General features: G+C 37.6%; 9 protein-coding genes across 13 annotated transcripts in view; 3 read left to right on the top strand and 6 right to left on the bottom strand.

Moving 5' to 3' along the window:
• Positions 1–20,469: 20,469 nt before the first annotated feature.
• Positions 20,470–23,434, top strand: LOC149840605 (amino acid-ligase). The gene is made up of 3 exons (XM_090004492.1): positions 20,470–20,904; positions 22,121–22,246; positions 23,058–23,434. Exons 1-3 carry the CDS (start codon positions 20,592–20,594, stop codon positions 23,189–23,191), a joined length of 573 nt encoding a protein of 190 aa, XP_089860618.1. The 5' UTR covers positions 20,470–20,591; the 3' UTR covers positions 23,192–23,434.
• A 3,192-nt stretch (positions 23,435–26,626) lies between these two features.
• Positions 26,627–106,356, bottom strand: LOC149840604 (FAD/NAD(P)-binding oxidoreductase family protein). The gene is made up of 16 exons (XM_090003223.1): positions 106,222–106,356; positions 105,953–106,078; positions 104,372–104,431; positions 64,926–65,039; positions 64,746–64,833; positions 38,864–39,009; positions 38,677–38,778; positions 37,765–37,833; positions 37,594–37,693; positions 30,656–30,738; positions 29,309–29,386; positions 29,113–29,211; positions 28,954–29,004; positions 28,800–28,856; positions 28,248–28,289; positions 26,627–27,273 (listed from the first exon to the last, which is right to left on the bottom strand). Exons 1-16 carry the CDS (start codon positions 106,354–106,356, stop codon positions 27,202–27,204), a joined length of 1,422 nt encoding a protein of 473 aa, XP_089859349.1. The 3' UTR covers positions 26,627–27,201.
• Positions 106,357–115,039: 8,683 nt separating this feature from the next.
• LOC149840603 (acyltransferase GLAUCE-like) lies at positions 115,040–120,608 on the bottom strand. The gene is made up of 3 exons (XM_090005101.1): positions 120,519–120,608; positions 120,346–120,432; positions 115,040–115,930 (listed from the first exon to the last, which is right to left on the bottom strand). The coding sequence occupies exons 1-3, from the start codon at positions 120,606–120,608 to the stop codon at positions 115,040–115,042; spliced, it is 1,068 nt and encodes a 355-aa protein (XP_089861227.1).
• A 2-nt stretch (positions 120,609–120,610) lies between these two features.
• Positions 120,611–120,937, bottom strand: LOC149840602 (fatty alcohol:caffeoyl-CoA acyltransferase-like). Its single transcript, XM_090005100.1, has one exon. The coding sequence runs from the start codon at positions 120,935–120,937 to the stop codon at positions 120,611–120,613; it is 327 nt and encodes a 108-aa protein (XP_089861226.1).
• A 31,958-nt stretch (positions 120,938–152,895) lies between these two features.
• LOC149840601 (uncharacterized) lies at positions 152,896–166,518 on the bottom strand. Of its 2 annotated transcripts, XM_090003221.1 has the most exons (9): positions 166,314–166,517; positions 165,937–166,083; positions 160,760–160,825; positions 156,026–156,093; positions 155,665–155,924; positions 154,629–154,703; positions 154,470–154,532; positions 153,885–153,977; positions 152,896–153,199 (listed from the first exon to the last, which is right to left on the bottom strand). In XM_090003221.1, the coding sequence occupies exons 2-8, from the start codon at positions 166,044–166,046 to the stop codon at positions 153,933–153,935; spliced, it is 687 nt and encodes a 228-aa protein (XP_089859347.1). In that variant the 5' UTR covers positions 166,047–166,083; positions 166,314–166,517; the 3' UTR covers positions 152,896–153,199; positions 153,885–153,932. The 2 variants fall into 2 exon arrangements, with proteins under 2 accessions (XP_089859347.1, XP_089859348.1); XM_090003222.1 differs by lacking the exon at positions 160,760–160,825 and having other exon boundaries at positions 166,314–166,518.
• A 10,413-nt stretch (positions 166,519–176,931) lies between these two features.
• LOC149840599 (uncharacterized) lies at positions 176,932–181,552 on the top strand. Of its 4 annotated transcripts, XM_090004489.1 has the most exons (8): positions 176,932–177,479; positions 177,574–177,666; positions 177,764–177,868; positions 178,539–178,656; positions 178,752–178,850; positions 179,328–179,505; positions 181,063–181,179; positions 181,293–181,552. In XM_090004489.1, exons 5-8 carry the CDS (start codon positions 178,783–178,785, stop codon positions 181,455–181,457), a joined length of 528 nt encoding a protein of 175 aa, XP_089860615.1. In that variant the 5' UTR covers positions 176,932–177,479; positions 177,574–177,666; positions 177,764–177,868; positions 178,539–178,656; positions 178,752–178,782; the 3' UTR covers positions 181,458–181,552. The 4 variants fall into 4 exon arrangements, 3 of the variants coding, with proteins under 3 accessions (XP_089860615.1, XP_089860616.1, XP_089860617.1); XM_090004490.1 differs by having other exon boundaries at positions 177,458–177,666; XM_090004491.1 differs by lacking the exons at positions 176,932–177,479; positions 177,574–177,666; positions 177,764–177,868; positions 178,539–178,656; positions 178,752–178,850 and adding an exon at positions 179,075–179,087.
• Positions 177,183–177,985, top strand: LOC149840600 (uncharacterized). Its single transcript, XM_090005099.1, has 4 exons — positions 177,183–177,479; positions 177,574–177,627; positions 177,764–177,868; positions 177,962–177,985. The coding sequence occupies exons 1-4, from the start codon at positions 177,183–177,185 to the stop codon at positions 177,983–177,985; spliced, it is 480 nt and encodes a 159-aa protein (XP_089861225.1).
• Positions 181,553–183,265: 1,713 nt separating the features above from the next.
• Positions 183,266–225,700, bottom strand: LOC149840598 (O-fucosyltransferase 1-like). Its single transcript, XM_090005098.1, has 9 exons — positions 225,693–225,700; positions 225,427–225,616; positions 224,195–224,273; positions 223,990–224,060; positions 223,434–223,522; positions 218,320–218,443; positions 217,949–218,232; positions 184,630–184,759; positions 183,266–184,128 (listed from the first exon to the last, which is right to left on the bottom strand). The coding sequence occupies exons 1-9, from the start codon at positions 225,698–225,700 to the stop codon at positions 183,478–183,480; spliced, it is 1,626 nt and encodes a 541-aa protein (XP_089861224.1). The 3' UTR covers positions 183,266–183,477.
• A 13,291-nt stretch (positions 225,701–238,991) lies between these two features.
• Positions 238,992–254,305, bottom strand: part of LOC149840597 (putative sucrose-phosphate synthase 2) — an 18,245-nt gene continuing 2,931 nt past the window's right edge. Inside the window, exons 3-13 of the mRNA XM_090005097.1 lie at positions 250,919–250,982; positions 250,125–250,823; positions 249,462–249,587; positions 248,952–249,083; positions 248,692–248,868; positions 248,554–248,607; positions 248,381–248,443; positions 247,325–248,308; positions 246,931–247,058; positions 243,216–243,500; positions 238,992–239,280 (exon numbers count right to left, since the gene is read on the bottom strand). Of these exons, the coding sequence (XP_089861223.1) occupies positions 238,992–239,280; positions 243,216–243,500; positions 246,931–247,058; positions 247,325–248,308; positions 248,381–248,443; positions 248,554–248,607; positions 248,692–248,868; positions 248,952–249,083; positions 249,462–249,587; positions 250,125–250,823; positions 250,919–250,982 (3,001 nt within the window). The remainder of the gene's footprint in view (positions 239,281–243,215; positions 243,501–246,930; positions 247,059–247,324; positions 248,309–248,380; positions 248,444–248,553; positions 248,608–248,691; positions 248,869–248,951; positions 249,084–249,461; positions 249,588–250,124; positions 250,824–250,918; positions 250,983–254,305) is intronic.

Below are 254,305 nucleotides of genomic sequence, written 5' to 3'. Positions count from 1 at the left end.
TTCTATACAAAAGACTACAGTGCAAACAAGTCAATAATGAATAGTGGCATGTGTGTCCAGGGTAGCAGTTACGATAAAAATAAACTTGACTACTACGGTGTTATAGAAGAAATAATGAAGTTCACTTACTTAGGCATAAATGACAGGTTAACTTTATTCAAGTGTCATTGGTTTGATTCCACAACAACAAGAGTTGACAAAGCCTCAGACATTATGGAGGTGAATCATAAATCAAGGTTTGAAACATATGAATCATTCATATTAGCATCGCAAGCTCAACAAGTTTACTATACTTCATATCTGAATACAAAGAAGTCAGATAGAAATGAATGGTGGGCGGTTTGCAAAGGTGAAGTCAAAATTATACCCCGAGTATGATCAGTTACAAAAAGACAAGATTGTTGAAGAGGTTGAATACTATCAATCAAATGATATGTATATGACTTCAATTATGGTCACGATGTCACACATGGTCTGCATGTCACATCTCCATTGTTCGATAACACATGTATGGAAGAATGTGATCCAAATGATATACCAAGTAGATGAGTGCCTAATATAGAAGAAGACGAAGAGGAGGAGGAAGAAGAAGAATATGAAAGTGAAACAAGTGATGATGAAGCATACTCGATCTAGTGAAATACATGTTTGAGTGTTATAAATGATTTGAATGTATTGCCATGTTTGATGTGGTAGTAGTTAGAAGCAGTAGTTAGCAGAATATTGGAATGTGTTTCCTGCAGATACATGTTTGATATTGATATGCTATGAATGATTTGAATGTATTGTCATGTTTAATGTGATTGTATTCATGCTTACATGAAGTTATTTTCGATTTGAATATGTATCCATGAAATTGCATATCATGCAACTGATCCAAATAACATTTTTATTTGTTAGAATATGGTTCATGGAGGTCAAAGTGGTCGAGGACCAAGTGGAGGCCATGGAACATCATTAGGTAAATGTTTTGTGTTATATTTAAATATAGGCATTCATTATGTTTTTGCTTATATGTTGATATAAACATTGTTACTTGTTAATCGTCTTTATAGGATCCCAGCTCAGTGATAGGCAGTCTCAGCCTTCGTCTTCACGCAATGCTTCGATAGGTATATCATTTAAATAATTGTATACTTAATTAGTTTAAATGTGCATTGCGTGAATTTCTAACTCATTGTTTTATAGGTGATGTTTCGCCTACACATGACCCACCTACACCAGTTACTCATATATATCACGAGACAACGCTGGATGTAGGGTCTTCTCAATGTGACACATGATGACTCATTCAAATAGTGTATATTGATAGTCGACCGTAAGTATTTCATTGTCACTTGTTCAATACTTATCTTATAAATAGTATATACCGGCAATCGATTGTTAATATGTATCAATTCATGTGCAGTGTGAGGTTCGAGCAGTAAGAAGTAATACAAGAAATTAGGAAATCACTATTGCAACATCTTTCAGGATCGGTCGCATAATGAAAAGAGTACCCGACGAAAGTGTTGGACAAATTAATGTCCTCATTCATGGTATGCAATCGTTTATCATAACTAATGTGTTTCATATTTAATTTTTTGTTATACTCATTTGTGCTAACTTTCTGAAAGTATTTTTAGGCTTTCCATCGTTTCGCGACTGCGAACGAGAAGAAAGACACAAGGGTAGTGTGGCAAAAGGTTGTTGTCAATCGATTTGCTGACATGTTGCACAACATGAAGACTGCAGCAAAAAAAATAGTTGGTGGGATAGATGATCCACTGCAGTGGAAGGGTTATGGACCTTCTACTATCAAGAGAGATTATTGGAAAGGCATGTGCGACAAGTGGGCGAGCAATGAATTTTGAAACCGCTCAGCAAAGGCTGCATAAAACTGAGCGAAGATGCTCGATGCCCATCTACACATAGGTGGATCTAGGACTTTTGGGAGCCACCAGAAGAAAATGATAACTCATCAATATATATATATATATATATATATATATATATATAATCAAATTTATAAGTATTTCTGCATACTTATTAATTAAATTTTTTATCATTTAACATTGTAGGAAGCAGAAAAGGAAGACATTGTGCCTTACAAGGATGTATTTGTTGAAACACATAAACGTAAGAGCATGAGATATTTTGTATCAAAGAAGGTGAGAGCGATATCGTTATGTATTTATTATATTAATAAACATTGTAATATATAAGTTACCATAAATTATATTATCATAAACATTGTAATTATTAATTATCAATTATTAATTCATATTGTAATCATTACTTTATAGGAATCATACGAGCAACAAATGGTAGAGCGATATTGCAATGACTCCACTCAGCATCCGCCTTTTGATCCTGCAGCATGGGTGACTGCAATTGGTGAACCCAAAAAGGGTCGTGTGTTCAGGTTTGATAATAACATGAACACCACAACAGTCGTTGCCTCCTGCAGCCATGGCTCTCAGAGTTCTCTCGCCAGCATCAACTCCCAACGTCCGATCGACCCTGCTATGTCTTGGGATGGTGCCTGTCAGCGTCTTGAGGATAAAATGCAGTACTTTTTAAATGAATTCATTCTCAACATTGTCCATAATGAGTTATGCAGCTTTTTTCGGGACAGAAGAACTTCGTCTGCATTCAACATGAGCTCCGGTGCCCGTCAGGTATAAAGATTCATGTCATTAGATTTCAAGTTAGTATATGCATGATTGAATACATATATGCATGATTGCCTCACTATGAATTTTTTTGACACCATTAGAATACATATATGCATGAATGATTCACTATATAATTTTTATGACACCCTTATAACACATATACGCATGATTGAATCACTATGAAAGTTTTTTTATAACCTTACAACACATATATGCATGATTGAATCACTATGAAATTTTCTTAGTGCCTTATAACACATATATGCATGATTGAATCACTATGAAAGTTTTTTGACAACCTTAGAACAATACAAGCAGGCTTTCATCACTATGACAACCTTAGAACACATATGAGCCTGATATTAGCATATATGAAAGTTTTTTAATGCCTTATAACACATATGTGCATGATTGAATCACTATAAAAAAATTTGACTGCCTTAGAACATGATATACATGATTGAATCACATATAAAGTTTTTTACTACCTTAGAACTAGGGATGGCAGTGGGGTGGGCGGGGGACAAGGTCTCCACCCCCGCCTCGCCTCAAGATTTTATCCTCCACCCCCGCCTCCATCCCCGACGGGGATGGATTTTATCCTCCACCCCCGCCTTCTTCCCCGTTTCATGTCCTCCATCCCTGGTTCAAACGGGGATGAGGCGGGGCGGGGCGGGGATATTGCGGGGAAAAGTGGTCGGAGCGGGGTTGGGAAGGGGATCGTGGCAGGGATGGAGCGGGGCAGGGAAAAGTGCACGTCCATCCCTCCCTCCATCCCCGGTCGGGAATGGATTTTAACCTTCGTCCCCGCCTCCATCCCCGTTTCATACCCTTCATCCTCGGTCCAAACGGGGAGAGGCGGGGTGGGGCCCCACTTTCCCCCGGTCCACTGCCATCCCTACTTAGAACACATATGAGCATGATTGAATCACTATGAAGGTTTTTTTACTGCCTTATAACACATATGAGCATGATATTAGCATATATGAAAGTTTTTTTATTGCCTTATAACACATATGTGCATGATTGAATCAATATGAAAGTTTTTTGACAACCTTAGAACACATATATGCATGATTGAATCAATATAAAAGTTTTTTGACAACCTTAGAACACATATATGCATGATTGAATCACTATGAAAGTTTTTTGACAACCTTAGAACACATACAAGCATGCTTTCATCACTATGAAATTGTTTTACTGCCTTAGAACACACATATGCATGATTGAATTACTATAAAAAAAAATTTAAAACACATATATGCATGATTGAATCAATATGAAGTTTTTTGGCTGCCTTAGAACACATATGAGCATGATTGAATCACTATGAAAGTTTTTTGACAACCTTAGAACACATATTAGCATGATTTCATCACTATGGAAGTTTTTTGACTGCCTTGTAACACATATATGCATGATTGTAATACATAACACATTTATTTGACAGCCTTATAAACCATATATGCATGCGTCAATCACAGTAACATTATTTGACAACCTTAGAACACATATCTGCATGATTGAATCACTATAATTTTTTTTCAGTCTTAGAATACATATCTGAATTTTGTTAATGTCCTTCAATTTATTGCTAGTCTATGTGTCATTCAACCATTTACTTTGTTGCATTAGATTAGGTGTATTGCATATAATTTATTTTATTATATTTTGTTTATAAATACTAACATTTTGGTTCTCTTGTAGGATGCTGGAGATGATCAGCGTAGAGGAGCTGATGGAGGCATGGAGGGAGGGGCAGATCGAGAAAATGAAGAGGATGATGCCCCAAATCTTCGCGAGGATTAGATTCATATGTTTAATTTGTTTGACGTACTTGTAACTAATTATAACTTGGCAAGAACTGTATTTGGTTGTTAAAGTTGTTTAACTTAGAACTTGTGTTAAATTTGTTTCACTTGTATATGTATTTTTTATGTGTACTTTAAATTACTTACTCGCAACATCTAATGGGCCTTACCCTGTGAGTAAAAGCCCGGTTGCGTTGCCAACACCTAACCTCTTACGGGACCTTAGCTTTGCTCACTCGAGCCAGTGAGCCAAGCCGAGAAAGCCAAGTCAAGCTCAAGAATCATATGACTGTAAATAAGCCGATCTCAAACAACCCTTGTTCAGTTCATTCAGCCCGTTTGCCAAAACCTTATTTGTCTTGTTCTTAGGATTTTCTCAATGAAGGAAAGTCTCATGATACATTGAATTATCCACGAAAAAAAATTAAATAAAATGTGTAACAAAAATAGTTTTTGAGAATTAAAAAAATTCTAGAAACATACAAATTATCGCAAAAATTAAAACTATTAAAACTCGGAATGAATCACAATATAGTAAAACCATGTGAAATTTCAGCATCTCAGGGTGATATCAGGATATTTCTGGAACCCCAAAAATCTCGCAAGAAATATCACCAGATCTGCAAATATTTGAGATATTCATGACATTGTTAACTGGACCTCGGCCCATGTTGATGATGAGTGGGGGTCAAGTAGATCCAGCTTGGTCGGAGATCTGACCCAAGTTCAGATGGGTCCAATTGCATATTGTCAGATCCATGTAGTATATGGCTGGGCTTAATTGGACCAGAGTTGGAATAGGGTGAATGAGTTAAAATTTGGGTCTAATCTGATCCAGTTTACATTTTTTCATGAAAATCAATGGATCCTGTACCACAGGAACTTGAATCATGGCTGGATCTTGGACTCCATTGTAAGATCTAAGTCTAGACTCATTTCTGGGTCAACCATGATGTGATCCATATCCAACCCATTTTCTCCCCACACTCAATGCAATTGCTGGATTTAGGGACCGTCAAGGGATCAGACTCGGAACCGACCCGGGCAACACCCAGGCATCCTTGATGAGAAAGGTCCTAACGGTTCTGGTTTAGATGGTTTTGGTCTTCATCCGGGTTTGATTGGCAACAGATTGTGAACGGATTCTCATATTCTTGGGTGAAACTCCCAACCAAAATTAATCAAGAAAGTTGGATTTTGTATAGAACTCAGCTTGTATCCGAGTCCATGCAGCGGGAAATGAACAAATGGATCCGGGTCAAAAATCTATTTGAATATTCCTATCCAGAGCATAAGCTTATTTGACCTTCTTAACTGGGTATGGGTCCTATTAACATCGGGTCAGAGTTCGTTTGGATCTGCAATTCAAACCCAGCCTGTTGTCTAGGGCTGTCAATTTTTCAGATTTGGTCCATCTGATTCCTTTGAGTCTGGTCAGGATCCGGCCTTAGGACACCTTTAATGGGTCTAGTTCCGGTTCTAGCAATAACTGGTCTAATCCAAACATTACCATTCAATCATATATTTTCTAAAGCCGATATATTATAACCAAAAGTGCTTTTTTTAAAAGATCATCTGTCTTGAAAATATCGTGATTTTATCATGATAAAAATGCTTTTTTCAACATCTTATAAACTTATTTACAATTATATGTGTCTTTATATTTTACTTATATATAGTGTTATTTTGCAAGTTTTTTTTCTTATTTTTTAAAATTTATCACGACAGTTTCTTCATTTGGTCAAAGACACACAATTGAGATAGGTTAAATAAATGTAAAAGCTACATTAAAATTAATTACTTCAAAATTTAAACTAAATTTTTCCCTCTAAAAATTGCCCCTAGAAAAGAAAATACTGAATAGTTCACAATACATACAATTTAATGCTAAAATAATAATATTTTCAATATATCGTGATTTAATTGATGCCTTTAATTGTCTAAAAACATAATTTTTTTAAACTTATCGCGATATTTGCCGCAATGATCGGCGGATCATATCAGCATCTGTGGGTTCAAATTTGATAATATCAGGTCGGGATAAAAAAAATGGACCAGTTATAAATCCTATCAATGACAATTCCACAATCCGAATACACCAGATCCAAATGGACCTGAATGGGAACTGTTAACTCTTTCTCAGTTCGGGCATGGACCTGGTATAGGTCCGGCCCGTTTCCAATCACTTGCAGCAGCAGATCGGGTTTGAGCGCTTGGGTTTAGGAATGTAGGGCTAGTTATGTAATTTTACTTTATTTATTACAAATTCCGGAGCATAGGTAAGGAACCTTTTTATTTATTTATTACAAAATCCTGAGCATAGTATTAGCTTCTCAAGATATTCTTGGGGGCATGATTGTGGATTAAACTCCATAAAGTAATTGCCCAATGTGCCATTATCCTTTCCTTAATTGACAATCATATCCACTTATTTTTTATTTTTTTACTATTATTAGTTAAAAGAGGTGGGGGTAGGCCTAAGAAGACTTGGATGGAGATGATAGGAAAGGATATGAATGCTTTGAATCTCACCATGAGCATGGCATTGGATAAAAATGATTGGAGGAGGAGAATTCATGCGGAAGACCCAGAATGATTTTCTTTTTTGGTTCATATCGCCGACCCCAATTGTTTTGGGACGAAGGCGTAGTTGTTGTTGTTGTTATTTTTTTACTATGCCAACACTGAAAACCTCCAAACCGCCCACATATTAGCATGCTTCCAGTTGGTAATTTACATATAAGCACATCATGCATATGCACGGCAAATTGCATTTATTATTTTTATATTTACATAAAGAAACTGCCTATATGATCTGAGACCTAGCCACGTAAAAATGCATGGGTTTACCCTTGGCCCATGGAGTCAGTATGCACCAACTAGAGTAAAGGATGACGCCCATGGAATTTGAACCTACACCACCACCTGACTAGTGGCCTAGGCCTCATTCTAATCTGCCAAAGCCCTTTGGAGCATGGAAAATTACATTTAACACCCTAGTTTTGAAATATTTAAAATAAACTTGCATTTTAAGAAATTGCACAGATAATCTTAGGCACAAAAGTATGAAGTTACAAATGTCATTTTCAATCATTTAAAAGAAAGCGGAAGTTCAATAATGTGGTTTAAAAACCTTAAACAAGAATTAAGCCATGTAAAAGTAACTTAGGTGGTCATCCAAGCAATTTTTTGAAAAAAAAATAAGGCATCCAAACACAAATTTGTTATAAATCATCCCCATAAATTTAAACTACACAACCTAATGTCCTTGCAAAATAGAGTATTTTCTGAAATATCTAGCAATTTGACAAAATCACTCATATTCAGAATTTCAATTCTCAATCTTTTTAGGATATTTGTACCCCTTTGCAAATACAGTACAACCTTCCTAACTCTTACTTGATAATGTCCTCAAAATATGCGAACTTCTGTAAAAAAAAATGGCACAAGCATACAACTATATCAATTGCTAAGGTCATACTGTATGTATTTGAGAATGTCTATTTTTTTTACAAAAATGTTTGCAAATATGTGAAGACATTCACAAATGTAAGAATATTTAATTAAAGAATGTTTGCACATTTCGGTGATCCATAGCTATCTAAATGGAACACAAATGCGCTGACCAATGGACGGTCAGCTTGTAAAAATGAGCAAAAAAATGCACAAAAGCACTTTAACAAGCAAAGGAATAACTCTTTAGTGATGCTTCAAAATGCCGCTAAAAGCTGTTGTGAGGACACACCCATCATTTTTTCAATTGGTTTTAGCGGTGCTTTTGTGCTAAAGGCCAAACGTCCTCACACATTTGCGCACATCCTCCATAAAAAAAAAATGGCACAAGCAAGAGGACATTTACAACCATGGAGTTGCGAAGGTCATGCTGTATTTGTAAATGTCCTCCTACCTATATCCTTTTTTTTTTTTTTACTAAGGTTCATGCTTTTGAGAGACATTCACAAGAGTTGCCTGTATTTGCAAAGGGGTTAAAATATCTTAAAAAAATTAAGAATCAAAATTTTAGATATACGAGAATTTATCAATTTTTGCGAGTGCAGTACTGTCATTTTCCAAAAACTTAAATAGGTAGGGTGGTGGTGAGGCCCACCCGGGGTTTTCCTTGCTTTGATTTCTTGTCATCAACAAAAACAAAAAAACAAAATCACGTTAGAGAACCTTCAGTTTTTTATCTTTAGTTATGACAATACATTCTCTCATTACTGTATGAAAGAAATGCCATGTCTGATCCTCTACTGAAACCTCATACAGTGAGCATTATATAGAGAAAGGCAGGCACACCTCTGGGCCCAGCTAATTTCAAGAATTATGTTAAAGTCTTACTACCAAACAAGTATATTGCTGCAAAAATTCAGCTGGCAGGTTACTGTATTCAGGGCAGGGCACCATGTGTATCTCACATTGGCTTGATGGTGATAGCTGGATTTGGTTGAATTGACTTGTTTTCTACTTGGGTTATTCACCAACTTGCCAATAAAACTTGCTCAATTGTGAAGGAACACATATGAGCCAATCTAGACTCAAGGGGTTTGGCGTAGCGGGATGGCGCCTAGACCGTTTGACGGACGGTCTAAGTTCAAATCCGATGGAGTTGAGAGGTAAGCCCAAAGAGTTTTACGCTGACATGGATAGTGACCATAAGTACAACAGGCTGATGCAACACAGCTTGGTCTTTGCACCGCTTGGAGCGGTTTCTCGAAGTAAAAGTAAAAAAACTTATGTGCCAATCTGTGGTGTGGGTGGTCTTTGATTGAAACAATAAGTTTTTTTTTTTTTAGCTGTGTTCCTTTTGCTCTTCCACCTTTCTTCCTCAGTTTATCCCTTCTCAACCACAGATTTCATTTATTTAGGGATGCAAATGGGTCAGATCCAGGATGGAGGTTTTGCAAATTTTGGTTGTTTCGGATTCAATTTCTCTATATATTTAGCTGTTCCGAATCGGAACCGTTTGTATCCTCATCCACCATCCTAAATTCATGTATACCAAAAAAATGAGTTTTTAAGGCGGGGTAAGCCCTTGTAGTTTTTTGTGGGCAGGGAAGCAGATCAGGTCATGCTGAACATGAGCTTTTTTGCTCATGCTAACATCGTGGCCATCCGATTTGTATTTTAAAAAGATCAAAAGTCAACAAAACCACGTGGCATTCATCCAAAATGCAAACAGACGGCCACGATGTCGGCATGAGCAAAAACGCTCATGTTCAGCATGACCTGATCTGCTTCCGGCAGGCAGAGCCAGCGCGACTAGGTCTATGATCCTGATGTAGTTTTTCAGTGTTAAAAAAAAAAGTATAAAATTGATTTATATGAAAAAAGGGGATATTAAGGAAACTGTTAAAAGAGTACATTACTTGTCTGTACGCTCAAACATACGAAATCAGCCACCTCTATGTGTGTGCCTCTGTAACTTGGCTCAGTTAACAAGGAATGCAATTGATCAAATTCCCGAGAGAGTAGTCATGGACATATTGCATGTAACCGATCGTCAGTTATATTCAATCTCCACCCCACATCTATTTTCAAAACTATGAGATATGTGAGAGTAGGCCCCCAGACACCCCTTCATCAAGTGAGACCATAGTGACAAAAGTTAAAAAACTGCAAAATATCAGGAGCTAAAATCTGGGAATAATTTATTATTTTTTAAATCTCACATATTTTGGCAAAAAATCTCAGCAATAAAAAATAAATTTAAAATATAAAAATATTTTTTAAGAGAATATAAATAAAAATATTTGAAAATAAAAACCACAGTTTTTTCATGATAAAAATATAAATATCACGTTTAAAATGATATTTTTGTTATATCGCATTTAAAATAGATTTATTTGCGTAGTCCTTACAAAGTGCCACGTGTTGCAGGCTCCAACATCTCTCTCTCATATTTTCTTATCTCAAAATTTCTCATGAAAATGACATGAGCCAAGGGACTGGAAATCCCAACTCCCTAGATTGACCATTTTAGTTTAATAATGTGGTAATTTTATGTGACATTAGGGGTGGCAAAACCTGACACGACCTGCCAACCTGCCTCTTAGGTGGGTTCGGGTTTGGAAAAAATGAATTCGTTTAATAAATGGGTCGACCCGCCTAACCCATTTATTAAACGGGTCGGGTTCGTGTTAGGGTATGCCAACCCGCCAACCCGCCTGACCCGTTTAATAAATGGGTTAGGCGGGTGGGTCAACCCGCCAACTCGTCTGCCAACCCGACCCGTCAACCCGCCAACCCGACCCGCGAACCTGAGAACCCATTTACCCAACCCAACCCATTTATTAAATGGGTTGGCGGGTCGTGTCGGGTTACCCGTTTATTAAATGGGCCGGGTTCGTGTTTGCCACAGCTGACCCGTTTAATAAATGGGTTGGGTTGAGGTATGCTGACCCGCCAACCCGACCCGATTGCCACCCCTATGTGACATGCATGTTTCTAGCATGGGAGCAAAGTCTTATCTTAAAAAAAAGAAAAAAAAATGAGCCAAGTCCTATGATCATGGCACCAAAGGGGTTTGGTGCAGTGGGATGCGACCTAAGCCACTGGTAGGGTGGTTTAGGATCAAATCACATGAGCATCACCACTTATGCAAGCCAAAGTATGACAACAAGGGTTAAACTCACAAAGTTTGATGCTATTAAAAAAACTATAGTAAGGATGACATGCAGAGCTAGCACGATTAGGTCTCTGATTCCGAGGGTGTTTTTTTTCATGTAAATATAAAAAAATGGTCCTAGACTGGTGGGTTTTCAAGTTAGCCAAGGATACATAATCATTTTTTTAAAAAATTGGTAATAATCCTTCATGCAGGCAAACATCCAATAAAATAAAATTTGTTTCAAGAAAAACTACCAACAAAAGACAATGCATTTTAATACAGATAACACATCAATACAGCTGATATGCTGGTAAAAAAATTGCCCAAAACAGAAGAGGGGCAATTTTGCCCATAAAAAAACCAACAAGCATCTCTTTGGAGGTCAGAAAGATCCACCACGTTCTTCGTGAGGCAATGGCTTCATCAATACTGATCTCATCTTTTTGTACCTTTTTTGCTAAGCAAGAAACTCATGTATTTTGAGGATTGTTATTGTCATTAAATTTTAATTCTTTATCAACTTTGCAACTCTTACTTGTAAATGTCCCAAAAATGTGCGAACCTCTGTAAAAAAAATGGCACAAGCAAGAGGACATTCACAACTATATGAGTTGTGAAAGTCATATGGTATTTGTGATGTCCCTATACTTGTGCCATTTTTATGAGGATGTTTGCAAATGTATAAAGACATTAGCTTGTGAATGAATGCAAAGACATTCACAAATGTAAAAGTATTTAATTAAAAGAGGTTCACATATTTTTGAGATCCATAGCTACTTAAACGGAATTTAAAAAGCAAAAAAGGAACTCTTTAGAGGCACTTCAAAATGCTGCTAAAAGCATCTGCTGGGATGCACCCATCATTTTTTCAACTCGGTGCTTCAAAAGCACCGCTAAAGTTTGAATGTCTTCACACATTTGTGAACGTCCTCCGTAATGAAAAACGGAAAAAGCATGAGGACATTTACAACCATGGAGTTGCGAAGGTCATGTTGTATTTGTGAATTCCTACTGCCTATGGAAGAAAGAGTTTGAAAATGGAGTTAGGGAGGTTCACACATTTTGAGAACATTCACAAGTAATAAGAGTTACCAAGGTGGTGTTGTATTTGGGGAAGGGTAAAAATATCTTTAAAAAATTAAAAACTGAGATCTTATATATATATATATGTGAGATTTTGTCAAATTGCTAGGTGTTTCAGGAAACACCCTATTTTTCAACTCCAATGCAGTCATTTTCCTAAAACTTAAGAGGTAAGGTGTTGGTGGGGCCCACCCTGGGTTTTGCTTCGGCAAGGATTCCTTGTCATAAAAAAAAAATACAAAACAAAACAAAAACAAAATCATGTTAGAGAACCTTCAGTTTTTTTGTCTTTAGTTATGACAATATCTCAATGCTGTATGAAAGAAATGCCATGTCTGATCCTCTACTGAAACATCAAGCAGTGAGCTTTATATAGAGAAAGGCACATCTCTGGGCCCATCTAATTTCAACAATTATGTTAAAGTCTTACTACCAAACAAGCATATTGCTGCAAAAATGTCAGCTGGCAGGTTATTGTATTCAGGGCACCATGTGTATCTCACATTGGGTTGATGGTGATAGCTGGATTTGGTAGAATTGAGTTGTTTTCTACTTGGGTTATTTACCAACTTGCCAGTAAAAGAAACATCAATCATGCATATCTGGGCCTAGTTCACCCTAACCATTGAGCAAAAACTTGCTTAATAGTGAAGGAACATATGTGAGCCAATCTAGACCCAAGGGGCCTACCGACAGTTGAGATTCAAATCTCATAGGCATCACCACATGCATAAGCCGAAGCTTAGCGACTCTTTGGGGTCGAGAGGTAAGCCTTCAGAGTTTGACGCCGACATCAAGGGCGTAGCTAGGGGGGGGGGGGGGGGCAGGACTGGGCTGTAGCCCAGTCTTGCCCCCTGAAACAGTTAAATTTTTTTGTTTTTTTGTTTTTTTGTTTTAAAAGCCCAGTACTAGCCTAGCCCTGATTCCATATGAAATAGATTTTTATCCATTTTTTAGCCCATTCCAGTCCTAGCCCAGCCCTGACTGCAGCAAATAGTTTGATTTGTCCATATGAAATAAATTTTTATTAATAATTGTAGCCATTTTTTATTTTATCTCAAAAAAAAATTTCGGGGGCACTGCCCCCGAACCCCCGACTATAGCACAAATAATTTTTTTTCCTACAGCCCTGTTTGCCCCCCCCCCCCCTCTCAGATGAATCCTAGCTACGCCCCTCGCCGACATATACAGTGATCATAAGTATGGCAGGCTGAGACAACGTCGCTTTGTCTATGCGTCTGGGTTGGTTTTTCTGAGTAAAAAAAACATATGAGCCAATCTGTGAGTGGTCTTTGATAGAAACAATTGTGTCAAGGAGTTTTTTTAAGGTGTGTTCCTTATGCTCTTCCTAGTTGTTCTGGATTCAACTTCTCCATGTATTTAGCTGTTTTGGATCCGAACCGTTGCAGATCAGGTCATGCTTAACTTGAGCGTTTTTTCTCATGCTGACATCGTGGCCGTCTGTTTGCATTTTGGATGAATGCCACGTGGTTTTGTCGACTTTTGAGCTTTTTAAAATGCAAATCGGATGGCCACTATGTCGGCATGAGCAAGAAACGCTCATGTTCAGCATGACCTGATCTGCTTCCCGTTCACTTGTAAGTAAACGCCGGTAAAAAAAAATTGCCCAAAACAAAAGAGGGGCAATTTAGTCAAATTTTAGTCTTGATTCGACTTCTTTATTTTTTTTTAGCTGTTCTGGATCCGAACTGTTTGCATCCTCGTCCACTTGTGAGTGAACGCCGGTAAAAAAATTTGCCTAAAACAGAAGTGGGACAATTTAGTCTTTAAAAAAACCAAGAAGCATCTCTCTTTGGAGGTTAGAAAGATCCACCACGTTCTTCACGAGGCAGTGTTGGCTTCATCTACACTGATCTCATCTTTTTGTGCCTTCTTTGCCAAGTCATGTATTTTACCTTCCAGGTGGTATCCCATGTGGTAAGCGGGGTCCTGTGCCAATCTGAAGGCTCAGGTTCGAATCCCTCTGCCACATGGGGCTTATGAGATATCTGGTAGGGTTCTGCCTAACCTCAAATTGCCTTTCAAAAAAAAAGAAAAAGGAACTCATGTATTTTGAGGATTGTTCCCTTCACATCTGCCTTTGTTATATGGCCAGATTCTGCAGAATTGACTAAAGTCACTTCATTTAGTCTGGTCTACTGAAAAGGGTTCTAGATCATTGTCACAAATCTCGTTCTCTAAAAAATAAAAAAAAAATTGAAGAAAAAAAATATCATAAGAACCCGAAATTTTCTTCAATTTTTTTCTTCAATTTTTTTTTATTTTTTATAGATCAAATGATCTACATGGTTTGTTTAGTAAGTGTAGACACCCCAAAATTTTCAGAGGGCCCGAAACCCATCGTCCTCTTGTAGCCCCATCCTCCTCCTATCCAAGCCATTGTCCACCGGGACAGGCAGGAAATTCCTTAGAACAGGGCATCCTCATGAGTCTGGACAGGGACAACATTAGCTGTGTTGTCCTCCCCCTCTTGTCTTGAGCCTGTCCCCCATCCTAGGCCCTGGTTAGGACGACACTACAATGGTGCCATCCCCCTCCTAGTGACAATATTGTGTCTTGGTCATCCCACCTTGGGAAGGCCCCAAGGCCTGGCTGTCCCACCTCATCCTACCTTATCTCACCTATGTCTTAGCCATCTCAACTAGGGACTAGTCGTCCCACCTTGGGACGGCATTGTATCCTGGTCATCCCACCTGCTCCGCCTTGTGCAGGCTTTGTCGCCCCACTTGTCCTAGTCGTCCAATCTAGGGATGACATTATGTCCTAGCCGTCGCACCTTTGGATGGCCCTAGGTTGGGTTGACCCATTTGTTCCACCTCCGTCCAGCTTATCCCAACAATCCTAGACATCTCACCTGGGGCCGACCCCTTGTCTAGGCTCTCCCACCTCAGGAGGACCACCCTATCTTAGTCGTCCCACCTTGGGATGACCCCAAAGCTTGGCCATCCCATCCATTCCACCTTGATCCTTGTCCCATCTAGACCCACCTCGAGACTACCACCATGTCTTAGCCATCCCAACTCTAGACTCATTTTCGGACCACCTTGGGACGACCACCCTGCATGGTGGTCACCTCATGTTTGGCTATCTCACCTTGGGACGGCCTGGCCATCTTGCCTAGTCCAGCTCGGTTTTGCCTTGTCACATCCTTGGACGGCCTCCTTTTGACCTTCCCACCTTGAGACGGCCTCTCAGTTTGCCTGTCTCATTTTGGGACGACCTCTTAGTTTGATCATCCCATCTTGGGATGGCTATATGTTTGACCGTTTCTCTTTAGGACTGTCAACCACCTTTGACTATTTGGCCATCTGAGTGAATGAATTTGGCTTATTCTCATCCAATTCTATCCTAATTACCTCCCTTTCTACGTGTTTCTTAAGAGGAAAGGACTTTCTTGGATGAACTCTATCCCAATTTGTGATAGACTCAGATTCATTTGGGTTGGATCTGAATTTAAAAAATTTGATGATTCATATCTTATTAGAAATTCTATAATTCGATGAGGATATGAAAATTACACACCTTAGTGTTGGTCCTGCCGAAAAAGCTTATCCAAGCCCTACCTGCACTTTATCCCGATGTCATTAAAGAACCCTCATACCTACGAAAAGTGGTATCGTAACAAAAAAAAGCCTAAAAAGAACTAAACGGACCCTCGAGTGTGAAAAAGGTATTTTCTGAATCCTTAGTTTGTTTATTTTAATTTTATTTAATATTTCGATTGGTGCTTATAAACATTTTCATTTTATTTGCATACCTGACGATGTGATTCGAGTTACGAGGATCGAAAAACTTGTATGAAGTGTACTTTTACTTCACACAAAGGACGATCAAGATGGTGCATCTCCACATATTTAAAAAAAAAAATTGTGAATCGAGGTAAGCCAAATCTTTTTCAACATTACAAAGAAACTTATTTTGAATCATGTAATTATGACAACTAATTAGGTCTTTAAAGAAATCTAAAAAACTAACAGCCCATAATGTGCCAAAATTTTATAACTCAAAAAATCACATTTTTACATTGAAAAGCGCCACCATGTCTAACATATCTACATTGTTAGATTGAGTCAATACATCGTGCATCCATGATTTCTAGCTCATTAGTTCCCTACCTTCATTAGTAGCCAATATTAGCCCATATATATTAAGATATCACATTATTTCAATATAATATCAACCAATGAAAATATCACATTAAAATAAAAATATTTTCAAATTATCGATGATATTTGTGACATAATAGTTTAGATCCATAATCTTAGCATTTCAAAATATGATACAAATTTTAGTCAGGAATATAAACGAGCAATGCAAACAGGTCATTCGCTAGGGTGTCCGCTTATCTAACCGGGTCTAGGTTTGCATAGAACCAGGACCCTGAGTGTGGATCCAACTGGGTCCAATTGACGATGGGGTTGAGAATGTATCTGGTACAAGTAAAACCACGGTTGATCTAAATCCAAATTTTAAACTTAAACAATAAGTCCATCTTCGAGCCTGAATTAGATTTTTATATGATAATACTAGATCCAGCGAAAAAAAAAGATAAAAATGTGTTTTACTATAAAAAAAGAAAAAAAAAGCACAAGCAGATTAGACAAGATCTGAATGACCTAACTATATATCCAACAAAATGACCGTATCAATCTAGATCTAAATCAAAAAGTCCAAATCAATATAAAAAATGCGTTTGGATCAAATTTAAGCTCCATATCCATAAATAATGTGGGGGATTGAATCAGATGTCTGGTCTAATCTGATCCATATGTGCCCTTAGGGTATGTTTGATGGGCAGTGTACAGGACGCGCCATCGAACACCCTTACATCACATAAATATGTCTTTAATTTGAAGTTGCCCCCCCCCCCCCCCCCCCCCCATTTTTCTTCTCTAAAAAGTGCAGGCATACCAGGACCAAGGACTTTAAATTGGATCCTGCAGTCCCACCACATAAGCATATCAGACCGTCTGACACTTTTGAACACGACCCGAATCAGGATCCATTGATTGCAACTACAAAATCTGGTCCAGTTCACCGTAATGGATTAGTTAACATATTGGTTATCCATATTTTGAAAACCATCAGTTGGACCTCAGGCCAAGATCCAATCCAGTGAGTGTTTATAGCTTAGACAATACTTCTCGTAGAATGTGGACAGATATAGACTACTGGGATAAACAGAGGTACGAGTGGTCGATCTGAATAGGGCTGCCAATGGTTCGGATCAGTGTTGGAAATCCGATCCAACCTGAGCCCAATTTAAGTTTCCGGGTATGAGCATAATGCTGACCCAAATTGAGACATGGATTCCGTTTGGTGTCAGGCCTTCCTTCACTTGATAAAATAGCATTAGGTAATTTAGGTTAAGCACTTATTTAGGGGTGAGTGTTTGGTACTGATGAAGGTACCGAACTATTGTATAGAATTAACTATTTTCCTCAAAAATTGTAACTTTTTGCAGGCCAAATATTACATGTCTTGTTCAGTAGAAAATATATTTTGAATCATGTGAATATGACAAGTAAGCAGGTTTTTAAAAAAATAAAAAATCAATGGTACCAAATATTGGGCTCCAAGTTTCTCAACCCGTTGTATTATGAACCTGTCTATACGTTTTAGAACGGATTAAAGTGCAGTGGATTGGATATTCGTGCTGTTGGCAGCTCTATATATAAACCATATTTGCTAATCTCATTAAATATGAAAAGTAGAGTTAAAAAATATATAAGAAGAATAAATGAAGCGTGTGGAAAGCATATGACAAGAGTGGGAGAATCGCGATTTCTATCAAGTTTTAGAAGCGAAGAGTATCGCGCTTCTAAAGCGAGCTTCCAAAAAACGAGCTTCCCACCTATCCAAAAAAGCTTCGGATAACTCTGGTCCAAACTCTTGCTTTGAGATGCTCTCCACGAAATGACACCAAAGGTCTATCTATTGTTGTATAAAAACTATATAAAATATACAAACATAAGGTAAACATAAAAAAAATGAAAAAATGTTGCATTAAAGGGTTTTTTTCATGGTAATATTAGGCTAAAATCTATGTCACACTCCCATTCAAGAGAAGCTTCTTTCCTTTGGAGGGAAAGTACTTCCCCATAAAGGGAGGTCTGAATCCATTTTTGACAGAAAAACTGTTTTTTTGCCTTTATTTTGTGGGTTTCACTATATATTTTTCATAGAGATGTTTGTTTCACCCTTTGTAGGACCTTATTTTTAAGGAAAGAAAGTCTCTTTCATAGGAAAGAGCAAAAAACAAATGCTCTCCTAGGGCATGTTTGGAAGCAAAAAAAAAGTTTCGTAGAAAAAGAAAATTTTGCCTACGAAAATTTTTAATGTGATAACTTTTTCAAATGAATCTTTTTTGCTTTCATTGTGTAGCATGATAAAAACACAGTGAAATGTGAGAAAAATGAGAGAGAGAGACCTGAAAATGGTGCTCAATAGAAAGAAGATGAATATGGAAGATACTCTTCCATGGAATGAGACGTGTTGTTGGTGATGAATGTTTGCCCTAATACAAAATGAATTTTTGATAAGAAAAATCAGATTTTTTAGAAAAACTTTAAAAAAATATTCTTTCTTTGGAATGGATCCATAAGTAGTAATTTTTTTCTACCCCCACTTTTTCTACTATTTTCTTACTTCTAAACTTGCCTTTGAGCGATAAAAAAAACTGAAAGAAAGACTAGCGATATCAAATTTGGTTTCTTATGGTTTTGGGTAATCAACCAACAAATGATCATATGCCCTGATTTTATGAGCACTTATAGATCCAATTAGCTAAATGAAGATGAAGATGGAGGAAGCTCTTCAATGGAATGAGATGTGTTGTTGGTGAATGGTTGCCCTAATACAAAAATAATTTTTCTTATAAAAAAATCAGACTTTTTAGAAAAACTTTCCTTTGAGAAATATTCTTTCATTTGGAACGGATGGAAAAGTTAAATATTTTTTTTTCTACATTTACTTTTCCTACTATTTTCTCACTTTCAAACGTGCCTTTAGAAAGAAAGAAAAACCGGTGAAAGAATGAGTAGTTATATCAAATTCGGTTTCTTTTGTTTTTGAGTAATCAACCAACAAATTATCATATGCCCTGATTTTATAAGCACTTATAGATCCAATTAGCTAAATGGCTTGGATCCGGAAAAAAAAGAAAAAAGAAAAACCCTCAAGTATGTTTGGAATCCAAAAGCTAACTACATGTGCAATTGTATCGGATACAACAAATGGGTAATGGTTCCAGGTTTTCTAGGGGCTTTTCAGTTCCATGCCCAAATCTGGTTATACTACGTCCAGTTATCCAAGATTCAAATATTGCCCTCATCTTGCCCAAATCCGACCCGTCTAAAGATTTAGGCTCTATTTGGGACCTTGAATTGGAGGTGTGTTGCTGTTTCCCTCAGTGCTCTCATGCTCTATACATAGTGACGTTAAAAACGGCAAAATCTCACGAGAATTTGATTTTTTTTTTAAAAATCTCGCATTTTTTGACAAAATCTTGACAATAAAAAAATAAATTTAAAATATATAATTCATTTTAAAATAAAAATACACATTTTTTCATAACAAATAGCCATTTAAAACATAAACATTGCGTTTAAATCATGGTATTTATGTTTTTTCATAAGTCTCACAATATTTCAAAAATCTCATGAGAGATTCCCGTTTTAAACTTTCAGGCAATTTCTCGCCAGATTTTCATAAATTTCGCGATATTTGTCACTAAGGCTTTATGGTAGCAGCAATGTTTTTTTTTTCTTTTTAAAGGCAAGCTGGGGTTAGGCAGACAGTTATTATTTTTTGAACCTGCAACGTCTCATGCTCTATGCTGTGTGGGAACAGCAGTATTGCCAAAACATTGCACCGGAAATACCTTAGGCAGCACCAACACCACATTTTTTAACACCATTCACAAGAAACCTCTTTTTGGCAACTTTATCCTCTACACCACTAATCGTCAAAACTATAATTTTGTAACATATGGAAATGGTTTTCCATCTCAAAGCAAGGCTCCCAAGCAAATCCCTAAAATTCTTGGAAACCTTTTCCAATGAGGCATTTCACTTAAACTTCTGTTCGGCTTTCAACTCACCCGGGTCCAGATTCTGATTCGGATCCATTATACTCGGTTCGGACTTGGGTCTATCATGATCACCCCTACTGGCAGGCCAATTTAAATCCAACGGCTGGCAAGCAAAGCATAGAACTCTCTCTCTCTCTCTTGAATGGTGTCGGTGTCTCTTTGTCTCTCATCCCTTCTCTTTCAAGAAGATGTTCCAGAAGCAAGCATAGAATCTCTCTCGATCTCGATCTCGAATGGTGTTGGTGTCTCTGGGTACCGGAGAGCAAGGGATAGAACTCTCTCTCTTTCGTTCTCCTTCCTTCTCTCTCTAGAAGATGAGTGAGAAGGGACGCGGCAGAACCATAAATCTCTTTTGCCCTTCCTCCTCCAAATCGCTGAGGTTCGTGGCCTTCGAAGACAGCGGGATCGACGTCGGAACTATCTCCCGGAGCTTCGGCCTCGACCCCTCGACCGTTAGATTCAACGGCTACTTCGTTAGCAGGGGGAGGGACCTCATCTCCTCCCTCACTTGGAGGTCCCTCCTCTCTTTCTTCTCCAGCAGAGGGTTCTCTACAGGGGACGACCCCTTGGATGCTGTCTTGGTTGAAGGACAACCCTCTAATGAGACAGAGGCACCACCAATCAATGGTATGCCTTCCCTTTCTTTGTTTTCCCCTTTTGGCTCGGTGGTATTCCAAAAGAGTTGGTGTTTCTTTGGGCTGAATCTTGTTAGTGGTGTCTAGAATCATTGGAAGCCTATATACCCAATTGAGATAGTTGCGTGTATCTTGTTAGGTGGAAGAAGAATTGGGTTTCTTTGGGCTGAATATTGTTTGTTGTGTGTAGTGAATCCTTGGAAGCTTATACCCAATTGAAATAGCTGTATATTTTGTTTAGTACACACACACACACACACGAAGGGCTGCCACAAAACACGGATTTTTTTATTAATTTATTTGTTAAAAATTAATTACTTTGTTCTAATATATAATAATATTTGTTATTGAGAGTTTTTAAAAATTGCTAGGCAGACAGTTGCAATGTATTTGCACACTTTTAATTTGCTGCTGCACCTGATCACCCACCATCTGATCAGGTGCAGCAGCACATTTAAAGTGTGCAATCGCATTGCACCCGATCCTCTCTCAACAAATAATAGAAGTGAGGGGCGTGTGATGTGTTGTCGCGTCGTATCCTAGGCTTGGAGCCAAAATGGCGTGTCCAACAAATGATAAACGTGGTTAATAGTCCAAGGTAATCATGTGTTGAACTTCCAAGGGCAAGGGTTGCTAATACACTTGACGTGGATGAACATTTTGCAGATGTTTAAATCTTTGGCTGTTAACTTATTTAAAATTTCCTCTTGTTTTCTCAAATAAATGACGCTTGCAGGGTAACAGGTAAAACTTGTGCTATAAATGGTGGCAAGAAAGTTTTTTTTTTTACATGAATCCCTTTTTATCTTATTTTGGCAAGAAACAGGCTATTATCCTAAAAATTCAGAAAGAAAAGAGAAAAAAACAATAGTCCGTAAGAGTGAAGAATATGGCTAAACTACGATTGTAGTTCCCAAACAGCTGATTTGGAAAAACAAAGCAAGAATGAATTCCAAAAATGAAAGACACAACCGGACTGGGTGCAGCTGACATTAGACTTACTTTTCTTTCTAGATGGTGGAACTCTAACAATCTCCATGTGCAAGTAGCCAGCTTCTTTAACCAATTGATGACATTATACTCTCTGGATAGCTTGTTGGGAATTTGCAATTTCTGTAGACGTGTTATAAGTGTCTCATTCAGCTACAATAAGAAAGTTGGTTTTCTTTTCCATTTGTTATTAACAAATATCCTTTCTGTATCTCCAGAGAGCAGTGATGTCTACCATTGTGAAATGAAGGAGAATGGTTCAACTGCTAAGAGAAAGACATGGTTAGAAGACTTGACAAATGTCGACCTGCTCAAGAAAAGAAAGACAAATGGGTGTGATCCAGGTGAGCTGTTTCCGTTCTTGCATTGAGCATGAACTTGGTTGTGAAAAAGCAGAGCCAAGCCAAGTACTAGGGCGCTCTGGCCATGTTAGATGAACAAAGGATATGAGCTTGACTTAAGCTCAAATCTTGTTGCAAGCATGGTTGAGCTCAGCAGCAAGCAGATCTCAAGTTTTATCAAATATATGGTTTTTAAAAGAGGGCAGGTGGTCTTGAGCCTCCTGACTGTAGAGAGAGCCTTTTACACTTGTCCAAAGCTCTCTCTCTCTCTCTCTCTCTCTCTCTCTCTCTCTCTCTCTCTCTCTCTCTCTCTCTCTCTCTCTCTCTCTCTCCATATATATTGAGTTATGAGTAGCTTCTGAACATCTCATGTCCTAAACTGTCGTAAAAACTTCTAAAAAACATGTGCATTGCTTAATCCAAATCTGTAGATGCATTCATTCATCAATGCTTATTCACTGAAAGCCATGCTTTTGATTGAATCGATTGGATGAGAAACCTGGACTTCTATTTCACCAAGTTTTGGTATAATATGAGTAGCTGATTTTCAATTGCTCTAAATATGCATCTAATCAGGAAAATATGCCTAATCTAATAACATTTTTCTCCTAAGCAAGCTATAGATGGTACATCTATGAGTTCGAACTAAGCAAATATGAGGTGAGCCTGAATTGTTTGAGCTTAACCAAGCTGGTAAAAGAGCTAAGCTTCAGAGGCTCCCAAGCACCGCTGTAAACATAAGTTTCCTAACTACTGATTGGCTTTAAGAAGAAGATAGCACAGATCTAACTTGGATTTCTGTTTTCTGCACCAGAGCTGTCTAAACCAAGGGAAGTGCCAACCGCATTCTGCAATGCCGCTAGCTTCTCGCTCGGCTGTGCCTCCGGAAATACAAAGCGCTTGAGAGATGATGAAATGGCCTTGAGAGATTGTAAAAGAATCAGGTGATGTCTCTTTGCGTTCTGATTCTTCATGAGCTCGCGTGCTTCGGCTGCATGAGGTTTGTGTGGCATCTAGTTGTACAGTTTGATCCATGAGAAAATTCAGCCATATTATGGGGTAATCTCTCTTGCCTACTGTACAATATGAGTTGCTGAAGGGGAATGGTGGTTTTGCATTTGTAGATTTTCCAAAGTTACCTTCCTAACAGTGTTTACCATTTAACATGGTGCATTGTGGTGTAGAAAATTATGTGGCAGTATTATGTGAAGCTATTCAAGTGCCTAGTTATTTGCTGCCCTTCCTGCTGCTGTGCATTAAAATATGCACTTGGTTGCCTAACAACACTTGCGTTCCTTTCATCCTCTCTGTCATCCCCCATCTTCATACCCCTCTTAAATCTTATAATGAAAATTGTTTTGAGCAAATCTGACCTTATAGATGGATTCAACACTGCTGATTTAATAAGAATGGACCCTTGGATCGTATTTTTGAACAAAGAAATGTGATTTTTTAAATCACAATTTTATGTTTTGTTAACCCTTGATTTTTGAATTACTAAAAAATCCAGCTATTTAAATCTTGATCTTGGCTGAATGAATGATGTAGATCACATCTATGGAGTACCATTTGATTAAAACAACTTGCATCAATGAAATCCCAAGGCGGGGGTAGGAAGATAGGGATGAGTAGAGCTCTTCTGGAAAAGGGGATTTAAAAGATGACTCATAGAACATCCTGCTTGCATTCTTTTTACAACGTTTGCATCACGTGGGCCGTCCGGGATGCCAGAGTCGGCTAGGGATGCAAATGGGTTGGATACAAGATGGAGGTTTTGCAATTTTTGGCTGTTCTGGATCTGATTTCCCATGTATTTAGTTGCTCTGGATCCGGCCAGATCTTGTCCTTAGAGTCGGCTCCTGGGGTCTAACTCTTACATCCCAAAGAATCTGGGACGACCCACCTCAGTGTTTTAAAAACACGGGGCAAGCCACCAGCAGGGACTGTTGTGTCCCTGAGTAGGTTTTGTCCTGCGTTTCAAACACCCCCTTGCTATAGCTATGCAAGCCCTCTGCTCATCATGCGAACTCATAAGCCAAGAAAAAGGGGATTGAACAACAGATTACTTTGTTTTCCAAGAATTATTTTAAACCAGACGATGGTGTTCCTAATGTATTTTTGTGTGACTAGGAACCCACCCTCTCCTTCAGAGATCGCTGTGATGCCGTTTGAACTAATTTTTCAGCCGTTCATTTTGCAAACCTTAGATGCCCTCCATCGAAAGCATCAACGGCTCGAAGAGAAAAAAAAAACATGAGACCCATCTAGAAGATACAGAGTCCATCCCATTGTATTTGAAATGTAGAGCGAGCTCTGATGGATTACTGTAAGAGCTCGCTCTGACCTGATAGGCACTCTCACATACTGTCAAAAAAATGGACGGCAGCTTGGTACAGAGGCACATGCCCTTTTGTGCAATATGATTGCACCTGATCCGGCCTTCAAAATTAGGGGTGTCAAAGGGGTCGGGTTTATCTGGACCTGACCTGGACCAAACCCTATAGGGTCGGGGTATGGTGACAAATAAGAATACCCAATTATGACTCAAGTCTGGACCCGAAGGTCCATGGACCCGGGTATAGCTTGTGAAACTTTATACCAGACCTGAGTTCCAATTAAGACCCGCAAATTTTCAATGTAAAAATGATACAAAATATTGTTTATGTCTGGGTCTGGGTCTGGTTCATGTAGTTCTTGTTGGGTGTGGGTATGGTTTCTCTTATAGTAGACCTGGGTTTGAACCTGATACCATATCCAAAAATCTGATCTAAGTCTGGTTTCACCTGGGTCCAAACCAAACCTCACCCATTGACACCCCTATTTAAAATAGGGAAAGCCTTTTTTGGGTCCTTGTGCGTAATAAGGACTCAATGGGCCAAAACAAGATTCTCGTAGTGCAGAACCAGCTTCGGCATCCCATCATTCAAGTAGTTAATTTACATATGGGATCAATCTCCATAAAAGCCAAGCCTAGACTAGAAATTGAGCTTGGATTGTTTTCTAGTGAAGCTTGGCTAAGGCCACGAGCATGCAAGTGTTCGTCACCCGCTTTTCTTTTTGTTGGTAAATACTTTGGGATCATAACGTTTTTTTTATCCATAAAGGATGGGCTAGCTAGCCATCTTTGGAATTAGAAACTTAGTCGCGCTGGCTAAGCATGCTGTACTTACGGTTACTTCACTGACAGTGTAAGCCCGTGGCACACTCCTTGCCTCGCCTGGCTTTGGCTGAACAAGAGCTTATCCCTTGTCCTAATTAATGCAAGGGGTTTGACACTCATGGGACGATGGTAATGAAACCCTGACTACCTGTATGATGGGTAAGGGGTGTTCTAAACTGTAAAGCATAGGCTGTTCAAATTCGGCTGGCTCACAAGCTCGGCTTGAGCTCAGAGCCAAGCTGGAACAGCCTTGTCCAGACTCGGCTCAGTTCCAAGTTTCAACAGAGCCAAGCTTTACCCGAGTTTAAAAAAAAAAAATTATTTGATCCCCAACCTCTCCAAAAAGTGGACAAATGCCTCACCATTAAACCAGGGTGACCGCTTTTTACTATTATGACGAAAAAAGGGATACGTATTCTAAAATCAAGGGCTAGGTTATTGTAGAACATGAAAAGTTATAATGGCGGCAGATTTGATGCCGTGACCTTTCGAAGAGAAGTCCAAAACCTTGCCCGTTAGATAAACACTAACTTTTGTTTTTACTTTTGCAAACATATTTTACATATACTGTTTTTATGAGCTTTTCTAGCTTTATCGAGTTTAGTGGCTTGGTCAAGTTCAGCTCGTTTATGTAGATCGAGCCCAGACTTGTGCATAAGCTCAGCTCATTTACTTTCACGGACGAGCTCAAGCTAGCTTGGTTTTGTGCACCACTACTAGTGGCCAAAGCTCCTCCATTGTGCCAAACCTCTTGCGGCAAGGCTATTTGGGCTATGAAGATGATAAACCACAGACCGCTTATTTACTTGCAACACTTAAAAAACATATGAAATTACTTAAAATTCATTTAAAAATAAGCATTATTTGATCAAGAATTTTTTGTAATCAACAACACCAAAATTCTTATATTACTTGGGGCTTGCCCTGATTTATACCTTTTCTGTAGTGATGGAGAAGGTGGACCCAGCATGCTGGGACTTAGGTTAGCAAGCTGGCAGTTGGGTCGGGCCAGCTCAGCCCAATCCAAACCTTACTGGGGCCTGATAGGCCCAACATAAATGCTGGTGTGCCAAGAGCCCGACCTGAAAAATTGTCAGATCGTGCTCGGCTATCAGTACCCTGCATGAAACCTACCGATTAAGATAACGGATCGGGTCAAGTATGAACAAAACAACCCAAGAGCCCTTAAAACCATGGGTTGGGTGTTCCAGGAAGCCTGCTCCTTTCTTTTTTGGAGAATGAAAGAATATGCATTTATATCATTATATGAGAGTGAGAGCAATGTATTCGCTAAAGGCAACTTTACATTAATGCCTTGAAGAAGAATGGTTCTATATCAATGGGTCAAGGACGTGAAGAGCTCTCCCTTGGTTATAAAAGGAAGAGCCTTCTACTACATGTACCCAATAAAATTTTAACGGGTTTGGGTCGTGAATTCAAGTAAACACGACTCATTATGTGACTCAATATTCAGTTTAATGGGCCCCATAAGAGCTTGACTCAGGCTTGAACCCAAGCCCGAGCCCGACCCGGGTTGGGCCGGGTATCCGCAGGCTACCCGGCCCGGTGTCCAGCCCTACCTACTCCCACCACCAAGAATGATATTACAAGATCATGGTTTGGTTTATAACCTGCTGATGCACAAGTCCTGGCAGTTCAACAATACTTTTTTCACTTTTAGCGAGTCTCAAGTTCTGTGGAATGCTTTGAGACATGCACTGAAAAACCTGAGTGATCTTGCCGCACATCTCTAGCCATCAGCAATGCTCATCACAGATCATATGATGAAAGGTTTGAGTTAATCACATTCAACATTTGAAGCCAATCTACCGATAGTTGTTCCGGCTATGTATCCTCCAGACCATGCATTCTGCAGCAAAAGCATCATTAAGGAAAAGCAATGAATTGTCTAAAGCAGAGTTACCAAAAAGAGCCCAACACATCTAATCAGAAATTTGATATCTAGGAGAAGCTAAATTAAGGGGAAGAGTTTCATTTACATGGTGATTGCATTCATCTGATTAAGAAAAAATGGTAAAATTTAGTTAGATCTTTAACCACTAGTTCACTCTGATCCCTTAAAAGATGACAGAGTTGATAGGTAATCATTTCAATCATTACGCTGATTGGCACAAACTAGGAGACAATCAAACCTACATAAGCCCTTTTCTTGTTTTCTCTGTATTGACCAGAGTTACTGAAAGCTTCTTAGATAGGTGGGAAGCTCGCTTCCCAAAAACTCGCTTCAGAAGCGTGATACTCCTCGCTTCCAAAACTTGATGAGAACCTCGATCCCCCCATGCTTCTCTTATGCTTTTCACACACTTCATTTATTCATCTTATATGTTCTCTTACTCGACTTTTCATGTTTTTATGTGTTTTCTCTCACTCTTCTCACTCACTTCCATGTGCCTTCTCTAAATCGGTAATCATCATTTTTAGATTTTGTTAAAACTTTAATTCTTACACTAAAAAATCATGAAATTTAATATTAGTGACTTTTATTTTAGTTTTTATTTGTGTTTCATTATGATTCACATTCAATTATTATATTTCTTTTTTTTATTCCTCGCTTCCCGTTTCCTATACATTTTAAAATGCATCATTTCTCGCTTCTGCTTCCAGGATCATTTCCCGCTTCTGCTTCCTAGTCTGGCAACCTTGGTATTGACACAGAGGATACGCATAATATCTCTGATGAAAGTAAAAGATAGACTACAACTATTCAGTATTGTCCATATTCTCAGAGTTGCTTGCAATAAAAACGTCTCTCCATGATTCATATAATTAAAATATTTTTTCTGATGTTCTCCAGATAGTATGCGTAAAGATAAGATATATTACCTGGAAGTTGAAACCACCAGTGACTCCATCAACATTTAAAACCTGTAAAAAACTTCCACTAGTCAAAAGACATGAAACCATATCAAAATTAATGGCATTTGATGCCACGATGCCATTATGAATCAATGAAATAATTAATGTTACTGCTAGTGTTGTGTGTAATCTTATTCCACACATAGCTGACATCAAACAAAAAAGGTAATCTCATATTTGTGTTTGCAGGGATGGTTTTTGTGCTCAAGGTCTTTTGTCTTCCCACAATGGGTGCTACCATTTTTCATATGCATCTCCTTCATTGATCCTTACATGGTAAAATGTTTAACAAAATGCTAGGTAAACTGTCTAGATTGGTGGAGTCACTTCCCCAGTGCCACTTACTAAAAAAAGAAAATGGAAAAGAACTCGTTTTCTTCATCTCATGGTTTAGATAAAAAGCTACTCTCATCATCTATTCGAGGGCAGAAGCATGCACATGGTTGTTTCCTGTGCCTGGCAGACAAATGTTAAACATCCACTTTAAATGCAACAAGAATACATAAAAGGAAAAAGTACCTCTCCAGCAAAGAAGAGACCAGGTTGTGTTAGGCTTTCCATTGTGGTCAGAGAAATCTGCATGATCACCAATCTACATTAAAATATCTAGGCCTAAAGAAGTTAATGGTGAGATCCATAAATCTAGTAATGAGAAAATTTCCGAAAACAATACCTCCGTGAGTGGGACTCCACCAGCTGTGACAAATTCATCCTTGAATTGACCCTTCGGGTAGAAAGTAACAAAAGCATAATGTTTCATCAACAAAGTATATGCTTTCTAAAGAATATACATGCACTAGAAAAATGTACCACAATGATAGGTACCACTTACTTTTCCAACAATGGTAAATGGGCATTGCTTCATCAGTAGAGCAATCGAATTTAATGTGTTATTTGAGATGTTAGCCCACAAGGCATCCTCTTCTACACCCTGATAAGACAAATCTGTAAACCTTCAAAATCACCCAAAAGCAGGAAGTAAACTTCCAACTATTACATTAGGTTAACATAGCAACTATTATTACAACCTCACGTTCAAATAAATATCTCCAAAATCTTTTCACCAAACTAAGTTGCAGAGGGCAGGAGTTGAGAACCTTTTGTTTCTGAAAAGAAATCAATGTTTATGTCAGTGTGGTATTGATAAAATATATGTTGCATGGTATCTGATTGTCTTACAGGAAAAAAAAAAGGAACTGCTAATGAACCATCAACAAGCATAAAACTTTTTAAGATCATAACTTAAGCTAGAGGGCCCAAAATGAAAATAAAATTATACAGGTATACTGCTAGAACATGTTCCAGCATTGAAAATATAAGATGCACCAAGTCGTGTTTTGGAAAACATATGATAAGCTCCTACAAGTACAAAAAGTTCAGACAGGAAGGGATTCCTTGAAAGCATATACAACCAATGCTATGAGGACTAAGTATGTTTTATGCGACTCTTAATTTAAAGAGCAGAAGTTCCACAGACGATCAAATCACAGTGAATAGGAGGAAGCAAGGTTTAAAACACCTCTGGCCTACAAGGAAGTACATCTGCAGTTTTATGGTAAATCTGAAATTCCAAATGTCTATGAGAACTTAGGAATGGAAATTATCTGGTGCACAAGCTAAAAACACTCGACATATTATTACCTTTTTAAAAGAAATTCTAGTATTGTTCCTTCAATAAAATCCACTCAATTTTTTGGTATGGAAGCCTACTTGGAATTTGCTTCAGAAAAACTAAGGGACCGTTTGTTTTGCCCAACCAGAAATTATTCCAAATCACACGATTCAGAATCACAAAGGGATCTGTTTCTCATGCTCAATTTTCTCATATTTGTTTGTGTAAGAGAATGGATCACATGAGAATCATTCTCTCATTTGGATGAAAGAATGATTCTCATGGGATTTAAACAAATGTCCCCTAAGAATGCACATTTTTCTCTGAATTTTGAGTATACAAGTTCTGTTGAGAATTATTGCATAGAACTTTTGCAGTAGGCTTTGGGTATTTGTGCATTTACTAATTTTGCTTTTGGTTTAATTTAATAATAGGTACATGCATATATTCATCTTATACATATAAAGATACATAAACAAAAACAAATTAAAACAAAACAAACCACTGCATACAATCTCACTACACAATTTATAAAAACAAGCACAATTCAATTGCCTCATACACAATTCCTAGAAGAAACACATAAATACATCTATAGTCCTTTGCAGCATATGGAGTTGATGCGACTTGGATAAAGATAAAAGAGATAAGCTGGATACTTTGTACAAATCACTAGCTTGTGTAGCTTAAAAAATTTAAGGAAAAAACAAAGATGGACCATTAAAAGAGTTCTATATATACTAGGAAGATGAGGAAACCCAACTGCAAATAGACTCTTGTGTCGAGTGAGAGTAGATTTTACATCATCTATGTGATAATCAGGAACAAAATCCACCAAAAGGGTTCCTGCATTTCATCCAAGAAATTGAAGTAAAGAAGCCACCATACTATGATCTTACATCATAAGGGAACACTAGAATATTGAGACAATGAAAAATAGAAATGTTATTTAACTTTTCCATTTGCAAAAATGGGAAAAAGATCCAAATTGACTTTTCTTTTCTCAAACTGGTTCCACCACGACATTTCCAGACAGAGCCCCCATGTAATAAAGTATCAAATGAGTGAGGCGATATCTCCAAGAGCAAGCATGAGCGCACGCACATACACAAGAAGCCACTAATGAACAAGATTGCAATAAACCACAAAAGTGGTAAAACACACAAAATAAGGTGAAAAAATATATTCCACTCACATGAGGCTTCACAAGAAGCTTAAAGAATACATGGGCCAAGCCCCTTATTTATACACACAAAGGGACCCAAGGAGGGGCTCCCATAGAGTCGTTGGAGCCCCTCCAACGGTCATATTTATGACCGTTGGAGGGGTCCAACGACTCTTTGTGGACCCCTCTTAACCAATAAAGAAAGAAAGTAAAAAGAAAAAGGAAAAAAAAAAGAAAAGAGAAAAAAAACATATCTTTTAGGATATGCATGTACAAAGTAAAAAGACTAATTTGCCCCTATTGGGTATTACAAAAGAAATATATATTTATATATGTAGATAGACACATAGACATATATATGTAATATATATATGTGTATGTGTCATAATCTATATATATAGATATATATGTATAACATATTTTAACACCCCCCATCAAACATACGGTGAGATCACCGAGAGTTTGCTAAGGAGAAAGTAGAAACGAGGTGATGGCAAAGCTTTGGTGAAGAAGTCCGTCAACTGGTACTCAGTATGAACATATGGCAGTTGGATGGTGCTCTGTAAGAACTCATCACGAACATAATGACAGTCCATCTCGATGTGCTTTGTCCGTTCACGAAAGGTGTGATTGCTGGCAATGTAGATAAAACTCTTGTTATCGCAGCACAGCTTCGAAGGAGTTGAAAATGAGACGCCCATATCTTTAAGCAAACTTCTTAACCATATAATCTCAGTGGTGATAGTGGTCATCACACGATACTCTACTTCTATAGAAGAGAGAAAAACTTTATGTTGCTTCTTACACCTCCATGAAATAAGTGACTCTCCAAGAAACACACAATAACTTGTGGTGGAAATACGATCATCGGGGTTACCCCCAATCAGAGTCAGTATAGACAAGTAAAGTAAGAGGTGAAGAAGAGGGTAAGAATAATCTTTTAGTTATGGTGCTTTTCAAATATCTGATAATCCTCATGACTGCGGCCATGTGAATGGTAGAAGGAGCAGTCTGAAATTGGCTTGTACAATGAACCACATGAGAAATATCGGGCCTGATGATAGATAAATATGTTAGTGACTCAATCAATTGACGATAAGGTGTGGGATCTGCTAAAGAAGTGTCATCACTGGCTCTCATCTTGGCGTTGATCACTTCTGGAGTCTCCACCTTCTTGTCATCTGTCAGCCCAGACCGGGCAATAATGTCAGAAGCAAGCTTCATCTGAGAGAGAATATACCCCTTGGGGGAGTATGCAACTTTAATTCCTAAAAAATACCTTAAAAAACCAAGGTCAGACATATCAAATTTTTCTTTGAGAATATTTTTAATAAGGTCAATACCCTTTTTATCATTACCTATGATAATCATGTCATCAACATATAGCAACAAAATTGTTATGTACTCATTAGAAGTTTTAACAAACAAAGCAATATCATGTTATAGTATAACATGAAGAAAAGCCATTATCGAGAACTACTTTGCTAAAAAGATCATACCAAGCTTTTGGTGCTTGTTTAAGACCACAAAGAGCTTTATTTAACTTTAAAATATTTCCTTTACCAATTTCAAGACCTGACGGAGGATCCATAAGAACTTCTTCACATAGAGTTTCATTTAAAAACACATTTTTAACATCAAGTTGATACATCGGACATTGTTTAATAGAAGTTAAGGCAATTAACGTTCGCACACTGGTCATTCTAGCTACTGGAGCAAAGGTCTCTTCATAATCAATCTCATGTTCTTGGGCGTAGCCTTTTGCAACCAAACGAGCTTTGTATCTTTCTAAAGATCCATCATATTTGGTTTTGACTTTATATACCCATTTACACCCAATTGTCTTTTTTTCCTAATGGTTGACGAATAATGCTCCAAGTTTGGGCTTTGTTAAGAGCCTCTAATTCAATTTTCATGGCTTCAATCCAATGTGGATGATCTTTAGCTTCTTTAAATTAAGTAGGCTCATGACACAAATGTATCAACATGAGACAAGTCCTATAATTAGGTGAAAAAGATTCATAAGACACAAATTTTTGTGGTGGTCTACTATTATGAGAAGATCTCCTAGGTTGATTGTCATCAATAGGTTCTTCTAAAGAGAAGTCTTGAGAATATCTTTCAAGGACAGATTGATGTTCATTTACTAACCGCCGGGTATATACATTTATATCATTAAGGTTCTCATTTTGAGAAACATTACCATGTTGTGGTATATCATTATGATGTAAAATGTCATCACAAGTACTATCGCAAATAATTGCATCTAAAGACTCAATTCTAGGAGCTAAGTCAAATAAGAAGGAATAATCAATGTCTTCTCTAGATGTGTGGATATCAAAACCATTTTGTTCCTCAAGAAAGTTTACATTTCTTGACACATAGAGTTTATTGTTTCGAATATCATAGCATCTATAGCCTTTTTTATTTTCACCATAGCCAATGAACACACATTCAAGAGCTTTGGGTGATAATTTATCTTTTCATTCAACAAGCACAAAGCATTTACATCCAAAGATCTTTAGTCTATTAAAATCTAGAGTAACTTTAAATAATTTTTCAAAGGGTGATACATTTTTTAAAGAAGAAGAGGACATACGATTGATAAGATATGTTGCGGTAAGAAGAGCTTCAGCCCAAAAGTTTTTAGGAACATTTTTAGAAACAAGGATTGTTCTCGTAATTTCAATTAAATGTCTATGTTTTCTTTCTGCAAGACCATTTTGTTGCAAAGTTCTAGGACAAGATCATTGGTGCAAGATTCCATTTATTTTGAAATAATTTTGAAAATCTTTAGACATGTATTCGCCTCCAGAATCGGATCTAAATATAGCTATATTGTTTTGAAATTGATTTTGAATAAGAACATGGAACTCTTTAAAATTAGTGAAGACATCGGATTTGTTTTTGATAATGTATACCCATGTATATCTAGTAAAGTCATCAATAAAAGTAACATAGTAGGAATATCCTCCTTTGGGCATAACGGGTGCCGGACCCCATACATCGGAATGCACAAGTTCAAAAGGTCGTTTTGACACAAAATTACTATGCGAATACGGAAGCGAATGAATCTTTCCAAGAATACAGTCATTGCATGTAAATGTACTTGAATTACAAAAAAAATCCAACAAAGAAAAGAGATACAACTTGGAAATACTAGGATATCCAAGCTTCTTATGCCAAGTCTCAATATCTTTAGACTGAACATGATTACAAAATGATTTGGATGGCAAAGACAAAAAATCCATATAATAAAGATCCCCTCTTCCATGGCCTTGCCCACTCCGCTTCCCGGACCGGAGATCCTGCACATAGCAATGGGTTGGTGAAAAAGAGACATTGCATTCAAAATCGATAATTTGAGAAACGAAAAAAAAGATTAAAATTAAGTTTTAGAATAATTCGGATTTTGGGAACAAAAAAATCTTTGTTTTGGTCATAAGTTTTCTCAAGGTTTTCAATGCCTTCAACATCCAAGGATGTTCCATCGGCGGTGGAAACATATGATTTGAATTTATTGAGACTTGGTTTTAATAAAAATGATGCATTTGGAGTCATATGAAAAGAGGCACCTGAGTCAAGAATCCAAGAGGTCATACCTGGAAAAGAGGAGATGGCAGCACCGAAAGTGGAGGGTGAGGAGGAGGATGTAGAGGAGTTTATCTTTATAAATTGTTGAAGAGTTTCGGTAAGATGGGCGATGGACTCCTTTATGTCTACATCCTTCTTTGAATCTTCATTTGTGTTTGGAGGAATTTCACCAACTGAAGACACCTTCTTCTTGAATTTGGGGCAATCAGGACGAATATGGTCTGGTTCATTACAATTATGACAAATGATTTTTCTTCCTCCACCACCATTATTCTTCCAAAAATGAGGTGGTTTGTATGATCTTACATTGTTGTTGGGTCTAGACACGGCATAACTTCATTAACATCTCTTTTCAAGGCCAAACGAGTTTCTTCTTGACATAAGTCGACCAAAATGTCACTTAGAGGAGTAGAAGCCCTATGAAGAAGGGAATCTCTAATTTGCTCAAATTCGAGACGAAGTCCATGAATAAATTGGAGAAACCTTTATTTTTCCATTTGCTCTTGCCTCATGGCAATAGCACTACCTTCCCATTGAGGTTCGAGAAGAACAAGTTCATCCCATAAAGAAAATAGGGCACTATAATAGCCACTAATACTCATATCACCTTGCTTGGTTGCTCTTACCTTTTCTTGTAGAAAGAAATGTCTAGCAAGGTTTCTTTGAGTGTACATGCCTTTCATAAAGATCCAAGTTTCATTAGCCTTCTTGAACTTTGCAAGATTTGGACAAATTTTTAATTCTACATTATTCATGAACCATGCTAGAATTTTAGCATGCTCACTTTCCCAATCTTCCATTTTTGAAGAGAAGTCAAGAATGGCCTTCTCTTTTTCTTCTTTGTTTAATGCTCTTTACTCATTTTCTTCAAACTTAGTTAACTCCAATTGTAGTTCCGAAATGGTTCCACACAATAACACCAAAGCTTTTTACTTTTGAGGTTATTTTTCATAGCGGCCGCCCACATTCGGTAATTGGTCTCATTCCATTTGAATGAGAGGTCGATTTTTGCATCCTTGTTGGTCATTTATAGAAAAAGAGATTGAAAGCAAGAAAGATGAGAGATATTAATTGCCAGGAGAGGATCCAATGAAGCTTTCTCAACCTTGCTCTGATACCATGTAATAAAGTGTCAAATGAGTGAGACGATATCTCCAAGAGAAAGCACGAGCGCACACACATACACAAGAAGCCACTAATGGGCAAGATTGCAATAAACCACAAAAGTGGTAAAACACACAAAATAAGGTGAAAAAATATATTCCACTCACATGAGGCTTCACAAGAAGCTTAAAGAATACATGGGGCCAAGCCCCTTATTTATACACACAAAGGTACCCAAGGAGGGGCTCCCATAGAGTTGTTGGAGCCCCTCCAACGGTCATATTTATGACCATTGGAGGGGTCCAACAACTCTTTGTGGACCCCTCTCAACCAATAAAGAAAGAAAGAAAAAAGAAAAAGGAAAAAAAAGAAAAGAGAAAAAGAACATATCTTTTAGGATATGCGTGTACAAAGTGAAAAGACTAATTTTCCCCTATTGGGTATTACAAAAGAAATATATATATATTTATATATGTAGATAGACACATAGACATATATATGTAATATATATATATATATATGTGTGTGTGTATGTGTCATAATCTATATATATATAGATATATATGTATAACATATTTTAACACCCCAACCCTAACGCTCCAACAAAACAATCTGAATCCTAGAACCCTTGTCCAAGATAAAGTGATTTTACCATGCATTATCACATTGGATCCCCAAAATAAAACAAATAAAAAAAATGAAAGATCGCCTTGGAAAGCACGATGGAGAGAATAAAAAAATAGAGGTTTAGTATGGTGAGTTCTCATAGAATACGAGGTAATATATTGCAGTGTATCCTATGAGGTTAGAATATTTGTATTTCTTCATCATCTGACAAAGGCCAATACCATGACTGAACAGAAGAAGCTAGTATACCCAAAAAATCTAGTCATTTATTTACAATATCCATGATCAAGTGGACAGAAGCAGCCATTTGCACAAGCTCCTGCAAACACTTGCATATACATGCCTCAAAGCAGTACGAAGCTATGTCACATGGATATGGATGAGCAAAGAACAAGGAACCAGGTTGAGTGTCTAGAAAGCAATGTAATGTATGACAGGATACAAACACCAGAGGTGTCTAATGGTTAATTTGACCTTGCTTAGCTCTTTTCTGTTTCATTACATCCACTACATTGTTTCAAACTCAAGTTCCAAAATCGGTAATCCTTGAGGGTGAAACTAGTACTCCAGCTTGTAAGTTTGTCAAGATCAAAGTGCCCATGAAATAGAGAACTTGTGAAAGGGTACACCATCTAGTCTTTGTTGAGTTTTATATGCTTCATTTAACCCACTAATATTCACAGACTGCAAATCCTATGCATAACAAGGATATGGAAGACTACCTCCACAGGGGTTCAAACTTATCAAGATTCAAGGCCAGTGATTCAGTGTACTTCTAGCTTACACAGATCTATGTCAAATAAATAACCCAGGAACATTCCCCAACATAGTTTTTCCTTTTTCAAAATGCATAACCTTTGCCTGTTTTCCTGACTATTGATTGCATATTTGTAATATGAGGTACCTAACTCTCTCTCTCTACCTGAATATGCACAATAAATAAAAGCAGTCTTTGGCAGGTAACCATCAAGGCACTGATTAAATGATGAAAACTTGCAGTTTTGTCTTCCGAAGCAGGAAAGAAATGTAACATAATCATAGTTGGGCTTAAATTTTGACCTTCTTGGACACTTTCGTCAACTCAGTAGTATCATCATACAGTAAAATTTGTTCATCCACTCAATATGGAAAAATTTCGACCACATACAATCAGCATCATTATCTACACATGAACATATTCATGTATGACACCAGAGTTACAAAATTGATACCCGAGTAGTTTGACTCGAAAAGGTCACGTGCTGCCCAAGCTGATAAGCGGAGGATTACAGGTCCGCTAAGTCCCCAGTGAGTCACTAACATTGGCCCAACCTTAGTAACACAGAAAAATCACTTAGGGCAATGCCTTCTAATTACCAAAGCAAGAGAAAATTGATACATACCTGAGTAAATTGAGGAATATTACGACCCTTTTGTATTTTCAACCTTGCTTTCACTTTTGGAAAAGTGACCTAAGTACCATAAAAATTATTAGAAGAAAATCAAATATAGGCCTAAACAAAAAAAAACAGTGAGGACAAGCATCCAATGTTCCATGATTTCAAAGAGGAAAAGGAAAGTGACAGAAGGAATCTTTGCACAAGAAGAAATTACTCTGAAAAACTAAAAAACATGCTACTGGCATCAACTAAGATTTTCCAAATAAGTAAAAGTGCCCAACCTTGGGTTTCTACAAGTAATGGATAGATATTGGTACTCGTATTCTTTTTCTTTTACACTATTTCATAAACAAGAACTGATCCGACAAAACAATAAGCACTGAAAAGGGGCGGGATCAGATTAACAAATGGCTGCAGTAAAAAAGGCTGAGATAAATACAAACAAGAAGGCTGAGATAGATATGAGTCAGAACTCCATGATTTATATGACTTTTCACCAGTAATGATATCATTTTGTGAAGGCATTATGTGCAACAAACAGAAAATAAATATGATGATAATGAATGCTATTAGAATGGTGATAGCTAGAAACTACCTTTTTGGTCCCATTTTACAGAGCAACAGTATTACTTACAAGAGCTCACACAAAGATAAGCAGGAAAAGTAAATAAAAAATTAGATGATGTGGTAAAAGCAGATGGGAAGTAACTGTATGATGCCTTGAATATAATAAATGATTGACACAAGAGAAGGAATCAGAACCCTGAAATGTGTCTGGAATTACGGTAAATGCGTGATGCATTGACATGATAACTACATACCATGATATAACATGGTCTACTTACACGATATGTAAAGACGGAAAAGTCTATGATAGATCAATCCATTTATCAATATTTACTGAGAGAACAATACCCCAGCTAAATCTATCAGATGTTTAGCCTCTATCTTGAATGTGAATAAACTTGGCATTGGTTGTACAATTGAATGACCAAGCTGAACAGCAATAGTGTAACCCTGCAAAGTAATCCAAGGTCACAAGATGACGTGAAGGCTTGCAAGAGCCCTGTGCAAATTACATGGTCATATTGCACGTCCCAACCTGTCTACTACTGCCAGTGGCAATCAACAGATAATCAGCTTCAACTGTCTCAACAGCACCAACATTTAATTTTTCGATTTTGAGAATGAATCTCCCACTGTCACCATGAGATGCATTTGTCAATACTTTGCCAGTCTGCAGTTCAACTGATCCAAGAACAAACTTCAAATTATTATCATACCATAAAGATAGCAAATGACTAGATCATATAGTTCCTAGGAAAGAAGGTGCAAAATGTATAACAGAAATTTACCAAAGAGGAAAAAAAAAGAGTTAAGATGCAAGCATGCAAGTCAAATTTCTGAATGATTACCACAGTCAAAAGTTGCCAGAGTCAACCAACTTATAGAATGAATAAGAAGGTATACAGTTTGTTCCTTTTAACTCCATTGAATATAAAGATTAAACATACAGAGAAAAAGTATGGCCAATGGGGAAATCAATTTATTTGTATAAAATGTTCCTCGGAGATCCCCAAGGACATTGGACTAAGGAGAAGAGAATCCAAAAAAAGTGGGAGGTCTGTCTTAAATTAATTAAGCTGCTGCTGTTAATAAAAAATTCTAGGTTATATGAGAGAAGAGACAGCTCCCGGATTAACAAAGAGTGGAAAAATAAGAGCACAACCATAGGTGGAAACTCCGCTTCTGTTGTTAAACTAAGTTGGGGAATGTTTGGTAACTTCTCATGAGATTCAGAATCTCATGCAAATGAGAGAATGAATCTCATTTACACAACCAACCAAACATCAGAAAATGAAAATGAGAAACAATGTGATTTGAAATCACGTTTAGACTGAACCTGAAGTGACTTCAAATTACAATGTGGGATATGTGAGTTGAAATCACATGAAATGAACCAAACATGCCCAACAGGAACATGATTCAGGATTGAAGAGTAACTAGTTTATAAACTCCACGAAGTTGCTAATCAGACCAGGAAGAAAAGTGTAGATGAGTCCTACTTTGACTTTTAACCTTTTTGATGCACCTACATACATGCACATACAGACACATACAATCCAGAATACTTGTTACTGCATAATTATCATGAACTTCCTATATTATTTTCTCCTATAAATACAACTTTATCCCTGTTGATAAAGATTACAAAAACATGCTTCAGTAAAGTACTGATCCATTTGAAGAGATTATTCTCAAACTTATACTTAAGACATATTTAACTAATGATATCTAAAGCATGATTAGCTATCCATCATCAGTTATTAAGGAAAAATAAAATACTTGTTTCTAAATTTTTAACTGATTATCTAGTATTCTTAAGTCTTAACCATGAATGAAGTTGGGGCACTAAAAGTATAGCCATCACACAAGTTACCTGAATACTGTTCTAAACTTGACATCCTTGGTAAACACCAAAGATACATTGATAGACAGGGCACTAAAGGTATGACCATCATACAGACATGAATACCCTTGTAAATTCGACACTCTCAGAAACCACTGACAGAACTAATTTTTTCAATCCAGTTTTCTGTCAATGCAATACCAGGCTGCAGGCTCTTTAATCAAGAAACATTTCAATCTAACATCATCTCTCTTCCAGAGGTTCAGACTGTCATTTTTTTATCAGTTTACACTATTTTATTATTACTAGCATATGGAGACTAGTCATTCTTCTACTATGGCAGCAGAGCATAGAAACCACTTTCAGAGCAAGAGCAATGCAGGCCCTTTCTTTTTGTCCTAGATTTGAGGTGGAAGACTGACAAGACAAAAAATAAACTTTGGAGGACTGTGACTGATCTCATAATGTCCTGTAACCCTCGGGGCTTTCACTGCAGAAGTAGAATATGCAAATATCAACTTGGAGCATAGCCTGCAGACTGATCTTACTGGGAAAGCTAACCCATTCACTGATAGGATCGACTCTTTGTTATATCACTGTTGCTTAACAATATTGTAAAAACCGAAAAATGTTGCTACTAAATTTTTGTTTATCTTACAAAATATTTCAAAAAAAAAAAATAGGCAATTTGGGCCTAGATCCACATTTCGGATCTAGGACCCATAAAGGGGCAAGCAGTTATAAATAGTATCAACCAAAAGGAAATAAAAAAATAATAAAATAAATTTTTTTTTTATTATAAGGTTAATCTGGGGATCCACAGTTGGATCCATTTGGATCCAACTGTGGATCCATATCATTGGGGTTGGCTTACGGGTCTCGGGTCCGGACCCGAGCCGAGCCTTGTGTAACAGGGCTTATAAGTGTAAGGGGCAACCCGATAAGGGTTGCCCGATAAAATCTGAAACGAAAAAAAAAAAATAGAAGGGGCAACCCGATAAGTCTGGAGCAAAAGAGGGACTCAGAGGTTAGGGTTCTGAGAGAGAACCCTAACGGTATCGCATGGGGGAGGAGGCCTTGAGGCGCAGCCGCCGGCGGGAGGTTCGGCCCCGACCTTGCCGAGCTATCCCTTTCAAAAGCAGGGGGGGCTCTCGGGTGGGTTTCCCCCTCTCGCTTTTTGTTTCCCCAAAGATCTCTCTCTCTCTCTCTCTCTCTCTCTCTCTCTCTCTCTCTCTCTCTCTCTCTCTCTCTCTCTCTCTCTCTCTGTGTGCGCACACCGGAGGAAGGAGCCAATCACCGGCCAACCACAGGCGTCAAGGGCCCCTCGAGCATCTCCTTCACGGCGGTTGGAAGGAGCGTCACCAGTCGGCACCCCTCTGCGACAGCCGTCTCCAGCCACCGGAAAATCACCGTAAGAGGTACGGGTCCCCTCTCATGGAAATGGATGAGAAATCGAAACCCTGGTTCGATTTTGTGTTTTTCCTTAGGATGGAAACCCTGAAAAAAAAAATAAAGGGGATTTGGGGTCATCACTTTAGTTGATGGTGGTAGGCGACAGGCCCAGCCGACGCAGTCGGCTGGGCGTGGTGTTAGTTTTGGCAAGGACCCAACCGACCCGGTTGGTTGGGTACAGGTGCTGGTTGTGGCAGGGCCAGGGCAGGCCCAACCGACTCAGTCAATCGGCTGAGTGTTGGCCTGGGATCTCAGGTAAAGCAAAGAAGAAGAAAAAAAGGGGTTTTAGGTTCAGTATTCTGATGTTCTTGCTTGGCATTGATAAGTGCATTGACATCTTTGACTCGAATGTGACGTTAGTCATTTCTTTTTTTTGTATGTTTCATAAATTTGATCAGCCTGTGCATGTTTTTCAATAGTGATAATTTTTGTTTGTCTGTAAAGGAAAAATCTGGAATTGTGGGCTTACGTTAAGAAACTTTCTTAAGGGGCTATGGGCTGGGTATCGGTAGTGGGATTCCTTTTATGTTAGGACCCATGGATAAAACCCTGTGTAGCTTCTTGCATATTCTGGAATAGTCTAAATGGAAGTAGGGGGAGAACTCTACATATGATTAGGGACACATCCGTGTCGGGTTCACGCTGAGTTGTTCCACCAAGTAATGGGTGTTTATGAACCTATGTTGGATTGCCTTTTCACAATGCAGCTTGTGCTTTGTTTAAGACTTCAACTGTGTATATTGGCCTGCTTATTTTTACCTTGTTGTCGTGGGCTGAGATCACACTAGGCTGATAGTACAGTTCATGTTCTTTCAGGATGGAGTTTCGCTTGAGATGGGCTTGAAATCATGTTATCCATTCACACTCTTGCTTTCTTTATTTTTCTTACATATGATTGAATATTATCGAAATAATGTCTTCATGGTATAGTTAAATTAGAGAGAAATCTGTAGTCTATTCCATGTGATGAATGACTTGCTTTTGCTGGCTTGTGGTACAGATGTTACAGGAAAATATATACATAAATAGTTGTTAAACATGTAAGATGTTGTTTACTCGCAGCACACACATGCCCAAACTGGGTCTGTGTGTATTCTGTTGGGCCCGGCCGATAGGGTCGGCTGGGTTTCGCAGGATTAAAAAGAAATAATATATATACAGAATTTCATAAAGGGGATTTTCTTTATGCTGTTTAGGTCTTGACAGCATACACAGGCCCAGACCGGGCCTGTGCATATGCTGTCAGACCCAACCGACAAGGTCGGCTGGGCTGGATTTGTTTATTAAAACAAAAAAAAAATAATAATAATATATGATTCCTGCTTTTCTTCTTCAGTGATATATTGTTCGGTTTGACAGGAGGAGTATGAGTTTTTAATAGATGTACATTTTGATGGGAATGAGTAGTGTTATGAGTATACGTGTAAAATGTATAGTCATGCTTTTTACTAGACTATTGATGTCTCATTTAACATAAGTATGCGAAATTGCGGGGTTTATTCGCGTGCACATACTCACAGGAGATATGTATTGGTGGATACCCATATGTGATGGAGGTAGTACATGTAGTGAGAATGTAAAAATGATATGTTTAATAGCATCACTCAAACCACACAAGTTGGTAGGGCACACTACTACACTGTTCCCGTTGTCCTCACGGGCTGGAGTCCCGTAAGGGCTCCCGCAAGGGAGGATGCGGGTTTTCACTTTACTTTTGCATATGGGGTTGTAAACTTAAAGAATCGACTTTAATAAAAATATAATGAAACAAGAACAGTGTAATATACATTGTGAGATATCTCATCTGGAGTATGAGAATCTTAGTTATCCGGTCTTGGGGAGACTGTGAGGATACAAAAACTCCGTGTGCGTTGTTGCCCCTGAACCCGATATTGAGGTTCTTCTCCTGGTCACGGTTTTAGGGAGAATCCGCCACTTTACCCGGGAGTGGTGTGTTAGTCACAGCTGTGAGGTTATGGTACCAAGGAAGTGGCACTTGTGGGCGTGGGGTGTCCCTTGTGTCCCCGACATTAGATGTGGAGGTCTAATGTTCCGAAGGTGATTCGGTCGAGAGCTAAGTTGGAACCCAGTAATAAAATATAAATTGTGTGCTAAGCTACCCTAGGAACCTAACTTGACCTCGGGGATTTTACCCGTTTGGTGTATCCGCGGGCGATGGAATTAAAAAGAGGAACTTAAAATTGTATGCATTTAATAGGACATGCATATGGAAACATGAACTTAAATAAAAGAAAATAAGGTGTTCATACATTACACATATATCATGCATAATTTTACTATGCATTAGATCATGCATGGTCTGTTTCTTTTCCCTGATATATGTTGATGAGTGATGGTTACTCTTTAATGTATGTAGAATACCCTGCTTACTCAAAGTGAATACCTGTTATTGATTAAAGTTTATACATACTTAAATGATGTTGCATGGATGCTTAAGTTGGATTGAGTAGATGTAATAATTGCTTTTCCTCAAGGAGAATTGCATAAAATTGTACTTGTGTTCTTTATGCTCATTTATTTTCATTAGAGGGATCTGTACGCAGAATCCTTTGGATTTCTAACCCCTCCTTTTTATGGTTTTTCACAGGAGCAGGAACTCATTGAAGCGACTGGTGTCTGGGCAAGTCACGGGTGTTACGCACTTGCTGGATACATCTTAGAGGGACATCATGGCTTTACTTTTGTTTTCCTTTTTTGTTCTATTAATTGATGTTGCACTTTCAGTAATTCATTATGCAAGTGTCTCTAGACATGTTTATCAGTTTTTCAATAAATGAATAATGATTTGATGTTGGTTTGGAAGATAAGTGTAAGCTCTATCGTGGTGTGTGGTTATCCAGCGGTGAGTGGAACTGTAAAGGCCCCAGGTCTCTGGGAATATTTTCACATCAAAAAAAAAATCCGCATTTTCGAGGGGATGAGTTGGGGTCGTTACAGGTTTGGTATCAGAGCAACCACAATATCTTACACTTTTATCATCATTTTTGCAATAAATTTTAATTTTTGAAAGTGAGCCATGTCCTGAAGTATCAGCAAGTCGTGCCTCGTACTCCAGAGCAGTCGTCTTCACTAGTAAGGTTATTTAAGTACTTTTATCTAAGCATTGATATTTAGTATGCTTGATTGTATGTAGGAGTAAACTTTATTATAGAATACATTAGAAATCGTATGTGATCTTTAAAAAAATATATATATATAGTTGTTCGGTATCAACCCAAGAGGGGTAGGATCAGAGAGGGTCTAATTTGTGAAATGCACGTGTGTTGTAGATGTCGTATACTCGCAGAGGTGCCTCGTCCTCTACTGCTGCTCCCGCAAACTGGCAGGAGCAGAGAGATTTTATGATGGAAGTCATCCACACCCTGACGGAGACCATGACGGCTCAGGCGGCACAGACAGTACAAGCCGTGCAAGCGGCTCAGGCTATGCAGGCGACACAGGCTGCGCAAGCGGCACAGATTGCTCAAGCGGCACAGGCTGCCCAGGCAGCTGCGCAGGCAGCCGCACAAGCAGCAGCTCGCGACCCACCTGTCAATGTTGTTCCAAACGTGGGCGGCGCTTTCTTCGAAAGGTTCCTGAAGTTGGATCCGCCAACTTTTTCAGGAAAGACAGACCCAGAGGCAGCGGAGAACTGGGTTGAGGAGGTGGAGCGGGCGTTCGACGTCCTATCTGTCCCTGAGGACAGAAAGACATCTTTTGGCACGTACCGTTTGAAGGGCGATGCCAAGAAGTGGTGGGACACCCTGCGAAGGGTGAAGTTCGCTGACTGGGACAAGATTCCCTGGGAGACGTTCAGAGAGGAGTTCCTGGATGCATACTTTCCCTCCTATGCCGAGGAACAGATGCAACGAGAGTTCCTCGATTTGACTCAGGGGACCATGAGTTTAGTGGACTACACTACAAGGTTCCGGAACCTCGAGAGGTACTGTCCGAACCTCTTCAAGAGTGAGAAAGCAAGGGCGGGGAAGTATGTGCACGGATTGAAGGATGGGTTGCGGACTCGCGTCCTGACGAGTCAGCCTACTACTTTGGCCGATGCGATTGAGTCAGCTACCATTTTGACTAAAGATTGGGAGAAGTCCAGGGCTACAATTAAGAAAGGGGGTGGCAATGGAGATGGTTTTTCGGGCACGGCAAGGAAGAATCCACCAGTAGGCGGAAGGGTTCAAGGTGGCAAGAAACAACGGACCCATGATGGGCGACAACACAATCGATTCCAGCAGCAGAGGCAACAGGGAAGGGCCCTGCCAGTGTGTCGCAAGTGCGGCAAGAACCATCAACCTGGCTTTTGCCCTATGTTCAAGGGGGTCTGTTTTCAGTGTCAGCAACCTGGGCACATCGCTCCTTTCTGTCCGAACAAGCCTGCGGTTCCGGGAGGACAGCAACCACCACAACAGCGACAACAGAGGCAACAACAACAACAAGATCAGCGCAGGACCAATGGGCGAGTCTACACGGCTACAACAGCTACTCAGGGCCATCAGTCTGATCTGATCGAAGGTATATTCTTAGTTGTTGAACACTTTGCACGTGTGATGTTTGATTCTGGTGCAACACACAGCTTTATTACTTCTTCGTTTGCAAAGTTGCTTGATTTGGTACCTTCTAGCCTCGAAAGGGCTCTGGATGTGATGTCACCCATGGGTGCATCCTCCTCCTGCGGGAAATATTTCCCAGCAGTTTGTGTGGTGATAGAAGGCCATGATTTGTCTGCCGATTTGGTCATTTTAGATATGACATTTTGTGATATCATTTTGGGCATGGACTGGTTGTCCAAGCATAATGCGACCCTCCAGTGTCGGGGTAAGAAGATTATCTTGGAGCGTCCCAATTTGTCTACGTTATTGCGTCGTTCAACGAGACCGACCGACGGGGTGATAGTCGTCTCAGCTTTGAAGGTCCTCAAGTACCACAAACAAGGTTGCATGATGTTTCTGGCCAGTGTGTCTCCTCAAGAAAGTCAGGCGAGACCCTTGGAGCAGTTAGATGTTGTTCGTGAGTTCCCGGATGTCTTTCCAGAGGATTTGTCGGGCTTACCGCCATATCGGGAAATCGAGTTCTCAATCGAGCTAGTGCCTGGTACAACACCTGTTTCTCGAGCTCCGTATCGCATGGCACCTGCAGAGTTAGTAGAATTGAAGAAGCAGTTGCAGGAGCTTCTTGACAAAGGATTTATTAGACCAAGTGTGTCCCCTTGGGGTGCACCAGTCCTCTTTGTTAAGAAAAAGGATGGCTCAATGCGACTTTGTATCGATTACCGTATGCTAAACCAAGTGACGGTGAAGAACAAGTACCCACTGCCGAGGATTGACGACCTGTTTGATCAGCTGAGGAAGGCAAAGGTGTTCTCGAAGATTGACCTTCGTTCTGGGTATCATCAGTTGAGAATCAAGACGGAGGACATTCCAAAAACGACATTTAGGTCCAGATATGGGCATTATGAGTTTCTAGTGATGTCCTTTGGACTTACAAATGCCCCTGCGACGTTTATGGACCTGATGAATCGGGTTTTTAGTTTGTGGTTGGACTCGTTTGTCATCGTGTTCATAGATGACATTCTGATTTACTCAGAGAGTGTAGAAGAACACCGAGAACATCTACGAATCGTATTACAAACACTGAGGAAACATCAACTCTATGCTAAGTTCTCAAAGTGCGAGTTTTGGATTGATAGAGTAATGTTTCTCGGTCACGTAATTTCCGAGAGAGGAGTTGAGGTTGACCCAGCCAAGGTAGAGGCTGTTTTGTCATGGGAGCAACCAAAGACGGTGACTGATATCAGAAGCTTCTTGGGATTGGCAGGCTACTACCGTCGATTTATTCAAGACTTCTCGCGTATAGCTGCCCCTATGACTCGACTGTTGCAGAAAGGAGTGAAGTTCGTGTGGTCACCTCGATGCGAGGACAGTTTTCAAGAGTTGAAGAATAGGTTGACCACTGCTCCCGTTTTGACATTGCCCTCTGGGGCAGGAGGTTTCGTCGTGTATAGTGATGCTTCCGGGACCGGACTGGGCTGTGTCCTCATGCAGCAAGGCAAGGTCATAGCGTATGCTTCTAGACAATTGAAGGTACACGAAAAGAATTATCCCACACATGATTTGGAGTTGGCAGCAGTAGTCTTCGCATTAAAAATTTGGCGCCACTACCTTTATGGGGAACAATTTGAGGTTATGTCCGATCACAAGAGCCTCAAATATATTTTCACTCAAAGGGATTTGAATTTGAGGCAGCGGAGGTGGTTGGAGTTCTTGAAGGATTATGACTTCTCCATCGCTTACCATACGGGCAAGGCGAATGTGGTGGCAGACGCACTTAGCAGAAAGACGACGGTCACAGCTGCTAGCTTGATCGGACGCAGTTGGAATTTGGTCGAGGAGCTGGTCAGATGGCAGCCATTTGCGGGAGATTCTGGACGCATCATTTGTGCGGGGATGCAGGCAAGACCGGAGATCATAGATCGGATCGAGGAGCTCCAGTCAGCCGATCCGGATTTTGAGAAACTTTGTGAGAGTGCCCAAAAGCCAGAAGCGCAGTTTCGTCGAGAGGAGGACGGAACCATCATGTTCAGAGACAGATGGTGGGTTCCAAAAGCGTTACGGGAAGAGCTGATGAGTGAAGCTCACAGATCGAGATTTTCCGTTCACCCTGGTTCCACTAAAATGTTCAAAGATCTTCAGAGGACTTATTGGTGGAATGGGATGAAACGGGACATCGCGGAGTTCGTGTCCCGGTGTCTTACCTGTCAGCAGGTGAAGATTGAGCACCAAAGACCTGGTGGACTTCTGCAGCCACTTGAGATTCCAGAGTGGAAGTGGGATGACATCTCGATGGATTTCATAGTAGGGTTACCTACGACCCGACGACAACGAGATGCCATATGGGTAACAGTAGATCAGTTGACAAAGAGTGCCCATTTTCTTCCAATTAGAATCAGTCAGAGTTTGGAAAGTTTGGCCAACCTTTACGTCGATGAGATAGTTAGACTTCATGGGGTGCCACGTTCGATAGTGTCAGATCTAGATCTGCGTTTCACATCTCGATTTTGGCGCCAGCTTCAGAAAGCTTTAGGCACAACATTGAAGTTTAGCACTGCGTTCCACCCGCAGACGGATGGACAGTCAGAACGTACGATCCAGACGCTTGAGGATACGCTGAGAGCATGTGCTTTAGATTGGGCAGGCGATTGGGACAAACATGTGAAGTTGGCAGAGTTTTCGTACAATAACAGTTTTCATGCCAGTATTGGCATGGCCCCGTATGAAGCTTTGTACGGCCGATCATGTAGATCACCAGTGTGCTGGGATAAGGTTGGAGTGAAAGCAACGGAGTCTCCCGAAATCATCGAGCACTATGCGGACCAGGTGCGTTTAATCCGACAGCGATTGATTGCAGCACAGAGCAGGCAGAAAAGCTATGCTGATCAGCGACACAGGGAGCTCAAGTTTGAGGTAGGCGATCATGTGTTTGTTCGAATTTCGCCTACGAAGAGTGTCTTCAGGTTTGGAAAGAAGGGGAAGCTGAGTCCTCGATATGTTGGACCTTTCGAGATTCTCGGGCGCGTTGGGGAGACCGCATACCGAATAGCACTCCCTCCCCAGTTTTCGCAGATCCATGATGTATTTCATGTCTCGATGTTGAGAAGATATATACCTGACCCCTCACATGTGATTCACTATGAGGTGATCGAGGTGCAACCTGACTTGACGGCGGAGGAAAAGCCAGTAGAGATTGTAGACCATCAAGAAAAGACGCTGTGAAATAGGACGATTTCGTTCGTAAAAGTGCGTTGGCAGCATCACGGGCTGGATGAGTGCACTTGGGAACCTGAGGCGGCTATGCGTCAGCAGTACCCTCATTTATTTGGTACGTTCTAATTTCGAGGACGAAATTCTTTTTAGGGGGAAAGGATGTAAAAACCGAAAAATGTTGCTACTAAATTTTTGTTCATCTTACAAAATATTTCAAAAAAAAAAATAGGCAATTTGGGCCTAGATCCACATTTCGGATCTAGGACCCATAAAGGGGCAAGCAGTTATAAATAGTATCAAACAAAAGGAAATAAAAAAATAATAAAATAAATTTTTTTTATTATAAGGTTAATCTGGGGATCCACAGTTGGATCCATTTGGATCCAACTGTGGATCCATATCATTGGGGTTGGCTTACGGGTCTCGGGTCCGGACCCGAGCCGAGCCTTGTGTAACAGGGCTTATAAGTGTAAGGGGCAACCCGATAAGGGTTGCCCGATAAAATCTGAAACGAAAAAAAAAAAAATAGAAGAAGGGGCAACCCGATAAGTCTGGAGCAAAAGAGGGACTCAGAGGTTAGGGTTCTGAGAGAGAACCCTAACGGTATCGCATGGGGGAGGAGGCCTTGAGGCGCAGCCGCCGGTGGGAGGTTCGGCCCCGACCTTGCCGGGCTATCCCTTTCAAAAGCAGGGGGGGCTCTCGGGTGGGTTTCCCCCTCTCGCTTTTTGTTTCCCCAAAGATCTCTCTCTCTCTCTCTCTCTCTCTCTCTCTCTCTCTCTCTCTCTCTCTCTCTCTCTCTCTCTGTGTGCGCACGCCGGAGGAAGGAGCCCATCACTGGCCAACCACAGGCGTCAAGGGCCCCTCGAGCATCTCCTTCACGGCGGTTGGAAGGAGCGTCACCAGTCGGCACCCCTCTGCGACAGCCGTCTCCGGCCACCGGAAAATCACCGTAAGAGGTACGGGTCCCCTCTCATGGAAATGGATGAGAAATCGAAACCCTGGTTCGATTTTGTGTTTTTCCTTAGGATGGAAACCCTGAAAAAAAAAATAAAGGGGATTTGGGGTCATCACTTTAGTTGATGGTGGTAGGCGACAGGCCCAGCCGACGCAGTCGGCTGGGCGTGGTGTTAGTTTTGGCAGGGACCCAACCGACCCGGTTGGTTGGGTACAGGTGCTGGTTGTGGCAGGGCCAGGGCAGGCCCAACCGACTCAGTCAATCGGCTGAGTGTTGGCCTGGGATCTCAGGTAAAGCAAAGAAGAAAAAAAAAAGGGGTTTTAGGTTCAGTATTCTGATGTTCTTGCTTGGCATTGATAAGTGCATTGACATCTTTGACTCGAATGTGACGTTAGTCATTTCTTTTTTTTGTATGTTTCATAAATTTGATCAGCCTGTGCATGTTTTTCAATAGTGATAATTTTTGTTTGTCTGTAAAGGAAAAATCTGGAATTGTGGGCTTACGTTAAGAAACTTTCTTAAGGGGCTATGGGCTGGGTATCGGTAGTGGGATTCCTTTTATGTTAGGACCCATGGATAAAACCCTGTGTAGCTTCTTGCATATTCTGGAATAGTCTAAATGGAAGTAGGGGGAGAACTCTACATATGATTAGGGACACATCCGTGTCGGGTTCACGCTGAGTTGTTCCACCAAGTAATGGGTGTTTATGAACCTATGTTGGATTGCCTTTTCACAATGCAGCTTGTGCTTTGTTTAAGACTTCAACTGTGTATATTGGCCTGCTTATTTTTACCTTGTTGTCGTGGGCTGAGATCACACTAGGCTGATAGTACAGTTCATGTTCTTTCAGGATGGAGTTTCGCTTGAGATGGGCTTGAAATCATGTTATCCATTCACACTCTTGCTTTCTTTATTTTTCTTACATGTGATTGAATATTATCGAAATAATGTCTTCATGGTATAGTTAAATTAGAGAGAAATCTGTAGTCTATTCCATGTGATGAATGACTTGTTTTTGCTGGCTTGTGGTACAGATGTTACAGGAAAATATATACATAAATAGTTGTTAAACATGTAAGATGTTGTTTACTCGCAGCACACACATGCCCAAACTGGGTCTGTGTGTATTCTGTTGGGCCCGGCCGATAGGGTCGGCTGGGTTTCGCAGGATTAAAAAGAAATAATATATATACAGAATTTCATAAAGGGGATTTTCTTTATGCTGTTTAGGTCTTGACAGCATACACAGGCCCAGACCGGGCCTGTGCATATGCTGTCAGACCCAGCCGACAAGGTCGGCTGGGCTGGATTTGTTTATTAAAACAAAAAAAAAGAAAAAAAAATAATATATGATTCCTGCTTTTCTTCTTCAGTGATATATTGTTCGGTTTGACAGGAGGAGTATGAGTTTTTAATAGATGTACATTTTGATGGGAATGAGTAGTGTTATGAGTATACGTGTAAAATGTATATGTTAAAATGTATACTCAAAAACATTATTGTAAGTATAAATATATATACTTATATACCTAGAGATACGTATACATATGTTATATGTATACGTATCTCTATATATAAGTATATATATTTATACATTTTCCCCTTTTTACCTGAAAAGGGTATTTTAGTCCTTTTACACTTTTGCGCATATTCCATTTGGAATATGTTGTAACTTTTTCTTTATTTTTTAATTTCTTTTATTTTTATTTTTCCTTTTTGTATTTTCAAAAAGGTGCCTTGGGGGTCTCCCCAATAGAGTCGTTGGGGAGCCCCCAACGGTCACAATTGTGACCGTTGGGAGCTCCCCAACGACTCCTTTGGGGAGCCCCCAAGCACCTCCCATTTCTTGTATAAATAGGGGTGTTCCCCCTTGTAAATTTCTAAGCTTGAGAGTCTCAAGCATTCCGTTCCTTCTATAAAATACATGCCATCGTGCATGTTTATTTTTACGCTTTTTTGCGTATTTGTTCAAGTGTTGTGAGAGTGCCTTCGTGCACATCTTTTCCATATTTTTTGTGCTCGTATGAGTATTGTCTTTTCATAGACAATTTTACATGGTATCAAAGCAAGGTTGATTATTGAAGATCGTGGGATTCTTCTTTTTTGAGCGCCTCGAAAAACGTGTCTTCCGATCCTTGAAGATTGAAGTGGTGGATCTTTCTTCTCAAATATTTTAGAAGAATCTTGTGCAAAATTGGTGTTGGAAATATTGTGTTGGTACGCTTTTTTTTCTATCTCTCTTCTCTCTAATGGACGAAAAAGAGTCCCATCTTGCTCTTGGTTTCAAATTAAATGGGTCCAACTATCATGTTTGGGCCGGAAATATGGAGGCTCATATAAAAGGGAAAGGCCTATGGGGATATGTTCTTGGCACTATTCCGGAACCGGAACCCAAGATTACCATAGTTAAAGAAGGCGAAATCAAGATTCTTGAGGGAGAAGAAAGAACCAAAGCTCTTGAAGAATACTCCAAGAAACACGATGAATGGGAAATGAAGAATTTCAAGATTCTCTCTTGGTTTTTCTCATCCGTAGAAACCAAGATTAATGCCAACATTATTAAATTCAAAAAGGCATCGGAAGCTTGGCATTATCTTGAAAAAATGTACACCTCAAGGGATCTCTCTCATAAGTATTACCTTCAAAAGAAGGCTATCTCTCTCTCCCAAGGTGAAATGACGATTAGGGACTACTTTGCCGATCTTTCCTCTATTTGGGATGAGCTTGCAATGCTTAAACCTAAATGGAGTGGAGAGGCAATTGAGCTCCGTCATAAGCAACTAGAAGATCGGTTCTTCAATTTCTTAAATGGGCTAAGGCCCGAATTTGAGCAAATAAGGTCATCTCTTCTCTCCTCTTTCACTCCCCCTTCTCTTGAAGATGTTCTCACCAAGTTAAGTGGTGAAGAGACTCGTATGAATTTATGTAAACAAGGACCAAATGTTCTTGCGGTCCCTTGTAATATTGAAGAACATAGTGAGGTCAATGCCGTAGCAAGACCCGGAAACAATGTAAAAACCTATCGTCCCCCTCATTTTAAATTCCAAAATCAAGGTGAAAATGGTGGTCAAAGAGGAAGAAGGGACTATAGCAAAACTATTTGTCATTTTTGTAAAAAACCGGGACACATCAAACCCGTATGTCCTAAATGGAAGAGACTTCTAGCTATGGCTACTACTGGGGTACCACAGAAGGATGAGGCATCTTCAAGTGGGACCCTTTCTATAAATCAAATAATGGAAGCCCTTCAACCTCTCCTCAAGGGATCTACCTCCGGTGCGGCCGTATCCACGTCTTCTCCTCCAGGTAAAATCTCTTGGCTTTTGGACTCTGGTGCATCTTTTCATATGTCCCCAAACTTTTTGTCACTTTCCGATTATTTGAAAAATCGTTCCCCATCTTATGTCTCCACTGCTGATGCAACCTCTCTTGAAATTAAAGGAATAGGTAATTTTGAAACTCAAGAGTTTTCTATTCCAAAAATCAGATTTATACCTAAACTTAACTTAAACCTCCTCTCTGTTTCTCAACTCACGGACCATGGCTGTGATATTAAATTCTCTTGTGACAAATGCTTAATACAGGATCGCCAGTCCGGGAAGTTGATTGGGAAAGGCTTTAGAAGAGGAGATCTATACTATATGGAATCTCTTCAAGTTCCAAAAGTTTTGTGTAATGTTGCCCGACATAAAGATATAAATGTATGGCACAAAAGACTTGGTCATCCTAATATCACCAAGTTATCATATTTACATTTTGCAAAAGACCTATGTAAAAGCTCTTTTTCTTGTAATGACTGCATTCTCGGAAAAATGCGCAGCTTACCTTTTGAGCAAAGAACTATGTTCTCTTCCAAAACTTTCGAAATTGTTCACTCAGATGTTTGGGGACCCGCACCTGTGGTTTCAAAAGGAGGTTTTTCTTATTATGTAATATTTGTGGATGACTTTTCCCGTTACTCGTGGATATATTTTCTTAAGTTTAAACATGAAGTGTTTTCATGTTTTAAAAATTTTCACTCAATGATTAAGAATCAATTCAATAGCAACATAAAGATTTTTAGAAGTGACTCTGGGGGAGAATATCTCTCCAATCACTTTAAGGTATATCTTGAGGATCACGGTATTATTCACCAAAGGTCTTGTCCTAAAACACCTCAACAGAATGGGTTGGCTGAAAGGAAACATAGGCACATTATTGAGACCACTAGGACTCTTCTTATATCTCAAAATATTCCTAAAAACTTTTGGGCCGAAGCAGCCCTTGCTTCTGTTTATTTAATAAATCGTCTACCATCTAGGTTATTAGGCAAAATATCTCCTTTTCAGATTCTACATAAGCTTGAACCTGATTATAATAGGTTAAGGGTCTTCGGATGTAAGTGTTTCATACTTACGGATAAGAATGACAAGCTTTCACCCAAGGCTATCCCTTGTGCTTTTCTTGGTTATTCCGAAACTCAAAAAGGGTTTCGTTGTTATGATCTTCGAGAGGATAAGCTATATGTCTCTAGAAATGTAACCTTTTTAGAAAATGAGAATGGTTTTGAAAAAAATGTTTCTCAACAAGAAAATTTTGATTACTCCTTATTTGACTTGCTATCTAGTAATGATGACATATCCAGTGATGATGATGTATCATTAAACCATGATGAGGAAAATGATGAAGATATTGGTGAACATAATGATCCAGGAAGTAGAGTTTCAAGTGAGCCTATTACCTACTCTCGTAGAAACCAAGACACCTTTAGAAGTGCTATTGATCAATATAGTGAGCTTTCCACTCCTCTTGACCATAGAAGATCTGAAAGAAATAGAAGACCTCCAACCCGCTTTGTATCGTTTGATTCTTTTGACCCCGATATAGGGCTTGTCTTAGTGCTATTCACTCTTATTTCGAACCAAGAAATTTTGCAGAAGCTAAAAAATGTATAGAATGGCAAGATGCCATGCAAAGTGAACTTAACGCTCTTAAAAGGGCAGGAACTTGGGATTTTCAAACTCTACCTATAGGAAAGAAAACTATAGGCTGTCGGTGGGTTTTTAAAGTTAAAACTAAGAGTGATGGTTCTTTAGAAAGGTATAAAGCTCGATTAGTTGCTAAAGGGTATGGGCAAGAGTATGGAATTGATTACGAAGAAACCTTTGCCCCTGTAGCTCGGATGGTTACCGTTAGGTGTCTTATTACTATTGCATCTATTAAAAATTGGAACATTTTTCAAATGGATGTTAAAAATGCTTTTTTAAATGGTGATCTTAACGAAGAAGTATATATGGATGCCCCACCAGGCATGATAATTCCTAAGGATAAAGTTCTTCGTCTTCGTAAGGCTCTCTATGGCTTAAAGCAGGCCCCCAAAGCCTGGTATGATAGATTTACCAGTGTAATGTTGGAAAATGGTTTTTCATCATGTTATACTGACACTGCTTTGTTTACTAGAAAATCTAATGCAGGGATTGTAATTTTATTACTTTACGTTGATGACATGTTAATAACAGGTGATGATGTTCAAGGAGTCAAGGGTATTAAGTCTGTCTTGACTTCAAAATTTGAGATGTCAGACTTAGGTTTTCTGACATATTTTCTTGGAATTGAGGTTGCCTATTCGCAACGTGGTTATTTTCTATCTCAATCTAAACTTGCCTGCGAGATTATTGATAGGTCAGGTATTTCTGATGACAAAGTATGCGAAACTCCTGAAGTTGTGGGAGCAAAAATGAAGATTGACGACGGTGTTCCTCTAACCGATCCTACTCCTTACAGGCAGTTGGTAGGGTCTTTAATGTATCTTAGCATTACTCGACCCGACTTGTCACATGCTATACACATCGCCAGTCAGTTTCAGCATGCTCCTACAACCATTCATATGAGTGTTGTGCTCCGCATCATCAGATATTTGAAGGGAACGGTAAATAAGGGAGTATTTCTATCATCTTCCTCTGAATTGAAATTGCTTGCTTATACTGACTCAGATTGGGGAGGTGACCCTAGTAACCGTCACTCCACCACTGGTTTCTGTGTTTTCTTAGGTGAGTCCTTGATCTCATGGCGATGCAAAAAGCAACAAAAGGTTTCCCTGTCATCCACTGAAGCCGAATATAGAGTCATGGCATCTACCACCATGGAAATAGTATGGATTAGAAGCCTCTTGGAAGATATGGGAGTAGTTGTCAAAGAACCAACCAAACTTTGCTGTGACAATAAAAGTGCAATCTACATTGCCAAGAACCACACATTTCATGAGCGAACAAAGCATATAGAGATGGACTGCCATTATGTCAGGGAAGAATACTTGAAGAAGGTCATTGATCTGCCATACGTGACGTCTGAGTATCAACTTGCGGACTTCTTCACAAAAGCACTTTGTTCGCCTAGATTTCATTTCCTTCTTAACAAACTTGCGGTTATCACACCGTAAGTTTGAGGGGGGGTGTTAAAATGTATACTCAAAAACATTATTGTAAGTATAAATATATATACTTATATACCTAGAGATACGTATACATATGTTATATGTATACGTATCTCTATATATAAGTATATATATTTATACATTTTCCCCTTTTTACCTGAAAAGGGTATTTTAGTCCTTTTACACTTTTGCGCATATTCCATTTGGAATATGTTGTAACTTTTTCTTTATTTTTTAATTTCTTTTATTTTTATTTTTCCTTTTTGTATTTTCAAAAAGGTGCCTTGGGGGTCTCCCCAATAGAGTCGTTGGGGAGCCCCCAACGGTCACAATTGTGACCGTTGGGAGCTCCCCAACGACTCCTTTGGGGAGCCCCCAAGCACCTCCCATTTCTTGTATAAATAGGGGTGTTCCCCCTTGTAAATTTCTAAGCTTGAGAGTCTCAAGCATTCCGTTCCTTCTATAAAATACATGCCATCGTCCATGTTTATTTTTACGTTTTTTTGCGTATTTGTTCAAGTGTTGTGAGAGTGCCTTCGTGCACATCTTTTCCATATTTTTTGTGCTCGTATGAGTATTGTCTTTTCATAGACAATTTTACAGTATAGTCATGTTTCTACTAGACTATTGATGTCTCATTTAACATAAGTATGCGAAATTGCAGGGTTTATTCGCGTGCACATACTCACAGGAGATATGTATTGGTGGATACCCATATGTGATGAGGTAGTACACGTAGTGAGAATGTAAAAATGATATGTTTAATAGCATCATTCAAACCACACAAGTTGGTAGGGCACACTACTACACTGTTCCCGTTGTCCTCACGGGCTGGAGTCCCGTAAGGGCTCCCGCAAGGGAGGATGCGGGTTTTCACTTTACTTTTGCATATGGGGTTGTAAACTTAAAGAATCGACTTTAATAAAAATATAATGAAACAAGAACAGTGTAATATACATTGTGAGATATCTCATCTGGAGTATGAGAATCTTAGTTATCCGGTCTTGGGGAGACTGTGAGGATACAAAAACTCTGTGTGCGTTGTTGCCCCTGAACCCGATATTGAGGTTCTTCTCCTGGCCACGGTTTTAGGGAGAATCCGCCACTTTACCCGGGAGTGGTGTGTTAGTCACAGCTGTGAGGTTATGGTACCAAGGAAGTGGCACTTGTGGGCGTGGGGTGTCCCTTGTGTCCCCGACATTAGATGTGGAGGTCTAATGTTCCGAAGGTGATTCGGTCGAGAGCTAAGTTGAAACCCAGTAATAAAATATAAATTGTGTGCTAAGCTACCCTAGGAACCTAACTTGACCTCGGGGATTTTACCCGTTTGGTGTATCCGCGGGCGATGGAATTAAAAAGAGGAACTTAAAATTGTATGCATTTAATAGGACATGCATATGGAAACATGAACTTAAATAAAAGAAAATAAGGTGTTCATACATTACACATATATCATGCATAATTTTGCTATGCATTAGATCAGGCATGGTCTGTTTCTTTTCCCTGATATATGTTGTTGATAGGTGATGGTTACTCTTTAATGTATGTAGAATACCCTGCTTACTCAAAGTGAATACCTGTTATTGATTAAAGTTTATACATACTTAAATGATGTTGCATGGATGCTTAAGTTGGATTGAGTAGATGTAATAATTGTTTTTCCTCAAGGAGAATTGCATAAAATTGTACTTGTGTTCTTTATGCTCATTTATTTTCATTAGAGGGATCTGTACGCAAAATCCTTTGGATTTGTAACCCCTCCTTTTTATGGTTTTTCACAGGAGCAGGAACTCATTGAAGCAACTGGTGTCTGGGCAAGTCACGGGTGTTACGCACTTGCTGGATACATCTTAGAGGGACTGTAATGAGATATTGCAGAAATATAAAGAGTGCATGCAAGCACATACAACAATGAATAAGAGAAAATATCACAAGTCCACGAAGGGACAATACAAGCACAAGCCTTTAAGAAGGCAACAATATACAAAGCCTCTTATTGAAAAGAGAGAGGAGCTCTCCAAGATGAGAATACACAAGGGGATCACCCCTATTTATACAAGAGGAAGAGGAGGAAAAAGGAGGGCCAAAGGGCCTCAAAAGGAGAGCCAAAAGGGGGCTCCCATAGAGTCGTTGGGAGCCCCCAACGGTCACATTTGTGACCGTTGGGGGCTCCAACGACTTCTATGTTGGAGCCCCTTTAGGTCCTCAAAAAGAATAAAAAAGAAATGAAAAAATAAAAAATAAAAATTACATTTATTCAAAAAAGAAAAAATAGTTGTTTTCTAAAACAACTGTGAAATTACAAAAATACCCCTATCGGGTATTGATGTAATAAACAGGATTTATATATATATATATATATATATATATATATATATATATATATATATATATAATAGGTACATTTTAACACCCCCCCTCAAACTTTACGGGGGAAGGACGGAAAGTTTGCCGAGAAGAAACATGAACCGAGGAGCTGGAAGAGCTTTAGTGAAGAAGTCTGCCAACTGATATTCTGAAGTGACATATGACAGAGCAATAGTTCCTCGTAAAAATTCATCACGAACATAGTGGCAATCCATTTCGATATGTTTCGTACGTTCATGAAAGGTATGATTGCTGGCAATATAGATAGCACTCTTATTGTCACAGCACAGCTTTGAGGCTTCAGTAATATCAACTCCCATATCTTTAAGCAAACTGCGAAGCCATACAAGTTCCATTGTTGTGGTTGCCATTGCCCGGTACTCAGCTTCAGTGGATGATAGTGAAACCTTCTGCTGCTTCTTGCATCGCCAGGCAATCAATGAGTCCCCTAAAAAGACACAAAAACCAGTAGTTGAGACTCGATCATTGGGATTACCTCCCCAATCTGCATCAGTATAAGCAAGAAGATTCAAAGGGGAAGAGGAGGATAGAAATAGCCCTTTATTGATGGTATTCCGAATGTAGCGGATGATTCGAAGAACCGCACTCATATGCACGGTTGTAGGAGCATGCTGAAATTGACTGACTGAGTGAACCGCATGAGTGATATCTGGTCTGGTGATGGTTAAATATGTAAGAGACCCAATGAGTTGTCTGTACGGTGTAGGATCTTCCAGAAGAACCTCATCCTCTAACCGCAACTTGGCATTAATAACCTCGGAAGTCTCTACCTTCTTATCATCAGAAATCCCAGACTTATAACATATATCTGCAGCAAGCTTCATCTGTGACAAAATATATCCTCTAGGAGAATATGCAACCTCAATTCCAAGAAAATATCTGAGAAAACCTAAATCAGACATATCAAAATTATCTTTTAACATATTTTTAACATTAATAATACTACTTTGATCATTTCCTGTGATAATCATATCATCAACATAAAGCAACAAAATTACGATACTAGAACCTGCATTTTTAACAAAAAGAGCAGTGTCAGTATAACAAGAATGAAATCCTAATTTTATCATGATATCACTAAAACGATCATACCAAGGCTTAGGAGCTTGTTTAAGACCATATAATGCCTTTAAAAGCCGAAGTGTTTGACCTTGCTTAATATTTATTCCGGGTGGTGGATCCATATACACTTCTTCACTTAAACTTCCATTTAAAAAAGCATTTTTTACGTCAAGTTGATAAATAGGCCATTTTTTGGTTGATGCGACAGCTATTAAGGTTCTGACACTTGTCATACGAGCTACGGGGGCGAATGTTTCTTCGTAATCAATACCATATTCTTGGGAGTATCCCTTAGCCACCAATCTTGCTTTATATCGTTCCAAAGAGCCATCGCTTTTAGTTTTAACTTTGAAGACCCAACTACAACCAATAGGTTTTTTGTGTGAGGGTAGATCAACTACTTCCCAAGTATTGGCCTTTTTTAAAGCATTTAGTTCAACTTGCATTGCTTCAACCCAATGAGGTATAGATTTAGCTTGATTATAGTGAGTTGGTTCAAAATAAGAGTGTAGAGTTATCAAACATGCCCGATAGTTGGGAGTTAAAGAGTCATAGGAGACAAACCTATTTGGGGGTATTGATATTCTAGAAGAATGCCTAACTTGTGGTTCCTCAATGGATTCGGAAATTTGAGAGTATTTTTCGAGGGCACTAATAGGTTTTTCTTGATTTCTTCTTGAGTAAACATTTATATTGGCATTGCTATCATGAACATTTGTATTTGAATTACTATCATTTGAGAGTGTTATGTCAAGAGGGGATACCTCGGGAGTGTCATCTATGTTTTCAAGAGATTCTTCTTGTATGTCATCAATAAGATCATATAAGAATACATAATCGATTTCATTTGTCTCTTCTATTTTATCAAAACCGTTTTCTTCTTCGAGAAATGTTACATCTTTTGAAACATATAGTTTATCATTCTTAAAATCATAACATCTATACCCTTTTTTATTTTCACCATATCCAAAAAATAAACATTCAATTGCTTTGGGAGATAACTTATCCCTTTTATGTAGTAGGACAAAACATTTGCAACCAAAAATACGAAGTCGATTAAAATCGGGTGAAAACTTAAAGAGTTTCTCATAAGGAGAAGCATTTTTTAACTTAGAAGAGGGCATTCTATTGATTAGATAGGTTGAGGTAAGAACGGCTTCCGCCCAAAAATTTTTTGGAATATTTCTAGACACAAGCAATGTTCTAGCGGTTTCTATAATGTGCCTATGTTTCCTTTCCGCTAGGCCATTTTGTTGGGGAGTCCTAGGACATGACTTTTGATGACAAATGCCATTTTGGTTTAAATAGTTTTAGAATTCGTGAGATAAGTATTCACCACCGGAATCGGATCTTAAAATAGATATGTTACTTTGAAATTGATTTTGAACCTTTTTATGAAAATCTTTAAAGAAAGTAAATACTTCCGACTTATGACTAAGGAAATAAATCCAAACATACCGAGTAAAGTCATCAATAAACGTAACATAATATGAATAACCCCCTTTAGACATAACCGGAGAAGGACCCCAAACATCCGAATGCACCAATTCAAAAGGCCTTGATGAGAAAAAAAGATCTAGTTGGAAAAGGAATAGACTTCATTTTTCTAAAAATGCAATCTTTGCAATTAATTTCTTTTTCCTTACAAAATTTGTTTCCAAAAGGAAAGAGATACATTTTGGAATAACTTGGATGACCAAGTCTTTTATGCCAAGTTTCCATATTTTTTTCTTGGACATAAGAACAAAAAAAGTTTGTAGGGAGATCAAGATGGTCCATATAATAGAGGTCTCCCTTTCTATGGCCTTGCCCAATCCGCTTCCCGGACCGGAGATCCTGCACAAAGCAACCATTAGATGAGAAAGATATTTCACATCCATGGTCGGCAATTTGAGAAACCGAAAAAAGGTTTAAATTTAATTTGGGAACAACTCTTACTTTTGGAACACAAAAATTTTGAGAATCTTTAAAAGAGCAATACTTGAAATTTTCAAAAAGGTTCCATCGGCCGCTGAGACACAAGAGTCCTTTGAATTGATGCAAACATCACTAAGTGCATTCTCATGAGGGGTCATATGAAAAGAAGCTCCGGAATCAAGGATCCAAGAATACGTACCGGGTGATGATGTTGAAGCAATGGCCGCACCCGATGTGGAGGAAGAAACTTTAAGCATTTGTTGGAGAGCCATAGATATTTGTCCAAGAGTTTCTTTAATGTCATTGTTTTTGCCTTCATCTTCTTTGGAGGTGGTTTCTTCAAGAGAGGCTACTTTAGGCTTGAAGGCTCCCATAAGCTTTGGACAAACGGGTCTAATGTGACCCGGCTCATTGCAATAATGGCAAACAATCATTTTTCTTCCTCCATTGAAGTTCCCTTGTTTCCCAAAATGAGGAGGCTTATAGGTTCTAACATTGTTACCCGGTTTGGATACGGCAAGGACTTCATCAACATGCTTACTCATGCCAAGCCTTGTCTCCTCTTGAGTGATTTCGGCAATAGCATCCTCAATAGGAGGAAAAATAGATCTATGGAGAAGTGAGGATCTCACTTGCTCAAATTCGGGGCGTAGCCCAAAAAGAAATTGAAACAATCGCTCTTGTTCCATTTGTTTTTGTCTTAAATCAACATCTTCCATAGAAACCCACTTTGGCTCTAAAAGAGCCAATTCATCCCATAGTGGGTTAAGGGCACTATAGTAGTCTTGAATGCTAGAATCACCTTGCTTGGTGGTTCTAATTTTTTCTTGCAAGAAGTATGCTCTTGCAAGATCCTTTTGGGTATACATACCCCTCATAAAGGACCAAGCCTCATTGGCTCTACGAAATTTAGCTATATTAGCACATACCTTAAGCTCCACATTGTTCATAAACCACGCAAGGATTTTTGCGTGATTGCTTTCCCAATCTTCTACTTCCTTTTGATGACTTTCAATGGCCTTGAGACGAGCATCTCCCTCAAGAGCTTTTTCTTGATCTTCTTCCATTTTTGTGAGCATAAGCTTAGGTTCCGGAACGGTCCCCATGACATAACCCTAAAGCTTCTTCCCTTTGAGATTATTCTCCATTGCCGATGCCCACATCATATAGTTCTTTCCATTGAGTTTGAAAGAAAGATCAATCTTTGTCTCCATGATGTTGCCAAGAAGTGAGAAGATGTCCACCAAAATAAGAGATACACGAACCACACCTTTCCTTCAAGAATCAAGTGGCTCTGATACCATGTAATGAGATATTGCGGAAATATAAAGAGTGCATGCAAGCACATACAACAATGAATAAGAGAAAATATCACAAGTCCACGAAGGGACAATACAAGCACAAGCCTTTAAGAAGGCAACAATATACAAAGCCTCTTATTGAAAAGAGAGAGGAGCTCTCCAAGATGAGAATACACAAGGGGATCACCCCTATTTATACAAGAGGAAGAGGAGGAAAAAGGAGGGCCAAAGGGCCTCAAAAGGAGAGCCAAAAGGGGGCTCCCATAGAGTCGTTGGGAGCCCCCAACGGTCACATTTGTGACCGTTGGGGGCTCCAACGACTTCTATGTTGGAGCCCCTTTAGGTCCTCAAAAAGAATAAAAAAGAAATGAAAAAATAAAAAATAAAAATTACATTTATTCAAAAAAGAAAAAATAGTTGTTTTCTAAAACAACTGTGAAATTACAAAAATACCCCTATCGGGTATTGATGTAATAAACAGAATTTATATATATATATATAATAGGTACATTTTAACAGGGACATCATGGCTTTACTTTTGTTTTCCTTTTTTGTTCTATTAATTGATGTTGCACTTTCAGTAATTCATTATGCAAGTGTCTCTAGACATGTTTATCAGTTTTTCAATAAATGAATAATGATTTGATGTTGGTTTGGAAGATAAGTGTAAGCTCTATCGTGGTGTGTGGTTATCCAGCGGTGAGTGGAACTGTAAAGGCCCCAGGTCTCTGGGAATATTTTCACATCAAAAAAAAAAATTCCGCATTTTCGAGGGGATGAGTTGGGGTCGTTACAAATATATTTTCCAGAAACAAACTTTTGCAACTCATTATTTCATGAAGAAAGCATTGAAACACAGAGAGAAATTTGCATAGTTGGAATCAGTTATTTAATCAGGCTAGACAAGTACTATACTATTTCATACATGTCCTCGTATTCCTCTGTTATCAGCTAATGATAAAACAGATTCTTTAGGAATCAAGGTTCTCCAATGTCAAGTAGGAGTAGAGCACCAGAAATCCACTAATCTGAACAAAAAATGCATATGAGATCTTAGTTAATGTCCGCAAATGGGTAAAAATGATCTATAACCTTAATCATTTGCATGTTTCCATAAGATGTAGATGGGCAATGAAGTTATTGAGTAGGCATGCAAGCAAGTTTGTTCAGTTCTATATTTAATTTATTCACCTAAAGAACTCAAGTTCCAAATATCTATTCAGTATTCACTCTATATATATCTAAAATAAAAAAGAGAAGGAGCAATATGCTACCACACTTGTAAGAATTGGCACTGAATAAATTACAAAACTACACCTCCACTTCTCCTTGCTTGATTCAAAAGACAGTCCACTATAGTAGATGAATTGTTGCTAACTGGGAATACCCTTCCATCATCTTCTGTCTAAAAAGACATGACCAATAGCAGCTGTAAAAACATTGAAATGCATAAAAACAAAAATATAATGATAAAAAAACATAAGACCTCAAAATAACCTTGAGCTGAACACCATGATCAGTAAACCAAGAGATGGTATCAAGCGGTCCATGCATTTTGAAGAAGGAACCTTGCAATTCTCTGTGACCCCTAGGATAATGTTCAGCCAAAACCTGAGACCGTTTGACATTACTAAAAGATTCTATGCATTAGCTCCACAGATAATACAAAATGCTCAAACAAAGACACTTCAGATGCAACACAAGCATCATTCAAAACTATAGCATAAAAAATAGACAGATCAAATAAGTTAACAAAGCCTTGTTCTGATGCAAAGCCTTGTTCTGATGACATTTTTCAAAATTTTACTTTGAAAAAAAATATTTTAAAAAATCAATTTGTATTAAAATTTTGTTTTTAGAACTAACACTTGGACAATTGAAAGAGTGCTTGGATGATAATGTATTTGTAAAACTTAGAATTAGTGTTACAACTTTCTTAATTAAATAATCTCTTTCTAATGCACACACCGCAAATTCATTATCAACATAATCAACTATTTTTATTTTACTTCTTTTTGCCCCATCATTCACCACATTTATCATCATCAGCATCTTCACACCTTATTTTCCTTGATCATTTATCATGATGACACAATCTTGTTCTTCATAATTACTACCACCACAAATGTCATTGATATCACCATCATCATCATTATCATCACCAATATTAAAGTCATCAATATAATCATCCTTTTTTTTTCCTAGTTGACAGCTTACAGCTGCAAAATCCTTAGAAGAGAGAAAGAAGAAACAAGGCAGTTTTTCTCATGGGCAGATGGAAAACGATCAAGGATGCCATCCAAGTTTACGATGATGCCTCTATAATTTTGTGGTTGCTTATAGGTAATAAAACAGAGATTGTGGATATAAAAGGCCGGAAAATGGCAAGAGCAAGTGTCCATGCCAAGGAGGCAAGCCTCCCACATTTTTTCAGCCGCTCCACAATATTTTTGTCTCTTATATTACTCAAAGCCAATTTGAGGATAGGGGGTTGTGTTAAAATACTGTGTACATATTACTTGATATATGTATGTTTATAAATATATGTATATCAAGAGTATTCTGGTCATTTCATGTAATGTATTTTAGTAAAGTCCATTAGGGACTGAAAAGTCTTTTTATTTTTATTTTTGTTTTTTTATTGTTAAATCAATATGACTGTTGGGAGGTCAGTCCAACTAGTCGTTGGACTGCCCCCAACGGTCATAAATATAACCGTTGGATCCCTTTATGTAATGTGAGGCTCTATAAATAAAGCCTCACCTCCTCTTGTATCTTTATGCTTTTCTAAAGCATTTGTTGTGTCTTAATCCAAATACCTTTTGCGTTATGCTCTTGTGAGCTTTATGCTTTTGTGTTCTTGTGGATTTCATATTTCTTGTATCTCTTTTATGAGATTGTTGTCGGTCCATTAGAGACCATATTTTTATTTGTGCACTTGTGTAGCCCTTTGTTGGCATTTTATTTGCGCACTCTTGTTTCATTACATGGTATCAGAGCATGGCTCTTGAAGTAGTGAAAGCAATCTTGGGATTATCCTACTTGGTGCTCTTCAATCTTTAGTTCTCATACAATCCTTCTTCACAAGTATTTTTTATTATAGGAGAAAGAGATTCCGCATCCGTCATCTCCTACAAGCTCAATGAAAACAATTATTTGATGTGGCCAATTGTTATGGAGAACTACATCAAAGGTAAAAAGCTATGGGGTTTTGTTAGTGGAACCACTAATGAACATCAACTAAAATTGACAAGAAGAAAGAGATCAAGTCAAAGCTCTATCCGAAGAAGAAAAAGAGAAAGCTTCGCAAGAATATCAAAACAAGTTAAAAGATTGAGAAGCTAGCAATGCTCAAATTCTCTCATGGTTCATGAATACCATGGAGTTCAAAATCGCCACCAACATCATCAAGTTTAAAAGAGCATGTGATGCATGGATTTTTCTAAAGAATACCTTCATCCAAAAAGATATGGCTAGGTTATATTATCTTCAAGACAAAATACGTAATATCAAACAAGAAGATAAAAGTGCAAGGGATTTTTATGGTATTTTATCTTCTATTTGAGATGAACTAGCTGTAATGAAATATGCGGAAAAGCAAAGAGTGCACTAAGCACTTACAACATCTACTAATGAACAAACAAAGAGGGGCTAATACCCAAACCCACAAGAGACAACACAACATAAAAATATAAATGCCTCTTATTGAAAGAGAGAGAGCTCTCAAGAGTGAAAAATACAAGAGGGGAGCACCCCTATTTATACACAAGAGGAGGAGAGGGAGAGGGCCAAGAGGCCTTAAAAGGAGAGCCACCTAGGGGGCTCCCCATGTAGTCGTTGGGAGCCCCCAACGGTCACTAATGTGACCGTTGGAGGCCCCATCGACTACATGGTGGGGCCCCTTTTGAGTGAGCAAAAAACAAAAAAATAAAAAATACATTTTACAAAAAATAAAGAGAAAAATAAACAAAGAAAAACAAGTACCCCTATCGGGTACTTGTGAAATGACAGAAATACCCCTATCGGGTATTTTATATATATATATATATATATATATATATATATGAATTACATATATTTTAACACCCTCCCTCAAGCTTTACGGGGATATAACCGAAAGCTTGTTAAGGAGAAACAAAAACCGAGGAGCCGCAAGAGCCTTAGTGAAGAAGTCCGCCAACTGGTACTCTGATGTGACGTAAGGTAGTGCTATAGTTCCTCTTAGGTATTCATCCCGAACGTAATGGCAGTCCATCTCAATATGTTTAGTACGCTCATGGAAGGTGTGATTGCTTGCAATATAGATTGCGCTTTTGTTGTCACAACACATCTTCGAAGGAGTAGAGATGACAATGCCCATATCACTGAGGAGGCTTCTTAGCCACACAAGTTCCATGGTTGTAGTGGCCATAGCACGATATTCTGCTTCCGTCGAGGACAATGATACTTTGTGTTGCTTCTTGCATCTCCACGAAATCATAGAGTCACCTAAGAAAACACAAAAACCGGTAGTTGAGACACGGTCATTGGGATTTCCTCCCCAATCTGCATCGGTATAAGCAATTAAATCAAGTGACGAGGCAGAAGAAAGAAAAACTCCCTTAGTTATGGTATTTTTGATATATCTGACAATCCTTAAGACTGCACTCATGTGCACGGTTGTAGGTGCATGTTGAAACTGACTGACAGAGTGGACGGCATGAGCAATGTCTGGCCGTGTGATGGATAGATAGGTTAGAGACCCAACAAGTTGCCGATAGGGAGTTGGATCCTCGAGAGGTGTTCCATCTTCCAACCTTAATTTTGCATTGATGACTTCTGGGGTTTCTGTCTTCTTGTCATCGGAGATACCCGATTTGGAACAGATGTCAGCAGCAAGTTTCATCTGAGAGAGAATGTACCCTCGAGGAGAGTACGCCACTTCAATTCCTAAAAAATATCTTAAGAAACCAAGGTCAGACATATCAAAATTTTCTTTCAAAACCTTTTTAATATCATTAATGCCTTGCTCATCACTTCCTGTGATGATCATATCATCAACATAAAGTAGTAAAATAACTACAGAAGACCCTGCACTTTTCACAAACAAAGCAGTGTCAGTATAACATGAATGAAAATTTAAACTTGTCATTACATTACTAAATCTATCATGCCAAGCCTTTGGAGCTTGTTTTAAACCATATAATGCCTTGTTAAGTTTAAGAATTTTATTTTTACCAATACATACTCCTGGTGGGGGATCCATGTAAACTTCTTCATTTAATTTGCCATTTAGAAATGCATTCTTAACATCAAGTTGATAGATAGGCCATTTCTTTACAGACGCAATAGCAATAAGAGTCCTAACACTAGTCATTCTAGCAACCGGTGCGAAGGTTTCTTCATAATCTATACCATATTCCTGAGCATATCCTTTAGCTACTAATCGTGCTTTATAACGTTCTAATGAACCATCACTCTTGGTTTTAATTTTGAAGACCCATCTACATCCTATTGATTTCTTTCCAGTGGGTAACGAAGTTATTTCCCAAGTTTTTGCTTTTTCAAGGGCACTAAGCTCCAAGTTCATGGCTTCAACCCATTGGGGAATATTTTTGGCCTCATTATAGTGTGAAGGTTCATGAAATGAATGTAATGCAATTAGACATGCTCTATATCTAGGAGTTAGGGACTCATAGGAAACAAACCTATTTGGAGGATTGGAGATCCGACTGGATCTCCTTAAAGATGTTTCTTCAATGTCGGATCCTTGAGAGTATTTTTCTAAGGCACTTATCTGAGTTTGTTGACCACGCCTAACATATGTTTGGATTGGTCTATTATTCTCATCTACAGCATTATCAAGAGGGATTTCCTCTAGGTCATTCAAAGACTCATTAGAGATTTCCTCTTCTTGAGGAGTCTCATCTTCTTGAGATAGAAGATCAAATAAAAAAGTATATTCACTTTCGTCAATATCTTTAGTTTTCTCAAAACCATTTTCATTTTCCAAAAAGGTTACATCTTTGGATACATAGAGTTTGTTATTTTTCAAGTCAAAACATCTAAAACCCTTTTGATTTTCTCCATAACCCAAGAAAACGCATTCAATAGCTTTAGGAGATAATTTGTCCCGTTTATGAGTAAGGACAAAACATTTACATCCAAAAACTCTTAATCTATTGAAGTCAGGTGTTCTTTCAAATAGTTTTTCGTATGGAGATGTATTTTGTAAGGATGAAGATATCATTCTATTTATTAAATAAGTTGAGGTTAAGGCCGCTTCGGCCCAAAAATTCTTTGGAATTTCTTTGGAAATAAGGAGTGTCCTAGTAGTTTCCATGATATGTCTATGCTTTCTTTCGGCCAAGCCATTTTGTTGAGGAGTCCTAGGACACGATCTTTGATGACAAATCCCATTTACTTCTAAATAGTTTTGAAATTCATTTGATAAATATTCTCCACCCGAATCGGATCTAAGAGTAGAGATATTACTTGAAAATTGATTTTTAACTATCATATGAAATTTTTTAAAAAACTCAAAGACTTTGGATTTTAAATTGAGAAAGTAGATCCATACATACCTAGTATAGTCATCGATGAAAGTGACATAATAGGAGTACCCTCCTTTAGACATGACGGGGGAAGGACCCCAAACGTCCGAATGGACTAACTCAAAAGGTCTTTTGGATACAAAAGTCCGGTTTGGAAAAGGAGTAGATTTCATTTTGCCAAAAATACAATTCTTGTAAACAAAATGTTTCTCATTACAAAATTTCTTTCCAAATGAAAAGGAGTACATTTTTGAGAAACTTGGATGTCCAAGTCTTTGATGCCAAATATCAATATTTTTATCTTGGACATGGTTACAAAAAGAGTTAATGGGGAGTTTCAAGTTGCTCATGTAATAGAGATCTCCCCTTCTATGGCCTTGCCCAATCAGCTCCCGGACCGGAGATCCTGTATAGAGCAATCCTTAGTTGAGAAGGAGATTTTACATCCATGATCGCATATTTGAGCAACAGAGAGGAGATTTAAATTAAGTTGAGGTACAACTCTCACGTTTGGCACAAAGAAGTCTTTTGAAAAGTTTAAGGTTCCAAGACTTTTAACTTGTAAAAATGTACCATCGGCAGTTGAAACATAGGAGTTTTTAAAATTATTACATAAATCGGAAAGCTCATTTTCAAGGGGGGTCATATGAAAAGAAGCTCCAGAGTCAAGGATCCAAGACGACATACCTGGAGGAGAGGAGGAAGCTACGGCGGCACCCGAAGTTGATGGAATCTTGAGTAGAGTTTGTAGTGCCTCCGATAGTTGAGCAAGAGAAAACGAGTCCGTTCCTTTGATTGCTTCCTCTTTCTTTTGAGTAGCTTCTTCAACGGAAGCAACTTTATTTTTTGGTGCTTCATTCAACTTAGGGCAATTAGGTCTTATATGACCCGGTTCTTGACAATGATGGCAAATGGCTTTTCTATAGTTGCCATTATAGTTATTTTGTCTTCCAAAATGTGGAGGTTTGTAGGTTTTCATATGGTTGTCGGGTTTGGATACGGCCAAGACATCATTTCCTCCTTTAATCATGCCAAGACGGGTTTCTTCTTGGCATATTTCGGCTATGGCATCTTCCAAGGGAAGAGGCTTTGATCTATGTAGGAGGGAGGATCTAACTTGTTCATATTCGGGCCTAAGCCCATGTAAAAATTGGAAAAAGTGTTCTTTTTCCATTTGTTCTCTCCTTAATTCCACATCTATACTAGAAACTCATTTTGGTTCTAGTAAGGATAGCTCATCCCATAGAGGGCCAAGAGTGCTAAAGTAATCCCTAACACTCATTTCTCCTTGCTTGATAGTCCGGATTTTTTCTTGAAGGAAGAATTGACGAGCAAGGTCTTTTTGTGTAAACATACCTTTCATGAAGAACCATGCTTCATTTGCCATCCTAAATTTGGCAATGTTGGCGCAAATCTTGAGCTCCACATTATTCATGAACCAAGCAAGAATCTTGGCATGCTTACTCTCCCAATCTTCTATTTTAGATTGGTGATCTTCAATGGCCTTTATGCGGGCATCTCCTTCAAGAGCCTTTTCTTGATCGCTTTCCATCTTAGTTAGTTGGAGTTGTGGTTCCGGAATGGTGCCCATAACGTATCCCCAAAGCTTTTTCCCTTTGAGGTTGTTTTCCATGGCAGCGGCCCACATCATGTAGTTGGAACCATTGAGCTTGAAGGAGAGATCAATCTTTTGTTCTCCTTCCATAACAACCACTTACAAGAGAATATCAAGGAGAGAGAAACAAAAAACAAATATAGCTACACCGCTAGCTATATTAAAATGAAGAGCATACACAAGGCTCTGATACCATGTGATGAAATATGCGGAAAAGCAAAGAGTGCACTAAGCACTTACAACATCTACTAATGAACAAACAAAGAGGGGCTAATACCCAAACCCACAAGAGACAACACAACATAAAAATATAAATGCCTCTTATTGAAAGAGAGAGAGCTCTCAAGAGTGAAAAATACAAGAGGGGAGCACCCCTATTTATACACAAGAGGAGGAGAGGGAGAGGGCCAAGAGGCCTTAAAAGGAGAGCCACCTAGGGGGCTCCCCATGTAGTCGTTGGGAGCCCCCAACGGTCACTAATGTGACCGTTGGAGGCCCCATCGACTACATGGTGGGGCCCCTTTTGAGTGAGCAAAAAACAAAAAAATAAAAAATACATTTTACAAAAAATAAAGAGAAAAATAAACAAAGAAAAACAAGTACCCCTATCGGGTACTTGTGAAATGACAGAAATACCCCTATCGGGTATTATATATATATATATATATATATATATATATATATGAATTACATATATTTTAACACTAGCCATGTTAGAACCAAAATGAGAAGGTTCGGTTATTGAAATGAGAAGATCATAAATAGAAAGAGAAAATTTTTTCTATTTTCTTTATGGTCTCCAGTCGAAATTTGAGCAAGTTAAGTCTTCTTTGCTTCATAGGACTTCGACTCCTATAATTAAAGCCCTTGCTCAAATTTGCCAAGAGAAAACAAGACTTGGAATGTACAAGTCTAACAATGAGGTGCTTGTCGTATCAAGACCTGAAAATTTTGTAAAAACATATAAACCACATCACTTTGAAAGAAAATTCAATAAAAAAGTACACAATGGAGGAGGATACAAAGGTAAAATCATTTGCCATTATTGTAAGAAACCGGGGCATATAATACTGGATTGACCCAAGTTTAAGAAAGTAGCTGCCATAAGTAAAGAACCTCAAGAATCAAAGAAAGAAACTTCAATGATTTGACCATTGCCCAAATAGCAGAGGATGTCTCACAAATTCTTAAAGTCACTCCTTCTAAATCAAACGCCGCCATATCCTCCTCTTCTCCTCCAGGTAAGTCTTCTTGGATTTTGGATTCGGAAGCCTCTTTTCACATGACTCATAATGAGTCTCTATTATCCGATTGCACTAATTCATACTTTTTGTGTGTATCAACCGTCCATGGTACTTCTTTAAAAGTTAAAGTATATGAAACCTTAACAATATTTCAAAAAAAAAAGTGTTTCAAACCTGAAGGTTATTCCAAAATTAGATTTAAACATTTTTTCAATTTCTCAAATTTTCGATTATGGGTGTAAAGTATTCTTCTCATCTAAGGCTTATTGGGCAAGGCCATAGAAGAGAAGATCATTATTATACAGACTCCTTATGTTTACCCAAAGACTCATTTTGTAATCATGTCAAAGACATTAATTTAGATCTTTGGCATAAAAGATCAAGACCCCCCAACAAAATGGTATTTTCGAAATAAAGCATTATCATATTATTGAAACTACTAGGACCCTACTTATTTCAAAAGAAATTCCAAAAAAAAATTGGGTTGAAGCCGCACTTACTGCGGTATATCTAATAAATAGAATGCCTTTTCAAACGTTGGAAAACAAATCTCCTATTGAAAAACTTTTTAAAATTTCTCCTTACTTGGAAAGGTTGAGGGTATTTGGATGTAAATGTTTTGTGCTTCTTGAAAAATATAACAAACTCTCTTATAAAGCTATAAAATGTGTTTTTCTTGGATATGCCGAAAATCAAAAAGGCTATCGATGTTATAATCAAACAAATGATAAACTTTATGTTTCTAGAAATGTTACTTTTCTTGCAAAAAGAGAATGAATTTGATTTTAAAAAAAGGAAGAATCTAAGTATGCCTTCTTATTTGATTTGTTACTTAAATCAAATAATGAAATTGTTGATGATAATGACATTGGAAATTTTGAGTCTATTAATGACTCAAGTGAAGAAAGAGAACCAAATCATAATTTTTTACAATATTCTAGATGAGATAGTGGGGAGCATCCATGTGCTTTTGATAGATATAATTATAGAGAGAGAGAGAGACGTCTTAATCATATTTAGGTCTAATCTCCTCTAGTTTAAATAGAGATTAGCCAAAAGAATAAATGTACATATGGGTCCCTCATTATTTAGAAAATACCAAAACAGCCTTAAGTATAAATAAAACTTTAAGAGGTCGACTTATCTTAACACTCCCCCTCAAGCTGGAGTATAGATATCAATCATGCTCAGCTTGCCGCAACATTTTGAGAAACTGGACCTGGCAAGAGGCTTTGTAAAAATATCTGCAACTTGATCCTCAGAGATTACATGCTTGGTAGAGATATGTCCAGCTTGAACCATATCTCTTATGTAGTGGCAGTCAACTTCAATATGTTTTGTCCTCTCATGAAATATCGGATTATTGGCTATATATGTAGCTGCCTTGTTATCACACATCATCACCATAGGAGATGAAACCTTCACTTAAAGATAAGTCAGCACAGTTCAAACTCACACCAATTCAGCTGTTGTTTGGGCCATAGCCCTATATTCTGATTCGGCACTCGACCTAGCAACTACGGTTTGCTTCTTTCTTCTCCAAGAAATTATGTTACCTCCCACAAATACACAGAATCTTGTGGTAGATTTCCTATCCTCTACAGACCCAGCATAATCAGCATCAGAGTAAGCAACTACCTCCAAGGTACCCCCTTTCTTGAATAATAACCCTTTTCCAGGGAAAGATTTTAAGTACCTAAGTATCATCATTGTAGCATTCCAGTGTACCTCAATCGGTTTGTCCATGAATTGGCTAACCTTGCTTACAACCAAAGCAATATCAGGTCTAGTCACATATAGTAAATGTTAGAAAGTGACTTTGAATACTTTAGGTTCGATAATGAACCCATACACATGCACATTAAGTGCAAATAAACCCACTCAAGGGAACAACACAAGCACATCATGTGCTAATACATAAACCCATAAAAGGGGTAAATATGACATAAAGTCATAAGTTGAATATTATTGAAGAAATAAGAAGAGGGTAAAAAACCCTATACAATGGAGCATAAGCTCCTCCAAGGAGTTTTTAATACAAAGGGGGGAGACCCCTATTTATAACACAAGAGAGGGGCCACCAAGGGGGCTCCCAAAGGAGTCGTTGGGAGCCCCCAAAGGAGTCACAATGTGACCGTTGGGGGCTCCCAACGACTCCTTTGGGAGCCCCCTTGGTGGCCCCTCTCTTGTGTTATAAATAGAGGTCTCCCCCCTTTGTATTAAAAACTCCTTGGAGGAGCTTATGCTCCATTGTATAGGGTTTTTTACCCTCTTCTTCTTATTTCTTCAATAATATTCAACTTATGACTTTATGTCATATTTACCCCTTTTATGGGTTTATGTATTAGCACATGATGTGTTTGTGTTGTTCCCTTGAGTGGGTTTATTCGCACTTAATGTGCATGTGTATGGGTTCATTATCGAACCTTAAGTATTCAAAGTCACTTTCTAACATGGTATCAAAGCAAGGTTGAGATCGAGTTGCTCTTTGGTGCATCGGGAAGCGTGGTATTCAAGAAAGTTTTAAAGAAAAATGATGAAGTATTCATTTCTCTCTCTTTTCTAAAAGTTATTCGGTATGCATTCTATTTCTTTAAGTATTGTATGAAGAATTTAATATGTTTTTTTTATGTGTACTCTTTGTCATTATGTCTTTTTATAAAAATTTGAGTTACTTGATAATTTATTGAATATTTTTCATATACATACTTTTTCGTATGTTTTTCTTTGAAAAATTTTAAAATGATAACTTGTTTGGCGAAAAATTAGATATATGATTGCTCAAAACCTAATGGGTCGGTAAAGATTTATGACCATTGGAGCCTTGAATTTATATTTTAAACCTATGTTTATAAGAATACCTTTTATATGTGGTAAGTCTTTAAAGAAAGGTATGTTAAGATTAAAATGTCTGTAAGATGTAGTTTTTCGAAAAGTGCTTGGCATATATGAAAAATTCCTTAATAAGTTTTGATTCACTTACCTAATGTGTCATTTTTATATGAGCAACATTTAATTAAGAAAGTTTTTTTTATATATATATATATATATATATAATTCCGGTTGAATTAAGTCATGTTTTTTTTAGAAAACTTAAGAGTTTTTTGAATTTTTCCTTAATGAATGTTTAATTTTATAGGTTTATGCCATAGTACAATTTTACTTTATCATAAGGTTTTTTAACAAATCTATTATTCTTCTTTGTTGGGATTTCTCTCACTTTAGTGGAGTTTCCCCTTTCTTTGGGAATTTTGTGTGTTTTGAGCTCTCTTTAAGGAGCCTTTTGGTCCTTATAATCTTCTTGTGAGTATATGCTCTTTTATGAAGATTTCATGGTTGTTGTGAGAAGATTGTTTGTGAGTATCTTTTCCCTTGCATAATATCCTTCAAAAATTCATTAATACTTGTAACCCTTTGTGGATCTTTTGAGATTGGTTGTGAGCATCATTTTTTAAGTTACAATAGTGGATTTCATAAGATTTTCAAACTTCACCATCTTTATGAATGCCTATATTGGCCTAAGTTTGTTATTTGCTCATTCAAGATTATTGTCATTTAAAAATCTTGCATTGCATAAAAGTGTATCTATTATCATTTGGTGTGCATTTAATTGCACTTTATATCTATCATAGTTGAGGCTTGTTTTTGCCTTTTTCCAAATTGGTTCTTACGCATGATGTTGCTTAATATTTCATAAATTGTGTTAGTTGCATAATAAGTTTTTTTTGTATAAATGACTTCTTTTGAAGATTAAGCATAATTCAGATTTATGCAAAATTGTTGTTATAAAGCATATTATTGTGATTGATTATATTGGACCTTTGATTCAATTTTTAATCGGTCCTCTTTTCTTTGAAAAATGATTCCTAAAGTGTTTATTGCCTTTTTGTGGCATTTATATTTGTCCATCACATGTTATTTAATGCATCACTTGTTTGGCCTTATTATTGTTTTATTAGAGATGTTTGTTGAGGTGAGTTATGGGCACCTCGTGTTATATCATTCTAGATTGTCCACTTGCCATATTATAGATGGTGATTGAGGTGATTTATGGGCACCTTGGGACTCTAGAATGATTTGGTATATGATCTCTAATTATGAGTGTGACACTCGTTGTTATGTCTTTTTAGATTGTTCACTTACCATATTATAGATGGGGGTTGAGGTGAGTTATGGGCACCTTGGGACTTTAGAATGATTTGGTATATGAGTGTGTCACTAGTTTGATGTTGGCCATTGATGTTATGGATGCTCTTATTTATATATAAATGTGATGGATATATGATGTTTGAAACCTTAAAATGTTTTAAGGTATATTGAAATCAAGGTTTTAGGGATTATTGCCCAACCTTCCATTGTTTATGAAAATTATGAGTGCATATGCACATTTGTGATTTTGTGCTTTTGTGCACAAGTGTTCCATATGTTCTTGGTGTGCGTATGTTCACACATTTATTTTCAAGAATATTGTTCTATCGGTTGTTGTATCTTGTTGAAGATACTTTTACATAGTTTATTCCAAAATGTTATTTTTATGGGTATTTTTTTGAAGAATATTGTTCTATTGATTCAAGGTTTGATTTATATATATGTTTGTCATTACAAAGTTTGATTACCTCAAAAGTCTTCTCCTTTTATGCCCCTTATCTAAGTGTCATCATATGTAGACAAGAATTTTATTACACCTTCGTGTGTTGGTAGCCCTTTGTTGGCTTTTGCTCTCTTGGTCTAGTAGCTGAACACACTTGTCTTGAGTGTTATTTTATGTAGACAAGGCACGTTGATTCACACCATGGTGTGTGATTTTAGTCCATGTTGGCGTTTGTGTCCTTGCTCTAGTCGCTGAGATGTATGTCCATGGTTGGCTTATTTCACTCATTTCAAGTGTCATCTTATGTAGACAAGAGATGTATTGTGTTTTAGCCCATTGTTGGCTTGTTACTCTTGTTCTAGTAGCTGAACATACTTGGTTTTGAGTGTATTTTTACGTAGACAAGAGATGCTTTTGGTCCATGTTGGCGTGTATTCTCTTGTTTTTGTCGTAGATGCACTCATTTCAAGTATTATTATATGTAGACAAGAGGTTCTTTTGCACACCTTTGTGTGTGTCTTTGACCTTTAATGGCATTATATTTATATTCTTGATCTAGTATCTTATACACTTGATTTATGGGTTTTGGAGGACTAATGAGGTAGTTGTTTGTAATGGATGAACTATTGTTGAAATTTGCAAAATTTCATTCATGACTTGTGTTTTAAGATATTCAAGTGAATCATATTTTTGATATGCATATTTTAAAATCAAGTTGATTTTTTGGCATTTAATCTATATATTAATGTGCTTATGGTATTTTGGCCACTTTTGTATGCAAAATGTGTCCTTTTTTGTCAATTGAGTGAGATTTTCCTAAATTGGTAAGATTCTCTACTCAAATAACACTATTCGTTTTGCCTCGTAAATGGATTTAAAACCTTGTGAACTCTTGTGTTTATTTTTATGTTTGGAGACTTCGTTTCTCTTGTTTGGCACTTCATTACATGTTTGAAGCATGTTCATTAATGATTCATTTACGTATTAATTCATTTCATGATAATATATGCATATGCTCTTTATGACCTTTTAGGATCTCATTCAATAAAGTATATGTTGCTTATACCTCTTCATAGGATTATTGTGGTGTCCCTTAGTGGACTATTTTGTTATTCCCCCATTATGGGGTTGTGTTTGTCCAATATTGGACCTTATGAATGCATTATGCATTCTTGCAATATGTTTCCGCTCACTCTTTAAACATGATATATGATTTTGATTGGTTTTCTAAATTTTATTTTCATGCTAAAGTAATTATCCTATTATGCATAAATTTTGCACCTTGTTAGGAATGATCCTTTTTGAGTAAAGTGCAAAGATATTTTTTACTTTTTCTTTGTTGTTGTTCCTCAAGATCTTGAAGATAAGAGGAAAAGAAGTACCTTTGATAGATCATGGAAGGTGCTCATCATTAAAGACATTGGAGGGAGACATTTACAATGGCATTCGTACTAAAGGCTTTTTAAGCCTTGAGATTCTTCCTCTTGCTTTCTTCAATCTTTACGTTCCCCCACGCAAAGCTTGAGGGGGGGTGTTAAAATGTATCATTCGACAATTGTAATATTATATATATTTTATATATATAAAGGATAATACATATTCATATATGGTATATATGCATATGTATTATCCTAATTATATATATAAAATATATATTTATCTATTTATAGGCATAGGGGTAGTTTAGACATTTCACAGTTTTTACGCATATTCCATTTGGAATATGTTTGTAATTTTATTTTTTATTTTCTTTTTTATTTTTCCTTTTTTTGTGGTTTGCACCGTTGGGGTTTCCCTAGGTGGCGCAAACCACAAAAAAAAGGAAAAATAAAAAATAAAATTACAAACATATTCCAAATGGAATATGCGTAAAAACTGTGAAATGTCTAAACTACCCCTATGCCTATAAATAGATAAATATATATTTTATATATATAATTAGGATAATACATATGCATATATACCATATATGAATATGTATTATCCTTTATATATATAAAATATATATAATATTACAATTGTCGAATGATACATTTTAACAGTAACTTCCCTACCAATGAGCGATAGCTCCTGCTATCAACAGGTTTTGACCCCTCAGCCAATAAATGAACTTTGTGATCCATGAAAATATTTGATGGTTTAGCTCCCAACATTCCTGTCTCTTTTAATAAATCAAGAACATACTTCCGTTGAGACAAAACCACGCCCTCACTGCTCCTAGCCACTTCTATGCCTAGAAAGTATCTAAGTGGACCAAGGTCTTTTGTAACAAAATGTTTTTGAAGATAAGCCTTTCTAGCTGCAATATCTTTCAAGTTATCTCATGTAAGGATGATGTCATCCACATATACCACCATAACGACTAGGCCTGAGTTAGTTTTCTTAATAAATAATGTGTGGTTTGACGATGACCTATTAAAACCAAACTTTGACATCACATCAAACAACTTTTGAAACCATGCACGAGGACTTTGCTTTAGACCATATATCGCCTTTCTTAATCTGCACACCTTCTGACACTCCCCCTCAACCTCGAACGCAGGAAGTTGTTGCATGTATACTGTCTCAGACAGATCCCCATATAGGAATGCATTTTTCACATCTAATTGACACAAACTCCATCCACGGTAAACAACTACTGAGAGAACAAGACGGATGGTGCCCATCCGTGCGATGGGAGAAAATGTCTCAAAGAAATCAACACCATATGTCTGAGTATAACTTTTTGCTACTAACCTGGCCTTGTATCTTTCAATTGAACCATCTGAGTTGTACTTAATGGTATATACCCATTTGCATCCAACAATGTCCGCATTGTAAAACCCGAAATTTTTATTATAAAATTTTTCAAATTTTTCAAATTGGGCTTAGATCCATATTTCGGATCTAGGACCCATAAAGGGGTATTTACGCTTAAATGTTTGCGTTATACTAAAATAATATTAATATTAGTAATAAATTAGAAATATACATATATATATATATGTATATATATTAAGCAAATTCGAGGATCCACAGTTGGATCCACTTGGATCCAACTTGCGGATCCATATTTTGGGGGTTAAAATTTTATGTTTAATGTGAGTTTCAAAATAAATAAAATTTTTAAGTTTTTAAAATTTATCCGTGGATCCATTTGGATCCACTTGTGGATCCATATTGTTTAGGGGCCGGGTTACGGGTCCCGAGTTCGGACCCGAGCCCCACCCCATATAACAGCCCTTTTAAAACAAAAAGGGCAACCCGATAAGGGTTGCCCGATATGTTTTAAACAAAAGCAGAAAGGGGCAAAAGGGGGGGGGTTACGCAGGGCGTAACCGACCTCCCCCCATCTCGGCGTGAAGGGGGGAGGGGTCTTGCCCGATAAGAGGGAGTGGAGAGGGGACTCTCTTCACTCGCCTCTCTCTCTCCATCGTCTCTCCCGTCTCTGTCTGCGTGCGCGCACCGGAGGAAGAAGAGGTCGCTGGCGGGCTGCGGCAACTAGCAGCCATCACCGACCTCCGGCGAGACTCCTGTCACGGCAGCAGCAAGGAGCAACCCCAGCCGACCCCTCTCTTGCAGTCACGACAGCCTCCGATCGCCGGAAATCTTCAATAAGGTACGGTGCTCCTCGGAATCGGGGTGAGGAATCGAACATGGGTTCGATTCCATGTGGGGTTTGAGGGTAGGGTTTGGGGTTTATATCAACCCTAAACCTAAAACCCCAACTATGTGGTTTGGGGGTTTCAGATCTTCCTAATGTGGGGTTCTCAGTTTTCAAATTTTTGGGGCAAAGTTTGGTAAATCCCACAATGAAAACCCCAAAATCTTTGATTTGGGGTTTCGGTTGTCACGAAGGAGGGATTTGGGGATGTTTGACGAAAACCCTAATTCAGCCGATTTGGGTTTTCTTGATTTGGAATTTAGGCATGATACATGTTAAATCCTGTTTGGGGTTATCGTTCTGGGTGAAATCCCAAACCCAGAATAGCAGTAAGACCTTATCTGAAATCGTGATGGTATATATATAATGAACTGCAACTTTATGGTTTCGAGTCTGATCCAGAGACTATATGCATGAGTGGAACTCACATGCTTATTTTGAAGTTATTTATGAAATGTTTTTGTTGGTGTGTTAAAGACAGATCGGTGGTATATGTCTAGATCCAGAACATAGCCCGCCAATCATCTATTATCAAGTCACAGTCTGGCTGAATGCATTAGTCCTTGAACGCAACCCTGAGTTGCGTTGTATAATCACTTTTGATATGCCTAGATAAGCCGGTGGAAATCAATATGAATATACTTGAGACTTGTTTTGGCTGTTGGCATACATGTTAAAACCTACAGTACTGCAGCATAGTTATTAGCAGTAGTGAATATAGATTAAGCTTAATTATAAACTGAAAAATTTTAGTGTTAAAAACATTGAATGTATTCAGTTTCTGTGGAGTGCTCAAGAATACAAGGAGTTTCTTTCGGTTGAGTACAAGACCGAACTCATTCTGTGACTGAGCTATGATTGTTTAAGTAAAAAAATTTACTTGTATGCTAGTGAGTGTCTTCTGCGTTTCCTTTATTAGCTATTGTATTATAAATAGCAGAAAGAGGATGGTTAGGTTTTATCAGGACATATGGCCTGTCATGTATCATTCTTTAAGATATATATATATAGGTATGTGTGTGTGTGTGTGTGGGGGGGGGGGGGGGGGGGTTGAAAATGTTAGTATGGCTACATCATCAGGTGACAATATTAGGTGAATAGTGTCAGATGATTTGCAATTTTTCTTTTAGCAACCAAACTTGGGGCATGTATGTGTTCTTTTCAAACTTGATTAACTATATGTAACTCTTATAAGTAGTGAGTGGAAGGATAGCATAAGATCATGGGTTGTGTGGAACCCTGCCAAGCCCAGCCGAATGGTGCTGGACTATATTTTTTACAAAGGAAAATATGGTTAATGCCATATCCTTAATTGTTCATGCTTGTGGACAAATGACAGGTCGATGGAATCCTTGTTCATGTATAGGGTAGCTCATATGGAAGCTTAGCTTAGCACTTTAAGTTTCCAGAATACTAGTTGATCATGTTAGACCAGGCTTTTTGCATACAGGTGAATGAAAATGCTCGTAGGCTTAAACTTGATTTGATATGCTTGATTGGATATCGTTGTCTAGTTGTTTTCATGGGCATGAGCAATCATGAAACTAGTGTTTTATTGCTGGAATTTACATGCATGGGTGTTCACATGATATAATAAAATTAATCAAGGAATGACAACGTACATTTGGTATAAATATGTGAATCCTTGTGCATGAATCTTGGAAACTGTGCTTGTGAATGTTGTTGTTTTATGTCCATGGTTATATTGGCATATATGGATGTGCATTTGGAAACACTTGTCGTGGAGATTTATGTTTTCACTTGACTGTTATGATTATGGTATTCATGAGTGTGAGCATGATTCAATTATTACTAATTCTTCCTGAACATGTACACTTGATTTATATGTGAAATTGCACATGTACACTCATACACTTAAAGAAACCATGGATTTGGTTAATACCCATATGTGATGTAGGTAACACACACATATTGAAAATGCATATGAATGAATTATGACATGCATATGGTTGGGTTTATATTTGCATGAATATATATGCTTTTGGTATACATATATAACTCTGCCTGTGTAGTTATACACTGCCGGTCCCAAGCCCGGATAAAGGAGGAGGGTTGCGGTAGGCCTGTGACAGCCAGCATAAAAACTTTGTCATATCCTATGAAAATGAACCAATATGAGAATTTCGTTGGGGCGTTCCCTACTGAGCGACGCGTTGTACTCTCTAGGCCCGGAGGCAGTGATAAATGTGCAAGGGTTGCTAGGTCGTCGCCCAGAAGCGACGCGTCACACCGGCGCCCGGGTGTGGTGTCAAATAGGCAAGGGTTCCCTCACTTTGTTGGACGGGTGGGGGTAAAGAAGTTAGTCTAAGACCATAAAATTAGGTTAGCCACTTGGAACATAGGGTCTTTAACTGGTAAGTTGGTAGAGTTAGTAGATGTTATGTGTAGGAGAAAGATTGATATTTTATGTCTTCAAGAGACCAAATGGGTAGGTGAGAAAGCTAAAGTGATAGAACCTTGGGGATATAAGATTTGGTATACAGGAATAAATAGGAATAGGAATGGAGTAGGGATTGTTATGAGTCGTCAGTTTATAGATAATGTAGTTGAGGTCCGTAGGAAGGGTGATAGAATTTTACTTATTAAATTAGTATTAGGTACGGATATTATTAATATTATTAGTGTTTATGCACCTCAAGTAGGTTTAGATGATTCCATTAAGCATCAATTTTGGGAAGATTTAGATGGAGTAGTACAAGAGACATCTTATGGAGAAAAGCTTTTCATCGGCGGTGACCTTAATGGACATGTAGGCATTAGTAGGGATGGATTTGAGAATATCCATAGAGGCTATGGTATAGGAGAAAGAAATGAAAGTGGAGAAAGGATTTTAGATTTTTGTTTGTCCTATGATATGATCTTAGCAAACACTTGGTTTAGGAAGAGGGAGTCTCACCTAGTAACATTTAAAAGTGGGGTTAATACGAGTCAGATAGATTTTTTCCTACTTAGAAAGAGAGATAGGGGTTGTTGCATCGATTGTAAGGTTATACCAGGAGAAAGTGTAGCTACACAACATAGAGTCTTAATTTTAGATCTTAGAATTAGACAATGTCACAAAAGGGATAGACATAGGATAGATCCTAGAATTAAGTGGTGGGCACTGAAAGGAGCTAAACAAGGAATGTTTGTAGAGCAGGTAGTTAAGGAAGTTGATTGGTGTCTCGAGGAGGATTCAGAATCAATGTGGAATAAGATAGCGGGTGGTATGAGAAAAGTAGCTAAGGAGGTATTGGGTGAGTCTAAAGGCGGTGCACCACTAAGTAAGGATACATCATATCATGGTGGAACGAGGATGTCAAATTAGCTATTAAGGTTAAAAGAGAGTGTTATAGAAATCTAAGTAAGAGTCGTGATAATGAGAATTTGGAGAAGTATATGATAGCAAAGAAGGAAGCTAAAAAAGTTGTTCGAAACGTGAGGGCTAAGGTATATAAGGAGGTTTATGACAAGTTGGATACCAAAGAAGGCGAGAAGGATATTTATAGGCTTGCAAAGATGAGAGATAGGAAATCGAAGGATTTGGGTATGGTTAGATGTATCAAAGATGAAACGCAAAGGGTTTTAGTCAAAGATGAGGAGATTAAGGAGAGATGGAAAGATTATTTTGATAAGCTATTTAATGATAGTCATGCTCAAGATCTTGGAGACTTCTCCATTCCTTTTCATGAGATAAATCGTGACTTCATGCGCAAGATTCAAAAGAAAGAAATTGCAGAGGCTTTGAAGAAAATGAAATCAAGAAGGGCAGTTGGCCCAGATGGTATACCTATCGAGGCTTGGAAATGCTTGGGAGAGAAAGGTTTAGAATGGTTGACAAATCTTTTTAACTTGATTTGGCGAACAAATAAGATGCCTAATGAGTGGAGGAAGAGTACTTTGGTGCCTTTATATAAGAATAAGGGTGATATACAAGATTGCACAAACTATCGTGGTATAAAACTCATGAGTCATACTATGAAACTTTGGGAGAGGGTGATTGAGTCTAGGTTGAGGAAGGTTGTCATGATATCGGAGAATCAATTTGGTTTTATGCCTGGAAGATCAACTATGGAAGCTATACATCTTCTTAGACAACTTATTGAAAGATATAGAGAGAGGAACAAAGATTTGCATATGGTTTTTACTGATTTAGAGAAGGCATACGATAGAGTACCTAGGGACGTTCTTGTTAAAATGTAAAACTGTACATATATGTATATATAATAATATTATATTATTATATATATAAATACATTTTTAATTTCTTTCTTTTCTGTATTTTTTTCCTTTATTTTTATTTTTTGTCTTTATGTCATCTAGTTCAGTTTGAACTAGAATGACTGTTGCTAGTCAAGTCCTGTCCAGACTTGACTAGCAATAGAGTTGTTGGACTGACACAGTCCAAGCTCTTAATAGAGCTGTTGGACTGACACATTCCAACAGCTCTAAATAGAGCTGTTGGACTATGCCCAACAGCTCTATTGAGTCCTCTTTCAGCTGTGTATATAAAGGGGTGCAGCCCCTCTTGTATTTCACTCCAATGCTTCTTAAGCAATTGGTTTTTCATATCAATAAAGAATACATTTTTATTTTTATTTTGTTTCCAGTTATACCCTTTTTAAGGGTTATGCTTTAGTGTCATTCTTGACACTTGCTCTTGTTAATTAAAGCTCGTGTTTCGAAGATCCCCATTTCATTTCATGGTATCAAAGCCGCGGAAGTACTAAATCTTGAGGAAAAGCTGCCTCGGTTTCCGTGCCCGTTTGCAAAAGTGTTCGCCACTTGAAGAGAAGTGTTTTATCACTTCATTGGAGAAGATTTCACATCTTGTTGTATTGTTTTTTTTTTTCTTTCTTTCTCATTTTCCTTCTTGTTTCTCTTCTATCCCTATTCTTTCTCTCCTTGTAATCGATGGATGACAATGATAAAGTCACCATCATGCCTATGAAACTAAGTGATACGAACTATGTAACATGGGCTTCAATCATGAAGCACCATATATGGGGAAAAGGCTTATGGGGGATTGTGGATGGTTCCGATTCGGAACCTAAGCTATCTCTTACTAAAAAGGAGGGAGATAAAGACGTCCCTCTATCGGAAGAAGAGAAAATCAAGGCTATTGCCTCATACGAGAAGAAATGGAAAGAATGGAGAATATCTCATGCGAAGATAATGTCATGGCTTATCAATAGCGTTGACATTAAAAAATGCTCAAGTCTTGCCAAAGTTGATCATGCCGATAAGGCATGGGAATACCTTAAGAATATGTATTCCCTTAAAGATATTGCACACGTGTGCAACCTCCAAGAAAAAGTTTGAATGATGACACAAGGAGACAAAACTATTCGTGAATATTACAATGGGTTGTCCGAACTTTGGGAAGAACTTTCCCTTTTAGAACCAAAGTGGCATTGTGCCGAAGACATCGAGCTTCGTCAGAAATAACTCGATGTTGAACATTTTTACCAGTTTATCACTGGATTAAGGCCGGAATTTGAAACCACTAAATCGGCCCTACTTCACCGGGGAAAAATTCCTTCTATTGTGGAAACTATTGAAGAGTTAACAATGGAAGAAAATCGTCTCCGGAAAGGTTCTTTAAAAATTGAAGATGATTCCGTTTTAGCCGTGTCTAGACCAGGGAATCATGTTCGATCATATAGGCCTCCTCACTTTAACCGACAAAATGGTGACTATGATAAGAAGAAAGTTATTTGTCATCACTGTCATGAACCGGGACACTACAGGCCACAATGTCCCAAACTTAAGGAGCTGAGAGAAAAAAGAGCTGCAATTGCTGGATCGGAGCCTAAAGATCAGGATGCACCAGTTTCCCTAGCCCAACTAATGGAGATCCTTCAGCCTCTCATCAAAGGTGCCTCTTCCTCATCTGAAGCTTCAACCGGCGCAGCAGCCTCATCTTTTTCTGATTTAGGTAAAATTTCTTGGCTTCTTGACTCTGGTGCATCTTTTCATATGACCCCAAATAATCAAAGTCTATCCAAATGTGTTAAAAATAAAACAAGTGTGTCAAAGGTCTTTACTGCTGATGGGACTTCTCTTGAAATAGAAGGAATAGGAGATTTTGAAAAAATTTATAAAACAAAAAATTTTTTTATTCCAGAAATTAGACATGTTCCCAAATTAAATTTAAATCTTTTATCTGTATCTCAAATTTCTGATTATGGGTGTAATATTTCTTTTTCTTCTCATGGTTGTTGGGTACAGGATCGCCAGTCAGGCAAGCTGATTGGGGAAGGCCATAGAGAAGGAGGACTCTATTACATGGATTTTTTGGAAATGCCGAAGAAAGCTTTTTGTTATAATATTCAAAAAATAGAGTTGGAACTGTGGCATAAGAGACTTGGTCACCCACATATAGCCAAAATCCAACATTTTCCAAATCTAGGGAAATTTTGTAACTCTGAATCATTTGATTGTAAAGATTGTATTCTCGGCAAAATGAAAAGATTACCATTTCAGAACAGAACCTTTTTCTCTTCAAGACCACTTGAATTAATACACTCGGATGTTTGGGGTCCTGCACCAGTAATTTTTAAAGGAGGATTTGTTTACTATGTTATTTTTGTCGATGATTTCTCCCGACATACGTGGATGTACTTTCTCAAACATAAGTCTGAAGTATTTTCATACTTTCAAACTTTTCATAATATGGTTAAAAACAAATTTCAAAATGATATTACTATTTTTCGCACAGATTCAGGGGGAGAGTTTTTATCCACAGATTTTCAAAATTATCTTAAATTGCATGGCATCACACATCAAAGATCTTGTCCTTATACACCTCAACAAAATGGACTGGCAGAACGAAAACATCGTCATATTATAGAAACCACTAGAACTTTATTAATAGCAAATCAAGTCCCTAAAGACTTTTGGGCAGAAGCTGCCTTAACTGCCACCTATCTCATTAATAGGATGCCATCTTCTTCGTTACAAAATATCACTCCCATTGAAAAACTTATGAACATTTCTCCAGACTACTCTAGATTAAGAATATTTGGGTGCAAATGTTTCATATTTACTGACAAAAATGATAAACTTTCCCCTCGTGCGATTCCCTGTGCCTTTTTAGGATATGCTGAAAACCAGAAAGGTTATAGATGTTTTGACTTCAAAAATAATAAACTATATGTGTCTAGAAATGTTTCCTTTCTTGAAAAGGAGAGCTTCTTTGATTTTAGAAAATTAAAAGACGCCACTGAGTACTCCTTTTTGCTAGATCTAACATCAACATCTGATGAATATGACCTTGATTGTAACTTTGATGATGATCCAAGAATTATTGATCTTAATGTTGAAAATGAAGAAGTTCATAGAGATACTAGTATTCAATATTCCAGGCGACAAGAGTCTAATACTCCATGTGCACTTGAGAAATATTCTAACATTCCAACTCGACAATCATCCCGAATCTCGAGGCCTCCAGAAAAGTTTGTATCATACGAGTCTTTTTCACCCACATATAGGGCAGTTATTGCATTAATTCACTCATATGAAGAACCATCCACATATTTTCAAGCAAAAAATGATATCAAATGGATAGAAGCCATGAAAGTTGAATTAGATGCACTTGAAAAGGCTTCTACATGGAATATTCAAGATCTTCCTCCAGGGAAGAAAACTATAGGATGTCGATGGGTTTATAAAATTAAAACCAAGAGTGATGGTACTCTTGAAAGATATAAAGCCCGTTTAGTAGCCAAAGGTTATGCCCAAGAATATGGGATTGATTATGAAGAAACATTTGCTCCAGTGGCTCGTATGACTACTGTCTGAACCTTAATTGCCTTAGCTTCTATCAAAAAATGGTCTATTTTTCAAATGGATGTCAAAAATGCTTTTTTAAATGGAAAGCTAGTTGAAGAAGTATATATGGAACCCCCTCCTGGTCTAAGTATTCCTAAGGGTAAAGTCCTTCGCTTAGAAAAAACTCTTTATGGACTTAAACAAGCACCAAAAGCTTGGTATGATAAGTTTAGTCGTGTTATGATTGATATTGGTTTTCAATTCTGTTTAACTGACACTGCTTTGTTTATTAAGAATTCTGATGCAGGAATCATTGTGCTTCTTCTTTATGTGGATGATATGATCATCACCGGAAGCGATAAACAGGGAGTTGAAACAATCAAAACACTTCTTAAATCTCATTTTGAAATGACTGATTTGGGCTTGTTGAGATATTTTTTAGGCATTGAAGTTGCTTATTCTCCTAGAGGATATTTATTATCTCAGACTAAATTTGCTTTTGATATTGTTTTCAGGTCTGGTATTACTGATGATAAGAAAGTTGACACTCCAGAAGTTGTTAATGTTAAAATGAAGATTGATGATGGAGAACTTCTTGCAGACCCTACTCCTTACAGACAGCTTGTCGGGGCACCTTCCTATCTATCCATTACCAGACCAGATATAGCACATGTTGTTCATACAGCAAGTCAATTTCAACATGCTCCTACTTCTGTTCATATGGGAGCAGTCATGCGTATTATCAGATACATCAAGTCCTCTCTTTCACGAGGACTTTTCTTATCTTCCTCCTCTTCTCTTGATTTAATTGCATATACTGATGCTGATTGGGGAGGTGATCCCAATAACAGACACTCAACCACTGGCTTTTGTGTCTTTTTAGGGGAATCATTAATCTCGTGGAGGTGTAAAAAGCAGCAGAAGGTATCTCTCTCATCCACCGAAGCTGAATACAGAGCCATGGCAACCACGACCATGGAAGTAGTTTGGCTCCGACGACTGCTTGCTGACATGGGAGTTGAAGCAACAAAGGCTTCACAAATGTGTTGTGACAACAAAAGTGCGATCTACATTGCCAGTAACAGAACATTCCACGAACGCACCAAACACATCGAAATGGATTGTCACTACGTCAGAGAGGAATATCTACACGGGATAATTGATCTGCCATATGTCACTTCAGAATATCAGTTAGCAGACCTCTTTACAAAGCCTCTCGCTGCTCCCCGATTTCACTTTCTCTTAGACAAACTTTCGCTCATTGTACCGTAAGTTTGAGGGGGAGTGTTAAAATGTAAAACTGTACATATATGTATATATAATAATATTATATTATTATATATATAAATACATTTTTAATTTCTTTCTTTTCTGTATTTTTTTTCCTTTATTTTTTTTTTTTGTCTTTATGTCATCTAGTTCAGTTTGAACTAGAATGACTGTTGCTAGTCAAGTCCTGTCCAGACTTGACTAGCAATAGAGCTGTTGGACTGACACAGTCCAACAGCTCTTAATAGAGCTGTTGGACTGACACATTCCAACAGCTCTAAATAGAGCTGTTGGACTGTGCCCAACAGCTCTATTGAGTCCTCTTTCAGCTGTGTATATAAAGGGGTGCAGCCCCTCTTGTATTTCACTCCAATGCTTCTTAAGCAATTGGTTTTTCATATCAATAAAGAATACATTTTTATTTTTATTTTGTTTCCAGTTATACCCTTTTTAAGGGTTATGCTTTAGTGTCATTCTTGACACTTGCTCTTGTTAATCAAAGCTCGTGTTTCGAAGATCCCCATTTCATTTCAGTTCTCTGGTGGACAATGATAAAGAAAGGTGTTTCTCTCAAGTACATTAGTATAATTAAAGATATGTATGAAGGAGTAGTAACCAATGTCCGCACTTGTGGAGGGGTGACAACCAATTTTCCGATAACGGTTGGGTTACATCAAGGATCTGCTTTAAGCCCTTTCCTATTTGCGATAGTGATGGATGAGCTTACGAGATCAATTCAAGAAAATGTACCGTGGTGTATGTTGTTTGCTGATGATATTGTTTTGATTGATGAGTCTAGAGCTGGGGTTAATGCTAAGTTAGAATTATGGAGACAGACATTGGAAGCTAGAGGTTTTAAGTTGAGTAAGAGTAAGACTGAATATATGGAATGTCGGTTTAGTAAGCAACGAAGTAGTGATGGGAGTGTAGTGAAGCTTGGTGAGCAAGATATACCGGTGAATGATTATTTCAAATATTTGGGATCCATCATTCAAAAGTAGGGAGAAATTGATGGAGATGTAAATCATAGGATAAAGGTTGGGTGGATGAAATGGAAAAGTGCTACTGGAGTGCTGTGCGATCGTAGAATGCCATTACGGTTGAAGGGAAAGTTTTATAGGACGACTATTAGACCCGCTTTACTATATGGTACGGAATGTTGGGCTGCCAAGAGACATCATATTCAAAAAATGAGTGTAGCTGAGATGCGGATGCTTAGATGGATGTGTGGAAATACAATAAAAGATAAGATTCGGAACGAAGAGATACGTAAGAAGGTAGGTGTTGCACCCATTGAAAATAAGATGCGAGAGAATCGTTTACGGTGGTTTGGACATATTCGGCGAAGGCCTAATGATGCTCCAGTTAGAAGGTTGGAGAAATGGGAAAATATATTAGTTAAAAGAGGTCGGGGTAGGCCTAGGAAGACTTGGATGGAGATGATAGGAAAGGATATGAATGCTTTGAACCTCACCGAGGACATGGCGTTGGATAGAAATGATTGGAGGAAAAGGATTCATGTGGAAGACCCAAAATGAATTTCTTTTTTGGTTCATATCGCTGACCCCAATTGTTTTGGGATGAAGGCGTAGTTGTTGTTGTTGTATATATGCTTTTGGTATTTTGGCTTAGTGTTATAAATGAAACACTATTTTGGGTTTTGTAATGAGATGCACTGATAGCCTAATTTGACCATCATCGGCCTGGAGAGCCGTGAGTTTGGTTTTCTTTCACATATGTTTCTAAATGCATCACTTGGCTCATTACTACACTGTTCTAGTAGTTGATACGGGCTGGAGTCCCGAATGGGTCCCCGCAAGGGAGGACGCGTTTTTTTCACTTTACTTTTGCATATGTGTGGCAAACTTAAAGAAATAGACTTAATTAAAAATATAATGAATAAGAACAGTGTAATATACCTTCTGGGATATCTCATCTGGAGTATAAGAATCTTAGTTATCCGGTCTTGGGGAGACTGTGAGGATACAAAAACTCCGTGTGCGTTGTTGCCCCTGAACCCGATATTGAGGTTCTTCTCCTAGCCACGGTTTTAGGGAGAGTCCGCCACTTTACCCGGGAGTGGTGTGTTAGTCACAGTTGTGAGTTTATGGTACCAAAGAAGTGGCACTTGTGGGCGTGGGGTGTCCCTTGTGTCTCCGACATTAGATGTGGAGGTTTAATGTTCCGATGGATGGTGTTGTTTCCTGATATCGGTCGAGGGCTAAGTTGGAATCCAGTAATAAAATACAAATTGTGTGTTAAGCTACCCTGGGAACCTACTTGACCTCGGGGTTTGTACCTGTTTGGTGTATCCACGGGTCACGGTAATTAAAAAGAGGAACTTAAAGATGTGTGCATCTAATAGGGCATGCATATGGAAAGATGGAACTTAAATGAAAGATAACAGAAGAAATCATACATTGCACATAATCATGCATTTTTTTTTTCTGTTATGCATTAGATCATGCATGTTTGGATCATTCTTGATATCATGACATCAATTGGTGGTAGCATACGTTGTACTTTATGAAATCATGTTGAAAGGTTTGGTTATTTAGTTATTGATATGTGACATTGCTTTACTGTTCTTGACTGGTAAGTATATGCAACTGTTGGTAGTTATAGATATTTGAATGTTGCAAAATTTATATCTGTACTCAATCAAATCACTGCATGAAATCTTGTTCATGTTCTTTCTCTCACCTGTTTCTTTAGAAGTAGCTGTGCTCAGAATTTCGGTTCTGACACCCTACTTTGTTGGTTTTTCACAGGAAATGGTGAACAGTGAAGTTGGACATGCATCTGGGGATGGATGATTTATACTTGGGCTTGTCAGCTTCAGTAGAGGATATATTGGCTCTTTCTTTTGTTTTTTAGTTATTTTAATTTCTGCAATTGTTACTTTACTTTCAGTTGAAGAAAACCTTGTCTTTGAAATTTTCTTACTCATTAATAAAAGAGTTTTAGTTGGTTGATATGGATGATAATTGCAACTTCGTTTGTGAGGGTTGGGCTATCCAATGGAAAGTGGAACTGTGAGAAGCCCAGATCTCTGGGAAGGTTTCCGCAACTCTTAGAGAAAAAAAAAATATTCTGCATTTTTAAAAGGTCTGGATTGGGGTCGTTACACGCATCCACTAAGGGATCAACAAGGTCTCATGCCTGTTGAGACAGTAAAACATTCATTTCATCTTGCATAGCCTGCTTCCACCTGCTATCGAGTACTGCCATTTGATAAATCAGAGGAATAGTTTCAGCAGATAAGGCTGAAAAAAATACTTTCATCTTAGTACCAATTCTGACATCTAACACAAACTGAGACATAGGATATAAGGTACATTGTCGTTGTAATGAGATATTGCGGAAATATAAAGAGTGCATACAAGCACTTACAATAAAGAATAAAAGAGACAATATCACAAGTCCACAAAGGGACAATACAAGCACAAGCCTTTAAGAAGGCAACAATATAAAAAGCCTCTTATTGAGAAGAGAGAAAGCTCTCAAGAATGAAGAATATACAAGGGGTTCACCCCTATTTATACAAAAAGGAGAAGAGCAAAGGGGTGGCCAAAAGGCCTCAAAAGGAGAGCCAAAAGGGGGCTCCCATAGAGTCGTTGGGAGCCCCCAACGGTCACATTTGTGACCGTTGGGGGCTCCAACGACTCTAAGGTTGGAGCCCCTTTAGGTCCTCAAATAAAAGAATTTAAAAAATAAAAATAAATAAAATTACATCTATTCAAAAAAGAAAAATAGTTGTTTTCTAAAACAACTATGTGAAATTATAAAAATAACCCTATTGGGTATTGATGTAATATGCAGTGTATATGTATATATATATATTAGATACATTTTAACACCCCCCCCTCAAACTTTACGGGGAAATGACGGAAAGTTTGCCGAGAAGAAACATGAACCGAGGAGCCGGAAGAGCTTTAGTGAAGAAGTCCGTCAACTGATATTCTGAAGTGACATATGGCAGAGCAATAGTTCCTCGTAAGAATTCGTCACGAACATAGTGGCAATCCATTTCGATATGTTTTGTACGCTCATGAAAAGTATGATTGCTCGCAATATAGATGGCACTCTTGTTGTCGCAACATAGCTTTGAGGCTTCGGTAATATCAACTCCCATGTCTTTAAGCAAACTACGAAGTCATACAAGTTTCATTGTCGTGGTTGCCATAACCCGGTACTCAGCTTCAGTGGATGATATGAAACTTTTTGCTGCTTCTTGCATCGCCAAGCAATCAAAGAGTCCCCTAAAAAGACACAAAAACCAGTAGTTGAGACTCGATCATTGGGATTACCTCCCCAATCTGCATCAGTATAAGCAAGAAGATTCAAGGAATAAGAGGAGGATAGAAATAGCCCTTTATTGATGGTATTCTGAATGTAGCGGATGATTCGGAGAACAGCACTCATATGCACAGTTGTAGGAGCATGCTGAAATTGGCTAACTGAGTGAACCGCATGAGTGATATCTGGTCTGGTGATGGTTAAATAGGTAAGAGACCCAATGAGTTGTCTGTAAGGAGTGAGATCTTCCAAAAGAACCCCATCCTCCAACCGCAATTTAGCATTAATAACCTCGGGAGTCTCTACTTTCTTATCATCGGAAATCCCAGACTTAGAACATATATCTGCAGCAAGCTTCATCTGTGACAAAATATATCCTCTAGGAGAATATGCAACCTCAATTCCAAGAAAATATCTGAGAAAACCTAAGTCAGACATATCAAAATTATCTTTTAACATATTTTTAACATTAATAATATTACTTTGATCATTCACAGTGATAATCATATCATCAACATAAAGCAACAAAATTATGATACTAGAACCTGCATGTTTAACAAAAAAAGCAGTGTCAGTATAACAAGAGTGAAATCCTAACTTTATCATGATATCACTGAAACGATCATACCAAGCCTTAGGAGCTTGTTTAAGACCATACAATGCCTTCAAAAGTCGAAGTGTTTGACCTTGCTTAATATTTATTCCGGGTGGCGGATCCATATAAACTTCTTCACTTAAACTTCCATTTAAAAAAGCATTTTTTACGTCAAGTTGATAAATAGGCCATTTTTTGGTTGATGCGACAGCTATTAAGGTTCTGACCATGGTTGCCAGTTGAGGAAGCGGGAGCGGGAAGCGATACGGGAAGCGGGAGCGGGAAGCGAGGCACTTTCAAAATTTTAGGAAGCGGGGAAGCGTGGGACCACTTAGGAGCGATTCGGGAAGTGTCTCGGAAGCGACCTAGGAAGCGACCTAGGAAGCGTCTCGGAAGCGAGGGGGAAGCGAAAAAAATAAAAATAAAAAATACAAAAAAATTGAAAAAAACAGGGGAAGCGAGGGGGAAGCGTGGGGGAAGCGAGGGGGAAGCGTGGGGGAAGCGTGATGGGAAGCGTGCTTCCCATTAAAGGGAAGTGCGTCCCCCATTAAAGGGAAACGCGTCCCCCATTAAAGGGAAACGCGCTTCCCAAAAAAGGGGGACGCTTCCCCCCACGCTTCGGAAGCGCGACGTTTCGCGCTTCCGAAGCGCGCTTCGGGGAAGCGCGCTTCCCCTTTTAGCTAGGCGCTTCCGGTAACTCTGGTTCTGACACTAGTCATTCGAGCTACGGGAGCAAATGTTTCTTCGTAATCAATGCCATATTCTAAGGAGTATCCCTTAGCAACTAATCTAGCTTTATATCGTTCTAAAGAGCCATCGCTTTTAGTTTTAACTTTGAAGACCCAGCGACAACCGATAGGTTTTTTGTGTGAGGGTAGATTAACTATTTCCCAAGTATTGGCCTTTTTTAAAGCATTTAGTTCAACTTGCATTGTTTCAACCCAATGAGGTATAGATTTAGCTTGATTATAGTGGGACGGTTCAAAGTAAGAGTGTAGGGTTATTAAACATGCCCGATAGTTGGGAGTTAATGAATCATAGGATACAAACCTATTTGGGGGTATTGATATTCTAGAAGAATGCCTAACTTCTGGTTCCTCAGTGGATTCAGAAATTTGAGAGTATTTTTCGAGGGCACTAATAGGATTTTCTTGATTTCTTCTTTAGTAAACATTTATATTGGTATCACTATCATGAACATTTATATTTGAATCACTATTATTTGAGGGTGTTATGTCAAGAGGGGATACCTCACGAGTATCGTCTATGTTTTCAAGAAAATCTTCTTGTATGTCATCAATAAGATCATATAAGAATATATAATCAATTTCATTTGTTTCATCTATTTTATCAAAACTGTTTTCTTCTTCTAGAAATGTTACATCTTTTGAAACATATATTTATCATTCTTAAAATCATAACATCTATACCCTTTTTTTATTTTCTCCATATCCTAGAAAAACACATTCAATTGCTTTTGGAGATAACTTATCCCTCTTATGTAATAAGACAAAACATTTGCAACCAAAAATACGAAGACGGTTGAAATCGGGTGAAAATTTAAAGAGTTTTTCATAGGAAGAAGCATTTTTTAAGTTAGAAGAGGGCATTCTATTGATTAGATAGGTTGAGGTTAGAACGGCTTCGGCCCAAAACTTCTTTGGAATATTCCTAGAAACAAGTAAAGTTCTAGCGGTTTCTATAATGTGCCTATGTTTCCTTTCCGCTAGGCCATTTTGTTGGGGAGTCCTAGGACATGACTTTTGATGGCAAATGCCATTTTGGGTTAAATAGTTTTGGAATTCGTGAGATAAGTATTCGCCACCGGAATCGGATCTTAAAATAGATATGTTACTTTGAAATTGATTTTGAACTTTTTTATGAAAAACTTTAAAGAAAGTAAATACTTCTAATTTATGACTAAGGAAATAAATCCAAACATACCGAGTAAAGTCATCAATAAACGTAACATAATATGAATAGCCCCATTTAGACATAACCGGAGAAGGCCCCCAAACATCCGAATGCACCAACTCAAAAGGCCTTGATGAAAGAAAAGTTCTAGTTGGAAATGGAATAGACTTCATTTTTCCAAAAATGCAATCTTTGCAATTAATTTCTTTTTACTTACAAAATTTGTTTCCAAAAAGAAAGAGATACATTTTGGAATAACTTGGATGACCAAGTCTTTTATGCCAAGTTTCCATGTTTTTTTCTTGGACATAAGAACAAAAATAGTTTGTAGGGAGATCAAGATGGTACATATAATAGAGGTCTCCCTTTCTATGGCCTTGCCCAATCCGCTTCCCGAACCGGAGATCCTACACAAAGCAACCATTAGATGAGAAAGATATTTCACATCCATGGTCGGCAATTTGAGAAACCAAAAATAGGTTTAAATTTAGTTTGGGAACAACTCTTACTTTTGGAACACAAAAATTTTGTGAATCTTTGAAAGAGCCAATATTTGAAATTTTTAAAAAAGTTTCATCGGTCGTAGAGACACAAGAGTCCTTTGAATTGGTGCAAACATCAATAAGTGCATTTTCATGAGGGGTCATATAAAAAGAAGCTCCGGAGTCAAGGATCCAACAATACGTACCGGGTGATGATGTTGAAGCAATAGCCGCACCCGACGTGGAGGAAGAAACTTTTAGCATTTGTTGGAGAGTCATAGATATTTGTCCAAGAGTTTCTTTGATGTCATTGTTCTTGCCTTCATCTTCTTTGGTGGTGGTTTCTTCAAGAGAGGCCACTTTAGGCTTGAAGGTTCCAATAAGCTTTAGACAAGCGGGTCTAATGTGACCCGACTCATTGCAATAATGACAAACAATCATTTTTCTTCCTCCATTATAGTTTCCTTGTTTTCCAAAATGAGGAGGCTTATAGGTTCTAACATTGTTACCCGGTTTTGATACGGCAAGGACTTCATCAACACGCTTACTCATGCCAAGCCTTGTCTCCTCTTGAGTAATTTCGGCAATAGCATCCTCAATAGGAGGAAAAATAGATCTATGGAGAAGTGAAGATCTCACTTGCTCAAATTCGGGACGTAGCCCGAAAAGAAATTGAAACAATCGCTCTTGTTCCATTTGTTTTAGACTTAAATCAATATCTTTCATAGAAACCCATTTTGGCTCCAAGAGAGCCAATTCATCCCATAGTGGGTTTAGGGCACTATAATAGTCTTGAATGCTAGAATCACCTTGCTTGGTGGTTCTAATCTTTTCTTGCAAGAAGTAAGCTCTTGCAAGATCCTTTTGGGTATACATACCCTTCATAAAGGACCAAGCCTCATTGGCTCTACAAAATTTAGCTATATTAGCACATACCTTAAGCTCAACATTGTTCATAAACCACGCAAGGATTTTTGCGTGATTGCTTTCCCAATCTTCCACTTTTTTTATGACTTTCAATGGCCTTGAGGCGAGCATCTCCTTCAAGAGCCTTTTCTTGACCTTCTTCTTCCTTCGTGAGCATAAGCTTAGGTTCCGGAACGGTACCCATGACAAAACCCCAAAGCTTTTTTCCTTTGAGATTATTTTTCATTGTCGATGCCCACATCATATAATTCTTTCCATTGAGCTTGAAAGATAGGTCAATCTTTGTCTCCATGATGTTGTCAAGAAGTGAGAAGATATCCACTAAATATGAGATACACGAACCACACCTTTCCTTCAAGAATCGAGTGGCTTTGATACCATGTAATGAGATATTGCGGAAATATAAAAAGTGCATACAAGCACTTACAATAAAGAATAAAAGAGACAATATCACAAGTCCACAAAGGGACAATACAAGCACAAGCCTTTAAGAAGGCAACAATATAAAAAGCCTCTTATTGAGAAGAGAGAAAGCTCTAAAAAATGAAGAATATACAAGGGGTTCACCCCTATTTATACAAAAAGGAGAGGAGCAAAGGGGTGGCCAAAAGGCCTCAAAAGGAGAGCCAAAAGGGGGCTCCCATAGAGTCGTTGGGAGCCCCCAACGGTCACATTTGTGACCGTTGGGGGCTCCAACGACTCTAAGGTTGGAGCCCCTTTAGGTCCTCAAATAAAATAATTTAAAAAATAAAATAAAATAAAATTACATTTATTCAAAAAAGAAAAATAGTTGTTTTCTAAAACAACTATGTGAAATTACAAAAATACCCCTATCGGGTATTGATGTAATATGCAGTATATATATATATATATTAGATGCATTTTAACAGCCGTGTCCCCTTTCGTAAAGCGATTGGCATGTTATCATCAACATGAATGTCATTGCTATCAGGAGCACTTACCTCAGGAGAAGGAGAAGAAGAAGATGGAGACACTGGAGGAGGTGGAGCTTTACGCACATACACCAATGAAGGATTGGTTTCATGCTCCACCTCTAGTTTTGTAGCATTAGCTTTTGAAACATTTGGCTTCAATGGAGAAAATGCAGGTCGTCCATGTTTATCCTAGCAACGATCTTCTAAATGTCCTGATTTTCCACAATAGGTACATTGGAGTTTACCTCTACCTCCCATACCTCTTCCACGACCTCTGCCTCTAACATTCATAGTATTTCCTCGTATATAACTAGATGGTACAACTAAAGCAGATAATTGAGATGCAGTTTGAAATTGTGGAAGAGAGATGACAAGTCTACTCAATCGATTGTATGCATAAGCAAGAGTAGGAACATCAGACCCGGTCAACATTTGGACTTTTGCAACTGAGAACTCTGACGATATGCTTGTGAGGAACCGAGCAACCATAGTCTCTTCTTGATGATCCTTTTGTTTTGAGCAACACAGAGGCCTATGAGCATTCAGTCTTTCAAAGGCAGCCTTAACAGAGGCATAATACTAGGCCAATGATTGATCACCTAGCTGCAAATTATATATTTTCTGTTCAACTTGGAGAATACGACTCACATTAGTCTCTTGAGAGTACGTATCTCGAAGAGTGTCTCACATCTGTTTAGCTGTATTGTAATAAATTAAGCCATCTGCAATATAGATTCAATGCTATTCATGATCCATGACATAACAATGTCATTATCTTCTTACCAAGTATTATATTTTCCTGTTTTATCATTTGGTTCAGATTCCAACAGAATATGTTTTCTACGATGTCCAGACACGAACATCATAAAAGTTCTGGACCACCTTGCATAGTTTGTTTCATTTAATTTCACGAAAGAACCATATGAGAAAGGATTGGCGAAGGCTTTATATTCCCTAATAGCCTGATTCTTATAATCAGATTTTTGAACTTCACCCATAATGAATAACACGAACTAAGAAGCCACAACCAATATCGTTGCTGCAATAGATGTCCTCGTGCACAAAAAAATTTGTCACAGTTCGTAAATGATAAGATCCACAATATACAAATCCACTATGGTGATTTGCCTTCACCACGACACCCAGATCTGTGATCTGAACCAACCAGGACATAAGATAAAAACCATATGCACATCCACGGTACATATGATAAAAAAAACGACGATATAAGCTTTTTAATCTTCACAGCAACCTGAACATACGATCAGATCCAAAAGAATATGTAGATCCACGACTATATAAGAATCCCCTTTTTTTTCGACAACCATAACATACAGAAAAAAAATGACGATATAAGATTTTTAATCTTCACAGCAACCTGAACATACGATCAGATCCAAAAGAATATGCAAATCCACGACGATATAAGAATCCCTTTTTTTTCGACAACCAGAACATAAAAAAATTCTGACCCACAACAAATTTGGTCATCACCCACTTCATAACGTCATTACTGCACCAGTACTTGTATCCACCAGATTTGGTCGACCGAAACCCATATTTCCACCACGACTTTTAGATCTGATTACAGATCTGAGTCATGACTTTTGTCAAACTACAGATCCGTTATCAGATCTGTACCACTCGGTTCCAAAAAAAATATTGACCGGACACACCTTAGATTTGATCCCCTTCACGCGATCTGGTACCCTTCACGCAAGCTTTGGCGCAGACCCCGAAATCACGCTCCAAAGGCCGATGGCTTTGATACCATGTAGAAAGAGAGATAGAGAGAGGGAGAGAGAGACGTCTTAATCATATTTAGGTCTAATCTCCTCTAGTTCAAATAGAAGCCAAAAGAATAAATTTATATATGGGTCCCTCATTATTTAGAAAATACCAAAACAGCCTTAAGTATAAATAAAACTTTAAGAGGTCAACTTATCTTAACAATAATCAATCAACAAATGTTGAAGAAACTAGTGTTAGAAGATCTGAGCGAATACATAAGTCTCCAAATAGATTTGTCTCTTATGAATCATTTTCTCCAAAATATAGAGCTTGTCTTCTAACAATTCATTCATATCATGAACCATTTAACTACAACGAAGCTAAAAACATAAAAGAATGGGTTGAAGCTATGAAAATAGAATTAGATGCATCATTAAAGGCCCATACTTGGGCAATTCAAACTCTTCCCAAGGGAAAGAAGACAATAGGGTGTAGATGGGTTTTTAAAATAAAAACAAAAAGTGACGGGTCCCTAGAAAGATATAAAACAAGATTAATTGTGAAAGATATAAAGCAAGATTAGTTGCAAAAGAATACTCTCAAGAATATGGAATACATTGTGAGAAAACATTTGCCCCAGTAGCTTGCATAACCACAGTTAGGGCTCTAGTTGCAGTAGCATCTATTAGAAAATGACATATATATATCAGTTAGATGTTAAGAATGAATTCTTAAATGAAAATTTAAATGAAGAAATGTATATGGATCCTCCTCCTGGTTTGATTATTGAAAATTGTATGGTTCTTCGTCTTCAAAAAGCTTTATATGGGCTTAAACAAGCCCTTAAAGCATGGTATGACTGGTTTAGTAATATTGTGTTGAATCCTTGATTTAAATCTTATTACACTGACAATGCTCTTTTTATAAGATCTACAGGTACCTTACTTGTCATTCTCCTTTTGTATGTTGATGATATGATCATCACTAGGAATGATCAGAAGAAATTAAAATTATGCTTAAAAAATCTTTTGATATGACTGACCTTGGTTTTTTGAGATATTTTTTAATAATTGAAGTAGCTTACTCTCCAAAAGGGTACATTTTGTCTCAAATCAAGTTGGTAGCTGATATTGTTGCACATTTGAAAATCATTGATACAAAATATGTCGATATTCCTAAAGTAATAAATGCAAAAATGCGAGTTGAAGAGGGTGTTATTAGAATTCCAACTCCTTATAGGCAACTTATTGAATCATTAATGTACCTGTCTATTACCAGGCCAGACATTGCACATATAGTATACACTGCAAGTCAGTTTCAACATGCGCCCACATCGGTTCACATGAGTGCAGTATTAAGAATATTTTGATACATCAAGAAAACTACATCTAAAGGGCTATTCATATCCTCTTCATCATTTTTAAACCTTATTGCTTATATTGATTCTGACTGAGGAGGATATCTCAACAATCGTCACTCAACTACAGGTTTTTGTGTATTTATAGGTGATTCCCTCATTTTTTGGAGATGCAAAAAACAATAGAAAGTGTCTTTATCTTCCATGGAAACTGAGTATAGGGCAATAGCTACAACAACCATCGAGATCGTGTGGAATCATTAATTTCAAATATGAGTGTTGATGTTTCAAAACCTTTAAAACTATATTGTAATAACAAAAGCGTCATATATATATATAGCCAGCAATCACACATTTCATGAGCGGACGAAACATATTGAGATGGATTGTCACTATGTTTGCAAAGAATATTTGAAAGAAATGATTACTTTGTCATATATTTAGTCTGATTTTCAGATTGCGGACTTCTTCACCAAAGCTCTTCCTCTACCAAGATTTGTGTACCTTCTTAGCAAACTTTCGGTCATTTCACCGGAAGTTTGAGGGAGAGTGTTAAAATATTATGTATATATTCCTTGATATACGCATGTTTATAAATATATGTATATCAGGGGTATTATGGTTATTTCATATAATGTATTTTAGTACAGTCCATTAAGGACTGAAAAGACTTTTTCTTTTTCTTTTTCTTTTTGTTTTTGTTTTTTTATTGTTAAATCAATATGACTGTTGGGAGGTATGTCCAACTAGTCGTTGGACTACCTCCCTTTATAAATAGAGTCTCACCTCCTCATGTATCTTTATGTTTTTCTAAAGCATTTGTTGTGCCTTTATACAAATATTTTTTGTATTATGCTCTTGTGAGCTTTACGCTTTTGTGTTCTTGTGGATTTCATATTTCTTGTATCACTTTTATAAGATTGTCGGTCCATTAGAGACCATATTTTTATTTGTGCACTTGTGTAGCCCTTTGTTGGCATTGTATTTGAGCACTCTTGTTTCATTACAGGTTGCACAGAGAACTAGAGAGAGAGAGGGGTGATAAAAAGAAAGGCCTAAATCTTGTGGATTTCAAAATGTTACTTCAAAAAAAATAGAAATTTTTTATTTTTCACAATATGTTTGGAGCCTCAAAATAGCATCTCAAACCAACATTTTAGGTTTCATCCAAGAACCTACCTTTCTTTTGCAGCTTAAGCATCTGAGTTTGACAATAAATCATCACAAAGTCAGTTAAGGTCTTCTTAAAGCAAAAGATCATGTGACCAGAATATTAACACCCAATCATGAAAAAATAAGATGTTAATAAGCCCAAGAATTTTCCAGTATGTTTGTATTCGCTAGGTGTGGACTTTTAAACTTTAAGAATTTTATGTCCCTGCACTATCTACAAAGGAATCATGAACTTTGCTCGTGCACGAAATTGCAGAAGACTAAGCTGTATTTATGAGAAAATAACAAACAAAATCAACAACCGGGAAAGATCTGCACCAATGGGGGGTAACAATGTAGACTGCCATGACTTTGAGGTTTTGCTGGCTTGCTAAAGTTATTCCACTACATATTAGAGGGGAATACAGCAGAACGATGTAACAGGAAATACTCCCATACAGCATTTTACCAATTTGATCAAAAAAAAAAATGGAAAGAATCAATCATTCTCCACATACTGGCCCTCACACATAAATGTGATACCCAAGCATATCATTTACCACATCAAGCCAGATGAGCTTACCACAGCATTTTCATATGGGCCAAGCAGTTATCTCCTGAAACCTGCTGTGCTTAATGGTGATTATCCATATTCATAAACTATCTCTAGATTACTTTATTTTTAGTAATTCAAAACATGATTGTACTTGTTCTAACAAAACAAGATTTACTTATGAAACAACAAAAAATCAGCCATGCGTACATGTAAGTGTGTACTCATTATTATATATATGACTCAAACTTTGTGCAGAAGAGAACAAAGTTTTCTCTATTTTCAAAGCTTATCTTAATAAACAATCTTACTTGGGAGTTAAGCACTCACCATTCTGTCAACATAATGCCCATTAGTCACATTACACCGGCCCCCGCCAGATATTTTCACCTAAAAATGATAAAAAAAAATCAACTCAAGACAGAACCCTTCATGTAAGCAAGAAGTATTAAAACATGACAAGCCGGACACTGAGTAAATATAAAAGAAATATGTGGCTATCTAGACAAGCCTTGTATGTGGAAGCTGGTCTTCTTATGGACCAAATAAAACAGTAAATTGATGTTCAATTTGAAGTGTCATTCAACTGCCTTATTAGACAAAATATATCAGTACATAAATGTTGATACCTACTGAGCCAATTGCAACAACACAGTGATGATCCCAGATACTAACAGTTTCCTTTCCTCTCTAATTTGCCTAGTAGAACAGTCTATAACCATATAATGAAAAAAGTAGGTAATCAAATCAATCCATCAAAGTGATGACAACTCCAAAGTCCAAACTCTACAAGGTTATGCCATTAAGCTGACATGAGGAGTATTCAAGAAAGAAGAGTGGCATTCACACGAGCCCAAAAGAGTCAACTGTTTAAGAATCAACCATATCCTGCTACTAACGACAGGCGCACAAAGAAGAATGGCATTCACAAAACAGTGGTCATCTGTAAGAATTATATTAGGACTCATGGCCAGCCGTGTGGCAGTAACTGCATGAGATAACACTTGACAATGCATGGATAACCAGAATACTAGAACGTTATCATGCACTTTACCCGAAACATCGACACTCTTCACAATATTACAAGTTAATAGAGACAAATTAAAATAAAAAGCGTTCATTGGTCTTTTCTGCTATCCAACTACTGATATCTAGGGCTGGTAAAGGAGCTGAAAAAAACTAACAGAGGGTGTTCAAGCTTGGCTCATTTCTTGTTTCCATCCGAGCCGAGCCGATCTTGAGTACATGAAAAACCCGAGCTAAATGAACCAAGCACGAGCCAGCTCATTTACAACAAAAAAATACATTTTTTCAGAATTAAAAATAATAAAATTTGAACCTAAACCTACTAAGCCAAGCTCAATCCGTCTCATTTACAAAATAAATAATTGTTTCAAACTTGTAAGTAATAGCATTTGAACTCTAAACTTATTGGTTGCAAGCCAAACGCCTAAATCATCTTCACTCTATGATATAAAATATATTTATTATTAACTAGCGAGCTTACATGAGCCGAGCCGAGCCGAATATTGGTTGTTTATGCTCGAGCTTGAAAAGCATATTTCACGAGCGGCTCATCTCCTTTCCCAGCCCTACAGTGATCTCAATTATCACATATACCATTTGATCCACGAAAAGATCACAACAGTACATGTCAAATATCGCAAAAAATGCATTAATTCTCAGCGGGAAAACAACATCCGAAAAATAGAGTATGACAAAGGATGAACGAATCACGTACCCATACAATGCATATCGACACGCAAAAGAACATCGGGAAAAGAAAAGAGTGAATAAGAAAAAGCTCTACCTGAACATACTACACCAAATCATACGATTAAAATGCAGAGGAAACGCACAATCTAACACCTAACAAAAACTCAACAACAACGAAGAAGAGAAGCATTCAACCTTCGAAAGAAGCCTCCCTTTCTCGACGACTACGACTCTCAGATCAGGAGCAACGCTCTTAGCCCTAATTGCACCGAAAATTCCGGCCGCGCCGCCTCCGACAACCACCAACAATTGCTCCAGTTTCTGTGAAAGAAACTCATAAAATCAGCCCTCAATGTCAAATCTAGGGTTATGGCATCTTGCATTCGTCTAAGAATCCTCGTTTCCTCCAGGTTTAGGCCCAAAATGAGAGCGAACAACAAAAATAGAGAGAGAGAGAGAGGCACCGATTGGGCGCTCCGTATGACCAGGGAAGTGAAGTTCGTCCTCCGAGGAGACGATGGAGAGCTAGGGTTTCTGACGATCACAGAGACGTCCAGGGATCGCCGAAAGGAGAAGGCCTCTAACGACGTTGCCGCCATCTCTCTCTCTCTCTCGTTTCTTTCGCGCCCTCCGAAAATTTCGAGGTGAGATTAGGGGTGTAACCGGGTCGGCTCGTATTAAACCCGAGTCTGAATTTGGTCAAAAAGTAAGACCTAAACCCGACCCAATCTAAATCGGGTTTGGGTCAGCTTTAGCTAAAAACTGTGGACTCATATGGGTTAACTGGCTCTGGCATACATCGTGTCGGGTCTTTAGTAGACCCATTTTTATTCGGGTCAGGTTCGGGTTTAGGTATGACTTAGAAAAATAAGTCGACCCATATAGGTTAATGGGTTTCGGGGTTTCAGCTCGGGTTTGGATATGATCGGTATTCTATATTCTAGACCTAAATACCTGATAATAAAAGATATGTAAATTAAATGAATCAATTGTTTATTAAGAATATTATATATTAACAAAATAGAAGCTTAATAATTATTTTAAGTAATGTTAAACTATGAATATAAAAAGAATATATTCATGCCAACCAAACACTTTTAAGTTGAAAAAAAACTAATGATATAACATATTTAAAATGTATCAAGTTCGACAAGTTCTCGAGTATAATTCTGGGATTCACTTCAACGTGACAATCTCTGCCACCAAAGGGTGATAGGAAGTATTATGCAAAAATAAATTAAAGTTTAGAATACTAAAATGCAATATGTATTAATTTTAAGTTTATCAACGTCTTTAAATGTTTAATTGGATATATAATATTTAACAATTAGAAACTTTCAGATGAAGCAGGTTGGGGTTTTATGTATAAAGCGGGTTCCGATACATAATCGTGTCAGTTCGGTTGTAAAATATAGATAACCATTTGGGCCTGAGTACATAATCGGGTTGGGTTTGTTCAAGATGAGGTCTTCATTTATAATCCCCACGACCCATTTTCATTATGAGTATATCCTGGACCCAATCCAACCAATGGCTCCACCAATATCAGTTCGGGTCAGTTTTATTCGGTTTGAAACATCAAGTTGAGTTAGGTATACCCGACCCAATTACACTCCTAGATGGGATCAGGTCAGAGTGAGCTCATAGATCCTTTGAATGCTAGTGATCTCAAGATGAATGGCATCCAAACCTGTACAAATGAGATGCCCATCACTCGATGGGACTCACTCTTTTTTCTCAATGTCCTTTGTGTTTAGAATGGATGACATCTTAATGGTCTAAAATGAATGGTTCACAATTAACCTTACAATTCGTTGATGAACGACATCCAAGGTACAATAGGCGGGCCAGGCCATGCCGCCCATTTAGAGGACAGGCTTGACCAAGCCATTGATGCCGCTGGGCTGGGGCTGGGGCTGGGCCTGGGCCTGGTTATGCCCGACCCGTTGACCAACCGGGCCTGGTCAAGCCACTGGCTGGCCGCCTAACCCATTGTGAAGTCGTACCTCTGACGTGATCCTCTCTCAAATTTTTTTCTATTTTTAACTTTTTAAAGAAAAGACTTTTTATGGTTTGGAAGTGGAACAAACCAATCTGTTTTGTGATCTGATAAACATGGGGTGCAAACGGATCGTGATCCAATGTTGTCAGAATGGGTCTGAATTGGCCATTTCAGATCGAATAAGTCCTTACCCGATTCAGAAAGGGTCGATTCACATGTTATTTCAACCCAGTTTTTTATAATTTTTTAAAGGGGTTAAAAACATTGTTCATTTTTTTTAAATATTATTTTATATTGTTTTAATAACATGTGTTAACTTATGGTAAAATGCCGCCTACTCACAAATGATTCGATTCGATTCTAAGTTTTTTCTCAATAGACTGATTTACCTGGTGAATAACAACATTGGCAGGATCTTCAATCCAAAACAAAATAACGTGGAACCTTACCCTCTTTGATTTGATATTGAGCGACCTAATAAATACAAAATAAGTAACCCAAAAGAGCAAACATGATTGTCATGGGCAAACATGTTTATATATATATATATATATATATATATATATATATATATATATATATATATATATATATATATATATATATATATTGTCTCGGATCGAGCCTTTGGAACGGGGCATGTGCAGTGGGAAGCTCTACCGAGTGAAAAATGCATCCAGTGTAGGAAGTGTGGTGGTAGCATAGCATGTGATAGGCAACGGTATCCGCGTTGGTGCGATGGTGCGACATAAACATAGAGCGTTATTTGGTTAAGTAGTGTAAGTGGATCAGAGGATGTTGTCTTTAAAAATTTGGTTAAGGACTTCTTGACTTAGATGAGTTTCCCACGCGTAGGGTTTGGATGCATGGGGTGGATGTGAGTTAGAGCTATTCTCCCAATAATTACCTTAGGTGATTTCTACCGAGTATGATGACTTGGGGCTAGGTGAAAAAATGCCTAGGAGCCCACGAATGAGTCTGGATGGTTCTCTTCGTTATGACATATAATCATCAACTGGTCTTCGGACTGGGGGTCACAAGACCTTGTCCCTTTTGTGACAAGATTATGCTTGGGCATGCTCATAGAATCGCGATATACTTCATGACACGCGAGGCTAAGACATTCATGCACTTGCTAGTCGGTATGAAACAATTATGCACATAAATGACATGGACCAGATAGAATACACATTTGAAGATGTGCTTGATCAGCTTCTACTAGAGAGTTGTACACAAGGTGGTGTGCATGGCCAATGAAAAGATTTTGCATATGGAAAAGTGTTGGTGTGCAGCCTTTGGTTGTTAGGTTGGACGAACTGGGCAGTGGTTCACAAAATTTTTTATACATGTGACAAATTAGCATCAAAGCAAAAAGATTCATGTAGATCTTATTGTTCGTTGAGTGCGATACTTAAGAGGGTAATGATGGTTTGTTCAATTTATGCAAATTTGCATAGTTGAAGTATAGTTGTTCGAGCGTAGAAGCAAGTTATTAGCAGGGTGGTATGAGTCATCTTATTGATAATAAGCAAAAATATAAGGTTGTTGTTCAATTAACTAAAGAAACATTGATAAGTCAAAGATCCCTACCAGTTATGTGTTAGGCTCGTAGGTGGAGCATGACATTTGTGTTGTGCATGCAGAGAATGCATGTTAGATTCGGCTTGATGTATTTGCACATTTGAGTATGAGAGACTCAATTAAACTTTTGTGTTCTCTTTCGATATTGTGGATTAGCAGAGTGCCCATCTTGAGTAGAATACTTGTTGTTTTGGTCTCTTGAGTTTGACAATTTATCTGTGTATTGTATGTGCAAAAAAAGTTATTGTTTGTTGCTCGTTAGTTTGGTTCTTGCGAGAACGTGTTTACTGACTCCGAATAAGAGTTACAGTGTGCTAACCCTGGATGTGAGTTACAACGTTGGGCCGTCAGTTACAACGTTGGGCCGTGAGTTACCCCTTATATGGACGAGTAACTAGGAAGATACTTTGAAGGACTGCTTTAGAGTGATATGCAAGTAGGCATTCTTCACTTGAAGACTAGTTTGGCTATTGAAAAAGTGCAAGTTGGTGTTTTAAGGGAGTTGGTATCCCTGTGACATGCGTTGGTGATCATTCTTTTCTATGAGGACCACGAAGGACTTGAAATTGCTCTTACTGGGGTCGAAAGATGCCACAACCATGAGCGTAATGATGACAAATTTGTCGTGTGGGCGAGGATGACCCGCTTGTATATGGGACTATATTAGGGTCCCACGAGAGAAGAATGCTCGATGTTGATAGAACGAAAGATTGTTATCTAAGTGATTTGAGACGCGTTGAGGAATGAGACTTGGCATGCTAAAGGTTGTAGCAATGATGGATGAAAAGCCGAACAAGATGAGTACGGTAAAAAAAAAGAATATCAATGGTAAGGTAAAAGAGAATCTGACATGTTAGTAAAGGTTGTGTTCTTACCTGCATTGACATTGTCGAGGACGACAATTGTTTGGGTAGGGGAGAATGTCTCAGACTGAGCTTTCGGAATGGGACATGTGCAATGCAGAGCTCTATTGAGTGAAAAATACATCTAGTGTAGGAACTTGCAATATGTGTTGACTTTATCGATGACGTGCAGTGGTAGTATGGCATGCAATAGGTAATGATATCCTCATTCATTTGATGGTGTGATGGCACAGACGTGGAGCATTGTTTGGTTAAGCAGTACCAGCGGATCAGAGGATGTTGCCTTTAGAGATTTGGTTGAGGACCTCTCAACTTGGATGAGTTTCTCAAGCGTAGTGTTTAGATGCACAAGTGTGTGTGAGTTAGGGCTAATTTTCTCAAGAATCACCTTAGGTGATTTCAACCGAGTATGATAACTCGGGGCTAGGTGAGTGAATGCCCAGAAGCCAACGAATGAGCCTGGGTAGTGCTCTTCGGTATGACATAAAATCATCAACCGATCTTCAGACTGGGGGTCGCAAGGCCTTATCTCTTCTATGACGAGGTTATACTTGGGCATGCCCATGGAGTCGTGATACACTCCATGACATATAAGATTAAGGCATATGTGCGCTTTCTAGTCGGTATGGGACGACTATATCAACGACTATGCACATAAATGTCATGAACCTGATAAAATACACATTTAAAGATGTGTTTGATCAACTTCCACTAGGCAGTTTGTGCACGAGGTGGTGCGCAAAGCCAATGAAATTATTCAACAGATGAAAAAGTGTTGGTGCGTAGCTTTTAGCCATTAGGCCGGCCAGACTAGGCAGTCTAGCACGCGCGTCACGGGTTTGCAAAAAATTCTATGCATGTGACATATACAATATTTATATATAATATATATAATATTTATATTATATTTTATATAATATATAATTATTTAAAAAATACATTTTAATATAATGTATAACCATATTTATATAATATTTTATATAATATATATAATTGTATACAATATATATATATATATATGCATGACTCAGTGTCATGGGCAAACATGGTTGAGTCATGCTAAAACTCGGCTGACTTGGTCGAGTCAGCCCATGACTCAGCTGAGTTATGTACAAAATGAGTTTGTATTGGTTTTTGAATTTGACCCAATAACTGGATCACTTGGACCGAGTCAATTGAGTCAACGAGTTGACCGGTTGAGTTTATTAAAAATCACAAAAAAAACTTAAAACCATAAACTAAATATTTATGTCATTCTAAAAAACCAAATCAAAACCCTAAGTCCTAACAAACATCATTCATAGATAATGATAACTCAAAAAACCCTAATTAAGTATGTCAATTGGAAACCCAAAATAAAAAACTTAAATCCCAATAAAAAAACAGATTTAGTTTTTTTTATATTTACATGGGAAAACTGCCCTGGATCAGAGACCTGCACTCGTTTTGCATGTCATACTTATGATCACTATCATGACAACATAAACCTTCATGGGCTTACCCCTTGACCTCAAGGAGTCGCCACACTTTAGGTTGTGCAAAATATGACACCTGGGAGATTTTAACCTAGACTGTCGACCTAATGTCCTATGCCCCATCCCACTACACCTAACCTCTTTGGGGCAAATTTACGGGTTTCATAACCAAAATCAATTATTCATCAATTGAGTCATGTTTAATTATAACTGAAAAAGAATTAGGACAAAAATACCCTAAAACCCTAATTATAAGTTCATGTTGTTTGCCCAAAGGGGTTTGACTTAGTGGGATGAGACCTAGGCCACTAAGCAGCTAGTCTAAGATCGAATTTCATGGGTGTCACCCTTGCGCAAGCCAAAGTGTGGCGACTCCCTGGGAGGAAAGGGTAAGCCCATAGAGTTTTATACAGATAGGACAACGATCGTAAGTACGACAAGCAAAGCCAATGTAGTTAGGTCTCCGATGCTCAGGGTGGTTTCACCGTGTAAATATAAAAAAAATGTTCATGTCATTTGAAAAAATACAAATCAATACCCTAAATCCTAAAAAAATCATAGATTTATGCTAATTAAAAAATAATACCCCTAATAATCTAACAAAAATTAAGAGTTCATTATTCATGCTTAATGCTAATTGAAAAAAAGACAAAAAAACTATAAAACCTTAATTAAACATTCAATGCTATTAAAAAAACTAATTTAAAAAACTCAACCAATACACTATTCTAATTAAAAACAATAATAAACTCCCTAAAATTAAAACCTTCGATCAAACACTTAAAAAAAAAACTGCAATGAAGAAGAAGACGATGACCCAGCTACTAGAGCTAAGGGTGTAAGACAAAGGGGCTGCTGGACAGAGTCCGGCAAAGTTTATAGAGAGCGAGCGAGAGAGGACCACAAGGCAGGGCTGTGCGCACCACTGCTAGTGCCACTGGATAGGCTGCCTGAGTGTTGGAGTCGTCAATGCTGACAACAGACCACCGTTGGTGCGCACCGTCGGGAAGAGAGAAATTGGCAGACAGATTTAATTCCACTGCATTAAATCAAATTTGGATCCATATTTGGATTGAGGCCTATTGCTTAAGTTTTTAATTTAGATTTGAATCTATCATGATTGAAACTATATTTGACCCGATTAACTTTGCTTTTACTGTAAAACCCGTGTTTTTTCCAACTTTTGTTATTGGATCTAGTACCAAAGTTTCTAATTCAGATTCAACTCTAATACATTGGATCTAATTTGGTAGATGTGGATTATAATTATTGCTTTAATTTTGAATTCAGATTTGGATTTATCATGATTCAGATTCATCTGACCCGATGCATTTGCACTTACACATAAAACGCTTGTTTCTGCCATTTTTTTTATTGGAATCTCGCAATAACACATAAATTCAAATCCAGACTAAACTAAAACATTGCATCTTGATTTAGATATTGGAAACCGGTTTAAATTTTGAATTCAAATTTGGATCTATCATAATTCAAGCCATATCTAACCTGACCCATTTGCACATTTTACATGTAAAACCCTGGTTTCTAACCTGTTCCATAGTTTTTAGTTTCACCAGAAAAACTTGTACCTAGGTAAGTTACTACTCAAAAAACATGTAGACCAGATCTATAATGTCATAAAAAAAGGCAAATCTAACCGTGTAGATGTGTTTAGCAAGGTTTATTTGTTATATTAAAAGGTTTTATCATATCTAATGCATCATAAGATTTTATTTTTGAAAGTGAAAATTAACGACTCACAATTCATGAAAATAAGGATGGATTAAAAATAATATAAAATTTCATGTTCAAGTCAACTTTATCACATGAAAATAATAAATAGAGCATGCTAAACATGATCCAATGGTTAGATTTTGCGTTTGGAACTTAGATGTATAAATCAATTACATATGTATGGTGGCACAATACTATATATATATATATATATATATATATATATATATATATATATATATAGAGAGAGAGAGAGAGAGAGAGAGAGAGAGAGAGAGTAACTAAAATATGTTTACCAACCAAATATGTTTACTGGTATAAACCAAGATTTTTATAGGGCTTTTTATTTTTTTTGAAAATTTTACCATATGGATGTGATCTAGGCGCTTGGTTTTATAGAAACAGACTCTTTGATAATCCAATTACAAAGGATCTTTTAAGGGTTGAAAATCAATGGCTAAGAATTTTCATAAATTTTCAAGTGTAAACAATTACATTTCTTGATCCGATTATAATGATCCAACAGTCAAATCCTAGCAAATGGAACACGCTGAATGCATCTTGAGGATTAGATTTGCAAAAAAACCTATGAAAATCTTGATTCATACCAACAAACATATTTGGTTGATAAACATATTTTAATTTCTATATATATATATATATACCCCTAGTTGAAACTAATCATAGGGGGAGGTTGTTTTGACCAAATCTGACATTATGAATTTGATAAGCATGGTTAAAATAGTAGAAATCAACTCTTGGATCATAGTTTTTTAAACACAAAAACATGATTTTATGAGGTTTGCATATTTAGAACATTATAAGCTATTGATTTTTCAACCCTTACAAACTCAGACATATATATCAGAAAAACATGATCCAAAGGTCAGTTACAACTAAACCTAATATGTAGATCACACACCTAGAGGGTCAGATGTGCAAAAAAAAAAATGAAAATAAAAATAAAAATATTATATTTTTTCATCAGGGGATTCCTTACCCACGAGGGTATCAAACATTAGCGTGTGTATATATATATATATATATATATATATATATATATATATATATATATATATATATAGAGAGAGAGAGAGAGAGAGAGAGAGAGAGAGCAACACAATATAGATTTTTCTTTGAAATATATATTCAAATGTGCCACAGAAGAAGTGGCAACAAGAACACCAATATCTGATTAAGATAAAACACTACTTTAAGCTATAACTGTCACCAACCAATGAGCAGCAGCACCTTAAGCCAGATGATTGCACTGTTCAATGAGAGAGAGAGAGAGAGAGAGCAACACAATATAGATTTTTCTTTGATATATATATTCAAATGTGCCACAAAAGAAGTGGCAACAAGATCACCAACATCTGATTAAGATAAAACACTGCTTTAAGCTATAACTGTCACCAACCTATGAGCAGCAGCACCTTAAACCAGATGACTGCACTGTTCAATGATCATCCATATGCTTTGAGCTACACAGTGTTCTACTCCATAATTTTCCAACCATATATATAATGGACTCTAGAACACCAATATCCCATTCAATTATAGTTTCTATCTTTACTGAATCAAATTGTATGCTTATATAGACACATTAGGCCAACTTAATGCAGCTCTAGTCCTCCACCATCAATTTGCAGAATGCCTTCATATGCTCAGCAGGCAGGGCTAGGCAAACATTAATTCCCAACTTGCCCTCATCCCCAGGAAGCAGAATGACCAGCCCTGGCTTGACATCAACTGGAATGGAGCACTTAGCCTTCCCCCACCAAAACTCCTCCCCCTCAAACCCTATCTTAGTCCAGGCCACCACAGAGAAGCTATCGACCACAAGCGGCGTGCCCCTATTCACCTCCAACCAATCTATCCCTGATCTTACGTACTCTTCATCCAGCCTCTCCAGCCCTTCTTGCACCTTCTCCACACTGAATGACAGCCCTTGATCCTTCAATTCCTGCATGCTGGCGCGTGCGAACCCCGGGACTAACCCGTTTCCGGCGAATTCTATCGGAAGCTTTGGCGTCATATGTCGCCGAATGTCGACCGGGAATAGTAAAGTCGATGTGCTATCATCGAGCATTCCAATGGCTAGACTTCTTGCCTTCCATATCTTTGCCGCCATGACATGAAAATCGGTTACCCTCTTGAGCTTGCCGGCCAAAAGGACCTCAGATTTCATGGCATCGATCTTCGTGCATGGGACGAAGATGCAGAAAGTTGTTAGCACAGCATCACGCATGAGCAAGTTTGCAGGGCATTCACCAGGTATGGAGAAGGGGGAGATGTCTTGGATGCTCAATTTGGAGTACTCATAGTGGGGGTAGCATATCTTAGGTGGGACCCTTGCCTTGAAGATTGTGCGGTCCGGCTTCGGTGGCAGCAATGGTTCTTCGCCACGTGTACAAGCTGCCAAGTTGACACATAGGTTGCGGATCCCAAAGCCATCAAGGGTGCAGTGATTGCAAACAGCGGCCAATGCATGGCCTCCACACTCGAATCTGGTTATCTGTGAGCTCATCATGCAGAATCAATATGTTAGCAATTGCAGTTCATGAAATTGGTCATGGAAGCTAGAATTGTTGGAGTTCATGAACTTGGTCTCCTTGTATTAGCAATCATGAACTTAGTCATGTGAAGTAGAACCACTGGAGTTCATGAAATTGGTCACATCCAAACATATCCTGTATCAGCTAGTGCAGAAGTGAAAATTAAGTAGTGCATAGCCAAAAAGAGTTGGGTGTTGACCATGAGAACTAATTCTGATCAAAGTCTTCTTGATTATGATCTGGTTCAGCTTGACCGACCCGAAACTAGTCATTCAAGATCCCTGGCTGCATGAAGAGGGGCATATCTCCGATGACTCGACCCGATCAATACGAGCCTAGAAAAATTGACCATGACTCTTTAAGGGACAAGTGGGTCCAAGCAGACTCGGTGAATGTGAACTGAGCCCTCAAATTAGGGCCCAATGTTAAGACAAAGAAACCCGCAACAATAAACGTTCAAGCTGCCTCCATGCTATCTACTCTTCACAAAACTTAAACAAGCTACCATTGGAGGGAGGATCAGGGGAAATGGGATTGCACACTTTTAATGTGATGCCACACCTGAGCAGTTGCCATCTTTGAGATACAGCCTTTCAGCTGTGAGGCCCAACATCTGATGGAGGGTAATGAGGGCAGATAAGCTGCAATCACATTGCACACTTTGAGTGTGCCGCTGCACCTGACTGCCCTCCATCTCTGGAGTACAGTTCAACAGCCGTGGGGTCTAACAGAAGATGGAGGGTAGATCAGGTGCTGCGGCATACTAAAGTGTGCAATGTGATTACACCTGATCTGCCATAGTTGGTGATCAGGTGCTTAAAAGTGTGCAATCACAATTCACCTTATCTCTAATTCCTACCATTGAGGTCACAACTCTTAAAAAACATAAAATCATATAAGCTAGAATTTATTTTTCTTTTTCTGTTTCACCAAATTCATTACTGTCAGATGAGGAGAAAGAGACATGAAACAAGGACAAGGTATAATTCCTTAATTGAGCAGGATTCATATTGCAACATAGTAACACACCTAAGGATGGCAGTGAACCGCGGGAAAACTGGTCCCACCTTGCTCCGTTTGAACCGGAGATGAAAGACATAAAACGGGAAATCAACCAAGGATGAAAGTTAAAATCAAAACCCGTGCTAAGATGGACTTACTTTTGCCTTCACCCTGCCCCCATCCTGTCCCTGATTCTTGTTGAAAATTATTATTATACCCTTATATATATATTATAAAATCATATATATAGATACATAACCCTAACAGAAAACCCTTTTTCAAATCTATCCTTTTTTTTTCTTTTCTCTAACGAGTCACACGAGCTCTCATTTTTCTTCTCTCTTTCTTCTAACAGCAGAAGGCGACAATGGTAGAAGGATCAGAAAAATGAGACCCTGTCTGCCTCGTCTTGTTTGGACTGAGGATGGAGGACATGAAATGGAGAATGAACCAAAGATAGTGGTTAAAATCAAAACCCATGTGGGGATGAAAACGGGGATGAAGGACAAAATTTTGAGACGGGGTGGGGGTAGAGACCTTGTCCCCCACACCGGTTCAGTGCCATCCCTAGACACACCTAAGATGAAATGCAAGATCCAGAATTTTATGTATATGATCGCCTTACAGATTTATGATATTTTAAATCTAGTGAGCAGTGGTTTGGTCGAATTGAGATCAGGTGCAATGTGATTACACTCTTTTATGTGTGCTGATGCACCTAATCACCCACCATCTGATGTTGAGCCCCTTCGTTGACAGACTATGCCAAAGATGGCGGGTGATTAGGCACAGCAAGGCAAAAAAGTGTAAAATCACATTGCACCTGATCCTTTCTTGGGTTCTTGTCTGTGCTAGGTGGGTCAAAATTTCTAAAGGGTGCGTTTGCTTCCCCCCCCCCCCCCCCCCCCCCCCCCCCCCTTTTCAGTGACATGCAAACGTGTCCTACAAGATTTGGAGTTTTGATGACATTTATAACAACCAACAAATGGAATCACCTGTGGCACTTGATTTCTATAGATATAAGCTCCAAAAGCAAAATTTAACCTTTAGATTATATTTAGCATGTTATATTTATTATGCTCATGTCTTAAAGTTCACTCAAACATGATATTTTATACCATTTTTAAACTACTTTATCTTAATGAATTGTGAAGCATTGATTTTTTCACCATCTCAAAAACAAAATGTTATGGTGTATTAGACTGATAAAAGTTTTGAACATAGTAAATAAACTGTGTAAACACATTTGTACGGTTAGATTAAACTTTTTGTGGTTATATCCATACAAACAAAAGTGTGTACTGTTGTATATATATATATATACTTCAATTAGATGGGTCAGGTCATCATGTCCAAATGTTACCCATATCAAGTTAGGAATGGTCAATATGAGCATATTCATATTTTATCTCAAGCAAGGTAAATTAGCGGCTTCCAAAATGATTTCTATAGTAGTTAAAAACACATCTACGTTCAATGGAAAAAAGACACCAACAATAATTTCTTGAAATTTTCATTTTAGTTCATTCTTAACTTGGTTAAAGGATTTTTTCTATTTTTTATAAAATCTGATCATACAAATGTGATCTAAGTATTTGGTTTTATAGGAATCTACTCTTAGATCATCCGATTATGACAAAGTTAGATTTTTATATGATTTAAAAATCAACGGTCTACAATTTTAAAAAAAATTCAATGCTTAAAAGTGATCTTATTATAAAAAAAATGATCGAACTGTCGTTTCCTAGCAAATCAATCATGCTGAACGCATCTACATAGTCAGATTTGCAAAAGACCCTATTCAATAGTGGCAGGCTCAAAATTATTAGGCAGATACTACTTTTATATATATATATATATATATATATATATATATATATATATATATATATAGAGAGAGAGAGAGAGAGAGAGAGAGAGAGAGAGAGAGATGGTCCACAGTGTCCCTCTCTTGTCCTTTTCAAATTTTGTATGTTAGATATGTTTTTGATAAATATGACTATATAGATGTAATCTCCACATCCTTAAAAACATATGAATAGAGTTTTGGATCAACCCTTTTTAATGTGTAGGTAAGATTTTATAACAAAAAAAATCAAATTTTTTAAACCCGTTGATTATCGGATCCTTCTAAAATCCTATTTACACATTCAAAAAATTTGATCCAAAAGTCTTTTCATTTGTTCTCGACCATTTAGATCACATCTATAAGGTCAGTTTTGCAAAAAAAAAAATATCTTACATATAGAATTTGAAGGGAAGGACAAAGTGTGGACCGTTTAGTGAGTGAACCTCTCTCTCTCTCTCTCTCTATATATATATATATATATATATATATATATATATATATATTCAAGGTCAAAGAATGCCTTAATGAAACCTTCAGCAAGGCACTTAGAACAGATCTGTAAATTATGTTTTTCTAATAAAAAATATTATAAAAAAGACCAAGGAAATAAGAAATAAGCATGCACGGCATGGTTGTGCACACCATTAAGAATGCTGGTACATGGGAATGCCAAAGTTGGCAAATTCAAAAGGGCAGCATTTCATTAAAAGGAAAATGGTAGCAGATCAAGTTGCAGGCTTTAGTAGTGTATTAACCCATGCATGTAGCATAAACCATGATATAACTCACAAGAGCTCAAAAACCTGGCTAGCTCAATGTCCATGGTGTCTGTCCCTTGCCATAAAGTTGAAGCAAACATTTTTTTTTAAGGATGATGATGTTCTCATAGTCGGGATTGGCGACTTACCCATTTAGTGATTTTGGCACTAGACGTTCCCAAAATGGGTACTAACGTGTTGGATGAATTAGATATGTTGGCATTTCAGGCTTCCTTTTTCTTTCAGGGAGGGCCTATCTGAAAGAGAATCCAGTGTCTCTTGGTTGTGCTGAATAAGACAAACAAGCCTTGTTGATATCTTTTCTTCGAAACAAAATAATTAGAATTAAGCTCGATCAACTGGAATGTGTATTATCCATACAAGAGATATTTCAATTGAGAAGATCTATCCAAAGCGGGCAATCTTTGGGTGAGGTCACGGACACAACACCCAAACCATTCAAAAGCCCATGAGCAAAAGGCATTCCAACTTGGGACAAAGGGTCAGCACCTTCTCCCCAAGCCTACTACCATGAACACAATAGAATTTTACATGGACCTAAACTAGGCCTCAATCAATGTGGCACCTCTTGGCTCATAATTGGACATTTGAACTATAATGGTGGTTTCTTTTCATTATCTCAAAATTTTGATGACGAGGAACCCTCACTGAAGTGAGAGAAAATCCCGGGACGGGGGGGGGGGGGGGGGGGGGGGGGCTCCACGACCAACCTGCTTTACGTTGCCCACCTCTGAAAGCTACAAACATGTCTGGGCACCAAGGGTGTTTGATCCGGGGTCTTCAACTCAACACCTTCAAAACCACCCCACTGGCCACACGAACCCCGCGTTATCTTAAAAAAAAAACATGTAATGCATCAATAATGCAATAGTGGAAATATGCTATAAAATATGGTCAACTAAGTTAAGCATGACTCACTTGAATCAATAGCAGGGGCCTATCTTCCATCTTCTTGTTTAGGTACTCCTCCAAGAGTTTCACCAGCTCCTTGAATTCTGGCTTGGGCATCTTCAGCTCCCAAGCCACTCAAGTGAGCATGAAGCTGTTGCAGCCTCCACCACTACTCCAGCACCATTACAGTCTATCTCGAGCCGACCTTCTGGGGTCGGCACGAGCCGACCTGCAACAAAGTCGTAGTACACTAGGAGCTGGCTCAGTGACTCCTTGAGTGTCTTTCGAACCTCAGTAAACGGATCCGGAGTCGGTTTTGGTGGGAAGAACGCCACAGACTCATGGTACATGACCAGCGTGAGGTCAATGTTCGACAAGAAGAGGCGGCGCCGCTTGGTGGGCTCGGCCGGAACCACCACCGACGTCTCCACCTTCACCACCTCCATTGGATCGATCTGCACCGGGTATGAGGTGGTGGATGACTGAGTTGTCACGTTAGGTTCTGTAAGGAGGCCCACATTTATGTATTGGTGCGAGCATTGAATTGGTAGACTAGAGGGCCCTATATATCTTGATACTAATATGGTAAACCGCATCTGTAGGTTCACACAATCAACACCTAACCTACCGTGCAGTCTTTCTCATAATAAGACATATCATGTATTAAAAAAGGTTTTTTGCCAAATAGAGATAAATTTTTCATCTTTGTCTGAGCTATGAAGTGCAATGCAAGAACTGAACTGGCTGGAATGCAATTAGAGGGAAGTCAATGGACCGGGTCGAATGTGATCAGACCCAATTCTGCCAATGCGGGACCTTAGCAGACAACGACCCGAGATTGATGTGCTTTATCCGTATGGATCATTATGTTCAAGGTTAATTGGACTGGCACTAGACCCAGACCCTACTATGTGAGACCCATGATTGGTGATGGCACTACTATATGGGACCCATTTCACTGGTTGGGATTCAGCATCGGTCTCCTGAATCCTTGTTTGCTATTCTTAAACGAAAAAGAACGCAAAAATGATGTGTCTCGTATCCTATATACCGTGTCCATGTGACACAGGTGCACCTGCAGTGATTGCTGGATCATTGTCAGCATGTAAACTATTTATGGGGCCTCTCGTTGAGAAGTGTCTTTTGCTTTTCATGGAGTACTGTACTGGGGAGGCCTGAAAACGGCCCAGCCAGCTAGGATGCCATCTCTGTCAACCATGTGTATGCATGTGCACGCACGCACACACAGACATTTTGAACGAATTGAACAGAGGGTGTTCAATTCTTGTGACAATCAAGCCGTGCTCATGCTCATGATTAGCCCAAGTTAAACAGTCGGAGCTCAATCGGGCTTGTTAACAAGAAAAATACATTTTTAAATTAAAAATAATATAAGTTATTGGACTCTAAACCTAATTAGCGAATCCCTTAACCCCTTGATATACTAGTTAACAAGCTTATACCTTTTTTTTTGTTGTTACGATGAAGAACCTTTGCCAAAGTGAGGGCGTGGGGCCCGTAGGTGCCAAAATGCAATATGCTTCTTGTTCGGTACTCTTTCCAAATTCGATGTTCACTCTGATGTTTGGGATGCTTATTCGAATGTGTAATGCATTCGTCATAGGAAGGAGACACACTTGTCTCTCATCGGCTTGAACTCACTCTAAACTAACAATTGGCATTGTTCTACTCTATTGACCTATGTCGCTTTCGATATTTCATTGTGCCAAGTGTGCATGAGATATACACCAATCTAAAGTAGCTTTAGCTAGGCTTACGTAGCTCATCGCCTAAGGCAAACTGTGCCACACAACCCAAATAATGTTTGCACAAGTCAGGAAAACGCAAAGAATAAAGGCCGTGGCAACAAGTATCATAACTGGTGAAGCTCTATGACTACCCTGCCTTACGTGGCCCACCTCTACGAACACACCAATGTGCCAATGGGGTTTGATCTTGTGTCATTTCGGGGGTGATCCTTTCAGGATTTCCTCAACCTGGACTTTGCCATCTTGGTAAGGGTGTCAACAGGTTGGGTTTGGTTCGGTTCGGACCTAGGTAGCACTAGACTTGGATCAGGTTTTCAAGTATGGTATCGGATCCAGACCCAGGTCTAATCGGATCTACTATAATAGAAATCATACTCGAACCCGTTAAAAACTATATGAACCATACCTGGTAAAATAATATTTTTTCTATCATTTTTACATTGAAAATTTGCTGGTCACAAACGTAACTCATGTCGGGCCCAGTTTTTGTATAAAATTTCACAAACTATACCCGGGTCCATGTATTAATCGGACCTTTAAGTCCAGACCCAAAACTTAATCGGGTCTTCTTATTTGTCACCATAACCAGACCCTATAGGGTTTGGTCTGGGTAAACCCGACCCGTTACATCTTGCCAAGAATCTTGGCAACAAAATTAGTTTTACACAGGGCTCTCCTAACTTTGAACTCTTTATACTTGTACAAAAACTTCACTAGACATCTATCTTATAGCCTCGAGCTTGCTCTCTCTTCCAAAACTCTGTGAATGTCCTACTGCTCTCCACGATCACTTGAGACTTGGGCCTAATTTTTCTAAGGACTAGCTCCCATCACTTCCACTCCTTTTCTTCTATCTCCCACCCTTGCGAGAAACAACCAGCCTCCAAAAAATTCCTTCTATCATCCCATATCGTGAACCCATAGTGCCATCCCTGTCAAAATAACCATAAAAATTAACTTGTAGGGCAATCCAAGGGTCCAACCTACGCCAGTTTTTTGCTACATTATTAGACAAGTTTTTTAACACATCCCTAACTTGATCCCTGGCCTCTAATAATATGTCCTCCATAGTGGCCACCTTTCATGTGTTGTCTTAAAAAAACACTTCATTTCTCGGCTTCCAAATAGCCCATATAACTGTTTGAAATGCTAACAACTAACATTAATGTAGGTTTTCCCTAGAAATCTTGTTAAAGCCCACTTTCTCAGTCATTAAGGGCATGTTTGGAAGAGAGAAATTCTCATAGGAAAAGAAAGTTTTGCCTACGAGAGTTTTTTATATGAGAAGATCTTCGAAATGAAGTTTTTCACTTGTTTGTATAGCACGAGAAAAACATTGAGAGGAAAGAGAAAGAGGGTGGTGGTGGGTGGTGGGGAGTGTAAAAATAAATTTGCTCTTGATAGAAAATATTCCTCCACCACCTCTCAGAATGTTTTCTATCAAAAAGTGTACTTTTTAGAAAAACTCTCTCGGCAAAAAAAAAAAGTCTCTGGTTTGAAAGGGTCAGAAAATTAGCACGGATTTTCCATTTTGCATTACTTTTCCTACATCTTTCTCTCTTCCAAACGTGCCCTAATTGAGCTTCTCAACCTCCATCTGTGGCCAAAAATACTTGTCATCTTGATCCATGTTTTCTTCACAAGGGGGCATTCCAGAAACAGGTGCTTAGTGTCTTCCTCAACTTGCTTACAAATGTGTCACCTAGTCTTTTTAGCCTATCCACCGTTAAAACCTTACCTTCCTTGGCGAATTGGAGAGTGACAAACTACTTTGGGAAAATAGTGTTTGTGCCCATATCAGCTTGTGTTCAGAGAGCCATTCTTTTCTCCCTTAAGCCTTCTCATACTACCTTAGTGGATACCTCCTCACCCCCTGGTCAACGTCTTACCAAATCACTGCTATGAGGGTTCCACGACTGTTGTTCAACAGTTCTCTTGGCTAAGGTGGAGGCCTTCCTCCTTAAGTCGGATTTGGGTGCAGCAGTAGGCGTGAATAACATCATTAATGCATATGTAATGGAGCTTTAAGTACATTACTGATTGAATGTTCATTGAAAAATTAGAGCTCCTGCAAAATGCAGGGGGCAAACCAAAACTCAATCATGGTTCCATCCCCAACCTACCAACTAGTGCCCTCTACCAATATTTAGGCCCCCAAACGAATCCCTTTCCAACCATGGGAGACAAGAAGTATCGACCTAACTGACCAGATTGATTCCCTACAAAGATCTTTTTTCTCCATCAGCTGCACTTAAGGATTCTTCTCTGTTTTAATCACTACCCATGTGAGCTTGGCAAGGTTGGCCTTATTTACTTCTTCCAGATTTAGCAGGCCTAACCCACTCTCACTTGCAGGTTTACACACCTGGTTCCAAACTTAGAAGATGGTAATGCCGCCTTCAGCTTCATTACATAGAAAGCTTCTTATCAATCGCTTGATTTCCTTAATTGTACTTGTCAGGATTTTGAAGTTGAACATCCAGTAGGTTGGAAGAATATATAGAAATGCCTTAATCTGTACCTCCCATCCTGCTATGAAATTTGATTTCGCCTTCCATCTCTCTAAATTTATCTATCAATGTAATCAACATATTCTTCTTTAAAACACCCTTGAAAAGAGGAATGCCGATGTAATCAATGGGGAGGTTAGTTGGTTTCCACCCACTGAGTTGTTGAATGCGATTGATCTTGTATTCTTTATACTAAAAGGAACAAAGATTGTCTTATCTCCACTTACCTTTAGTCCTGAAGCTTTCTCAAAATTATGAAGAATTTTTAGAAAATCCGCAAGTCATTCAAAACCTCGAATGTTTATAGGGAAAATCTTCTTTTTACTTGCAGAATAGTTTAAGAATCTCGAGTCTCTCCATAACCATCACAAACAAGTATGGAACATTGGTTCCCCTTGTCGAAGTCCCCTGTTGCTCCAAAATTGGCAGCCCAATGCATTTATTGATTCTTCCATTACCCTCATTTGGAAATCCGAAATACTCAAGAGAATCTAAGAAGAACACCCATTCCACACGATCATATGCTTTCATGAGATACCTCTTAAGCATGATATTTTGTCTCTTGCTTGTCGCCACTGATTGAATCATCTCGTGAGCGAGGAGGATGTTGTCCTGAATGTGCCTTTACTTTAAAAATTCCCTCTGATTATGACTGATTATTCTTTCAAAAACTTCCATCATTCTCTAAACCATGATTTTCGTAATCACTTTATATACAAAACTGCACAAACTTATTGGGAGAAACTGAGTAAGACATTTTGCCCTTTTTTCTTGAGAATGAATACTATGTTGGTGCAGTTAACTCTTTTCAGCAACTTACCTATCTCAAAAAACTTTCTAACAGCCTTGTAGAAGTCCTTCCCACCATATACCAGTAAAATTGAAAAAACATTCTTGTGAAGCCATCCGGGCCTAACATGTTATCAACGTCTAACTCAAAAACAAAATGTTTGATTTCATCATTCTAGACCTCTGTCTGGGGAGGGCACCTCCTTCCATCAGCGTTGTGGAAGTGATGTTGGTCGCAGAACAAATCATGATATTGTTAATTGACCAGGAGGTAAAAATACTGGGAGTCTATGTTGTCAATGAACAACCCATCCTTTAGAGATGCTAGTGTTAGAAAATAGTGGGGGCCTATGTACGTTGAACTGTTGAACCGCTGTCTTAGGTTGATGCCCGGTTTATGTGATCTAATCCGTTTGGGCCCTAGGATATTTCATATGGTATGATACATACTGTGGAGAGACTTGCCTTGTCTACAATTCTATAATGGGTTGAATTGGAGACGGACTCCTAAATACATTAGGTTAAGATCCCCAAACCTTATATAATGGCATTTTCTCCAGGCTCCTCATAAGTCAGAAAGAGAATTCAGTTTCTCTCTCATTAAGTCTAGAGAAAGAAAAATGACCACATATACAGGTTCTAAAAGATCATACTGTCAACGATCTATCGGAGCACCAATGGATTCAGGTACGCTTTCGCATCAAATTTGGTTTTCATTTTTTGTTTCAATGATTCAACGAAAACATATAAATCGGTCCTTTTAGTTTTTGATGGATTTAAAATCCAATAATTGGTATCAGAGCATATGTTCTCGTTGAAAAATTACGATTTCATATATATATATATATATATATATATATTATTTTTCTTGTTTTTTCGGTGATGATCCATTGTAATTGAAGATCACCGCTGGGCTGCATGGGATTCTGTCCCTATTTGGATTGCCACGCAGGAAGGGCCATCGGGCCCTTCGTTTGGCTGCCAATCGGGTGGAAGGGCTATTCGGCCTTTTCCTTTTTTCAGATAGCCGGATGCTCGATCCTATCATCGGACGGTGGGTTGAGGAGACTCCTCCTCCGTCTGATCGTTGGTCGACAGACAAGGAAGATCTTCCTTCCTCTGCGCATCAGACGATGGGAGGATGGATGCTCTGCTCGTCAATTCTCAGTCTGACAGATGTTATCCATGGTTTTCGGCCATCACTACAGTCACTTTGATGTCGATGGTGATCAACCATTGGTTCGACCTTCTGTCGACGGTAGATGGCATCTGGTTTGGCCGTTGAGCGGTAAGGACTGACATCCCATTGAGGCTAAGTCAGCATAGATTGGCCATCAGGTAGGCGCCAAGCCGCTTTCAGCATTACGGATGTTGCTGGACTGTGATCCACCTCACGGCGGTGGTGCCAGGCTAATTCTGGCCATCAGGGTGGTGTTAGACTGTGATTCACCTCACAACAATGGCGCTAGGCTGGTTTTGACCATTAGGGTGGTGCCAAACTGTGCTCCGCCTCACGACGGTGGTGCCAGGCCGATTTCAGCCATTAGGGTGGTGCCGAACTAAGATCACACTCACAAGTAGGTGCAAGATCATGTTTGGCCCTTCGGTCGATGGCAAGGTTGAGATCATGCGAAAGAGGGGCCAAATCGGTTAATTTTTCATCAGGTCATAGGAACCGAACCGGTTCGGTACAGTCTTGACAATGTTGGGTCAGGTTTGACTTGACCCATGGGTCAGATCTGGTTGATCCCGAACTGATGGTCGAGCCCGTTTAGGGTGTGCTTAACTCACTGATTGGGTCCAACCCTTTTCCTTTGACTGAGTCGGCCATATGGTCTAGGCCGACTCGGACCTCTCTACTCCAGGCTAACTCGAGCCTCTATGTTGTAGCCAGGTCTGGTGTTGAGCCGACCAGCCCAAGGCTGAGTTGACCTTCAGTCGACTGGACTAGGGCTGGTTCGACATTCAGCCGAACCTGGTCTGGCTTGCTTTTCAGATCGGTAGGGTAGCTGACCCGGTCTAGCCCCCATTTGGCTGCGAGGACTGAACTAAGTCATGTGCGAGGTGGGCATGTTATGACCTGACCCTATGGATAGCTAGCCACACTTGGTCATTGTGGGCTGGATCTGACCCGATCTGGGTCAGACCAACTTCGGGACCTGCAGATAAGGTCTGGCCATGCTCGATTGGCTGGACCTGAACACTATGCCTTATGAAAAAAATATATATATATTGGTTTTTATAAGGCTATTAGTGTAATACCAATGAATTTTAATGGGTAAATAAACTTGAATTTCATGTTCTTAAGATGATATAAGGATATTTTCATTATTTTATTTTTTATTTGGTCGAATCTCTAATATCCTATTTGGATCTTTTATAATCTATTCAGATCTTAGATAGCGGATCACGAACATCTTAAGTGGGTATCTAACAGTAAATTTTAAATTTCTGGTTAAGATTTTTGATATCAGATCCTCAATATCATGGTTAGATTTGATATTGGATCCAGGATAAATTGAGTAGGATCCCCGAAGTTTAAATCAGATTTTGAATGAGAAAATTTCTATATTGGACCTATAATACTTTATTGGGATCCGTAATAGCCTATGCAATATTTGAATCTACATTACTTCACTTGGATCTTGGACATCGAAGATTTAGATATGGTAAGAAAGAACATATAATGGAAATATAGGGGTCCAATTAAAAAAAATTATTTTTGGATCTATGGTATTTTATTTAAATCCAAATCAGAAAGTTTTAAATCCTTGAAATATGATAATAAAGTTTCAGATCCATGGCGGAACCGGATTGCTAACATGAATCTATGAACATAGAGGATCGTGGATCCATATCAGAATAGCAACCATTAGGGCATGGTCCAAACTTAATAGATTTGGATCCTTGAATGGATCTAAATAGCCCAAAGTTTGGACCCAAAGATATAAATGGGTCGCGGGTCATGAGTGCTGGTGATCTAAACTTGCACAAAAAAAACTCGTAAATGGGGTGGTAGGGTTCATTACTGAACCCTAACTGATGTGGATGGGGGCGTAAAACCCCCATTCACGTTTGGGATAAGTTGGTGGTGTGTGTGTGTGTGTGTGTGGGGGGGGGGGGGGGGGATAGGGCGTGAAGCCCCCATTTCACTCAAAGTAGGGAGAGGGGGGTGGAAACCGACCACCACGAACCCCTCTCACCCCTTTCATAAACCCATCTTCCCTCCCACTCGTTAGCTCTTTCTCTCCCTCTCGTTATTGCCCTCTCTCTCTGTTGCACGACCAAGGAAGAAGGGGTGCACGTTTGCACCAAAATTGCCACAACAAGAAGAAAAAGCTTCAGAAAGTTAGGGCTTTACTATGATTTTTGTGGGGTACCGGTTTCAAGCATGTGGGTTACTACATTATAATCCATCTACGTGGGTTTAGAATTGTGCAAATGCAGAATCTCGGTTCTGCGTGTGTTCCGTACCCTGTGCAATAGAGTTTGCATGTTTTGATTTTGAGAAAATCCATATATAATCAACTATTCATCATATTTTGGTTAGCGTATTCTCTAGAATGTACAAATTTGCATTTTTGCTTGAGTTACATATGATATTTCTCTTACCAGAAGGTTGTGTCTGCCTTCTTATATTACAACTTAGGTCTGGAAAGTCTGCATCCGGATATCTAAGTTTATTTTCCATTTTGATCTAAATTTGAATTAAATTGTAAGGTGTTTTCATGCTTCATTTAAACTAACTATTTTTTTTTGCAATAGGTGTAATCGGTCTGAGTTTTAACTGTTTGTTGTAGAAAGACTCAGACTTATCAAAGAAATGTCATTTACTGAAATTGTTTGTGGCATCAAAACAAATTCTATGAATTTTGTTTAAGTCTTCATAAATTGGCCCATTGTAGATCATTTTCAGGAATAAATGCTTGAGTACTTAATTGTTTTCTAGAAAAGTTTGTTACTTGGGGATCTCGTTAAACATGATGGTGGACATGCGTGACTAAGCATGATAAATTTTTTTTGTCTTTTGTGTGTATTTCAGTACACAGGGTACATGATGAGAGTGCTCAATTAAGAATTTTATTTTGAAAACTCTCTCAAATGAATATGTATTCCCATGATTTTATTTTCTATACAATTCTGTAACATACATACCCACCCCTATTATGACAGATTCTTACTATACACACAATAGTCTATACATGTTTTATATCGTGACTCGGGTTGTGGTTATACATAGCCTTTGATATATCTGGCTGCCTATAATTTGGTGCACATAGAGATAAATATGCACTTTCATTTAAAAAAAAATCGGCACCTTTTTGCTGCACTCACACACATTTTGCTGCACATATCACTGTACAACCACAAAATTTTGCAGGTATTTTCTGATTGTGATCCTAACGGTGAATAAACTGAGTCTTTAATATAGTCTTCATCAAACACTTCCGAGTACACAGAGATAATTACATAGGTGTTTACCATGGTTGTTAAGACTATGTACATATACTCATAATGTGCACAAGAGCTAATTCTTTACTTAGGGAGTTGATCCCTATTACAATATGGCAGCTTGGAAAGACCAAAGAGTCGACCCTGGAACAACCGAAATCAACCCATTGTTGATTTCATATGGACACTACACTTATAGTTGGAATTGGATGATATTAGACCCTTGTAAAAAAAAATATGTTTCAATCTTTATTGCCATTCTAAATTTTGATTTGCTATGAATCTGCTTATGGCATTCTACTTCTAGTTAGAAATAGGTGATACTACATATTTGTGAAACATTGCGGCTTAATCTTTATTGATAGTATGAATTATAACCTGATATAGAAATGGGCGCATGTGCAATTTTCTTACGTCTGCAAATCTGTAATGTAATTTGCGAACATTCATGTCTAGTAATGCCTGCATTTATGCTTTTCTAATTATGATTCCTGTCAAAGTAAGATCTAATCGAACATGTGATTCAAGTAAGATATGGTGATTACTTGTGAACATGGTTTATGCCCTGATAAGTAAACATGGGTCATAATTAATGCTAGCACATGATTGGACAAGCCTGGTGCATGAGGGTTCCACAAGGGGCCCCTCAAGTTTTTAAAGTGAATACAAAAGTAAATTGACATATAATAATCTTTGTCTGTCTGGTTTTAAGGTACCAGAGCATTTGTGCTTATCTAGTTTAAATGTATCAGAGTACTATGGGTGGGACTGCTCAAGTAAATGGATAAAAATTGGTAACATACCTATTTAAGGTATGAAGAGTTGGGAATCTACTACTATTGTGGTATGATTCATAATTTTTGTGAACTCCCGTGTCTTCGAGCTACTGGATTCAGACTAGAAGAAACCCTGATAAGTCGAGAAGATAACAACCCACTCAGACTCGGGCTAACCTTGGAGATGGTAGGTGGTACACCACTTTGGGGATATATGCTTTTAGTGTCGAGTGGCAATGGTTCGTTGCTCCCCAGTTCTTAGAGTTAGGAGACCCGAACTACCAATTTGTCTTATGCGGTAGCTTCAAGTTCTTTTGCAGAAGTTAGGGATGCATCCTGTTGTTTGGGTCTTTAGGAGGTTCACTCAGTTATTTAACCACTCCTTTAGGATTTCAGTTTCAGTTAGACGTTAGGGTTAATTAAAACACCAAACATAATAAACCCCTGAATGTTTTCTTTAGTTACGGTTGCCTTGGCCTGCGAGTACCCACAGGATAATTCAAGAGAAACTTAAATTAAAACTTCTTATATATTTTTGTTATATAAAAGATTATGAGATTCTATACTTGAATATGTGATTATCTATCTGAACATGTGATTATTTACTTGAACATGTGATTATCTATTTGAACATGTTACTTGAACATATGATTATTCATTTTATGCTAGTTCGTGAGTCAGAACTATGATATACAATTGATTAGTTTCATGGTACTTGTTTATTTTTGTCATGCTTCACCTCATAATTTACTATTCATAGTTATTCAATTACATTGCATACTTGTTACTTAGTACATCTGCAAAATCACAGTATTATCTTATGCAGACTTGTTGTAGTTTGATTCAAATTACTTTATCATTTTTCAGAAAAAGAATAAAGGATCTAGAGCGATTGTAGGATGGTGTGTGGATCATGATACATGATTTATTGTTGTTTTGGGGATGTTTAAAATTAGTTTGGTTAATGTCAATTATGTTATTTGGATGTCTAAAACCCTTGGTTTAAGTTTAAATTTTATTAGAAATGAAATGGATGGTATTTGCTTCAATTTTTTTTGTGGCATGCCCGAGATGCTTAACCTGGTTAAATTAAATATTTTTGCTGTTGTAAAAAAAATCCTCAAATTTTGGGTTAGATTTCAAGCCGTTACAATTATGGTATCAGAGCCTAGGAACAATAATTCATAAATCATGGTCGTACAACAACCCGACAAGTGTTTTGTGAGTATATTTCATTTATACTATTTATGTTATTTGGATATTCTTTTAAAGTATATATATACTTGTAATAATTATTGGAATACTATAATTCATAAATTGTAAAAATATGTGCTTTAATGAAATGATTACTAGATGTATCATAGAGGAAACACCAGTGCAAGCATGACCAATGACTAGCAGGAGCAGAGGAGTTTCGTTATGAAAGCCCTCAATAGCCTGACTCAAATGATGAACACACAAATGTGCAACCAGACTAAGCTAGCAGCAATAGCAACCAACGTGAGTCATAATACTGACACAATCACTTACGATATTTTTTTCTAGCTGGAACCACCAACTTTTTTTTAAAAAGGTTGACCCTAAGATGGCTGAAAGTTGGATCGAAGAAATAGAGCAAACCTTTTGTGTTTTGCCAGTACCGAAGGATCGACAAATGAATTTTTTCACCTATCGTCTGAAAGGCGATGCAAGAAAATAGTGAGATATAACTCAGGTTGTCAATTTTATCGGAATGGATCATATTCCATGAGGAGTCTTGCGTGAGGCATTCCTGGAGACTTACTTTTCCCAATATGCTTGTGACTGAAAGCAACAGGAGTTTCTGGAGTTGACCCAAGGAAGTATGAGTCTGGTAGATTATACTACCAAATTATGGAACCTGGAGAAGTATTGCCCCAACTTGTTCACCAATGATAAAGCCAGAGCGACCAAGTATGTTCATGGACTCAAGGACGGACTACGATACCGGATAATGACTACTCTACCGTCAACCTTCCACCAGGCCATAGAAACGGCTATCACACTGAGTGAAGAATGAGAAAGATCTAGGAATAATCAAACCAGACCTGCTGGTAAGAGTGGAGCCAACAAGCATCAATACCAGGGTGGTAAGAAGCATTAACCACCCCCAAAGAAGTAGAACCATATCAGAGGAGATCATCCCCAGTGAAACCAGAATCAAAATCGAGTATGCCAGAAATGTAATCGGTTCCACAACGGGCAACCCTGCCCTAGAGATACTGGCGTGTGTCTTTAGTGTGGCAAGATGGGCTATTATGCTCGTCAGTGTTACAAAAAGATAGTAGATATGCAGAGGCAAAACGCCAGAGGTGGGCAGCCACAGTAGCAACCACCTCAGCCACAACAACATCAACAACAAAAAAACGCCCAGAAGAGGGTGCCAGGATGTGTTTATGCAACCACTGTCGAGAACCTAGAGAAGGGTAACCTGTTGCAAGGTATAGTGTTTGTTGATGGTCATGCTGCACTTATTCTTTTTTATTGTGGTGCCACACATTCTTTTATATCCATAGATTTTGCTAAACAATTGGGTGTGAACATTGAACCATTAAAACATGTATTAGATGTGTATAACCCTGTTGGATATAACTCGATATGTGTGAACTACATATTGGTCACAAAAATCATGTTAGACGGACAGAATTTACCTGTTGACCTGATCCTACTCAATATGACTGTGTATGATGTCATCTTGGGGATGGACTGGTTATCTGAACATCACACCAATGTTTTATGCCATCAAGGAAAAGTGGTGTTATCCTGACCTGGATTGCCAAAAATAGAATTTAGACTCTTCAGACCCACTGTGAAGGACAGGGTGATATCGGCATTGAAGGCTCATAAATATATGCGATAAGGATGCAAGGCTTTTCTAGTTAATATATCCTTAATTGAACCAAATGTCACACCATTTGATGAACTCGAGGTAGTTCATGATTTTCTGAAGGTATTTTATGAAGAATTGCCTGGACTGCCTCCACAACGTGAGGTGGACTTTCATATCGAGTTGGTGCCCGGGACGACGCCAATCTCCAAGGCACCTTATCCTTTGGCACTTGTGAAATTAAAGGAGCTAAAAAAATAACTACAGGAGTTAATGGAGTGAGGCTTCATCCGACCAAGTGTATCGCCATGGAGGGCACCAGTCCTCTTTGTGAAGAAGAATGATGAATCTATGAGATTATGCATAGACTACCGGATGCTAAATCAGGCAACTGTTAAAAACAAGTATCCATTACCTTGCATCAAAAACTTGTTCGATCAATTGCAAAAGGCAAAGGTATTCTAAAAATCAACCTCAGATCTGGGTATCACCAACTCAAAATTAGGGATGATGATATTCCAAAGATAGCCTTTCAAACAAGGTACAAACATTACGAGTTTGTAATGATGTCATTCGGACTCACAAATTGTAACGCCCCGGATTTCCAAAACAAAACTAAGTTAAAATTTTCATGAATTTCTTTTTTTTTTCTTTGCGGCGGAATAAGACGATAATGAGTCGTCGATTTTAGAAAACTCCGAGCACGTTGCAGGTATGTGGCCAAGCAACTCATTGACCACCAAGGGGTTCCATTTTATCGAAAACCACCTGTTTATTACAACACTACTGCTTAGAAAAGCAGTGTAGGTTCAATAAAAGGAAGCAGTACAACTCTGTCTAGAGAAACCCTGGAACTCGATGCCGCCTTGCTCCGCATATCGCCACGCAGGTTCAACACCTGAAATCCCCATTAAACGGGGTCAGAACCACTGATGGTCTGGTAAGCATGCACTCATTTATCCATTCATCTCAAGTACAATAATGACCACTTAGGGTCGCAATGCACAATAACGACGCTCAAGCCTCCAAGACTTAGCGTAAATCGCGAGAGCCTCCTCAGGGCTATGAGTTGAACATCCGCTCGAGTCCTCATGACTTAGAGCAAGCCTTTTCAGGGTTGTGATTTGAATAGCCGCTTAAGTCTCCACGACTTAGCCATGACCTCTTCCGGGTCTCAAAGTGATGTCTAGCTCAAGTCTTCATACTTGGCACATCCGTATCCCACGCATCTAAGAACAGCTCCTCGAGCTTCGCTTAGTCGTGCGGATACAACACGGGTCTTTGCCCAATCGGTCCAGTAGTATACCGAACATGACACCTTCACAAAGGTTATGCAAGACTGACTCAACACGTCATCCACTCATACATTCAAAGCATTGTTGTACCTAGAACTAATGCATTGTTTTGATAATTAACCGCTCCCGCCTTTGGTACGCAGGTAGAGCTATTGTTCGGGCATCAACGCGACGTTCTGGGGGTTGATTATTCTATGTATTTTAGATACCCCAGAGACCTGTTGACCCTATCCATAGTAGGGCAGTATGTTTCAACTAGGAGAACCCTACTAGGCCCATATTCAGATGCATCCTCTACTTGCAGTAGTTGGGTTCAATCCTTAGATCTTAAGGATAACCACGACCCCAAAACCCATGAGTGACTGAGGCCATCGTGGACTCTATCAGGTCCAAAGTAAAATACATGTCACTCAAGGCTGTACCATTATTGTCATTCCACAGTGAGCATAATTCCTGAAGGGGTCTGCCAGTTTTACAATTACTTAGACAGAATCTGCATGCCATTTAGGCAGCCTGTGCTTTTAGCACTACGGGAGTATGTACCCGACCCTATTCAGTCTGCCCCAACACAGTCATTACTGAGGGGGTACCCCTAACACGATTTTCAACCGCGGGGTATGTGCGACCTTAAGTCTTATTCATATGCATGCAGAACACTGCTCTTGGCACTTCGGCCACCACGAGCATCACACATCTTTGGGTGGAAACAACACACTCTGGCTCTTCGGCCCTTACGAGTCTGGTTGCGTAACCGTTCTCAATGAGCATGCATATGACTCGATCTAAATAGATTGGCTACTTGGCGTATTTTTACGCAACGAGTCCAAACCTAGACAAGGCGCAACCTCTACTCCGGCTCAGCGGCCCTTACGAGCAAGGTGCCCTTGCAGGCACAAGGATACGAGCCGATCTGGCATCGTTCCATCAACGAACATCATTATGCCGTTCCACTGGTTTCGGCAGCTCTTCTACCAACCATTTCGTCAGCACCTCCCTTGCTCTACTGGCAGTGGTGCGATGCACCCTTCTATGTTTGTAGAAGGCAATCCATGAACCGGGTAGCACTCTGCTATATGTCAGAGTATCCTGCTACGTTCTTTCTGAGCTATTCTTAGCTTCTTCAGAAATTTCAGCAACACTTCCTCTCTTTTACGGAGAAAGCGTGCGTTTCTTTTATCCATTTCAGCGGCATCTCCCCTCTTTGGTAGGAAATCGCCACGCTTAATTCGGGGAAATGGATGTGCACCGTTGTGCGTACTTTGCATCCATCAAGGTTGCAGGAACCCTGGGCCATAGCCAGGCCATACGTAATTGACTTAGTCTTTACGTAAAGAGCATTTTGCCAAAAAGCGAAGCCTTTCCAATAGGGGCTTCATTCGTCAAGCAGAATCTTGAACGAGGAGCGGTCAGGGAATCGCATTGGCGATTTGGAGTTTGGTCTCCATTTTGAACGCTCATTTATGCGCCATATATGTAGTATAAGCAGAAGCCTGTGGTTTATACAGCGGCGGCGTAAAGAAATGCATATACTATTGTTCGGGGTGTGTAACTGAATAAAATATTCTACATATATAACAAAACAGAAGCCTTGGCATCATTCGACGCGACGGCGTAAGTAAATACATTGCAGAAAGCATGAGCCTTGGCATCGTTCGACGCGACGGCGTAAGTAAATGCATAATCGGAAGTGCAGAAAACAGGGAACCTTGGCATCATACGACGCGACGGCAAAGATAAATTACATAGCCTGTGCGATATAGGACGCGTCGGCAGAATCAACAGATATACACCTAGATCCGTATCCAATGATAGTTACGAGGCGAGCGGGTGAACACCGAAGTGTTCTGAAGGGCTCAACCGAGAACTAGGGCGATATACCATTTTAAAAACGCATATACTGCGTGTTTGAACATAGATATATCCGACGATAGTTACGAGACAAGCGGGTGAACACCGAAGTGTCCAAAAAGGGCTCAATCAAGAACTAAAGCGAGATACTACTTCAGAAAGTATATGCTATATACAAACAATCAAATACTTGAGAGAGATGAATCAACGAAGCGAACTTACTTCAATTCGTGGAAGAAACGGCTCCGGGTTGCTTCTTTGGCTTCGAGCCTTCCTTCGAGAGGTCAGACTAAGTCAGATGAAGCTGACTTAGTTGAGAAAGAGGCAGAGTAGGTCAAGCTACTCAACCAAGTGGTTTGAACCAAACAGGGTTCGATCCAAGTCAACTGGGTTCAACAGGTTCGAACTCAGCTCAAGTAGGCTAAGTCTGGGTTCAGAAATCCAAACTGGAATCTGGACAAAAAAGGACTTTGACTTTGACTTTAAACCCAACTAGGTTCAAGTCAAGTCAACTAGGTTTGGATCAGGTCAAGTGGGTTCATACCCAGGTCAGGTGGGTTAGGACCAGGTCAGGCAGGCTCAAGCTAAGTCCGGCAGGCTCAGACCAGGTCAGGTGGGCTCAGGTGGGCTAGGCTAGGTAGGGGAGGTTTAGGAGAGAGAGAGAAGGCAAGAGAGAGAGGGGGGGTCGATTTTTATGAGAAGAGAGAGAGTGGGGAGGGCTATTTATAGCCCAAGCCCACCTCCTCTTGGGTTTTTCCATGCCCCTTCTATCCCCTTGGCTTCTTTTTAATTCCAAGAGGTTCCTTGGTGTGGGGCTCACTTGGATATTCCATGGGATATTTTTGTGGGTCCCACCAGATATTTTTTTAGGAATATTTCTGTGGGTCCCACCATTATTTCCGTGGGTCCCGCAAAAATTTCGGGTTTTCAGCGATTTTTTTCCGAAAAATTCTGAGTACGCCATTCTCTTCGTATTGATGCAACTAAGAAAGTTGACTCGCAGGAATCCTTTGATTTCGTTTAGGTAGGAAGTTATGGCTTACAGAGTGTTTGAGCATATATTCGCGATTCAACGAATATCCTAAGTATAACTGCCTCGCAGGAATTTATTCGTTTCGCATTCTGAGAAAAATGCTATTTTTATCGATAAATGCCTCATGAATTTTATTCAGATATTTTCTGAAAAATTGCGGGTCTTACACAAATACTCCCGCCGCATTTATGGATCTAATGAATCAGATATTCAGACCTTACTTGGATACTTTTGTAATCGTCTTCATTGACGATATTTTGATATATTCAGAAAGCGCGGATCAACATCAAAACCATTTGAGAATTGTGTTTGAGACTCTTAAGGAACATCAGTTGTTCGCTAAATTCTTCAAGTGTGAATTCTGGATTAAGAAGGTTATGTTCTTAAGCCACGTAATATCAATAGATGGAGTATCGGTAGACTCGACTAAGGTAACTACCTTTTTCTTAGCTATGTCAAGAGATAATATATAAACAATAAATGTATCATTCTAATTGGTGTTGAATGTATAAGTTGAAGTTGTATTAAACTCGAAACAACTGAAAAATATCAGTGATATCAGAAGTTTTCTTGATTTGGCAGGCTATTACCGAAGATTCATTCAAGACTTTTCACGGATCACCCTGCCTATGACCAAACTCTTTAGAAAGTGAGTCAAATTTGAATAGACGGATACGTGTGAGGAAAGCTTTCAAACCCTAAAAAAGAGGCTTACAACCACTCCTGTCCTGACCTTACCATCGGGTCAGGGTGGTTTTGTGGTATATTCAGATGTATTAGGTACATGGTTGTGATACGTCTTAATACAAAATGGTAAAGTGATAGCATATGCATCCTGCCAACTAAAGATCTACGAGCAAAATTATCTGACTCATGATCTGGAATTAGCAGTCGTAGTGTTCGCTCTAAAGATATGACAACATTACCTATACGTAGAACAGTTCACGATATTTATAAACCATAAAAGTCTTAAATACATGTTCTCACAGAAGGAGTTGAATATGCAACAATGGCGTTGGTTGGAATTCATAAAGGACTACGACTTTACTATTTCCTATCACCCGAGAAAAGGAAACGTCGTAGCAAATTCTCTTGGTCGCAAGGCGGGCTGCACCTTATCCAGTTTAGTGACAAAGGGATGAAAATTGGTTGAAGAGTTTACTGACTAGAAGTTGTTTGAAGATGGACTTAGAACCATCAAGCTATCCAGTTTATTTGCTCGCCCTGAGATTCTCACAAGAATTATTGAGGGTTAGAAAGAGGATCCCAAATATAAAAAACTTAAGTCACGTGCTCAACAAGAAAAATCCTCGTTCACACTCAAGGAAGATGGTAGTATCTGGATGCAAAAGCGACTTTGGGTCCCTAGCGACCCTAAGTTAAGGGAAGAACTATTGGGTGAGGTACATAAGTCTATGTACACCATACACTCGAAAAGTATAAAGATGTTTAAAGACTTACAATGGGGACATTGATGAAACGGAATAAAGCATGAGGTAACAAGGTAAGACGGGTAAATTGGATTTTAAATTGCTTATTTTTGATAAATCCATTGTTATCATATATCAATATAACTTTATTGTCGGCTTGGATTTGCCAAATATGTCTCGAAGTGTCTGACTTGCCAGCAAGTCAAGATCGAGCATAAAAAACTTGAAGGAATGTTGCAGCAGATGGAAATTTTGCAGTAAAAATGGAAAGAAATCACCATGAATTTTATGGTGTGTCTGCCCAAAACCCAAAGACAACATGACACCATATGGGTAATAGTAGACAGGTTAACCAAATCAACTCACTTCTTACCCATACGGATTAACCAATCTCTACAGAGCTTAGCGGATTTATACATTATAGAGATTGTTCGGTTACATGGAGTGCCAGTCTTGATCATATTTGATCGAGATCCATGCTTTACTTCTCAGTTTTGGGGGCAGTTACAACAGGCCTTGGGTATAAAGCTAAAAATGAGTACCACTTTTTATCCCTAAACCGACCGGAAATCCGAGAGGACCATACAGACTTTAAAAGATATGTTGCGAGTCTGCATGCTGAATTAGAAGGGCGAATGAGACAAGCATGTTGTATTGGCCGAATTTGCTTACAATAACAGTTATTATGTGAGCATCGGCATGGCTCCTTTCGAAGCTCTGTACGGATGACCTTGTAGATCACCCGTGTATTGGGACGAAGTTGGTGAACGATCTATGGAATCACCAATCGTACTACAACACTATACCCAACAGGTCTAGATGATAAGAGATAGATTGCAGACATATCAGAGTTGACAGAAGAGCTATGTGGACCAATGACACAGGGAACTCACTTTTGAAGTGGGAGATTGGGTCTTTGTGAAGGTTTCACCAACCAAAAGTGTTTTTTGATTTGAAAAAAAAGGAAAATTGAGTCACAAATATGTGAGACTATTTAAGATTTTGGAACATGTTGGTGAAACAACCTATCTGCTTGCTCTGCCTTCTCAGTATGCACAGATTCATAACGTATTACATGTGTCCATGCTAAGAAAGTATATTCACGACCCGTCTCATGTGATTCAGTATAAAGATGTGGATATACGGAAAGACCTGACTGTGGAAATTTTAGAGCAGAGTGAATGAGTGTTGAGATCCAAGACTATTCCTCTCGTCAAGGTTAGATGGCAACATCATGGTTTTGACGAAAGCACATGGGAACCTGAGGCCAGTATACGAGAAAAGTACCCCAATCTATTTGAGTAGTCCTTGAATGAGAATTTCAATGACGAAAATCTTTTTATGGGGAAAGAATATAATACCTGTGAATTTTAACGGATAAATAAACTTGAATTTCTTGTTCTTAAGCTAGTACAAGGATATTTTCATCGTTTTACTTTTTATTTTGATCTCGGATATCCTATTTGGATTTTCAATGTTGGATCCTTAATATCCTGTTCGGATATTAGATATCGAATCACGAACATCTTAAGCGGGTATCTAATAGTAATTTTCAAATTTCTTGTTTGGATCTTTTATATCGGATCCTCAATATCATGGTTAGATTTGATATTGGATCCATGAATAATTGAGTAGGATCCGTGAACTTTAAATCAGATTTTGAATGAGAAATTTTTTATATTGGACCTATAACACTTTATTGGGATCCGTAATAGCCTATGCGATGTTTGGATCCACTTCATTTGGAGCCTAGACATCAGAGATTTAGATATGGTAAGGAAGAACGTACATTGTAAATGTAGGGGTCCAATTAAATTTTTTTATTTTTGGATCTATAGCATTTTATTTGAATTCAAACCAAAAAATTTTAAATCCTTGAAATATGATAATAAAGTTTCAGATTCATGGAGGAACCGGATTGCTAACATGAATCTATGAACATAAAGGATCGTGGATACATATCACAATAGCAACCATTAGGGCATGGTCCAAACTTAATAGATTCAGATCATTGAATGGATCCAAATAGCCTAAAGTTTGGACCCAAAGATATAAATGGGTCGCGAGTCACAAGTGCGGGTGATCCAAACTCGCAGGAAAAAAAACTCGTAAAGAGGGTGGTAGGGTTCATTACTGAACTCTAACTGATGTGGAATGGGGCATCAAAACCCCCATTCACGTTTGGGATAAGTGGGGGGAGGCGTGAATCCCCCATTTCGTGCAAAGAAGGGAGAGGGGGGCAAAAACTGACCTCCACAAACCCCTCGCACCCCTTTCATAAACCCATCTTCTCTCCCTCTGGTTAGCTCTTTATCTCCCTCTCGTTATCGCCCTCTCTCTCTTTCTGTTGCATGACCAAGGTAGAAGGGGTGCACGACTGCACCAAAATCGCAATAGCAAGAGGGAAAAGCTTCAGAAATGTAGGGTTTTACTATGATTTTTGTGGGATACTGGTTTTAAGCATATGAGTTACTACATTACAACCCATCTGCATGGGTTTAGAATTGTGCAAACACAGAATATCGATTTTGCGTGTGTTCCATACCCTGAGCAATGGAGTTTGCATGTTCTTATTTTGGGGAAATCCATATATAATCAACAATTCATCATATTTTGGTTAGCATACTCTTTGGAATATACAAATCTGCGCTTTTGCTTGAGTTACATATGATATTTATCTTACCAAAAGGTTGTGTCTACCTTCTTATATTACAACTTAGGTCGGGAAAGTCTGCATCCGGATATCTAAGTTTCTTTTCCATTTTGATCTAAATCTAAATTAAATTGTAAGGTGTTTTCATGCTTCATTTAAAGTAATTTACTGAAATTGTTTGTGGCATGAAAATAGATTCTATGAATTTTGTTTAAGTCTTCATAAATTGGCCCATTGTAGCTCATTTCTAGGAATAAACATTTTTGAGTACTTAATTGTTTTATGGAAAAGTATGTTACTTGGGGATCTCGGTAAACATGATGGTGGACATGTGTGAGTAAGCTTGATAAAAAAAATTGTCATATGTGTGTATTTCAGTACACAGGGTACATGATTAGTGTGCTCAATTAAGAATTTTTTTTTGAAAACTCTCTGAAATGAATATGTGTTTCCATGATTGTATTTTCTACACACTTCTGCAACATACATATCCACCCCTATTGTGACATATTCCTACTGCACACATCACTATGAAAACAGAGTAGTCTATACGTGTTTTATATTATGACTTGGGTTGTGGTTATACATAGCCTTTAATATATCTGGTTGTCACATTTTTGTGCACATAGAGACAAATATACAATTTCATGTTAAAAAAATTTCTTCACCATTCTGCAACACTCACACACATTTTGCTGCACATATCAATGTACAACCACAAAATTTCGTCGATATTTTATGATTGTGATCTTAATGGTGAATAAACTGAGTCTTTAATATAGTCTTCAACACACACTTCTGAGCACACAAAGATAATTACATAGGTATTGACCATGGTTGTTATGACTATGCACATATACTCATAATTTGCATAGAAGTTGATTCCTTACTTAAGAAGTTGATCCCTATGACAGTATGGCACCTTGGGAAGACCAAAGAGTCAACCCTGGCACAACCAAAATGGACCCTTTGCTGATTTCATATGAACACTACATTTGTAGTTGGAATTGGGTGATATTAGACCCTTGTAGAAAAAAGATTGTGTTTCAATCTTTAATGCCATTCTAAATTTTGATTCGCTATGAATCTGCTTATGGCATTCTACTTCTAGTTGGAAATAGGGGATGCTACATATTTGTGAAACACTGTGGTTTAATCTTTATTGATAGTATGAATTGCAACCTGATTTACAAATGGAAGCATGTGCAATTTGCTTACGTCTGAAAATATGTAATGTAATCTGCAGACATTCATGTTTGGTAATATTTGCATTTATACACTATTATCTTTGTATTTTGGCAATGCAATCTATCTTAATGGGAGTTGGCATTCCATTCATGCTTAGTAACTATTGAATTAAGTATTTATGATTCTTGTCAAAGTAAGATATAATCGAACTTGTAATTCGAGTAAGATATGATGATTACTTGGGAACATGGTTTATGCCATGACAAGTAAACATGGGTCATGATTAATGTTGGCACATGATTGGCCAAGCCTGGTGCGTGAGGGTTCCACAGAGGGGCCCTCAAGTTTTTAAAGTGAATATAAAAGTCAATTGACATATAATAATTTTTGTTTGTCTAGTTTTAAGGTACCAGAGCATTTGTGTTTATTCAGTTTAAATGTTCCAGAGTACTCTGGGTGGGACTGCTCAAGTAAATGGATAAAAATTGGTAACATACCTATTTAAGGTATAAAGGGTTGGGAATCTACTACTACTGTGATGTGATTCATAATTTTTGTGAACTCCAGTGTCTTTGAGCTACTAGATTCAGATCAGAAGAAACCCTAATAAGTTGAGTAATAAAACTAATAAAATAGCAACACAGACTCAGGTTTACCTTAGAGAGGGTAGGTGGTACACCACTCCGAGAACATGTGCTTTTAGCATCGAGCGACAATGACTCGTTGGTCTCCAGTCCTCAGAGTTAGGGAACCCGGATTACCAATTTGTCTTAGGCTGTAGCTCCAAGTTCTTGTGCAGAAGTTAGGGATGCATCCTATTGTTTGGGCCTTTGGGAGATTCACTCGATTATTTAACCGCTCCCTTAGGATTTCAGTTTCAGTTAGACATTTGGGTTAATTAAAACACCAAGCATAATAAACCCCCGAATGTTTTCTTCTGTTACGGTTGTCTTGGCCTGCGAGTACCCGCGGGATAATTTCAAGAGAAACTTAAATTAAAACTTCTTATAAGGCACTAATGTTAGAGTTGTCAAAGGACTTACTCGTGCATTTGGTTTTGATATCTCTTCCTACAAAATAAAGTCAGTTTAAGGTCAATTATAATAGTTAGAAGAAAAAATGGGCTCTTAATGAGCTTATTTCACACTGTGTGTAAGAAGAGGATAGGATGAAGCAAAAGAAAACTGAGATTTCTCATTTGGAAATAACATCTAAGAACAAGTTTAAGAAAAAAGAAATGACTACAGAGGCTGCAGTTGACCTTCAATCGTAGAAGAAACAAAAAATACATCAAGACCCAAAGTCTAGTTATTTCTTTTGTAAAGGAGATGGTCACATGAAGAAGGACTATACCAAGTATCATGCTTGGTATGAGAAGAAAGGTACACTCCTTACTTTGTTTTTTTTTAAGTTAATTTGACTTCTATGCTCGAACACACTTGGTGAATGGATTCTGGTGCTACCACTCACATAAGTGTGTCTATGTAGGGTTGCTTAAGTTATCAACCGCCAATTAATAATGAAAGATTTGTCTATGTGAGTGATGGCAAAATAGTTAAAGTTGAGGAAATAGAGACATTTCGGTTGCTATTAAAGACTAAAAATTATTTAGATTTGAAAGAAACATTTATTGTGTCATCTTTTAGGCAGAATTTGGTTTCTATTTCCATTTTGGTTAAATAAGGTTATTCTTGTTTATTTGAAAATAATGAATTTAAATTTTTTCTTGATTCAAATCTTATTAGGACTGGTTCTTTATCTATGATTGATAACCTTTATTTGCTCGATACCATTGTCTTATTTAATGAAACCTTGCAATTAAGTTCTCGTGGTCCAAAACAAAAATTAACAAATGAGAATTCTACTTTATTATGACATAAGCGCTTAGGTCATATTTTTAAACAAAGAATTGAAAGGCTTATGTCAAGTGAAATTCTTGATTCTCTTGATTTCATTGACTTTTAGGCTTTTTTTAGTATATAAAAGAGAAACGAACAAACATAAAGAAATTAAGTAACAAAAAGAGAACAGACGTCTTAGAATTAATCCATACTGATATTTGTGGACCCTTCTCTACGGATTCTTGCAATGGTCAATAATATTTTATTACGTTCATACACGACTATTCTCGTTATGAGAATCTATATTTAATTCATGAAAAGTCTCAGTCCCTGTATGTGTTCAAATCGTTTAAGGCCAAAGTTGAAAACCAACTTGGCAAAAGAATTAAGACTGTCAGATATGACCATGGTGGTGAGTACTATGATAGATATGATGGATCAGGTGAACAACGTTCAAGGCCTTTTGCTAAATTCCTAAAGGAATATGAGATCGTCCCTCAGTATCTCATGCCAGGCACTCTTAGTATGAATGATGTTGCTAAAAGACGAAACAAGACTCTTAAATACATGGTAAGGAGTAGATTTCTCATTCTACCTTACGAGAGTCCCTCTAGGGATAAGCAATAAAGACTGCAGCTTATGTTTTGAACATGGTACCCTCTAAAGCAGTAACTAAGACCACATATGAATTATGGACAGACCAAAAGCCTAGTATGAAATATTTTCATATTTGGAGATGTCCAACTAAGGCTAAGCCCTATAGACCATATAAAAAGAAATTGGATTCAAGAACGATTAGTTGTTATTTCATTGGGTATTCTAAAAGGTCAAGTGGCTATAAGTTTTATAACCCTTTGAATAAGTCCTTTTTTGAAATGAGAAATACTTATTTCTTTGAGGGTGCTGAGTTTGAGGGGAGTGATAAAGTAAAAGACATTTTTTTTGAAGAAGAGTCACTTTCTCTTCCTACAGTTGTGGATCACAATGATCAGAATTTCATTCCTGACATTGTTCCCAGAAATTTGGATCAAGGCAATGCTTTAGATCTCCCTATCTAAAATCAAGCTTTTACTCCTGAAGTTCAAACTCAACAACCTCAAGAACCTGTGCCATTAAGAAAATTCACTAGAGAGAGAAGAAGGACAATTTCATATGATTATATTGTCTTTCTACAAGAACATGAGGGTGATATTATCCTAATGAAAGATGATACAATCAATCACCATCAAGCCATACAAAGTTCTAACTCTCAAAAGTGGATTGAAGCAATGCATGAGGAGATTAAATCCATGAGGGACAATGACGTGTGAGATTTTATCCTATTACCTTAAGGTATGAAACTCATTGGTTGCAAATGGATATTTAAAATCAAAAGAGATTCAAAAGGTAATGTGAAAAGATATAAGGCCCGTCTTATTGCAAAAGGGTTTACTCAAAGAAAGGGCATTAATTACACAGAGACTTTTCCTCTGGTTTCTATGAAAGACTCTTTTAGGATTATTACGTCACTTGTAGCTCATTATGACTTAGATCTATATCAGATGAATGTTAAGACTGCATTCCTTAATGAAGACATCGATGGGACAATATACATGGTCCAACCAGAATATTTTATCTCAGGAGATGCCAAAAAAATGGTTTGCAAATTAAAGAAATCCATCTATGGACTTAAACAAGCTTCCCACCAGTGATATCATAAATTTCATCAAGTTGTCATCTCGTTTGGTTTTGAGATGAATGTGATTGATGAATGCATATACCATAAGTTCAGTGAGAGTAAATTTATTTTTTTGGTTTTGTATGTGGATGACATATTGTTTGCCAGTAATGATATAAGCATACTGCACAAAACTAAGAGATTTCTTACAAAAAAAATTGAAATGAAAGATCTTGGGGACACCACTTTTGTATTAGAGATCCAAATACATCGAGATCGTTCTCGGGGTATTCTTGGATTATCATAAAAGAGCTATATCGAAAGGATCTTAAAAAGGTATGGCATGAAGGATTGCAAACCAGGGGATACTTCTGTTGCTTAAGAAGACAAGTTTAGTCTCGCTCAGTGCCCCAAACACCAGTCTAAAATTAAGGTTATGAAACAGATTCTCTATGCATCTGCTGTGGGGAGTCTTATGTATTATCAAGTATGTACGCATCCAGATTTAGCTGCATTGTTGGGATGTTAGGCAGATATCATAGTAACCTAGGTATGGATCATTGAAAAGCAGTCAAACGGGTTATACGATATTTGCAGAGAACAAAAGGTTAGATGCTTATATAGAGGAAGTCAGATTAGTTGGAGATCATTAGCTATTCTGATTCTGACTTTGTGGGATGCCAAGATAGTCTCAGACCCACGTCAAGCTATGATTTTCTGTTGGTCGGGAAAACTATTTACTGGAGGAGTGCTAAGCAGACATTAATTACTTCTTCTACCATGGCAACAAAATTTGTAGCTTGTTATAAAGCATCCAACCATGGGATATGACTACATAATTTTGTCACAGGACTACAGATTTTGAATAGTGTTGAAAGACTGCTGAAGTTATTTTGTGACAATAATTCAGTAGTGTTGCATTTCAGTAACAACATGTGCTTGTCGAAGTCAAAACATATTGACATTAAGTTCCTTGTTATTAAAGAAATAGTGTAGAATGGTCAGATATCGATGAAACATATTGGCATAAACTCCATGATTGCATATCCTCTTATTAAAGGTTTGTCATCCAAGGTCTTTCATGAGCATACTGCTCGTATGGGTGTTTTATCATTTTATGATATGCTAGTTTAGTAAAAGTTTGTATTTGGACGTTCTATGATATAATAAAGTTTCTTTTGTCACCTTGGTATAAAGTTAAAAAATTTAGTTTCATTATGCACTTATTATGTTGTGATCTCACTAAAGTTTTTAGGAAGGACCAGTTAAAAATAGGCATGTTTGATCACATTGCATGTAATTTTTATGCTTCACAAACATACTTGATCCATGTCATTTGGTTGTATCAATATACGTGATCATTGATGGCTCTAATTACGTTATTTATAATGAAGACCGCTTTGGTTCTATGTTAACATGATCAATAGACAGGATTGATAGAGATATCAATTGATAAGACAATATTTTGAGTTCATAAGGTTACAATGTGTGATTATAAGGTTACGTGTGTAGCCCAAGTGGGAGATTGTTAGAAAATCATATGGGCCTAAATACGTTGAACCACACATTGTAAGGTTGTCTTAGGTTCAAGCTCGATTTATGTGATCTAATCTGATTGGGCCCTGTGATGTCTCGTATGGTATGGTACACTGTGTGGAGAGACCTGCCCTATCTACAATTTTGTAATGGACTGAATTGAATACAGACTCCTAAACACATTGAGTTATCATCCCCAAACTTTATATAATGACCCTCTCTCCAAGCTCCCCATAAGTTAGAAAGAGACTCATTAGGTCTAGAGAAAGAAAAATGGTCACATATATAAGTTCTGAAATATCATACCATCAATGATGTACCAGAGCACCAATGGATTCAGGTACGCTTTCGCATCAAATTTGGTTTTCGTTTTTCGTTTCAATGGTTCAGTGAGAACATGTAAATCGGTCCTTTTAATTTTCGATGGATTTTAAATCCAACAGCTAGTCGTAACCCTGACAACAAAGGCCATAGCAATTTAAGGGATTGAAACATGAAATTTCATAGGCCTTGAGGCAAGGTCCCCAGGGAAGCCAACAATCATCACCCACCTGAGCTGATCGTACCGACTCACAGGAATAATCACCTTCAGTTTCCCAACTCTCTCTGCTATTTGAATTTGGCTTGCCCCTTCCCTATGTGTTTTTGTCCTCTTCCTAACCACCTCTGCCCAGGAAGGCCTTGTCCTATCTTTCAGAGTCTCTATACTTTCCGCTTCCATCATCACCTCTGCGCCTCTATTTGTGGCTCTCGCCCCTGCTTCCAAAGGCGGAGGCCTCCCATGGAGTTCCACCGGTACCACTCCCTTCCTGCTCTCCATCTACCACCCCTTCCTCTCTCTACCCTACTCTTGCCTTTTCTTCTCTGGCTTCCCTGTTCAGAATGTCTTCCTCTACCACACTATCATTACAATGAATTACCTTTAATACATGATAAGAACCAAAGATTTTAAGTGAAAACATACAGACTAAGGATTTATTAAAACACAAAAATAATAATGAAATATATATATATATATATATATATATAGTAAAGACTAAAAATGTGTGGTAGTTTGTTACGTTTGGGTGTCGTGTTATGTTGGCTAGACACGCGAGACTATTTAACTTGTCCAAGTACATAACCTATGATAAAGCCCCAAAAGTAAGAGTTTCAAACATTAGGTCAACAAAGGTTGTTGATACGGGCTGGATAGTCTGGATGTGGATCAGCTAAAGGTTGGACCTTATCTGGTTCTTAATCTGTTCCCATTTACTGCTCTCCACACAAGAAGGGTGTGTTTGGTAGGGGTGGCTTGTGAATGTCACCAAGTTGACGGGATGTCACAAGTTCGAAACCCACAGATGGCCGCAAAGTTGAAGCTGGGTATAGGGGTGGCAATTTCTGACACGACCCGCCAACCCGCCTCTTAGGCGGGTTCGGGTTGGGCTTAAGCCAACCCGTTTAATAAACGGGTCGACCCGCGTAACCCGTTTATTAAACAGGTCGGGTTCGGGTTGGGGGTATGCCAACCCGCCAACCCGGCTGACCCGTTTAATAAACGGGTTAGGCGGGTGGGTCAACCCGCCAACCTGTCTTCCAACCCGCCAACCCGACCCGCCAACCCATCAACCCGACCTGTCAACCTGACCCGCGAACCTGAGAACCCGTTTACCCGACCCAACCCATTTATTAAATGGGTTGGCGGGTCGTGTCGGGTTACCCGTTTATTAAACGGGTCGGGTTCGTGTTTGCCACAGCCGACCCGTTTAATAAACGGGTCAGGTTCGGGTTGAGGTATGCTGACCCGCCAACCCGACACGATTGCCACCCCTACCCCTAGCTGGGTATACTCCCCGGTGGGCAGGGGAGACCTTAAGGGTTTTACGGACCGGAGGCTAGCCAAGGTGTGGTCGGTGATGTTTTTTTTTCCCCTTAAATTATCCAAAAAAAAGATATTGTAAAAGTCTCAAAGGGTTTTCCTCAAAAAAGAGTATGCGCCTGTGCCATTTTCACAGACCCAACTATACAACACAAACATGGGAGCTGCTTTCCTCACTGAATGCAGTCCCCATTTTACATGCCAGACCCCCTTTCCACAGATTCAGTTCCTGTGTGGGAGTTGCCTGATTCGTTTTCTGCAAAAAGAGGTGCTGCCGTGACACCTTCCTCCGTGACAAGCAAACACGCCCTTGATGCAACCACCGTTGTATGCAGACCTAGAGCATGTACCAAAAGGTCCCTGGGCCTTATTGTTAATCATAGTGAATTACGATTTTCATTAATAGCATTCAACCAGCCAGGTAACCTGACCTGAAATGCTGGGCCGTGGTCTATAGTAAGCCCTAGGCGAGTGCCCTATACAGCTATACTGCAATGCTTATGAATGTTGTGTTAACTAATGTCCCTCCTTTTAAATGGATAGTGTTTGATTCGATTAAAAAGAATATAATTGACAGCAGCTCACTGTTTTCCAGTTGCCTTTGGTTTTAATATGGTGGTATCAGTTTAATTCTCTCTTCCTAAATATGGAAAATTTATCAAGAAAATAGAAATGGTGAGTAGGTACCGGGTTGGATATGGACCTTGGAATCCTAATTAAATGTCAGCTAACAGACTGTTACCTGTACTGGTCCTTGTATGCTAAATATAATCAGACAGAACGTAAGGAAGTCTGACCTTCTGTCGGATTCATATCTTGATCCACACGGATCAGACCTGCTGTTGAGCAGTATCGGCTGATACTGATACTCAAGTGAATCGTTGGCCAAAAAATAATAAAAAATATTATGTGTCAATTATAACGTGACGTGTTAAAACCATTAAAATAATAAAAAATTTTAATATTTTTTGCATTTATTTAAAAAATAAATGATTCAGGGTAAATCGTATCGATTTTTTGCCGATATGATGTGTATCGGCCGATACGCTGCTGACTCACCTAACGCATACAAAGAAAAAAAGATTAAGGTGTTTGGTTCGAAAACAAATTTTACTTCACCCAAGTTTAACACTTAAAAGTGATGTTAAACTCGCATAATTGAACTGGGAAAACTAAATGAACAGGTAAAAACTTGCAAGACATGTTAAGTTATGTTTGGTTTCTCACCCAAATCTCATTTTGAGTGTCCATCCAAACACCACCAAGAGCTTTTACTCGGGACTGTGGTAGGGATGCAAACAGTTTGGATTTGGATCGCATGTGGTCAATACCACATTTGTCTAATCGGGATGTTGCCTAAATGGATTTCAATTCAGATAGTGGAAAGCTCATACAAGATCTGCTTTTTTACATGTAAAAGAATTCAGATATCCTTCAAATTCGAATATTTTGCCAGATTGGGTAACAAAAGATCACAACCATATCTGCATTTGGATCATAATTTCATATGGTTTTGGCTTACCAAATGCAACCAAGTCCTTGTTTGGGAGCAGGTGTTGGCGAAAAGATGAAAGGGGTGATAGAAAATGAAGATGAGGTTGGAGTTGTCAACAGCATTCTTGTGAGGATGTAGTTGAAAATAATCCATCTCTACTTCCAACACCAGCCACATCTCCCAAAACAAGGTTTCCAAACACCTCTTGAGGTAGATGGTATTAATAATACCCTCATTAAACACCATCCTCGCTCCTATCACCTCCCAAATAGAGGGCTAAATGGAATCCAATTTGGTCGGATACCGGATAAAATCTGATTCATTGACTTCCCTAGACTCGAAATAGTGAAGGTTGGCCTACTTGTCTCTGGCAGGAGCAGTTAGTGGACGTCACCTTGTGTTGGGACGTTGCAAGTTCAAATCCCAATGGTATAGTTGTATAACTGGCAGGGGTCTGACTAACCCCAGCTTTCTCTGTAAGAAAAAAAACACCACCAAACAGCATAGATCCACCATCTCCAAATCAATGAGCCATTTCGTTGAGCGTTGCATCTCGTGGGCCGAACAAAAGAAACCTGAAATCAATCTCCTGCTCTGTCTAACTTAATGCTAAGCCATGCATTAGCGAGGACTTTTTGAAAGAAATGACAATGCCATAGTAGCTGTATGGCTGATTCCAGGCTGTTGCAATAGAAGGGGCATCGGCTGGTAAATTGCTGGCCGAGTTTCTACATAACACCCATGTGTCCACCCATAAGCATCACTCAGGTGAAGAACATTACTCTGGGAAAGTGACTTCAAAGAACTTTGGGAGGGAACCAGTCAAGACATGCATTATAAGCTTTTGTCAGGGTGAAATTGCCGAAGCAAGGTGACTCTCTAGGAGAGAGGGATAAGCCCACGGAGTTTTACGCTACTAAAACAGCGACAGTAGGCACAGGCAGGCAGCGCCAGCATGACTACGCCTCTGATCCTAGGGATGGCTTCTAAGTAATAATAAATCAAAAAATATGTTTCAATGAAGGTGACTGTCATGAGCCCTAATATGATGCGGTAGTTATGGGAAAGTTGAGACCCAAGGCGATGATATAAGTGAAGACGATGAGAATCAATGGAAACAGCATAACATATATCCAGATCAAATGAGCATTCTGAGCATCAAAGCTGCATGCAATTCACTCCCATTTGACTCTCAAAACCAACCTGACAATATCGCACAAAACTGACCTGAAACACAATAAAAAAATTCTAAAAACTATTTATAAAACGATATTTATATATGAGATTACTCTGATACGTTTTATCTAATATTAAGATTCTAAAAAAGCATAACTAGATTAAAATATACAAATCTTAAGTTAGTAATGACGCACTCAATTACTCCACATCCACCACAATCGACAAGAAAATGAAAGAGAAATAAAGAGGCACTCAAGTTAATAACGTGGCTTCTAGCTGGAAACTTTAACAATATTGCTTTCTATCTCTAAATAACCAAGATACAAACTTCAAATGCTGAATATTTTTCATCATGCATTAACATAAAGTAAAACAAACTACTAGTGGTATTGTCATCACTAACCCTACACAAGACCGCTTGTAAAATACAACTTCTGCAGCGCCTCGAATGTCAATAATTTATGTTGCCAGTTCATCACATAGCATCAATGCGATAAAATTCCAGGCTGGTTAGTAATTTCGTTCTTCAGAATGATATTGTTTACAATGCACTGTCAAGTGTTCACATAGGGAATAACTGTCAGTAGAAGCAAAATAATGATATTCTCAGAGAAGGAATAATATTAACATAAGCAGTACACTAACAAACAATTTATGAAGGAAACAGAGGCAATCTTAGGGCTGTTTCATTTCCATGGAAGGGAATGCCCTTTCATGGGAATGGGCACAGATAACAAATTTCTGCCAGCTCAGCCTTCCCATGAGAATACTTCATAGGGGCGAGGTATGAAAGAATTTGCACATGAAAAGTGGTAGGTGGTGGGAAAACTGGGACCCACTTGTGCCAGCATGGCACTTTTCTACTATGACGATTTGATGTTTCACTCATGATGGGAAAGGGATGCCATCTCAGCATTTTCCCATGAAAATTGCATGGAACAAACAGGCCCACCCATTTTACACATGAAAATGAATGGTTTTACATATGAAAACCACCTATTTTCGTTTGCAGATGAAAAAACATGCCCACTCCATTTTCCAGTGGGCCCACAGTCAATGAGGGTTCTTTTTCACGTCGACCATGGATTTGATACGAAAATCCATTCATCCCCATCCCCACCCCCACGCCCCTGTGAATGGATTTATGTATGTAAATTCTCTCGCATGGGATGGCCTTTCCCATGGGAGTCTTTTGTTGTTGATGGAAATGAAACAAATGAAGCTCTTAGAGATTACCTTGGTCATTGCAGACTAGGACAATGAAAAAGAAGAGAGGCCTCAACTCTAAACTGTGGAATCCAAAGCTAAAAGTATTTTCTTCCTCGGTCCCTGAAACATTTCATGAAAATAAGCAGAAACAAAATCAACACATCAATCGAATGAATCCATATATGCTAGAAGTGCAGGGAAAGAGCTATTGTAACAAAGACGAGATTCTGCTTGCAAGAAAATATCATTTTCAAACATATCAATTTCAGACAATTTAATTCCTTGTGTGAAATAAAAAAGGATAGCACATCTTAGGATTGAGGGCGCTGCTTCGCTCTCGAATTATCAAAAATAGTTTGTGAAAAAAAAACATGATATGATGGATATTTTACTCCATGTAGACCCTTATAAAATCCAAATGTATAAGACCAGTAAACTAGAAAAACTACATGGCAATTTTACCAAGTCATGTAGCATCTTTCTCCCATACAAGCACATTAGAATTGTTAATAGACACAGGAATCATCATCACCACAGATCATGGATATTTTGGAAACTATACAAGAAGACCAATTACATTTGTGAAAGACTTGATCATTTAAAGAGAAATACCATTGGAATTCCCAGAGCTTTGAGATCCTCATCGGTCATGTGAATAAGTGCAGTCATGTCAATCTGCGGATAATAAAACAGACAAACAAGAAGTTATGAACCACAGAAAGGTCCAGGAAGTAAAATTGGAAGATAAGAGATTTCAACAAAATAACATACTTCCTCTGCTTGAAATGTAATCAAGTACTTTTCCAGGCCTAAGGACTTCAGTAGAGCAGCCACCGAGGATTCAGACTGCAAATTCAAAAAAAAAAGAAAAAACTCAGTTTGAAGCACAACCAATCGACAATTATGAAAATGTATTGTTTTGCAGAAGAGAGGCAACAGTACTTATAGATTTAATAGCCATGAAACCATTAAAACTTATCACACAAACTATTGAAGTTATTAACACATACGGGGAGCGGTCCACAGATAATGATAATTCATATAGAATACAAAAACTTCCAGTTTATTGGATTTTCACTTTACTTTATACAAGTGAGTCTCTCCACCGTGTTGCAAAAAACTCAAGTATTACCATGAACTATCAACCAAGATTGCACGATACATAACAATGTTGATAATATACACACTAAGCTCATAAACAATGACAGATACTAGTGGCACCATCTATCACAAAAGCATACAGAACAGAAAATGACTAAGGTCTACCTGGTCCAAAAGTAACAAACCAATGCGCTACAAGCCACAGCAAATATATAAATCACTAGACAAGTTTAAAATGCCTAAGAACTGTAATCATAACACAACTTACAACCTACAGGCAAAGATTGACAATAGACCTAAACCACTAAGGAAACCCCTTGTACTTATAGATAATAAATACAGTATACATCAGCCCACACCAAAAGAGTAGAAGACCCATATTTTTGGTCATCATTTAAGTACAATGACCATATCAACACTTCGCTTTGCATGAGACAACCAGACTCCATATAGCTGTTGATTAATTAGTACAATATAGAGTAGAAGGCCCATACCTTTGGTCATCGTCAAAGTACACCCAACATACATGAGACAACCAAACATTGACCCAACTTGCCAAGCCTAGATGAAACATCTTGCTAGACAATTTAAGCCAACATACTTTTGGAAAAATGCATCTCGATTCAAGTCCAGCAAACAATGCACCAAATAAAAAACCGAAAAGAATCCATTTGAACAAGTCAATCTGTTAGCTGTATAACTATACCTTCTGCTTGGTCTTTTTCACAGCAGAAGGATCGGCAACCTTCTCTTCAGTTGCTTCAGCTGCTGGAGCACTTCTTTTCACAACCTTGGCATCTGATACTGTCTTGTTCTTTGGAATATCAGCATTTGGTCGTTGTGAATGCATTATACCTGTTAGCTTTTCTCGAAGATCTGTTTGAGAAACCTTTCCAGTGGTAGGTGCACTTTGTGAACCCTTCCTTTGAAGCTTCAATCGCAGATCCTTCACTCCTAACTTGGGATCTTCACATGCAGTCAATGTAGAAGCAATCAACCTCATCAAGAAAACATAAATGAAAAGTAACAATTTTTTTGGCAACTGAGTTCTCATGTTAAGTTTGTACTTGAAACTTGAGGAAGTTCTTTGTGCTCATACAGATCATGCTTCCACTTTTCATCATCTTGGCGCTGCCTGTGAAAGAAGAAACCTAATGGATAAATGGAAAGAAAAGCATGCACATCTGCATTCAAACAGTCTAGGATAAGCAAACATGAATGTGAACAAGCCATAGAATAGCATTAAGTAATGATTGGTGGAAAAAGTTCAATTCAAACGTCAAATTTATAGACCTAGACCATTTCAAAATGCTAGTGACCTCAGGTATGAACCAATTTGAACCACAAAAACCAATTTCCTCAAATTCTCTCTCTCTCTCTCTCTCTCTCTATATATATATATATATATATATATATATATATATATATATATATATATATATAACAAGCCTTATTGCAACTAGGAAAGAACATCGAAGAAAAAGAAAACCAATATGGAAATTCTGATAATGTAGCATGTGGGAAAGCCAGGTAAAAGCAAGAGAAAATTTCACAAACAAGCATATATTCACACCAAGAAAATTCGCTGGACAACTGCTGAGTAACAAAATAAATAGCTTTTTATCAAGAAATAGCAACACACACACACACACACACACACAGGAGAAAGAGATGATGTTAGCATACAATTATACAATATGATACAGTATCATAATGCTAGATTAGACACTGTTCGAGTGCCCACAGGGAGGAATTCAATCCTTGTTTTCTCTATGATATGCTAGGACTCGGGACCATGTAACATACCATGATTGTAGGAGGATTGTAGGACATGTGACATATGTCAATCCAAAACTTTCCCACCTGCACTTCCTCAGTCTTGGAGTTAGACAATTAAAATTTTGACATGCAATTCTACTACTTTCTACCAAACTATTGAACTTGGTAAGAAATAAAACATAATTTTGATCTCTTCTTGATAAAGAGATATGATGTGCATTTAAAGGGTGAAGCTGAAATTGTTCGGGGTAAGTGGTTATTAGTTATTAATTTTAAGTGAAAGGACCAAATTTTAAGCACGTGCAAATTACATAAGGTCCCTTAAGATGCTGAATCCTGAAGCAAGTAAATTACAAAATTGGAAATATCATAAGGAAAACTGCTAGCCTGTTTGAAAGATAGTGGCGACCTAAGGTGGTGATCAGCCAAGATGCATCTTGTTAGTGGAATGAGATATCTGAATACATGCTTATGATTCCTATACTTGCTTCTAAATCAGAATAACCAAACCAAAAAAAGACTGTTTCACAGTTATCTAAGTGTTTTTGACGGAAAAAAAATCATGAGACATGCTGCTTATGGATGATAAATATAAGTAATTGAACCAATCCTTTCATTAGACAGGCTATATGATTTGCTTTAGAAATCAATTATCTATAAGTAGGGAGCAAGTGTCAAGAAAGAACTAAAGAAGAGACATAGTGCATTCCATGACTTAATACCGAAAATCTAGAAGATTCTATGAAGTAGAATATGTACACAAAATAGGGGATGAAGAAAAAATACTAAAAGATCTATGAAGAGGCTATTGTTGATCAAGCATCAACAAGCTTTTCCACCAAGGATTTTGTGCTACTTGAAGACGTTGACTGGGTAAAAGAGGCTGGTGGCACAAGAGGCATTGAAAGACAGTGTTATCAGTACATGTATCGTATTATAAGATACAATACGTGTTAAATTATGTACATAACCATATAATGTAATATATATATATATTTTATATATATATGGTAATACATATACATATATTAATATATATGTATATGTATCTACTTATTATATATATAAAATATATATTTCTATTTGTTTAGCCGTAGGGGTAGTTTAGTCTTTTCCTCTATTTTACGCACATTCACTTTATGAATGTGTTTGTAATTTATTTTTAGTTTTCTTTTTCTTTTATTTTTATTTCTTTTATTTTTGTACCTAAAGGTACCTTGGGGGGGCACTCAAATAGACGTTGGGCCCCTCCAACGGTCACATTTGTGACCGTTGGAGGGGCTCCAACGTCTATGAGTGGAGCCCCTCCAAGGCTCCTTTTGTGTGGTTATAAATAGGGGCTCTCCCCTTTGTATTCCTCCATGGCTTTGAGTCAAAGCCCAAGTGCTCAATAAATTGATTCCATTATTTTTATGCCTTTGCGCATTTGTGGGTTATTTGTGAGTTGTGCTTTTGTGCACAAGTGTTCTTATTGTGCATTCGTGGCTGGTTTATTATCAAGAATATTAAGGTCTTGATCTTAGTATCTTATTGGAGATACTTTTACAATACGTTGTATCAGTGGGTAAACTGATGTGATATAACATGTATATCGTAGATTTCAAGCTTATCGGTTCATATTAGACTGTATCGTACGACAAGCCGATCTTTGTTTTTTTAATATCTTTTTTGGTGTCGGAAAAGTGGTGACAAACCACTTATGTGTGTCATTTTAAGCCCCTAAGGGTCATTTTGAACTCTTTTTTTGTGTTCTCCCTCTCCAAACCTTGTTGCTAAGCCTAACCATTCAATTTTGAGATTAAATCCACCACAAAAATTGGAGATTTTGCTAGATCCGAGCCCAAAGAGTGTGATTCACCTTAAACCTCACCCATTTCCATCCTACCTAAACTTTTTTCGGCCTCTAACCCTCAAAACCAAGTTCTAGGGGTTTGATTTAATGTTAAAGGAGGGTTAACACATCAAATATGAGGATAAGCTCATTTCTTTTGAAGTTGCTTTAGGATAGCATGTATATCATTTGGAGCTCGAATACATGGTCATCGTCACCGAGATACTAGCACACCAAGTTCCCAAACAATGTGCTACTCATAGTCACCGAGATAGCCAAAATTTTGAAAATGTCACAATATTATCATTTTTTCAAGGTCAGCCAATATTTTTTTCGAGAATTTCAAAATATTTTGTCAAAACCTAAAATATCGTGATATTTTCCCAAGACATTCTTGAGATTTTCAAAAAAAAATTATATTTTAAGTATATTTTTTCTTTTATATTTGGAAACCTTTTCTAATTGTTTATTTATATTTTTGCAATACAATACTATAAAACCTATTGTTTTTTATTTTTTATTATTCATACTTCATAGCTTTCGCGAGAAAAATCATTTTTTTTGTTGGTTCATATCGCCGACCCCAATTGTTTTGGGATGAAGGCGTAGTTGTTGTTATTGTTGTTGTTTATACTTCATAGCTTTCGCGAGAAAAATCATTTTTTGAAAATATCTCCAAGAAAACCCTGATCGAGAAATTGCCTTGAATAATATATATGACTATGGTGTCGTTTAATGCGATGCAAGCCCCATAAATCAATGAATGACAGAATTTTCATCTCAAAACATCATGCCTCAGAGATTGTCAACAATCTCACAATACTACCATGCCAAATCATCAGCACGTCGAACCATTGTTAAATCTAATTACTATAAATGCAATTAATTAAAACTTAAAATAAAATATCAGTACATACAAAAGTCAAAAGGTTTATAACTTTACATAATATGATGATAGGACCAAAGGACATAAGAAGCTATATCACATAGGTGCGGGTGAGGGTGCGAGTGCGGGCGATACAGCACTTTAAAAAAACTGGGGTGCAAAGGTGCGGGAAGGTATAAATAAATAAATAAATAAATATATATATATATATATATTCCAATGAGATGAAGAAGAAAGAGGAGGAGGGCAGCCCCCCCTCTGTGTGTGTGGGGGTAAGCAACTCTCTCTCTCTCTCTCTCTCTCTCTCTCTCTCTCTCTCTCTCTCTCTCTCTCTCTCTCTCTCGTGATGTGTTTGCCGCACCGGGTGTGGCACCCACACCCACACCAACATCGTGTCGATGCGGGTGTGAGGGCCCTTTTGCCGAGTCCCTATGACATAGATAAAAAGTAACAAACTGAAGCTTAAGAACATGTATATATATCAGCTCCAATGATTTTTTATTTGTTGCAGCGTGCACTAGCCTGAGATGTTGATGGTTCATATTCATCTTCTCAATTAAAAACGACTTCTGGAAAAAAAAATTTGACAAATGTTGTATGTACTTATGTCTTTCTTTTTATCATCTTCTATGAGACTCGTAAGAAGCTTGACACAAACTTCAGAGGGAATATGATGAGTACATAATCATACAATGGAGTTGTTATGCGCCACGATGTGGCATTTCAATCTACACAATCCACCATGCATTACAAAACCACTAAAACGACACTTTACTATACCCCCTCAAAGTCATCCTTAAGTCCACCTGGTTTGTAATATTTCCATGCAAAATCACTTAAGCCACATCTTCCACCATACATCAACCTTCAGAGCACAATTTTGAGATTTAAGAATATGCACGGATAAATCTTTGTATAAATAATTGAAGCATCACATATCCGATGAATCACTTATCAATCATAACAAAAAAAATCACAATATGCATGACCTATAGCAGCACAAGTAGCTCCAAGAGAATAGACATTGAAGTAAACTAGCAATCTGTAAGTTGCTAGTAATTATAAGAAAACACATCAAATTACTAGGTCTGCCATTAAACAGGGTGTGTCCTCGACTCTCAGACTTTTCAGAACCCAAATGCACCCTAAAAATAACACGTGCACATTATGAAGGGGCCCGTACCTATGTCAACACAGTAAAAAATAGGTAGATGTACACATATACCTGGCTACAGGTCTAATATAGGTTTTCATACTCAGATAAGGCACAATATCCATAACCCTTTTTTTCAACTCAAAACATACCTTTTCTTTGAATATTGTACATAATTTGACATATCTATGGATTGTTTGACATAATCCTGGTATTTCCTACAATGTTGTAAAATGTGTATCACAACCCATATCATAATTGCAAGAAAATAGCATTGCATCATAAAGTATCGTAACATTGCACAATATAAATTTAAAAGACAAAAAAGTGATACAAAAAATCATACAATGGTGATTACTAATGAAGCTACATAATGCAGCAATTACACAAAAGACTAGACTCGACATACAAGATATAAATAGTTAAATGCATATTAACATTCAAGTTGATCTGAAATCATCAAAAAGATCATAGTTCGTATGAAAGTATAAAATATTTCGTCTAATAACTTGGTATTGTAGTTTTGTAAAATCTAAACTCAACTCTAAACATCCTACATCTAAATTACTTATAAGATGGTGGCCGCAGTACCTTATTCGTCTTTCGTAAACATTTCATCTTTAGAATCCGAGATGACCTATGGCAATTGCTAACATCGTGGTGCCCTTCTATGCATTTCTTTTAGGCTAGCAACAACCTTAGCACAAACATACTATTGTCTGGTTTTTGCTTATTTATGCTTTATCGCCTCACCTGGGTTCAAGCATAAAAATAAGAGGGTCTACTAACCCTTTTCCATACACAAATAACTTACCATACAACTTGTTGGATCATCTAAAAAAATCATCTAATTCACAATTATTTCTTTTACTCTGGAAATGAATTCTACAAAAAATACCTTGCCTTTCTTTTGTATATGCAGTTATGCACAACTACTACTCCACTCTTCCGCAACAACTAAACCAAGTAGTTCCACCACTTAATCAATAGCAATTGTCATCACAAATGCTCTTTGATGAGTTGGTTGTATCTTCAGAATTCTCATACCATTATGGAAGGTCCCTCAACATGTTTTGGATGGGGTCACCGGGGTGTGGGTGCAAGCCTTTATTAATCAACAAGTTTAGGTTGTCATGGTCTGCTCTCATTCTTTATGGCTTAAGATAAACCATTCCTTGATTGTTGTTTATCACATGTCATGGCCATGGCTCTACATATAGGCAGCTTTGGGAGTGAATTAGTTACAAAGGTACTTGGAGAAGTACATCCGATTAATATAGAAACCTCCCCACTAAGCATGAATATCACGGCCTCCCATAAAAGCACTAATAGTTTTCATTTTGAGCCCATTATTGTCTCATGGAGTTCTTATAGTCAGACCTTATGGTTACTAATTTTGGGTCCTATATACTTAGATCCAACATCCCACTTGGCATTACAAGGCAAACAATTCTATCACTTCACTATTGGTGCATCTTATTGTATATTTCATATACAACACTTAATCATCAAATCATAACCAGATAAACATACATAATCAAGGGACTATTAACTTTTAACATTCAATTATGAGATTTTTCGCGCATGCTATGGATTAATCAATAAACATATAATCAGATCCCAATTTAAAGCTTTCAATCAGCCATATTGTTCAACAATGATCTTTTCCACATATACAAGTGCAATTTTCAATCATTCCATTCATATAATCCTATATAAATTTTTCTATGCATGAACATATTTACCATAATATTTTAAGTATCTCTATCATCAAGATATTGAATTACCACCTTACCATACCATGCATATTAATCAGTAAGAAATATTATAATGACACTTAATACTATTAAATTTCATGACATCATGAATTCTTTCACGTGCATCACTCCATCATCAATTAAGTCAAGTATATGGAATCCTCATCATATGAAAAAACATAATATCTTTTCACTAAAATCTTTAATGTGCAACTAAATATCAAAAACTTGGCGACTCCCTTGGGAGGGGAGGGGCAAGGGGTAAGCCCACGGAGTTTTATGCTGCCAGGACAGTGATCGCAAGTACGGCAGACAAATCCAGCACGGGTAGGTCTCTGATCTTGGGGATAGTTTCTCTGTGTAAATATAAAAAAAATATCCAAAACTTGTCATCATTTTTACACATGAGAAAATGATGTGGCATTCACTTCGGAAGTCTAAATCAAGAGCAAATGAGCATGTACTCTTAGAAATCATATCAGCATAGCGAAATTCTTTTTTCTTTTGGAACATCTAACAAGTATCAATAAGGTTGCCTCATACTATCCAAATATATCACTACTATGATCCCACTTGCTTAACTAACTAGTAAGCTAAACTTTCTTATGACTTTTATATGGCTTTAGGACATCATCTGCAAAAAATGATCTTTAGACTTTACCCCACTTAGTATATACTCATAGACAATTCTCCTTTCTAAAAGCCAAGTCAGTATGACAATTCTTGGCCTGCACATAGCATTTAAATGCACACCAGTGGCACTTTATACTAAATTTTCATCAAATTAGAGATACATAATTTATTTCAATCATGATCCCTTATTAATCATCAAATTGCTGAAGGTGGCAAATCACTCCCATTAATCAAATACTAGTGGTAAATATTTTCCAGCTTTCCTTGTGCACAATCAGAAATATGAAAGGAACATCAACTACAACGATTCAAGCATCCATCATCATTAAACATTTAATATATCTCACAGGGACACACCATTTTGGTGGTGTGTCCTTGGTGACATGAGCGGACACTTGGACATGGACACTGACACGTACGAACAATATTTTAATATTTTGTAATGTTATAAGGTTTTACTTCAATAAAAAATGCATTTTTTAACATTGAAATGTCAAAAAATTGGTTTTCTATTGATTAGAAAATTTAAAAAAAGTTTGTGTCCTCGTGTCCTGTTTTCCAAAAGAATTCGAACTTGCGAAACGAACCCACGTCACACGTCCTTGTGTCGACGTGTGTGACAGCATTTAATATAGCATGAAAACATGTGATGTGCAGTACCGTACTTGTGCATGTATTTTCTCACTTATAAGCATCATGGTCAATTATCATATCACAAGACATACCATGTAGAAGCATCGTGATCAATTATCATATCACAAGATATATCATGCACATTTTAATGCTAACATACTTACAGCCGCGCTCTAATGTCCATTAGATCAACCAATACCTGATTATATCATTTTTGGACCTATATAATCTAGATCCAAACTATCATAAATTGGCTTGCCCAAAACCATACGTGTAACCCATGTTGCAAACTATGCAATAAGCCTCTAAAGAAATGTAGAAAAGTCCAATCATGTTCTCAAAGAAAATAATAAAGAACTTGGTCGTTTAGCACAATTTTATGATGATTATTTATCAATATTAGCAACAAAGCACCCTTTGCATGGGCAAAATTATAATTTTCCTCTCACTTTTCCAAGCATAGCAATTAAATAATATATTCTAATGGAGCTTGATGAGCTTACATTAAGCCCTTTCCTATTTGCTATAGTGATGGATGAGCTTACGAAATCAATCCAAGAAAATGTGTCCTGGTGTATGTTGTTTGCTGATGATATTGTTTTGATTGATGAGTCTAGAGCTGGGGTTAATGCTAAGTTAGAATTATGGAGACAGACATTGGAAGCAAGAGGTTTTACGTTGAGTAAGAGTAAGACAGAATATATGGAATGTCGGTTTAGTAAGCAACGCAGTAGTGATGAGAGTGTAGTGAAGCTTGGCGAGCAAGAAATATCGGTGGATGACTATTTCAAATATTTGGGATCTATCATTCGAAATGATGGAGAAATTGATGGATATGTAAACCATAGGATAAAGGTTGGGTGGATGAAATGAAAAAGTGCAACTGGAGTGTTGTGCGATCGTAGAATGCCATTGCGGTTGAAGGAAAAGTTTTATAGGACGACAATTAGGCCCGCTTTATTATATGGTACGGAATGCTGGGCTGCCAAGAGACATCATATTCAAAAAATGAGTGTAGCTGAGATGTGTATGCTTCGATGGATGTGTAGAAATACAATAAAAGATAAGATTCGAAACGAGAAGATACGTAAGAAGGTAGGCGTTGCATCCATTGAAAATAAGATGAGAGAAAATCGTTTACGGTGGTTTGGACATATTCGGCGAAGACCTAATGATGCTCCAGTTAGAAGGATGGACAAATGGAAAAATATATTAGTCAAAAGAGGTCGAGGTAGGCCTAAGAAGACTTGGATGGAGATGATAGGAAAGGATATGAATGCTTTGAACCTCACCGAGGACATGGCATTGGATAGAAATGATTGGAGGAGAAGGATTCATGTGGAGGACCCAGAATGATTTTCTTTTTTGGTTCATATCGCCGACCCCATAGTTTTGGGATGAAGGCGTAGTTGTTGTATTCTAATGGAGCTTGACAAGACTAGCATCTCAAGCAATCAAACAGAAATTAGACCTTTAGTACTAAAATCTGACCATACCTATGCGAAATAGAACAACACATGCCATAAAAAATGACATAATAAGACGGAACGTGCTACAGCTCTTTCCATGAAATTCATGGTATCAAACCAACACCAACAAAGAAATCAGGCCTTAGTTCTACAATAGCAGAAACTCAACAATACCGCCAAGGGTGACAAACCCAACTTGACTAGAAAAAAAACATGTTAGAATTTTTTAACACAATATTGCTCTCTAGGGATTCATGTTTATAAATCCTGTTATAAAGATAATCTATTGATGAGTTGTCTCTGTCAAGACATAGCCACGACCGTGCAGCAGCGAACAAGGGGTTAAAGAAAACTGTTGCATTTCTGTGTTTATCCATTTCATAGAAACCATCTATGAGACACTGACCATGGTTCGTGCTGCTACAAACCGTGACCAACTCTGAAAATACTGAGGTCGAGCCATTGAGATTTCATTGAAAAACATAACTTCCTCTTCATAGAATTACATCATTGGAACCCTAAGCAGATGTAACAAGCACTCTTACTTGAAATAACTTCATCTTTTCCCTTCTGGGATAATGATTACCAACTACACTAAGTGATTTACAATCATAACTTCTGCAATCTATCCCCGTGAAACTTTAGCATGGTCAAACTCACTAGAAATTCAAAACATTCATGAACAAAGATTCTCAATATAAAAAATTTCTCTCGGATATGCATATAATAGTGATCTTTAGTATACGAACAAGTTCAGCACAATTTCGATGCTAGTGACTACCATCGAAGCAAATCAGAACAAAAAGGCCAACCCATCAATCCCACGCTCAAACTTACCTCTTAGGATTCGACTGCCTCCCACGAGAGAAGGAATCTTCGAAATCTCCGTTAAGTCGCTCCTTCACAGAACGCTTACTCCCAGCAGCCAGCACCCGATCCGCGTACATGTTACCGTAGGAGAGCCAACGCCTACCCTCCAAAACCCTGAATTCACAGATACACCATCACGATCCAAAATCTCCAATGCATTAAGTTAACAAAAATAACTGAAAAATAAACGTAACCCAGAAACCCTAGCTACGATCCCAAACTACAACTCCGAAGGCCCAAGAAGAAGACTCAAATATAGAGTCTTGGAGCAGAAATCGAGGTGAAAAATGGAATTTTTCGGTGGGCACAAGGATTTTTAGGGTTTTAGAAGCGAAAAAACACACCTTCGCAAGAGAATTAGGATTTTCAGAGATTCTTCGAAGGAAAAGGCACGCGACTCAGCAGAGCGATACGGGAAACGGATTTCTCTTCGTCTTGCTCGGATCGATATCGCAAGAGGAGGAATCGTTTCCTAGGGTTTTCTGCTTCTGCTCAGACGCAGCATCGATCGAGATGAATGGGAGGGAACGAGGAGTTTCCCCTTCGTTAGGAAATGCGGTAGGGTCTGTCCGGTAGAATTTATATTTTCGGGTTTGGGTCCATATCTTGATCCGGCCCAAAATAGATGAACCTGGACCTAGCCACCTAGACGTCAAAACGGGTCGGATTCTGCAAGATCCGGATTCTAATCTGAAATGCAAATAGTAGATCCGAATCCGGATTCAACATAGATCCGAGGAGGTTAAATTGAATCCTGGTCCTAAATACATGTGATAGTATTGGATCCGGTAAAAGTAGAAGAAGACAAATATAAAAAAAATGCATTTGGGTCGGATTTTGATTCGGATCAACTCTAGATCTGACTTAACATTCTGATCTGAATCCGTCTCGAATCCGAAAATGTTTGGATTGAGCAGGTCCAAATCCACGTTCAACTTCTACTTAAAGAATCCATATCCTAAAAAATATGTCACTCGGATCGGATATCTGACTATATCCAATCTATTTGCAACCCTACCTAGTAGGTATGATCTCGGATTCTCCATGCAAATGTGCCAACCCGAATCTTGTAAGACAGATTAGGTCATATGTCGTATGATGAGCTCCATCATATGCCAATCTTGTCCAAATAGGCGGGATTCTGATCAGATTTAGCCATTACCGAGTGCCCTAATAGAATCTGATATAATCAAACTCGAATTCGGATTCAGATTAGGATCTGTTTAGATCCAAGTAGCTTAAAGTCCGATATCTGTACACGTTAGGGATGGCAGTGGACCGGAGCGGGGGCGGGGGCAGGGGACAAGGTCTCCACCCCCGCCCCGTCTCAAAAAGTTATCCTCCATCCCCAGTCCATCCCCGTGGCGGGGGGACTTTGGACCTCCACCTCCGACCCGTCTTAAACCCCGTCCCCGCCCCATCCCCGCTTCGTCCCCGCCCCTGCCACGCCCCACCCCCGCCCTCGGTGCTGCCCAGTGATTTTTTTGGTACAATTTTAGTGCATCCTGAACCATTAAGTTTTTGTACAAATTTAATGCATCTTAAAAAAAAACATGTATTTACAACATGAAGAAACTGAAATTTAATTAAATGGAAAATAAAATCAAAGACTGCATTTGCTGGACCTTGAAGATGGGACAAAAAAAAAATGAATAGGACAATTTCTTAGGTTTCTTTAATAAACAGGCTCCAATACAATATTAAAGTCATTGTAAATTCATCTTCATACAGTAACCCAATACATTGTCTACATTTTTGAATGGTACAATAACAAAAGGAAAACTTACTCTCTACATATCATCTTTTCCTTATTGTATTTTCTAGCCAAAACCATCAAAGAAGGCTCTATAATCCTATTGCAATGCCTCAAAACAAGATGCAGTGTTGATTATGCAAGTACACAAGTCAACAAAAGCAAACAGGAAAACAAGGACAATAACTAATACTCTAGATACAAAACCAATTGTGCTTACCTTTCTAAATATTGTAGTTAGCTAGGGTGCGACCATCTTCAAGCTGCTTCCCAACAAAAATAAGATGTTGTTGGTTTGGAGGAATGCTTGACAAAAAAAAAACAGGACAATTTTCTATGAACCATGAATCAAAAATTCAATTGAAACTAGTGGCTACCATGGAAAACATAATACAAGCACATTATGCAATCTTCCAAAACAAATGGCTAGCAAACTATTCATAGTGACAAAATCAGAGGCTTCAGGCAATAATTGATAAGAGATGCACATGGATTTCAAACAAACTACGCATCTCTAAAAAACAAAACTCATGATTCAAGCAATTTTTAAAAGAGGGGTATAGATTTAACAAAAACTACACGTCTTTAAAAGATAAAATAAAAAATTGCTACGGATTTCAAATGAACGACACATTCCTAAAGGACAAAAGTGAGGATTCAACAAATGAAACAAGACCTGACCAAGTAATCATTAAAAACAGAGAATAAAAGAGAATAAAATGAGGTTGCGACAACCCTAAGTATTAGAATCGTTATGCAAAAGGATGATCTTGATCGACTAACGGCTACGGTGGATAGAGAGAGGGATGGTCCCAACCTATTCTCCGAGACGAGTATGATGGAGGTGTTTGGCACCGATGGTGGATGGAGAGAGGGTCGGCGATGATGGTCATCAATGGTGATGGAGAACCTTCATCGCCGTTGGTGGACGAATCTGGCACCGACAATGATGGTCGCCGATGGTGGACAGGGCCGAAGAATGTGGTGTTGCACGATTTAGGGTTAGTAAGTTAGTATATATTATTGTGGGTTTTTTATAATTTTATTAGTTAGGTTTAGGTATTTTAGTAATATTATTAACTGGGATGGGGCGGGGCGGGGGAAAGTGTAAGTCCATCCCTGCCTCCATCCTCGCACGAGATGAATTTTGACCTTCATCCCCACCTCCATCCCCGTTTCATGCTCTTCATCCCCAGTCCATACGGAGCTAGGCGGGGCGGGGCCCCGCTTTTCCCCGGTCCACTGCCATCCCTACTACACATAATTATATTTGAATTTGGACTCGGATGCAAAACTCGATAATGAATCGAACGGATCCAAAATTAGCAATTAGATTTGGAGTTAGGTTGGATGTCAGATTTCATTTGACCCGTAAGCATCCCTATGACCGTTGATACTGAGGGCCAGATCGCTCCAAGCTATGTGCCCCTCACTTTTTGTTGCAAATAGGACAGATTTGGGTTGACCCTACTTTGGATCTAGATTTCAATAAATGGGCTTGGTTTCATATCAGGATCCAACTTGAAAAGTATGGTAGAGTTTCGGATCCAGATATGGTCGATCACCCTCTAACGCTGAATCCGCAGAAAACGGGTCAAGCATATTTGGTTTTCTGAAAATTATATAAAACAGATCGGGTCATAACATGTTCCAACCTGGCAACACGCCAACATCTATTCCAATTTCCATCTGGGGGTGTCAATGGGTCGGGTTTGACCTGGACCCGACCTGTACCAAACCCTATAGGGTGGTGATAAATAAGGTCTGATTAGATTCTTGGTCGGACCCGAACGGTCCAATTAATATATAGAGACAGGTATGGTTTGTGAAATTTCATCGACCCAGGTTCCAACTAAGAAGATCTGCAATTTTTCAATGTAAAAAAGATTAAAAAAATATTATTTTACTGGTTATGGAGGTCTGTTTCATGTAATCCTTATAAGATCCAGGTATTATTTCTCTTATGGGGGATCCTATTGAACCCAAGTCAAGACCTGGTATCATCATCTCAAATTAGGTTTGAGTCTGATTTTACCTAAGTCCGAACCAAACCCGACCCATTAACACCTTTAATTCCAGCCTTTATTTATCAGAGATAAGTTATTAAAATTCAAACACAAGACCCATGGTTATGATAATATGAGCCACCCATCCAACTATCTCATTCCATGTACAGGGTGTTTATGTTATGTATTTCCCTAGGAAAGGAAATAGAGTCTCTTGCTTACAAACGGTAAAACAAACATGTCTACGAGATATATGTGGTCAGACACACATAATAAATGCAAAAAAAACAGCTTTCTTATGAAAATTGGTTGATACCCTCGTCCATGGGGAATGACTTCCCCTCCAAAGTGACGCAGGGCTTCTTTTGGGTGGGAGTGTAACAAACGCCCCTCTAGTTTTTAACTATTTTAAAGGTATGGAGAAAACAAAAAAAAAAGTTAGTATTTGCAAATTAAAGGATATATCTGTAAAAATCAAATGAATATTTAGAAATTTGAGGTATTTGGTTTTAGTACGCCAAACTCGAGTCCATTTGAGCTATGTTTTTCTTGCCTGAAAACAATATTTGCACACAATAACTCTTTTTCTATAAGCAATCTCTTATCCATTAGGTCTTCACCCTTCTTGTATGGGGGTGAATATGAACATCACAAATTCGAAACCCACAAATGCATGTCCTTGTATCTGAGACCTAAGCTCAATTTTCTCTCTTGTGGGCAATAAAGACCTAAGGGTTTTACACCAATGAACTTGCAAGTGAAAGAGGCATTTTTTTTAGAGTAAAAAAAAGTCCCACAAGGGCTTAGCTCATCTGGTAGGGGCGACTTGTGAATGTTATTAAGTTGATGTAACGTCACAAGTTCAAAACCCACAGGTGTTGTCCCTTGCCGCAAGGTCAAAGCTAGGTGTAATCTCCAGTGGGCAGGGCCGACATCAAGGGTTTTACCAACTGAAGGCCAGCCAATGTGCTGTTAGTGATGGAGGGGGGTTTTCTCATGGACTATGCAATACTTTGTTTCATACAAGTTGGCTGATTATATACCATTAAGGGCTTGTTTGGAATCTCGACACTGGGATGGGTGTTTATGCATTTGATGTTCTTGAGGCAAAATCTTGGTCAAATGCCCATGATAGTCCAATTTGGAATCACGGTGCTAGGATGGGCGTTTATATAGGAACTGAGGCCCTTTCACCTTTGTATTTACACTAAATCATGGATTTGGCAGCTGGCAAAGCAACTGCCACTTCCTCAAATGCATAAACATCCATTCCAACTACCGATCTTCAAGTGAATCGTTCTGAATTGACTAAAAAATAATGAAAAAAATATTTAGTATCAATCAAAATGTGACACCTGTTGAAACTATTAAAATATAATAAAAATTAATTTCAATTTTTTTTTATATATTTATTAAAAAGTAACTGATTCAGTTTAGTATTGTGTTAATTTTCTGCCAAGATACGAATCAGCTGATTCAGGCCAATGCTGACAACCTTGGGTTGAACTGATTTTTCATGTACTAGAGAACAATATACAAGTTTCTAAGATAGCTTTCACATAAGTTTGTGAAAATAGTAGAGAAACATTATTATCTAAAAATTAACATTGCTCAAATTTGATATGTTTTGATCATAGTCACCAAATGGCAAGAAATGATGCATGATGAGTATTAAAAGAGTGGTATGAAGTTTAAAGCCGGATAAAGTTGTGAAGCAATCGTGTAAGCACATGAAAAATGAAAAAAAAACACATAGAAAGCAAATAAAAAATTGCATTAGTATAAAATTATATAAAACAAACATGTAAGCTTGTTATAAAAAGTTCATTATTTTTAATATAAAAAATATAAAAAGTTAGGGAGAAGCAAGTGAGAAGTAACAAGCAGAGAGGAAATTGATTCCTAAGTGAACTTCCTCATGTAGAAAGAGGCATCCGGTAACTATGGTTCTGATATTAACTTTTTGTTAGATTTTTACATTTTCAAACATATTTTTTCCAAAAAAATACTTTGATAATATTGCAATAATTTCTCATTGAACAAGTCTCCATAACTAGATTTATGTCTGAATTCAAAACTACAAAACAATGCGGCTGATGGATTGGCCTTGGTCAGACTTTCAGTTCGAATCCAATACCCTGATTTCATATATCAGTTTTTAGGGATGTAAACAGTTCAGACTCGGGTTGTAACACCTCAAAATTTAACTCAATTTTTTTATTTTTTTTATAATTACGAAAAAAATCAAATTAACCGGGCTAAACATTTCAGACACATCACAAGAATCATCAAAGTAACTAACATTCATTTTTTTTCTAATAAAAGTTTAAAACATAATATCAGAGTTTGGAATAACTGAATGACATAATTACAATAACCAAATTAGAATTTAACATCCCAGAAACACAATAGATCATATATCCTGATCCGCAACATCATCCCACAATCACTTTTTAGTTTTTACATTTCTTCTGAAAAATAGTAAAATAATTTGTGTCAGACTATACAACCAGTCTGCGTAGGATAATGCTATGATTTTGCAGATGTACTATGTAACAAGTATACAATATAATTAAATAGTCAAGAACAATAAAGTATGATACTAAGTATGACATAATTGAACAAGTAACAAGGTAATTAATTTATTGTATTTCACAAGCTAACTAGCATAACATGAATAATCACATGATCAAATAACTAATCACAGGTTTAAATAATTCATCTTATGCTCTATTAACTAATCATGTGTAAATAACTAATAACATGCTCAAGTATAAAGGTTACAATCTTTTGCCTGACTGATATACAGAGGAAGTTCAAATTAATATTTCTCTTAAATTATCCTGCGAGTATTTGCAGGCCAAGGCAACCGTAATAGAAGAGAACATTCGGGGGTTTATTATGCATTGATGTTTTATTAACCCGAATGTCTAACTGAAACTGAAATCCTAAGAGAGCAGTTGAATGATCGAGAGAACCACCCAAAGGCACAAGACAATAGGATGCATCCTTAACTTCTACAAAAAAATGTGGAACTACTACCTAGGACAAATTTTATAGTCTGGGTCCCCTAACTTTAAGAACTAGGGACCAACGAGTCATTGCCGCTTGAAGCAATAAGAACATGTCCCTAGAATTGTGTACTACCTACCCTCTCCAAGGCAAGCCTAAATCTGAGTGGGTTGCTTATCTTAGTAATTTGTTCCCTAACTTTTCAGGGTTTCACTGATCTGAACCCAGTAGCTCAAAGCCACAGGTGTTCACAAAAATTATGAATCACACTACAATAATAGTATATTCCCAATTATTTCTACCTTACATAGGTATGTTACCAATATTTTTTTCATTTAATTATGCAAATCCCACTTAGAGTGCGATGGGACCTTTAAACTGGATGAGCACAAATGCCCTGGTACCTTTAAACCAGTCAAGCAAAAGTTAATGTTTTAAGTTTAATTATGTATTAGCTTTATCAACTTGAGGGGTCACTATGAAACCCTCAAGTACCAGGCTTGGCATTCATGTGCCATTATTAAACCAATGCATCTTTTTAAAAATATGGGCAAAACCCGTGTTCGCAAGTCAACATTATGGTTCACTGAATTACAAGTTCCATTATGAACTTATTTTTATATGAATTGTAGTTAGCTTAATTCAACACTTACTAAGCATTAATGAAATTATAAAGTTTAAGAAAGCAATAATTGCAATGTCACAACTCTACTATCGCTCAGTCATCAATACTATCTTAGCATTCTCACATGCAATTTTTTTTTACACAAAAATGTTAGAGGCAAGGCATACATATCTTGGACTTGTCATCAAAGAACCGTTTCAAGGATTATCCACAGTAAAGCATTTTGACTACTAGACTTGTGTCCTTAATAGTATCAAAATAGAAAATTCTTTTTTGCTAAAGTATCCTATGTATGTTGTAATTGTAACATATACACCTATAGGTGCAAAAACTTTAACACAAATATACATATATGTTACACGCCCTTACGCAGATATGCATACAACCGTTTTAAAACACAGGTATGTGTGCATAAGCATCGACCCCCACAGGGAAACAACTACATACACTCAACCCAAAATTTCTATTCCAACATGCTTAAACCCGAAATTTCTTTAAGGTAAACTCTTAGGCCTCAGATCTCATTCATGGCATCCCGCAGGGACTGAGTACTATTCTTGAACTATTTATCATTATGAAGAGAAAAAAAAATAAACATTCCAAAGCATACACGTGAGTCTTGAATTTTGTAACTGAACTATAACACAGAAGGACAAATGATTTCTGTCATGTATTTAGCACAAAATATCACTCTATTTTTTTATATAAACTGGAAGCAATTTCAATTGATACGTAAAACATGCCACTGTCATTGAATGTAGTACCATAACCTACTGTTATTGATTAAACCTTATTCATTTTTACCCAAACTCTTAACACATTAACTTAACTATCAACGAGTTAGTTGTAGGAATTAACAACCCCAATTAATTTTATACCCTTGAAACTAACACAGAAAATCCAAAGAAAACTGACATGGAACTAAATACTGATATTAATTTGTGTCAATACCCATTCTGCCGAAAGACTAGTATTGTCTCTTACACCAACAATGATCAGAAAAAAAAAATTTAATGAATATCTTACCGAATCTTAAAAGCAATAACACTCAAATCTTAAGTTCAAATCTCTTTTCTGAAGCAACACATAGCACTATGGATATACCATGACATAACTTCAAAGCTAAGTACGCAGATCAAGAGTCCCAATATCGAATTTAAAACTAGAGCATGAAGATCAAGAGTTTCAATATGTATATATTTCAAAATTTAAGGCATGCAGAACAAGGTCTTAACTTATTTCAGGAAATATAACTAAACACATCCAGCTTTTACTCGTGGAACTAAACATAAACCAAACTATATTCTGTTGTAAATACACAGATAAGGATTTTAAGAGTACTTATCAATGTTAAGCCAACATATATTCATGTTTATCGGTCATACCAGAAGGTATTGACCGATTAGCTACACAAGGAATCACATATTGTTTCATCCACCTAAAACCCCTTTTTAATATCGATTTTTTTTCTTGTTGGAGTGTGTTGCAACTCGTTGCAGGTCTTGAAACACAATACACAACAACAATCACATAATACCCTACCCGTGAATCGTAAATTCCCAAATTTTTTTTGATTCCCTCTTTCAATCGTTGTGAATCCAAGGGGTCTCCTCGCTACAGTAGATTTGGTGTAGCCGTGTGCACCTTCTGCCATTGACGTGCAACAGAGAGAGAATGAGAGAACACTGAAGGGAGAGGGACAAAGAACAAAAGAGAGAGTGTTGAGGGGGTGTTAAGAGATGCGTGAGGGAGAGTGTCAGTTAGAGAGAGGGAATGGGGGGTGGAGATCGTGGGGGAAAGAGAAGTCGTGGGTCTGTTACCCCTTCTCTCTCCAGCGGCTGCGTGAAAACACGCAGCCCCTCCCTTAACTCACAAGTAAACCCTTTTTAGGGTTTGCATAATATTCTTTTTTTTTTAACTTTAACATTTTTCCTTTCTTACCTTTTTAATGTGTATTTCCTTTTCTTTAACACATATACGTGTGTGAGTTTGGATCGTCCGAACTCGTGACCCAGGACCCACTTATCTCTTGGGGTCCAACCCTTGGACTTATCCAGATCCATCCATGGATCTGGTTCTTCCTTTAAAATTTTAAAGTACTAACATTTTGAATATGAACCCAAATTAGATTTCCATGGATTCAACTATGTTATCTTGAATTACAAGGGACTTATAATGGATCCAAGTAAAATTTTAATTGGACACATACCCTATTTAAATCTTCGGTGTTCAGGATCCAAATAAAATAATGTGGATCTGAACATCACATAGGCTATACCAATCTCACTACAGTATTATAGGCCTAATATAAAATTTTCTCATAAAAAATCGATTTAAACTTCGCGGACCCACTCAATTCGTCCTGGATTCAATATCAAATTTGACCATGATATTGATGATCCAGAACCTGAGATCCAATCCATTTGACCAAAACCTATTATTAAATATCTAATTTAAGGTTCACAATCCGATATCTAAGATCTGAATAAAATATCGAAGATACAAACAGGATATTAGGGATCCAACATTGAAGATCCAAATAGAATACCTGAGATCCAAATATGAATAAAAAATACGACATTAAAAATATCCTTGTACCAACTTAAGGATATAAATTTCAAGTTTATTTGTCTGATAAAATTCACGGGTATTACACGGGTTGGATCTAAGCATTACCAAGTCCCACCTAATTGGGTCCAATCTAATCGGATTTAGACTCAAAGTCGGATGAAATCAGATAAACCCAAATCCAGATTCAACGAACTTAAAACCTGATATTTACACATGTTCAAAGTTGAATTCAGGTTTGAAATCAAAACTCAATACTAAACCCAAATCCGATTATTATTCAGATCCGAATTGGCTACCAAACCTGACTAATAAGATTCTGATTGGGATTGAATGTCGGGTTGCATCCCACAGTTCACATCCTTATCCGTTTTAAAATATAATCTAAGGGCACGTTCGGTTGGATCACTCTAATTTCTTCTCTAAGAAAGTGAATCTGATTTGTATAAGCAGCCGCTGTGAGAAAGTGAATCTCATTTGCCTTTGCAATGAGTCACTTTCATGCAAATTAGAAAGTGATTTTGAATCATATTTTTTGAAAGGAGCAGCCGAACGTACCCTAAATATAATTTTTTATTCGATACGTGCTCAGATTTGGGTTGACATTTTCACTGAATCTGCATTTGATTTCGAATCAAACCCGATCTATTTTACACGTTTACATATAAGTTGCATGTTCTTCTACCTATTTTTAACAGACCAGATGGTACTACATAAAATCTGCATACGTAGTCAAATCTGGATTATATATATATATATATTTGAATTCATAAAATTCATATTTAAATTTGGATCAATCATAATCAGGATTATATCCGATTCGTTTGCAGTTCCTCCAAGTCTCCAACCAACCCAACCCAACCCAAGACATATTCATGACGCACGAGAGTCAAAGGCTAAATGCGTCCACCACACATCCCTCAGATATCCCCAACCGTTAGAGGCACAGAGAGAGAAGGGTAGAGAGGGGTGAGAGAGAAACACAAGAGATAGAAGAAAGGGGATAGAAACAGAGGGAGAGAGTGTGTGGGAAGGGAAGAAAGAGAAGAAAGGGGACAGAGGAAGAGAGAGGGAGGGAGAGAAGAAACGAAGGTAAGAGAAAGAGAGAAAAGGGTAGAGAAAGGTGAGAGAGAAGAAAGGGGTCAGAGAGAGAGTGAAAGGTAGTCCCTCAAATATCACCAAACTGTTGGAGCCTTGGAGGCAGAGAGACCGAGAAGAAGCAGAAAGGAAGAGAGAGAAAGAGAGAGAGATGGCTAAGAGCGTCCCCGAGTGGGTGAAGATCTCGCTCTGGTCGTCCTTCGACGATCGCCACCATACCATCCACCCTCCCGCTATCGACCACCCAGGAGAAACCCCAACCCCCAACCCTAACCAACCCGATCCCATTCGCCCTCCTCCTCCTCCTCCTCCTCCTCCTCACCAGAGGGTGAAGGTGGAGCCTCCTTCCCCCACTCGCCCTCCTCAATCCGATCAATCCCCTGAAACGTCACACTCTTCGACCCCTTCCTCCGAAGACGCCTCCCGCAGAGCTCGATTCCACGCCGAGGTGATCCTTTTTGTCTTCCTCATCGACCTTATTTATTGTTGGTTTAATAGAATCGGCATTCTTGGTTGGCTGAAAGACTATTGATCTGGTTCAGTTGTCGAAGAGGGTCATCGATTTGGGCGAGTTGCAGAGATTGGCGGCGCAGGGAGTGCCGGATTCCAGCTGAATTAGATCTATTTTGTGGAAGGTAATCGTTTGAGGGGAGAAATTGAAAGATTTATTTCTTGTTCTTTGTTTTGGTGAAGTGGGAATGCTGATGTCATTTTGCTGGAATAAATTCGTAGGTTCTTTTGGGGTATTTGCCTAGCAATCGAGATCTGTGGGATGATGAGTTGTCCAAGAAACGAGCTCAGTATGATGTTTTTAAGGAGGAACTCCTGATTAATCCTGTGAGTTTGATTAATTCTCTTTTTTTTTGTTATATTATTCGAATTCAAAATGTGTTAGTTCAATACTTAGGATTTTATGTTATCTGCGATCAGGCATTGGATGACTTTTCAAGTTGATCAATCGATGTAAAAGCATTTGGTCATAAACATTGTAATTCTATTATTCTTCTCGCCACCAGTGATCTATTCTGGAAATAATCCTTTTCTGTTCTTCTTGATTTGGATTAGGCATTGAATGCTTTTCAAATTGATGAATTGTCCTGTAAGTGTTTGGTAATAAACCTTGTAATTCGATCTTCTGACTACCAATGATCAATTCTGGAAGTAATCTTTTTTCTTTCTTCTGGAATCAGATATTGGGTTCTTTTGCAAATGTGTGTTTTTTGGTTGTCCATTCCCTTTTAAGATTCTATATTTAGGGAGATTGGTTTCTGAATCTATATTGTTAGTCAGTCAGAATTTTGCTGAAAAGTATTAAAATCTTCTATTATTTCTCTCTGCCGATGATCTATTCTGAAATCAATCCCTTTTTGGTTCTTCTCAATTCAAATATTGGTTCTTCTGCAATTGTGTTCTTGTTCTGAGTTTCTATGTTTTGGGGAGGTTGGCTTCTAAAACTATGTATTGTTAGTCAGTCAGAACTTACACGAAGACTACAAACATCCAATAGGATTGAAAATGATGACACAAACTGTGAAGTAAGCGGTCTGCTACCTAGATCAGAAGTAACTCATGAGGAGCACCCATTGAGTCTTGGAAAGACCAGTGTGTGGTACAAGTTCTTCCAGGTATTGATCCCAGCAATCTATAAATGGTGTGTATTGAGAGGTTTTGTTTTCATAAATGGTCTTTGGTATCTCTACCAATTGCTGTAATTTTCTAGGACACAGAAATCATAGAGCAAATTGATCGTGATGTTAAGCGCACTCATCCTGATATGCATTTCTTTTGTGGGGATTCACCATCGGCAAAGTCAAACCAGGTAATCATCATTCCTAGGAGTGCTAGTGATCTCTATGTGGTTATTCAAGCTGATCAACTGACACAATCTTCAGTGGCTAATGGGGCCTTCTTTCCTGCTATTTTGTAGGAAGCATTGAAACGTATACTGGCTGTATTTGCAAAACTTAACCCTGGTTTACGATATGTACAGGGAATGAATGAAATCATGGCCCCTCTCTTTTATGTATTCAAGAACGACCCAAATGAAGAAAATGTGGTGAGGCATGGTGATGTGACTTGATATTAAAAAAAAAAAATAAAGATGTGACGATATAACTACAGGAATTTGGTTCTAGTACTATCATCCTTAAGCTAAATTACTTTTGTTCTTGCAATCCACATGTAAGCTAGAGCTTGTGTTTATGGTTTTTCTGCCTATGCCTGATAGGGATTTCATTATATTAGTAGTGAGATGTTTTCAATGCTCTCTCTCTCTAAAACTCTGGCTTCTTTTCAGGCTCAAGCAGAACCAGACTCTTTTTTTGTTTTGTTGCATTGCTAAGTGGATTCAGAGATCATTTTTGCCAACACTTGACAACAGTGTTGTAGGAATTCATTCCACAATGTCAAGACTGACACAAATTTTAAGGGAGCATGATGAAGAACTCTGGCGCCATTTAGAGATCACAACTAAAGTAAGTGTTTTCTTGCAAAAAATTCTTTTTTCATCCTATTCATATTGTCATATTTAAAATTGTTTCCAGATTTCTTTTATTTTCTTTTTTTCATGCAAAAGAATCAATTTATTTTTCTATGCTACACAGAAATTAGTGTTAAATCTATGATGTATCCAAGTTTTTGAGATAAATTAGCTGTTACACATATGCAGGCTTTCTATTTTTTAACATTTTTTAATAGTTGGGTTATCACACAATTATAAGATATTTTCATAATTTTGTAGGTCATGGGAGGCCTTTATTGACTGTGAAGTCAGCGGATCTTCCTTGTGTCAGATTAATCTGAAAAACTTACAAATACCACTTTGCATGAACTAGTTACATTGAAAAACAAAGGTGCTGGCTTGGCATGCCTAAACTCTGTTTTTTTGTGCTGTTGCTTCCTCTATTCTAGTTCTGGTGGTACCTGCTCTAAGGATCAGTCTTTGGATCAATTTGAGTAACAGATGCGTCTAGTTTATTGCTGTGTCTGGCCATTCCTAGGATAGTTTGATCTTCTTTAATGCAAGTGATTTTTATCTGTGTGACCTGCAGAATGAAATGTAGAACATCACATGGATTGGCAGCTTAGATTTTTTTTATGGTATAACTCCAAAACTCATGGTTAACCATTGTTCCAAAATGAGTCACCAAAAAGTACATAGTTCCAGAGTAGGTCTTAGTTTCGTGATTTCACCCGTAAACTATTAAATTAACAATAGACTAAGGTCAGAAGAGAGACATTGATGCTGCTTGAATGGAGATTAGAGAAGCAATTTCATCTGCAAGGATACAAATTAGTCAAAATGATCCAAATGAAAACACAAAACAAAGTCTGAAAGCATTCCCTTTATCAATAAATGCATGTAAAACTTTCTGCTTCACATTGCTCTGTGCTTTCTGAAAATTGGGGACATACCGACTTCTCTTAGCGGTTTGTGTTTCTTTGATATGGGCATCTCTACTAGGGTTAAGGTCAGAAGCTTGGCAAAGCTCATGTTCCTTTATATTGGATGTTTGGGTTAAATATGTTAAATCATCTGTATCTGTTAGACGAGTCACTAGAATATGAGAACTGAAATATGAGAACTAGAAATATGGGCATTTCCTACACTTTTTTTGCAAATCCAAACATGTGGATGTGCTTGGCATGGTGAATTTTCTAGGAATCAACCATTGGATCATGTAATTTTGATGAAAAAATGTGATTTTTGAATACTTGAATATTTACGAAGATTACGATCCATTGATTTTAAAGCCTTAAAACAATCTCGTTTATGCGTCAAAATCGGATGATTCAAGAGTGGGGTTCTTATAAAACCAGGCATGTAGATCACATCCGTATGGTCAGATTCAAGAGAAAAGAGCAAAAAATCCATGAAAATCACGGTTCACACATTAGTTCTCGTATTTACAATTCTTATATTCTAGTGACTCTCTGTTAAGACTGTTACTATATGATGTTTTCTTGGGACTGTGCATTGCTTCACCCTCAAGAATTTGATTTGAACAGTATGCTGTCTTTGGAATTTTCAGATAAATCCCCAGTTCTACGCCTTTAGGTGGATAACACTGCTCTTGACTCAGGAGTTTAATTTTGCGGATAGCTTGCATATCTGGGACACACTTCTAAGCGACCCAGACAGTCCTTTGGTAAGATATTTGAAACAAAAAAAAACCCACTTTTGTATATCGATGCATCAACATGAAGGCATTCCATTCGGTTGGATTCATTATCCAGTGATTCTAACATGTATCTTGTGCAGGAGTGCCTGCTTAGAGTTTGCTGCTCGAAGCTGATTCTCATTCGAAGGCGCCTCATAGCTGGTGATTTCACATCTAATCTTAAATTGCTTCAAAATTACCGGTCGGCAAACATTAGTCATGTTCTGAAAGTTGCTGATAAATTGCGAGGCCGGTCTACTCTGTAGCTTGTTCTTCGGCCTGTAATCATGTATAGAGCTTCTGTGAGAACTGTAAATTTTTTCCATGTATTACCTATTCATTTACCGCGGATTGCAGCACAGAGCATCTCTCCGCGACAAGCATGCATTGCTCTATTGACACACCCTTCGTGGAATCGGAAACCAATTCAATTATAATTGTCTTTTCTCGTCTTTCTGATGAAAGAGTTTCCGTGGATTGCATTCCGACTTCACATGAATCCAAAATTTACACTCTTAAGGCTAGGGATGGCAGTGGACCGGGGGAAAGCGGGGCCCCGCCCCGCCTCGCCCCGTTTGGACCGGGGATGAAGGGTATGAAACGGGGATGGAGGCGGGGATGAAGGTTAAAATCCATCCCCGTCCGGGGGTGGAGGCGGGGATGGACTGGCACGTTCCCCCGCCCCGCCCCGCCCCGCCTCATCCCCGCCCCGGCCCATCCCCGCCCCGCCCCCGGCCCATCCCCGTCCCGGCCCCGCCCCATCCCCGCCCCCAACTCAGATGAACTGTTTACTAACCCTAACTCCCTTCCCTAATTTCCTAACCCTGGAGCCGGGCGACGTTACTGTGCACGTAGGACGCCGGGTTCTCGATAGCGTACCGGACTCCGACCTGGGCGGCGAGGTGCATCACGTGGGTGAAGGCGACGAGGTCGAAGAGCTTGGCCAGGAGCCGGGCGTCGTTGATGTCGCCGGCGATGACGAAGACGCCGTGGTCGCCGAGGATTCGACGGCGGGCCTTCTTGAGCGAGGGGTCGTAGTAGTCGTTGAAGTTGTCGAGGCCGACGACACCGTCACCGCGCTTCCGGAGGGCGAGCGAGACGTGGGTGCCGACAAAGCCAGCGGCGCCTGTGACGAGCACGCTCATCCCGCGGGGTCGGGGACGGGGGCGGGGTCGGGACGGGGACGGGGCGGGGACGGGGACGGGGCGGGGGTGGAGGACATGAAACGGGGATGAAGGCGGGGGTGGAGGATAAAATCCATCCCCGCCGCGGAGGCGGGGCGGGGGTGGAGGATAAAATTTTGAGGCGGGGCGGGGGTGGAAACCTTGTCCCCCGCCCCGCCCCGCCCCACTGCCATCCCTACTTAAGGCCAAATATGATTTGTCCGTTACCTTGGATAGGGATGGGGACAACAGGTCGGGGCAGGGACTGGCTGGCCCACTATGGACTGGGATTTTTTACCCTAGACCTAAGTCCAGTCCATTTAGTAACAGGGCCGCTATGGGCCGGGCCAGCCTGATTAGGCCTAATGGGCGGGCATTGGACTGTGCATCTAGCAACAGGCAGGCCCAAACTAGGTTTTAGGCTTAGCCCAATCAACAGCCTATTGGCCCGTCAAATTAACGGGCCGGCCCGGCCCCCATTTCCCACTCCAACCTATGACCACGAGGGCTCCCCTCATATCATATGGTAGGGTGATTCATGAATTTCAACGAGCTGAAGGGACATCACAAGTTCAAAACTTCACCGGTGCACATTTCTTGAGGAATGGTCAAGCTGGGTGTACTCCCTGATGGGCAATGGAAACTCAGGATTTTTCCACCAATGAGCTCAGGAGTGACTCAGGTGATTTCCCCAATCATCCTGGAACAAAAAAAAAAAGAAAGACATCAATGATCGATCCATTGACGTTAAGGTCCACAATATAACAAAGGGTTTCCTGTTGATCCACAATCTGATTCATCAATGATAAATTATGATACTCGCTACTCATAGATCATAGGCATTTTAGCATGCTTGAGATCTCATGGAAGAGCTGTTGCTTGCTTCTTTGATTTCTTTACAAAAGTACAAGCCTCAGTTTGTGCAGACTATCCAATCTCTTCAACCTCCCAAGATTGTGGGTGAAAATTCCTTTCAACTCCGTGGACAAAGAATCACCATTTGAAAATCTAAAACCTTAGCCAAAAGCCATTATCAACCTCATGAATTTTGCAGTGAAGCTGTTTGATAGCACATAATTGCATTTGCCAATGCTGCACAACTCCAAATTCTATTGCTGCCTGATCAATAGTGCTTTCTTCTTGGCCTGCCCAATGAGCCATCGGTTTCTCTGCCATCGGAAACCGCTCTAACGGCATTCTCTTCGCTCTTCAGTTGGCTGTTAAGATCATCAATGACGTGGTCTGATGGGCACTTGTATGCAGGATTTTCCGGCGATAGCTGGCAGAAGCACTCTGGCCATGAATTCGTGTAGAATGACTCCGGGTGTACACGCGTATGCGGACCACCAAAGTGAGTTCTGAACATTTCCTGCCTCACGGATGCTTCGAATTCAGACTCGCAAGAGCGGCCATGTTCACGAGCAACAAAAACAGGAGCAAGTGCTTTTCTGTCTGGTTGGATGGTCGTGCGGAAACCGTAATACAGGCGGTGACCCATCAAGTTGTTTGCAAAGTTGCTTGGGCCATCATAGGTTGGCATGAAAATGTCTGAGAGGAGGCACACCATATAATCTACGGCGGATGCAACTAGACCATGACCGTCTTCGTTCATAGCTGCCAATTCCTCACGGGTTGCAATGGAGCTATGGTTCTCCAGATGAGGAAACATGGCCCTTAGAGGATGTGTGAAGTGCTCGCCACCAAACAATTCACCAGCAGCCAGATATATCCGAGTGGAGTTCTTGAATCCAATAGAGCGCAAGATGAGCCCAACCTGCCACATAAGCCAGGTCTTAGTTGCATATTTAAGTTTAATCATAAACTTGGAAACTGAACATTTTAATCGCTTAGGATCAGTTCCCCAAATGGAATTGCTACAAAGGAAGTTGAAGTTATCAAAACAATAAGAAATTTAGAAACTAAACACGGTACCAAGATTGACCTAGCGGGACTGAATTAACATAGATATTATTCATCAAGGTCCTTCAAGCACATTTTTAACATTTTCAAACACAAGTGACTTGCAACAAGTTCAATATTCCTAGATAATCCGGATGATGACAGACAAATCGGTTGGCCAAGCCTTTGAATTTGATGAATAAAACATCCTCTAAAAGTATCTCGAGTACATGATAACGAGGATTATGACAGAATATAATGTGCGTGTTATTAATTTGAGTCTTTTCAGTTGGAATCACTGAGTGTTTTTGTCAGGAATCTCTTCAAAATCAACAAGACATCACTGCATTTAGCAAAGATGATGCAAGAATAATACCTCTTCTGGAGTTAATGGGCACTTTCCGATGGCTCTTCTTTCATTATAAACAAGAGCCTTGTTAGCAAAATTCTTCTCCCGGTACTCCCGCAGAAACTTCTGTTCTTCAGGTGTAAATATATCCAAGCATCTGGAAGATTTGCCCAACAAGAATCAGCATTGGTGCACAGTACTTAGCTAAAGCTAGCTGTGCTTGACCTATCAAGATGTTTTCAATAAAGAATAAGCACCTCACAAGGAGTGTACGATGTACATCTTCTAGACTATATACTCAATATCTTAAAATCCCAACAAAGACAGTAGCAAAAGCCAATTTAAAATTTGCAGATATTTCATTTTCCATTGATCCAAATTCTCAGTATATCAACCACAAGGGGATACAATACATTAGCAATCACAGCATATAGTACACACACATAGAAGTAACAAATATTAAAAATTTCCAATAAAAATGGTCATCACCACATGAAAGAACCTGAAGCAGCAGCAGAACTAAGCATTTGCAAAAATGTGCTTCTTCCTCAAGAAACAGCTTTTAAGACTACAGCCAGCCCAAAAGAAACTCGTAACAAACTCACATGCAATGTCTACATCACCTCATCAATGACCTACTTTTCTTCAAAAGATTTGCCTAAGAACTTCTTGGACTCGGTCTTCATCAAAATCTTGTTCGTTGAGTTGATCTTCATGTTGTATGATAGGTGAGAAAGGAGTAAGTTGAGTCAACATGTTCCTATGAAGAACTACATTTTGTTAAACCACCAAACTGGGACAATTTACACTAAAAAATACTGGGTATGACCGTATGAGTTATATGAGGCATTATTCCAAGATACTGGAGCAACTATGTAGAGTTGACTCGATGAATAATTTTGGATCATCATAACTGCCGATCATGAGTAGCCTGGTTAACGTCTTTCATAGATAGTGATTTTAGTGACAAGCCCACGAGGGATCCCATATTTGAATTAGTAATCGACCATGCAATTTTAGTGCATATATAGAAGATCTCAATTTACTTGGCAATTACTTCAAACAGTTACCAAGATTCTTTGTTTGCTTAATTTCACAAAAGGAAATTTGCATGGGAAATGAACATGATAACCCAAAAGTTTCAAAATTGTATATATATATATATAGAGAGAGAGAGAGAGAAAACAGTCTTAGACTTGTATTACATTATCATCACCCTATGTCACATATGTGCGGATGCGGATGCGGATGCGGATGCGGATGCAGGTGTGGATGCGGCGATGCATCACTTTAAAAAAACTTGGATGCGGGGTGCGGGGAGGGTATATATATATATAAGTTTTAACAGTTTTAAGTTAACACTACATGCATGTGTGGCATTTATGTATTTACATATAATATAGATAAAATTGGACTTGGTTAGGGTTAACCAAATCTACTTTTGGATAGAAATGGACCTTAGTGCTGACGCAAAGAAAGTTGTGTCCATGTGTCACACCCACATGGGTGCGGGTGCGGGTGCGACGCAGGTGCGGTGCCCTGTTAGAAGAGTCTGTGTTACATAGTCATCACCAAACTTTATTCCAAGTACATGGGATGGGCCTTATAAGTCCTGATGCTCCATTCTTTCCTACCTAGGACAACACCTATCTAACCATTCCTTGTTTTATATCCTATATCACATGGATACTCCATTTTGACTCCTGTTCCATATCCCCCTTATATACAAGTCATATTGAAAGCTTCATATAAATGACTATGTCCCCATATTCAGAGCCATATCCATGTGGCAGTTTATATCCTTACAACACCACTGCTTTTCATTTGTATCCCTTTTCTCCAATTATTTCAACAACTGTTCTATTTGTGCAGTGATAAGTCACTCTACAACATGAAGAAACCATCTTAGACAAATCAGCAAACTCCTAAACAAAATTTAATGCATTCAATCTAACCAGACCTTTCTTTATTGATCTTAACATATGCATCTTAGCCATATGTACCCTTCTCTTCACGTCATTTCTTAGATATCTAAAGCTCACCACCACATAGTGTTAGAAGTACCACAATCTTTCAAAATGTCACTTTAATGACACAGGTGTTTACTTCTAAATAAAGATCCAATTGTCATCACTTCATCAATGTAGCACCACTCCTATTGGCAATTTCTTACTTAAACCCACCATCTTATTGTAAATCAGCCGATCTTCAACACAATACAGATATAAATCTGTATCTCACTCAAGACAAAGGAAATAAGTGCACTAAGGCACTGTGTATTATTAACAAAAAGTAGAAAAGCTTCAAAGAAGCAATGATATACAAGAAGGCCATGAGGCCTTTAAATAAGAACAACATGAGATAGCTGTTGGAGTCCCCAACGGCTAGAAAACTAGCCGTTGGGGAGTCCAACAGCTCCTATAGCTGACACAGTCAGCAAAAAAATACAAAAAAAATAAAAAATACAAAATACAAAAAAAAGATACAAAAATACAGGACAACAACATAACACCCCCCTCAAACTCATGGGCGAAGGACCGAAAGTTTGCTGAGAAGGACATTAAAGCGAGGAGCCGCAAGGGGTTTGGTGAAGAAGTCAACCAGTTGATGCTCATATGTAACAAATGGCAGCTTAATGGACTTCTTCAAAAATTCTTCCCGAACAAAATGACAATCCATCTCTATATGCTTGGTTCTTTCATGAAACGTGTGATTGTTGGCAATGTAAATAGTATTCTTGTTGTCGCAGCATAATTTTGATGGAGAATTCAGGCCTACACCCATATCTTTTAGGAGACTTTTTATCCAAATAAGTTCAGAAGTTGTAGTAGCCATCGCTCGATATTCTGCTTCGGTTGACGATAAAGATATTTTTTGTTGTTTCTTGCACCTCCATGATATCAATGAGCTTCCCAAAAAGATACAAAAGTCAGTAGTAGAATGATGATTATTAGGATCTCCTCTCCAGTCTACATCAATATATGCAGTGAGTTCCAACAATGATGAAGAAGACAAAAAAAAAACCTTTGTTAGAGTATTCTTAATATATCTGACAATGCGAAGGACAACTCCCATATGAACTGTAGTTGGAGCATATTGAAACTGACTGACTCTATGCACGACATGAGAGATATCTGGACGAGTGATAGTAAGATATGAAAGTGCTCCGATGAGTAGTCTGTAAGGAGTGAGATTGGATAGTGGTTCCCCATCATTAATCTCCATTTTTACACCCAAAGCTTCAGGGTTATCTACAACTTTATCATCACTGATTCCTGAACGATTAATAATACTAGACGCAAATTTAATTTGAGATAGGAGTTAGCCTCTGGGTGAGTAGGCTACCTCAATACCAAGAAAATAAGTCAAGAACCCTAAATCTGACATATGAAATTTTTGTTTAAGAATATTTTTTATTTCAGTAATCTCATGTTTGTCACTTTCAGTTATGATCATATCATCAATATACAATAGCAAAATCACAATTCCTTCTTGAGATTTTTTAACAAAAAGAGCAGTATAACAAGATTTGAATTAGAGTTGATTCATTATCTTATTGAATTTGTCAAACCAAGCTTTAGGAGCTTGTTTCAAACCATACAACTTTCTTAAGTTGAAGAATTTTTCCTTGAGGAAGATTCATACCATGAGGAGGTTCCATATAAACAGTTTCATTAAGGTCTCCATTTAAAAAGGCATTTTTAACATCCATTAGATAAAGAAACCAACCTTTAATGAAAGCAATAGAAATAAGAGCTCTAACAGATGTCATTGTGAAAGTATCTCCAACAAGATACTACGAACAATATTACAATATTCTTGAAAATAAATGCGTATACAAACGCCCACCAAGAACACTTAAAATACTTGTGCACACAATGCACAACACAAATGCACAAATACGAACCCAAAAGTCATAAGTTTCACTAACACAAGCTTGGGCTATAATCCCAAAGCCTTACAAATACAAGGGGAGAAGCCCTTATTTATAGGGCAAGAGAGAGCCTTGGGAGGGGCTCCACACATAGTCGTTGGAGGGGATCCAACGACTAGTGTGTTGGCCCCCCCAAGGTAAGGTACATTGTACAAAATAATAAAAAAATATTTTAAAGAAAAAAGAAAAAGAAATTGCAAAAATAAATTACAATCATATTCAAGAAATTGAATATGCGTAAAAAGACTAAACTACCCCTACGACTACAATTAAAAGAAATATATATTATATATATAATAAGTAGATACACATACATATATATTAATATATATATATGTATTACTTTATATATATATATATATAATATATATAACATTACATGATTTGATTACATAATTTAACACCCCCCCTCAAACTTAGGGCAGGATGACCGAAAGTTTGCTAAGAAGGAAGTTGAAGCGCAGAGCACACAAAATTTTAATGAAGAAATCCGCCAACTGATACTCTGATGTGACATATGGAAGGTCAATGACTCCTTTGAGATACGCCTCACGAACATAATGACAATTCATTTCTATGTGTTTGGTCGGTTCATGGAAAGTGTGATTCTTAGCAATATAAATCGCACTTTTGTTGTCACAGCATAGCTTGGTGGGCCCTTCTATTGTGATCCCCATATCTTCCAGCAACTGATGGATCCATATAATTTCCATAGTACTAGTCGCCATGGCACAATATTCGGCTTCAGTTGATGATAAAGACACATTTTGCTGCTTCTTACATCTCTATGAAATCAGTGAATCTCCTAAGAACACACAAAAACTAGTGGTGGAGTGACGGTTATTTGGGTCACCTCCCCAATCAGAGACAGTATATGCAATTAATTTTAAATCAGAGGAAGAGGATAAGAAAACTCCCTTATTTAGAGTGCCCTTTATGTATCTTACGACTCGTAAAATAGCACTCATGTGAACGAAAGTTGGCGTATGCTGAAACTGGCTTGCCGTATGAACTGCATGTGAGATATCTGGTCTTGTAATACTCAGATACATCAACGATCCTATAAGCTGTCTGTAGGGAGTAGGATCGGAGAGAAGAACACCAACATCAATCTTCATTTTAGCACCGACTATAGCAGGAGTTTCACAAACCTTATCATCAGTAATACCTGACCTGTCAATAATCTCAGACGCAAGCTTAGTTTGAGACAAAAAATACCATCTATGAGAGTAAGCTACTTCAATACTCAAAAAATAAGTTAGAAAACCCAAGTCAAGCATTTCAAACTTATCCTTTAAAATTGATTTTATGTTTTTAACCCCTTTAGAATCGCTTCCGGTTATAAGTATATCATCCACATATAGAAGTAAAATAACAATCCCTGCATTAGATTTCTTAACAAATAAAGCAGTATCAGTAAAGCAAGATGAAAAACCATTTTCTATCATTACAGAGTTAAACCTATCATACCAAGCCTTAGGGGCTTGTTTTAAGCCATAAAGGGTTTTCCTAATGCGAAACACCTTCCCTTTGAGAATTTTCATTCCAGGTGGAGCATCCATGTAAACCTCTTCATTCAAATCACCATTTAGAAAAGCATTTTTAACATTCATTTGATAGATGTTCCATTTGTTGATCGAGCAACGGGCGCAAAAGTTTCTTCATAGTCAATCTCATACTATTGACTATACTCTTTAGCAACTAATCGAGCTTTGTATCTCTCCAGAGATCCATCGCGCTTGGTCTTAACCTTAAATACCCAACGACAACCTATGATTTTCTTTTCAATAGGTAGAGTTTGGAATTTCTATGTCTTTGCTTTTCTAAGAGCTGTGGGTTCATTTTGCATAGCTTCTTGCCATTCTATATATTTTTTAGCTTCCTCAAAATTCCTTGGTTCAAAGTAAGAGTGAATAGCGCTAAGACAAGCCCTATATTTGGGTGAAAAAGAATCAAATGAGACAAACCTAAAGGGTACTCTTCTACTTCTCTCAGTTCTTCGTAGATCATTTGTTGAACTAGAACTACTAGGTTCACTGTATTTTTCAATAGCACTCTTGAAATTACTTCTATCTCTATGGATATATGTTATAGGTTCTCTTAAATCTTCTTGATTACTATGTTGAGGTACAAAGGGAAGAGGAGGGGAACTATCTTCATTTTCATTGATGTCATTAGGAGTAAGAACATCATCACTATCCTCATTGTCATCGTCATGAGCTAACATTTCAAATAGGAAAGAATAATCCATGTTATCTTCACAAGATTCACCTTTTTCAAAACCATTAACATTTTCCAGAAAACTCACATTTCTGGAGACATACAACTTATCATTCTTGATATCACCCATTAGAGATGAGAGATTATGAAAAACAACACGTACCTCAAAGGCTTTTCAACTCTTTCTTGACAAAAGAGGATTCTACAATATTGCCCGAAGGAAATGATCCACTCCAAACTCCAATAGCTTGAAGGCACGTTTTTTGAGGCACTTCAAAAGAGAAGAAACACACAATCTTCCTTCTTCAAATGAGGCTCTGATACCATGTGAAAGTATCTCCAACAAGATACTACGAACAATATTACAATATTCTTGAAAATAAATGCGTATACAAACGCCCAACAAGAACACTTGAAACACTTGTGCACACAATGCACAACACAAATTCACAAATGCACAAATACGAACCCAAAAGTCATAAGTTCCACTAACACAAGCTTGGGCTATAATCCCAAAGCCTTACAAATACAAGGGGAGAAGCCCTTATTTATAGGGCAAGAGAGAGCCTTGGGAGGGGCTCCACACATAGTCGTTGGAGGGGGTCCAACGACTAGTGTGTTGGCCCCCCCAAGGTAAGGTACATTGTATAAAATAATAAAAAAAGATTTTAAAGAAAAAAGAAAAAGAAAAAGAAATTGCAAAAATAAATTACAATCATATTCAAGAAATTGAATATGCGTAAAAAGACTAAACTACCCCTACAACTACAATTAGAAGAAATATATATATATATATATATATATATATAATAATAAGTAGATACATATACATATATATTAATATATGTATATGTATTACTTTATATATATAAAATATATATAACATTACATGATTTGATTACATAATTTAATAGTCATACGGGCTAGAGGAGCAAAGGTTTCCTCATAATCTATCCCGTATTCCTGAGCATATCCCTTCACTATAAGTATAGCTTTATATCTCTCAAGACTTCCATCACTTTTAGTCTTAACTTTATACACCCATCGAGACCCTCTATAGGTTTTTTGTCCTTTGGAAGGTTAACAATCTCCCAAGTTTTACACTTTTCAAGAGCATTCAATTCACATTTCATAGCTTCCTCCCATTCGAGTTTGCCTTTGGCATCATTGTAATTAGTGGGTTCAACAAATGAATGTAAAGCTATAAGTCAAGATCTATGTTTTGGAGAAAAAGAATCATATGAGACAATTTTTATAGGTGGCCTAGTCATTCTTTGAGATCTTCTAACAAACTCTTGTTCATTTCTAATAGGATAATCACTAGTAGACTCATTCAGATCAGAGGAATCATCAATGGATTCACATATGATAGGTAAAATCTCTACATTTGTGGTTTCTTCATCAAGTGGATCATCAGTATTAGTATCAAAGTCATCATTAGTCAATACAAGTATATTTAGAAAAGAATAATCATTGGAGTTTGGGGAGATACTCTTATCAAATCTATTTTCATTTTCAAGAAAGGTCACGTTCCTAGATACATGAAGTTTATCATTTTTTAAATCATAACATCTGTATCCCTTTTGGTTTTCAGCATATCCTATAAAGACACAAGGAATAGCCTTGTTAGAAAGCTTGTCATTTTGATCTGTTAGGACAAAACATTTACATCCAAATATTCTAAGACGATTGTAATCAGGTTCTATTTTCAAAAGCTTGTAGACAGCCCTAAGAGCAACTTCTGCTAAAAAAAAATGGAACATTCTTTGAAATAAGTAAAGTTCTAGTTGTTTCAATGATATGTCTATGTTTTCTTTCAACTAAACCATTTTGTTGAAGAGTTTTAAGACAAGACCTTTGATGAATAATTTCATTTTCTTCTAAATAATTTTTAAATTCATTAGAAAGATATTCTCCTCCTGAATCAATTCTTAGCATAATAACATTAACATCAAATTGATTTTGAGTCATTTTGTGAAAAATCCTGAAGTAACCAAAGACTTCCGATTTAAACTTGAGGAAATATATCCAAGTATATCTAGTAAAGTCATCAACAAAAATTACATAATAAGAGAAGCCTCCTTTAGAGACGACGGGTGCCGATCTCCATACGTCCGAATGAATTAATTCAAAAGGTTTAGCAGAAAAAAAAATCCTTGAACCAAAAGGTAGAGCTTTCATTTTTCCCAAAATACAATCATTACAAACAAAATTTTCCTTACAAAATTCCTTAGCAAAGGATAAGGTAGAAAGTTTTTCTATGTGGGGATGCCCTAATCTTCATAAAGAAGATTTATATCAACTTTCTTCATGGAATTACAAAAAGCTTTTTGGCCTAAGTCAAGAAAATCCATGTAGTACAAATCTCCTCTTCTATGGCCTTCCCCAATCCGCATCCCGGACTGACGATCCTGCACAATGCAATCTTTGGATGAGAAGAGGACATCGCACCCATGATCGGCTATTTGTGAAACAGATAAAAGATTTAAATTCAATTTGAGATGCATTTAACATTAGAAACTTTAAAAAGTTTGAGATTTTGAAGGTTCTTTTCAAGTTTTTCAATACTTTTAATTCTTAAATTTGTTCCATCGGTCGTAGAAACATATTTGTCCAAGTCGATGGGTTTACATTCGAAAAGAATAGTTTCATTGGGAGTCATATGAAAAGAGGCGCCCGAGTCTAGAAGCCAAGAATTCATACCTTGATTGGACGAGATGGTGGCTCCGGTGAAAGAATTTCCCTTGATCAAAGGTTGAAGTGCTTGAACAAGTTGAAAGATAGAAGCTTGCATCCCTCCCATAAAGGCTTGAATGTCACTTAAAGAAGATTCTTCCTTACTTTCAATGGTGGCAACTTTCTTTTCTTCCTTCCTTAGCTTGGGACATTTAGGTCTAATATGACCCGTTTGTTTGCAATAATGGCATATAACATTTTTGTAAAAATCTTCATTGCTTTGCTTGTTGAAGTGCGGAGGTCTATAAGACTTCACATTATATCTCGGTTTAGACATGGCAAGGACACTATCATTCTTGAGATTTTGACTTGTCAACCTTGTCTCTTCCATTGTTAACTCGGCAAGTGCTTCTTGAATCGTAGGTGGTCGTTCTCTATGAAGAAGGGTTGTTTTTACTCCATCAAACTCCGGTTGAAGGCTATTAATGAATTTTAAAAGTTTGTCTTCTTCTAATTGTTGCCTTCGAAGAGCTAAATCGATTGTCCATTTGAGTTCACATAATAAAAGTTGATCCCATAATTGCATTATTTCTCTATAAAATTCCCTAATAGTTTTGTCTCCTTGTTGTGCAAGCATAATGCCTCTTTGGAGATTGGCCTTGTGAGCAACATCCTTTAAAGTAAAGGTTTACTTTAGATAATCTCAAGCTTCATAAGCTAATTGAAAATTGGATATTTGAGCTTGTGTGGCCGAATCTACACCCGCTGAAGCCAATGAATGGCCTTATGATGAATTGACCACACTTCCAAGCTCTCCATTTCTTATTGTTTTCATTGAAAGCCTTTTCTTTTTCTTTTTCATTTAACTTCACTTCTTTCCCTTCAACTTTCTTTGTAAGAGATAGTTGAGGTTCCTCATCGGATCCATCTATATATCCCCAAAGATTTCTTCCCCAAAAAATATATTCCATGGAAGAGGCCCATGTTCTATAATTGGTAGAAGAAAACTTGGGAATGGTAGACAAGAAACCAAATTCTTTTTCTTCCATTTCAACAAAACAGAATTTAAAATAAAAAGAATCACACCTTATAGATTTGAAGAAGAGTATGACTTTTGAACACAAGAATGCCTTTGAAATGCAGCAGTCTTCAAAATCTCAGCAATACACCAATGATGACAGCACAAGAATCTTCCACAACAAAGTTGGTTGTTGCAGCACTTCAAACATCAATCTATCGCAGCAGATTTGACAGCAACAGATTATGCCGACAGCAGCAGCGTAAGAACAGAATCAGATCAGAAACTGGTCTGCCTTTGATCCGAGGCAAAACACCGAACAGTTGGTGTTCAGAAACCAGCAAACCGAGGTGCTTCAAAACAAGAAACAGCTGTTTACAGGGAACCTGGCTTTGATACCATGTAAATCAGCGGATCTTCAACACAATACAGATACACTCAAGACAAAGGAAAGAAGTGCACTAAGGCACTCTGTATTATTAACAAAAAGTAGAAAAGCTTCAAAGAAGCAATGATATATAAGAAGACCAAGAGGCCTTTAAATAAGAACATGAGATAGTTGTTGGAGTCCCCAACGGCTAGTTAAACTAGCCGTTGGGGAGTCCAACAGCTCCTATAGCTGACACAGTCAGCAAAGGAAATACAAAAAAAATACAAAAATACAAAAAAGATATACAAAAATACAGAAGGACAGCAACATTATATATATAAACACTTATTGCATAATAGAGTTTAAGTATCCAAATTATTTCTTTGTTCCACTACAAGGCCTTCGTTCTTAACCATAATCACTTTAGATGTAGGCATGCCAAATTGTGCGAAGTTTGGGCCAGACTGAAAGTCATTCAATAAAGCCTGGCCCAATAACAAATGTACATGGGTTCAACTTGGCTGGTAGGAGCCAAGCCCAGTCTAAGGGGTTGGGCCAAGATAGGAATACGTTAGTCTTCACTTAGGCTGCTGTGCTATAAAGGCATGACCTGATGTCCACCCCTGAACATCTTCCTCACTTTTTCAGGATACACTTTAACAATAACAACAATAGAACAAAATTGTGTATATGCCATTTGTATTATATATATATATAGTAATGGGTAGGTGCAAAATGATACACGCTAAATGAGTTTTTCAGGGTTTTTTCATTTTATTTTTAAATTCTGACCATACAACTGTGATAACAATGTAAACTTAAACATATTAATACAGTCGTTAGGTCACAATTTCATTAACGAAATCATGACAGCCGCAACCACTCTTCTCCTATTACTTTCTCTCTCTTCTCAACACAGGTTAAAGAGGAGATTCTTTCATGGTATCAGAGCCAAGATTTACTTAGGGCTTGAAAAGACTTCCACAAGGTGCGACCAAGGTTTGAGATCTCTCCTTTTCTTTGGTTTTCTCCTCTCTCAATTTTGTTCATCTCTTCAACCCCTCTTTTGGTTTCTTTCCTGAAGGATTCACATCTCCCTAACATGAATCTCTAAGCCATCACGTAAATCGTGAATACGTGAATCGTGAATCTAAAAAAAACTCGTCTCATCGTGAACCTCAAAAATCCCATCTCACATGAATCTACTGTTTCGCATGAAACCCTAAAGTCAACCTTTTCTTACTCATATTGCCGTATTCAGATCTGATTGCTTTTGCACCAGATCTGGAGCACTACTCCCCTGTGTAACCTTCTGCGATTTGGACTGGAATCAATCTTTTGCTGTTTAGATCTGATATTTGACATTTTTTTTAAAATTTTCTTTCATTTCTATCAAGTGTCTCCTCCTTTCAGCCTATTTTCTTCTCGCTGTCTCAACTGGCACTCAATTGACAGTTGACTGTCAACGTTATCTTCAGCTGTTTTTGCCCAGATATGAAAACACTGTTGACAGTTTCAAATTTTGTTCATCGTGTGAGAAATTCCTATTGCATCAATCTCAGTTTAAAAAAAAAAAGGGAAGGCAATATTCAGATCTGATCTTTTGAATCTGACAGTCTCTAATCGCTATTTTCTCGAAGGTTGCTCAGCCAAAAAAAATTTTTTTGCGATGAGCCAACCTTTTTGACAGCAGACTGGGCACTCCGTGAACACCCGAATATCCTTGTTATATCCTTGTCTGATTCCTTTTCTTCATGGATCCTCATTCTTCTCAATCAAGTCTTTCTTCGAGTTTTCTCAATCAACTTGTTTCTGAAAAATTAACCACCTCAAATTTCTAGATTTGGAAGAGACAAATCATACCCTTTATAAGGAGCCAAGGTCTCTTAGGTCACCTGGATGGACCCACTTCAGTCCCGCTAGAATTTGTTACGAGAGAAGAGAAAGATGATAAAGGGGCGAGTTCAATTGTGTATGTCAAAAATGCAGAATATCTGAACTAGGAAAGGAAAGATCAATCAGTAGTTGCTTACATCACTTCTATCTTGTCTCAAGAGGTTCTTGTTGCAATCCCCGACAATTGTACAACCCTGCAACTTTGGGAGAGGCTGGTTCAGACGTATTCACAAGTTTCACAGGCAAGGATGGTTTTTCTAAAAAGGGAATTTCAGCAGTTGAGAAAAGATTCCATGACCATCATGGAATATCTTAACAAGATAAAGACTATCACAGATCAACTTGCAGTTATAGGATGTGTCGTGAGTGACAGCGACATGGTGCAACAAACTCTCAGTGGATTGGGACCCGATTACAATATGATTGTCACTTCACTATTGTGTCTGCCTACTCTTCTCACTTTTGATGAGTTGCGAGCTAAATTGATTCAGTATAAAATGACTTTGAAGGGATTTTCTAAAGAAGCACATGCTCATGCAAATTCTCAATAAGTTTTTGCCACAGGAGTGACTTATGGTCGAGGACGAGGGCGAAGGGGACAAGGGCGAAATGGACACGAAGGACGTGGATTGCTTCCCACTCCGAATATCTGGACTTCCACTCAAGGACAAAGGCCAATCCCCACTTGCTTCCTTTGCAATAAAAGGGGGCATATCAAGGCGAATTGTTGGCACAACCCTAAAAATAAAGGAAAGACTCCACAAACAGAACAAAAATGAAAGCCCACTAATATCAGAGACAAGGCAGAGATTAGAGATCTCTTAATATATGCCCTGTCAGAATTGAAACTAAAGCAGAATGATCAAGGCACATGGTTCGTCGATTCAGGGGCGGCAACTCACGTGACTGGTGATGCAGGTAAACTTTCTAAACCTATCCCTTATTTTTGCAAAAGTAAAATTGTCGCTGGAGATGGATCCTATCATCTTGTTTCTCATGTTGGAAAATCTATCATTCCTATGTCACATTGTACTCTTAAACTTACGGATGTCCTTCATGCTCCAAATATCAAGAAAAATATTGTCTTTGTTTCTAAGCTTGTTGATTATAATCATGCTTCAGTCGAATTCACTCCCTTCTCTGTGCAAGTCAAGGACCTTCGCACAAGGGAAACATTCGCTAAGGGAAAGAGACGAGGCAATATGTATGTCTTTGAAGAAGCTTCATATCATCTCGTTCCTTTTTTTCAGCAAATGTTTTTAGTATTGCTGAATGTAAAAAGCCTTCCTTATGGCATAGTCAATTAGGACATTGTGGTAGTCATTTTATTGAAAAACTTGTTTCCAATAATCTCATTCCAAAAGAAAGTCTTAATGTGGATGAGAAAAGTCAGAAGTGTTTCAGTTGTCTTTTATGCAAAAGTAATGTATTGCCTTTCCATTCTATTAATAAGAGAGCTTCAAAGCCTTTTGAGGTAATATGTTCTGATGTATGGGGACCTGCCCCAGCCGCCTCTGGGTCTGGGAGTAGATACTACCTAATCTTTATTGATAGCTACTCTCGATACACCTGGATATATTTCATAAAAAATAAGTCAGAAGTTTTCCTTTTGTTCCAACACTTTGTTTCTTTAGTAAAAAATCAATTCTCTGAGTCCATTCAATTTTTCCAATGTGATGGAGGTGGTGAGTTCTCCACTAGTGACTTTATTTCTTTTCTTCAAAACAATGGGATAGGAAGAAGAGTGTCATGCCCACACACCCCTCAACAAAATGGAATTGTTGAGCGAAAACACAGGATAGTGTTGAAAGTGCCATGAGTATACTCCATGATAGTAATCTTCCCAGTAATCTGTGGACAAAAGCTTTTCATTCCGCCGTACATGTGATAAATAGACTGCCTATGGTTGTTCTAGAAAATAAGTCTCTCTATTATTGTCTTTTTGGAGCTCATCCTAGTTATCATGATTTACGTGCTTTTGGATGTGTTTGTTATGTGCATATTGATCAGTCCCTAAGAAACAAGTTTCAGGATAAGGCTCAAAAGTGTAGATTTGTGGGATATGCCGAAGACTACAAATGATATAGGTGTTACGATCCCGTTAATAGACGTATCAGAATCTCAAGAAATGTCATCTTCGATGAACACAATTTTGATCACAAAGCTGGCACAATGGATATGCCCTCTACCACCACCAAAGTCTACCATCTTTGGCTGAATTCAGAACTTTTTGTTGGTTCCAATGAAGTTTGTTCTCCAGATTGTGGGCAGCAGGAAGAAGAAATGTCTGAGACTATTGGCACATCGGGATTACAGAATAGAGAAGAAATACCATCCGTACCGGGCAGATATAAGGGCATTTGCTATACTAGACAGAGAACGATGGCGCCGCAAAATTTTTCAAATCATGCCTCAACAGCTGCACCTACTTCCTCTCATAATCTTGAGGTCAGAAGATCCAATGGCATGCGACATCCTATTGATAGATGGGTCAATTATAACAATTTCTCCTTGGACTTTCAGCTCTTCTTAACTGCTCTGAATAAGAAAGATGAACCTATCATGTACTATCAGGCAGCTACTTCTACCAAATGGGTAGAAGCCATGAATGATGAAATGCAAGCCTTACATGAATGTGGAACCTGGAAAATCGTTCTCAGACCACCTGACAAAAATGTTGTTGGATGTAAATGGGTTTACAAAATAAAGTATAAACCAAATGGAACCATTGAACGATACAAGGCGAGACTGGTTGCAAAAAGATTCACTCAAGAAGCAGGGCAAGACTATGATGAGACATTCAATCCAGTAGTGAGAATGAGAATAATTTGAATTATTCTTTCACTGTCTCTTGAACATGGATGGAAGCTAAGTCAACTTGATGTTAAGAATGCCTTTTTACATGGGGATTTGAAGGAGGAAGTCTACATGGAACAACCCCCTAGATATCAAGAGCAAAACTGTAAAACGCATGTGTGCAGGCTCAAAAGGGCTATCTATGGACTAAAACAAGCATCTTGTTCTTGGTTTGACAGTTTCTCTCTTGAGATTCAGAAGCATGGATTCTCACGCTCCCTACTAGATCACTCATTATTTATTTTTAGAAGTCAGAATGTGATCACTCTATTGTTAATTTATGTTGATGATATAGTTATCACAGGAAACTCTAAAGATAACATCAAAGAAGTAAAAGGCCTATTAGGACAGAGGTTCAAAATTAAAGATCTTGGAGCCTTGCGCTATTTTCTTGGCGTAGAGGTCGATAGCCAGTCTCATGGGTTGACCCTCATTCAGCACAAGTATACGATAGATGTTCTCAGCAAGGCAGGTATGAAAGACTGCAAACCTTTAGCAACTCCTAGTGTGCTCCACCAAAAATTAAGTACTCATGATGAAGACCTGTATGAGGATCCCACCAGGTACCACAGTCTAATAGGCATGTTGCAGTATCTCACATTTACTCGACCTGATATTGTTTATTCAGTCAATCAAGTGTCGCAATTTATGCATGCACCTCGTACTGGACACATGGAGGTAGTTAAAAGGATACTCAGATATCTGAAAGGGACCATTAGAGATGGCTTGATATATTCTCCATAATCGTCTGGTAAGAATGTGTGTGAACTTACTGTATATTGTGATGCAGACTGGGCAGGAGATCTTAATGAGCGAAGGTCCACGCCGGGATATTGTGTTTTTATTGGGAGAAACTTAGTCTCTTGGAGTAGTAGAAAACAAAAGGTTGTTGCTAGATCAAGCACTGAAGCTGAGTATAGATCCATGGTTACCGCTATTGCTGAAGTCACATGGGTCAGGCATTTACTAACTGAAGTGGAAGAAACTATCTCTCTGTCTACCTTGTTGTGTGACAATCAAAGTGCTCTCAATATGTCATTCAATCCAGTACACCATAGTCGCGCCAAACATATTGAGATCGACCAACATTTTGTGAGACAAAAGGTTGAAGAAAAAGAGATTGAGCCTGAATTTGTTAACACCGAAAGACAAGTTGCTGACATTTTTACCAAGGGCTTGACAAAAGATCGCTTTTGGATGCTTAAAGTCAAGTTGTTCATGGTTCAGAACCATGATCAACTTGAGAGGGGGTGAAAAAGTGTGTGTGTGTGTGTGTGTGTGTGTTTCGGGTCTGGATCTTATACCAGACCCGAGTCCATTCATGTATAACTCTCTACTCTGTTTTTTTACTTTTGTTCCGGGTTTGGATATTACACCAGACCCAAACCCACAATGTAAACTTAAACATATTAATACAGTTGTTAGGTCACGATTTCATTAACGAAATCGTGACAGCCGCAACCTCTCTTCTCCTATTACTTTCTCTCTCTTCTCAACACAGTTTAAAGAGGAGATTCTTTCACTATGTACTTGAATTTATAGGAATCAACTCTTGTAGTGTTTTATTCCGACACATGGGTAGGTTTTTATAAGATTTAAAAAATCAATGGTCCAAATATTATTTTTTTCATCGAAAACACATGATCCAGGTGTGGATTCCTCGTAAATCGACTATGTCCAACACATTTATGGGGTCGGAACTGCAAAAAAAAACACCGGAAGGGCAGAAAAACCCATTTAACACGTATCAATTTCACACCTACCCATCTCTCTCTCTCTCTCTCTCTCTCTCTCTCTCTATATATATATATATATATATATATATATATATATATATATATATATATATAGTTCACCCATCAAAGGTATTTTAGTCATTTCATGTTATAATAGGTGTCAGCCCACTAGGGACTGACAAGTTTCACTATTTTCAGGTTTTTGTCTTTTTCATTTTCTTTTGTTTTTGATGTAACAGCTGGCAGCTGATTGGGAGCTGGTCCAACTAGCTGTTGGACCAGCCCTTTATAGACATTCCTCTTGTATTATTCATGCTTGTTGCAAAACATATTGGAATAAATATTTATTATTTTACTTATGCTCTTGCTCTTGTTTGAGAGTTTGTGTGTTAGCCTTTAGTGGCTCTTTGTATTTGTCCCATTAGAGGCTTTTGTTAGTGTGTGTGTGTGTGTGTGTGTGTGTGAACTTTTGTATCACTTTGTGGCATTGTATTTGTGCACCTGTTTTTTCGTTACATGGTATCAGAGCCTTTGGTGCTCTTAGGCAAAAGCTTGAAGAGGAGATTTGTGGGATTGGTGAAACATTGGTTCGTTGGTTTGTTGCTTCGGGAAGCACGCCATCAAACTTCTTCAACACTTTTTTCTTGTTTTCTTTTCATTCTTATCTTCATTTTTTTCTCCACTATGGCCGACAAAGAAATTGTAACGACGGTTTTCATCAAATTTGATGGAAAAAACTACATGTGGGTGTTAAAATGTATCATTCAACTTATGTAATCTTATATATATTATATATATAATATATATTTTTCTATTTATAGGCATAGGGGTAGTTTAGTCATTTCACAGTTTTACGCATATTCCATTTGGAATATGATTGTAATTTTTACTTTTATTTTTCTTTTTTCTTTTTCTCTTTTTTAGTGGTTTGCGCCACCTAGGGAGGCTCCCCAAAGAGTCGTTGGGGAGCCCCCAACGGTCACAAATGTGACCGTTGGGGGCTCCCAACGACTCCTTTGGGAGCCCCCTAAGTGGCTCCCTGCTTGTATTATAAATAGGGGCTTTCCCCTTGTAATTCCTTTACTCCTTGGAGGAGCGTATGCTCCATTGTATAGGGTTTTTACCCTCTTCTCCCTATTTCTTCAATAATATTCAACTTATGACTTTAAGTCATATTTATCCCTTTTATGGGTTTATGTATTAGCACTTGATGTGCTTGTGTTGTTCCCTTAAGTGGGTGTATTCGCACTTAATGTGCATGTGTATGGGTTCATTATCGAACCTAAAATATTCAAAGTCACTTTCTAACATGGTATCAGAGCCCGGTTACGATGGGGTTGTCTCTTGGCGCAACGGAAAGCGTGGTGCTCAAGAAATGGTGAAGAATTCTTTGTTCCTTCTCTTTTTTTTGGAAGTTTTTCCGTATGTATCTCTTTTCTTAACATATTATGCATTATGAAACTATTTTTTGCTCATTTAGTGTTTTTTGATAGTTGAATCATTTCCTTTTAGTATATTTTAAAAATATCTCTTTTTTAATTTTGGTAAACGTGTTTATTGTTCAAATATATAATTCTTGTTTATATAAGTTATTGATTCCTCATTACATATTATAGTAATTTATGCTTGAAATTACATATAATAGTAATTTATGTTTTTAAAATTGGTTTCAATTATGTGAGATTTATGATTCTTCCGTAAGAATTTCGTGATTAACCTATAAATTAACTTTTTATATATATTTTCTTGCTAAATTAATGATCTTTGCTTAAAACTCTTGTGTATGGTTTTAAATGCCTTTTTTTGTGAAAAACAAAAAAAAAATTATATATATATATATATATATATTGATATAATGAGAATTTCTCGCATCTAAATATTTGTTGTTTATTTTAAAAATCTTCTCACACTCTATAGAGTGCATAGTGTATCTATTGCATCCTTTGGTATAAAAGATTTTCATTATTTTGATTTTTCCTCTAAGGATGCCTACATTGGCCATAATATAGTCTTCCTTGTCTTAAATTGCATATGATTGCATAATTAAAGCTTGAGAGTCTCAAGCATTTGTTTCTTTTTATGAAATACATGCTTTATTACATGTTTTCCTTTATTACGCTTTTTGCGTATTTTGTTCAAGTGATTGTGAAAGTGTCTTTGTACACTTCTTTTATAAAATATTTATGCTTGTATGCGTATTGTCTATCCATATACATTTTCACATAGTACTCTCTTTTCAATAAAGAGATGTTTTTATTGCCTTCTTTAGGGCTTGTGTTTGTTTTTATCCCTAAATGGACTTGTAAGATTGTTTCTTTTATCATTATAAATGCTTCCGTAATATCTTAGTACATGTCCTAAATTTGAACATTTAAGATTATTGTCATTTTGCATCTTGATATACATATAAATTGCTAATTATAAAGGCTTGATTTATTTCTTGGATTATTCCAAATCCTTTTTCCCACATGACATAACTTAAATATTTCATGTTGTGTTGATTAAGTCTTTTTATAATGATCATGATTAAACATAATTTCGTATATATACAACATTATTGTCATATGACATATTGTTGTAATTAATTATGTTGGACGTTTGATTCAATTTTTAATCGGTCCCCTTTTTCTTTGAAAAATGATTCCTAAAGTGTTTATTGCCTTTTTGTGGCATTTATATTTGTCCATCACATGTTATTTAATGCATCATTTGTTTGGCCTTATTATTGTTTTATTAGAGATGTTTGTTGATGTGAGTTATGGGCACCTCGTGTTATATCATTCTAGATTGTCCACTTGCCATATTATAGATGGTTGTTGAGGTGAGTTATGGGCATCTTGGGACTCTAGAATGATTTGTTATATGATCTCTAATTATGAGTGTGTCACTCATTTTTTCTCTTTTGGCCATTGATCTAATGGATGCTCTCATTTATATGTAAATGTGATGGATATATGGTGTTTAAAACCTTAAATGTTTTAAGGTATATTAAAATCAAGGTTTTGGGGATTATTGCCCAATCTTTTATTGTTTATGAATCATATGAGTGCATTTGCACATTTATGTTTTGTGCTTTTGTGCACAAGTGTTCTTGGTGTGTGTATATTCACACATTTATTCCAAAATGATATTGTTATGGGTATTCTTTTTGAAGAATATTGTTTCAAGGTTTTATTTATATGTTTGTCATTACAAGTTTTTATTGCCTCAAAAGTCTTCTCATTTTATAGCCCCTTATCTAAGTGTCATCATATGTAGACAAGAATTTTATTACACCTTCGTGTGTTGTTAGCCCTTTGTTGGCTTTTGCTCTCTTGGTCTAGTAGCTGAACACACTTGTCTTGAGTGTTATTATATGTAGACAAGGCACGTTGATTCACACCATAGTGTGTGATTTTAGCCTATGTTAACATTTGTGTCCTTGTTCTAGTCGCTGAGTTGTATGCCCATGGTTGGTTTCTTTCACTCAATTCAAGTGTCATTTTATGTAGACAAGAGATGTATTGTGTTTTAGCCCATGGTTGGCTTGTTACTCTTGTTCTAGTAGCTGAACATACTTGGTTTTGAGTGTATTTTTACGTAGACAAGAGATGTTTTTGGTCCATGTTGGCGTGTATTCTCTTGTTCTTGTCGTAGATACACTCATTTCAAGTATTATTATATGTAGACAAGAGGTTCTTTTGCACACCTTTGTGTGTGTTATTTGGCCTTTAATGGCATTATATTTATATTCTTGATCTAATAGCTTATACACTTGATTTGTGGGTTTTGGAGGACTAATGAGGTAGTTGCTTGTAGTGAATGAACTACTATTGAAAATTGCAAAATTTCTTTCATAACTTGTGTTTTTAGATACAAGTGAATCATATCTATGATATGTTTTTAAATCAATTTGATATTTTAGTATTTAATTTATATATGAAGTGCTTACAGTTTTTCGGCATCTTTTGTATTTGATATGCAAAATGAGTCTTTTGTCTCAAATGATATTCATTTTTGAATCTTGGGTGGATGCTTTAATATATTTAGTCAAATTATGCTTCTCATATATGACATTTGTTTGACATAGATCTTCTCCCTAAAGATGTGAAACTCTATTGTTGATCTATGTGTGTTAAAGCCCCTTGAAGTTCATATTCATCATGCTTTTGAACATTTGCATCCGTGTTCATTTTGACTAAAGTATGTTTGGAGCATGTTCATTAATGATTTTCTTTAAGTGATTAATTCATTTATGATAGTACATGCATATACTCATTATGACCTTTTAGGCCATCATTCAATAAAGCATATATAGCTTATGTCTCTTCGTAGGCTTATTGTGGTGTCCCTTAGTGGACCATTTTGTTATTCCCCATTATAGGGTTATGTTTGTCCAATGTTGGACCTTATGAATGCATTATGCATTCTTGCAATTCATTTCCGCATAATTTGCTTCCGCTCACTCTTTAACATGATGTATGATTTTGAAACTTTGGTTTTCTAAATTTACTTTTCATGCTAAAATAATTATCCTATCATGTGCTTCAAATTTCTATGCATAAGTTATATTTTTGCACCATTGTTTTGCGGATGTGTCATCTGATATGGTTTCAATTAAGCTTGTTAGAAATGTTCCAATTGAGTAAAGTGCAAAGATATGTTTTACTTGTTTCTTTGTTGTTGTTCCACAGGATCTTGAAGATAAGAGGAAAAGAAGTACCTTGGATAGATCATGGAAGATGCTCATCGTTAAAGACGTTGGAGGAAGAAATTTGCAATGACATTCGTACGGAAGGCTCTTGAAGCCTTGAGAGTCTTCCTCCTGCTTTCTTCAATCTTTTCGTTCCCCCACGCAAAGTTTGAGGGGGGTATTAAAATGTATCATTCAACTTATGTAATCTTATATATATTTTATATATATAAAGGATAATACATATTCATATATGGTATATATGCATATGTATTATCCTAATTATATATATATAATATATATTTTTCTATTTATAGGCATAGGGGTAGTTTAGTTATTTCACAGTTTTACGCATATTCCATTTGGAATATGATTGTAATTTTCACTTTTATTTTTCTTTTTTCTTTTTCTCTTTTTTAGTGGTTTGCGCCACCTAGGGAGGCTCCCCAAAGAGTCGTTGGGGGCTCCCAACGACTCCTTTGGGAGCCCCTTAAGTGGCTCCTTGCTTGTATTATAAATAGGGGCCTTCCCCTTGTAATTCCTTTACTCCTTGGAGGAGCTTATGCTCCATTGTATAGGGTTTTTACCCTCTTCTCCCTATTTCTTCAATAATATTCAACTTATGACTTTAAGTCATATTTATCCCTTTTATGGGTTTATGTATTAGCACTTGATGTGCTTGTGTTGTTCCCTTAAGTGGGTGTATTCGCACTTAATGTGCATGTGTATGGGTTCATTATCGAACCTAAAATATTCAAAGTCACTTTCTAACAGTGGGCCACGACAGTGAAAGAAAATCCTCATGGGTAAAGAATTATGGCATTTTGATGATGAATTTGCATTGGAACCATAACCAAGTCTCACAAAATTCGTTATTGAAGCTGATGGTGGATCAAAGGAAGAAAGCCTTAAAGGGATTAAGAAGGAAAATGCTATGATTGATCACAAAAAAACCTATAAAGAGTAAGAAGTAGGTCATGCTAAGGTTTTTTTTCCTCTTTATGGTTAGTATGCATGAGGAGCCTTGCTCCGATATTCTTGAATTTGAAAGAGCCGATGAGGCTTGGGAATATATTAAGCAAATATATAATTTAAAAGATAAGGTACATAATTGCAAACAAGGTGATAAGATCGTGAGGGAATACTATAGTACCCTCAAGAAGCTTTGGGATCAATTGGATCGATGTCTGAATCTAAGGAGACAAAAGATAATATGTTGGTAGTCTCAAGACCGAAGGCCAATACTAATGCTTACAAACTACCTCACTTTTCAAAGCCTTACAATGAGAAGCCTAGATATGATGACAAAAAAAACTATGTTGAATTGTCATAATTGTGGAAAACCGGGTCACATTAGGCCATTTTGTCCCAAGTTCAACGGAAGAGAAGAAAAAATTTGGCATCTGTGGGAGTGTCTCATGAAAAAAAAAATGAAACTAATGAATATTCTAAAACTATTGAAATTGTGTTTTCTTAAATCATGGAGACCCTTTATCCACTAATCAAGAACTCTTCTCTCTCTGGTACCACGGTCTCTACGTCATCACCTCCTAGTAAGGTTTCATGGCTTTGGATTATGGAGCCTCATTTTATATGACTCCACATTCCTCTTTACTTTCTGAATGTTGCACTAATTCAACATCAAAAAATGTTTTTACCGTTGGCAAATCCTTTTTTAGTATTAAAAGCATTGAAAATTTTGAAAACACTTCAAAATTTTCTATTTCAAAAGTTAGACTTGTCCCAAAACTAAATTTAAATCTTTTGTCTGTTTCACAAATCATTGATCATAGTTCTACTGTCTCCTCATACAAAAAGTGTCTTGTGTAGGATCTTCAGTCTGGAAAGCAGATTGGGAAAGGCTATAGAGAAGGAGACCTCTAATACATGAAATCATCCTCTTCTAAAAAGTAATTTTTGTGATAATGTTCAAAATATTGGAACATCCTAGTTTGTCAAAATTATCTCATGTACCCCATTTAAACAAATTTTGTAATGAAAAAATTTATTGTGAGGATTGTATTGTTTGCAAAATGAAAGTTCTTTTCTTTCCAAAAAGAACATTTTTCTCTTCTAAACCATGAATTAGTGCACTTGGATGTATGGGGACCTCCTATTTTATTTAAAGGTGGTTTATCTTATTATGTAATTTGTTAATGACTATACAAGATACTCATGGATATATTTCTTTACGCACAAAAATGAAGTTTTTGAGAACTTTAAAAAAATCCATAATTTTATCAAAAATCAATTTGAGACCAAAATTTCTATCCTTTGCTCTGACTGAATTTATGTTAAATGATTTCAAACTTATTTTAAAAACAATGGAATTATTTATCAAAGATCATGTGCCTATACTCAATAAAACAGATTAGCTGAGAGAAAACATAGGTACATAATTGAAACTACTAAAACTCTTTTAATTGCAAAAGATGTTCCAAAAAAACTTTTGGGACGAAGCATGCTTGACAACCGTATACCTCATCAATCGACTCCCATCATCAAAGCTTCAAAACATCTCTCCTTATGATTTTTTTTTTTAAGTTTCTCCTAATTATCTTAGATTAAAACCTTTTGGATGCAAGTATTTTTGTTCTCACTGACAAAAATGATAAACTCTCTCAAAGTCATACCGTGTGTTTTCTTTGAATATAGATAAACTATATATATCCAGTAGGGGTGGCAAAATCTGACACGACCCGCCAACCCGCTTCTTAGCCGGGTTCAGGTTTGGCTTAAACGGGTTCGTGTCGTAAACGGGTCGACCCGCCTGACCCGTTTATTAAACGGGTCGGGTTCGTGTTAGGGGTATGCCAACCCGGCTGACCCGTTTAATAAACGGGTTAGGCGGGCGGGTCAACCCGTTTACCCGAACCCGCCCGCTTACCCGACCCAACCCGTTTATTAAACGGGTTAACCGTGTCATGTCGGGTTACCTGTTTAATAAATGGGTCGGGTTCGTGTTTGCCACAACCGACCCGTTTAATAAACGGGTCGGGTTCGTGTTGAGGTATGCTGACGCGCCGACCCGACCCGACCCGATTGCCACCCCTAATATCCAGGAATGTTTGCTTTCTGAAAAATAAATGTTTTTTGTAAAATGTGCCTAAGAAAGACTGGGTATTTTTTTTACTTAAATTATTGCCTCAATATAAGGGTTACTTTTCCTATGAAAATAATAGAGACGAAGAGCTTCAATCAAATCAGGATGGTGAAAACATTGAAATTGGAGGATCTAGTATAATTCAATATAGAATACCTAATAATGATAGACAACCAGATGTTTTAAAATGATACTCAACCTTAGAAAATCAACAAACTGGAGCCGTCAAAAAATCATATAGGACTTCTAGACCCCCTAACAGATTTGTTTCATATGAATCCTTCTCACCTCAATATAGGACTTGTCTAGCTAGGTTTTTGGCTTATTTTGAACCTACCACATATAAACAAGGAAAAGAATATCCTGAATGGGTAAAAGTTATGAACGAAGAATTAGGAGCACTCAAAAAATCTATGACTTGGGGAAGTCTCTTATTTGCCTAAAAGTAAGAAAACTATAGGTTTTAGATGTGTATATAAAGTTAAAACTAAGAGTGATGGGACCCTAGAAAGAAACAAAACTCGATTAATTGTTAAAGGATATGCACAAGAATACGAAATAGACTATTTTGAAACATTTGCACCAATAGCTAGGATGGCTACAGTTAGGACCCTTATTGTTGTTGTTGCAATTAAAAGTTGGCCTATATACCAAATAGATGTTAAAAATGCATTTTTAAATAAAAAATTAAAAGAAGAGGCTTATATGGATTCACCTTCTGGAAATGAAGACTCTTCTGCTAAGGTACTTTGATTGAAAGAAGTTTTTTATGGTTTAAACAAGCACCCAAAGCCTGGTATGATCGCTTTAGTTATGTCATGCTAAAGATTGGTTTTAAGTTTTGTTATACTAATAATATTATGTTTACTAAGAAATCTGATGCACAAATTATTATACTTCTCATTTATGTCGATGATATGATCATTACATGTGAAGACAAACAGAGAGTAAAGGATATTAAATGTATCCTCAAAAAATATTTTAAAATGACTGATATTGGATTTCTCATATTTTTTCTTGGAATTGAGGTTGCTTACTCTCCTAGAGGATACTTGCTTTCTCAAACTAAGTTTGCTAATAATATTATTGGCAGGTCAAGCATTACTGATGAAAAGAGGGTGGACACAACTGAAATTATTAATGTCAAGATGAAGATTAATAATGGGAAACCTCTGGATGATCCTACTCCATATCGTCAAATGCCTTGACTTATTTAACTATTATTAGGCCTGATATTGAGCATACATTACATACTACTAGCCAATTCTAATATTTTTCCACCTCAATTCACATGACTGTTGTGATGAGAATTGTTAGATATTTACAAACCTTTACCTCTAGAGGTCTTTTGTTATCCTCCTCAGGAAGACTATGACAAGATTTTAGTACAAATAGTGTGGATTCTTTGGACAACATTGTGAAAGAAAACTCATATGAATATAATAAAATTATTCTATACATGCATTGTATTGAAACACTGTGAAGCATGTCCAAAGACACAAATGCATTCATAATTAGCATTGATTTATATCAAGAATCTATTTTGAAGCCATATATATTTGGATGTCACACTCACACCGACATTGTTTGTTCGAGAAGGGTCTCATTTTGCATGTTGTTTGTAAATGATATAATCTTTATTATTTGCTAGGCTAAAGAATATGCACAAAACTAAAACTTCTTCAGAGGAAAACACCACAAAAAAGTAGGGTTAGTATAACCGTAATGAAACAAGTGCACAAATACAATGCCACAAAGTGACTACAAAGGTGCACACACAAGAACAAAACCCTCTAATGGGCTAAATACAAAGAGTCACTAAGGGCTAACACACAAACTCTCCGAAGAAAGCAAGAGTACAAGTAAAATAATAAATATTTATTCCAATATGCTTTGCAACAAGCATGAATAATACAAGAGAGGGAGTGCCTTTATATAGGCATTCCCATGCATAAAGGGGTTGGCCCTGTTAGAAAATGACTTGAAAAACATTGGGTTCAATAATGAACCCATACCTATGCACGTGAAGTGCAAATATACCCATTAAAGGGAAACAACACAAGCACATAATGTGCTAACACATAAAACCCATAAAAAGGGAAAAATATGACATAAAGTCATAAGTTGCATATCATTGAAGAAATAATGGAGAAGGGGTAAAAACCCCGTTACAATGGAGCAAGAGCTCCCTCAAGGATTAAGAAATACAAAGGGGAGAGCCCCTATTTATAACAACAAAAAGGAGCCTTGGAGGGGCTCCACTCATAGACGTTGGAGCCCCTCCAACGGTCACAAATGTGACCGTTGGAAGGGGCCCAACGTCTATTTGAGTGGGCCCCCCAAGGTACCTTTTGGTACTTGAGAAAAAAGAAATAAAAAAGAAAAGAAAAAGAAAAAGAAAATAAATTACAATCACATTCATAAAGTGAATGTGCGTAAAACAGAGGAAAAGACTAAAATACCCCTACGGCTAAACAAAAGGAAAATATATATATATTATATATATAAATAGGATGATACATATACATATATACTATATATGTATATGTATCATCTTTTATATATATAAAATATATCTAATTACAACAATGGATGGATACATTTTAACACCCCCCTCAAGCTTTGCAGGGAAACGAAAAGATTGAAAAAAGGGCAAAACTCCACGAGGCTTCGGCAAGGATGCAATGAAACTTGAAATAGCCTTCCTCCAATTGTCTTCAAATGATGAACCCATTTCCCGAACCATCCAGGGTACTTCCCTTTGTTCTATCTCCAAGATCCTGAGAAAAGAAAACAACAAAGAACAAGTAAACAATATCTTTGCACTTACTCAAAAAGGAACATTCCTAACAAGGTGCAAAATTTATGCATAATATGATAGTTACTTTAGTATGAAACGAAAAATTTAGAAAACCAAAGTTTTTAAATCATACATTATGTTAAAACAAAATGAGCGGAAGCAAATTATGCAAAAATGGCAAGAATGCATAATGCATTCATAAGATCCACCATTGGACAAATATAACCCCATAATGGGGAATAACAAAATGATCCACTAAGGGATACCACAAGAAGCCTACGAAGAGGCATAACATACATATGCTTTATTGAATGAGAGCCCAAAAAAGGACATAAAGAGCATATGCATATACGAATCATTATATGAATTAATACTCAAAGAACTAAAACATGCTTCAAACATGTAGTGAAGTTCCAAATAAGAGAAACGAAGTCTCCAAGCATACTTTAGGCAAAATAAACCCAAGAGTTCACAAGGTTTTTAAAAACATTTATGAAAGTCACACTTAATTGAAAAAAAACATTTTACATATAAGGGTGGCAAAAACCATAAGTACTTAATATATAGATTAAATGCTAAGAAATCAACTTGATATGCATATCAAAAAGATGATTTACTTGAAAAATACAAGTCATGAATGGAATTTTGCAAATTTCAATAATAGTTTATTCATTACAAACAACTTCCTCATTAGTCCTCCAAAAACCCATAAATCAAGTGTATAAGCTACTAGATCAAGAATATAAAGCCATTAAAGGCCAAAGACACACACAAAGGTGTGTAAACGAACCTCTTGTCTACATATAATAATACTTGAAATAAGTGCATCTACGACAAGAGCAAGAGAATACATGCCAACATGGACTAAAAAGTATCTCTTGTCTACGTAAAAATACACTTAAAACCAAGTATGTTCAGCTACTAAAACAAGAGTAATAAGCCAACCATGGGCTAAAACATAATACATCTCTTGTCTACATAAGATGACACTTGAAATGAGTGAAATAAGCCAACCATGGGCAAACATCTAAGCGACTAGAACAAGAAGACAAACGCCAACATAGGCTAAAATCACACACCATGGTGTGAATCAACGTGCCTTGTCTACATATAATAACACTCAAGATAAGTGTGTTCAGCTACTAGACCAAGAGAGCAAAAGCCAACAAAGGGCTAAAAACACACGAAGGTGTAATAAAATTCTTGTCTACATATGATGACACTTAGATAATGGGCATAAAAGGAAAAAACTTTTGAGGCAATAAACTTGTAATGAAAATAAACCTCGAATGAAACAATATTCCTTTTAAAAAAGAATACTCATAATAGCATTTTGGAATAAATGCAAGTAAAACGTATCTTCAACAAGATACTACAACCGATAAAATAATATTCTTTAGAACAAATATGTGAACATACACACCAAGAACACTTGTGAAAAAACACAAGAACACATGTGCACACCGAGCACATCATACGGAATCACAAATGTGCAAATGCACTCATAAGATTCATAAACAAATAAAAGGTTGGGCTATAATCCCAAAACATCTTGATTTTAAATGTACCTTAAAACATTTAAGGTTTCAAATACCATATGTCCATCACATTTACATAGAAGCATCCATAATATCAATGGCACAAGAGAAAAAATGAGTGACACACTCATAATTAGAGATCAAATAACAAATCATTTTAGAGTCCCAAGGTGCCCATAACTCACCTCAACAACCATCTATAATATGGAAGGTGGACAATCTAAAAATGATACAACACGAGGTGCCCATAACTCACCTCGACAAACATCTTTAATATAACAATACTAAGGCCAAATAAATGATGCATTAAATAACATGTGATGGACAAACATAAATGCCACAAAAGGGCAATAAACACATAAGGAATCATTTTCCAAATAAAAGTTTTTACAAAGAGGACCGATTAACAAATTGAATCAAAGGTCCAATATAATCCATCAAAACAATTTTGCATAAACACGAATTATGCTTAATCTTCAAAAGAAGTCTTGTACACCAAAAAAGGCTTATTATGCAACATAACATGAAATATTAAGCAACATCATGTGTATGAACCGATTTGGAACAAACAAGCCTTAACTATGAAAGACATAAGGTGCAATTAAACGGTGAAGTTGGTGAAGTTCAAAAATAACAAACTTAGGCCAATATAGGCATTCATAAAGATGGTGAAGTTTGAAAAACTTATGAAATCTACTATTGCAACTTAAAAATGATAAACAATCATGAAATCTTCATAAAAGAGTATATACTCACAAGAAGATTATAAGGACCGAAAGGCTCCTTAAGGAGAGTTTGAACAAAAAACATATACAACTCCCAAAGAAGGAGAAAACTCCATTAAAGTGGAAGAAATCCCAACAAAATAGATTCATTAACAAAACCTTATGATAAGTAAGATTGTACTATGGCTTAAATAAAAAGTAAACATTTATTGAGGAAAAATTTAACACTCTTAAGTTTTATCAAAAAACATGACTTAATAGATTATTACCTACTCCTAATGAAATAAGTACACAATAAACATTAGTGAAGACCATAACTTTTGTAATGAAATATGCAGAAAAGCAAAAGAGTGCATTAAGCACTTACAACATTTACTAATGAACAAACAAAAGGGCAAACACCAAAACCCACAAGAGACAATCACAACATAAAAATATAAATGTCTCTTATTGAAAAGAGAGAGAACTCTCTAAATGTTGAAAACATCCTTAAGAGTGTAAAGATGGAAAGAAAATCACCATATTCCATAAGACCATTTTAAAACTTAATTCAACTGGTATTATAAAAAAACTTTCTTAATTAAATGTTGCTTATATAAAACGGACACATAATATGGAATTTTTCATATATGCCAAACATTTTTCAAAAAACTACATTTCACAAGCATTTTAATCTTAACATACCTTTCTTTAAAGACTAAACATTCATATAAAGGTATTTTCATAAACAAGGTTAGGTTTAAAATGTAAATTCAAAGTTCCAACGGTCATAAATTTTTACCGACCCATTAAAGCAAGTTTTGTGCAATCATATATCTAATTTTTCGCCAAACAAGTTATCATTTAAAGTTTTTCAAAGAAAAACATACAAAAACGATTCAATGGAGTAGCAAGTAACTCAAAAAAAACATAATGACAAAAAGCACACATAAAGAAAAGAACATATTACATTCTTCATACAATACTCAAAGAAATAGAATGCATACCGAATAACTATAAGAAAGACAATAGAGAGAAACGAATACTTCACCATTTTTCTTTAACAAATTCTTGAATACCACGCTTCCCGATGCACCAAAGAGCAACTCGATCTCAACCTTGCTCTGATACCATGTTAGAAAATGACTTGAAAAACATTGGGTTCAATAATGAACCCATACCTATGCACGTGAAGTGCAAATATACCCATTAAAGGGAAACAACACAAGCACATAATGTGCTAACACATAAAACCCATAAAAAGGGAAAAATATGACATAAAGTCATAAGTTGCATATCATTGAAGAAATAATGGAGAAGGGGTAAAAACCCCGTTACAATGGAGCAAGAGCTCCCTCAAGGATTAAGAAATACAAAGGGGAGAGCCCCTATTTATAACAACAAAAAGGAGCCTTGGAGGGGCTCCACTCATAGACGTTGGAGCCCCTCCAACGGTCACAAATGTGACCGTTGGAAGGGGCCCAACGTCTATTTGAATGGGCCCCCCAAGGTACCTTTTGGTACTTGAGAAAAAAGAAATAAAAAATAAAAGAAAAATAAAAATAAAATAAATTACAATCACATTCATAAAGTGAATGTGCGTAAAACAGAGGAAAAGACTAAAATACCCCTACGGCTAAACAAAAGGAAAATATATATATTATATATATATAAATAGGAGGATACATATACATATATACCATATATGTATATGTATCATCTTTTATATATATAAAATATATCTAATTACAACAATGGATGGATACATTTTAACAAGCCCAACTAGCTGGTCTAGCTCCTAATCAACTATCAGTTACATAAAAAACAATAGAAAATGAAAAAGACAAAAAACTAAAAATACGGAAACTCGTTCATCCCTAGTGGACTGACACTTATTATAATATGAAATGACTGAAATACCCTTGATGAGTATTTTAGTTTACATACATAGTGAATTATATATATATATATATATATACATTTTAACACCCCCTCAAACTTTAAATGTGATCACCAAAAGTTTGTCAAGAAGAAAATAAAATCGAGGTGACAGAAGCGCCTTGGTGAAGAAGTCTACTAGTTGATACTCGGAAGTAACATAAGGTAGGGTGATAATCTGCCTCAAAAATTCTTCATGCACATAGTTGCAATCCATTTTTATATGTTTGGTTCTTTCATGAAATGTATGGTTGTCAGTTATGTATATTGGAGGGTGTCTGAAGATGAACGCTTATGTCTTCAAGTAATCTTCGCAACAAAAAAATCTCTGATGTTGTAGCAGTCATTGCACGGTACTCGGCCTTAGTAGATGATAATGATATCTTTTGTTGTTTTTTGTATTTTCACGACATCAAAGAATCACCTAAAAAAAAAAACTAGTAATTGAGAGTCGATCATTTGGATCTCCTCCCCAATTTGAGTCAAAATAGAATCAAAGAAAACTATATGCAAAACTATCCTTATCTGTGTACTTTTCACTAAATTTCCCTCATACAGGAATATGTTCTATCATGATTTTTCTGGCAGTAAGCTTTTTCTTAGACACAATTTTTGTCTTAAGCTTTTCCTTTCCTAATCTTTTTAAGGGTCACATAGTACGGTTCATAAGTTGCAATACCTTGATATTCAGCATAATATAACCCTGAGTTATTATATGAAGGCACTGTTCTTCGTCTCTCTTTGTTCAGGTGTTTTTCTTAAAGCTAAAATGTTGTCAAATATTTTCACTATGTAGTTCCTGTCTTACTCATCGACGCCCACATTCTTTAAGAATACCATCTAAACCCAAGTCTCATTTTTTTCTCATCTTGATATTGTTTTTCCAACTTCTAAATACTAACTGTATCAATACTCAGATTAAGCTCTCCCTCCTGGTCCACTTCATTCCCCACATTTTTCATTTAGAAATTACAAAAGTACTTCCAAATATCTTCTTAATTTTTAATTCAACCATGTGATTGAAATCTATATTCATCCTCTATTTTGGCAACATATGTGTCTGTGTATGTGTCTTTTTGGTATCTAACTTGGTGCAACGCATAAAAGTGAAAACCCAAATATATACACTAATATCCAAATCTTTTCATTAAAAAATACTGCAAATTTGATATTTTTTTCCTCCCACCTGTTTGGAAGAAAAAAACAATGAACATCTTATGAACAGCATGAAGAAATCAAATGGGATCTGCAAGGTAGGGAATTCAGCCTTCCAAACAAATAAACACAGGAGTCATTTGCTTGTCTATTTCAAAATTCCCCCATACAGATGCCTCCAAGATCCTTTGTTCTAAATGACCTATAGAGTTCCTATTTAATGAATGCCAAGATATACCAATTTGCAATAGATTTGCAAGAAGCAACTTACATCCTAGTTCAATTTTGCAATCAAGGAATTTGAAATTTTCAAAAGTTCTCAAAAGAAATCATCCACATTCTTAATTTGCCTAGAGTGAACGGTTGAACAGGAAAGCAAGAAGCCAGCTTGGAACAATGGTTACATGTATCCCAAATAACACATTGGATTACAAGAGATCAGCTTCAGGTCTTCTCCCACAAGCCAATATTGAAGTAGCTATAGGCCCGCAGAAAAACATCCCAATGAGACCATATGATCCCCTAGAGTCAGACCTAAGTGCCAAAACAAAAAAGAACTCTATAGAAATATGTAATGGGTCTATGCGCTCAAGTACGAAAACCTAGTCCTTACACATCAAACCAATGCATCAGTATTGACAATTGTATCCAAGCATACAAACAAAGAGCACCTCATAAAGCAAATTCATCAGAAAATAGAAACAATGAAAATGGGGAGTTACATATTTACCCAGCAAAGGCAAGCATATCCATTTCAAAACGCAAGTGTATAGACATAAAGTGGCCCTGTGCACGAAGCCTGTTTACAATTGCACTGCTTAATTTCATTATATGTGGCTTAAACCTTAAAGCATGAAAATTGACTCTGCATCTAAGCCGTTGGTATTCTGGTTCATCAATCTCTTCCGCCAATCTGTGTGAAAAGGGAGTGAGGTAAATAGCACCATGCTCCTTCATCTTTTCCAATGCAACTGTTGCATACCAACTGATAGGAGCATCTCTGGGGGGACGGAGCTGCAGGAAAAGAGTTCTTAAATGAATAAGAAAAATGCAAAACTTGTACTACATTAAATGGTCCTGTTAAATATTATTAACCATTACCTGATAAGGCTTCAGCTTTTTTTTCTTTTTCCCGGATGTATTTTCAGGTAGGATGTGTACCACTCGTACGTCAAACTTAAGAGATGCAATAAAATGATTGACGTCATAGATATCTGAAAAACCACTGCATGAAATACCATATAAATTATTCCAATGTGAACTTCAGCAATAACAAATAGTATGTAAGCAAAAGCTGCAAAACCACCAGGTTTAGACACTTCGTAGTAGGATAATCATCAATGATTACAACTAGAGAGGACAGAAGTGATAATAGCCTATATCCCGTACAAAAGTATATCCTTATTACCAGCAGAGATCAACGGATTACACCAAGAAAACATAAACGAAAACCTAAAACATATGCCATAATCAACCACAGAATTCACATACACGATGGTAAAACATCATAGAAAAATCTAAGCAAATCCATCTGGTAAAAAACCTTTAGTAAGTATTCATATCAATAGATGAACTTCATTAACCATAGGCAATCTGCAGAAGAATCTCTATCATGGGAAACCTTAGAACGTCAGTTCTTTAGCAAACAATAGGAGTTCATAATATTGTAGCATTTCATTAACCATAGTTTTATCTTTTATGTCTCACAGAGGCATACACTCAAGTGCACAATATCATCCAAGTTTTGAAAATGATATCACTAGTCTAGCCAAGAGACCAGCAACTTCTACATGATGGCAGCTATAATATATATCACAGTTTCCTCCAAAACCAACATGATATATTGCAGCCAGTAGGAGATTCCTGATGAAAACAAGCAGTCATCTCAGGTTGCCAAGAGCCAGGTTGCTAAACTAATATATTGCTGACAACTGAACAGCAAGTAATTGCAGATGTCAATCATGGAGCATAAGCATAGCTTTGCTTTCATGCTTGTTTGCTTTTAGTTCTCTGTGTGATGGTATGCTTACGATAGGGCTGATTATGATTAGCTTAAGTAGTCCTACTTCAGGTAGGACATTATTGATGTTAAAATATATATGTATATATATACACATATGTAAGGAACAAGGAGATCTATTAAGAAAAAGATTTATCAGAATCTTAACAGTTACATCAAATCACAAACTACACGAAAGTTTCCCCTTCTATATAATAAATATCTAGTTTTCTATTGCAATAGGTCTTTGCCTTTATAGGGCCATTTTAGTCATTTTCATGTATGTAATTAGTATTGCTCATTAGGGGGCAGAATTGTAATCTTTCCATTTATTTTATTTTTGTCTTTAATTTTTGTATAAGGGCATATCGGTCTTTAACCAATATAGTCATTGGGATCTCCCCAACAGCTATATTTATAGCCCTTAGGAGCATCCCACCGGCTATATTGGCCCTCTTGTGGTCTATAAAAAAGGGTTAAAGTCCCTTCTTGTAACTAATGTTTTTCTTAAGCATTTTAGCCCGTGTTTGGCTTTTTGTATTGTCCTTTTGAGGACTTATGATTGTTGTTCATGCTCTTTGCATGCCCTTATAGGCTTTTATTATTTCCGCTCATTTGATTACAATTGAAATATCGGTTGCCACCAAACTCAGAGAAGAATTTTTTTGGGAAATATGTTGAAAATATTAATTTGCAAATGGAGCATTGGATTAAAACCTTTGACTCATTATCATCAATGTTTGTTTTTTCAGAGTTATCGGAAGCTTCTTAGGTAGGTGGGAAGCATGCTTCCTAGAAACTCGCTTTAGAAGTGTGATACTCGTGGCTTCTGAAACTTCATGAGAATCTTGATTCCCCCACGCTTCTTTGTTTCTCACACGCATTGTTCATGCTTCATATATGCTTTTCTCACGTTTCTTTTCATGTATTTCATGTGATTTCTCTCACGCTTTCACTCACTTCCCATGTGCTTTCTCTAAATTGGTAAACATTGTTAGATTTTAAAAAAAAAATACTTTTTTTACTAAAAAATCATGAAATATAAGAATAATCAATTTTAGTTTTTATTTGTTTCTTGTTTGATTCCTATTCAGTTCTCATATTGCTTTTTTATTCCTATTTCACTTTGAAATTGTTACTTCGCTTCTCGCTTCCTATACATTTTAAAATGCATCGCTTCTCACTTTCGCTTCCCGTATCGTTTTCTAGTCAGACAACCTTGGCTTTTTCACTTCTCTCTTTGCTTACCTCTTCTTTTGATTATTTCATCACCTCTATTTCCTCTTCTCCAAAGTTATTCCTTTCCCGCTCTTCTCTTCTTTTGACTCCCCTTTTCTATCTTTTTCTTTTTTCTATTTTATTATTTATCCAATCTTTTCCTTTCTGTTTAATGTTGAAGGGTAGTGATGTTCATATCATCACCCAATTGATGTTATATTGTTGGACATATCTTCCTAGCAAAGCATACCGACCTAAGATACTCTAATCATTTCATTGAATAAAGCATGATTTGCATTGAATGAAGAAAGATATGCAAATTATTAATCCCCCATTAACATTTTAAAACTAACTTTATTTTTAGGGAATCATAGACAGCTATATAATTCAAGGTAATTGTTCGGTGAGGGTTTTTCACATAGATATTTTCAGAAGGTGAAAAATCTCGGAAAAATCTCAGAAGCTTAAAAAAATTGAAAAAATATAAATAATAGGAAGAAAGAATAGGTTTTCTATTAATTTTCTTACAAAAATATAAAGAAATAAGTTTTTAAATTACAAAAGAAACAAAGAATGGGAAAACTGAACTGAAATAAAAATAAGTTTTTAAAAAATTGAAAAATAATGTGATATTTTTGTTTTAACGATAGTGATATATTGAAAATATCGCAAGATTTCTCGATATTATCAGCTATCTTAAAATATCGGTATTTATTGTGATATTTTCAAAATAACGCTCATATTGGTGAAAATGTAGGGAATTATAGTATATGATAAAAATGCCACTTGATTGGCAGACTTTGTCAAGAAAACCGAGAAGGAGTGGGGGGAGAGAGGAGAGGAGAACTCGATCTTTGGGAATCGGCAGACACAATCTTTCTTAATGCTGCATTAATCCTTCATTAACATTAATAGGGTTACAAACAATTTTACATGTACAAAACTGCCCTTTACAAGAAAAACATATTACATATACATGTATAAGAAGCTATGTCACATGGGTGTGGGTGCGAGGATTCGGCACTTCCGAAAAACCCGGGTGCGGGGGTGCGGCAGGGGCAAAAATGTAAATGTAAATATATATATATATATATATATAGAAAGGGGTCGGGGGTGAAGACTTGTTACCCAAGTTCTGCTTGTTGTGTACTTTAGCTCAACGGGACAAAATTGATGAACCGAAATGATTGGCAATCTGATCGACCCAGCCTGATGCGTTCTGCTGACTGTCATGATTCAATCATGTCTGAAACTCCCTGGTCTTCATGAAAAAAAATATAAGCGAAAGGTTTGACGTGGTTTGTTGGAGAGAGAGTCTTCACGAGGCCTACGATGTCACTGCCACGCCACTGTCTAGGGTTCTTCAAATTTCATTTTATATACAGTTGCACACAAATTACACCTAAAAGAAATTTATTGGATTTGACATGTGGAAAAGAGAGGTCTACACAAGGCTACGGCTAGAGCACCTCGTCAGGAGAAAAGTGAATACTAATAGCCACCAAGGCTCTACTCTACCACCATCATTATCATTTATTATCATTTATTATGGAGAGAGAAAATCCTTGACGAAAAAGGATTTGGTTGGTTGAAGCATAAAGACTTCAAAAGGCTCTTGAATTTTGGTTTTAATTTTTGAGGAAGATGGATCATCATTTCCAACGCTGTGAATTAATTGTTTGGAGGCAGGAATAGCATGGGATGCCAACAAAGCTCGTCAGATGTTGTGGACACAAGTGCCCCTTTATAAAACAAGAGCAGCAGCAAGCAAGCAGCTGTCCAGAATTTTTTTTTTTAAATTCTGCAGCCCATTTCGTAGGGCAAATTTAAAAAAAAAAAAAAACAAACAAAAATGGACCAAAATGATCCTGGGTGCGGTCAACGCACCCAGGATCGGGTTGACTGCACCCGGTGCCGCACCTGCACCCGCGTCGAGTCGCGTCGACGCGGGTGCGGCACCCTGCTAGCCGAATCCCTGTGACATAGATAAGAAGCTGTATCGGATATGGATTCTCTATTGGATCCATATCCGATCCATATTCTAATAGTATAGCCTTCCCTTATGAACTTTTCCTACTCAGCATCTTCCATCGACGATGAGTCTGAGGAATTCAAATGCAATGAAAAAATCCCAAAAATTGCTGGTGAAAACCTTGGAGCAAACAACAGGCATTGTTTTGTACCCATGTCATTGAAGCAGGCTCAGGCAGACACTAGCCGATATTACATTATGAAACGATGAGGCTTCTGCTAACAACAGGACGTGGGACTAATTATTATACCCAGAAGATACACTAGATGCAATCATTGTATCAGAAAATGGATGCCTCGCTTCTTAAGAAATTTATTCACGGTCACAAACACCAGGTTACAGACTTAATAGCTGAAGAATCATGAAAAAAGTACATTGGTATTTCTTATGGAAGAAGGGAAATGTCAATCTCACACCAGAACCGTACACTCAGATTATGTAAGCAGCATTTGTGGTATCACCCACATTGACTTGTAAGACAAAACAATCCTTGGATTGAACATCAAGAAAGAGGCACACAATGCACTCTGCCAATATCATGTTGGGAATATTTACATCATGAAAGAAACTTTAGGGGAAATAGAGGGAAAGATTGAACTAATTTAACAAGAGATACCATCTTCAGTTGACGAATCCAGAGACATTCTACAACATAAAATCTAGGAGATACTCCGAGATAGGACAATTACTTTGGCCAAACATGCTCACATTACAGTACTAAGCACATCCTACCATAGCCTTGCCACAAGATTTAAATATCCTCTTACTTTACAGGGTAAGACTCGCTGTTGTTCAGAACACTCATTGGATGATGCTTCATGAGAAAATACTATTGTAAAAGAATGAATTTGGCATTTACATTCCAAAGAGGAATTTGCATCTTTTCAATAATTTTAGAATCATATGAGTAAAGGAAAATACAAATGCCTATTAAAACAGGATGATTACTAGGAAGAAATGAAATACCTCTCATCATGCCAGTAGTAATTGGCATCTAGGTCAGGTAGCACAAGTGTGGCATTCATTATTCGTGCAGCAAGCACTGCATTACATATCTACAAGACCAAAAGGGGATTAGATTCAGTCTCTCAATTATATTACAGGACATATTACAACATTTTACAATGCTGACAGCAAAATTAATCCCTTTAAAGGATTTTGTGATATTGAAAATGGTAGAATTCAACATATTATTACACGTGTGAAACTGAGCATTTAAATAAACAGAAGATGAATAAAAATATAATGCATGGCAGGCTGTTATCATTTTCTCTCACTAAGAAACAAAAGGAAAAATAGGTTCGCTGCCTTTATGGTTTTCATGCAACTGTTACAAGGAAACAAGACAAACAACAGTACCAATTTATAAGTTTTCAAAGAAGTTTGTCCCAAATTAGCAATACAGGGAAACCCAGCTCCATTGATCAGTCAAAACTATCACGAAAGCTGAAATAGGAAATTGATGTTGCCTCAAAGATAACACAGGTTAAATTGCGAGAGAGAGGGGGGTTTTAAAACACACCGCAGTTCGCTGTTGATTCAGACCACCATTACAACGAACTTTCAAGTACCCATTGCTTTGACCAGGAGGAGCTGTCAGAATAACACAAACAAACTCTATTTCAATGATCAAATGAATATCAACCAGCTACATTTCAGTCATAATATCACATGGCCGAAATTCAAATATCACAATTTCCAGGCATAAGGACAGAGAAATCACGTACGAGGCCAGTTAGACCTTGGGGTAGATGACGGCCTCCAACCATCTGAAGGAGCAGTTGCCCAGAGTTTATTCACATTGATCTGCTCACATAAGCCAAATATACACCCAGAAGAAGGCTCAAGCTAATCAATGAACAGGTATACAGGAGTTGCTCAAGATGGTATTGAAATAGAGATCCTAGCAACAGCCAAAGCTAACTAGGAAAAAGAGGTTGAGAGCAATAAGCATACAATCAAGATCAAATTTTCTCTTCACCGCTTTCAAAAAGAAAAACTCCGAAAAATAGACATAAGATTTCCACATGTGAAACTTTATATAATCATCATCATCACTATCGCAATCATAATCATAATCATACTGTGATGATGATGATTAGGACGATGATAATGATGGTAGTGATGGAGGCATCATTACCGTCAAAACAACAACCAACGTCACCTTAAAATGATGATGATGTTAATTTTGATATAAACATTCCCTCAAAAAGAATTTTTGATATAAACATTGCACCCCACCATGTCTGAGAGTGTGCATGTGTTTGTGAGTGCGTGGCCGGATCAATAACGAGTTTCAATCCATGTAACAAAGAAGTGCAAATATTCTGAAAATATAGTGATTTCGTCACTGCATTTAGAAAAGACCATGCATTTCTAAAAAAACTTGATATTTTGAAAAAAAATCAACCGTTCCGAAAATTTTGGTGTTGTTATCGTGATATTAACGTGATAAAGAACTTTATATATTATTTATATTTCCTTTACGGTGCTTTTGTATTTTAATTTTTTATATGTGCTGATATTTTCACGAGATTTTTTCCAGTAAAAATTTAATAAATCGCAAGATTTTTCTCTCTCATATTTTGCCAAGAACGCTATTCGTTCTTTTATATGCACTGATATTTTCAGGAAATTTTTCCCAGAAAAAAATAATAAATCGCGAGATTTTTCTCTCCGGGATTTTCCAAAAACGAGATTTACAACATTGGTCTTAAATCTCCAGAAACTAATCTAGATAACTGAAGGTGATAAAAATCCTTTTACAAATCCAGAATTTCCTCCATTTCTACAATGAAATCCGAACTCGACGAACTGCAGCAGAAGCGTAAAACCCTAGAATCTAAACAGCAACGAAATCGAGACCGAAACGTGCAAGAAAACGGCAGGAGCAAGAAACAACAACAAAATTCTACCAGAAACAAAAAGGATCGAGCGTAGAAGCCAGAAATCTCACTACCTCCGGCCGCGAAACCGAGCCTGTTTCCCTGATCGTCGAGAAGAGAGAGAACGTGCAGATCAGGAGGACGACGAGCGCCACCGACAGCCTCCCTGCGAAGCCCTTCATCCCGCCGCTCAATTGCTTCAGATTCCGCTGCCCTCCTCTCCTTCCGAACACGTCCCCTGCCCTGGAACCACGCAATATCACCCTAATTCCAACAACCATAAAGAAAAAGAAGGCATAATGTGAAACCCTGAGCATTGCTTCTCTGAAGAAATCCTCACCTCCTCATCTTCCCCCTTCTGCTCAACGACTTCCGAGCGTCAATCGATCCCTTCGTCTATCGGATCAAAGATCGCCCTTGCGATTCCTCCATGTATGAGAGAGAGAGAGAGAGAGTAACCACTGAAGAACACTGGGATAACGTTGGAAATGTTTGGGATGGATTTGCAAAATAGCATAAGGCAAGAACTATTTTGCAACTCAGTGACAAGGTAGGGACGAACTTGTAGAAAACTCTTTTATAAATTTTTTTTTTGGAAGTTATTTCGATTTGCAAGCTTGAAGGCTGAGAATGGGCGGGCAAATTTACTCTCTTTGCAGCTGAAATTTTCCCGTATTGACAAAACATCCATCATAATGTCACAAAGACACGATGACGCGACACGAAAGTTCAGTTTTTTAAAAGAAATAAAGGACACGAGGACAAGAATTTTTTTTAAAAGAAACAATTATTTTTTATATTTTAACATAAAAATAAAATTTTCATGGAAAATAATAATATATTGGCTGTACGTGTCGTGTCGGTGTCCGATCCTACAGCTACCTTTACTTCGTGGGGGTTGAGCTCGGTAATTGATGTGTTTTTAATAAGTTTTTTGTCGCCCTTAGAAGAAAAAAGACTTTTATTCCTTAGCTTAAATACCTAAAATCCAATATTTTTTTTTTCTTTTGAAAGGCAAGCTCAGGGTTAGGCAGAACCACTTACCACATGGGATACCACATAAGTGATTTAGAGTTTTTTTTTTTTTGCATGAGATTTCAAATCACATGTTTGGTTAGCTGTGTCAATGAGATTCAACATCACATGTTTGGTTAGTTGACCATATAACCGTCAAAGCTGCCTTTGTTGTCGTTCATCTGACCGTATAACCGTCAAACCTGCCTTTGTTGTTGTTCATCTTAAAAATGAATGACACCAGTCAAACATAGTGCAGAGGCTCATTATCAGCCGTTCATTTTCTGCTGCTCCAATGCCGTTCGGTCCCTTCCCTTCGGTTCATGAATGGCTCCAAGAAAAAAAGTGGGACTCGTCCTAGTGATGGCATACTATATATATATATATATATATATATATATATATATATATATATATATATATATATATATATATATATAGAGAGAGAGAGAGAGAGAGAGAGAGAGAGAGAGAAAGCACGTTAAATGGGTTTTTTATGCCATTTGGTGCTTTTTTTGGCAATTCCAACCCCATAAATGTGTTGGGCATGGTTGATTGGATCATGTATTTTTTATAAAAAAAATGATATTTGGAGACTCAAATTTTACAAAGATTTTACACGGGTGATTTTTAAACCTTATAAAAACCCACCCATGTATTAGAACTGAACACTTCAAGACCTATAAAATCAATAAAATCAAGTACATAGACCACATATGTGCTATCAGAATTTAAAAATAAAACAAAAAACCCTAAAAAACTCATTTTGCAACTATCATAAAACACTTAAAACCTATGGGGCTGAACCAGTAAGAACGAGCCTAATATGAACCGTTCACTACAAGAAAATACGTTGTTAGCGACGGACGTTAACGACGGAAAGATTCTGTCGCTACTTAGTGACGGATTAGCGAGCAACAAAAATTCGTTGCTATAATTAATGTAGCTTATGAAAATAGCGACGGAATATAGTTCGTCGCTAAGTAGCGGCAGATGTTGCGACGTACTGTTCTGTCGTTACGGTTGTACCATTTACCGACAAAATTAGCGACGGAATCTAGTCTGTCGCTACTTAGCGACGGATGTGGCGACGGAATATCGTTCGTTGCTGTTTTCGTACATTTGATTTACGTTGGCTTAACGCCGGAATGAATTCGTCGCTAACTTTCGAATAACCCTAATCCCAGGCAGCTTTTCCTTTTCTTCTTTCGCTGCTCCCGCCGTTCGTCGGTCCCACCGTCCGCCGGCCCCACCGCCCGGAGAAAGGTAAAGGACCCCCCCCCCCCCCCCGCGCGCGTTTTCCGGCAGAGGGTTAACCCCTTCCCGTTTCTGGCAGGGGATTAACCCCCTACGTTTCCGGCAGAGGGCTAACCCTCTGCGTTTTTCGGCAGGGGATCCTTGCCCCCTGCGTTTCCGGCAGGGGGTCGACCCCGGCAGGGGGTTTAACCACCTGTCGTAACAGATAGAGGGTCAAGCCTTTCCTGCTCAGGCAGGGAGCGACCCCCTGCTGTTCCGGCAGGGGGTCGACTCACTGGCGGAAAGGTTGGGGGTCGACCCCCTGCCCGAACAGGGGGTCAGTTAACTCCCTATGTTCCGTAAGGGGGTTAACCCCCTATGTTCCGTAAGGGGGTCGACCCCCTGCCGGAACAGCAGGGGAGTCGACCCCTTGCCAGAACAAATTTTTTTTCGTGGTGACTTCATTTTAAAACTGTGTTATTTTGTGCAGATTTTTCAACGGAACCAGCTCGTGCTCAGCCACCTGTGGTAAGTAAGTGTCAAAAACAATGCAAATCGGGTAAAAACCCGTGGTGAGTAAGTGATGTAATTGTATCACATGTTATTTAATTTATTAGATGTAACACTTTATTGTTCACACACTCACTTAGTTATTGATATTTAGGGTTGTTTCGTTGGAGTTCGGAAATCATGTTGAACATGATTTTAATGTATGAATATTAAAGTGTTCTTATTTTTTGAGTACGGAGTCCATGCTAGGCATGGTAGTAGTTAGTGAGATATTGAAGTGTGGTTGCTGCAGGTACATGTTTGCCATTTGTTTGATGTGAATGATTACGATGTATTGCAATGTTTGATGTAATTGTATCCATGCTTGCATGTAACTTTCAATTTGATTATGACTTCCATGTGAAATTGTATAATGAAAGCATGTTTCATTTCAAATGATTATTTCGTGTCATAAATAGTTTGCACATGAAAATATTAAGTTATCAATGCATGCATCAAAATCCTTGTTATTGTATAACATCATATATTGCATGATAAATTTGATATGTTTTTCATCGTAGCATTCTGATTGTTCTCTTTTGATTCGTTAGGCTATTATTCGTAACTTCATAAAAAATGACTGCAAACCGTGAATGGATGTACCGTAGGATAGTGGACAATGAGTTATCGCATGAATATATGGATGGTGTTGACAGTTTTATTGAATTTGTAACGGCAAGTGTCAGTATAGTGGATCCCACAGGTCGGATTAGGTGTCCCTACAAGATTTGTAAGAATAATCGATTTGTAGAACCTCATGGCGTTAGACATCACCTATACAGGAAGAGTTTTATGAGTGATTATCAGAACTTGACGTTTCATGGAGAAGAATTTAGAAACGATTTTGATGCACGGGTGAATGTGGTGCACGATAATCCATATATGAATTTGATATTTGATGCTGCTGGAACAGAACTGGGTTCTGCTATGAGTTCTAGTGATGTAAGAACTGCCGTAGATGAAGAATCACCAAACAATGCAGCTAGTAGATTTTATGATTTACTTAGAGATGCTGATGAGCCACTTTGGAACAGTTGTGAGAGTCACACTATCTTGTCTGCAGTTCTTCAACTAATGAATTTGAAGTCCGAGTATAATTTGAGTCAATCATGTTTTGACCGTTTGTGCATGATTGTGAAGAGTATGTTGCCCAAAGATGAGAAATTGCCACAAAATTTCTATCGTGCGAAAGTTATGGTCAACGCTCTAGGTATGGGTTACAAAAAGATTGATGTTTGTCCAAATCACTGCATGATGTATTTCAAGGAGCAGGAAAACAACATATCATGCCCGTCATGTGGGCATCCTCGGTTCAAGCCAAAGACAAGAGGCAATGGTAGCACGAGATCAAAGAAAGTTTCATACAAGTCGCTCTGCTACTTTCCTATCACTCTTACATTGCAGCGATTGTATATGTCTTCAAGGACAGCTAAACACATGAGATGGCATGCAAATAAAGTTCGACACGATGAAAACAAGATCACGCATCCTGTTGACGCTGAAGCTTGGAAGCACTTTGATCGTACTCATCAAAACTTTGCAATGGAAGTGTGAAATGTTAGACTCGGTCTATGTACATATGGATTTAATCCATTTGGGGGTAGATCAACTCCAAACTCATGCTGGCCACTATTTGTAACTCCATACAACCTTCCACCAAGCTTGTGTATGAAACGTCCAAATCTTTTCTTGTCTCTGTTGATCCCTGGTCTGACCTCACCTGGCCAAAATCTTGATGTATATCTAAGGCCATTGATTGATGAACTAAAAGTACTGTGGGATGACGGTGTTACCACGTATGATGCCCACAAAAAACAAAATTTCAATATGAAGGCCATTGTTCTATGGACAATCAGTGACTTCCCTGCATATGGTATGCTATCTGGTTGGAGCACACATGGGAGGTTGGCTTGTCCGTACTACATGGAGGATTCCAAAGCTTTTAGATTGAGGCATGGAAGAAAGCCTTGCTGGTTTGAGTGTCATCGTTGATTTCTACCCAGCGATCATCCGTTCCGACGACAAACGAATGTATTTAAAGCAGACACAACTGAAACGAAAGGTCCATCCTCAAGATTGTCTGGCATAGAGATTCTAAGAAGATTGCGATACTTTCCAAATGTATTAACAAATGCCCGCAGTCCTACACCCTTCCGTGGATTTGGGAAGGATCACAATTGGACGAAGAAATCTATTTTTTGGGAACTACCGTATTGGCCGACCCTATTAATACGACATAATTTGGATGTGATGCATGTAGAGAAAAATCTGTTTGATAATGTGTTCAATACAGTAATGAATATTAAAGGAAAAACGAAGGATAATCCGAAGGCCCGTATGGATTTAAAATTAATATGTAAAAGACCAGAATTGGAACTTAAAGAGTATAATGGCAAAGTACTGAAACCAAATGCAAAGTACGTACTCGGACCTTATCAAATAAAACATGTATGTCAATGGTTGAGACAACTGAGATTTCCAGATGGATATGTCTCTAACATTGCTCGGGCTGTGAAGATTGACGATGAACAGTTATATGGGTTGAAGAGCCATGATTGTCATATCTTTATGCAACGATTGATACCCCTAGCATTCCATGATATATTAGACAAACCTATATGGGGGGTATTGTCTGAGTTGAGCGGATTTTTCAGAACATTGTGCGCATCGGAGGTCGTAGTATCAGATGTAAAGAATCTCGAGGACTTTGTCATCACCACTGTTTGTCTACTAGAAAAGATATTTCCGCCAGCATTTTTCGATGTTATGGAACATTTGATCATACATCTGTCATATGAACTAAGGGTTGGTGGCCCTGTGCAATATCGATGGATGTACCCATTTGAAAGGTATATGCTTTTTTTATATTTGTCTCTTTAATGACAAATATTTAAAATTTGAAATGTATATTCTTGTCAGATGCATGTTCGACCTAAAAAAAAAGGTTCGTAATAAAGCAAGAGTAGAAGGCTCTATTTGTGAGGCGTACACTTTAGAAGAGATTTCAAATTTTTCATGAATGTACTTCGAACCTCATATTCCAACACGTTACACATGCCCGCCCCATAACGATGATAGAGAACAAGTAACTGTAGCTGACAAGCTGTCGATATTTCAACAACTTAGGCATGCATTTGGTAGTTGTCGATCAAGGCTATTGACAGATCGAGAGCAAGATGCAACACACATCTATATTCTTTTTAATTGCTCAGCGATCGACCCATACATCGAGTAAGTATATGTATATGCAACTCAATTATAAATCCTTTTATGTTCTATATGTAGATACATGGCTCGGTAATATAAGTATTTGTGGTTTGCAGACGATTTGATCTGGAGTTGCAAAGCGAAGTTTCACATCTCACTGATGCAGAAGTACAAAAAGAACATGAAACTAAGTTTGTGGAGTGGTTGAAATAGTTGATAAAGAAGCTAACATAAATTTTGTACTTATAAACAATACTAAGTTACTTAATTGATCGTTATCACAATCATTGTTTATGTCTGTGTGTTGGTTCGCCATGGTGATGTTAAAGATCAAGGAATATGTGATTTAGAAAATGGTCCGACCAAAGTTGTGCAATGCTACAACGGGTATATCGTAAATGGTTATCGATTCCATACAAAAGATTACGGTATAAACAAATCAACGATAAATAGTGGCGTGTGTGTCAAGGGTAGCAACTACGGTGAAAATGAACATGATTACTACGGTGTTATAGAGGAAATAATGAAGTTGACTTACTTAGGCATGAATAACAGAGTTACTTTATTCAAGTGTCATTGGTTTGATCCAACTGCAACAAGTCTCGACAAAGCTTCAGGCATTGTGGAGGTGAATCATAAATCCAAGTTTGGAACATATGAACCATTCATATTAGCCTCGCAAGCTCAACAAGTTTATTATACTTCATATCCGAGTATAAAAAAATCAGATAGAAATGAATGGTGGGCAGTTTGCAAGGTGAAGTGCAAACTATACCCCGAGTATGATCAGTTACAGGAAGATGAGTTAGCTGAAGACAACGATTACTATCAATCAGATGATGTCTATGACTTCGCTTATGATCACGATGTTGCGCATGATATGTATGTCATATCTCCATTGGCCGATGAAACATTCATAGAGGAATGTGATCCAAATGATGTACCAAGTGGATGGGCAAACAATGAAGAAGAAGAAGAAGAAGAAGAAGAAGAAGAAGAAGAAGAAGAAGAAGAAGAAGAAAGTCAAACTAGTAACGAGGAAGAATTCTCAAGCTAGTAAGCAAAATCTTATACTACAAACCTCTATTTAAATGAATTGCAGTACTTGATGTGAGTTGTATTGCAATACTTGGTGTGAATGATTAAAAATTTTATTTGAATATATTATAATACTTGATACGAATGATTCGAATGCATTGCAATACTTGATGTGAATGATTTGAATTATTTGAATATATTGTAATACTTGATGCAAATGCATGAGTTGTATTGCAACACTTGATGTGAATGATTAAAAATTTTATTTGAATGTATTGTGATACTTGATACGAATTATTTGAATGCATTGTAATACTTGATGTGAATGATTTAAATTATTTGAATGTATTGTAATACTTGATACGAATGATTCAAATGCATTGCAATACTTGATGTGAATGATTTCAATTATTTGAATGTATTATAATTTATGCAACGAATGATTTGAATTATTGCAATACTTGATGTGAATGATTTGAATTATTTGAATACATTGTAATACTTGATGCGAATGATTTGAATGCATTGCAATGCTTGATGTGAATGACTTGAATGCATTGCAGTACCTGATATGAATGATTTGAATTATTGTAATACTTAATGCGAATGACTTGAATGTATTGTAATACTTGATGTGAATTATTTGAATATATTGTATGACATATGTTATTTGTTAGAATATGGTTCGTGGAGGTTATAGTGGTCGCTCATCCAATTGTAATCAGGCTCAACCTTCATCTTCAAGGGCTCCTGTGATAGGTATATCATATAACTAATTGGATGCTTGATTAGTTCAAATGCGCATTCTGAAAATTTCTAACGTATTTTTTTACAGATGATGTTGCGCCTGTACACGACCCACCTACACCAGTTGATCACACAAGTCAGGAGCCAACACAGGAAACATGGTCTTCTCAGGCTGGCACAAGAAGACTCATTCGAATAGTGTATATCGATAATCGACCGTAAGTATTTTGTTTTCAATTATTGCATATCTTATAAATATTTTATATTGATATTTACTGTTTAACAATTCATGTGCAGCACGAGGTTTGAGCCACAAGAAGTAGTATGGTAGATTAGGAATTCACTTCTTCAACATCTATCAGGACCGGTTGTTCAATGGAAAAAGTACCCAAAGGAGGTGTTAGACAGATTGTGGTCCTCATTCATGGTATACAGTTGTTCCTCATAGTTAATGTGTTTCATATTTAATTTATTTAAGTAATGTCTACTAACTTTCTGAAAATATTTGTAGGCTTCGAATCGCTTCGCAACTACGGTGGAAGAAAATGATGCAAGAAAGGTGTGGCACAATGTGACTGTCAATCAATTTGCAGACATGCTGCACACTATGAAGATTGCAACAAAAAAAGCATCTAGCGTAGTAGATAATCCATTACTGTGGAAGGGCCATGGCCCTATTACTATTAGGAGAGATTACTGGGATGAAATGTGCGATAGGTGGGCGGGAGATGCATTTAAAAATCGCTCTACGAAGGCTGCACAAAATCGATCGAAGATGCCCGAAGCCCATCTACACATAGGTGGATCTAAGACATTTGTGAGCCACCTGAAGAAAATGGTAACTCATCAATATATAATATTAATTTTATAAGTATTGTTGCAAACTTGTGTACTAAATCTTTTGTCATTTAACTTCGTAGGAAGCAAAAAAAGGAGGCAGTGTACCATATAAGGATGTGTTTGTTGAAACACATAAACGGAAGACCACGGGAGTCTTCATATCAGAGAAGGCGAGAACGACAATGGCATGCATTTATTCTATTAATAATCATTGCAATATATATGCAAGTTATCATAATGTTATCATTAATTATTAATGAATACTTTAAACATTATTTTGTAGGAGGCATATAAGCAACATATGGTAGAGCGATATGGCGATGACGCTACTCAGCATTCATCATTTGATCCTACAGCATGGGTGACTGCAGCAGGTGAAACCCAAAAAAGGTCGCGTGTTCGGGTTTGGGAGTAATATGAACACTTCACCAGTTATTGTTTCTTCCAGTTACGACTCACCGACTTCTTGCGATGACATAAGCTCCAAGCAGCATACTATTCTTTTCGGTGATGATGTACGCCAGATCGTTACGGAATCACTGAATAACTACTTCCATGACACCGTCGCCCCCTTTCTCCGAAATGAGATCAACAATCTTTTTCTGAACAGGGGATCTTCGATTTCAGGTCCCTCTCAGGTATAATCACATATTCAGTTTTTTGTCTGCCTTAGAACACATATGAGCATAATCTAATCACATATATAACTTTTTGCCTGCCTTAGAGAACATATGAGCATGATAGAATCAGATATAGAGTTTTTTGCCTGCCTTAGAGCATATATGAGCATGCTATAACAACATATAGAGTTTTTTTATTGCCTTAGAGCACATATGAGCATGCTATAATCACATATAAATTTTTTTGTCTGCTTTAGAGCACATATGAGCATGCTATAATCACATATTCAGTTTTTTGATTGCCTAAGAACATATATGAGCATGATAGAATCACATATAAAGTTTTTTTGACTGCCTTAGAACACATATGAGCATGCTATAATCACATATTCAGTTTTTTGATTGCCTAAGAACACATATGAGCATGTTATAATCACATATTCAGTTTTTTGACTGCCTTAGCACACATATGAGCATGATAAAATCACATATAGAGTTTTTTTATTGCCTTAGAGCACATATGAGTATGATATAATCACATATAAAGTTTTTTTGCCTGCCTTAGAGCATATATGAGCATGCTATAATCACATATTAAGTTTTTTGACTGCCTAAGAACACATATGAGCATGTTATAATCACATATTCAGTTTTTTGACTACCTTAAAACACATATGAGCATGCACAAATCACATATAGAGTTTTTTTACTGCCTTAGAACATATATCATTTATGATAGAATCACATATAAATTTTTTTGCTTTGCCTGCCTTAGAGCACATATGAGCATGCTATAATCACATATTCAATTTTTTGACTGTCTTAGCACACATACGAGCATGATCGAATCACATATATAGTTTTTTGCTTGCCTTAAAGCACATCTGAGCATGGTAGAATCACATATAGAGTTTTTCTAGCTGCCTTAGAACACATATGAACATGCTATAATCACATATTCAATTTTTTGACTGCCTTAGCACACATATGAGCATGATAGAATCACATATATAACTTTTTGCCAGCCTTAGAGCACATATGAGCATGATAGAATCACATATAAAGTTTTTTTATTGCCTTAGATCACACATGAACACATGATAGAATCACATATAGTGTGTAATTTATTTCATTATATTTTGTTTATCAATATTGACTGTTCTTTTCTTGTGTAGGCTGCTAGCGATAATCAGCGTAGCGGAGCTGAAGGGACACATAAAGACAATGAACAAGAAGACACACAAAATCTTGGCGATGATTAGAGAACCGTGTTGAAGAAGTTCTATTTTTTTATGTTTCCTATTTGTAATTGTTGAATTGTAAATAATTAAACTTGTTAATTTTAAGGTGGAACAATTAATTGTTATAGATTCTTGTTATATGGATTTTTTTGTGTGATTTGTTTTTTATTTACAGGAAATATAAATTGTACAGGAAATATAAATTGTACCGTTCTCGGTATTTAATTTTCAAATAATTTTTTTAAATTTTTTTTCGTGTTTGCGACGGAACCATTCGTCGCTATTCATATAAATCTAGCGACGGCATAGTGACGGAAGTAAATCCGTCTCCAAGCCGTGGTCGCCGTTTAGTACCGGCGGATTGGCGACGGAATACAATGCTCGTTAGTCCGTCGCAATTAGCGACGGAATAAATTCGTCGCCAGTTAGCGTCGAAAAATTCACGACGTTAGCATACCGTCGACTCATCGTCGCTACGCCTGTTAGTGACGGATTAGCGACGGAATGTGGTCGTCGCTAATCTGATGCTTTGTTGTAGTAGTTCTCTTATATATATATATAGTGTCTTAAGAATCCTACCTAATGGGTTTTTTCTTGTTTTTTGTTTTTAATTCTGACCATACAGATGTGATCTATGTACTTGAATTTATAGGGACCAGCTCTTCAAGTGTTTGATTTCAACACGTGGATGGGTTTTTATAAGGTTGGAAAAATCAATGTTCCAAAATTTTTGTAAATTTTCAAGGCTTCAAATATTATTTTTTTCTTCGAAACACACATGATCCGGGCATAGATTCCTCGTAAATCGATCATGCCCAACACATTTATAGGATTAGAACTCGGAAAAAATACCAAAGGAGCACAAAAACCCATTAAGCACTTATCATTAGCACCCACCCTATGTTCTCTCTTTCATAATGTGTATGTGCTAAATGAGTTTTTCAGGTAATTTTGTTTTACTTTTAAATTCTAACTGTACAAATGCAATATATGTACTTGATTTTACAGGGATCAGCTCTTTCTTATAATGTTAAAAAAATCAATGGTTCAAATCTTTGTAAAAAATTTAGGCTCCAAATATCATTATTTTTCATCAAAAACACATGATCTAGGTGTGGATTCCTTACAAACCAACATGCTTAATACATTTATGGGGGTGAAAACTGCAAAAAAAAAAACATGAAAGATCTAAAAAAAAACAATTAGCAAGTACCCATTACTCTATACATGGAGAGAGAGAAAAAAAGAGAGATATATTCTAGCTCGTTTATATTTTATAACATAGTGCTAATGGTAAATTTATTTCTCTTCATTATGAGATGTCCTCTTTGTAAGTAGGGTGGTTGTGAAGGAGTTGAATCTAAGACTTTGGATCAAGCCCTGTTGGTGCACGAGTGTGTCTATAACTTTTATAAGTGGGACATAAAAAGCAAGGTGGTCTTAGACCCTCACCCAGGGTTTTCGCGTGCTTTGGCAAGGTTCCTCGTAATTTAAAAAAATCTTTTATAAGTGTGCATTTAGTAGGTGAGAGTCGGTATGCCGGGAGCACCTACTCCTACATACTAGAAATCTCAATGGATGTAGTCAACATAGTTTATTGGAATATGTTTTTTTTTTATATAAAAGTAGAATTTTTTAAGTCATGAAATTTTAATACATTGTTAGCCATTGATTTTTAAAGATCATAAAAAAAACATACATATATGCTGGATCCAAAACTTGTTTTGGAATAGCAATCAACAACAAACTCTTTGAAAGTCTTTCAACAACAAACCTGTTAACCCTTGGACACCCCAAAGACCACACATTTTTTACACACTTTTTGCTGCCGACTTTGAGCCATTCTAATGGTTGAGACAACCAGACTTTAATAGTTAATAAATTTTCAACTAAAAATACAGTTTTTAACAATTTTAAAAATTTTAAAAATTGTCATGTCATATTTTTTGAAAAAAAAATTTGCACTTGTGTCAAAATAGTGAGCCAGGTCCTACCAGTATTTTTTTTTCGATAGAGAAAACTCGGGTTAAGCAAACCCCTACAAGTTATACAACCATATACCACCGGAATTCGATATTGCAACATCAACACGAGGTAAAGTAAACTAACTGTCAAACAAGCAAAGCCCCCATTGATAAGTCCTACCAGTATCTTTGTAACATAATACTCTCTCTCTCTCTAAAGAAAGATTTAACTTCTTTTGCTAAGCCAAGGGAAAAACCCTTAATCACTGACCACACATTGGCAAACCTTTGGTTGATAAACACTTGAGGTCCCCCTACCCAGCGACTAGGGCACCCACCCTATGGGTTTCAAACTTGTGGTGGCCAGTCAACTTGGTGACTTCCACAAGTCACCCCTATCAAATGACTTGAGCCCTTGTGGAGTTGTGGGAATCTTGTTGAGAGCAACATTTATGAGACTAACGGGGTGCTCGGTTTGTTTGGTAGGAGTTATTAGTGCCTGTCACCATGTGTTGGGACGTTGCAAGTTCAAAACCCAATGGTATGTTGTGTAACTAGTGGGGGTTTGACTAACCCCAAGTGCGGATCAGGTGCAATATGATTACACAAAAATTTGTGCATTAAGCACCCCATCACTTTTACGACATTAAATTGACTTAAAAATTTGTGTAAAAGTGAAGCTAGATAAATCATTCTTCTGGCATAATTTGAAGTCAAGTCATGAAGAAACAATTGCACCAACCAAGCTTGTCTTTTCTCAGCATTAGTCCTCCTTTATAATCACATGCACACTTGATACTTCTATACGCACATAAATGAAATATATCGACCAATAAAAAAGAAAACAAAAGCTTGAGACAAATACAACTAGAAGTATAACAACATCTTCATTTTCAAACAAAATACAGTTTGGTGACATCCACAATAAGAACAATACAGTATCCTTATTTTCAACTTTTGCATCTCCAACATGAAAATCAAAGATAATATGATAACAGATCATGTTCTCCTATCATCATCATCCAATAAAAATAATCAAGAAAGAATTATCATTCAGGCATTTGATTCTCCAACCACCACCAATCCCAAAATTTACAAAAACTTCTATTCCATACATACAACTAAGAGAGAGAGAGAGAGAGTTGGCACTGGTTTACCATTTCTTGAAGAAGAGTCTCTTCATTCACATGCCAACGGTGGACTCATAGAACAGGTTCAAGCAGGTGGCGATCTCTTCTGCAGAGACTCCTCCGACGGTTCGAGCAATGAGGGGGCTCTCGGGAGGCACAATGTCCTCCCGCTGGTAGCTCTCGGTCGTCCTCAGGTGCTCATTTGACCCCTTCTCCACCACCCCTTTGAGGATTAGGGTCTTGTGGGAGCCAAACAACAACTCCTCATAGTCAGTGTCCCCGTGCTCACCGAGAAGCACGTACATATTCACCACATTGAGACCCCACCAACCGATGAGGTACCTAGAGACAGAGAGAGAGAGTTTAAAGCCAATTTCAGAGTATAATTCATCCTTTTGTGAGGTGAGATACTGGGACATGACGTGACCTGGATATATCTGATCCATATGTATCTTATTCTCTTATTTATTCCTTTATGTGAAATTGTGTATTTGTATCACTAGTAAAATACTTGTGTTCAATATATAAAAGAAATATATAAAGCATAATCTATATTGGAAATTTTGCATTCATATAGTCCCAACTCTCTATCATCTCTCTTTGCTCAGCTGAACAGTTATGAAACACGAAATCTCACATGGTATCAGAGCATATAAGATTATGGGATTGATTGTCATCGATTTGAATGACCATTGAGATCACCAAGTACTATCTTCTTCTAAAGGCATTTCTTCTCTTCTTTCCTCAAATCTAAATCTCAATCTCCTTATTCATCTTCTTCTTGGTGTTTTCCTCTTATTCTTCTTGATTATTGCTATTAAAGGTTCTCAATCATTGCTTTATTATTGTGAAAGTCATCCTCTATATTTTTTTTCTCATAAAATCCTCTATATTTTGGGTATTTGTCTTGGGTTTTCTCCTAGATCTCTCTTTGTATCATATCTAATACTTACAATTATTGTTGCTTCTTTGCTGAGGATTGTGTGTTTGTGAAGGATCTAAAAAAACAAACACAGATCAAGTTGATGATTACCTTTCTAATAGTCATTTATTTTTCTTTATTTTTGGTATTTGATATTCGAATATTTGATCAGTTTTGTTTTGTGCCTGTACTTTCCATATTCTACCCGACTATTGTTTTTCATTCAATTTGTGTAGTTTTTTTCTTATCTGCTTTATTTGTTTCCCAGTGGACCTAAATTCATCTCAATAAGCCCTTATGTTCAATTCCTTAAATCAACTTGTTTCCGAAAAGCTAAATAATTTTAACTTTCTTATATGAAAGAGACAATTTACTCCTTTCATTAGAAGTCAGGATCTTAGTACATAGACCACATATGTACAATCAGAATTTAAAAATAAAATAAAATAACCCTGAAAAACTCATTTTGCACCTATCATAAAACACTTAAAACCTATGGAGTAGAACCAGGAATAACAAAATGGGGCCTAATATGAACAGTTCTCATACATATGGTCAGAATTTAAAATTAAAAAAAAAAACTGAAAACCCCATTAGCCATGGATCGTTAAGCACCTATGCTCTACTATATATATATAGTAGAGTGTAGGTGCTTAATAATCCTACTTAATGGGTTTTTAGTTTTTTTTTTTATTTATGACAGATGTGATCTATGTACTTGATTTTATAGGGACCAGTTCTTCAAGTGTTTGATTCCAACAAGTGGATGAGTTTTTATAAGGTTCAAAAAATCAATGGTCCAAATTTTTTGTAATTTTTCAAGGCTTCAAATATCATTTTTTTCTTCGAAAGACACATGATCCAAGTATAGATTCCTCATAAATCGAGCATGCCCAACAAATTTATAGGGTTAAAATTGCAAAAAAATACCAAGGGAGCAGAAAAACCCATTCAACACATATCATTAAGCACATATGCTATGCTCTCTTGATATATATATATATATAGTAATGTGTCTGCTCTAAATGAGTTTTTCAGGTATTTTTTGTTCTAGTTTTAAATTCTAACTGTACAAATGTAATCTATGTACTTGATTTTACAGGGATCAACTCTTCAGCTCTTAAAGTGTTCTATTCTAACACATGGGTGAGTTTTTTTAATGTTCAAAAAATCAACGGTTCAAAATCTTTGTAAAATTTTTAGGCTCCAAATATCATTTTTTTTCATTGAAAACACATGATCCAGGTGTGGATTCCTTACAAACTAAACATGCCCAACACACATTTATGGGGTCAAAACTGCGGAAAAAAACATGAAAGAGCAGAAAAAATTCATTTAGCATGTTTCATTTAGCATGTTTCATTTAGCACCTACCCATTACTCTATATATGTAGAGAGAGAGAGAAAAGGAGAGACATATTTTGTAGCTAGTTTATATTTTATAACATAGTGCTAATGGTAAATTTATTCCTCTTCATTATGGGTGGTTGTGAAGGTGTTGAATCTAAGACTTTGGATCAAACCCCACTGGTGCACGAGTGTGTCTACAACTTTTATAAGTGGGCCACATAAAGCAGGGTGGTCGTAGGCCCACACCTGAGGTTTTCTCTCGCTTTAGCAAGGTTCCTTGTCATTAAAAAAATATATCCTTTGTAAGTGTGCATTTATTAGGTGAGAATAGGTATGCTGGGAGCACCTACTCCTACATACTAGAAATCTCAATTAAACCTTATGATGTAGTCAACATAGTTTATTGGGTTATGTTTTTTTGGACATAAAAGTAGAATTTTTTAAGTCATGAAATTTTAGTACATTGTTAGCCATTGATTTTTAAAGATCATAAAAAAGCATACATAAATAATATAATCACAAGATCCAAAATTTGTTTTCTAACATTCATGAATAGCAATCAACAACAAACTCTTTGAAAGTCTTTCAACAACAAACCTGTTAGCCCTTGGACACCCCAAAAACCACACATGTTTTACGCACTTTTTGCTGTTGACTTTAAGCCAAATATTGAAAATGAGGCCATGATGGCAAGACTTGGACACCCTCTGACAGTTGACACAACCAGATTTTAATAGTTAATAAAATTTCAACTAAAATATTATTTTTAACAATTTTAAAAATTGTGTCCTCATCTCATATTTTTTGAAAAAAAATGTACTTGTGTCAAAATAGTGAGTCAGATACTACCAGAATTTTTTTCGACAGGGAAAACGGGGGTTAAGCAGACCTTTACGAGTTATACAACCATATACCATCGGAATTCAAACTTGCAACATCAACACAAGGTAAAGTAAACTAACTACTCCTACCAAACAAGTGGAGCCCTATTGATAGGTCCTACCAGTATCTTTGCAACATAACACTCTCTCTCTAAAGCTAAGATTTATCTTTTTTTTTCTAAGCCAAGGGAAAAGCCCTTTATCACTAACCGCACATTAGCAAGCCTTTGGATGATAAACCCTTGAGGTCCCCTACCCATCGACTAGGGCACCCACCCCGTGGGTTTCAAACTTGTGGCTGTCAGTTAACTTGGTGACTTCCATAAGTCACCCCTACGAGATGACCTGAGCCCTTGCGGAGTTGTGGCAATCTTGTCTAGAGCAACATTTATGAGACTAACGGGGTGCTCGGTTTGTTTGGTAGGAGCTATTAGTTCCCATCACCATGTGTTGGGACGTTGCAAGTTCAAAACCCAATGGTATGTTGTGTAACTAGTGGGGGTTTGACTAACCCCAAGTGTGGATCAAGTGCAATATGATTGCACAAAAATTTGTGCATTAAGCACCCCATCACTTTTATGACATTAAATTGACTTAAAAATTTGTGTAAAAGTGAAGCTAGATAAATCATTCTTCTAACATGCATTTGAGGTCAAGTCTTGATGAAACAACTGCAACAACCAAGCTTATCTTTTCTCACCATTGGTACTCCTTCATAATCACATGCACACTTGATACTTCTATACACACATAAATGAAATATATCGACCAGCAAAAAAGGAAACAAAAGTTTGAGACAAATAGGACTAGAAGTATAACATCTTTATTTTCAAACAGAATAGAGTTTGTGATGTTTACAATAAGAACAATAAGACAACAGTATCCTTATTTTCAACTTTTGCATCTCCAACATGAAAGTCAGAGATAATCATGTTCTCCTATTGTCATCATCCAATAAAAATGACCAAAAAAGAATTACCATTCAGGCATTCAATTCTCCAATCACCATCAGTCCCAAAGTTTACAAAACTTCTATTCCATACATACAACCAAAGAGAGAGAGAGAGAGAGAGAGAGAGTTGGTTCTGGTTTACCATTTATTGAAGAAGAGTCTTTTCATTCACATGCCAACGGTAGACTTGTAGAGCATGTTCAAGCAGGTGGCAATCTCTTCTGCAGAGACTCCTCCGACGGTTCGAGCAACGAGGGGGCTCTCAAGAGGCACAATGTCCTCCCGCTGGTAGCTCTCGGTCGTCCTCAGGTGCTCCTCTAACTGCTTCTCCACCACCCCTTTGAGGATAAGGGTCTTGTGGGAGCCAGACAACAACTCCTCATAGTCAGTGTCCCCGTGCTCACCGAGAAGCACGTACATATTTGCCACATTGAGACCCCACCGAACAAAGAGGTACCTAGAGAGAGAGAGTTTAAAGTCAATTTCAGAGTATAATTCATCATTTTGTGAGGTGGGATATTGGGATATGACGTGACCTGGATATATCCAATCCATATGTTTCTTATTCTATTATTTATCCCTTTATGTAAAATTGTGTATTTGTATCAACAGTAAAATACTTGTGTTCAATATATGAAAGAAAGATATAAAGCATAATCTATATTGGGAATTGTGCCTTCATACAACCCTAACTCTCTATTGTCTCTCTTTGCTTAGATGAATAGTTATGGAACATGAAATTTCACATGGTATAAGAGCATGTAAGATTATGGGATTGATTGTCTTTGATTTAAATGACCATTGAAATCACCAAGTACTATCTTCTTCTAAAGGTATTCCCTCTCTTCTTTCTTTAAATTTAAATCTCTATCTCCTTATTTATCTTCTTAATTGTTATCTTCTTCTTGGTGTTTTCCTCTTATTCTTCTTGATTATTACTATTAAAGGTTCCCAATCGTTGATTTCTTCCTGTGAAAGTCATTCTCTATATTTTGTTTTTTTTTTCTCTTAAAATCCTCTATATTTTGTGTATTTTGTTCTGGGTTTTCTCCTAAATCTCTCTATGTATCATATCTAATACTTATAGTTATTATTAGCTGATTTCTTTAAGCTATTTTGTGTCATAGATTGACTAAGCATATTGTTCACGGGTATATCCTTGTTCATTGGGTATCAGATTTATTTTTAGATTGATTTTGATCATCTGATCGAAGATTGGGTTATTGTTGCTTCTTTGCTGAGGATTGTGTGATTATGAAGCATCTAAAGAAAACAAACACAGATCAAGTTGACGATTACCTTTTTGATATTCATTTATTTTTCTTTATTTTTGTTATTTGATATTCGAATATTTGATCAATTTTGTTGTGTGCTTGTACTTTCCAGATTCTACCCGATTATTGTTTTTCATTCAATTTGTGTAGTTTTTTTTTTTCTTATCTACTTTATTTGCTTCCCAGTGGACCCAAATTCATCTCAATAAGCCTTTATTTCCAATTCTTTAAATCAAATTGTTTCCAAAAATCTGAATAATTTTAACTTTCTTATATGGAAGAGACAATTTACTCCTTTCATTAGGAGTCAGGATCTTGGTGGTCATCTGGGTGGATAGATATCCATTCCACCCTAATTTATTTTCCAGGAAGAGAAAGATGATGGAGGGGTTGTGTTGTCTAAAAAGACTATTCAGAAACCTGAATTTGTCAATTGGATGAAGAGGGATCAAGTGTTGATAGCGTATATTACCTTTACTCTTTTTGAAAAAGTATTGATTGAAATCCCTGATGATTGCACAATGTTGGATTTATGAACTAGACTTGTCCAAACCTACTCTCAGATTTCAGAGACAAGGGTGATGTATCTGAAGAGGGAATTTTCAAATCTCAAAAATGACTCATCTATGTTGATCTTGGAATATCTCAACAAGATCAAAAGCATCATATATCAGCTTGCACTAGTTGGATATGAGATGCAAGATAAAGACAAAGTTCAACAGGCATTATCGGGATTAGGTCTCGAATATCATGTTATATCCACCACACTACATTATCTTGAGAGACTTCCTACTTTTGATGATTTGAAATTCAAATTACTCCATTATGAGATGTCAATGAAGGGAGCATTCAAGGATTTGGAAAAACCTAATATTGGTTCTCATGAAGTGTTGTATACTTGTACCTCCTTTGGTCGTGGACGAGGAGGGTACCGAGGAGGCTATGGCAATCAAGGAATACGTGACTTGTTGCCCCTTCCTAACATGACTCATTTTGAAAATATGAACTTCAAAAGAGGCATCCTTACCTGTTACATATGCAAGAAGCCAAGACACATAAATGCCAATTATTGGTTCAAAGATAATCCTAAGTTTAACCTGCAAGGTCAAAACAAAGGGCAGGGCAAGGCAACAATCAAAATCAGAGTAAAGGCAGAGCATTGGATCATAGAGAGGACTAGATAAGAAGTTATTACTGGTGTCCTTCAAAGGATTAAGCTTCAAGCAAAATGATCAAGGAGCTTGGTGCATTGACTCAGGTGCAGCCAACCATGTTACTGGTGATGCAGGTAAGTTTTCTACGTTGGTTCCTTACTCTGGTAGAAGTAACATTGTTACTGGATATGGTAATCTCTATCCCATCACCCACTGAAAAAGATTAAACTATGTTATCCAATTCTAATTCCATTGAATTGTCTAATGTTTTTTGTGCTATGAATATCAAAAACATTTTGATTGTTTTCAAACTTGTAGATGATAGGAATTCTTACATCGAATTTACTCTCTTCTAAGTATGTCAAGGACGTCCAAACAAAGAAGATGTTTGCTGAAGGGGAGCAGCGTGGGAACGTCTTCAAGCAAGATCCCTTCATTGCCTATGCTAAGATGAATCAACATTCGAAGCTCGAGTCATCGTCCTCTACTTGTATCGTCATCCTTTCTAAGTCGAATAAGCTAGGTATTTGGCACATTTTCATTGAAAGATTGGTCTCTAGTGGATTATTCTGCAAGTCAAGTTTGAGTCAAGATATTCATATATGTCCAAGTTGTCAATTATGCAAGAGTCATGTGCTACTTTTCAAATCTTATAATAAAATACCATCGAAAACTTTTGAGATTATTTACTATGATGTTTGGGGGTCTATCCCTGTTCTGTTTCCTTTGGGAAGCAAATATTATGTCACTTTCATCGATGACTACTCCCTATTTACATTGATATATTTTATGAAGCAAAATTCTAAGGTTTACAATTTGCTTCATAAATTTCATGTCTTTGTTCAAAACCATTCTCCACTAGTATTTTTAACTATCTGTGATGGGGGAGGTGAATATTTTGCGAAGGGTTTTCCATGAATTGTCTCTTTTTCCATCTTTTGTGAATCAGTGCTCACAAATTTGATCCATTTGGTATGTGGTGTTCGTGGTGGATATTCAATTTATAGAAAAAAACATTGCCATCAATGTTTAAATGGAAGCTTGGTGCTACATTCGACTCTGAATATAACCATTGATGATTTTTATGATCAATTTGTTTCACATGTTGGCATAGCTTCATTTATTGAGATAATCATGGCCAAGCAATACTTGTTCTTAACTTTTTGAATATCATGTGTGTTTATTTTTAAAAGTTTTTGATGGGCATAGGAAAGAATTTGTACTCCATGAAAATGGCTGTTTGACAAAATTGAGGCATTGGCTTCAGGGTCAAAGAGTATGAAATTTGTATCTCAAAGTCTCCAACTCCCACTTGAATATAGAACAAGACAGCAACGGAAAGCTCATAGATATAGATTTATTCCATACATGGTAATCAAATATTGACCGTAAAGATGGCACATGGTGTACTAAAAAGGAAAAATGGTGTTGAAGTTGTGGGGGTTATAATGTTCCATACCTGAGTGCCTGTGATCGAGATGCAAGCAGAGGAATGACTTGCAACCGTGTAGAGTTCCTGCAATACATTAGATGGCACCGAAGCCCTCTCATCCGAAGCTTCTGCCTTAGTTCATCTATCGTTTTGACCTGCAGCAGTTCCACCAAAAAGAAAATTGAACATATTGGGTTATTGTTTATCATATCAGTATTAAAATCCATTGAAAGAATTTCTTGCATTTAGGTTCAGTAACTAACAGTTTCATTCATTAAATGAAGAGGTTTTACCCCTTTTTTTGTCGGGGGAGACGTTTATTTTGATGAGTTTATATGATCTTTCTATATATAACAAACGGTTCCTGAACCAAGAATAGAGAATTTCTATTACATCAATATCATGGTGTATGTTAGTATACCTTGGTGGGATCCTTGACTAAATATGAAATGCAGTGAGCATTGCTCGCCCTTTGATCTTCCTCAATAATACTTGAAGATTTAGCCGCCTTCCCATCCTTCATCTCTGGTGAATTCATCAATTTTGTGATGGTTTTCTTCAATCCATCACATCCCCAGCGGTAGTCAATATGTGAGGCATAGTCCTTGTCTGGGCAGAGCTTCCCGTCTTCCATGCATTGATGTGTGCCTGGGTAGTAGACCTCGCTTCCGCTGCTGCATATCAGAGCATCAAACTCTGTTGCCTGTATCTTTCCTGATGCCAATAATTGTAATGTCTCTGAAAGTGGCATAGCAGTGGAAAGCGCGAATCCAGAAACTCTTGATGCCAATGTATCCAACTTGACAGCCTTGAACATCTCCTGGATTGCTTTCAGCATATTTGTGTCTGGCTTTCCCTCTGCACTGTAACTATCCAATGCTATTACAAACAGCCTCTTCCTTCTTCTCAATGCTGGATATTTGTTCAGTGTGCTCTCATTCTGCTTCTTGCCCGCTTCCACTTGTTGCCCTTCAGCTGATGATTTCTTTAATTTGTTCATGATCCGCTTCACCTGGTCTTGTAGCTCAGGATCTCCTTTTTCTGCTGCCACCTTCTCAAGTTCCTCATGATCATACTCCAGTGAACCATTGTCAGATGATTTCTCACCATCAACTGAAAGCCTGAGGGACATGTCCTGCACATCCTTTAACGAATCTCCCAGCGAGTCTTTTGCTACTGTATCATCCAGTGGTGTGTCCAACTGCCACTGAGGATGCCTTATCCTGCAGGTCGCCACCCTTGTCAGGTAAGTTCGACAGTGCTCTGGCCACGAAAACAAATGTATGTTCCTCCACCCATTCTTTCTGCATTCATGCCAAAGATTTTTCTCTGCAACTAATTTCAACAGCGCTTCAGCAATAGCTTTGTCATCATGCGGATCCACGAGCAGCCCATTGTTCAATGCCTAAATCATTTAAAACACATTAATAAGATCCAAGATCCCTTGTGACTGCCTAAGCATATGACATTATCATACCCGGTGGATGTCAACTGGACCCCCATTCTTTGTTGCTACTATTGGCAAACCATGTGCAGCTGCCTGTAATAGTTTCACAAAATAAGCTTCCATGTAGTACAGGAAGGAAAAGGATAAACAAGAAAAAAAAGGCAACAAAGACGATGATGCTTAGCATCAGAGCTAGAATAAACCTCAATTAAAGTAAGACCAAATGGCTCCACTAGTGCTGGATTTATAAATACTCCCTGTCATTACACCAATCAGTTGGCACAGACCTGATTGCATGATATGAAAAGCAACATTATGATAGCATAAAGAAAGTTGCAAACCTTAGTCTTTGCTGCTAGCCTATAAATATCTGGGACATCAGATTGCTTGTGATGCTTTGGGTAGGCAACCTGTCCATATAGATCATACTTATCTATCATCTTCAGGACCGTAGTGAGTACACTCGCATTACCTCCAGACATTTTGTCTATATCGTCCCTGTTTCCCATGATCAATGTCTGCATGCAACCACATTTTTGAAGTATGAGGACTATATAGAACATCAGGCTAAATTACAATGTTTCCGAATTCGAATACTTGCCAAATTCGCAAACTCTCTCAGCGGACGACACTCTCCAAAGGCTTTCAAAAGAGTGGTTATGTTCTTCTTCGGATCCGGCCTAGATAAGGCCAATATCATCGGCTTATGAGGATTTGTAAGGAAACACATCACCTGCAAAGACTCTATTTGTTTACCATGCACAAGATAGAAGTAGATGAATGCAAAGGTTGTACTAGGCTTCTTCAGTTAAAACAAGCGCATAAACCTTAACAGCCTGACTCATGACTCAGGTGGTTCAACCCTACATGGCATGAGTCTGGATTGAGAACCACATGGCATACCTCATGACAGTGACTTCAGTCAATTAACTAGGAAAATTTATCAAGCTCGGTCCGATCTGCCCAAGCCAATGGCAAGTAGATTCCAGTTGACTTACTTGCCACCCAGTCTAGGTTCTTAGGAACTCAGACCCATAACATAAGAAGCTCCAGTACAGGTAGGTTCTATACTTATAAAGGGTATAATTTAAACTTTAGTTTGGAAACATACATCAGCCCATATAGGTGGAATAGACTTAGGAGAGGCACCATCTGTGATCAATGTAACTTCTCCATCAGCTTCAGTTGGATCTTGCTCTTGAACCACACTGCTGAAGTCCATGCCTGGAGGAATAACCTGCACACAAGTAGCAACAACATCAGTTAAAACAAGTTCACATTCATATTATGTCAAAAGTAACCCATGAAGGTTCCGCTCATTAGGGTCTTGTGAATGTCATCAAATGCTGGTACGTCACAACTTCGATACCCATGGGTATAGCTTGTAGTATAATTGGTAGGGTCTGCCTAACGGCCCTAACCCCATCTTGCCTATCAGGGTGACTTTACACAAAAAGTCTAACAGCAATAACAGAGCAGCAGTTATAGTTAAAGAATAAAACAAGAGCTTTTTCTCCTCTTATCTGCCATTTTTGAAGCACTTGTTCGCCTTTGGTTTTGAACATAAATAGCAATAACAAAATATACAATCAAACTGCATGCCTGTTTCTATGTCCATAAGACAAAAAAGTATATCTGTTTAATGTCAGAATGTAACGGAAACATAAGTATGGCCGTAAATGCATATGTTTCTTTGCGCGCGCGCGTGTGTGTGTGCATTCCTGTGCATGTGTATGTGTGTGTGCCTGAATGTGTGTGTGTGTTTCACACATACCGCCATCCTTGGCATGCACCGGCCATGACAATTGACTCCTCTCCTTGCACGAGCTCTCAACACCTTCTCAAGCTTGACATCAAAACCATCATATAGGCCCCACTGCTCTTCGATTTCCTGCTTAGTACTCGTGATGACAAGTTCAGCTGCATCAAGAGAAAGTTCTTCAGCCTCTATGCGTCGCATTATCTTGTAAGTTGCATTGATGTCCTCCTTTGATTGGCGCCCCTGCTTAAGAAGCTGTTCCAGCTTATTTCTTCCAAGAGAATGGCCTGTAAGAACCATAGGAACATTCAGGGCACCCGAAAGGAGTGCAGCACTATCACCAGCATCTGCATAGTGGCCATGAACGACATATGGCCACACTGGCTGCCCCTTGCCTATCTGTTCTGCCAACACCTTGGACATGTTGAGGATGTGAGCTAGAGCTCCATCAACAAACTCTTGTATGTAAGGCCATAATAACTCTTTCCGGAGATACTTGTCCCTAGGACCAAAGGGTATACGTATAATGTACGCCCCACTGCTCTCTCCTGCATCATTTCCATCCGAATCATATGAGCCTGGGGCTAACATCTCTGTTGGCTCTCCATAACTCCAGTCTACATCAGGTGATGATATCTGACGAGTAAAGAGGTCTACTCTATACACCCCCGGCATCATAGAGAGTGCCCTTGAGAGTTCTACCACGTATTTTACCTGAACATTTTACTTTGCCATATCAGCCTTATAATGTCTACTAACCTGTGCAATATTTCCAAAAAACACATGAAAATATGTAAGGTGAACAGTACCTGACCACCTGTATCAGAATCTCGACCCAGCTCCATGTTTTCTCCACGAACTAAGCCATGTAAACTGTTTGGACAGAGCCACTAAAATTTAGTAGATTATTTCATTGGTAAGTACTGAAGCAGTCGACACATAGACAACATAATAGTTAAACCTCGAAGATTCTCATAAAAGCATTTGCAAATTATTAGAAAAAATAGGAAAGAAACTAATCACGGCAATGCTCCTAAATGAAGCTTAAACTTTCAACCACTTAGTTCGTTATATGGGACTAGTTAATATGATCACAACATGCTTTTTCTATCATCTGATTCTCATGAAACTGCTCCATAGTTCATGAAAGGTTACATGTTTCACCAATCATGCATGTCTATGTCACATAGGTGCGGGTGCGGGTGCGGCCATGCAGCACTTTAAAAAAACTTGCGTGCGGGAGTACGGGTGGGTATATATATATATATATATATATATATAAAAATTTTAACAGTTAACAGTAACACTAATGAAATAAAAAAAACAGTTAATTTTTTGCCCTACCCAGCCCCATTCATCGTTTTTTTTTTCAGGTCCAGGGTTGGACATATTTATGACCCTGGGTGCATTGACGGTACCCAGGGTTGGCTTGACTGCACGTGCACCAGGGTGCCGCACCCGCACCCGAGTCTCATCGGCGACACCCTGTTGGCCAAATTCCTGTGACATAAAATATAATTTATTTTGATAAACTAACTGACTAAACAACACTAGATCATTTTCGTAGTAAATTTACATTTTTTTAATAAATTTCAATATCAAAATGCTGGCAGAGATGGGCAATACTCAATATGGTTTGCATACAGTAGTTGCCAACTGATCTACAAGGAGCCTACAGTTCTTGAGGTCCATTTATTTAGAAATCTGTTTACAAGAAGGGGAGAAAACAGTAAATCGTTAAAAGGAAAGATTTGATTATTGCACCCATGCTGTTTAGTTCAATGATATATCCCATTTATCTCGACTATGTATAGATATCCTAGTTAGGAAAATGGTATATACACATAATTGCCCCATCCAAGCAGCTAACAGAAATGGCACATAATAGGTTATACAAATGCCATAAGAAGCATTATAATATGTACAATTAAATCATTAGTTTATATCAGTAGTTCTGAATCATGTGATGTTGTGTCTAAATATTTTGATTCTCTCTGGTGTGTGCACATTTCCAAGCATTTTATTGACTCTAACAGGCTTTTGTCAGAAAAGACGCTTACTGAACATCTGTCAAGTATATAGCTTCAGCAAGGGTATTTGCATTATTAGTTGTCTATGTGACAGGGACTCTCTAACTAGGTGCCGCACCCGCACCTGATACGGTCAACCTGACCCTGGGTGCAGTCAACGCACCCAGGGCATTTATGTTCAACATTTGGACTTTATATATATGTGTTTGCCGCACCCCCGCACCCAAGTTTTTTGAAAGTGCCGCACCCCCGCACCCATGTGACATAGTTAGTTGTGGATACATTATTTTGTAATTGGTCCAGCATTTAAATATATTTATTGCATTCTTGGTCATTAACTAATGTTTTATAGGGCATATGTATTATGCAATACCGTATCATATATTTCTAAAATCTATAAACAGATTCCTTGTGAAAAATTTAAAGTTTTTCTTTAGGATTAACTAATTGTGGCACCAGCTAAGTAGGAGCAGGAAGCAAAAGCAAGAAGCGAGGCACTTTCAAAATTTTAGAAAGCAGGAAGCTCAGGAGAACTTAGAAGCGAACCAAGAATCATCTCGAAAGAAACTTAGGAAGCGAACCAAAAGCAACCTAAGAAGTGACCTAGGAAGCGAGTGAAAAGCAAAAAAAGAGTAAAAAAATAAAAATAAAAATAAAAATAAAAATAAAAGGGAGAAGCGAGCTTCCCATAAATGGGAAGCGTGGTTCCCAATTTTTTGTGTGCTTCCTAACACGTTTTAAAAGGGCAACTTTTCGCGCTTCCGAAACACGCTTCCCCACTGCTATGGCACTTCCCATAACTCTGATCCTGCCTGTAAGGGAATAAAAAAAATTACTTATTTTTGCCTAAAACTTATCTCATTAAATGCAAAAACATCAACTTGGACCAATATGATTTCAACAAATATAGTTTGGCAGAACTCCAGAATAAAACTGCAAAACTACATGTTTCTTTCTTAACCTACAAGGCAGTGCATTTGGGATGTCAATATTGCCTAGTCACCAAAATAAAACTTTATCTAATGATTCTGATTAGTGCTTAGTAGGCCTATCTTTTCATGATCCTGCAGTCCCAAGAAACCTCATTCTCATTTTACTAAAGGCTTTAGATACCTTTCAAGCAAACTCAAATGAGCCAACAATTTTAACTAAAATTCTTGATGCATGTCAAGACACAAGTATCCTACCAATTAACTACTACAGTTCGATTTTTATCACATAGACAGATCACATCGGTCAGGCTTGAGAGGAGGAAGGGTATGAATTACCATTTCTCACCCAACATTAATCCAATGAGTTCCGAGTTTTGACAGTGATTTCTTGGATTTTTTGGTATGTGAGAGCAAAAGATGGAAACGTAAAATAAGAAAACCTGTTGCATGTGCAAAGGCCGGCATTCAGAATATTTAGGGCCACTGTGTAGCACAATGCAAGGCATCAAGGTGACAAGCCAGGGTATAAACCAAGGTTGCCTGACTAGGAAGCCAAAGTGGGAAACGACACGGGAAACAGAATCGAGAAGCAATACATTTTAAAATGAATAGGAAGCCGAAAGCGAGGAATAAAAAAAACAAGAATCGAATGGAAATCAAAATTGAACACAAATAAAAACTAAAATAAAAGTGTAAATTTCATGATTTTTTAGTGTAAGAATTACTTTTTTAACAAAATCTAAAAATGTTGATCGTGAATTTAGATAAATCACATGGAACTGGGTGAAAAGCGTGAGAGCAAACACATAAAAAAACATGAAAAGTAGAGTAAGAAAACATATAATAAAAATAAATGAAATGTTTGGAAAACATAAGAAAAGTGTGAGAGAATTGAGATTCTCATCAAGTTTCGGAAACTAAGAGTATCACTCTTCCAAAGTGAGTTTCCGAGAAATGAGCTTTTCACTTATCTAAGAAGCTTCTGGTAACTCTGGCATAAACCTACAACCCTTCTATCCCAGGAAGACAATGCATCCTTCAACCTGCCCACATTTGCCCATGTGAGAGGGAGGGGAGGGGGAAACAAACACAACCTGAGAAAAGCAAAATAAGCATAAAACAAGGCCCACATTTGTCGATGTGAGAGGGAAGAAGGGGGGAGGGGGGAATGAACACCACCTTAAAAAAACAGCTATTGATACCAACAAAATAAGAGTCAGAGTCAGAAAATAAA

This window comes from Nuphar pumila, chromosome 4, assembly GCF_984573655.1.
Source record: "Nuphar pumila chromosome 4, dmNupPumi1.hap1.1, whole genome shotgun sequence".
Taxonomy (NCBI): domain Eukaryota; kingdom Viridiplantae; phylum Streptophyta; class Magnoliopsida; order Nymphaeales; family Nymphaeaceae; genus Nuphar; species Nuphar pumila.
Note: the sequence above shows the minus strand (reverse complement) of the source record. Positions and strands in the feature narration are given on the sequence as shown.

What these genes read in the sequence shown, in the direction of transcription:
- LOC149840605 (XM_090004492.1), top strand. Translation starts at nt 20,592, where the DNA reads ATGAGTGAGAAGGGACGCGGCAGAACCATAAATCTCTTTTGCCCTTCC. An exon ending in AGAGGCACCACCAATCAATG is followed by an intron (nt 20,905 to 22,120) that starts GTATGCCTTCCC and finishes CTGTATCTCCAG; the next exon opens with AGAGCAGTGATGTCTACCAT. An exon ending in GACAAATGGGTGTGATCCAG is followed by an intron (nt 22,247 to 23,057) that starts GTGAGCTGTTTC and finishes TTTCTGCACCAG; the next exon opens with AGCTGTCTAAACCAAGGGAA.
- LOC149840603 (XM_090005101.1), bottom strand. Translation starts at nt 120,608, where the DNA reads ATGCCCAAGCCAGAATTCAAGGAGCTGGTGAAACTCTTGGAGGAGTAC. An exon ending in GGCCCCTGCTATTGATTCAA is followed by an intron (nt 120,433 to 120,518) that starts GTGAGTCATGCT and finishes TTTTTTTTTAAG; the next exon opens with ATAACGCGGGGTTCGTGTGG. An exon ending in CACCCTTGGTGCCCAGACAT is followed by an intron (nt 115,931 to 120,345) that starts GTTTGTAGCTTT and finishes ATGAGCTCACAG; the next exon opens with ATAACCAGATTCGAGTGTGG.
- LOC149840600 (XM_090005099.1), top strand. Translation starts at nt 177,183, where the DNA reads ATGGCTAAGAGCGTCCCCGAGTGGGTGAAGATCTCGCTCTGGTCGTCC. An exon ending in GAGCTCGATTCCACGCCGAG is followed by an intron (nt 177,480 to 177,573) that starts GTGATCCTTTTT and finishes GATCTGGTTCAG; the next exon opens with TTGTCGAAGAGGGTCATCGA. An exon ending in AGGAACTCCTGATTAATCCT is followed by an intron (nt 177,869 to 177,961) that starts GTGAGTTTGATT and finishes ATCTGCGATCAG; the next exon opens with GCATTGGATGACTTTTCAAG.
- LOC149840598 (XM_090005098.1), bottom strand. An exon ending in TGAATCAACAGCGAACTGCG is followed by an intron (nt 223,523 to 223,989) that starts GTGTGTTTTAAA and finishes TTGGTCTTGTAG; the next exon opens with ATATGTAATGCAGTGCTTGC. An exon ending in AAAAGCTGAAGCCTTATCAG is followed by an intron (nt 218,233 to 218,319) that starts GTAATGGTTAAT and finishes CTTTTCCTGCAG; the next exon opens with CTCCGTCCCCCCAGAGATGC.
- LOC149840601 (XM_090003221.1), bottom strand. Translation starts at nt 166,046, where the DNA reads ATGTACGCGGATCGGGTGCTGGCTGCTGGGAGTAAGCGTTCTGTGAAG. An exon ending in TTACATTTCAAGCAGAGGAA is followed by an intron (nt 154,533 to 154,628) that starts GTATGTTATTTT and finishes TATTATCCGCAG; the next exon opens with ATTGACATGACTGCACTTAT. An exon ending in AAGCTCTGGGAATTCCAATG is followed by an intron (nt 153,978 to 154,469) that starts GTATTTCTCTTT and finishes GAAATGTTTCAG; the next exon opens with GGACCGAGGAAGAAAATACT.
- LOC149840604 (XM_090003223.1), bottom strand. Translation starts at nt 106,356, where the DNA reads ATGGCGGCAACGTCGTTAGAGGCCTTCTCCTTTCGGCGATCCCTGGAC. An exon ending in AAGGGAGGCTTCTTTCGAAG is followed by an intron (nt 104,432 to 105,952) that starts GTTGAATGCTTC and finishes TATCATTTTTAG; the next exon opens with GTGAAAATATCTGGCGGGGG. An exon ending in CTGGTGGTTTCAACTTCCAG is followed by an intron (nt 27,274 to 28,247) that starts GTAATATATCTT and finishes CTTTTGCTGCAG; the next exon opens with AATGCATGGTCTGGAGGATA.
- LOC149840602 (XM_090005100.1), bottom strand. Translation starts at nt 120,937, where the DNA reads ATGGAGGTGGTGAAGGTGGAGACGTCGGTGGTGGTTCCGGCCGAGCCC.
- LOC149840599 (XM_090004489.1), top strand. Translation starts at nt 178,783, where the DNA reads ATGTTAAGCGCACTCATCCTGATATGCATTTCTTTTGTGGGGATTCAC. An exon ending in CATCGGCAAAGTCAAACCAG is followed by an intron (nt 178,851 to 179,327) that starts GTAATCATCATT and finishes GCTTCTTTTCAG; the next exon opens with GCTCAAGCAGAACCAGACTC. An exon ending in ATTTAGAGATCACAACTAAA is followed by an intron (nt 179,506 to 181,062) that starts GTAAGTGTTTTC and finishes TGGAATTTTCAG; the next exon opens with ATAAATCCCCAGTTCTACGC.